General features: G+C 40.3%; 1 protein-coding gene and 1 non-coding gene across 4 annotated transcripts; both read right to left on the bottom strand.

Moving 5' to 3' along the window:
- Positions 1 to 1,881: 1,881 nt before the first annotated feature.
- On the bottom strand, positions 1,882 to 160,322 carry ZNF148 (zinc finger protein 148). 3 transcript variants are annotated; one of them, XM_060198206.1, is made up of 10 exons: positions 160,081 to 160,322; positions 111,760 to 111,840; positions 98,090 to 98,223; positions 96,789 to 96,826; positions 94,065 to 94,413; positions 52,999 to 53,124; positions 39,526 to 39,649; positions 37,851 to 37,934; positions 10,622 to 10,740; positions 1,882 to 10,113 (listed from the first exon to the last, which is right to left on the bottom strand). In XM_060198206.1, exons 5-10 carry the CDS (start codon positions 94,395 to 94,397, stop codon positions 8,515 to 8,517), a joined length of 2,385 nt encoding a protein of 794 aa, XP_060054189.1. In that variant the 5' UTR covers positions 94,398 to 94,413; positions 96,789 to 96,826; positions 98,090 to 98,223; positions 111,760 to 111,840; positions 160,081 to 160,322; the 3' UTR covers positions 1,882 to 8,514. The 3 variants fall into 3 exon arrangements, with proteins under 3 accessions (XP_060054189.1, XP_016049755.1, XP_060054190.1); XM_016194269.2 differs by lacking the exon at positions 96,789 to 96,826; XM_060198207.1 differs by lacking the exons at positions 96,789 to 96,826; positions 160,081 to 160,322 and adding an exon at positions 159,242 to 159,546.
- LOC132540642 (small nucleolar RNA SNORA48) lies at positions 157,062 to 157,196 on the bottom strand. Its single transcript, XR_009551832.1, has one exon. It is a non-coding gene; the product is annotated as a small nucleolar RNA SNORA48 (small nucleolar RNA).
- Positions 160,323 to 288,358: the final 128,036 nt, after the last annotated feature.

Consider the following 288,358-nt stretch of genomic DNA (forward strand, 5'->3'; position numbering starts at 1 on the left):
CTCTGCTTTGTGTGAGATGAGGCCTTGGAGACTTGTACAACTTTTCTTGATCTGCTAGTCCAAAATTTTGTGTGCGCGCACGCCATTTGCAAAATTTGGAGGGACCAAGTGATAGCTTACCCAGTGGAGTGCATGCCTCAATGTGCAAGAGGTTAGGCCCCCTGCACCACATAAGAGCATCATGGATTGTGCCAAGGGAGATAGTATAGTGTGTATCCATTTCTCTCAGTCAGTTTCTTTCATTTCTAGGGATATAGAATGAGGAAAAAAAAAAAAAAAAAAGGCTGGAGAGGCCCCACTTAAAAAAAAAAATCCTACCTGGAAACATTTGCTTAGTGCCTCATAATTTGCAAATTATTTCCAATAATTTAAAATTCACCAACTTCAGATGAAAAAAATGAGGCTCAGCAAGGACTTGAACAATGTTGCAGATAAGTCAAGGTAGAATTGAGTGTCTTTGCTCATTTTATTGCCCCTTATCTGCCGCTGCAGCCTGTAGAATATGCTAAACTGCACCCAGACTCATAATCTGTCTCATGCATCACTAGTTAGGCATTTTTAAAGTGTCACTTGTTAGCTTTCGTATCATGAAAGCCAGCTTGACAGATTGCATGGAACAACTGCTCTCAGTCTTCTATAAATTTCTCATTTAATCAGTGTTCTTTCTGCTGTTAGTTTTATGTGCTGACAATGTCTTCATTCCCCTTGTTGTCATTTGTAAAAGTTGGATGATACTGCTTGAGTTCCACTAAAGGAACAAAGGAACTGCCATAGTGGGGTATAAGATTTGATTTCAGAAGAAAATAGAAAAGTAATTATGGGCTATTGGAAATTGTTGGTTATAATATAAATTGACTAGTTGCATGACTCAAGTTTAAAATAAAACTATTTTGAATGGCCAGCATTGATTTAATTCCCTTGCTTCTTTGAAAACGTCTTTTAGAAAGCAATTCCAGTCACCTGGGGGGTACAGATGATCTTCTAATGTTATCAGTATTTCTACCTTCAGGTTTACAGATCCCTACAGTGTTAGTCTCTCACTCTCATTATCACTAAATTTCTTCTGAACAAACCCTATGATCTCTTTTTCCTAGTCCAAGGGTGAATCCTCAACAGAAAACTTGTTTTATGTAGATGGTAATTTTTGATAACACTCTAGATATCCACAGTATTGACCTGTACATATTTTCTATTTCTGAAACCAATTTACTGAAATTACATTTCCTAGAAAACTACAACCAGCTCACGGACTACCACTATTCACACATTTGTTGAGGAATAATATAAATTAGCACAGCACCCATTTTAACACTTGATTTTGGCTTTAATAATCTAAATTACAATAATGCATCCTGCAATTGACACCTTTATAGACACCTTTCAGATGCTCTATGAAACTAGTCTAAATGCTATTGTTTGCACCTAGCACAATCCATTAGTAAACAGGAGATCAATATCAAGTAGCATGCCCCAGCAAGGACAAAAATTGACAGAAATTACTATCACAATACATTTCTTTGGTCCCCTCCACCAGCTTCAGATTAAAAAAAAAAAAAAAAGCAGCTAGAGTAACTTAACTCCATTATTAAAAGGATTTATTCTTAATACCGTATCAAGTTCACAAAAGAGGGGAGGGAAAGAAAAAACTCTATCCCAACGTATATTCAAAATACTCCTTTTGTGACACTATATTGATTCAAATGACTTCAATTTTTTTCCTTGTAATCTTCAGAAGGTGGGAGAAGTGTCATGTAGAGGATTGGAGAGATAGTGTCACCAGCATGAAACACTTTCATGCCTGAGGCACCAGATGTCCCCAATTCAATCCCTGACATCATTATAAGCTAGTGCTCTGGCTAGAAAAAAAAATTTTTTTAAAAAAAATTATCATGAAGGGTTACTTCCCCAGCCCTCTCCCTTCCATTCACAATAACTCAAATAAAACTAGGGTTTATCAGTGATATTGTTGTATCTACTAAAGTACTATGCTAATAAATAAATATAAAAGCCAGGGAGCTAAGATTAATCTCCTTAAAGTTCAACTAGTTTATATTTGGTGCAAGGAACCAGACTGTATTCCTAAATGCAGACAGCCTTCTTATAATGTGTTCTACTGGCCACAAGGAACTAGCAAGGTAGTAGGTAGATGAAAACAAAACTACCTGGCTGGAAACATAGCTATGCAGACTTTGAAGCATCAAGGGTCTCAGGTTGAGTCTCCACCACCACTATAAGCCAGAGCTCAGCAGTGCTCTGGTAACAAAACAGAACAAGCACTATCATTGAGTAATGGGGGGAAAAAAAATCCCACAAAGGATGGGCTAATAGAATCTCATCTGTAAAGGAAAAACAAAATCAGTTATTTTAGCTCCATGTTAAACACATTTCAAGTCTAAAATACTGGACAACTTTTGACTCCTGCATTTTGGCACTTTCTAATAAATAACATGCTATAGTGAAGACTCCATTATTACCGGATGAGTGTATAACAAACTATTAATTTCAGACATCCTTTTCTAATATTAATCTACATATCATAGTTTAAAAACATTTACCACTAGTTATTTGCTTCAGAATATTGTGAAAAAACTCAGCTAGGAAATTATTCATAAAACTGTATTCTGTATTTTTTTTATTTTCATACAGCCAGTGTCCACATTTAAAAAGCAGAATTTGCCAATATAATCTAGTAATTCAATTAAAATTAAAAAAAACAAAACAACTTCCTTTAGTATAACAATACACAGTTGTATTATAAAATAAGGTTAACTATATGATGATAATATCAGGAGCTGTAAAATTCTTTAACCTCTTAATGAATAGGTCAGTTTAAAGAACATTTCTATGTTCCATAATTATGCATGAAACAGCTTTCATGTATTAATAAAGGCTCAGCAATTCATTCATGGCATAATATGGGTTCAAGCAAGGTTTTATTTTTACAACGACAATAAAAAATGCATTAAATGAAAAATTCCTCCCAACTGTTTAAAACAATTCTTTTTGGAGGGCAAGTATATATTTAAAAATATACCAACTTAACGAATTTCAATTTTCAGGCTGCTGACTACTAATGTGAAAGTTTGTATTTAAAAATATCACAAATAAATTTATTTAACAGTGAAAATTTCAATAAGTTTCATTGCAAAGCAATCTTCACCTGAGTAGATTTTGAAATTTCGTACTCAAATATTTGAAATGTAGGAAGGTAGTACCCATTTGTATCAGAATTTGCAGTTGATTTCTTTCACTGATTTCTTAGAGGGTTGAAGAAACATTTGCTGTGACCTTCCCAGGACACATAATGCACCCTCCCCACCTCCTGCAAAATTGGTTTGGCATTTTGTCAATTCTCAATATCCATAGTATTTCTGCTTAGTTGCCCATTCAAGCATAGCAACCTAATTCTTTCAGTTCTATACAATAGTATATCTATTATATACATGTTCACTTATCAATAGGAAATAGAAAATAAAATTTCACAGTAATTGAGAAGGGTCAGTAAATGGGGTAAAAGTAATTCTGGAGAAGCAGAATATCTCATTAGCCTACCAGCTTCAATGACAAGATTTTTTCCTTTATTAGTTGAAATACAAAGAAGGCATGGGGGAATCCCAGGAAAATAACACTATATATCAGAAAATTCAACGTGCTCTATCAGGATTTCCATCACACATATAATTTCTTCTGTACATTTTTATAAACTTGTTTTTCTTTTCAAAACCATCAGAAGATTTCCAGATTAAATTTAGCACTACACAGTATGCCCTTGAAGTAAAATGAGGTTACCTGCTTTATTTGGATACCAAGTTCCCTTCTAGACAGCATTAAAATAAAGACAAGTAAAGACTACACAGATAAAATCCAGTATAATTCAAATCCAACAATGAAAAAATTTCCCCATATTGTTGCAAAATTCTTTCTACTGAAATGCTTTGCTATAATAATAAAAAGCATACATTACATATAAAAGATACCAGTGTACTAAAAAGTGACAGAAGTGGACTAGCAAATCCCTCAAAGCACATTATATAAATGACTAGCATTTAAAAACATTTCTCCTATAAAATGTAGGTCATATACATTTATAAATTGGCGGTTTTATTTCTAAAGCAGTGATGTGTGTTCAAATAGCTGTTCTGTACAGTATAATATCTACTCAATTCAAACTACAATAGGTTTGTCTTTCTTTGTATTGAAGTTGAATAAATCCATCTGAACAGATGAAGAATCAAGCTTGAGGAGTAAGTATTTAAAAATCAAAGCAGAAAGTTTAGGATTATTGAATTGTAGTTATGAAATATGAAGAGAACTATCTATTCACAATGGAACGGATGTCACCTCAAAACCTATGGGTTTGAATATAAAACAGAAATAAATGTTAAAATCCAAAGGAAACCACAAAGCAGTACAGAAGCAAGGGAGAAAAGGAGACAGACAAGAGGAAGGGAGGGAGGGAGAGAGAGAGATAGAGAGGAACAGCCCCTTCCTTCAGTGTGATGGGCACTAAGTTTTGTGGTCTTCCTTCATCTTGCAGAAGAGTAGTAAGGCCATTCAATGCTTAGTGAAAATGAGTACAGACGAAGTCAGATGTAGCCTGTCTCCTCTGCAACTTCAATTATGCTGTGTAAACAGTGTAAGGTTCCAATAGAAGGAACAATGGAATTTGTTTATAAAAACTGATTAAAGATAATCACTATTAAATGAAATAAGGATAACTCTGAAATGTTTTAGAACTTTCCTGATGCTATTTGTAAAGTTAGCACTGCTATGTATTATTGCTTACATACAGTACAACATCATATGCCTTCTAACATAAAGCAGTACTGTGATTTTTTTTGTACATATTTACAGGTTCTTAAAAACAATCTGTAAAAACATTACATACTTTCAAACAATACAAATTAGCACATTGGTACTCACTTCAAAACAAATGGAATGCATAACATTAATAAACGTTATAAAGGAAGACTCACATAAAAGTCCTTGATTGTCAAGACACATTTATATATAAACTCTAACTGTGCAGAATTAAAAATTCAATCATAGGTACATCCTTATTTGATGAACCATATTTACAGCATGGTATTGCATAAAAAAATAAAATAATGTTTACAGGGTTTTACTTTTTTATCCATTGGATTAAAGAAAGCAACAAACACAACAAGAAATGTTTGTCTGCTTTAGTTTGTTTCCTACCAAAGTTTTAAGTGAAAAAAGGAAACATGGTTTTTATTTGCAGAATACAGCAAAAAACTGGAAACTTATTTCCCTGAAATAAAGCAATTTGAAACAGAAAAAGTTTAAATTAAATTGCAGGGTCAAATTTTTTCATTGATTATAATAGTGCTTCTTCAAGTAAATATACTGTGGAAAAAAGAAATCTAGTTTAAAACGTTCTACATCTAAGATATATAGTACTAAAGTAATAGCTACTTTGAAAGTTTCCCGGCTTTTTTTTTTTTTAACAGCCCTTAGAAAACCCAAATTAATAAAAAGGTAAAAATGGCAAAGAATCTAGCCAAGCTGGCACTTTGCAAGTTTCTCTCACCTGTAGAAATGAAAGCCTGTCCTGAGTACAAGGCCTCTCTGCCTTTCAAAAAGAGAAAATTACCCAACCATGGACAGTCCTTAGCCAGAGCTAAAAGGATAGATTCCTGGGGTATAGAAAAATTGCAAGTAGATCCAAAAATTTAAGAGCCACTCAAATACTATGAGCCAGATGAAATATGTGTGTCATAAAAAAAAATTTAAAAAAAAACAACATACCACCCTTTCAGATGTTCAAGAAGTGATTACCTTTATTTAATCTGAGCTGCTTCCAATCTTTAGAGTAAGTGCTAAGTGAAAGAGTAGATACCTCGCTCACACTAACCAAAGGCTTAAGGAGGTGAGAACGTATTTTATAGAACAATTTGTTCAACGAGAGAAACACAAATTGAAAAGTGACATATTATATATCCTCAATATTATGACCTAAAGTAGCACAGAAGGCTATTTGCTTTCTCTATTAATACCCAGATAGAAATTAAATAACCTTCTGAACCAGGTGCAGAAAATCAAACTGCTGAGATGCTTACTACGCGATGACAATGCAAGGTAACTCTGGTAGGCATTCAGTATTTCACAGTTAAGAGTGATGACTACATTTAAATGGTAAGTCAATAAGTTATGCCAAAGTATCTCAAAAATGCTTCTAATGTGGTAGAAAAGTCTGCCATCATAAAGAGATGTGTTGAAGACAGAAATGCATTAACTGACATTCTGCTTACATAACCAACATTTAAAAACTCATTCCTCCCTAGGCTTACCGTAACTTCCTTATTCAACTGCCTAGCAGTTGTGTCCCATTTTAAAAACTGTGCTGGTGGCATTAAAACAAATACTTTATGCTGTATCAAGAACTACCTCAAGTTCTCAATGGAATACATTTTTTTATCAAGCTAAAACAACTCAATAATAAAAAAGCTATTATCAACAGTAGAGTGAGAAAAATAGAAATGTCTCCCTAGGGTGAGCACAGTTCCATTAACATCTCAGCTGAACAAAGCCTTCTTATAATTGTGACATACAACACAACATACACATTCTTAAGAATCAATAATGGCAGAACTTAAAAAAAAAAAATCTTGAAAAATCTGGCAGCAAAGAAAGCTGTCAAATGAGAAAATTAGTATTTTAAGCAAAGCTTAACAACCAAAGTAGAGAGGAAACCAAATTAAACATAACTTGTATTCCTTATCATCCAACACCAATATATTCAAAATAAATGTAAAAGGCGTTAAGGGTGGGAATTTCTTCATTCCCTTTCTTTAGGAGAACAGTCTTAGAGCAATATTAAATAAAAGATAAAATAATTTAAATGTATGATATTCTATACTGAAATGAACAAAGATCTACAAGGTCAATACAAAAATGAAACAGAAAATTAACAATGCAGTTTTATCTTTCAAGGCTGTTAATTTTAAATTAGTTTGGTGCTGTATCAGTTATGTGCATTGTGACAAAGATAGTGGGGAACTCTTTTTTAAGCTGGTACAAATTAAAGTGAGTAGTAAGATCAATAATAACTTTTTCTCCAAAATGAAAACTGTCCAATGTGTAATTCAAACCATCATTCCTTAGAAAAGTATATACATATATATATGCACTATTTATTGTACCATGCTGTATTATTTTAAGACAAAGTATTAAAAAAAACATTCATGGTATAAGCATAAAGTCTGTAGTTTATTTAGATTTTGAAATGCAACAAAAAGACTCCAATCACTCATCTAGCTGAAAAAGAAATTGTAGTTACTAGAATTAGTAAACACTTTTGGTTCATAAAATTGTAATGAACAGTGTTCATTTAAAAGTAACTCAAAATAAAATAAGCAATTAAAATGCCCATCTCTTTAGTTTCTCTGGATATTGTTTAATGATTCAATCTATCAAGATTTTAGAAAGAAAAAGATTAAACCAAGTTTTACAGTTCCAAAGATACCCAATTTCCTTTTATTGCCAATAATTAAAAGTCAATTATGAGATGATGATTATGACACAACCATTTCAAATCTAGAAATCTAAATTTTTTTTCACTTTGCAAAATCAAAAAATACCAAATAGATTCTAAGTGCTCTATGTTAATTGAAGTGTATATGTAAAGGAAAATACAATGAAGATTTAAAACATGGAATATACATTTTGTGTAAGCATTACGTTCTTGGGAATGTAATCTACAGAATATCTTTTACTAAATCTTCAAAACCTTGATACCTGCACATGAAAAAAATCATAAAAATATCTAAGTACACCTGTACAAAGGAACTGACACCAATATGCATACTTCCACAAAGAAGTGAATGTGTCAACAGTTATTTTGATAAGATTTGAAAGTATGCATATTTTAAAAGTAATTAGGCTTTTAAATAGTGGAGTCTTAAACTGAGATTTTTATTACTTAAAAAAAAAAAACATATAGATATAATGCAAAATTAAAATCAAGGGCATATGGCATTATCATTCTTTTAAAAAGTTGGTTTCTTTTTTCCCCCTACAGGATACACTAATTTAAGCCATAATTTCTTGACATTTAAACTTTTAAGTTTACTCTGTAAAGAATACTCAGATTCCCTGCTGAAGTGCAATGACTATGCTGAAAAACTTAGAAACAGTATGAGTAAATTTCACACAGTTACTAATCTCCTAAGAATGTACAATGTTATCAGTTAGGAAACAATTGTGCGAGTCTTTTTTTTTTTTTTCGTCCTTTTAAACTTGGGTGTGGGCAGAATAGCAAGTTTTTGATCTAAAACAACTTATGCATTACTTCTGTAAAGGTGACAAGTAAGGCAGTTCAAAGAATGCTGACTAACCAAACAAAATGCAGTTATTGGATTATCTTGCTATTCATATCATCTTAACTTGTTATAACACATTGCTCATAATCTGTACAGCACTCCATTTTACACAGAGTAACCCCGCTCTTGATTAATCTGTTCTAAAGTGCCAGTATTATTTACACTTTATTTTTTAGCCAAAAGTCTGGCCAGTTGTGGCATCAGGTGAAGATGTCATCCCAGCTCTATTATCATTTACATTCACCAAGGGAAATTCTGGAAATTCAGCACTTGTCCCGGGTCCCCGAAGGTTCACCTGTCCATTGGCAGTGCTAAATTGAGTAGCTATTCCAGCTCTTGATCCATGATATGGAGCACGGAAGGGCTGTTCAAATGAGCTCATTTGGTAAGCTTGATGGACAGGCTGAGCCTCTGCTTTCTTCTGAGAAGTCACTTGATCTAAAAAGTCCTGTGTTGATGTGGCAGAAGCATGGTTTGTCTCATCACCTGAAAAGGGAAATGAGTGTTGTGAATCACCAACTATTAGTCCAAAGTGGGACTTATCTGGAGTTGTTCTTAGTGGAGAATTCATTCCTGATCGAAAGCTATTGATGGGCATGGCTGCATAGACTTGCTTGTCTATGGAAGAGAATGCTGGCTGGTTTGGAAGGGTCTGGTTATCAGTCACAAAATTAAGGCTCGGGCTATTCAAATAGGCATCATTTTGGCTAGTTCTGTCCAAAGCCTGCTGCAGAAACTTAGAGTATTCCTGCAACATGTTGGCTTTATCTGATGAGGATGCTTGAGAGCTTGATCCAACATTCTCTGACTGTGTAACTTCAGGTACTTCTGAAGAATTTATTGATATGCTAGAAGTCACTTCAGTATCTGCAACACTGAATGATATCTCATGCTGTCCATTAGCTTTATGGGAATAATGATCCAACAAAGTTTGTAGTACCTCATCTGGAATAACATTTTTATCATGATTATTCTTAATCTCCACATTTAGTGCCTGTGAATCTAATATGGATGCTGTGGTACTTTCATCAATGACACTTGCCACGGCTGCTTGTGTTACAGAAGGCTGAGAAGCTATGGTACCCACATTTAGTGCATACTCCCTACTATTGTTACTTGCTGCTTGAAGATACCGTTTCTTTTTCAAAAACTGCATGGCATCGTCATAATTTGTACTACTGTGCACAGGTTTACTGGGTCCCTCTTGCAAATTATCAACTTGATCAATGTCAGCACTGCCTTCTGAGTCAAGTAAAGCTTGTTTATCCACAAGTTCAAAAGCATACTTTGGAACTTTGCTATCTTCATATGTAGATAAAGGTGAAATTGTTTGATTTTGCTCCAGTGGCTGTTTCAGACTTCTCTTACTATTAATTTTTTTGAGAACTAACTTAGGTGGGTGTATTTCTCCTGATGCATCTTCTAAATGTGATCCTCCAACTGAAGAATGTGGCATTTCAACAGCATACTCTGCTACCATATACTCATCTTTTACTTTAGTACTTGAAGAATAAAGAGGCAAATAATCATTTTTGTCTTTCTTCAGGTCAGATTTATCCAAAGCACTCTCTTTGTCCATCCCAGATGATTTTTTCTCAGTTTTCTGCCTTTTCTTTTTTGGCAGTGAGTTATCTTTTGGTGATGTTGAAAATCCAGAATCTTCCTCAGATGTCAAAAGGCCACCTTTGATAGCACATCTGTTTAGTTTTTTGTCATGATTTTCATGGCACATACGTTTATGTTTCAATACACGATCTGTTCTGGAAAAATACTGTTGAATTCAGAGATCAGTAGTCATTTTTTGGTTTTAAGTTTACGTTTTTGGTCAAGCAAGAAAAGAAAAGAAAAAAAGCAATTAATATAAAGACATATATAAGTATCATAATACAAGCATATCCAAATTAACTGAGTCAATCATCTAAATAAAAATTTAAGGATGAATAACTGGGAAGTTCTTCAAATAATTCAAATAAGGACTGGGAAGTGGCTCAGTGGTATATATAGCATATGCCTCCCATGTGTGAAGTCCTGAGTTCAATCCCTAACACATTATGTGGGCACTACAAATAAGAAATAATTGGAACTCTATGTAAACCAAAGCAAACCAAAGCAGTGTGCTTTTGTGACCCTCACCCAATGTCTCTAAAAGTATATTTTAAAAACTAGTTACAAGTAGTAACATTTTATAGTTTTTTAGAATTTTAGAACTTAAGAAAATATAATTTCAATAGCAATTATACTTCAATTAAAATAAATTTAAAACAATTTAAGCCTCTTACCTGTAAACAGTATTCACACTGGTAAGGCTTTTCTCCACTATGAGTTCTCTTATGCCTTTCCATATGATATTTTTGTATGAATCTCATCCCACATTCATCACAGCGAAATGGTTTTTCACCTAGTACATAATATAGAAAGTTTCCAACGAAACAAAAATTATAAAATAATGAATTAGTTTATTACAAAACCTAAGAAAACTATTTTGAATGTAGTCATAATTTATTCCTTTTAAATGACAAAAGGTTTCTCACGGGGCTGGGTGGTGGTGCACTGATTGAGTACACAGGTTATATTGCACAAGGACCCAGGTTTGGGCCCCCAGTCCCCACCTGAAGGGGAAAAACTTCATGAATGGTAAAGCAGGGTTGCAGGTGTCTCTATCTCTCTTCCCTTCTATCTCCACCTCCCCTCTCAATGTCTGGTTGTCTCTATATAATAAATAAATAAATAAATTTAAAAAAAGGTTTCGTATATATATGTCAATATGTATGTATATATATATATATACATATATATATATATATATATATATCTTTCAACTTAATTTGTCAAGAGCATTTTGATTTATAAAAAACAAGAATAGCACATCCCATACCATTAGAAATAAAAAACTAATAGCAGGTATATTCAACTTCCTTATCTATTATGCATGCACATAAATAACACACTCTTTAGAAGCAGAGAATCAGTTCTCAGAATACTGTATCAATAGAGTGATATTAAGTTTGTTTAAATCATACAAAATAACACTTTAGAAAAAAAATAAGGTTTTTTTAAAGGAAATGTTATCTACACATGATTGAAAGTAATTCTTGGCTAAACATTAATTCTTCAATTTTTTTTTTTTTTACTTTTCAAAAAATCCTCCAGTTAAATTAAGTCTAAATACTAGGGAAGGGCCTAGGGGACTGGGTGCATGTATACATGTACCTATAAGTTATGGGCAATTCTATACATCAAAGTAAAAGTGCTTAATTGTTTGCTGTGGTTAGACTTAGACCTAATAATATCAGCAGTCTAGTAAAAAGGACTTAAGAAGTCACCATAATTGCATAATCAAATATTTATTTCTTAAGCCTAGACATTCTCCTCTCATACCCCTACACTCTACTTCCTTCAATTACTACTACTCAGTTAAGTACACAATAAAGAAAATATATCTCCTAATCTTTTCTGACAGCATCAGCATTATTGCCACCCTTTGATAACGCTTTAGAAGAAACACTATACAACTAGTCAAGAGATATACTTGGCAAAAACTATCAAGTAAAGGACAATTACTGTCCCTATGAAAACCTTTATTAGAATCATCAAACAAGTAAGTCTAGTAAAACTTAAGGTTAATATAGATCCTACTAAAATCCTAGGTGTCTCTCTTCTTTAACTTGAAGCCAGACCCCATAAACCTAATTCTAGTGTGAAAACAACAAATGACACTCAATGTTTAACAATACTGGGAGGAAGTCTTAAGACTGTCAGATAAAGAAAGGACAACAAAAGCTGAATAAGGGCAAGAGACTGGCTCACTTAGTGATGGTCTTTTTGTTCAATACCAGGCCACCCATCATCTGGGGCCCGAGTCAAGAAATTCTTGGATTCCCACATAGATATGATGTGCCTAGACCTCTAATAAATCCCCCTCTCCACTATCACTGGTCACTTCTATCAGAAATGTCATTATAAGCCCTCTTGTGGACCTTTCCAGGACCTTGCAACCACTATAAAGTAGCAATGTTAGGGAAATGCCCCACTCTCTGAAGAGAGGCTAGGTCATCATACTCTGCCACTCGAAAAAATGAGTCCAGAAATAAGTGTGTCCTAGGATGTTCCCAGCTGTGACCACGGACTATAAACTCAGACTAACAAGGACTTAGAGGTTACACAGGTTCCTGTGCGAAATATGAATATACATGGGTGCTTGGTCAGATTGGTGGGGATAAATAGTTAATTGTTATTTATATATTTCCTTCAAGTTTGAGAGCTACTCTCTGCCCTAATCCAACTTTCTTGCTCTGTCCTCAGCTCTGACACCATCTCCCAAGGCAATAATTTTAGTCCACCTGCATGTGAGCTTTTAAGCTCAGGCAAAAATTACTAAAGTCATGGGTCCCTAAGAACATGCCTAAAATAAGATTTCCTAGCTTCTTTCCACCCTAAGATCCCCAGTCTCATCTGTTCTATTCCTACTTTCGGGTTCCTATTTATTGAACTTTTTGTCCTGCCTTTTATCTTACTACCTTTCAGCCACCAAATTGCAGATGCTAGAAGGATTCCATCCTGGCTTCCCTGGGCAGATGATCTCACCAATTAAGTTTCAGAACTTTACTTCAAGAGAGCCCTACTAGGGAAAGATAGAAACAGGCTGGAGGTACAAATCGACCTGCCAATGTACATGTCCATGTCCACTGGAGAAGAAATTAAAGAAGCCAGAACTCCACCTTCTCTGCACCTCAAAAAATAATTTTGGTCCATATTCTCAGAAGGGAGAGAAATGTTTGAGGCAGATGACCAGCAGGCTCTAAACACCAATTCCATCAGGACCCAGAGAGAGAAGAGGCAAAAAGGAAGGACACTTGGAATTAATGATTGGTATAGGTGACTGAAAGGAACAGAAAGCAGGACCATGGGGGGGGGGGATGGGTGTATATATATCTATATATCTATCTACCTATCTATATATGGCTATATAGATAACTTTAGAAATAATAGTCATTCCATATCTGTGACTGTGGGAGATCTACTACAGTTTCCAAGGGAGGGAATGGGGACACAGGACTCTCTGGTAGTGAGAACTGTGGGCCATTATACCCACTATCTCATAATTTTGTAAATCATTAACACTCTTCCATTTATTACAATACATAAACAAAAATTAGAGACTATGTGGTGGTGTGTTCATTAGAGAGCACACCTTACCCAAGGGTTCAAACCCCTCTCAGTTCCCACCTACAGGAAGCTTCACAAGCAGTGTCTCTCCTCTCTCTTTTCTCCTATAAAAAAAAATACAGGTGGGTAAAAAAACAGCCACCAAGAATGAGAGTCATATAGGCACCAAGCCCCAATGATAACCCTGGTGGCAAAGAATAGTAATAATATCTTTTAAAAAATTAAAGACTAAATTTCCAAAAATAAGGTTAGTTTACATTGATTTTATTTATTTTCAACTTAAGCCAGCAATTTCCATGTTCTTTGGGAATGAAATGAAATTGAGTATATAAATTAGATACATGATTCCTACCCTCCTATAATTTTTATTTTATAATTTTCTTAAAGACAAACTATCAGGTGTCATTTTATGGAGATATAACATAGTTTTAATGATAAAACCACAATCTAAATAAGATATGATTCTTTTTTGCCTCCAGGGTTATTGCTGGGGCTCAGTGGCTGCACCGCAAATCCACTGCTCCTGGAGGCTATATATATTTTTTCCCTTTTGTCGCCCTTGTTGTTTTATCATTGTTGTGGTTATTATTGTTGTTGTTATTAATGTCATTGTTGTTGGATAGGACAGAGAAATAGAAAGAGGAGGGGAAGACAAAGAGGGGGAGAGAAAGATAGACACCTGCAGACCTGAGTCACCACTTGTGAAGCGACCCCCACCCCCCCCCGCAGGTGGGGAGCCGGGGGCTCGAACCAGGATCCTTGCACCAGTCCTTGCACTTAGCTCCATGTGCACTTAACCCACCGCACTACCACCGGCCCCCTTAAAAATTTATCTTATATAATTCTTGCTTAGAAAACTACTGATTCTGAAAAGGAAGCCAGCATAAAGATTATGCAAAAAGACTTTTTTTTCAGAATTTATTTTTTTTTAATTTTTTTTCTTTATTGGGGAATTAATGTTTCACATTCAACAGTAAATACAATAGTTTGTACATGCATAACATTCCCCAGTTTCCCATTTAACAATATAACCTCCACTATGTCATTTATCATCCTTCATGGACCTGTATTCTCCCCACCCACCCACCCCAGAGTCTTTTACTTTGGTGCGATATGCCAATTCCATTTCGGGTTCTACTTCTGTTTTCTTGCAAAAAGACTTTCATGCCTGTGGCTCTGAGGTCCCATAAGCCAAGATGAGCATTTATCTGGTGTGTGTCTCTCTCCCACTCCCCCCCTTTCTTTGTGTGTCTTTCTCATTAAAATAAACCAAATATTAAAAAAAGAAGAAAGAAAGAAAGAAAGAAAGAAAGAAAGAAAGAAAGAAAGAAAGAAAGAAAGAAAGAAAGAAAGGGAAAGGGAGAGGAGAGGAGAGGAGAGGAGAGGAGAGGAGAGGAGAGGAGAGGAGAGGAGAGGAGAGGAGAGGAGAGGAGAGGAGAGGAGAGGAGAGGAGAGGAGAGGAGAGGAAAGAAGAGAAATTACTGGGAGTCGGGCTGTAGCGCAGCAGGTTAAGCGCAGATGGTGGAAAGCACAAGGACCGGCATAAGGACCCCGGTTCGAACCCCGGCTCCCCACCTGCAGGGGAGTTGCTTCACAGGCGGTGAAGCAGGTCTGCAGGTGTCTATCTTTCTCTCCTCCTCTCTGTCTTCCCCTCCTTTCTCCATTTCTCTCTGTCCTATCCAACAACGACAACAACAATAACAACTACAACAATAAAACAACAAGGGCAACAAAAGGGAATAAATAAATAAAACAAATATTTAAAAAAATACATATAAAAAAAAGAAATTACTAACTCTGGAAACTTGATATACTCAACAAAATTTTATTGAATCTACCCACAGTCCTGCAGTGGGAGGCTAAGATATACTTTTCAGAAAAGTAAAAAATATACTGTCTTCAAAAAGTTAGTAACATAAGTGGGGAAATGACACACACATATAAAGAGACAACTAACAAAACTATATCCAGTTCTCATTACATTAGTCCTCATTACTATATCCAGTTTATCATTACAATGCTATATCCTCATATTTTTTTTACTTAATCTTTTCCTCTAGTCAAAATGACAGACACATTATAAGGTGGTACCTAGTAAAACTATATCAAACTTTGGTTTGTCTACTCCTTACTTCTCCTCTCAACCTTTTCTTCCAGTCAAATAAAAATACCTATCATCTTGTATATTCTACCGCTACCTTGATTTCAATATTTCTTCAGTCAAGTATACCCACCTCTGCATATTCAAATACTACATTCCCTTTAAGACCAAACTCATCTCTTCCTGAATACTTTTCCCTACTCTTTTAGGGGAAAGGTTATCTGTATCTTCTTTCAATTTACATAAAATATCTCCAATAACATTCATTACTTTGATCTCAAAAAATGTTATTATACAATCTTTTTCTCCCACTAGATTATAAAGTCAGAATCTGGACTTAAATTATTTTTATTTAGTTCAAAAAAGTCTGTGTAACTGTACCAAGGAACAGCACAAATGATTCTTATGGTGGATTACTAGTGGAAGCAAATATTACTGTGAGCTGGTAGATTTGGAAAAGCTGCTACAAAGTATTAGGAACCAAGGTGAACAACTTTAAAAAGATTATGTATATGTGTTATTAAAATCAAGGAAAGAAAGTTTAGTGGGGGATAAGCGAACAATGAAGAGTTTAATTATAAATAAAAACAGAGGTTAGGAGATAGCACACCTGGTAGAGCACTAATGTTACCAATGCACAGGGACCTGCATTCAAGCCCCCAGCTCCCACCTGCAGGGAGGGGAAGAAACTTCCTGAGTGAGGGGTGGAGCCAAGATGGAAACTGGAAAGCAGCTCCTAGCATGAGCTCTGACAACAACTGCTTGAAAGCCTTAGGATCCTGGCCTTTAGCGGGACAAAGAAGGAGGTGTTCTAAATGTGACACCAAGCAGCCACCAGGTTCTGGATGCCAGCAAGATGCCAACCAGACTTCCTGGGACTGACGACCCCACCAATGTGTCCTGGAGCTCTGCTTCCCCAGAGACCCACCTACTATGGAAAGAGAGAGGCAGACTGGGAGTATGAGTCAACAAGTCAATGCCCATGTTCAGTGGGAAGCAATTACAGAAGCCAGACCTACCACCTTCTGCAATCCACAATGACCCTGGGTCCATACTCCCAGAGAGATAGAGAAGGGGAAAGCTATCAGGGGAGGGGATGGGATATGGAGATTGGGTTGTGGGAATTGTGTGGAGCTGTACCCCTCTTATCCTACGGTTTTGTTAATGTCTCCTTTCTTAAATAAATAATTTAAAAAAAAAGAAACTTTGTGAGTAGTAAAGTAGGGCTGAGTTTCTTTCTAGCTCCCTCCTCTCTCTGTCCTATCAAATACAACAAATAAAGAAATAAAATAATAATAGCTGCTAGGTACTGTGGTTTCATTGTGCTACCCCAATGATAACCCTGGCGGCAATAAAAAAAAAAAGGGGGGGCTGCATTCAGTAGAAATGGTAGCTAAAAAGAGAATTAGGGTGATGAAATACTTAAGTTTTAAGTGCATAGGAATTAAATGCAAATAAATTATTTCAAACTTTAAAGAAAACAGCTTCTATAACTGCTAGGGAGCTACCACACTTTAGGGGATGAAGAGACTTTACAATGGCTTTCAAACCGTGCTCTTGGGAACGCAACAGAGTCACTATAGGTTGATATTGCTGTGCTGTGATAGAAATTCTTGTCTTACTACATAAAATTCAGGACAAAATAGCTACAGTCCTTATCCTGGGACTCTCTGGGTTCAGACGCTACAATGAGAGCTGGTCTAAACCAAATCATGCATTTCAGAGATAATACTGAAGTCCAGAAATGTTTAAGGCACTTGACCATGGGGTTAATGAGTGAATAATAAAGCAATACAGTTGGGTGGGAAGAACATTTATTAAGGAAGTTTGAAAGTCAAAGAAACGAGAAACAATAAATGAAAAACAATAAACAATCCATACAAGAATAAGTAAAGGAGAAGAAGATATTTATTTGAAGGCAGAGGAAGGGTGCTGTGAAAAAAATATGAATAATGAAGTACAATTAAAATGAAATACTATGGTGAGTAATAAAAATAACAAGATCATAAAGGAATTAGGATAAAGAGCAAGTTAAGTATAAGGCAATAGTTTAGAGAGTAATTAAGGTACCATTTTTGAAATGCAGAATGTAAATGCACTGCTCATTAAGCTTGTAAGTTAGAAGTCATTTTTCAAAGGAGAAAGAGAAAATTAGTTGATTAGAATTACTTAATTCTGCTTGACAATCATAGATTGGAATTTTTTTTTTTTGCTACCAGTGTTTCTTTGGAGCTCTGTGCCTATGTGATTCCACCATTCCTAGGGGCTTTTTTGTTTTGTTTTTCACTTTTTTTTTCTTTATTAGGGGATTAATGGTTTACAGACAATAGTAAAATACAGTAGGTATATATGTAACATTTCCCAGGTTTGCACATAACAGTCTAGCTTCTCACCTAGGTCCTCCTCCACCATCATGTTACAGGACGTGAACAATTCCCCCACCCACCTCCATCGCCCCAGAGTTCTTAATTTTGGTGCAATACAACAAATCCAGTCCAAGTTCTGCTCTGTTTTTTCCCTTCTGTTTACATTTCATCTTCTATGAGTGAGATCATCCCTTACTCAACCTTCTCTTTCTGGCTTATCTCACTTAACATGATTCCTTCAAGCTCTATCCAAGATGACATGAAGAAGGTGAATTCACCATTTTGAATAGCTGAGTGTATATATAAACCCCAACTTGCTCAGCCACTCAATTTGTTGTTGGACAACGGGGTTGCTTCCAGATTTTGGCTATTACAAATTATGCTACTAAGAACATAGGTATACACAAATCTTTTTGAATGGTTCTGTTTGGTTCCTTAGGATATATCCCTACGAGAGGAATTGCAGTCATAGGACAGGTCAACTTCTAGCCTACTGAAAGTTCTCCAGACTGTTCTCCACAGGGGTTGTACCAATTTACATTCCCACCAGCAGTACAGGAGGGTTCCTTTGTCCCCACAACCTCTCCAGCATTTGTTGCTGCTACTTTTTCTGATGTATGATATTCTCACAGGAGCGAAGTGGTATCTCATTGTTGTCTTAATTTGCATTTCTCTGACAATCAATAACTTGGTGCAATTTTTCATATTTGTCAGCCTTCTGGATATTTTTGGTGAATATTTTGTTCATATTGTATCTCCATTTTTGGATGGAGGTCATTTTTGCTGTTGGCAAGTTTGATGATATATGTATTTGTCTCCAGAGTTATTGTTGGGGCTCGGTGCCTACACTATGAATCCACTGCTCTTGAAGGCCATTTCCCCCATTTTTGTTGCACTTGTTATTGCTGTTGTTGTTGGATAGGACAAAGAAAAACAGAGAGGAGGGGGAGGTAGTGGGGTGGGGGGAGACAGACATCTGCAGACCTGTTTCACCGCTTGTGAAATGACCCTGCAGGTGGGAAGCCAGTGGCTTGAATCCAGATCCTTATATCAGTCCTTGCGCTTTGCGCCATGTGTGCTTAACCAGCTGCACTACAACCTGGCCCCCAGTTCTTTATATATTTTTAGTAATTAGCTTCTCATCTGGTGCATGGCATGTAAAGCTCTCCTCCCATTTTGTAAGGAGTCTGCATGTTTGGGTGGTGGTTTCTTTTGCTGTGTAGAAGCTTTTTTATTTGATGTAGTCTCATTGGTTTAGTTTTATTTACTCTTCTATGCAATCGGATTTGTATAACTGAAGATGCCTATAAAATTTAGATGGGAAAGATGCTGCCAATATTTTCCTATAAGTATCTGATAGTTTCTAGTCTAACATCATCCAAGTCCTTGATCCATTTGGAATTTTCTTTTGTGTCTGGTGAAAAGTAGTGGCTCAGTTTGATTCTTCTGCCAGTTTCAACCCAATTTTCCCAAGACCATTTGTTGAAGAGACTCTCCTTACCCCATTTAATAGTCTGGGCACCTTTGTTGAAGAGATGTCCATAGGTGTGGGAGTTCATTTCTGGGCTCTCAATTCTATTCCACTGGTCAGTGTGTTTATTTATGTTCCAGTACCAGGCAGTTTTGATTACAATGACCCTGTAATACAATCAGATCTGGGAGTGTGATGCCTCCAGTTCTGTTCTGTTCTGTTCTCACAAGATTGTTTTGGCAATTCTAGGTATTTTCTGATTCCAAATAAGCATTTGCAGCTTTTGCTCTATTCTAAAAAAAAAAAAAAAAAAAAAAAAAAAAAAAAAAAAAAGACAAGACCCTGATGGAGAATGCATTAAATTGTATATGGCTCTGGTAGATTATTCACATGATGATTTTAATTCTTCCAATCCATGAACATGGAATATCTTTCTACTTTTTTAAAATCTTTTATTTATTTATTTATCTACATCTTTGTGTCTTCTATTTCCTTGAATAGTGACTCATAATTTTCAGTACAAATCTTTCACTTCTTTTGTTAGGTTTATTCCTAGACATTTTATTAATTTGTTGTTGTTGTTGCTACAGTAAAAAAGACTGATCTCTGGATTTCTTCTTCTGACTTAATGTTTGTATAAAGGAATGCCACTAACTTTTGTACATTAATTTTGTAGCCTGACACCTTACTATATTGCCTCATAATTTCCAGGAGCTTCCAGCTGGATTCTTTAGGCTTTTCTATGTATACTACTATATCATCCTTATGCTGTTCCATGTGCTTCACACCATGTGCACTTAACCCACTGCACCACCGCCCAACTCCCTATATCATCTGCAAATAGTGATAATTTGACTTCTTCTCTTCCAATCTGTAGCCCTTTAGTTCCCTTCTTTTGCCTGATTGGCAAGAACTTCCAAAATTATGTTGAATATTAGTGGTGATAATGGGTAGCCCTGCTAAGTACTTGATCTGAGGGGGGATGCTTTCAGTTTTTCACAATTGAGTATGGTGTTTACTGTAGGTTGACAATAGGTTAAGGAATTTTCCATCTAGTCCTATTTTTCCATGGTATTTTTATCATAAAGGAATGTTGCATTTTGTCAAAGGCTTTCTCTACATCTATTGAGATACTTATGTGGCTTTTTATTGATGTGGTGATCACACTGATTGATATACATATATTGAACTAGCCATGCATCCTTGGGACTATTTGTTTCAATAGAGAGTAGAAGATAGTAATAGAGAGGGAAAAGTGAGAAAACTAGAGAAGGAAAGGCATCTTTATCATTACTCCACTGATTGCAAAGCCTTCTTCCTACAGGTTTGGATTGGGGGCATGGACACAGGTCCTCATACATGGTAACATAAGTGCTCTACCAGGTGAGCCATCACCTGGCCCCCACAGATAGAAGATTTAATATACAGCTAAGATGATAGTATTCTACCAAACTAATCTACAGATTCAAAACAGAACTGATAAGCTTGTACTAAAATTCGTACGGTTATCAAGGGCTCCAGAATAATCAAAACAATATTGAAAGAAAAAAGCCCTACTGAGTTGCCAGAAAAGTCGTGATAATTCTCTCTCTCTCTCTCTCTCTTCATACACAAATGCATCATGACTTTTCCAACAACCCTACAGGAAGGCCTACCAAGGTCTAATTTTAAAACTACTACAAAGCTATGCTAATAAGTAACATAGTACTATAATGACATAAGAATGGGTATGGATATATATATTCTTTCACTTGTGATCAATTGATTTTTCCTTTGCAATTCTATCACCTCTGGGTCAGTTTCTTATTCAGAAAGACAGAGAAAGAAACACAAAGACCTTCTATGTGTTGTCAGGGCTTGAAGCTGAGTGCCCTCATAGCAAGGAATGCACTCTACCCAACGAGCTCTATCTGGTCCTAGTGAACTGATATTTTTCAACAAAGGTACCAAGACAAATTAACTAAAAAAAAAAAAAAAAAAAAAGGTTTTGCAGTAACAATGCTGGAAAAATGAATACTCATTTGCAAAAAAATAAAAATAAAATAAAACATTGGGAGTAGAATACCTACCACATACCAAATACAAAAATTTTTCTTTTTTTTTATTTTATTCTTTTTATTTATTTTATTTATTCCCCTTTGTTGCCCTTGTTGTTTTTTTATTGTTGTTGTCGTTGTCGGATAGGACAGAGAGAAATGGAGAGAGGAGGGGAAGACAGAGAGGAGGAGAGAAAGATAGACACCTGCAGACCTGCTTCACTGCCTGTGAAGCGACAACCCTGCAGGTGGGAAGCCGGGGTTCGAACCGGGATCCTTATGCCGGTCCTTGTGCTTTCCACCACCTGCGCTTAACCCGCTGCGCTACAGCCCGACTCCCCAAATACAAAAATTTACTTGAAACTGATCATATACCTAAATATGAGAACTAAAACCAAAAGCTCTTAGAAGAAAACATAGGGGTAACATTTGATCTTGAGTTAGGCAATGCTCCCTTAGATTACACCAAAAGCACAGTAACAAAACAAACTTTATAAAATAATATTTGGGCCAAGGAGAGAACTCAGCTTGTTGAAGCACAAGCTGTACATGCCTTCTCCATCAGAAACAACATAATGGGCCCTCTTGTTGGCCTCTATAGGGCCTTACCCTTAGTGTGGGTCAACATTGGTAAGGACTGCCCCATTCTCTGGAGGGAGGTTGGGTCAACATACTCTGCCATTTGAGGCAGACGGGTCCTGCAATGAGTTCAGCTTAAAATGTTCCTAGCTATGACTACAGAATGTGAGCTCAGACCTACAGGGATGCAGAGGTTACACATGGGCCCCTGATAAAATCAATGGGGTTTACAGTTAATAATATTTAATACTTTTACCCTATTGGGAGCTACTTTCTGCCCTTATCCAGCTTTATAGTCCTATTTCCAACTCTGACACCATCTCCCCAGACAACACCATTAGCCTACCTGCATGTTAGGTGTCAGGCTCAGGGAAAAATTAGTAAAGTCGGGGGTTCCCGGAAGATGGCGGACTGAAAAGCTGCTAGTGGCTTGAGCTCTGACCACATCTTCTGGAAACGGTAGGATTTTCTGCCTTTAGTAGGCCAGTCAATAAGGGGTCCTAGCGGTGACACCAAGGAGGTGACTATAACTTAATTTGGGTTAAAAAATAGAGTAGAAAAAAAGGGAAAAAAATTTTTTTCTTTTAAAATTATTAAGCACACCTCCCCCCCCAATAACCAATCCCTGGGGACCAGCTCCTAGCAGGCTCCCCTGTTGAGATCCCTTCTTTAGCAAGATTCCTGTCCCAGGAGGGAGTATCATTCATTCTAAGTCTATACCCTTCTGAAACCTCTGGCCTTTTTTCTTTCTAAGTAGCCAACCCCTCCACACCTCACCCCACATAGCTAATTAAATAATTAAAAATAAATAAATAAATAAACTCTTTCCTTTCACCGCTCTTTTTCTTTTTTCTCTTTTTTTCTTCTTTTTCTCATTCCTGTCATCCTTTCTTCCTTAATCCTACAGCTTCCAAAGCCACAGGCCCCACCCCCCACATCACCAAATAGTGTGCTTTTTTGAATTCACTGATACACATTTGGGAATTATTTTGGAGAAGAATTCTGACTCAGAGTAGACTCTCACTGCAAGTATCTCTACTCAACTTCCCTTCCTCCTTTAGCTACCCCTAGAATATACAGTGGATAGTAGATTTGCATAACTGTCTATTCTTGCTATCCCTTCTTTCTTTTCTCTTTCTTCTTCACTGGGATTTGGTTGCTATTTTTTCACGGACTGGAGAAATTGTTTGGCTAACTGGTAGTGATTAAACTGCTTCAATCCTTGCTTCAGATGTTACTGTAATTCCAGAGGTTGGTGAGTGCAATTGTCATAAAGGTATTTAGTACAGTGTTGCCTGTACTCAAGACACAACAACTGAGGAACAACAGACCATAAAAAAACACATAAATCAAAAAAATCGGTAGATCAAAAACAAATAAAACTGCTACTCCAATGAATGAAGAAAAGAGCCCAGAAGAAACTATATATCAGCCAGAAGTAACCATAGATAAGAAAAGTATGCAAGCAATAATAAACTTATTAATCACAGAAATGAAAACAACTTTGGAGGAAAGGAATGGCAGTATTAGGGAAACAACAGTGGAGAGCCCCAAGGAAAATACTGATTATCTTGAGGCAATTAGAGAACTGAAAGCTGAAATAGATGTAATGAAGAAAGAAGCTGAGGCAAGGGAAAGCAGACTAACAGAAGCAGAAAACAGAATTAGACAGAGGATCAGTTACAGAAAACTAAGAAAGAGGTGAAAGAGCTTAAAAAGAGATTGAGAGACACTGAAAACAACAACAGAGACATATGGGATGATCTCAAAAGAAGTAACATTCGTATAATTGGCCTGGCAGAGGAAGAAAGAGAGGAAGGGGGAAGCAAACATTCTAGAGGAAATAATAGAAGAAAACTTCCCAGACCTGAATAACAGAAAGGACATCAAGATTCAAGAGGCCCAGAGAGTACCAAACAGAATGAACCCAGACCTGAAGACACCAAGACACATCATAGTCACAATGAGAAGAAGTAAGGATAAAGAAAGGATCTTAAAGGCTGCAAGAGAGAAACAAAAAGTCACATACAAGGGAAAATCCATAAGATTACTGCAGACTTCTCCACTCAAACTCTAAAAGCCAGAAGAGAATGGCAAGATATCTATTGAGCCCTGAATGAAAAAGGGGTTCAACCAAGGATAATATATCCTGCTAGACTTTCGTTCAAACTAGATGGAGGGATCAAAACCTTCTTAGACAAACAACAGTTAAAGGAGGCAACCATCACCATTTCGGCACTGAAAGAGGTTCTAAAAGACCTCTTATAAATAAGAACATCACTATAATACTTGCAATATATCAGAGCAAACAAAAAAATTTTTTTTGAACAATGGTACTACAATACATTAAATCCATAATATCAATAAACGTCAATGACTTAAACTCACCCAGCAAAAGGCACAGAGTTGGGGGGTGGATCAGAAAACATAACCCAACCATATGCTGCTTGCAAGAATCCCATTTGTCACAACAAAATAAACACAGACTTAAAGTGAAAGGATGGAAAACTATCATACAGGCTAAAGGACCACAAAAAAGTGCAAGAACAGCCATTCTCATCTCACACACAATAGATTTTAAATTAAATAAAGTAATAAAAGATAGGCAAGGGCATTACATAATGATTAGAGGATCAATCAGCCAAGAAGACTTAACAATTATTAACATCTATGCATCCAATGAGGGACCATCTAAATATGTCAAGCACTTACTGAAAGAATTTCAAAAATACATCAATAGTAATACAATAATAGTGGGAGACTTCAATACCCCACTCTCACACTTAGACAGATCAACAAAGCAGAGAACCAACAAAGATACACGAGAATTGAATGAAGAGATTGATAGACTAGACCTCTTGGACATTTTCAGAGTCCTTCACCCCAAAAAACTGGAATACACCTTCTTTTCAAATCCACATAACACATAAACAAGGATAGACCACATGTTAGGACACAAAGACAGCATCAATAAATTCAAGAACATAGAAATCATCCGAAGTATCTTCTCAAACCACAGTGGAGTAAAACTAACATTTAACAACAAACAGAAAATTATTAAAAGCCACAGTATGTTGTTTAGAAAACTAAACAACATACTCCTTAAGAACCAATGGGTCAGAGATTCACTCAAGCATGAAATTCAAATGTTCCTGGAAACAAATGAAAATGAAGACACAACCTATCAGACTATTTGGGACACAGCTAAAGCAGTATTGAGAGGGTAGCTTATAGCCATACAATCACATATTAAACAACAAGAAAAAGCTCAAATGAATGACCTTACTGCACACCTCAAGGACTTAGAGGAAGAGGAACAAAGGAACCCTAAAGCAACCAGAAGGACAGAAATCACTAAAATTAGAGCAGAAATACACAACATCGAAAATAAGAGAACCATACAGAAGAACAATGAAGCCAAATGTTGGTTTTTTGAAAGATTAAACAAAATTGACAAACCCCTAGTCAGACTCACCAAACAAAAAAGAGAGAAGACTCAAATTAATAGAATTGTAAACGATGGAGGAGATATAACAACTGACACCACAGAAATCCAGAGAATCCTGCGAAACTTCTATAAAGAACTATATGCCACCAAGCTAGAGAATCTGGAAGAAATGGAACAATTCCTAGAAGCATATGCCCTTCCAAAACTGAACCAAGAAGAACTACAAAATCTAAATGCACCAATCACAGACAAAGAAATTGAATCAATTATTAAGAATCTCCCCAACAACAAAAGTCCTGGACCAGATGGCTTCACAAACGAATGCTACAAAACTTTCAGGAAACACTTAGTACCCATACTTCTTAAGCTTTTCCATGAGATTGAAGAAACAGGCTTCTATGAAGCCAACATCACCCTGATACCAAAAGCTGATAGGGACACAACAAAAAAGGAAAACTACAGACCAATATCTCTAATGAACATAGATGCCAAAATATTAAACAAGATCTTGGCCAACCGGATACAGTAACATATCAAAAAGATTGTTCATGATGACCAAATGGGATTCATCCCAGGAATGCAAGGCTGGTTCAACATCCTTAAGTCAATCAATGTCATTCACCACATCAATAAAAGCAAAGCCAAAAACCACATGATTATCTCAATAGATGCAGAGAAAGCATTTGACAAAATCCAACACCCATTCATGCTCAAAACTCTACAAAAAATGGGAATAGATGGGAAATTCCTCAAGATAGTGGATTACATATATAGGAAACCTACAGCCAACATCATATTCAATGGACAGAAGCTGAAAGCATTCCCTCTCAGATCGGGGACTAGACAGGGCTGTCCACTGTCACCGTTACTCTTCAACATAGTATTGGAAGTTCTTGCCATAGCAATCAGGCAAGAGAAAGAAATCAAAGGAATACAGGTTGGAAGGGAAGAAGTCAAGCTCTCACTATTTGCAGATGATATGATAGTATACATAGAAACACCTAAAGAATCCAGCAGAAAACTACTGTAAGTTATTAGGCAATATAGCAAGGTATCAGGCTACAAAAATCAATGTACAAAAATCAGTGGCATTTCTTTATGCAAACACTAAATCTGAAGAAGACATCCAGAAATCACTCCTCTTTACTGTTTCAGCAAAATCAATCAAATACCTAGGAATAAAGCTGACCAAAGAAGTGAAAGACTTGTATAATGAAAACTATGAGTCGCTACTCAAGGAAATAGAAACTGATACCAAGAAACAGAAAGATATCCCATGCTCATGGATTAAAAGAATAAATATCATCAAAATGAATATTCTCCCCAGAGCCATATACAAATTTAATGCAATACCTATCAAAGTTCCACCAAGCTTCTTTAAGAGAATAGAACAAACACTACAATCATTTATCTGGAATCTGAAAACACCTAGAATTGCCAAAACCATCATGAGGAAAAGAAACAGAAATGGAGGCATCACACTCCCAGACCTTAAACTATATTATAAAGCCATCATCATCAAAACAGCATGGTACTGGAACAAAAATAGGCACACAGACCAGTGGAACAGAACTGAAAGCCCAGAAATAAATCCCCACACCTATGGACATCTAATCTTTGATAAGGGGCCCAAAGCATTGAATGGAAGAAGGAGGCTCTCTTCAATAAATGGTGCTGGGAAAACTGGGCTGTAACATGCAGAAGAATGAAATTGAACCACTTTATCTCACCAGAAACAAAAAATCAACTCCAAATGGATCAAAGACCTAGATGTCAGACCAGAAACAATCAAATACTTAGAGGAAAACATTGGTAAAACACTTTCCCACCTACACCTCAAGGACATCTTTGATGAATCAAACCCAACTGCAAGGAAGACTAAAGCAGAAACAAACCAATGGGACTACATCAAATTGAAAAGCTTCTGCACATCCAAAGAAACTATCACACAAACAAAGAGACCCCTCACAGAATGGGAGAAGATCTTCACATGCCATACATCAGACAATAATCACCAAAATATATAAAGAGCTCAGCAAACTTAGCACCAAAAAAGCAAATGACCCCATCCAAAAATGGGCAGAGGATATGAACAAAACATTCACCTCAGAGGAGATCCAAAAGGCTAACAAACATATGAAAAACTGCTCTAGGTCACTGATTGTCAGAGAAATGCAAATTAAGACAACACTAAGATACCACCTCACTCCTGTAAGAATGGCATACATCAAAAAGGACAGCAGCAACAAATGCTGGAGAGGTTGTGGGGACAGAGGAACCCTTTTACATTGCTGGTGGGAATGTAAATTGGTACAGCCTCTGTGGAGAGCAGTCTGGAAAACTCTCAGAAGGCTAGACATGGACCTTCCATATGATCCAGTAATTCCTCTCCTGGGGTTATACCCCAAGGACTCCATAACACCCAACCAAAAAGAGGTGTGTACTCCTATGTTCATACCAGCACAATTTATAATAGCTAAAACCTGGAAGCAACCCAGGTGCCCAACAACAGATGAGTGGCTGAGAAAGCTGTGGTATATATACACAATGGAATACTATGCAGCTATCAAGAACAATGAACCCACCTTCTCTGACCCATCTTGGACAGAGCTAGAAGGAATTATGTTAAGTGAACTAAGTCAGAAAGATAAAGATGAGTATGGGATGATCCCACTCATCAACAGAAGTTGAGAAAGAAGATCTGAAAGGGAAACTAAAAGCAGGACCTGACCAAATTGTAAGTAGGGCACCAAAGTAAAAACCCTGTTGTGAGGGGTAGACATGCAGCTTCCTGGGACAGTGGGGGGTGGGAGTGGGTGGGAGGGATGGGTCACAGTCTTTTGGTGGTGGGAATGGTGTTTATGTACACTCCTAGTAAAATGTAGTCACATAAATCACTAGTTAATTAATATGAGAGGGGGGAAAATTAATTGCATGTCTCGAAGTTTTTCAAAACACAAACTGAATCTTTTTAATATATAGGCTGTGTAATTGATTTGCAGACTCTCTCAAAAGCCTAGACCAAATAGATCAGAAGCAACCAATAGCACAGATATATACAAGATACTGGGTACTGTACAGCAAACCCTAACAAAAGGACTTTTCAAAGTTAACCCAATTACCAAATAATGTGATGGTAACATTAACTATCGATTGTCTTTTTGAACCCTAAGACAGCAGGAACCTCACATCTCCACTATAGAGCCTCTACTTCCCCCAGTCCTGGAACCCTTGGATAGGGCCCACTTTCCCGTATGCCTCTCCCAATCCAAATCAAATAATATTGCATCTGCCGATCACAACTTAACCAACGCAACGATTGCCACCTCAACATGCTTCACTTCAGACTGTGTCCAGAGACTTCACGTGTGGAATGACAACCCTTCAGCTTCATTACTCGGGTGAGATCTTTCCTTTTATAGTACACTCTAATTTCATCTCAGGTGGTTCACTTTCTAACAAAGTCCCAGAACCTAGATATACACCAGTTTCTGTGAGAGAGAGCTTCTATGTGCACATGTATCCATAAACTACTGCAAAATATATACCTGAAAGCAGAAGTACACTAGAGTTTGCAGTGAGTACCTCCCTAACACTTCCTCTCCACTATTCCAAGCTTGGGATCCATGATTGCTCAACAAATTGTTTGGCTTCATATGTTAACTCTCTTTTCAATCACCAGGTTCCAGATGCCACCAGGATGTTGGCCAGTCAACGCCCATGTTCAGCGGGGAAGCAATTACTGAAGCCAGACCTTCTGCAACCCTCAACGACCCTGGGTCCATGCTCCCAGAGGGCTAGAGAATGGGAAAGCTATCATGGGAGGGGGTGGGTTATGGGGATTGGGTGGTCGGAATTGTGTGGAGTTGTACCCCTCCTACCTTATGTTTTTGTTCATTAATCCTTTCTTAAATAAAAAATATATAATAATAATAATAATATTGCATCTGCCGATCACAACCTAACCAACGCAACGATTGCCACCTCAACATGCTTCACTTCAGACTGTGTCCAGAGACTTCACGTGTGGAATGACAACCCTTCAGCTTCATTACTCGGGTGAGACCTTTCCTTTTATAGTACACTCTAATTTCATCTCAGGTGGTTCACTTTCTAACAAAGTCCCAGAACCTAGATATACACCAGTTTCTGTGAGAGAGAGCTTCTATGTGCACATGTATCCATAAACTACTGCAAAATATATACCTGAAAGCAGAAGTACACTAGCGTTTGCAGTGAGTACCTCCCTAACACTTCCTCTCCACTATTCCAAGCTTTGGGTCCATGATTGCTCAACAATTTGTTTGGCTTTGTATATTAACTCTCTTTTCAGTCATCAGGTTTCAGATGTCATCAGGATGCCGGCCAGGCTTACCTGGATTGAAGACCCCACCAATGTGTCCTGGAGCTCCGCTTCCCCAGAGACCCACCCTACTAGGGAAAGAGAGAGGCAGACTGGGAGTATGGACTGACCAGTCAACGCCCATGTTCAGCTGGGAAGCAATTACAGAAGCCAGACCTTCTACCTTCTGCAACCCACAATGACTCTGAGTCTATGCTCCCAGAGGAATAGAGAATGGGAAAGCTATCAGGGGAAGGGGTGGGATATGGAGATTGAGTGGTGGGAATTGTGTGGAGTTGTACCCCTTCCCACCCTATTGTTTTGTTAATTAATCCTTTCTTAAATAAAAAAAGAAAGAGGGTGTCTGGCGGTAGCGCAGCGGGTTAAGCGCACGTGGCGCAAAAGCGCAAGGACCGGCTAAGGATCCAGGTTCAAGCCCCTGGCTCTCCACCTGCAGGGGAGTCCCTTCACAGGCGGTGATGTAGGTCTGCAGGTGTCTCTCCTTTATCTCCTTCTCTCTGTCTTCCCCTCCTGTCTCCATTTCTCTCTGTCCTATCCAACAACAGTGACATCAACAATAACTACAACAATAAAACAACAAGGGCAATAAAAGGGAATAAATAAATAAATATATATAAAAAAAATAAAAATTAGTAAAGTCATGAGCCCCTTAGAATATTCCTAAAATAGACCTACTAGCTTTTTCCAAAATGGAGACCCTAAATCTCATTTGCTATCTTCTTGCCTTTAGGTTCCTGATTATTAAACAATTTGTTCTGCTTTATATCTACATGATTTTTCAGTCACCAAGTTACAGATACTACCAGGATGCCACCTGACTTCCCTGGACAGACAACTCACCAATGTACCCTGGAACTCCACCTCTCCAGAGCCCTGCCCCACTAGGGAAAAATACAAACAGGCTGGGAGTATGGATTGACCTGCCAGTGCCCATGTCCAGTGGAAAAGCAATTACAGAAGCCAGACCTTCCACCTTCTGTACCCCATAATGATCTTGGGTACATACTCCCAAAGGGATAAAGAATAGGAAAGCTTCCAATGGAGGGGATGGGATATGGAACTGGTGGTGGGAATTGTGTAGAATTAATTGTATGGTCTTGTCGATCATTGTTAAATTAATAAGTAAAAATTAAAAACAAAAAAATATGTGCATGCCTGAGGTTCCAGATTCGATCTCCACTTGCACCAAAAAAAAAAAAAAAAAAAAAAAAAAAATTAATGACCTGAAATTCTCCATTCTGTGTAGTGGAAATAGAGTATGCCTAAAAACCAAGTATTAAGTGATATAATCTGTATAATTTAAGAACAAAAATCTAGCACATCAGTAGCTTAAAATGAAGAAGTTGATGATATATGATTATCATTATATCTACATACTTATTATAGTTATAATTCAGTGACCCTAACTGAATATATGCTTAAAATAAGTTAGAGAAGAAGAAAAACAAAGAAAATTATTAAAAGAAACAAATGCACCAGTATTCACAAACCCTATAATTTGCTTTAGAGAAAATTTAAAAATGTATCATCATATAAGAGTTATAGGAAGTTAGAAAGATAATTTATCAGTCTAAAAAGAACACAACATTATGCAGGAAACTAAAATCTGTATGAAATCACTTGAGACCAAAACAGAACAAAGTAACATAAACTAAGCTATTAAATAAAAACTGAAACAATCATAGTACCATGAAGACATATTAGCTAAACCAAACTGTCAAGAATACCCAAACTCCTTTGGTCAATTTTCTGGGTAGCAAATTTTAAAAAATATATTCATATAGTAGTAGTAATGAATTATTGATGAATCAAGAATATGGGTGAGGGGTCAGGTACAGCTGGTAAAGCACATATCAGGTGTTATCATGCACAAGGACCTGGGTTCAGGCCTCGGACCCCATATACAGGAGGGAAGCTTCATAAGTAATGAAGCAGTGCTCCAGGTGTCTCACTTTTGTTGCCCTTCCCCCCTCCTCCAGAAAGAAGAGGGCTCAGAAATACAGTATAGTTAACAGAACAACCAGAATCAAAATGATACATACTATAAACTAAAACTGGTAAAGTTTATGATCAGATATCCCGTAACTTTCTAGTCAGTGAAGCTAAGTCATATAAATGATGGTCCCAAAGTGTTACACTGTCCTCTAGATTTATAGCAGGTTATAATCTATTTAGGCTTATATAAACTACACTCTATGAGGTCTTACTCATCTAACAATGAATCTCATAATGAAGCCCCATCACTGACACATGGCTATATCGTATGTAAAATAAACCTAAATTTAAATTAATGAAAGTCAGTCAACATATTACCTTTGAGATGAAAAAGATAAATGTTTATTAATTATAAAACACTGGAAAAATCCTGTTACAGGCATACCTCATTCTATTGCACTTTGAAGATAGTGGGAAAATGGTTAGAAAGTCTTTTCCCTAATATATTAATAGTATATACTTTAGGCTTCAGGGTCACATAATCAACTAAATCTGCTATTTTACAGAGAAAACCTCCATATACATTACATAAAGGAATGGGCATGGTTATATTCTAATAAAATTTTATTTACAGTGGCCCATAAGGTAGCCCAGTGACTATAGCACTGGAATTGCAAGCTTGTGTGCACTCAAGTAGGTAGGCTACCACGAAACTCCTTTGAACATTTTCTTAAGCAAATAAAACAACACTGTTAAGCTTAGTTCCTGATTCCTCCCTTCTCCCCCTGCCCCCCATGACGACTTCCTTTTTCAGTAAGCCTAGTGAGGCTCTTTTTTTTTTATTTATTTATCCTTTCAAAGTACTAGCTCTTGACTTTGTTGATCTTTCATCCATTTTTATGTTTAAAATTTTTTATTTGTGATTAATATTGCACACCACACCCACCACCAAACTGTCCCCACTCTCCCACCTCCCAAAGATAACCACCATAGTTTTCACAAATCTTAGAAACAGTTTGCTTGCTTCTGCTTTTATCTTTGAAAGTTCAGTGTTTATCTTCTGGTCTCTTTTTCACCTATTTCTGCTCTGATTTTTATATTTTTGTATTTTATGTTTTTATATTTCACTTCTGTTGGTCTCTTGCTCCTTTTTTTTTTAAAAAGTTCCTGTAGGGGAGTTGGGTGGCAACACAGCAGGTTAAGTGCAGGTGGCACAAAGCACAAGGACCCGGTTTGAGCCCCCAGTTTCCCAAATACAGGGGAGTCGCTTCACAGGCAGTGAAGCATGTCTTCAGGTGTCTATCTTTCTATCCCCCTCTGTCTTCCGCTCCTCCCTCCATTTCTCTCTGTCCTATATAACAATGACAACATCAATAACAACAACAATAAAAAAAAAAAAGGGCAACAAAAGGGAAAATAAATAAATAAGAAAAAATGTTCCTATAGATGTTTGTTATGTGGACCAATATTGCTACGAACTTTCCTCTTTTTCTTTTTTTTTTTTCTTGCCTCCAGGGTACTGAGGCTTGGTACCTGCACTACAAATCCACTGCTCCTGGAGGGTTTTTTTTTTTTTTTTTGGGGGGGGGTCGATAGGGCAGAAAGAAATTGAGAGAGGAAGGAAAGACAGAAAGATAAACACCTGTAGACCTGCTTCACCACTTGTGAAGCGATCTCCCTACAGGTGGGGGAACTGGGAGCCCAGGATCCTTGCATGGGTCCTTGCACTTCATACTATATGTGGTTAACCTGGTACACACTATATGTGCACACTATATGTGCATACTATATGTGCTTAACCTGGCCCCCAAACTTCCATTTTAATACTGCTTTTGGTGCATCCCGTAATTCATTAACTTTTGACTTTGACTAGGATTGCCTAAAGGGTGACTGCTGAACAAATCTTTTCAGTGTGCATCTTGAATTATTCCAGAAATGTATGTTCAATCACCTCTTAATTACCTTGGAGGAATTGAGTAGGTTATAGGTTATTTAAAATTTAAAATGAAAACTGCAGTAATAAAAAAAATAAAATGAGCAGAGACTGAGGAGGTGGCTTTTTGTCCCTCCCTTGTTAGCATGAGCATCCCATGTTCTATCATCATCCCCCCCACCCCCCACTGGCTCAAAGCAAAGACAAAGCAAGTCAGAACCCCTTTATAATAGAACAGTGTTTTGTGCTGTCTGCTTGTCTTTACTGCATTCACTCTTAAGAAACATTTTCTTCTTATTTATGACCAGAGCACTGCTCAGCTCTGGCTACTGGTGGTACTGCAGAATCAAACATGGAACCTCTCTTGCATGCAAATCCTGTATTCCCATCCCCTTCATAAGGAAATATTTAAAAAAAAAAAAAAGTGTTCAATGGTGGAGTGGTTTGAGAACCAGGGTTTGATCTCCAACACTACAAACTAATTAAATAATATAAACCATGCATACCAGCACAGAAAGAGCAACATATTATCTAGTGCTACCACTTGATGCCACATACATAGTAGTACTTAACAGATTATGCCTGATGTGCTTATATGATGGAAGAATTCTCTTCGTCCTTAAAACCAAATTGGATTTGCTTACCTTCTATATCAATTTTTATTTCATTTTTAAGAGAATTTATTTATGTGTTAACAAAATGGGGGGGGGTTGGAACAGGAACATCATTCTGGCATATATACCATACACTGCCAGGGATAATCAAATTCAGGAACTCATGTTTGAGAATCTAACATTAAATCCACTGCAACACCTCCTGGACTGCTTTATCATTGTTTAGGTGGAAGGGTCATGGAATCTGAGCTATAACTCCAAACTCTAGAGAAGGTCTAATTGTATTCCTATAAAACAACAAAACCTTCTTGTTTTTAAAACATTTTTTTCAGGTAGTCAGGTGGCAGCACAACAGGTTAAGTGCATGTGGCGCGAAGTGCAAGGACCGGTGTAAAGATCCCAGTTCAAGCCCCCAGCTCCCCACCTGCAGGGGAGTCGCTTCACAAGTGGTAAAGCAGGTCTGCAGGTGTCTATCTTTCTCTCCCCGTCTCTGTCTTCCTCTCTTCTTTCCATTCCTCTCTGTCCTATCTAACAACGACAACATCAATAACAACAACAATAATAACTACAACAATAAAAAAAAAAGACAACAAGGGCAACAAAAGGGAAAATAAATAAATAAATATTTTTTTCCTTTCCTTTGGGGCAAAAAAATTATGGGAAAATGGGTAATGGATTCATGGGAACTTGGAACTAAAAGAAGTGATTTTAAAATGTTAAGATTTAATGCTGGGGGCAGGGTGGTGGTACACCCAGTTGAGTGAACTTTACTATGTGCAAGGGCCTGGGTTCAAGCCACTGGTCCCCATCTGCAGGGGGAAAGTTTCATGATCAGTGAAACAGAGCTGGAGGTTTCTCTATATCTCATCCCCTCCGTATCTCCCCCTTCCTCTCAATTTCTCTCTGTTCTATCAAATAATGATAAAATAAAAAGAATGCCAAGTGCAAGGATTTCTCTTATACAGAAGCCATAGATACAGATATTGGGTACTGAAAGGAGATGTTAAAGTAATAATAGAGAAGAAAACATTATTCTAAAAATAAAAATTATCTGCCAAAGTATGGTTTGTATGCTCTTCATCTCTCCCCCACCCCCTTAGTTAAGCTGATATATCTTTTAAAATAATTTTAGTTAGCAGTCTGAGAGGTGACACAGTGGATGATATGTTGGACTATCAAACATGAGGCCCTGAGCTTGACCCCTGGCACCCCATGTTCCAAAGTGATGCTCTGATTCTTGTGCCCCCACCCCACCTCCCATTACTAAATTGATATTTAAAATATGTATTTTTTGTAATAGTAATAGGCAGCAGGTGGAACTAAGCCACTGATTGAACTATGAACCCACCAGGTGATCGGAAAACTCAATGAACTTAGGAAATGACTGGACAGGAGCTCATAAGACTACCTCAAGAGATTCCCAGTTTGCTTGTCAAAAGAAACCTTTTCCAGCTTTTCTTACTATATTTGTATCTTCAGCATTGTATTTATTCAATAATTTAACCTTTTATAGCCAGAAAGATAATTCACCTGGGAGAGTGCCTGCTTTGTCATGTGTACAACCCAGGTTTAAGCCTTACTCACAACTTGCAGAGGTGAATCTTCATAAGGAGTGAACAATACTAGGTGTCTATCTCTCCCTATCTCCCCTTTCCCTCTCAATCTGTCTGTCTTTATAAAAGGAAAGAAGGGAAGGAAAGAAAGAAGAGAGGAATGAAGGGAGGGAGGAGTAAAGGAAGGAAAGAGCTGCCAAGAGCAGTGGAGCCCAGCAATAACCCTGGTAGCAATAATGATGATGATGATAATAAATCACTAAAACTGCCACAACTATATTTAAAAGCACATATCATGTAACAGAATACCATGATACTATTGTGTGATTACTTGGAGGAATTTAGAAAATCAATATATTTAAAACTATTATTAATGTTTTTACTCTATAAAGTCATCTATGCCTATGGTAATAAGACTGGCATTTCCTTAGAGTTAAGTATCCAGAAAGTGATGAGAAAAAACACAGCAAGATGCATGTCATCTTGTTTATTTAATAATAATAGTCTGGTTTAAGGTATCCTTGGTTTATAAGCTTATAATTGCTTAACAAGTACAATTTCATCTCCTCAGTATGTGTCACCCCACTACTACTCCTACCAATGTTCCTGCAAAACCCTCAGGGCTACTTCTACCCCTATAACAACCCTGAGCCAACCCTTTATTAACTTCATTTCTCTGAGTCCATAGTCTCCCTTGGGTTTTTCTTATTTTCTTAGCTTTATTTGTTTTCTCAATCTGGGTGAGATCATTCAATATTTTCATTTCATAAAAAGTCTCTTTAGTATTTCTTATAGGTCTACTTAGTAGTAATGAATTCCTTTAGCTGTGCTATCTGACAAGCTCTTTGTGCTTCCTTCAAGACTGACTGACAACTTGGCAAGATAAAGTATTCTTGGATGGAGGTCTTTTCCATTCAAAACTCTGAATATATCCAGATCTTTCTATTTCTAGACTGTAGAGTTTCTGTTGAAAAATTGGCTGATTGATGATTTTCTATTTTAAGAGACTCCTTTTCTCTAGAAGCCTTCTCTTAGTCTTTGATATTTAAAATTTGTTGTGCCTTGGCAAACTTAAGTTTGAATTCATTTTTCTTGCCTGCCATCCATCCATCCATCCATCCATCCATCCATCCATCCATCCATCCATCCATCCCATTAGGGTTATCACTGGTGCTCGATTCCTATACAACCAATCCACTGCTCCTGGTGGCCATTTTTTTTCTTTCGTCCTCCTTTTATTGATAGGACAGAAAGAAATTTAGAGGGGGAGGTAGAGACAGAGAAAAGAGGGACACCTACAGTGTCTATCCAAAAAAATTTAAAAATGGCTGTAGGAGCAGTGGATTGGTAGTGCAGGTATGGATCCCCTGCAATAACCCTGGAGGGAAAATTTTAAAAAGAGAGAGGGAGGGGCTGGGCAGTAGCTCAGCAGGTTCCCAGTTAGAGCCCCTGGCTCCCCACCTGCAGGGGAGTCGCTTCACAGGTGGTGAAGCAGGTCTGCAGGTGTCTTTCTCTCCCCCTCTGTCTTCCCCTCCCCTCTCAGTTTCTCTCTGTCCTATCCAACAACAACAATAATAGTAACAACAACACCGATAAACAATAAGGGCAACAAAAGGTAAAAAAATGGCCTCCAGGAGCAGTGGATTCGTGGTGCAGGCACTGAGCCCCAGAGATAACCCTGGAGGCAAAAAAAAAAAAAAAAATGAATGAAAGAAAGAAAGAGAGGGAGAGGGAGAGGGAGAGGGAGTTATGTGGAAAACTGAGAAATGTTACACATGTACCAACTACTGTATTACTGTCAACTGTAAACCATTAATCCCCCAATAAAGGAGGAAAAAAAAGGAAAAAAAGTGACAACAAACTACTTACTACTTACAAAGCTTTTCTGCTATATTTGAAATGGAAATTATAATAATGTCCCAGCTGAGGGTGGAAACACTCACCAGTGTGGATCTTCTCATGTCTCTGAAGAAGGTACTTCTGTATGAAACGCATGTCACATTGACTACATTGAAATGGTTTTTCGCCTTAAAATAATTTCACATCCATAAATTAGTTACTGAATAAAACACAGCTTATAGTACTATTTCTGAAGAAAGATAAGTCTCAGAAACCCAAATTCCAGAAAATTCCAAAGTATTCATACACATTTAATACTGTTCATTTACTTAAGAGAATTTCATTTTCTTTCAATTTTCTCCAAGATTTTAAAATTCATACCCATACAATCTGATCAAAATAAAATTAAGTCTAATCTATACTCTTCAGTGGGAAAAACAATTAAAACAGAGTTAAATATATTCTTCCTTTCTATCCAAAGAAGAGATATCCACTTGTTCTCCACAACTAACCATTACTTTATACCCTTTCAGTTATTTTTTTCCAGAATCAAACATCCCCTACCCACTTGAAAAAAAAAATTCCAGTTGTGAAATAGTCTCTGTTGGAAGCATCTCTCTTTTGTTATGGACAGTAATCTTCTAGTCCATAACAATAGTTATGTCTAGTCCAAGAAAAAAGAAAAAGTAATAGTCTAGTCCAAGAAAAAAGAAAAAGGAAGGAAGGAAGGAAGGAAGGAAGGAAGGAAGGGAGGGAGGGAAGGAGGGAGGAAGGAATGGAGGGAGGGAAGGAAGGAGGGAGGAAGGAAGGGAGGGAGGGAAGGAAGGAGGGAGGAAGGAAGGGAAGAAAGAAGGAAAGAAGGGAGGGAAGACGGGGGGGGGGGGGGGGGGAGGAGCAAGGAATCCAGAAACACTAATACTCTCTCCTACCAATGTGTCAAATTCTTCAACACCTATTTGTGCTTTAACCCATATTATCTGCTTTCTTAAGAGCTACTCATGGGGCTAGCAAAATAGCTCACTTGGGTAGTGTGCTTCTTTGCCATTGCATGCATGACCCAAGTTTGAGCCTGGCTCCTACTGTATTGAAAGAAGCTTTGACGCTATGGTCTCTTCCTCTCTTACCTAAACTAAATAAAAAAGCAAACATACTAGGCTTTTTTAAAAAAGATACTCATTATCTCCTTGCTATATATTTTAATGTTTTATCCCAGTACCCTATCCTCTTATCTTCTCTGAAGGTTGTGATACTGTCATTCACACTCAAAGAGATTTCTTTTGACTCTCAGAACACTATTTTCGTAGTCCACCAATTCTTCCTGATTATGCTGCCTCCTTTCTCACTGCTTTAGTTCAATCTACAACATCTACTTTGTCTGTTTCCATAAAGATCGATGTGTGACTTTTAAGTACTGCTCTTTGTAACTTCATTATTTTTTAAAATATTTGATTCCTACAATCCATATTTTAAAACTCTACCTGGACATCTTGTATTGAAAAATAAATGCTGATTGGCTTTTACTAGTACATTCTTTAACCATTTTATCCATTAAACCAAATGAGTGTCCAATCAATACCAATTAATTTTGCATACTGATGCTGTTTTCTCATTTAAAGCTTTTTGTTCATTTTTTTTCTGACATTCTGATCTGCATAATCTCTTAAATTAAAATGACAGTTCAGTATGGTCTTAGGAATGAATACCACTTATCACACAACGATGGAAATAACCAATCCAATAATTTTATTGGCTATAAGCCCAGTTTAATTCAAGAAATACCTGTATGAATGAAGACATGTCTCTGTAAGTGATAGTTCGTTCTAAAGGCAGCATTGCAGTGCTCACAGACATGAGATTTAGGGGTTTTCAAACCAAGTGATCCATCCTCATTAATTGTAAGGATCTAGTTTTTTAAAAAAGGCAAACACAAAAGAAAAAAGTTTTAAAAGCATAGTAATAATGTAGAGGAAATATAATGCCTTTTAAAGCCAACAACAGTCACTAGAAATTATGAACTATTTTTTCCTAAGTAATCTTGAAAAGGATGCTAGTATGTCACTGTTAATTGTAGGAAAGCATAATGTGACTTGATGCATTATTTTGCTTTTTTATTTTGTTAATCACTAATAAAGTCTTAGAAAGTCTGGTTAAGTGAGTTCTTAGTATACTGCTCCCTGCTATTTAATGTTAAAGTCTATCTAACAGAGTCTCTAAGTGTTCTATGCTACAGTAGAGAAAGCTTTATTTTCTATTTAAAATTCTCATATATGCAGGACAAACTTGTGTTTCAGACAAGGCATAAACATCAATCAGTATAAGACTAGCTAGACTGTAGAATATGAATAGAACTTATTGTAAAAAGAAATAGCAATGCTTATTTATATTGGAAAAGGATCAGGATTTACTGTTACATGTAAAAGAAAAAGTTTAGGCTACTCAGGAGGTGGCTCAGTGGATGATGTGCTTAATTCTTAAACATGAAATCTTTCAATCCTTTGTACTGCATGTGCCAGAGTGATGCTATGGTGCTTTTTTCTCTTTTTCCTCCCCTCTTCAATAAATAAGCCTTTTAAAAGTTTATAATTCAGTATATAATTTTATTATTATTATTATTACCAGAGCATTGCTCAGCTCTGGTTTATGGTGGTGTAGGGGATTGAACCTGGAACTTTGGAGTCTCAGGCTTGACAGTCACTTTGCATAAATAACTATTATGCTATCTACCTCTGCCCTCTATGTTTTTCTATACAAAAATGCATCATGACTTTTCAGACAACCCAGTTGAAAAATAAAATACTGGCTTCAGTGTGCTGGCTGAGAAGTCTGTCAGACAGGAAATATAGCAGGAGACTTTATAGTACAAATATTTAAAAACACTTTTTGGTACCATATAAGTTTTGATATTTATTTATTTATTTTGGATAGAGACAGAAATTGAGACGAAGGGGAAGATAAAGAGGGAGAAAGAGAGATACCTACAACACTACTTTACCACTAAGATTATTATCTCAGGACTAACAAAATATTATTATTAGCAGTAGTATATTTATTTATTTATTTTTACCAGAGCACTGATCAACTCTGACTTGTAGTGGTGCAGGGGAATGAACCTGGGACTTTGGAGCTCAGGCATGACAGTCTCTTTGCATAACCATGTTATCTCCCCTGCCTACAAATATTATTATAAATATTCCTAAAATATGGTTGATAAATTAAGAGGATATAAGGGAGAAAAAAATCAGTGACAGAGAAGTAAATCTTATTTTCTTGAGATTCTGTTTTTTTTTTTTTCTTTATCACTCCCATCATCAATGGTCTGTGTTCCCATCCCCACTGTATAGATTCTTGAATTCGAGAATATTATGGAAGGTGAGGCTGAGGAAACAGCACAGTGGTTATGCAAAAGTACTATTGCCTGAGGATGCAAATAACATGTTTAATCCTCAGCACCACCACAGGCTTAAGCTCAGTAGTACTCAGGTGGAAGGAAGGAAGGAAGGAAGGAAGGAAGGAAGGGAGGGAGGGAAGAAGGGAGGGAAGAAGGAAGAATTATAGGCCTAATATGAGCAGTGCAAGAGAAAAGCTCACCTTTGAAGCTCATAATACCAATTTACCTACCATTTATTCAACATATAACATTAAATTGTCACTTTCATCAGATATGAAGCAGAGTGAAAATAATAAAGGACTCCTTATCTAATTATTGAGGAAATAAGAAAAATGACATATGATTTAAAGCTATGGCAAGTGATATGGAAGCAATATGGGATTTGGAACCTATGATACAGAAGTCAAGAAACTGCATCCTAACATGCAGTAGAAAGTCTGAAGGGCATCTTAAATAACAAAGTCCTCTGGGGAAACAATGAAGCCCTATAAAAATATGCCATTGCATTCCTTTCTCAAACCAAGGAAAGGAGAGCAGGTATGGAAAAGGGCTTTAATTTTTTTCTTTTTTAATGTTTTAACTATAAATTCAGAAAGACGGTTCATCCTATACTGGTAATTATTATGCAAATTATAAAGGGCATTTGTGATCTGGGCAATCTGCCAATGTGGTCTACAATGCCTTAAAGTCTATGCACCAAAGTCATAGAAGGAAACATTTGGCAGGAGAATGGAATTGGGTGTCACAGCTTCCTGAGGAGAGTCAGTCAGAATGGCAAGTTTCATCTCTGGCCAGTCAGTTCAAAATGTTTTCAACCCCTTCAAGTCAAAAAATAATATGCAAGTTAATACTGCAAAACAAAGAGACACAAAATCTTTTAAAATTTGATTCAAATTATTTCTAACATAAATAGCAAAATGATGTCAAAAAGTTTACATAAAACAAAAAGAGAGCACCAGATATATTTTCACATATGTCAATAATAAATAAGAAGATACAAGTGCCCCCCAAACACAGTAGCTAAATAGTTTTCTGTGGCATAGCAACTGCAAGGAAAGGCTTTGCAAGGGAAGGCTCTGGTCCAAGTTAATTCATGTGAAACAGATGTGATTCTTAACTATAAAAAGGCCTTTTAAGAAGTATTCATTATTTTATGAAAATGGAGGAAAATGCTCACTTTTACTGTGGACTCAAGTCTTCATGAAAGGTAAGTTTTATGGATAAAATAGGTAATACTATCTTTGATTAATCAGAGTGAAAAATCTAGCATACTTATAAATTCAAAGACAAAAAAATCAAATTATTTTCTATCAGAGTAGCAAATATTGTTATATTAAAAACAAAGAGTAAAATTCATCTCAGAGGCATTACCAGTGGGTTTTCAATACAATTTTAAATGTTTTAAAATATAACTACATGACTGAGCATGTTTTACTCACTACTATAATCCTGGTGTTTAAAATGGAGCCAGCTACATAGTGTGATCAAAAACATCTATTTGGAACAGTTACCAGCTCCCATTCTCACAGCTTAACAACTTCTTTAAGTAACATAATATTTTGGGCAGGGTAAATAGCATAATAGTAATGCATAGAGACTCTCATGCCTGAGTCTCCAAAGTCCCAGGTTCAATCCTCTGCACCACCATAAGCCAGAGCTGAGCAGTGCTCTGGTTTAAAAAAATAATAAATTTTTTCACAATTTTTATTGAGGTACACCTGAAATCTGTATAAAATCATAATGCAGGGGCTGGGTGATGGCACACCTGGTTGAGCGCACATGTTACAATGCACAAGGACCCAGGTTTGAGCCCCTTGTCCCCACCTGCAGGGGGAAAGCTTTGCGAGTAGTGAAGCAGTGCTGCAGGTGTCTCTCTGTCTCTCTCCCTCCCGGTCTCCCCCTTCCCTCTCAATTTCTGGCTGTCTTTATCCAATAAATAGATTTTTACAAAAAATTTAAATCATAATGCAATGTTATTTCAATTAAAAAACAACATAGCATTAAATGACATTAATCATGGTACGGTATAGTAAAGTAAGTCCTAACCATGGAATTTTCAAAGTAAACCAAATTCCCAAATAACTTGGTTATAATAACAACTATCTACTGCCTTCTTAAACTCTAAGACAGGAAGGAACCTTCCTCATTCTCTATAAAACCTGTATTTCTCCCAGTCCTGGAACCTCTGGGGCTTGACTCGTTTTCTTTTATGCTTCTCTTGACCCATACCATTTGATACTGCATTTGCTGATCTCAACCAAATCAATGCAACCAGTGCCACTTCGACATGTTTCACTCTGGATTGTGTCCAAAGATGCCACAACCCTTCAGCTCCAATACTCTGGTGAGACCTTTCCTAGCTCATAGTTCTACTTAATTCCACTTCAAGTGGGACAATTCCTAACAAAATAGAACCTAGATATAAACCAGGGCCCATAAGATAGGGCTCATGTACACATGTACCCATAAATTAGGGAAAAATATATACCTTAAAATAAAAGTGCACAATAGTCTACAGTGACTTAATAAATGCAGCAAGCACGTAAGAAAGACCTAAAAAGAACACCATACTAAGTTTCTACTTAGGTCTAGATATCCTCCTCACCTACTTCCTATTTCACTTCCCTCAATCACTCTAAGTCCAACCCTGTTAGGTAAGGAAGGACTACAAAAGCCGGATAAGGGCAAGAAACTGGCACACTTTAACGATGGCCCTTTTGGTCACTACCAGGCCACCCCATCATCTGGGGTCCTACCCAGGGAATCTTGGGATTTCTACATACATATGATGGGCTTATAACTCTAAGAGATCCCTCTCTTTACCATCACTGGTCATCCCCATCAGGAACAACATCATAAACCCTCTTGTGGGCCTCTATAGGACCTTGCCCTCAATTTAGAGTAACAGTGGTAGGGACTGCCCCAGTCTCTAAAAGGAGGCTGGGTCAACATACTCTGCCATTCAAGGAAGTTGCGTCCTGAAATGAGTGCAGCCTAGAATGTTCCTGGCTATGGCCATGGAATGTGAGCTCAGACCTACAGGGATGCAGAGGTTACATAAGTTCCTGTGCTATGGGTCAGATCTATGGGTATTTATATACTTTTCTCATATTTGAAAGCTACTCTCTTCCCTGACCCAGCTTTCTGGTCCTATTTCCAACTCTGACACAACCCTCCCAGACAATACTTTTACTCCACCTGCATGTTAGCTGCCTGGCCTAGGCAAAAACTAGTGAAGTCACAGGACCATTGAAAAATAGCTAAAATAGACTTCCTAGCTTCGTCCAACATGAAGACCCCAAATCTCATCTGCTATACTCTTACATTTAGCTTCCTGACTACTAAATAATTTGTTCTATTTTATATTTTAATGCTTTTCATCCACCAAGTTGCAGATGCTACCATGACGCCAACCTGACTTCCCTGGGCAGATGACCAATGAGTCCTGGAACACCACTAGGGACAGAGAAACATGCTGGGGGTGTGGACTGACATGTCAACACCTATGTCCAATTACAATTACAGAAGCCAGACGTCCCACCTCCTGCACCCCATAAAGATCTTGGGTTCTTACTCCCAGAAGGACAGAGAACAGGGAGTCTTCCAGTGAGGGGACGGGATACAGAACTCTGATGGTGGGAATTGTATAGAATTGTACCCCTTATCCCACAGTTATGTTGATCATTATTAACCACTATAGAAGAAAGAGGAGGGGAAGAAAAAGAATAGAAAAGGAAAGAAACAGGCTGGGGGTATGGATCAACCTGCCAACACCCATGTCTAGCGGAGAAGCAATTAGAGAAACCAGACCTCTCTTCTGTATAAAGATCTTGGGCCCATACTCCCAGAGGGATAAAGAATAGGGAAACTTCCAATGGAGGCGATGGGATACGGAACTCTGGTGGTGGGAATTATATGGAGTTGTACCCCTCTTTACTCACAAACTTATCAAATATTAAATCACTAATGAAAATAAAATAACAAGGGCTTTTTTTTTTTTTTTTTGCAAAGAGTAGCATTTTTCAGTAACTAAGCAGTGCCATAGAAGGTAGGTATACAAAGAACAGAAACTGTACATTAATACGGCAAACTTTTCCCTTGAGATATGTACATTTTAATTTTATTTTATAATTTTTTAATGTTTTTAACCAAAGCACTGCTCAGCTCTGGCTTATAGAGGTGCTGAGGACTGAATTTGGAACTGTTGATGACTATGTCATGAAAGTCTTTTGCACTGTGCTATCTCCCCAGCCCCATTGTCTTCATACTCACATAAACATTCTCAAGATGCTCAACAGAATAAAATCTACCAGTTTACCTAATTAGTCTTAAGAATTAACAGTCTAGGGAGTCGGGCTGTAGCGCAGCGGGTTAAGCGCAGGTGGCGCAAAGCACAAGGACCGGCATAAGGATCCCGGTTCGAACCCCGGCTCCCCACCTGCAGGGGAGTCGCTTCACAGGCGGTGAAGCAGGTCTGCAGGTGTCTATCTTTCTCTCCTCCTCTCTGTCTTCCCCTCCTCTCTCCATTTCTCTCTGTCCTATCTAACAACGACAACAACAATAATAACTACAACAATAAAACAACAAGGGCAACAAAAGGGAATAAATAAATAAAATAAATTAAAAAAAAAAAGAATTAACAGTCTTACCTGTTTCTAGTGCAATAATTTTTTAATTTTTTTTTTTTAACCAGAGCACTGCTCAGCTCTGGCTTATGGTGGCACAGGGGATTGAACCTGAGACTTAGAGCCTCAGGCATGAGAGTCTCTATGCATAACCACTATGTCATCCACCCCGGCTTAATATTTATCTATTTTCTGTCCACTTTCAATATATGAATCCTACCATACTTAAGCAATTTGGAAGTTAAAAGATTAAGTCCCAAGGTCCCTTCTGTAATATCTCCAGATTCTTTATCCAGCTTCCATGTCACTGCTATTTCTGGAAACATTTGGAATGTGGGTGGGGAAATGGCATGCTTGGAGCACCTGGTTTGATCCCTAGTGCCACATGTGCTAGAATGGTATGTGGGTTTCTCTCTCTCTCTGAAACTCCTTCTCTATCTCATACAGAATAATCTTTATTCTATCATTATTTTTTAATAAATATAATTTATTTTGGAAAGAAACAAGTTGAGAGAGAAGGGGGGAAGAGGGGTAGAAACACCTACAACCACTTATGAAGTGTTCCTCATGCATGTGGGGACTGAGGGCATGAACCTGTGTCCTTACACACTGAAATGTACATACTCAACTAAGTCTGTCACCACCCAGCCCCTAATCTTTTTTTTTTTTTAATGGCATAAAGTTCAAGCAATCAGGGTTTATCTAGAGTAATTAAGAAGTCTAAAAAATATTCAATATACTTTATATTTTTTCCTCAAGTTTTATATCTGAAGCAGAATTTCTCAGGGGGAAAAAACACCAACTGAAATCTCCTAATCTGCATTCTTTATTTTTTTTAATCTTTATTTTATTTACTGGATAAAAAAAGCCAGAAATCGTGAGAGAAAGGGGTGATAAAAAGGGAGACAGACAGAGATGCCTACAACACTGCTTCATTACTTGCAAAGCTTTCTCCCTTCAGGTGGGGACCAGGGGTGTGAACCAAGGTCCTTAGGCACTATAACCTGTGCGCTCAACCAGGTGCACCACCATTAGGCCCTCGCTCCAATCTGCTTCTTAATCCCTTGGTACTTTTGTTCTGAACCAAATCTATTCCTACTTAGATATAAATATATTTATAAATGTGTGTATGGTTATTTTACATAAAATACCACTTTTCATCAAGCAACTAATAAAAATAAGCTTTCTGTTCATTTCAGATACATTTTTTAACCCCTCAAAGGTTACTGAGACTAGTAAGTAAAACCCAAGAGCCTGAAATGAGAGTTTTGCTCTCTTTAAAGGGCAAGCATGACTTTCCTCATTCTATGCTATGTATAGTCTACAGTACCAAAATTAGTAAAAATCATTTTGCTAATGAAGGCATTATTTTGCTAATGATGGCATTCAATTTAAATTGACCTAAAAAACACTGAAAGACAATGTAATGGGCTTAGTTTAATTTCTCATCTATTTCTGTGTTGTTTTATTGAAACTAAGATCCTTAGTTTTTTGGTTTTTTTTTTTTTTTTAATTTTCATCACTTTCCAGATACAAACAGAAGACTAATCCCGAAGGAGCACAACAAAGTAGCAAAGTTGTCCAGAGTAACCACAATCACTACATCTTGACCATCTGGTTCTAATATCACATTTTCACTTTTTCATTTTCCTACATTTTTCAGAATTTTCACATCTAGAAGCCAGATTTTATGTACTACCAGTTTTATTTTTAAACAGCAAGCTTTGGATACTACCAAAACATGAAATTCACTGTATTCATAAGCATGGCAAATAGCTGATGTTCAGTATGACCCTGAATTTTAGAAGATCTATTATTTTTGTTTTGGGCAGGTATGTGCTTTTTTGCTTTTATTTTTAAAGAATTATTTCCATTAAAAAGTTATTCTACCAACGTGAGACCTTACAAATGTATAATAATTTCACTGGTCCCAGGCTAACTTTCTCATTCAAGTAGAGAGATAGGGAGAGACACTACAGCACCAGAGCACCTCTGCCCCAAAGGCCCCTGGTGTGGGGAGGTCCCATGTAGGCCAAGGCTCAAACAACTCTCCACATTTATCCAGCCCCAAAAGTATGTTCTTTCTCAAAACATTGGATAGAGACAGCCAGAAATTGGGGGGAAGGGGGTTGTAAAGAGAGAGAGAGAGACACCTGCAACACTGTTTCACCACTCAAGAAGCTTTCCCACTATAGGAAGAGACCAGGTACTTGAACCCAGGTCCTTGTGCATTGTACCAAGTGTGTTCAAATCAAGTGTGCCACCACCAGCTCCCTTAAAAGATATTTTTTTAAAGTCTGTGTTTAGTTCTGTGGGAAACATATACCCTGGGAAATGCAACTCATTAGTACATTACTAATTTTCTTCTGTTTTTCTCTCTTAAGTACTATGTCCTATTTCGGTCTCTAATTTGATGGTCAGTTCTTCATCTTCAAAGCAACTTCATCCACAGTAAAGTTAGCTTGTAGGAGGAATTCTGATTTGGTATATCTGTTTCTCTGCTTCTTTTAATTAAATTGTCTTCATCTTAAAATATTTTTACATCAACATTACAAAATGTTTCTGGGAACCAGTAGTTTAAGATAAAGTGCAGGGAGCAGAATCTCTATATAAATCATAATATCTGATGCACAGACTGTGTCCTTTCTCTGTGAATTCAGTGTAACTTTGGATATTCAGTTTCTACACAGACAACCTAAAAAGTTTACAACTGTTCCTTTCATCAGCACCTGAGCAAAGGTTCCTGGAACACAGTAGGCACTTAAACTACTTGTTAAGAGAATGAAAAATACATTTCAGAATAAGGAGAAGTAATTAATTAAAAGTATCCAACTCTCTCTCATTTAATCATTTAAGGAGTTTGAAAAGATAACATGCCAAGTGGTGGTGCACCCAGATAAAGTGCACATGCTACCAAAAGATAAAGGAGTGACTTTCCATACATTTCTAATAAGTGGTAATATGTAGTCCTAATCCACAAAACAAAATGGGATTAAAGGATATAGCTCAGTAGTACGACAAATGCATTGCAAGTCTCAGACTCTGTTCAATCCTTTGTACCCAAAAAGGGGCTTGGGGGTGGGGGGTGCTATTAAGTGGACACAAAGATTTAACTATGTAAATTATATATATATATATATTTGTATAAATATATATATCACTAAGGAATCAAACTGTAAAACAGTTATAAGCAGGAAAAAACCTTTTAAGTTTAGTAGTTAAAGTTTTCAATGAGGATGGAGAGAAAAACCTAATAACTCAGTCCTCCTATACAACTTCAATACAATACTTTCAAATAACGTTCACATTAGCCCCAAAACATTAAAAGTTGAATAAAATTTAAATGGATAATATTTTAAAAGAAACAATCATTAAGGGTGCCAAAGTTATGAAAATAAAACAAAAATTGACATTAGAGTAAAATCTTTTTAAAAGATTTGTTGATCAAAACCAGAGTATCATTCTGGCACATACAATGCCAGGGATTGAACTTGGGACCTCAAATTTGAGAGTTCAATCCCTTGCCCACCCTGTCTACTATACCACCTCCCAGGCTGCTTGGACAGGTTCTTATAATGTTGAAAATTCACTTTAATAAAATAGCTTATTTCATGACAGAATCAAATAACTTGACCCTGATAACATTCTGTAGCTTGACTGTCCTCTTCTTCAAACATGTTGCAAAGGTTATTTTAGCAACTGCCAAGTATCAAATTTACCTCAAAATGATTATGCTTTGTGACAAATGCTCAAATAGCCATTACTGGTTAAGATCCATGGCAGTTAGAGATAATAAAAATACAGAAGTCTTGGGAGTCGGGTGGTGGCGCACCAGGTTAAACACACATGGTACCAAATACAGCAGTCAGTCTTCATTACAAAGTTCCTAATTCAGGGAGTCACATTTACGTAAAATTGATGTATAAGGTCTAATATTTTTACTAAAAGTTTATCATTGTATTATATTTTTTGTACATATCACCAATCACACAGATGTGGCACTTAAAATAGTCTTAGTAACAACTCAAGATTTGAGAAAGATATTGGGGGAGAATGTAACTTATAATTCTTCAGAAACAAAGTGCTTAAGCATTTTTAAATAAGTAGTAATGACTTATAAACATGAGATAAGCTTCTTTTTCTTCTAGTGTAAAAGGAATAAAGTATTTTGATAAAAAATCTTAAATGAGATCTTTTTTTTAAGCATACCTGAGAAAATATAAAATAAGTCACTGCTTACACCCAAATTTCTAAGACACCAGACACACACACAAAAAAAAACATTCATCTGAAGATTGCAAACCCATGTTTAAAACAATCCACAACCATTCTCTATCCTGTTATACGTAACCTATAAAGACAATATAAAATAACTGTTTTTGTGCTCAGAGAGAGATAGCTCAAAAGGTAGAAAGCAAGACTAGCAAGCATGAGGTCCCAAATTTGATCACTGTATATGCTCTATCACAGCTAATTGTGACCTTTGCCATCCCCTCCACTTATGTAATCAATGAATATATTGCAAAGAATAAGAGCACTAAATTTTTATTTATTTGTTTATTTATTTGTTTTTAACCAGAGCACTGCTCAGCTCTGGCTTATGGTGGGGCAGGGGACTGAACCTGGGACTTTGGAGCCTCAGGCATGAGATATTTGCATAACCATTATGCTATCTACCCCAAGCACTAAATTTTAAAAGTTTAAAATATTTGTTTTTATTATTCTCATTCATTTGTTATATTGTTTCTAGTTATTTCATCATTCCCCAAAACTACCAAGCTAGTTCCTTATATATAAAACATTTAAAATAGGTAAAATTTTACATCAAACAACTACACAGAAATGTGACTCATTAAATAACAGCCTTAGAAATAGCATAAAACATACTATAAGTGAATTTATTTTATTTTATTTATTTATTTTTAACTAGAGCACTGCTCAGTTCTGGCTTATGGTGGTGCTGGGAATTGAACCTGGGAGCTTAGAGCGTCAGGCATGAAAAGTCATTTGCATAACCATTATGCTATCTCCCCAGCCCACATGTGAGTTGCAACTATCTCAAACTGCATAAACAAAATAGTTCAAACCATGTAAAATTCTTAACTCTAGAAATAAATAGAACATGTCACTAGAATGAAGATTCCACATAATGCTCTGAGAAAATAAATTTACACTCAAGAATAGTACTAGAAAAATACATAATAAAATAGCAAGGAAACTGTAGAAATTATATAGTATGACATTTTTAAAGTCTTGATATAGATTTTTCAGTAATCAACAACGAACTCCAAGTAATATAAGATTTTTCAGTAATCAACAACGAACTCAAATATAGTCAATCATTCAATTTTAGAAATTAACCTTTCTTTTCCTTAAAACTTTGTGCTGTTCCATATATGACATGTTCAACTTATTCAGTAACAGAAGTAACAAAAAAGTATCATAAATCACAGACATTAACATCCAAAATTGAAAGATTTAACAAAGCATGAAACATAAAATGCTAATAACTAAGTTTAATATGACCAACAATTAACATAAATTACAATATAAACTATAGCAAGACGCCCCTTCCACCCCCCCCCCAAAAAAAAGCAACTGTGCATACTGGAATCTGGTGAGAGTGAAGAGAGATATACCTTAAATTCACTCAGGTAGCAATATAACTCATACATTTCTGGAAGGATATCATCGTCAAAAAACCTTTTAACAGTTTATGTCCTTGGATTCAGTAGCATATAAATCCATACATAAACATTTTGAGTGCTGCATTATTTAAAGTGGTGGCAAAGTGAATAAAAGTTTCCAAAAATTCAACAAGCATTTGAATGTGATATCAAATAAATAAATGAAACAAAATCTCTATAAAATTATTAGTTTAAATGTCAAGGAAGCTCATATGCACACTTCAATGTTCAAAATGAGGAAATTAGTAAGTCAGAAAATTATTAAAGTTAATTATTTCTAGGGAATGTATAAGACATACTTATATAGCCCCAAAGCAATAGTATGTTGGAAAATGTTAAATAACCAGTTAAGGAGGCAGGGAGGCTGACAAATGTTTGCTGATTTCTATGGCATAATCTCACCATGGCTAATTTTAAGCTGCCAGTGGTTTTAGTAACTGGCTTGGAAAATTCCTTAAGATTTCATAAATACCTCTGGCAAGTCACAACAACCTGAGTCTATTGAGTCCAAAAGGTATACAAAATATATAAGTAACTGTGACAGTTATCTTTTAAATCACAAGTGCAAAGAAAGCAATTATCAAAATAAAAAGAACATGATATAGTATGATCATTTTCTTTAAAAGACCTCACTAAAAAAGGGAAGAAAACAAAAGATGAAAGGTAACTATAATGATATAAATATACTGTACAGAGTCAGAATTCAAAGAATTCCTGGAGTGCTGCATACAGTAAACTCTCACTGCACCATTGCACTTAAGGCAAAGCCTAATGGTATTCACTAGGTTTCTTGCTTAAGTACTAATTCAAGTATTTACTGTGGGTTGATTAGATCTAATATTCCAAGCTCTTGAGATACAGTTGTGGATAAAATGCCCTATGAGACTCACACATTCTACAAAAGATAGCCTATAAACTTTTCTTGATGAATAACTGATATTGAATGGTTTTGTTTGTTTGTTTTTCCTCCAAGGGTTATTGCTGGGGCTTAGTACCACACTACAAATCCATCACTCCTGGTGGCCATTTTTTTCTATTTTATTCAACAGGACAGAGAGAAATTGAGAGGGGAGGAGAGAGGGAGAGAGAGAGACAGAGAGAGAGAGAGAGAAGAGGAAATGTGCAGATCTGCTTCACTGCTCGGGAAGCTTGAATCCTGGTCCTTCCTCAGAGTGCTATCTATGCTTAACTGGGTACGCTACCTCCCACCTCCTTGAATGTTCTTGACACCTTAATATTTAAACTAAGTAAAACTAATAAGAAACAAGGGGACTGAATGTCACCTGCTTTCAGAGAGAAACATAGGAAAAGTTTGATATGGAAAAAAGACACAGTGAAAGAGAACTGGAAAAACTGAAAGCAATGGTCCAACTCCATGGAGGTATGTATCCCTTTCTTTCCTCCTAGTGAGACTGATACAACATTCCAATTATACTATACCGTGTGAAACTTTTTTTTTGTCTGTCTTCTAATCTAGCCAGCTTCCTATCCATAAGATTAACCAAGTTTAGGATTGAAAGGTTAGGGAGCACCACCTTAATAATTCTCTTACTTTTGCAGGAGAACGTTGTTTCCGTTTCTTCTTTTTCTGTAAGTCTACTGGCTCTCTGATTTGTTTTTTGTCTCTCATCAGTTGCTCAGACACATCAGTAAAAGTAATTTCCTGCTTTACACTTATCTGTTAAAAAGAAAACCAATTTTAGAAATAAACAAAAAGTCCATTGTGATAAAAAGCAATTGCATGTTTAATCCTTTGCTAATATAGGTGCTCCCGGAATGATTTTGTATGTGTGTGTGTGTGTGTGTGTGTGCGTGTGACTTTATTAATGAATTCATTAGTAGGCAATTGGAAAGATTCAAAAGAAAATAAACTAAGAAATAAACTAATTTTTTGCTAAAATCTATTGAGAAAAATAGATTAAGAATGCCATAGGAAAAAATTATTTTAAGGCCAAGCAGAATTAAGTATAAGTTAGGACACAGTAACATCAATTTCACTCCATTTAAGGAAACTAACGTTGGAATTAAAAGGACACAAAAAAGTGAAATTTCAAAAAAATCAATACAACACTGAGGATTAAAAAATATGCAAAATCACAATGGGCTTTCAAGTTATAAAATATCACCAAAAAAACCCTAAAAGGCAGTTTCCATCAAAAAGGATTATAAGACAAATTCAACAATGAAAACTTAAGTTTCTTTGGTCTCTACAACACACCACTGAGAAATATGTGTTTACAGTATTGTATATGGTTTAAGATCACTAATATATAAAAGATATGATGCTAAGTATATAGTAGTAGAAAATACTATAATAAACATTAATGTGTCATCCCATCTTTAGATCTCAATTCTCACAGATATTTAAAAAATACACCAAGGTACTAAGTTTATTAACAGTATTGTAAATTCACATCAGAATTGATGATGCTCATTCATTCACTGCTAATTATCAATACTTTCAACTCAGCAGGCCATGAAACGCATTAAGAATTCCCGAACATTGCACCATGTGGAAACACAACATGTCTGTAAACTGAAAGGTGCTCTCTACTTCTATGCTGACACGCCAACCTGAGACTTACAGTGTAAATAATAAATTTCTGTTATCTTAAAAAAATAATCTTGATAATAATCTGATAAATACAGAAATGCATTACAGTAGCTAAATTTCTTTAAAACAGGCACAAAAATGATGTAAAAGACTGTGGACATCTTGCAGATTAATAATGTAAAGCTGGTGTGCAAAAGGGTATATAAAGCTTATGTTACACAAAGAGGTTTCAGACTGACAAAATAAGGAAGTTGAAACCTTCATAAATTTCTGATATGCAGGCACTGTGAAAAACCACAATTCAAGGAGAATGCTCACACAAAAACATGTTATTCAGCTGATAATTCTATTGGGTTATAGATTAGTACAAGCAATCATATCTCTTTTTATCCCAAGATTTATCTTGTAACACAAGAAAGAGAGAATTTCACATGAGGCAGAAAGGAGAGAGGGAAAAGGGAAAAGGGAAAAATGAGAGACAGAGGAAGGCCAGAGCATCACTCTGGCCCATGAAGTACTAAGGATCGAACCAGGTATCTCAGACATGAAAGCCTAAAGCTGTTTCCCCAGCCACTAGGGACTATAATTATCTGGAACATAAAATAGAGTGGCAAAATCACCATCAATAAGGCTCTGAAATACAGATATGATGCACCTCTGAAGTAATCTTAACTGAAATACAACTCTTTGGGTCAGATATAAGACAAAAGAAATGATAACGTGCTGTCTCTCCAGTCAACTAGGAATATCAAAGATCACATGGGACTGCAACAAGACAGGATTAGATCTATTTTGGGAACACACCAAATCACCAGTGAGTGCAAACACATGTGGCTCATGGACAGAAAGGAGCCTAAAGAGAGATTCCTGGGGCTAAAGTCCTTATCTACTCCCAAACGGCTCCCAGCTGATAACAATTTGCAGTTGAGGCACAACACCCAATCTGTCTTACAAAAAAAAGACTGCTGAGAGGAAGAGAGGACTCTACTAAGGCTCACCAAATGCAAGTGTGAGTCTCCACTGCTACTGCCACTCAGAGGCTACAGCAGCAGCCAGGAGGCCCTGTGCTGACATAAGGCACAGAGAACTGGCTAGGAAACTCAGAAGATCTACACCTGGGTGGAATAGAGGTGGGGCTGTATAGTGGGAGCCTTTCCCCATTGTCCTCTTGATGAATTGGGAGATACGGTGAAAACTGCCTCAGAACCCAGAGTATAAACAGGATTTATTTGGAAACTGACAGGGCCAAGCAATGCTGCCAGCTTGGTTCTGGCTACTGGTAGAGCAGCTGAACTGAGACCGAGGCTTTGGATCCTCGGGACTTGGGAGTCTCCCAGCAACCACTGTGCTATCTCTCCCCACCCTGACTGATCTTTGTCAGGACTAAGTGATTAAGCTAAAAAGCCTATTGATAGTTTAAAAGTCCTCAAGCTCCCATAGCCTACAGGGAAGAAAAAGAAAAATAGAGGCTTTAACAGCCACTGGGCTTCAACTCAGGGACTGAGATAACATTGAAACAACTGTTAATTTCCACAACTGTGAACTCTTGAAGTACCTTACTTAGACACAAGTCAATCCAGGCAAGGGTGATCAATAGATTGAAAAGTACTGAGAGAGGGACATCAAAACACACTATATACAATGGTTAAATCAAGAAGAAACATTGGAGATATGAACCAGGACAAAAGCCCAGCTAAAAGTCCCCCACAGGTAGAAAGACAGAAGAATGAGGTCAACATCCAAATGCTAGTTGAGGAATTACTCACAGGAATGAGGAAAAAGTCTGAAAGTTAAGTCACGAGAAATGGGGAAATAAGAAATGAGAATCTGTTTTTTTTTTCTTTTTTTGGTTTTGTTTGTTTTTTCCTCCAGGTTTATTGCTGGGGCTCAGTGCCTGCACTATGAATCCACTGCTCCTGGAGGCTGTTTTTCGCCTTTTTTTGCCCTTGTTGTTTATTGTTGTTAATATTGTTGTGTCAATGCTGTGGTTGTCTGTGCATAGGCCAGAGAGAAATCAAGAGGAGAAGACAGAGAAAAAGATAGAAAGACAGACACCTACTTCACCGTCTGTGAAGAGACCCCCCCCCACCCATGCAGGTGGGTAGATGGGGGCTCAAACTGGGATCCTTGCACTGGACCTTGTGCTTCACGCCATGTGCACTTAACTCAATGTGCCACCACCTAACCCACCAGACTCTGAAAGAAAACACTATCTTGGGAGTCAGGCAGTAGCAAAGCAGGTTAAGCGCAGGTGGTGCAAAGCTCAAGGACTGGTTTAAAGATCGCAGTTCGAGGCCCCGGCTCCCCACCTGCAGGGGAGTTGCTTCAAAAGCAGTGAAGCAGATCTGCAGGTGTCTACCTTTCTTTCCCCTATGAATTCCCCTCCTCTCTCCATTTCTCTCTGTTCTATACAACAATGACAACATCAATAACAACTACAACAATAAAACAACAAGGGCAACAAAAGGAAAAAAAAACACTATCTTGAGGTAATTAGAGAGTGGAAAGCTGAAATAGCTGAGTTAAGAGCACAACTAGCAGAATAAGCTAACACAGTATCAGAAGAACAGGTAACAAAATAGATGAGCTAAGGAAAACAACAGAGGGGAGAAAGAACTTGGTAAGTGAGGCAGAAAACAGAAATAGCAAGATCAAAGATGAATTAGAGAAAAGAAGAGATTTCAAAAAGAAATTAAGAGATACTGATCCCGGAAGATGGTGGAATGAGAAGCTGCTAGTGGCTTGAGCTCTGACCACATCTACTGGAAACGGTAGGATTTTTGCCTTTAGTAGGCCAGTCAATAAGGGGTCCTAGCAGTGACACCAAGGAGGTGACTATAACTCAGTTTGGGGTAGAAAATAGAGTAAAAAGAAAGGGAAAAAATTTTTTTCTTTTAAATTATTATGCCCGGGGAGTCGGGCTGTAGCGCAGTGGGTTAAGCGCAGGTGGCGCAAAGCACAAGGACCGGCATAAGGATCCCGGTTCAAACCCCGGCTCCCCACCTGCAGGAGAGTCGCTTCACAGGCAGTGATGCAGGTCTGCAGGTGTCTATCTTTCTCTCCTCCTCTCTGTCTTCCCCTCCTCTCTCCATTTCTCTCTGTCCTATCCAATAACGACAACAACAATAATAACTACAACAATAAAACAACAAGGGCAACAAAAGGGAATATTTTTTTTAAAAAAAATTAATTATTATGCCCAAAGCATACCCCCCCACATAAGCAGAGATCTGCTCCTAATAGGCTCCCCTGCTGAGCTTCTTTCTTTACCGAGATTCCTGTCCCACCAGGGGGTGCCATTAATTCCAATTCTATTCCCTTCTGAAACCTTTGGCCTTTTTTCTTTCTAAGTAGCCAATCAGCTGCCTCTGCTCAGGGGGCCTGAGGCAATCTGAAGCCATCCAAGCCAAAGTCAGAACAGGGTTTTTTATTCTGTTCTATTTTATTATCAATACAAGATAAACGTTTACCCCTTTCCCCCTCTCCTTCAGGTTGAACAGAATTAACTCTTTGTGTATTTTCCATTGCTAGGGGACTGGGTTTCTTATTCACTGCTAAAATAACTTACTTCACTTTTCCTACCACCCCTAGACATTCTCTCCCTCCCTCCCCCTGCATAGCTAATTAAATAATTGATAAATAAATAAATAAATAAATAAACTCTTTCCTTTCACTGCTCTTTTATTACTGTTCTTTTTCTTATCTTTTTCTTTTCTCTTTTTCTTCTTCTTCTAAAGGATTACGGAAGAAAGGATGACAAGAATCTTTTTCTTTATTCTCTCTCTTTTTTTCTTCTTTTTCACATTCTTGTCATCCTTCCTTCTTCAGCTTTCTGAATTCACTGATACACGTTTGGGAATTATTTGGGGGAAGAAATCTGACTCAGAGTGGACTCTCTCTGCGTGTATCTCTGCTCTACTTCCCTTTCTCCTTTAGCTACCCCTAGAATATACAGTGGATAGTAGATTTGCATAACTGTCTATTCCTGCTATTCTTGTCTAGTCCTGAGGGTTTTTTATTGTTGTTGTTGTTTTTCTTTCTTAACAATCAGCTGCCTCTGCTCAGAAGGCTTGAGGCAATCTGGGACAGGTTTTTGACCCTGCTCTATTTTATTATTAATATAATATAAAGGTGTATATCTTCCTCCCCTCATTTAGGTTGACCAGAACTAACTCTTAGGGTATCTTTCATTGCTAGGGGACAGGCATCTTATTCATTCTGAGAGGAACTTGACTCATTACTCCTACCTCCTGTACAGACTCTCCCCTTCTTCCTCCTCCTACCTAATTAAAAAAATAAAATAAAAAATAATCAATTAAAAAAAACTCTACTTTCAATACTCTTTTATTACAACTCTTTTTCTTATCTTTTTTCTTTTCTCTGTCTTGTTTCTTTTTTTTTTTATCTTGTCTTCCATTACTTCCTTCCTTCTACTTTGTCTTTCTGAATTCACTGATATGCACTTGTAAATTATTATGAGGAAGAAACCTGACTCAGAGTGGACTCTCTATGTGTGTAACTCTGCTCTACTTCCCTTTCTCCTCTTGCTACCCCTAGAATATACAGTAGATACTAGATTTGCATAATTCTTGCTATTCTTGCTATTCTATTCTTGCTATCCCTTCTTTCCTTTCTCTTTCTTCTTCACTTGGACTTGGTTGCTATTTTTTCAAGGACTGGAGACATTGTTTGGCTAACTGGTGGGGATTAAACTGCTTCAATCCTTGCTTCAGTTGCTACTGTAATTCCTGAGGTTGGTGAGTGCATTTGTCATAAAGGTATTTAGTACACTGTTGCTTGTATTCAAAACACAACAACTGAGGAACAACAGAACATAAAAATAAGAAACACATAAATAAAAAAAATGGGTAGATCAAAAACAAATAAAACTGCTACTCCAATGAATGAAGAAAACAGCCCAGAAGAAACTACATATCAGCCAGAAGTAACCATAGATAAGAAAAGGATGCAAGCAATAATAAGCTTACTAATCACAGAAATGAAAACAACTTTAGAGGAAAGGAATGGCAGTATTAGGGAAACAACAGTTGAGACCCCCAAGGAAAATACTGATTATCTCAAGGCAATTAGAGAACTGAAAGCTGAAATAGCTGAACTGAGGAAAGAAGCTGAGGGAAGAGAAATCAGACTAACAGAAGCAGAAAACAGAATTAGTCAGACAGAGGATCAGTTAGAGAAAAATAAGAAAGAAGTGAAAGAGCTCAAAAAGAGATTGAGAGACACTGAAAACAACAACAGAGACATATGGGATGATCTCAAAAGAAGTAACATTTGTATAATTGGCCTGGCAGAGGAAGAAAGAGAGGAAGGGGAAGCAAACATTCTAGAGGAAATAATAGAAGAAAACTTCCCAGACCTGAATAACAGAAAGAACATCAAGATTCAAGAGGACAAGAGAATTCCAAACAGAATGAACCCAGACCTGAAGACACCAAGACACATCATAGTCACAATGAGAAGAAGTAAGGATAAAGAAAGGATCCTAAAGGCTGCAAGAGAAAAACAAAAACTCACATAAAGGGGAAAACCCATCAGACAATCAGCAGACTTCTCCACTCAAACTCTAAAAGCCAGAAGAGAATGGCAAGATATCTATCGAGCCCTGAATGAAAAAGGGTTTCAACCAAGGATAATATATCCTGCTAGCCTTTCATTCAAACTAGATGGAAAGATCAAAACCTTCTTAGACAAACAACAGTTAAAGGAGGCAACCATCACCAAACCGGCCCTGAAAGAGGTTCTAAAAGGCCTCTTGTAAACAAGATCATCACTAAATACTTGCAGTATATCAGAGCAAACAAAAATTCGTTGAACAATGGCACTACAATACAGTAAATCCATAAACGTCAATGGCTTAAACTCACCCATCAAAAGGCAGAGTGGGGGGATAGATCAGAAAACATAACCCAACCATATGCTGCTTGCAAGAATCCCACCTGACACAACAAGATAAACACAGACTTAAAGTGAAAGGATGGAAAACTATCATACAGGCTAATAGACCATAAAAAAGGCAGGAACAGCCATTCTCATCTCAGACACAATAGATTTTAAAGTAAATAAAGTAATATAACATAGGCAAGGTCATTACATAATTATTGTAGGCTCAATCAGCCAAGAAGACCTAACAATTATTAACATCTATGCACCCAATGAGGGACCATCTAAATACATCAAGCACCTACTAAAAGAGTTTCAAAAATACATCAATAGTATTACAATAATAATGGGAGACTTTAATACCCCACTCTCACACTTAGATCAACAAAGCAGAGAATCAACAAAGATACAAGAGAATTAAATGAAGAGACTGACAGACTAGACCTCTTGGATATTTTCAGAGTCCTTCACCCCAAAATACTGGAATACACCTTCTTTTCAAATCCACATAACACATACTCAAGGATAGACCACATGTTAGGACACAAAGACAGCATCAATAAGATCAAGAGCACTGAAATTATCCCAAGTATCTTCTCAGACCACAGTGGAGGAAAAACTAACATTTAACAACACACAGAAAATTATTAAAAGACACAGAATTTGGAAACTAATCAACATACTCCTTAAAAACCACTGGGTCAGAGAGTCACTCAAGAATGAAATTCAAATGTTCCTGGAAACAAATGAAAATGAAGACACAACCTATCAAACTATTTGGGACACAGCTAAAGCAGTATTGAGAGGGAAACTTATAGCCATACAGTCACATATTAAACAACAAGAAAAAGCTCAAATGAACAACCTTACTGCACACCTCAAGGACTTAGAGGAAAAGGAACAAAGGAACCCTAAAGCAACCAGAAGGACAGAAATCACTAAAATTAGAGCAGAAATACACAACATCGAAAATAAGAGAACCATACAGAAGAACAATGAAGCCAAATGTTGGTTCTTTGAAAGATTACACAAAATTGACACCTAGCCAGACTCACCAAACAAAAAAGAGAGAAGACTCAAGTTAATAGAACTGTAAACAATGGAGGAGATATAACAACTGACACCACAGAAATCCAGAGAATCCTGCGAAACTTCTATAAAGAACTATATGCCACCAAGCTAGAGAATTTGGAAGAAATGGAACAATTCCTAGAAACATATGTCCTTCCAAAACTGAACCAAGAAGAACTACAAAACCTAAATGCACCAATTACAGACAAAGAAAGTGAAACCGTTATTAAGAATCTCCCCAACAGAGGAAGAAAGAGAGGGAGAGGAAGAAAGCATTCTTCAGGCCATAATAGCTGAAAACTTCTCTAGTCCAGACAACATCAAAGACATAAAGATTCAAAAAGCCCAGAGGGTCCCAAACAGAATTAACCCAGACGTAAAGACACCAAGACACATCATATTTAGAATGGAAAGGAATAAGGAGAAAGAAAGGATCCTGAAGGCTGCAAGAGAAAAACATAGTCAATTACAGAGGAAAACCCGTAAGATTGGCAGCAGACTTCTCCACACAAACACTACAGGCCAGTAGAGAATGGCAAAATATCTATCAAGTGCTCAATGAGAAAGGCTTTCAACCAAGAATACTATATCCTGCTAGACTGTCATTCAGACTAAATGGAGGCATCAAAACCTTCTCAGACAACCAACAGTTGAAGGAATCATCAAGACGGTCTGAAAGGTCTCCTATAAACAGTCAGACCACCATAAATAGGCCATCTATCAGAACACTCTAAAAAGCTACAAGAATGGCGTTAAAATATCTTCATTCTTTGATATCAATAAATGTCAATGGCCTGGATTCACCTAGTAAAAGGCACAGAGTAGGAAGATGGATCAGAAAACACAACCCAACAATATGCTCTCTACAGGAAACCCACCTAACTCAACAAGACAAACACAAACTCAAAGTGAAAGGATGGAAAATTATCATACAAGCCAATTGCCCACAAAAAGGGAAGTATCAGCTATTCTCATATCTGACATGATAGACTTTAAAATAGATAAGATTAAAAAAGATAGGAATGGACACTACTTATTGCTCAGAGGATCAGGCAATCAAGAGGACTTACAATTATTAACATGTATGCACCCAATGAGAAGCCATCTAAATACATACATCTACTGAAATATATTAACATCTACAACAATATATTAACAGCAACACAGTAATACTAGGGGACATCAACACCTCTCTCACAACTTCACAGATCATCCAGGCAGAAAATCAATAAAGAAATGAGGGAGCAAAGTGAGCAGATATATAAACTAGCGCTATTGTGCATTTTCAAAGTCATTCACCCCATGAAACTGGAATACACATTCTACTCAAGTCCACATGGGTCATTCTCAAGGATAGATCATATGTTAGGCCACAAAGACAGCATCAGCAAACTCAAAAGCATTGAAATCATCCCAAGCATCTTCTCAGACCACAGTGGAATTAAACTAACACTTAGCAATCAACAAAAGATTAGTAGTAGTCCCAAAATGTGGAAGCTCAACAGTACACTTCTTAATAACCTCTGGGTCAAAAGGAAATCAAGGAAGAAATCAAAATGTTTCGAGAGTTCAATGAAAATGAAGACACAAGCTATGAAAATATTTGGGACACAGCTAAGGCAGTACTGAGAGGGAAGTTCATAGCTATACAAGCATACATTAGGAAACAAGAGAAAGCACAAATAAACAGCCTGATTGCACATTTTGAAGACATAGAAGAAGAAGCACAAAGGAACCCTAAAGCAACCAGAAGGACAGAAATCATTAAAGTTAGGGCAGAAATAAATAACATTGAGAATAAGAAAAACATACAAAAGATCAACGAAAGTAAATGTTGGTTCTTCGAAAGAGTGAACAAAATCGACAAACCTTTAGCCAGACTCACAAAACAAAAAAGGGAGAAGACCCAAATAAATCGGATAGTAAATGAAAGAGAAAATATCACAACAGACACCGCAGAAATTCAACATATCATGGGAGGCTTCAATAAACAACTATATGCCACCAAGCTAGAGAAGCTGGAAGAAATGGATGATTTCCTAGATCCCTACCAACTTCCAAAACTAAGTAAAGAGGAAGTGGATAACATGAACAGGCCCATCACAGCTAAAGAAATTCAAACAGTTATCAAAAATCTCCCCAAAAATAAAAGTCCTGGACCAGATGGTTTTACAAATGAATTCCACAAAACCTTCAAAGAAGAATTAATACCTCTAATTTTAAAAGACTTCCAGAAAATTGAAGACATTGGAATACTCCCTGCCAGCTTCTATGAAGTCTGATACCAAAAGCAGACAGGGACACAACAAAAAAAAAACTACAGATCAATATCTCTGATGAACATAAATGCTACAATATTGAACAAAATCTAGCCAACCGGATACAGCAGTATATTAAAACGATTGTTCATCATGACCAAGTGGGGTTTATCCCAGGCATGCAAGGTTGGTTTAATATATGTAAATCAATGAATGTGATCCACCACATCAACAAAAGCAAGACCAAAAACCACACCGTCGTATCACTAGATGCAGAGAAAGCCTTTGACAAAATCCAACATCCCTTTATGATCAAAACACTACAAAAAATGGGAATAGATGGTAAATTCCTCAAGATAGTCTATATATAGCAAACCTACAGCCAACATCATACTCAATGGTGAAAGAATTTCCACTCAGATCAAGTACTAGACAGGGATGCCCACCATCACCATTACTATTTAACATAGTGTTGGAAGTTCTTGCCATAGCAATCAGGCAAGAGCAAGGAATTAAAAGCATACAATTGGAAGAGAAGAAGTCAAACTCTCCCTGTTTGCAGATGACATGATAGTATACACAGAAAAACCTAAGGAATCCATCAAGAAGCTTTTGGAAATCATTAGGCAATAAAGTAAGGTGTCAGGCTACAAAATTAACATTCAAAAGTCACTGGCATTCCTCTATTCAAACACTAAGCTAGAAGAAATTGACATCCAGAAATCAGTTCCTTTTACTATAGCAACTAAAACAAAATATCTAGGAGTAAACCTAACTAAAGAAGTGAAAGACTTGTATATTGAAAATTATGAGTCACTACTCAAGGAAATTGAAAAAGACACAAAGAAGTGGAAAGATATTCCATGTTCATGGGATGCAAGAGTTAACATCATCAAAGTGAATATACTACCCAGAGCCATATACAAATTTAATGCTATCCCCATCAAGATCCCAAGCACATTTTTAAGAATAGAACAAATGCTACAAATGTTTATCTGGAATCAGAAAAGACCTAGGATTGCCAAAACAATATTGAGAAAAAAGAATAGAACTGGAGGCATCACACTCCCAGATCTCAAATTGTATTATAGGGCTATTGTCATCAAAACTGCTTGGTACTGGAACATGAATAGACACACTGACTAGTGGAATAGAATTCAGAGCCCAGAAGTGAGACCCCATACCTATGGACATCTAATCTTTGACAAAGGGGCCCAGACTATTAAATGAGGAAAGCAGGATCTCTTCAACAAATGGTGTTGGAAACAGTGGGTTGAAACATGCAGAAGAATGAAACTGAACCACTGTGTTTCACCTAACACAAAAGTAAATTCCAAGTGGATCAAGGACTTGGATGTTAGACCATAAATTTCAAAGACATCTTCAATGAAATGAATCCAGTTACAAAGAAGACTAAGGCAAGTATAATCCTATGGGACTACATCAAATTCAAAAGCTTCTTCAAAGCAAAAGAAACCACTACCCAAACCAAGAGACCCCTCACAGAATGGGAGATCTTTACATGCCATACATCAGACAAGAGTTTAATAACCAAAATATATAAAGAGCTTGCCAAAATCAACAAGACAATAAATAACCCCATCCAAAAATGTGGAGAGGACATGGACAGAATAGTCAACACAGAAGAGATCCAAAAGGCTGAGAAACACATGAAAAAATGTTCCAAGTCTTTGATTGTCAGAGAAATGCAAATAAAGACAACAATGAGATACCACTTCACTCCTGTGAGAATGTCATACATCAGAAAAGGCAACAGCAGCAAATGCTGGAAGAGGGTGTGGGGTCAAAGGAACCCTCCTACACTGCTGGTGGGAAAGTCAATTGGTCCAACCTCTGTGGAGAACAGTCTGGAGAACTCTCAGAAGGCTAGAAATGGATCTACCCTATGATCCTCCAATTCCTCTCCTGGGGATATATCCTAAGGATCCCAACACATCCATCCAAAAAGATTTGTGTATACCTATGTTCCTGGCAGCACAATTTGTAATAGCCAAAACCTGGAAGCAACCCAAGTGTCCAACAACAAATGAGTGTTTGAGCAAGTTGTGGTATATATACACAATGGAATAATATTCAGCGGTAAAAAATGGTGACTTCACCATTTTCAGACGATCTTGGATGGACCTAGAAAAATTCATGTTAAGTGAAATTAGTCAGAAACAGAAGGATGAATATGGGATGATCTCACTCTCGGGCAGAAGTTGAAAAACAAGATCAGAAAAGAAAACACAAGTAGAACCTGAAATGGAATTGGCATATCGCACCAAAGTAAAAGACTCTGGGGTGGGTGGGTGGGGACAATACAGGTCCAAGAAGGATTCAGAGGACCTAGTGGGGGTTATATTGTTATATGGGAAACTGGGGAATGTGATGCATGTACAAACTATTGTACTTACTGTTGAATGTAAAACATTAATTCCCCAATAAAAAAAAAATAATCAGAAAAAAAAAAAGGAAAATATGGCCACCAGGAGCAGTAGATTCTTAGTGCAGGCACTGAGCCTCAATGATAACCCTGGAGGCCAAAAAAAAAAGTTATGTAGATGGATATGCAAATGTAGACTAATAACACACAAATATTTCCATGAAGGACTCAACACAAGTAGCACTTAGAGCTTACTTTCGAAGTATTATTAACCAAGTAAAAGGAACCAAGACTGTGGAGAAATGACTGTAGCACTGAAATACAGAAAAAGATAAGGACCCTGGAACATTTTGTAGTGCCAGAAAAAGATCAGTGCATATCAAAAGAATATAAAAACTGGTCTGAAAGACTTCTTTATGGGCAAATAGAATGATGTCAACAATAAAATAATGACAACACTGAGAAAAAATGCAAAGAATAAAATATCCATTAAGAGATATGAATTGAAATAACTGAGAAAAATGAAGATAAGGCTCAGCTATTATAAAAATGTGGAAGAAATGAGGTGACCTTAAGAATATCAAATGTTTAGATGTAAAAAAGAAAGTACTCACCAGGCCCGACCGTGCTTAGCTTCTGAGATCAGATAATATTGGGCGTGTTCAGGGTCCACCTTCTGCATTCTACAATGACCTTGGGTCTATACTCCCAGAGGGATAAAGAATAGGAAAGCTATCAAGGGAGCGACGGGATACAGAGTTCTGGTGGTGAGAACTGTGTGGAGTTGTACCCCTCTTATCCTATGGTTTTGTCAGTGTTTCCTTTTTATACATAAAAAAATAAAAAATAAAAAAACTTTTTAAAAAGATCTAATTAACTGCATTAAAAGTGAAAATGCTGGTGGCAATAAATAATATAAAAATATAAATAAAATAGAGTGGACAGACAGGAATGCAAGGTATAGTTAAGATGTATCTAAGGGCACAGCAAGATAGCTGGTCACTTGCATAGTTCATCTGCTTTGTTATACATACAGCCCAGGTTCAACACATGTCCCCATTGCACTGTGGAAAGCTGAACCTTTGGTGTTTTGGTGATACTGTATCTTTTTTTTTCTCCTCTTTTTGTGTGTGGGGTAAAATAAAAGTGTCCCAAAATGTGGTGAAGACTTTGTGACAACAAAAAATGGTGTTTGGGACTGAGTGGTAGAGCACTCAGTTGAGCATACATGTTATCATATAGAGGGACCCTGGTTCATCCTGCAGTAAATAATTTTTTAAAATTTTATTATATAATATATACACATTAGTGTTTAATCCAGCAGTTCTCAAAATTTCTGATCTTATGACTTCTAAAAAAATGTTGAGGACTTGGGGGCCAGGTGGTAACAAAGCATGTTAAGTGGACATACTGCTAAGCACAAGGACCAGTGCAAGGATCCCAGTTTGAGTCCTTAATTTATACAGTGTCATATTAATGCAAAACTTACGATGTATTAGGTATTGCCCTAGGTGCTATAAATATGATGATAGGGGCAGAAGGCATCTGATAACTGGTCAGTAGTCTACTGCATTCTATAGTAACACTAGAAAGTTAGCATTTAAAAAAAATATTTATTCTCTTTTGTTTCCTTGTTTTATTGTTGTAGTTATTACTGTTGTCATTGTTGGACAGGACAGAGAGAAATGGAGAGAGGAGAAGACAGAGAGGAGGAGAGAGGCTTGTGAAGTGACTCCCCTGCAGGTGGAGAGCTGGGGACTCGAACTGGGAATTTTAGGACAGTCCTTGCGCTTTACACCACCTGCACTTAACCCCCTGCACTACCGCCTGACTCCCCAAAGTTAGCATTTTAACCACATTTTTACAAATAAGAACGCCAAGACACATCAAGTTACTTGTATAAAACCCTATTAATTTTTTAAAAACCCATAAATTTAGACCCAAGTCTTCCAAGTCCAGTGACAGAGATCCTAATTACTATGATCTTTGAATTTTGTCCATTCATGCATTTATTAATTAGGTACTGTATGCAAAGCAGTTTATTAGTTTCAGGGAAACTAAATAAAATTTGAGCCTCTGATCTAAATGATGTCATAATTCACTAGAAGCACAGATAAGAGAGATAGATAAATTATATATTTTACTCATGTTATCAATAAGAAAATTAAAACTTCAGGGAAATATCTTGTCTAAGCTTCTACGTCTTAACACTTGAACTTAAATGTCTCACATTTTATAGTCTTGCTATTTTCATCACTACAACAGTGTCTTAACTTACCTAAATTATTCAAACATTTTAGAAAATATATTTTGCAAATGTTAATGGCAGTCTCGTTGCTGCCAAAATGTGAATAATTTTTTCCTAGTGGTTGTAGAATGTGGAGGAAAGAAAATAATTTAAAAATAGCAAAACTGGGGACTGACTGGTAGGGCACCAGGTTTAGTGCATGTATCACAATACTCAAGGACTCAAGGTTCAAGTCCCCACTTCCTACCTGCAAAGGGTAAAGCTCCTTGAATAAAGAAATATAGCAGGTCTCTCTTCCCTCTCAATTTCTGTCTCTATCCAATAAATAATAAATAAAAATAACAAAGTTGATGTCAACAACATTTATTTAGGTGAAGCATAAGACTTTATTTTCAATCCTATCTTTTCTAATTACTATGTGGGTGAAGTTGACTTCCAGGAGGAGGGGCGTGGAGGGCCCAAAAGCAGAGTCTGGGAGTTAAAAGAAATAATCTATTTCAAAAAATAGTTACAAATGTCACAGTTTAGGAACTAATTTTTTAAAATTATTTGGAATTTTGTTCATCTATAAAATGGATGAATTTTCATAGTTAAGATCATTACATAAAGTGTAAATATAGCATATTATATACAGAATTTTATACATAAAGTATAAATACAGCATATTTTATATAGAATTTTATACCACTCATTATTATAAACATCTCTGTATCTACTAATACTAACATGAAATTTATAAATATTTAAAAAATGAAACATTAAAAATGAACACCTGTATACCCTTGTATGCATGCCTCAACTTTTTTATTTATTTATTTTTTGCCTCCCAGATTATTGCTGGGGCTCGGTGCCTGTACTAAGAATCCACTGCTCCTGGAGGCTATTTTTTCCCTTTTTCTTGCCCTTGTTGTTTATCATTGTTATTATTGTTGTTGTTGCTGTCATTGTTATTGGACAGGACAGAGAGGGGGAAAGATAGACACCTGCAGACCTGCTTTACCGCCTGTGAAGCAACCCCCCATTATTTAAAGAACATTTTCACCTTCTAAACAAACATTTATGGTTATTAATGATCATACAATTAAGCATGTATAACTGCTTGGGTATATAAGAGTTACTGATTTCTAAAGAATTAAACATCCACTCTAACTCAATGATGCTAAAACTAAATTATTCTTTCCATTCTCACTAAAATCTCCTCCTAAGTTTCTTACCTTGCAATATGCTATATTATCTTAATTTCTTATAATGAAAGAAATATACCAGGCAATTCTTTTGATGAATCTGGACAAAGTAAACTGAAAACCTCTGGACCAAATTCACCATTATTAAGAACATCATGATTCATGAGAGGTGGAAAGACCACCCACTCAGAACTAACAGGAGTTTGAAATGTGACTCCAACATGGACGATTTTGGGAGACTATAGATTTGTGAGAAAGTAATTGAATATATGGTAGAAATGACAGGAGAACTACCAGTAGAGGTGAAGCTTAAACATATGGCTTAAGAGGGTGAAGGAGATAGCATAACAGTTATGGAAGAGACTTTTGTGTCTGAAGCTGATACACCATACTATCATAAACCAGAGTTGAGCAATGTCTGTCTTAAAAAAGAAAATAATAATAATAATAAATATAGCATTAGAATTAAAAAATACAAACATATATGAAAAAAGACTTAATTGCTATAATCTCATGATAAAGCTTGAAAGAGTGGGTAGTCCCTTCCAAGGGATGAGAACAAAGAACCTGGTTTCTTGAGATGTTATCTATTTTTGGTGAAAATGCTATGAATATTAGTGAAAGGATATTAAAACATTAATAATACTATATAATTTACCTGATAAAGAAACAGTAGGGTTTAAGAAGATTCAAAGTCCTATGGTGGTTAGATTTTACCAAATATCAGTACATTCTACAGAGAAATATTTTGTGAAAAAAAGGTGATCAATGTAGTACATTCATTACTTTTAAATTGCTACAACCACCCCAAACATCAGTAACCACCACACTGATTCATCATCAGCTTAAATATTAATGATCATTTAAAAAAAAAAAAAGATTACAACTCACTGAAGATTCAGATAATGGCTAGCACTGTCTAAATTCAGGTGTTGTTTTATTATTAAGATATGTATTCTGAACATAATGCTAATGTACACATAACAGACAAGAACAGAGTGAAAATATAAATTCTGTATGTTCTAGGGAAGCAAAAAAAAACTTGTGTTAGTCATTTTGTTAACCCACATTACTGTGCTATTCTGGCCTAAATCTATGATGAAACCAAGGTACAGTCATAGCACTAGGGGGAAACCACAATATAAGAGCAACAGCAGAGGAAACTACTTCAATGAAGAAATAGCCTCAGATGGCAGCAATGTGAAATAACATTAAAACAATATTTAGTATAGGGAGGAAAAGTACAATCTACTATTCAATAGTAGTAGTAAAATTGATAACACAACTACATGACATTAAGAGCTATTAAAATCTGATTTTTTAATTAATATTATTGATACTAAAGGTAAAATGCTAAGTATATAAATGTAGTTTTACAATTTGATATATATAGTAAACTATAAAAACACATGAACATACAAAAATTTAATGCTAATGAGATAGTAGCATTAGTAGTAATTATTCCTAGTACTTAACAATTTATAAGCTGTATTATCTTTATAGTTTTAAATATTTTACATTTTCTCTGTAAAATCTATTTATCACTCATTATTTTAATATAAATTATTTTAAGAACTGAAATATTAAGCCAGCAAATTGAAACTGAAAAAGTTCTAAGGATGAACTGTAAAACAAAAAAACATGAAACCAGGGCCAGGAGATAGCCAAGTAGAACACATGCCTTTGAGCAGCTGTGTTTTGCTCTCATGGCTAAACTAGGAATAACAAAGAGGATCACCTGAGAACAAAACAAGATAAAACAAAAATCACTCTAGGAACCCACCAAGCCACAAGTGAGTGCAAACACGTGTGGCTCATGGTCAGAGGAGCTTAAGGATGAGATTGCTAAAGCAAAAAGTCAAGGGCAAGAACAGCTATTCTTATATCTGACACAACAGATGTTAAAAAAATAAATAAATAAAACAGAAAAAGATAGGGATAGATATTACTTAATGGTCAGAGGATCAGTCAATCAAGAAGACTTAACAATTATTAACATCTATGCACCCAATGAGAAGCCATCTAAATACATCAAACATCTACTGAAAGAACTACAACAATATATTAACAGCAATACAGTAATACTAGGGGACTTCAACACCTCTCTCACAACTTGACAGATCATCCAGGCAGAAAATCAATAAAGAAATGAGGGAGCAAAGTGAGCAGATATATAAACTAGCCCTATTGGGCATTTCAAAGTCATTCACCCCAAGAAACTGGAATACACATTCTACTCAAGTCCACATGGGTCATTCTCAAGGATAAACCGTATGTTAGGCCACAAAGACAGCATCAGCAAATTCAAGAGCATTGAAATCATCCCAAGCATCTTCTCAGACCGCAGTGGAATTAAACTAACACTTAGCAATCAACAAAAGATTAGTAGTAGTCCCAAAATGTGGAAGCTCAACATTATACTACTTAACAACTACTGGGTCAAAGAGGAAATAAAGGAACAAATCGAAATGTTTCAAGAGTTCAATGAAAATAAAGACACAAGCTATCAAAATATTTATGACACAGCTAAGGCAGTACTGAGTGGGAAGTTCATAGCTATACAAGCACACATTAGGATACAAGAAAAAGCACAAATAAACAGCCTGATTGCACACCTTAAAGTCCTAGACAAAGAAGAACAAAGGAACCCTAAAGCAACCAGAAGGACAGAAATCACTAAAGTTAGGGCAGAAATAAATAACACTGAAAATAAGAAAACCATACAAAAGATCAACGAAAGTAAATGTTGGTTCTTTGAAAGAGTGAACAAAATCAACAACGCTTTAGAAAGACACACAAAACAAAAAAGGGAGAAGACCCAAATAAACCAGATTGCAAATGACAGAGGAGATACCACAAAGAAACACCACAGAAATCCAAAGCATCAAGCTTTTATGAACAACTATATACCAACGAGCTAGAGAACCTGGAAGAAATGGACAATTTTCTAGGTACCTACAAACTTCCAAAATTAAATAAAGAGGAACTAGATGATATGAACAGGCCCATCACAGCCAATGAAATTGACAGTTATCAAAAACCTTCCCAAGGAGAGTCAGGCGGTAGTGCAAAGGGTTAAGCGCAGGTGGCACAAAGCTCAAGGACTGGCTGAAGGATCCTGGTTTGAGCCCCCGGCTCCCCACCAACAGGGGAGTCACTTCAAAGGCGGTGAAGCAGGTTGCAGGTGTCTGTCTTTCTCTCCCTCTCTCTGTCTTCCCCTCCTCTCTCCATTTCTCTCTGTCCTATCCAGCAATGATGACATCAATAACAATAACTGTAACAACAATGAAAAACAAGGGCAACAAAAGGGAAAATAAATAAGCAAACATAAAAAAAAAAAACCTTCCGAAGAATAAAAATCCTGGAACAGATGGTTTTATAAACAAATTCTACAAAACTTTCAAGGAAGACTAAATACCACTACTTTTAAAAGTCTTCCAAAAGATTGAAGACACAGGAATACTTCCTTCCAGCTTCTATGAAGCCAACATCACTATGATACCAAAAGCAGACAGGGACACAACCAAAAAAGAAAACTACAGACCAATATCTCTGATGAACATTGATGCCAGAATATTGAACAAAATTCTAGCCAACTGGATACAGCAGTATATTAAAAAGATTGTTCATCATGACCAAGTGGGGTTTATCCAGGCATGTAAGATTGGTTTAATATATGTAAATCAATCAACGTGATCCACCACATCAATAAAAGCAAGACCAAAAAACACATGGTCATATCAATAGATGCAGAGAAAGCCTTTGACAAAATACAATATCCCTTCATGATCAAAACACTACAAAAAATAAGAATAAATGGAAAATTCCTCAAAATAGTGGAGTCTACAGATAGCAAACCTACACAAACATCATACTCAATGGTGAAAAACTGGAAGCATTTCCCCTCAGATTAGGTACTAGACAGGGATGCCCACCATCACCATTACTATTCAATATAGTGTTGGAAGTTCTTGCCAAAGCAAATCAGGCAGAAGCAAGGAATTAAAGGGATACAGATTGGAAGAGAAGAAGTCAAACTGTCCCTATTTACAGATGACACGATAGTATACATAGAAAAACCTAAGGAATCCAGCAAGAAGCTTTTGGAAATCATCAGGCAATACAGTAAAGTGTCAGGCTACAAAATTAACATACAAAAGTCAGTGGCATTCCTTTATGTAAACACTAAGTTAGAAGAAGCTGAAATCCAGAAATCAGTTCATTTTACTATAGCAACAAAAACAACGAAATATTTAGGAGTAAACCTAACCAAAGAAATAAAAGACTTGTGTACTGAAAATTATGAGGCACTACTCAAGGAAATTGAAAAAGACACAAATAAGATATTCCATGTTCCTGGGCTGGAAGAATTAACATCATTAAAATGAATATACTACCCAGAGCCATATACAAATTTAATGCTATCCCCATCAAGATCCCAAGCACATTTTTTAGGAGAATAGAACAATTGCTACAAACGTTTATTTGGAACCAGAAAAGATCTAGAACTGCCAAAACAATATTGAAAAGAAAGAACAGAACTGAAGGCATCACACTCCCAGATCGCAAATTACATTATAGGACCATAGTAATCAAAACTGCTTGGTACTGGAACATCAATAGGCACAATAACCAGTGGAATAGAATTGAGAGCCCCCACATGTATAGACATCTAATCTTTGGCAAAGGTGCCCAGAATATTAAATGGGGGAAGGTGAGTCTCTTCAACAAATGGTGTTGAAAAAAAATGGGTTGAAACATGCAGAAGAATGAAACTAAACCATTACATTTCACCAAATACGAAAGTAAATTCCAAGTGGATCAAGGACCTGGATAATAGACCAGAACTATCAGATACTTAGAGAAAAATAATGGCAGAACTCTTTTCTGCTTAAATTTTAAAGACATCTTCAATGAAATGAATCTAAAGACGACTAAGGCAAGTATAAACCAATGGGACTATATCAAATTTAAAAATTCCTGCACAGCAAAAGAAACCAATACCCAAACAAAGAGACCCCTCACAGAATGGGAGAAGATCTTTACATGCCATACATCAGACAAGAATTTAATAACCAAAATATATAAAGAGCTTGCCAAACTCAACAACAAGGAAACAAATGACCCCATCCAAAAATGGGGAGAGGACATGGACAGAATATTCAACACAGAAGAGATCCAAAAGGCTGAGAAACACATAAAAAAATGCTCCAAGTCTTTGACTGTCAGAGAAATGCAAATAAAAACGAGATACCACTTCACTCCTGTGAGAATGTCATTCATTAGAAAAGGTCGATTCCAAATTATATTCCTCCATGAGGATAATTTCTGGAACTATCCATTCCACCCCGGTTCCATGGCTACCAGTTCTTAGCAACATCGCCCGCCAGATATTCGTCGGGATGCAGCATCATCTAAGTTCATTTCCCACGTCTACGCTCAACCGGACCTGCCAATATATGCGGCTATCTTTGCCCACCCTGTTCAACGCTTGACGTCTCGTCATCCAATCTGGTCTCCTACGCCTACACTGAACTTCTCTGTTCCAGACTCTTGGAAACAGAGTTGGCAGTCAGCTGAGGTAAAGAACAAACACCTCATCACAGACCCCTGCAAGCGTCAACCCAGCTTTGACCTAGCACGTTATGATTGGGCCCTCCTCAATCGCTATCGAACAGGCCATGGCTGGTGCGCTGCTATGTTCCATCGCTGGGGAGCCAGAGACGACCCGAACTGCCCCTGTAGCTACAGACAGACTATGACCCACATAGTCAACGACTGCCACCTCTCCAGATTCAAAGGAGGTCTTGAAACTTTACATCAGGCTCAACCTAATGCTGTTGACTGGCTACGGAAGAAGGGCAAACACTAGAAGAAGAAGAATTAGAAAAGGTTAGCAGCAACACATGCTGGAGAGGGTGTGAGGGAGGACAAAGGAACCCTCCTGCACTGCTGGTGGGAATGTAAATTGGTCCAACCTCTGTGGAGAACAGTCTGGAGAACTCTCAGAAGGCTAGAAATGGATCTACCCTATGATCCTGCAATTCCTCTCCTGGGGACATATCCTAAGGAACCCAACACACCCATCCAAAAAGATTTGTGTATACCTATGTTCTTGGCAGCACAATTTGTAATAGCCAAAACCTGGAAGCAACCCAGGTGTCCAACAACAGATGAGTGGCTGAGCAAGTTGTGGTATATATACACAATGAAATACTACTCAGTTATTTAAAATGGTGATTTCACAGTTTTCAGCCCATCTTGGATGGAAATTAAAGAAATCGTGTTAAGTGAACTAAGTCAGAAACAGAAGGATGAATATGGGATGATCTCACTCAGAGGCAGAAGTTGCAAAACAAGATCAGAAAGAAGAGAAAACACAAGCAGAATCTGAACTGGAGTTGGTATACTGCACCAAAGTAAAAGTCTTTGGGGTGGGTAGAGGGGAGAGTACAAGTCCTGGAAAAGGATGACAGAAGGCCTAGTGGGGGTTGTATTGTTATGTGGAAAACTGAGAAATGTTATGCATGTATAAACTATTGTATTTACTGTATTTAAAGGAAAAAAATTTTCTTAAAAAAACATACTTAATCATAGTATACATTTAAAGCCACGTAATATTTATAATGCAATGTCTAAGACATATGATATGTCATATATTCATTCCACAGTTCAATAAATTCTGGATAAAAAAATTCAAAAAAATATGAAGCACTTACTGTAAATTGGCAAAGTCATTCAGAAAAAACTTTTGGCAGTATCTACTAGAACTGAACATATACATATTCAACAACATGCCTAAGTATATACCCAACAGGAAAGATATATACATGCACCCAGGCATACATCCAAGAATACTCATAGTACTTTAAAAAATGCTAGCATTCTACTTATGACCACAAAATGTGAGCTCAGATCTACAAGGATGCAGAGGTCACATAGGCTCCTAAGCTGAATATGGGCCCAGATCACATCAAATCAATGGGGTTTACAGTCAACAACATTTATACACCTTTCCCATATTTGGGAGCTACTCTCTTCCCTGATTCAGCTTTCTAGTCCTTCTGCCAGCCATGACATCACCTCCCCAGACAAAAATAGGATCCACCTGCATATCATAGTTCAGGCTCAGGCAAAAAAACTCCAAAAAACAAACAAACAAACAAAAAACTAGTATAGCTACAGGCCCTTTGGATATAACTAAAATATGCCTGTGAGCTATCTACAAAATGGTGGGGCCTAACTCTTCATCTACACTATTCCTGCCTTTAGGTCCATGATGGGTCAACAATTGTTTGGCTTTGTATGTTAACTCTCTTTACAGCCACTAGGTTCCAGATGCTAGCAGGATGCCGAACAGACAACCCCACCAATGTGTCCTGGTGCTCCGCTTCCCCAGAGCCCTACCCTACTAGGGAAAGAGAAAGACACTCTGGGAGTATGGATTGACCTGTCAATGCCCATGTTCAGCCGGAAAGCAATTACAGAAGCCAGACCTTCAACCTTCTGCATCCCACAATGACCTTGGGTCCATACTCCCAGAGGGTTAAAGAATAGTAAAGCTGGGAATTGGGCAGTAGCACAGCGGGTTAAACACACATGGCACAAAGCGCAAGGACGGGTATGGATCCTGGTTCAATTCCCCAGCTCACCACCTGTAGGGGAAGCGCTTCACAAAAGGTGAAGCAGGTCTGCAGCTGTCTATCTTTCTCTCCCCCTCTCTGTCTTCCCCTCCTCTCTCCACTTCTCTCTGTCCTATCCAACAATGACAACACCATTAACAACAACAATAAGACAACAAGGCCAACAAAGGGAATAAACAAGTAAATAAATAAATATTTTTTAAAAAAGAATAGGAAAGCTATCAGGGGAGGAGATGGGATACGGAGTTCTGGTGGTAGGAATAGTGTGAAGTTGTACCCCTCTTAACCTCTGGTTTAGTCAATGTTTCCTTTTAAAAATTAAATAATAGGGAGTCGGGCTGTAGCGCAGCAGGTTAAGCGCAGGTGGCGCAAAGCACAAGCACCAGTGTAAGGATACCAGTTCAAGCCCTGGCTCCCCACCTGCAGGGGAGTCGCTTCATAAGCGGTGAAGCAGGTCTGCAGGTGTCTATCTTTCTCTCCCCCTCCTCTCTCCATTTCTCTCTATCCTATCCAACAACAACGACAAAAATAATAACTACAACAATAAAACAAGGGCAACAAAAGGGAATAAATAATTTTTTTAATTAATAATTTTTTTAAACGCCAGCATTTACAGCAATCTAAATATCTATCATACTACAGTGAATACAACTTTAAAATGTTCATACAATGGACAATTCTACAGAAGTGAAAATAAACTCTTGTTATATGCAATCATATGGCCCTATCTCATAAACACATTAAAACAAAGTCAGACACTACAGTAAATAGTATGTGACTCTATTTACAATTAACTCAAATAGGAAAAGAATAGTATCTGTGATAAGTGTTAAGATAGTGGTTATCTCTTGGAACTTAGGGGTATTTTGACTAAGGGATCAAAGAGTGGGTGAATCTCTGGGAGGCAAATAAATGTTCTACTATATACTCTGGGCAGTGGTTACACAAGTATGCTCGCTTCTGAGAAATTCATCCCTTATAAGTTACTTATTTTACTAGAATGAATGCTATATTTCAGTACAAAAGATACAGTATTAGAGATACTGCTATAATGTGCAGATATAGATTTAGATACAAGAAAAATGGCTATTCTTAAAATGTACAGAACCAGGCAAGGCCAAGATGACTACAGAATTTCTCCCTTTCAACCACAATAGCAGCACACACAATAGTACATGAACAACCCCACACAGAAACAGGCTTGGAACAAGTTATTACAGCAAGGTACAAAATTTCAACATCCAGGAAGAGAAGACACAGAACAATGAACTCAAAGGCAAAGATTTATTCAGTGTAACAATCAGCTACAATTGGGAAGAGTCTCATAAAATAGAGAAGACTAATCTAGTAAGCAAGGAAGAAGCTGAACTGAAATCCCAGAATTCAACCCCCATTACAATCTCATGCCTACACATTTACAAAAATAGGAATTTGAAAGCAATCAAGTGCATGGGAGCTACAAGAGCAGCCTTCCTGGTGACCACAGTAGTGTTCCCAGAGCATTTCTCGTGGACAAAGTCATGATGGAATTCTTAGCAGCATACTGGAGGAGCAGAGTTAAGGAGAAGGACTCCCTATTCCAAACAAAGCCTGTTAAATTCTGCTCTACTGCCAGTCTATGGAGCACCTGCAAAACAAGTTTCTTGTTTATCCTCACTGCTATAGCCTTAGCCAGCTTGTGACTGCAAACTCCTGCTCACACGCAGACCCTGTTATGGTCTCTAAGGGGCACCAAACATAGTAACACAGATAAAATCACTGATAGACCAAGACAACAGATTGAAGAAAAGTCCAAATTCAAAAGAATTATATCAACTCCCTAAAGAAAACAAAATCTATGATCCTAAGAATGTTCACCAAAATCAGAAGTTCAATGGAAGAAAACATCAACAAAGTCAGGGAAGCTATGAGAAAAAATATGAAAGAAGTTATAACAAAAATCAGAGATGAAGAGTACAATAACTAAACTAAACACATAAAGTACAGAGGGGAACACCAGCAGAAAAACAGAAGTCAAAGGTCAAAGTGGTGAGCTGAAGAATAGGATAGAGGAAAGCACCTAGAAAAACAGCACCAAGAAAAAAATAATTCAGAAAAATGAAGACAGCAAAACAAAATTATTGTACAATATCTAGAAGAACAAAATCCATACTATAGGGGTGCCTGAAGAAGAACAAAGAGTGTAAGAGACAGAATTCTATTTAAAGAAATAATAGCCAATTTTTTCCACCAAAATTGCCTATCAAATGTGACGGACAATCACATCCAAAAAGCTCTCAAAGGTCCACTAAACAAAATAAGCCCAAATCCAAACAGACCAAAACACATGATAATTAAAATGATCAACAGATAATAAGAGAAAAATAATCATCCATAAGGGAACCCCGATAAAATAACAAGTTGATTTCTCAACAGAAACTCTAAAGGCTCAAAAGGACTGAAAAATATATTTAGAATTCTGACACAAAAGGTCTCCACCTAAGACTATATCGTTATTAAGCAGATTTTATTATGATAAAGAAACTTTTAGACAAAGAATAGCTAAAGGAATTCACTAACATTAAACCAGTCAGTCCTACAAGAAATGATATGGGTGGTTTTGGAGATATAAAATTGTATCCTTGTTACAGTAAGTCTTACAAACCAACGTTTCCAAATAATTTAGTTGAAAAAAATAATAAACACCAAATGAACTAACAAAAAAGAAAAATACTGAATGTTCCCACTCATATGGAGTAAATAAAGAAAAAGCAGGTTGATAAGACAGCTCATTGGCTTTGCTATGTATGCAACCCATATTCGTCCTAGACCCCAAAGCACTGGGAGAAAATTCAGTGCTGTGTCATCTTCTCCAGCTCTCTCTTTCTTTATGAAAGTCAACCCTAAGAGGTACAACCAAAAGGTGGAGAGGGTGATCATGATGGTGGTGGTGCACTAGGTTAAGTGCACATAGTGCAAAGTGTAGGGACCAGGGCAAGGATCCTACCCGCAGGGGGAATCTTCTAAAGTGGTGAAGCAACTCTGCAGGTGTCTTTCTCTCCCTGTCTTCCCCTCCTCTCTCAATTTCTCTTCTTCCTATCCAACAACAGCAACCACAACAAAAATGGAAAACATGGCCACCAGGAGCAGTAGATTCATAGTGCAGGCACTGAGCCCTGGTGATAACCCTGGAGGCAAAAAAAAAAAAAAAAAAAGGAGGGGGGATAAGGCAGGTCCTTGTGTTTGGACTACAGAACTGAGGTTACCAAAGGACACTGGGTGAAGGGGGAGCATGTTGCTAGGTTGGAGGAGGTCCTATTGACTTAAGTGGAGGACAAGGTGTGGCTACACTTATTGAAAAAGTGAAAAATTGTTCTTCCAAACACATTTATTTTTAATAGTGACAGAGCACTGAAGCTTCCTTTGGTGAAGTGGTGGCTGGACTCAAACCTCGATAGCACACATAGCAAAACAGCACACTATCCAAGTGAGTTATTTTGCCGGGCTAATTTGTAATCTTATAAACCAAGGTTACCTCAAAAACAATTAGGGTTGGTGAGACAGTTCACTTGGTAGTGTGCCTGCCTTGCCATGTGCAAGGCCCAGATTCAATATGGGGGTACTATAGCACACAGGGGAAACTTCAGTGTTGTATCGGTCTTTCTCTCTCTCTCCACTCTATACTTGAAAAGTCAGCCCAGGGCAGGAAAATGGAAAGTCCTAGCAGACCTCCTCAAAAGATTATAAAACACAAAATAGGACAAAAACCATATAGTACCATTGAAAGCCAATGCAATAATCTCAAAAGAACCTAACAGCCAATGAATTTATAGCTACTTCTGAATTCTTCCCTGGGGTTTTAAAAGAAATGTAATAATAATGAGAATTTGTTACAAGAAATAAATAACTATTTAGTTATCTGGGTAGCAATTTGGCAGTTAGCCACACAACCCCAACACTACCACCCCCCAAAAAAAGAAGAAACCTGCCAATGACCATCTTTAAAAGGCAGAGGTGTCACCTCCCAGAATCACTGTGAAAGAGCATTTATTACCAATAAGTACAATCCAATTTTGCAGTTAAACCAAAAAACAAAAAACATCTGGCCATAATAATAAAAATAAATAAAAAGATCTTACAATATTTGAAATAGATGGCAGAGGAGATGACTCAGGAGATTAAGTACAGGATTTGCATGTATGAGGCCTTGAGTTGGATCAGCTTCATATCCCCTAACATGGTACATGTAGGACACAACTGGGAGAAATGCCTATATAATTTTTCTTAATCTAATGACAGAATTAAGAACCTTTAAAAATAAGTAACCAACAACAACAAAAAAAAAAAACAAGCCTTAAATCAATGGCCAAATACACTTTTGAGTTTTCTAGATTGTTAAAAATAACTATAAGTAGAAGTTCCATAAAACAAGGTCTTTGGTTTTATTCATGCTATTTCATAGCTCAGAAAATTCATGACTAAAATAAAATGCTACACGGATGCTGAAGAATATTTTTTATCAGAAATTATAAATAACTAGCACACTTTACATATTATCACTATAGGACTAGAACATGATTTTTTATAGAGCCTACTTTATAAATGACTTTTTGTTTAAGTGATACAATCCAATAGTTTATAGAAGACAAATATGGCATTTTGAGTTACAAATTGCTCCATTCTGTTAATACAGACATGTCTTTACTCTTAACATGCCCGCCATCAAATCAGAAAAATAAAAACTATAAAAAGAATTCCCAATTCTTCTGAATGTGATAATCAAAAAACAAGCCTAATGCTATTTAGCAGTAATTTCTCAAGTAATTTAGTTTTGAGGTTGAGAACTTTCTTTTTTTCTTTTTTGCCTCTCTGGTGCCGGGTTCCTGCACTATGAATCCACTGCTCCTGGTGGCCACTTTTTCCATTTTTGTTGTTGCTGTTGTTTTGTTGGATAGGGCAGAGAGAAACTGAGAGAGGAAGGGAAGACAGAAAAGGGGGAAAAAACATAGACACCTGTGGACCTACTCCACCACTTGTGAAGTGACCCCCCCATAGGTGGAGAGCCCAGGATTCAAATTAGGATCCTTGCACTGGTCCCTGCACTTTGCACTATGTGCGCTTATCTAAGTGCGCCACTACCCAGTCTCGGTTGAGAACTTTTTAACAGTGCTATCTAATAAAAACTTTCTGTAATAAAATCTAATAAAAACTTTCTGATGAAAATGTCCTTTCTTTATGCTGTCCTGTAAGAAGCCACTAACCATATGTGACTACTGAACATATGAAATAAAGCTAATGAGGTTTACGGTTTTATCAAATACAAAAATAAATAAATAAATACATAAATATTAAATTGTGGGTTATCCAAGCCAGGGAACTTTTTTAAAAAAGATTTTATTTATTTATTCATGAAGACAGAAGGAGAGAGAGAGACAGAAAGAACCAGACATCACTCTGGTACATGTGCTACCAGGGATTGAACTCAGGACCTCATGATTGAGAATCCAACACTTTATCCATTGCGCCACCTCCTGGATGGACCACAGACATAGCATGTCTTATTCATACTAGACATATAAATAAAACAGTCTTGTCTCTCCTGGGATGAAAACAGGGAGCCAGGGAACTTTATAATAAAAAGAAAAATATACTTGCTTGAATGCCTCTCAATAGCAATATGTTAAATAAAAATAAGTCAAATTCAAAAGAAATAAAAATAAAAAATAAGTCAAATTCAAAAGGTCCCACATTAAGATTTCTCAACAGTCTCAAAAATAACAAAATGAGAGATGAAAAATGGATTAAAAGTGGGACAGTCAAGAGTCTCGAGTGACAGAGAAAGAAGCTGAAAGATGTGACTACAATGGGATTGCACCAGGGAAATTTTTGTTATGACAAATGAGTTTATTTTTTACTTTGATTGTGGTAGTGGTTAGTTACATATGTCTATCTGTGTGGTAAAGCACACATACTATAACATAACAATGTCATTTTCAGGATTCTGAGATTGTAGTATAGGTAAATAAAATGTAACCATTGGGGGAAATTAGATAGAGTACCAACAACCTCTATGTACTACATTTACAACTTTCTATAAATCTAAATAATTTCAAAATGTAAAGTTTTAAAAATTATAAGGGGAAGGTCTGAGAGATAACAATAGTTATGCAAACAACTTTCATACCTTAGGCTTTCAGGTTGCAAATTCAGTCCCTGGCACCAAGGTAAGCCAGAGCTGAGCAGTACTCTGGTTTAAAAAAAAAAAAAAAAAGGCAATACAGAGCAGAGCAAGCACATGTTAACATGTGTGAAAATTCGGGTTCAAGCCCCTAATCACCATCTATATAGTGAAAGTTTCATGAGCAGTATAACAGTGCTTCAAGTATTACTCCTCTCTATCTTTCATTCTCTATCAAAACGAACGGAAAGTGGGAGAAAGGATAGGACAGCTGTCAGGAATAGTAAAATCATGCAGGTTCCAAAAATCAGTGATAACCCTGATGGCCAAAAATAATAATAAATAAAATAAAAATTAAATTTTACTATGTGCAGGAAGCTGCCCAGTTTGAGACCACAGCAGCAGATGGGACAACCATGCACAGCACCAAAAGAAGACTAAGGTTGACACTGTAGTGGCAAACTGGTAAATATCATCTTAACTGATCAAAGTGAGTCAGTCATGTAATGTAGTAAATTAAAATCTTGTACAAACCATTAGAATGTAGAAAGCACACAGTAACTCTTTCCTGATATTTCTGTCAAAGATAAAAATACAAACTGCAGCATTCTAAAAGAGAAATGGCTTATAGTTTTCAAGTATTCTGGAGATAAAAATTTAAAGATGAGAAATTAAACACTAAAGAAGCCCAAAAAGAGTGCATTAAATGCAACATTTAAAGTGGAATGTGTTTTAACAAAATTTAACTGCTAGAGAACTAGAACAACTGACCTTTGAACAAAACAAGTTTGACTATGCTAGTTCACTTATACAGACTTTTTTGTAAACAAAGTAGACTTGTGTTACTGATAAATATCATACAATATTGTAATTGTATTTTCTCTCCCTAATGACTTTAACAATTCTTTCTCTAGCTTATTTTACTGCAAGAGTGCAATATACAAAACCAGTAACATACAAAATATGTGATCAAGGGGAGTCCAATAGCAGTTAAATTTGGGAGGACTCAAAAGTTACATATGCCTTTTCCAGCCATGACATCATCTCCCCAGACAATAACTTGAATCCACCTGCATATCAGATTTCAGGCTGGGGGGGGGGGGGGGGGAACAACTAGTATAGCCACCGGCCCCTTGTAATATAACTAAAATATTCCTACTAGCTATCGATAAAATGGAGGATCCCCCAACTCTTCATCTGCACTATTCCAGCCTTGAGGTTCATGATTAGTCAACAATTTGTTTGGCTTTGTATGTTAACTCTCTTTTTAGCCACCAGGTTCCGGATGCTACCATGATGCCGACCAGACTTCCCTGGACAGATAACCCCACCAATGTGTCCTGGAGCTCTGCTTCCCCAGAACCCCACCCTACTAGGGAAAAAGAGAGACAGATTGGGAGTATGGATCGACCTGTCAATGCCCACGTTCATCAGGTTCAGCAGAGAAGTAATTACAGAAGCCAGACCTTCCACCTTCTGCATCCCACAATGACCTTGGGTCCATAGTCCCAGAGGGTTATAGAGTAGGAAAGCTATCAGGGGAGGGGATGGGATACTGAGTTCTGGTGGTGGGAATAGTGTGAAGTTGTACCCCTCTTATCCTATGGTATTGTCAGTGTTTCCTTTTTATAAATATAAATAAATAAATAAATAAATAAATAAATAAATATTTTTTTAAGTTACGGGCAGAGGGTAGATAGCATAATGGTTATGCAAATAGGCTCCAAAGTCCCAGGTTTAATCACCCGCACCACCATAAGCCAGAGTTGAACAGTGCTCTGGTTACAAAAAAAAAAAAAAAAAAAAAGGTACATATGCTTTTTGTTTTTCTTGTTAACTAGTCTGGCACCTATAGCCCTCATGTTGTTGTAAAGCCAGATGAAAATAACAAGAATATGAAACAGCTGAAAAAGACAATTATCCAATCTGACCTCATTGACAAAAATAAAATACATTCTTTTCAAGTGAATATAGAACATTAATCAACTAATCATATGCTGGACCCTAAAACAAGTCTCATTAAAAAAAAAAAACTGAGCTCATACTTGTACATTATCTGACCACAATGACAAAAACATCAATAACAAAAAGATGTCTGAGGGAGTAGCCTGTTAAGCACATACAGCACAAAGCGCAAGGACCCATTCAAGGATCCCAGTTTGAGCCCCCGGCTACCCACCTGCAGAGGAGTCACTTCACAGGCCATGAAGGAGGTCTGAGGTGTCTATCTTTCTCTCTCCCTTTCTGTCTTCCCCTCCTCTCTCCATTTCTGTCTGTCTTATCCAACAAGGATGACATCAATAATAACAACAATAATAACTACAACAATAAAACAAGGGCAAAAAATGGAATAAATAAATATTTAAAAAGATGTCTAAAAATGTTCAGCATATTCAGAAGTTAAGTAAGAAAAGCCCTTTCTAATTAAGCCACAGGTCAAAAATTGCACAAAGAAAATCAAGTGAAGCAGTGCTGTAGGTGCTGTAGGTGTCTTTCTACCCTCCTCAATAAATAAATAAATAATAAGAAAAATTTTTTTTAATGATGACAAATCATGATCAGGTGTGGCCTATCCAAGGAATACAAAGTTAATTTAACATTTAAAAAAATTAATTTATATTTTATATTAAGATAATATAAGAACTCATAATCACCTAATTATCAAATAGATCCTGAAAAAAAAAGTGAAGCTCTTCACCTATGGTTCAACATAAACTTTTTACAAGTTTCTGCAACTATAAAGAATTTTTTAATGATAAAAGGATATCTATTTTCATATTTTCACCTGACCATCAAGATAGTTACATGAAAAAAAACTTAACTCAGTCCTCTAAAGACTGGAGACAAGAAAAAGATGTCTACTCCCACCACTAATATTCAACACTATACCTGAGGTTCTTCTAGTCAGTGCAAGAAGGAAATAAAAAGTAAAAAATAAAAAAAGAGGTTCAAAAGAAAAATATACACTAATGATCCTGTAAATCAACATTTCCACAATAGATGATGTTGTAGTTAAAAATTAAAAATAAAGGGGGCTAGGCAGTAGTGGACCCAGTTAAGCAGACATAGTACTAAGCACAAGGACCTGCCTAAGGATCGGAGTTCCAGCCCCCCCCCCCCCCCTGCGGGTAGTGGGTGGGAGTGCTTCACAAGTGGTAAAGTAGGTCTACCTTTCTGTCTCCCTCTCTATCCACCACCCATTTCTCAATTTTTCTCTGTACTTGCCAATAAAATGAGAGGGGGAAGGAAGGAAGGAAAGAAAAAAAAGGCCACCAGGAGCAGTGGATCACTGAGCTGGCATCTAGCCCCAGCAATAACCCTAGAGGTAAAAAAATAAAATAAAATAAGGGGATTGGGCGGTAGCACAGCAGGTTAAGTGTATGTGACATGAAGTGCAAGGACCAGCAAAAGGATCCCGGTTCCAGCCGTCAGCTCCCCACCTGCAGGAGGGTCGTTTCACAGGCGGTGAAGCAGGTCTGTAGGTGTCTGTTATTCTCTCCCCCTCTCTGTCTTCCCCTCCTCTCTCTGTCCTATCCAACAATGATGACATCAATAACAACAATAATAATAGCCACCACAACAATAAAACAACAAGGGTAACAAAAGAGGAAAAAATAGCTTCCAGGAGCAGTGGATTCATAGCGCAGGCACCAAGCCTCAGCAATAAACCTGGAGGCAATTAATTAATTAATTAAAGGAAAATGTAATATGTAGGAAAACCTAACCATACAATATAATTGTGAATACATCTAAAAAAAATCTAGTGGTCTGGGAGGTGGCAGTGTTGGGCTCTCAAGCGTGAAGTGAGGTCTTGAGTTCAATCCCCAGCAGCACATGTACCAGAGTGATGTCTGGTTCTTTCTCTCTCCTCCTACCTTTCTCAATAATAAATAAATAAAATATTTTTAATAAATAATAAATAAAATCTACAAACTAATAAGTATATGTAACAAGATCACAAAAAATATACACTATAATGTAGGGATATACTCATACAGGGATGTAATGTATAATATAGGAATGTATAATATTATATAGGTGGTGGTACACCTGGTTAAGTACACACATGACCATGTCCAAAGACCCAGGTTCAAACACCTGTTCCCCACCTGCAGGGGGAAAGCTTCAGGAGTGGTGATGGTGTCTCTGTTCCTCTTTCCCTCTTATCTCTCTCCCTTCTCAATTTATCTGTTTTATCAAATAAGAGAAAATCTAAAATAAGATGAATAAAAACACTTAACATAAAAAGAACACATTTCTGTTAGTCATGAACAACTAGAAAGTGAAAAAATGAAAATATCATTTACAACAGCATATGAAACATATACCATATTCATTCATTAAAATGCATTGTTTAGCTGCTGGTTATAATTAAATCACAAGATAAGAGTCAATATAGACTCTATCAAAACTTAATTTATCTTAACAAAAACTGGGGAGAAAATCATTAAAATGGCCTAGTCACTAATCTTGAAAAAAATAACAAAATCAGAGAACACATTACTTTATTTCAAGATTTAGTATAAAATACAACAATCAAGGAATTATAATGCTAGAGCAAAGACAGACATTACCTAGACAAATCAAAGTAGAAACATAAAAGGAATCATTAACTTTTATAAAAATGTACTCTAAAAATGGACAAAGACATACACAAGAATATTCATTGCACTTTTATTAAAAGTTTGAAAGCTATAACCAGTCAGTAGAAAAATAAAAAGAAAATTAACCAGCAGTGAAAAGAATGAAATGCTAGGAGGCTGGGCAGTAGCGCAGCGGGTTAAGCGCAGGTGGCGCAAAGCTGAAGCACCAGCTTATGGATCCGGGTTTGAGCCCCTGGCTCCCCACCTGCAGGGGGGTTGCTTCACAAGTGGTGCAGCAGTCTGCAGGTGTCTATCTTTCTTTTCCCTCTCTTTCTTCGCATCCTCTCTCCATTTCTCTCTGTCCTATCCAACAACAATAACAACAATAAACAACAAGGGCAACAAAAGGGGGAAAAATAGCCTCCAGGAGCAGTGGATTCATAGTGCAGGCACCGAGATCCAACAATAACCCTGGAGAAAAAAAAAAAAAAAGAAATGAAATGTTTATAGATACACTTAACCAATATGGATAAATTATAAAAATTACACTGACCAAAAACTACACCAAGAATCTCATATGGCAGGCTATGAGGGTAGAGCAGTAGATAAAGTATTAGACTTTCAAGCATGGGTCCTGGGTTCAATCTTAAGGCACTGGATATATCAGAGTAATGTTCTGGTATCTTAAAATATATTTTTAGAAACTATTAATAACAAATAAAGTATATTAAAAAATAAAAATAACGATGCACAAGGACCTGGGTTCAACCCCCTGGTCCCCACCTAGAGGGAGGAAGCTTCACTAGTGGTGAAACAAAGCTGCCAGTGTGTGTTTGTGCGTGCCTATGCGTGTGTGTGTCTCCCCTCCCCAAACCTGTGTGTGTATGTGTGTGTGTGTGTGTCTCCCCTCCCCAAACCCCTCCCTTCCCCTTCCACCCCTCTCTCCTCCCCCCACCTCAATTTCTCTCAATCCTATCAAATAAATAAATAAATAATTTGGAAAAGAGGTATGTCTCTAGCCAGGCTAAGACAAAAGGAAAAGACAAATTACTAATATCAGAAACAAAAACTGGGATCAACACTATCAACTCCATGGCCATTCAGAATAATGGCACGTTTTCAACAATTCTATCCACAAATCTAATAACCTAGATTAAATGAACCAAATCCAAGGAAGACACAGTCAGCGAAAGCTCACATAAAAAGAAAGATAATGCGGAGGGTAGATAGCATAATGGTTACGCAAAAAGACTCTCAGGCCTGAGGCGCCAAAGTCCCAGGTTCAATCCCCCGCACACCATAAACCAGTGCTCTGGTTAAAATAATAATAATAATAAAATAAAAAGGAAAAGAAAGATAATCCAAAAAGGTCTATTTCTATTAAAGACTTTGAATCACTAAGTAAGGACCTACCAAAAAAAGAAAATAGACCACACAGGTTCATGGGTGAATTCAACTAAGCATTAAACAATAAATTGTAGCAATTGTCTACAATTTCTTCCAGGAGACAGAACAAAATGAGATGCCCTTAAATCATTCCAGGAAGCTACAGTTACTCTAACATTTAAACCAAAGATATAAGAAGAAAGCTAACCCCATCTCTCTCTCTCTTTTTGGTTTTACTTTTACCTTATTATTATTATCTTTATTTATTTGATAAAACAAAGAGAAAGTGAGAGAAGGGTGATAAAAAGGAACAGAGACAGAAAGACACCTGCAGCACTGCTTCACCATTGAAAAAGCTTTCCCCCTACAGGTGGAGACTGGAGGCTCAAACACAGGTCCTAACATGTATTCTCAACCAGGTTTGCCACCACGCAGCCCCAGCCAATCTCTTTAATAAACATAAAGAAATTATCAAAAAAAAATTTTTAATTAAATCCAACAATGTATAAAAAGAATAACACAACACAACCAAGTAAAACTTTTCCATGCGCCAATGTAATGGTTATGCAGAGTGTGTCACACCAAAATCCCAGGATCAATCCACCACACCATCATAAGCTAGAGCTGAGCACTGCTCTGCTGAAGTAAAGGGGGTGGGGACTTTCAGATACGAAAAGAAAGTTAAAAACTGAAAAATGAAGGGGGGAGGGTGGTAACACAGAGGTTAAGCACGTGTGGCGCAGAGCGCAGGGACCAGCATAGGGATCCCAGTTCAAGCCCCTGGCTCCCCACCTGCAGGAGAGTCGCTTCACAGGCGGTGGAGCAGGTCTGCAGGTGTCTGTCTTTCTCTCCTCCTCTCTGTGTTCCCCTCCTCTCTCCATTTCTCTCTGTCCTATCCAACAATGAGAACAACAATAATAACTATAACAATAAAACAACAAGGGCAACAAAAGGGAATAAATAAATAAAATAAATATTTAAAAAATAAAATAAATAAAATAAAATAAATTTTGAAAAACTAAAAGTGAGGGAGTCGGGCGGTGGCACAGCGGGTTAAAAGCACGTGGCACAAAAGTGCAAGGACCGGCATAAGGATTCTGGTTCAAGCCCCTGGCTCCCCACCTGCAGGGGAGTCGCTTCACAAGCGGTGAAGCAGGTCTGCAGGTGTCTGTCTTTCTCTCCCCCTCTCTGTCTTCTCCTCCTATCTCCATTTCTCTCTGTCCTATCCAACAACAATGACATCAATAACCACAACAATGTTAAACAACAAGGGCAACAAAAGGGAAAATAAATAAATATTAAAAAATTTAAAAAAAAACTAAAAGTGAATTAATGTGATTAATCATGCCAATATACTATAATGGGCAAAGTATATGGTAAGGACATTTCTTAGAACACAATCATTAGTAGACATCCATTCATTCATATCATGTGCCAATACCTAGAATAGGACAGAAAATTAGACAAAGTTAATACTCTCATCCCTCCTGGGGATTTATTTACTCAAAGGAAATAAAAACACCAATTAGAAGAGATCTATGTATATCTATGTTCACAGCAGCACAATTTGTTAATAGCCAAAATCTGGAAGCAACGCAGGTGTCCAGCAACAAATGAGTAGCTAAAAAAACTGGTATATTACTCAGCTGTTAAAAATGATAAACTCATTTCCTCTGCATTATCACAGATGAAACTTTCAGACAGCATATTAAGACAAGCCAGAAAGAAAACAACAAATATCTAATTATCCCACTTATAAGCAAGAGTTAATATATAGAGGCAGGGAGGGAAGAAGGACAAACTGAAACACACTGGGCGTGGTGTATTGCATCAATGCAAAGAACTCTGAAAAGTAGAGAGAGGGAAGGGTAGAAAACTTTAGGGTCCTGGTGCATCATGAAACTGCACCCATGTGTCAATGCCTACACTGTAAACCACTAACCCTTTCAAAAAAAAATTCATACTATCACAGAGACTACAATCTATGGGAGAGACATTCAATAAGTACACACAACACCCCATTTCTAATTCCCCTTCATTATAAACTAGGCAAAATTGGAAAGCTGATTATGAAAAGTTCTATCCAGATTAAAAATCAAGCAGACAGGCTAAAAAAAACCACCAATGTGTCCTAGAGCCCCGCTTCCCCCAGAGCCCTGGCCCACCAGGGAAAGAGAGATACAGGCTGGGAGTATGGATCGACCTGTCAACGCCCATGTTCAGCAGGGAAGCAATTACAGAAGCCAGACCTTCCACCTTTTGCAACCCATAATGACTCTGGGTCCATACTCCCAAAGGGATAAAGAATAGGAAAACTATCAGGGGAAGGGATGGGATATGAAGTTCTGGTAGTGGGAACTGTGTGGAATTGTACCCCTCTTATCCTATGGTTTTTGTCTGTGTTTCCTTTTTATACATAAAAACTAAAAAAAATAAAATAAAATAACTGAGAAATTCTATACATGTATCAACCATTGTATTTACTGTAAACCACTAATCCCCCCAGTAAAAAACACATATTTCTCTGAAGAAAAAGAAAAAAAGAAAAAAAAAAAACCCAGCTTACTTGGATAGTATAACTGTTTTGCTATGCATGCAACCCAGGTTCAAGTCTGGTCTTCACTTTACTAAAAGAAGTTTTATTGCTGTGGCATCCTTCCCTTTTGTGTCTCTGTCTCTCTTTTTTATCTGAAAAAGTCAGCCTAGAGTAGTGAAGCCCCAGTAACAACAAATAAGAAGAGGTGGCTAAGATGGCTATTTATCACAAAATTCAGAAACAAAAGGCAGTGCTTCTGAGAGCCAGAATTGCTACAACCAGTAAAAGAACACGATCGAACACACACACACACACACACACACACACACATACACACACACCTTTCAGATATTCAGACAGACAGACAGACAGACAGATAGGCAGGCAAGGCAAGGCAAGGCAAGGCAAGGCAAGAAAGGGAGGGAGGGAGGGAGGCAAAGAAAGGAAATAAGGAAGGGAAAGAGAAGAAAGAGAAAGGAAGGAAGGACGCGAGGGAGAGAGGGAAAGGGAAAGGGAGAGAAAGAAAGGGAGAGAGAAAAGGGAGGGAGAAAGAGAGAAAGATGATGGGGATAAATAGCATAATGGTTATGCAAAGAGACTCTAATGCCTGAGGCTCTAAAGTCTCAGGTTCAATACCCAGCACCATCATAAACTAGAGCTGAGCATTGCTTCCTAGCTTCTTTTCATTGAACAATTTGCTTTATATCTTACCACCTTTCATCCACCAAGTTGCAGATGCTACTATGATGCCATCCTGGCCTCCCCGGGCAGACATCATCATCAATGTGTCCTGGAATCTGACCTCTCCAGATCCCTACCCCACTAGGGAAGATAAGAGACAGGCTGAGGATATGGATCAACCTGCCAATATCCATGTCCAGCAGAGAAGCAATTACAGAAGCCAAAATTCTCACCTTCTGCATCCCACTAAGAATCTTGATTTACCATAGGGAAAAAAAGAAAAAAAAAAAAAAGATACATATATATTAGTCAACCCATATCTATGACCTTGGGAGCATTACTGCAATTTCCAATGGAGAGAATGGGGATGCAGAACTCTGGTGGTAGGAAAGGCATGGAATTATATATCTGTTATTTTATAATTTTGTAAATCAATATGAAATCACAAATTAAAAAAAAAAAAAAAAAGAAGAAGAAGAAGAATTTTGGTCCATACTCCCAGAGAGGTATAAATAGAGTAGTTTCCAACGGAGGGAATGGAACATGGAACTCTGGTGGTGGGAACTGTGTGGAATTGAAGCCCTGTTATCTTACAATCTTGTTCATCATTATTAAATCATGAAATAAATAGATAAAATCTAAAAAAGAGAGAGAGAGAAAGAAAGAAGGAAGGGAAAGAAAGGGGGAAGGGTATGACTGAGGGAAACATTACAAGGATACTTAGAGATTCTAAAGAAAAAAGTATAGAATATTTCATGTACTAAAAGGAATACAGATTTAATACCACAAAAGAGGATTATACTTTGGTTGTGATTTTGTTGCCACCAAGAAAACACAAAAAGACAAAAATGTCACAGATACTTATCTACAAAAGAATATCTGAAATGTCATCTTGAGTAACTGGAAATGCTAACAACTAATATAATTTTGAAAGATAATTAAAAAATTAAAGTAGGCAGGAATTACTGACAATTATAGAATTGGAAGAAAAACCGCAAGTGTATGATCTTTTGCTAGTTATGCTTAAGATTTAGTCTTTTTTCTCTTTATGGAGAAGCCCAGAAGTTAAAACAAAATATAATTATTTTAAAATTAGGCACTGAAATTTTAATGAACAAGTAATCCTAACAAATGTTATCCTGGAAGAGTCAAAGTACAAAATTCTTATAAAATTTTAATTTTGCCAGGGGTCGGGCGATAGTACAACAAGCTAAGCGCAGTGACTTAAGTGCACATGGCCATGAAGCGCAAAGACTGGTGTAAAGATCACAGTTCGAGCATTTTACTCCCACCTGCATAGGGGTCGCTTCACAGGTGGTGAAGCAGGTCTGCAGGTGTCTTTCTCTCCTCCTCTCTGTCTTCCCTTTCTCTCTCCATTTCTCTCTGTCCTATTTAACAACAATAATATCAATAACAACAATAACAATAATAACAACATGAGCAACAAGGGCAACAAAAATGGGGGGAAATGGCTTCCAGGGGAACCGGGTGGTAGCATAGTGGGTTAGGCGCAGGTGGAGCAAAGCCCAAGGACCAGCGTAAGGAATCCTCAGCTCCCCACCTGCACAGGAGTTGTGTCCCAGGCAGTGAAGCAGGTCTGCAGGTGTCTTTCTCTCCCCACCCTGTCTTCCCCTCCTCTCTCCATTTCTCTGTCCTATCCAACAACAACAACAATAATAACTATAACAATAAAACAAGGGCTACAAAAGGGAATAAATAAATTAAATTTTAAAAAGTTAAAAAAAAAAAAAGGCTTCCAGGAGCAGAGGATTCGCAGTGTCGGCACCGAGCACCAGCAATAATCCTGGAGGCAAAAAAATTTTAAATAAATAAAAAAAATAAGCTATCCTTTACAAAAAATTTATTTTGCTTTTTAAAATATAATTTCTGTCAACATTTAATATATCTAACACCTACCTAAACTATCTATATTTCACCTTTGAGCATATTCTGAAATTTCTTCTGTTTCCAGTATTGCTTAATACAAGATTATATTTCTATGTTTAGTATCTCATAAAGGAATTACTTACAGGAACATTAAGTGCATACTGTAGTCCTTGAGGAAGTCTTTCATGTGTTTCCATCTGTTCTTCATCATTTTTCACTGTCTCTTCATGAACCATGAGTTCATCATGTGGTATCATATCCTGTTGTCTCATTTCACTTTCTTGTAACACTTCATCTGCAGCTAGGATCTCCTGGTGAGGCATACTCCGATCTTGAAGTACTGACTCCTGCAGATCCCCAGCCACAGTAGACTGGCCAGATACTCCACCCATTACAACCATTGCCCTGGAAGACTGCATTTCGTCTATGCCGCCACATTTAAGAAATAATCCTTCCAGTTTGTCGTCAATGTTCATGCTTAAGTACAACTGCCTAGGAAGACCAAGTTTGGTACAAAGTATAATAAATTAGTTTTACAGGACTACTTGACTTTTTTTTATTTCAAAGTATAAAAGGTAGTTAATAGAAGAATTTAAATAATGTAATTCCAGTTTTAAAAATTACCAAGCTAAGTTTTCAAAAGACAGTTCACTTTTGATATTATGTCGTAAAATCTTACTGAATTCTATTATCAAATACTCTGATATAAAGCAAATTGGGGGAAAGTATTTGTAACAACAAATAATCTACACCCTTTAAAACAGTGAAAACACTTTAAAAAGACGCAAAAAAATAAATAAAATAAAAAGATGCATGCAAACACTATCAGGCAAATGATAAATAAATTAGTAATAGTCACTATATAAAATAATAGCCACAGTAGTAATCAGAGAAATGAACATTAAAATAGAGGTGCCACATTGCATCTATCAAACTAGCAATGATGTTTATTTAAAAAATAGCATATAAAAAACACTTATCTATTGATAGTGAGAATATAAATAAGCCCAACAATTTTCAAAGGAAGGCACTTAGTGTTGAAAATCATTAAAATGCAGACATTCTTTGAACCAGTAATGCCTACTCTTAGAAATGTATCCTGATGGAATCAGATGTGCATACATGGAAAATCCCTAGTATACATATACATTCACTATATACAGTAGTGAAAAACTGGTGACACACTACATATTCAACAAAAGGAGACTATTTAAAACTAAAATCAGAAGGGTTATCTTTAAGAGTCTGGTAAGAGGAAGGAAGCAAGGAAATGGGAGGGTCTGGGAGCTGGCAATGATTTTCCCCAAAGTGAATATTGGTTCTAGTATATACACTTAATAAAGAGGTGGCTCAGTGGTTGTATACAAGACTTACATGCTTAAGATGCCAAGTTCAATCCCAACACTACATATAGACCAGAGTGATGCTACAGTTCATTCTCTTCCTCATTAAATAAACACATTTTGCTAAAATTATTAGTCTGTAGTTCCAAGAAGTGGCACAGTAGACAAAGCATTGGACTCTCAAACATGGTAAGTTCAGTCCCCAGAAGCACATGTATCAGAATGATGCTCTGCTTCCCTCCTCCTCCTCTCTTATTAATAAATAAAATCTACCAATAAATAAGATACTACAGCAGCCTGGGAGGTAGCAGAATGGATAAGTGTTAGACACTCAAGTATGAGGTCCCAAATTCTATTCCCAGTAATGCATGTGCCAGAGTGATGAACTGGTTCTCCCCCTTTCCCATCTCGTAAGTAAATAAATCTTTAAAATAAGTAAGAAAGTCTGTTGAAACAAAAAAAGTTCATGTAACCACGAAAAAATATTTGAAAAATTGAGATAGCAATATGTATAGGTATGTGTAAAGTATAAACAATTACTGAAATTATTTAATATTCAACCTTAATTTGAAAACTATCACAAGCTTTTATTTATTTTTTATGTGACAAGACAGAGAGAAACTGAAAGGGGGAGGTGGAGATAAGAGAGAAAGAGACACCATATCTTGCCCCTTGCAAGTGGGGAATACATGAAAACAAGAGAAGACCTGGGGGCCAGGTGGTGGTGCACTGGGTTAAGCGCACATAGGACAAAGCTCAAGGACTGGACAAGGATCCAGGTTCAAGCCCCAGACTTCCACCTGCAGGAAGGTCACCTCATAATCAAGTGATGATGCATGTCTGCAGGTGTCTATCTTTCTCTTTTCCTCTCTATCGTCTTCCCTCCCTCAATTTCTCTACCCTATCAAATTAAAAAAAAAAAAAAAATGGAAAAAATAGCCGCCAGGAGCAGTGCTGGCACTTAGCCCCAGAGATAATCCTAAAGCCAAAGTAAATAAATAAATAAAATATTTGGTACGTCTGTGTAACAGTAATCTAAACTGAAACTGATTAAGTGACTACCCAGTCATTTCAGACTAATACCAATCCTGTACTTTAAAAGTAACATAACTCATGGTGGTTAGGGGGTTGTGCACCCAGTGAAGTACATATAGTACCATGTGCAAGAATACAGGTTCAAGGCCCCGTTCCCACCTGCAGGGGGGAAACTTCACAAGAAGTGAAGTAGGTGTCGTTCCTTTTCCCTCTTTATCCTCCCCTCCCCTCTCAATTTCTCTGTCCTGTCAAAAAGAAAAAAAAAAAAACTATCAGCCAACCCTTTCTCTTATCTTCCAGAAAAGTTAATTGACTCATGTTGTCATCTTCTAATTTAATACTTCTATCAATTGTGTGTAAGCAATCAGGAAAGAAATTTTCTGGATCTCTAAGTTAAAATAGACTAAAAAAGCTTTCTAGTCAAGAGTTTTTAATAAGAGATGGAAAAGTAGTATGACTGGTGGCTAACTTAGTAGTTACACACATTACCATGTACAAGGACTCAGGTTCAAGCATCTGGTCCCCACCTGCAGTAGAGAAGGTAAGCTTCATAAATAGTGGGTCAATACTGCATATGTTTCTTCTGTCTCTAACCCTCTATAAAGTTAGGGAGGGGGAGGCTGCCAGGAATGGTGGAAGCATGTAGATGCTAATCCCTGGTGACAAGAGCAGTGGGAAAAAAAAATTTTTTTAATAAGGAATTAAATAAATTGCTTTTAATACAGCACTGTCAACAACTGTTTCCTAAACTGAGGAGAAATGTCTTCAGAGGACAAAGAGAAGACTAACAGGTAGGTAAGTTAAGTATTTTCTTGCTTGCTTGCTTTCATTTTTTTTTTTTTTTTTGCTGATCCTGCCACTCATTTTAATCAACTTTAAGAAGCATTTAAATGACCCAAGAGATGGCAAGTGGCTAGAGCATGACCAGTTTGCAAGCATGAGGTCCCGAATTCAATCCCTGGCACTGCATGTGCCAGAAATGATGTTCTGGTTCTCTCTCCCGCTGTTACTAGTTATATTTATATTTTTTGTTATCCAATAATAAAATATTAAGGATTTATGTGGCTCTTTAAGCAAGCCTCATTTGTTAGCTTCCACTGTAGCTGACTGTGGAAAGTGACAATCTTATCACCTCTAGGATGAGAAGAATACCAACAAAATAATTTGGAAGGAAAAAAAGATTTATCTTGGAAATTCTAAAAAAAAAAAAAAAAATTACTTAAAATATATGCCTAGGATGATGGAAGTTAGATAAAAATGCAATACTTGGAATTAAAATGTAAAAAAAGGGCTAGGGGTCAGGCACTGAGTTAAGCACACATATGAAGTGCAGGGACCTGCTCAAGGATCCCAGTTCAAGCCTCTGGTCCCCCACCTGTGTCCGAAGGGGGGGGGGAGGTGTCAGTTCACAAGTAGTGAAGCAGGGTTCTATAGGTGTCTATCTTTCTCCCTCTCTATCTTCCCTTCCTCTCTCAATTTCTCTCAGTCCTATCCAATGAAAAAACTGGCCTCCAGGAGCAATGAATTCACAGTGCCAGCACCAAGGTCCAATAACAACCCTGGAGACAAAAAAAAGGGGGTGGGGTTAATGTCAAAAAGGCCTCTCCACTTAAATTTCATTAAGGGATCACTAATAATTTAAATGTATTTTCTGTGCTAAACACAAAGTCAAAAATAATTGTTGCTATTTATTGATTTTCTCGTAACAAATACTTTAAAAAGTAGTCAGACAATGGTTTCATATTTGAAAACATTTACTTGTGATTATGAAAAACAAGTATTACGCTTACCTTCAATTATGGTAAAAATGAAGACTTCAAGAAAGGAAATGCTGTAGATTTGAAAAAGAAATCATGTTGAGTTTCTACCTTCATAGGTTTCAGAGACCTTCAATATCCCCTTAATCATTTATGCCGTCCAATTCCTATAAGAAAGAAAAACATACAATAAGTAAAACACAATACTAAAGAAGTAAAAAAAAAAAAAAAAAAAAATACTTAGCAGGGAAGACAGCAAAATGGTTATGCAAGGTTCCAAAATCTCTGGTTCCAATCCCTTGCACCACCATAAACCAGAATGAGCAGTGTTCTGGTATGACAGAGAGAAGGAGCCAGGTGGTGGCACACCTGGTTAAGCGAACACATTACAGTGTTCGAGGACCAGGGACCTGGATTCAAGCCCCTTAGTCGTCACCTGAGGTGGAAAGCTTCATGAGTGGTGAAGCAGGGCTACAGGTCTCTCTCCCTTTTCTATCTCCCCTCCACTCTAAAATTTCTCTTCAACTTCTATCCAATAATAAATAATTTTTAAAGATTAAAAAATGAAAAGATGCTACACAAATAAAATATGCAGAAACTTGTATGAATAATGACAAGATCACTCCTTGTGAAAAAAATGATATAAAGCTTGTGTTTTTGACTGACTTGTTTTTTAAGTTTGAAACCAGAAAAATTTAATTGTGATTAAGTGGTAACTATGAAATACCTTGGCAATATCAAATGAATAATTTAAATAAATCTAGACATCTATAGCTTCCAAAATAAGAAAATGAAAAAAAAAAATTCAGAGGAATGTTGATTTAAAAGATCTTTAAAAGGGGGGAAGAGGTGGTGGTGTCTAGTAGCTAGCACCCCCAGCAGAGCATGCCTTCCCAACAGACTTAGCCCTGCGTTTGATCTCAACACAAGGAAACACTACAGATAACAACAGGGAAGCTCCATGAATGATGATTTGGTTCTGTACTGTTTCTTCTCTCTAGTCCTCTACCATCCCCTCTATCTCTTTCCAAGATAGAAAGGATGAAAAAGTTGGGCCTGAAAAGTCACTCAGTGGCATCACATGCAAGAGTGAGTTTATTATGTATCACCACAAAAAATAAAAGATTATGAAAGAGAAAGCAAAGATTTAAAAAGCAAGTAAGTTATTTTGTTTCATGAAGTATATGAAGTAAAAAGGCTAATATAATACCAAGTCTTAAAATTAATTAGTCATGTACAAAATGCACAATAAGAGTTATAGCAGTAAAATTTTAATTAGTATTTACATAGAGATACATAATTAGCAAGGTCATCTTTGAGAGGACAAAATGATAAAAAGGAAGCCCAGGGGAGTCGGGCAGTGGCGCAGCGGGTTAAGTGCACGTGGCGCAAAGCGCAAGGGCCAGCTTAAGAATACAGGTTCAAACCCCTGGCTCCCTGCCTGCAGGGGAGTCGCTTCACAAGCGGTGAAGTAGGTCTGTAGGTGTCTGTCTCTCCCCCTCTCTGTTTGCCCCTCCTCTCTCCATTTCTCTCTGTCCTATCCAACAACAACGACATCAATAACTACAACAAGGAGTCCGGCGGTAGTGCAGTGGATTAAGTGCACGTGGCACAAAGCGCAAGGACTGGCTCAAGGATCCCCACCTGCAGGAGAGTAGCTTTACAGGTGGTGAAGCAGGTCTGCAGGTGTCTTTCTCCCCCCCCTCTGTCTTCCCCTCCTCTCTCCATTTCTCTCTGTCCTATCTAACAATGACATAAATAACAACAATAAGAATACAACAACGATAAAAAACAAGGGCCACTAAAGGGAAAATAAATAAATATTTTAAAAAAACATTAAAAAAAAAAAAAAGGAAGCCCAGGAGGTAGCACAATGGCTAGAATGACAGAATTACAGGAAGTCCTCGTAGGATCCCTTGCACAGCATATGCTACAGAGTGTTGTTCTGGACTCTGTCTCTTCTGTCCCTATCTCATAAAATCAAAATAAATAAATCTCAAGAAGGGAAAAAAGAAACAAAGGCCAGAGAGTAGCTCAGTGGTGGAACATGTATAAAATCTTCAGTTCAACCCCAGTATCATATATGCCAGAATTCATTCTCTCTCATTAAAAATAAAGTATTTTAAATGTATATACAGAGTGTAGTAGAGATAACATAATGGTTATGCAAAGAAACTCTCATGCCTAAGGTTCTAAAGCCCCAGGTTCAATGCCCCATAAACCAGAGCTGGGCAATGCTCTGGTAAAAAACAATAATAATGATAATAAAATAAGTGGTCTGGGAAGTGGCACAGTAGATAAAGCACTGGACTCTCAAGTATGAGGTCCTGAGCTCAAGCCCCAGCAGAACATGTACCAGAGTGATGCCTTGTTCTTTTTTCACTCTCCTCCTATCTTTCTCATCAATCAATAAATAAAATCTGAAAAAATAATAAATAAAAAATAATAAAATAAAATTATATATATATAAATATATATATATATATAAATAAAACAAAAAAGTGGGCCAGGGAAGCCAATCAATAGTAAAGCACATACACAGGGCCCCAGGTTTCATTCCTCAGAACAGAATTAAATTTTTTTTTCCCATTAAGATTGTATCATAGGGGGTTGGTTGGATGGTGGAGCACCTGGTTAACCCACATGAGTTACAATATGCATGGACCCAGGTTTGAGACACCACTCCCCACCTGTGGGGGTGGGGTGATGCTTCACAAGCAGTAAAGCAGGTTTGCAGGTGTCTATATCTCTCCCTTTCTATTGCCCCCTCCCCTCAATTTCTCTCTGTCCTTTCAAATAAAACAGAAGCAGGGGCAGGCTGTCTAGCTGTCTGGCTGTCAGGAGCAGTGGATTTGGAGTGCAGGCACTAAGCCACATCAATAACCCCAGTGGTAATAAAGAAAGAAAAAAAAAGATAGCACATACAGCAGAGATAGCACAGTGGTGTAGTACTGCACAAAACATTCATGCAAGACTGTATCATATATATTTACTTATCATTTTTATTAATCTTAAATAACACTGATGGGGATATAGGGAATATAGGGGGTAGTGGGGAGGGAAGGAGAGGGGAGGAGAGAATGAAGGAGGGGAAGGGAGGGAAGAGGAAGGGAGGAAAACCAGAGCACAAGAACCTCCATTTTAAAGCTGCTTGTTGCAGGGTCTGGCAGAGACACACCCAGTTGAAAGAACAGCAGTTTCTACCTGCTGAATTACCTCCTGACCCTAGAAACTTTTTAGTTTAAAAAATACCAGTAACAGAAATTTCTCTATTAATAAAGTTAACAAAATCACGTGAAACTCATAGAAATTCTTAAGTTAAAGAGTACAACAACTAAAAGAAATATGTTAGAAGAGCTCAGTAGCTAAGTTGAGACAACAAAAGAAAAGTAATGAACTTTTAGACATATCAGTAGAAATAATCCAAGATAAAGAACAGTGAGGAAAAAGACTGAAGATGATGAAGCAATGGAGTGTGTGCACACTCATTTAAGCACACACATTACTATGTTCAAGGACCTGGGTTTGGGACCCCACTCCTCACCTGCAGGGGGGATGCTTCACAAACAGTAAAGCAGTTATGCAGGTCTCTCTCTCTCCCCTCTCAATTTCTCTCTGTCCAAGCTAATAAAAATAGAACAAAAGAAAGAAAGAAAGAAAGAAAGAAAGAAAGAAAGAAAGAAAGAAAGAAAGGGGGAAAGGAAAGGAAAAAGGAAAAAGAAAGAGAAATGGGCACTAGAAGCAGTGGACTGATTCACAATGCTATCACTGTGCCCTAGCATGACAATAAAATAATAAAAATATTTAATAATTAAATAATGGTTATGCAAAAACACTTGCTTGCCTGAGACTCTGAGGTCCCAGGTTTGATACCTATAAGTCAAGCTGAGCAGTGCTCAAGGAGAGGGAGAGAGAAAAGAGGGAAATGAGGGAGGGATAGGGGGAAGAAAGAGAGAGAGAAAGAGAACGTGTGTGTATGTCCATAGATCTCTCATTAAATAAAAATGTGTAAAATATTTTAAAATAATGGTAGGGGGCATGGCGTAATGATTTTGCAAAGACTCTCACACCTCAGGCTCCAAGGTCTCAGGTTAATCATCTATACCATAAGTCAGAGCTGAGCAGTGCTTTGATAAAATAATAATAATTACACTAAGATACTGGTCTGTTTTAAAATAAATATAAATTAATTTAAAAGGTCTATTAAAAAATAAGATACATGGATAGCTTGGGAGGCGGGGCTATAGTAGCAGCTGGGGTTCCCTGCGCCTCTCCTCTCCTCTTCTCTCCTGGGTCAACTAGGAATACCAAAGGAAATCACCTGGGACCTCAACAAGGCAGGACTAGAACAACTTCAGGAACCCACCCAATCACTGGTAAGTGCAAACACATGTGGTTCATGGATGGTGAGGAGCCTAAGGAGAAACTGACCTGCTGGTAACAGTCCAGAGGCTTACCAGAGGAAGAGAGGGAGAAGAAGAAAGCATTCTTCGAGACATAACAGCTGAGAACTTCTCTAGTCTAAACAACATCAGACATAAGGTTCAAGAAGCCGAGAGGGTCCCAAACAGAATTAACCCAGACTTAAAGACACCAAGACACATCATATTTAGAATGGAAAGAAATAAGGATAAAGAAAGGATCCTGAAGGCTGCAAGAAAAAAAAAAAGTCACCTACAGAAGAAGTCTACTAGTTGAGACACCACCTCCAGTCTGTTATACCAACTACTGAAGGGAGGAGAGGACTCCCCTAAGACTCAACAAATACAACTGTGAGTCTTCATTGCTACTACCCTGACAGGCTGGAGCAGCAGGAGGGAGTCCCTGTGCTAACATCTGGGAACAGAGAACTGACCAAGAAACTCAGGAGAAGAGCTACACCTCGGTGGCCTAGCAGTGGGGCTGTACAGTGGGAGCCTTTCCACATTGTTCTCCTGATGAGAACATGGTGAATAATTGCCCCATAACCTACAGACTATAAACCTGACTTGTTTGGAAACTCACAGGGCCCAGCACTACTGCTCCTCTTTACAGAGAAGCTGAATTAAGCCCAGAGCTTTGGATCCTTGGGGTGTGAGAGACTCTTTGCATAACCACTGTGCTATCTCTCCCCCACCCTGTTTTATCTCTTGGTCAGGAGTGAGTGCTTAAGCTAAGAAGCCTACTTATAATTTAAAAGCCCTCAAACTCCCATTCCCTACAGGGAAAAAGAACAAAAGAGGCTTTAAAGCCACTGTGCTCCAACTCAGGGATTGAAATAATATTGAAACAACTGTTAATTTCCACAACTGTGAACTCATTGAGTACCTTACATAGAAACAAGTCAATCCAGGCAAAAATGATCAGTAATTTGAAAAGTACTGAGAGAGGGACCTCATAACATACTATATAGAATGGTTAAACCAACAAGAAGAAATATTGGAGAAATGACCCAGGACAAGAGTCCAGCTAAAAGCCCCCCAAAGGTTGAGACATAAAATAGTGAGTTCAACATCCAAACACTACTTAAGGAAATAGAGTGAGTAAAGAGTTTGAAAGAATTGTCATCAGAAATGCAGAAAGAACAGATGAGACTCTGGAAGAAAACATTAATTATCTCAAGATCATTAGAGAGCTGAAAGCTGAAATAGCTGAGGTAAAAACATAACTAGCTGAACAAACTGAAACAGTATCATGATGAACTCCAGAAAACAGTAGAGGGACAGAATAGAATAAATGAGGCTGAATTAGCAAGGTTGAGGACAAATTAGAGACAACTAAGAAGAATTAGATCTCAGAAAGAGATTAAGAGATACTTAAAACAACAGAGACCTATGGGATGACTTCAAAAGAAATAATGTACACAATATTGGCTTACCAGAGGAAGAGAGGGAGAAGAAGAAAGCATTCTTCGAGACGTAACAGCTGAGAACTTCTCTAGTCTAAACAACATCAGACATAAGGTTCAAGAAGCCGAGAGGGTCCCAAACAGAATTAACCCAGACTTAAAGACACCAAGACACATATTTAGAATGGAAAGGAATAAGGATAAAGAAAGGATCCTGAAGGCTGCAAAAAAAAAAAAAAAAAAAGTCACCTACAGAAGAAAACCCATAAGATTAGCAGCAGACTTCTCCACACAAACACTACAGGCCAGAAGAGAAGGGCAAGATATCTGTTGAGTGCTCAATGAGAAAGGCTTTCAACCAAGACTCTTGCACCCTGCTAGACTGTCATTCAGACTAGATGGAGGCATAACACCTTCTCAGACGAGCAACAACTGAAAGAATCAACTATAACCAAGCCTGCCCTGAAAGAAGTTCTGAAAGGTCTCCTATAAACAGACAACCATAAATAGGTGACATATCAGAACACTCTAAAAATCTACAAGAATGGCGTTAAAATATCTTCACTCTATGATATCAATAAATGTCAATGGCCTGAATTCACCTATTAAGAGGCACAGAGTAGGAAGATGGATCAGAAAAAACAACCCAACAATAGGCTGTCTACAGGAAACCCACCTAACTCAACAAGACAAACACCCTTAAAGTGAAAGGATGGGAAACTATCATACAAGCCAATGGCCCACAAAATAGGGCAGGAACAGATATTCTCATATCTGGCACAATAGACTTTAAATTAAAAAAAAATTTAAAAGATAAGGATGGACATTACTTAATGCTCAAAGCTTCAGTCAATCAAGAAGACTTAGCAATTATTAACATCTATGCACCCAATGAGAAGCCATCTAAATACATCAAACATCTACTGAAAGAACTACAACGATAGATTAACAGCAACACAGTAATAGTAGGGGACTTAAACACCTCACTTTCTCAACTTGACAGGTCACCCAGGCAAAAAAAATCAATAAAGAAATGAGGGAGATAAGTGAAGAGATAGATAAACAAGAACTATAGGACATTTTCAGAGTCATCCATCCCAAGAAACTGGAATATACATTCTACTCAAGTTCACATGGATCATTCTCAAGGATAGACCTTATATTAGGCCACAGAGATAGCATCAGCAAATTCAAGAGCATTGAAATCATCCCAAGCATCTTCTCAGACCACAGTGGAATGAAACTAACACTTAACAATCAACAAAAGATTAGTAGTAGTCCCAAAATGTGGAAGCTCATTATACTACTTAACAACTACTGGGTCAAAGAGGAAACAAAGTACGAAACCAAAATGTTTCAAGAGTTCAATGTAAATGAAGACAAGCTATCAAAATATTTGGGACACAGCTAAGGCAGTACTGAGAGGGAAGTTCATAGCCATACAAGCAACACATTAGAAAACAAGAAAAAGCACAAATAAACAACCTGATTGCACACCTTAAAGTACTAGACAAAGAAGAACAAAGGAACCCTAAAGCAACCAGAAGGACAGAAATCACTAAAGTTAGGGCAGAAATAAATAACATTGAAAATAAGAAAACCATACAAAAGATCAACAAAAGTAAATGTTGATTCTTTGAAAGAATGAACAAAATCGACAAACCTTTACCCAGACTAAGAAAACAAAAAAGGGAGAAGACCCAAATAAATAAGATTGTAAATGAAAGAGGAGCTATCACAACATACACCTCAGAAATTCAACATATGCGAGGCTTCTATGAACAACTATATGCCACCAAGCTAGAGAACCTGGAAGAACTGTATGATTTCCTAGATACCTACGAACTTCCAAAATTAAATAAAGAGGAGCTAGATAATATGAACAAGCTAATCACAGCTAATGAAACTGAAACAGTTATCAAAAACCTTCCCAAGAATAAAAGTGCTAGACCAGACGGTTTCACAAATGAATTCTATGCAACCTTCAAGAAAGACGTCAATACTTTTTTTTTATTATCTTTATTTATTGGATAGAGATAGCCAGAAATCAAGAGGGAAGGGGTTGATAGAGAGGGAGAGAGACAGAGAGACACCTGCAGCCCTGCTTCACCAGTCATGAAGCTTTCCCACTGCAGGTGGGGACCGGGGGCTCAAACCCGGGTCCTTGCACATTGTAATATGTGCACTCAACCAGGTGTGCAACCACCCGGCCCCAATACTTCTACTTTTAAAAGTCTTCCAGAAGACTGAAGACACGGGAATACTCCCTTCCAGCGTCTATGAAGCCAACATCACTATGATACCAAAAGCAGACAGGGACACAACCAAAAAAGAAAACTATAGACCAATATAGCTGATGAACATAGATGCTAGAATACTGAACAAAATTCTAGCCAACCAGATACAGCAGTATATTAAAAAGATTGTTCATCATGACCAAGTGGGGTTTATCCCAGGCATGCAAGGTTGGTTTAATATACAGAAATCAATCAACGTGATCCACCACATCAACAAAAGCAAGACTAAAAACCACATGGTCATATCAATAGAAGCAGAGAAAGCCTATGACAAAATTCAATATCCCTTTATGATCAAACGTTACAAAGAATGGAAATAGATGGAAAATTCCTCAAGATAATGAATTTTATATAGGAAACCTACAGCCAACATCATACTCAATGGTGAAAAAACTGGAAGCATTTCCACTCAGATTAGGTACTAGACAGGGCTGCCCACTATCACCATTACTATTCAACATAGTGTTGGAAGTTATTGCCATAGCAAATCAGGCAGGAGCAAGGAATTAAAGGGATACAGATGGGAAGAGAAGAAGTCAAACTGTCCCTATTTGCAGATGACATGATAGTATACAAAGAAAAACCTAAGGAATCTAGCAAGAAGCTTTTGGAAATCATCAGACAATACAATAAGGTGTCAGGCTACAAAATTAACATTCAAAAGTCAGTGGCATTCCTCTATGCAAACACTAATTTAGAAGAAGATAAAATCCAGAAATCAATTCCTTTTACAACAAAATATCTAGGAATAAACCTAACCAAAGAAGTGAATGACTTGTATACTGAAAATTATGAGTCACTACTCAAGGAAATTGAAAAAGACACAAAGAAGTGAAGATATTCAATGTTCATGGGCTAGAAGAATTAACATCATTAAAATGAACATACGGGAGTCAGGCAGTAGTGTATTGGGTTAAGTGCACGTGGCACAAATGCAAGGACTGGCATAAGGATCCCAGTTCGAGCCCCCGGGTGCCCACCTTAAGGGGAGTCACTTCACAGGTGGTGAAGCAGGTCTGCAGGTGTGTCTCTTTCTCCCCCACTCTATCTTCCCCTCCTCTTTCCATTTCTGTCTTATCTAACAACAATGACATCAATAACAACAACAAAAATAACTACAACAACAATAAAAAACAACAAGGGCAATGATAGGGAAAATAAGTAAATATAAAAAAAAATTTTTTAATGAATATACTAGCCAGAGCCATATACAAATTTAATGCTATCCCCATCAAGATCTCAACCACATTTTTTAGGTGAATAGAACAAATGCTACAAATGTTAATCTGGAAATCAGAAAAAATCTAAAGTTGCCAAAACAATCTTGAGAAGAGAAAACAGAACTGGAGGCATCACACTCTCAGATCGCAAATTATATTATAGGACCATAGTAATCAAAACTGCTTGGTACAGGAACATCAATAGGCACAATAACCAGTGGAATAGAATTGAGAGCCCAGAAGTAAGCCCCCACACTTATGGATATCTAATCTTTGACAAAGGTGCCCAGACTATTAAATGGGGAGCGGGGAGTGTCTTCAACCAATGGTTTTGGAAAAAATAGGTTGAAACATGCAGAAGAATGAAACTGAACCACTATATTTCACCAAATACAAAACTAAATTCCAAGTGGATCTAGGACCTGGATAATAGACCAGAAACTATCACATAATATTGTCAGAACTCTTTTCCACATAAATTTTAAAGATATCTTCAATGAAATGAATCCAATTACAAAGAAGACTAAGGCAAGTATAAACCAATGGGACTACATCTAATTTAAAAATTCCTGCACAGCAAAAGAAATCAATACCCAAACAAAGAGACCCCTCACAGAATGGGAGAAGATCTTTACATGCCATACATCAGACAAGAATTTAATAACCAAAATATATAAAGAGCTTGCCAAACTCAAAAACAAGGAAACAAATGACCCCATCCAAAAATGGGGAGAGGACATGGACAGAATATTCAACACAGAAGAGATCCAAAAGGCTGAGAAACACATGAAAAAATGCTCCAACTCTTTGATTGTCAAAGAAATGCAAATAAAAACAACGAGATACCACTTCGCTCCTGTGAGAATGTCATACATCAGAAAAGGTAGTAGTAGCAAACACTAGAGTGGTTATAGGGACAAAGGAACCCTCCTGCACTGCTGGTAGGAATGTAAATTGGTCCAACCTCTGTGGAGAACTGTCTGGAGAACTCTCAGAAGGCTAGAAATGGATCTACCCTCCCAACACCTATGGGCATCTAATCTTTGATAAGGGGGCCCAAAGGATTAAATGGAAAAAGGAGGCTCTCTTCAATAAATGGTGCTGGGAAAACTGGGTTGAAACATGCAGAAGAATGAAATTGAACCACTTTATCTCACCAGAAATAAAAATCAACTCCAAATGGATCAAAGACCTAGATGTCAGACCAGAAACAAATACTTAGAGGAAAACATTGATAAAACACTTTCCCACCTACACCTCAAGGATCTCTTTGATGAATCAAACCCAACTGCAAGGAAGACTAAAGCAGAAACAAACCAATGGAACTACATCAAATTGAAAAGCTTCTGCACATCCAAAAAAACTATCACACAAACAAAGAGACCCCTCACAGAATGGGAGAAGATCTTCACATGCCATACATCAGACAAGAAAATAATCACCAAAATATATAAAGAGCTCAGCAAACTTAGCACCAAAAAAGCAAATGACCCCATCCAAAAATGGGCAGAGAATATGAACAAAACATTCACCTCAGAGGAGATCCAAAAGGCTAACAAACATATGAAAAACTGCTCTAGGTCACTGATTGTCAGAGAAATGCAAATTAAGACAACACTAAGATACCACCTCACTCCTGTAAGAATGACATACATCAAAAAGGACAGCAGCAACAAATGCCGGAGAGGTTGTGGGGACAGAGGAACCCTTTTACATTAGTGGTGGGAATGTAAATTGGTACAGCCTCTGTGGAGAGCAGTCTGGAAAACTCTCAGAAGGCTAGACATGGACCTTCCATATGATCCAGTAATTCCTCTCCTGGGGTTATACCCCAAGGACTCCATAACACCCAACCAAAAAGAGGTGTGTACTCCTATGTTCATAGCAGCACAATTCATAATAGCTAAAACCTGGAAGCAACCCAGGTGCCCAACAACAGATGAGTGGCTGAGAAAGCTGTGGTATATATGCACAATGGAATACTATGCAGCTATCAAGAACAATGAACCCACCTTCTCTGACCCATCTTGGACAGAGCTAGAAGGAATTATGTTAAGTGAACTAAGTCAGAAAGATAAAGATGAGTATGGGATGATCCCACTCATCAACAGAAGTTGAGTAAGAAGATCTGAAAGGGAAACTAAAAGCAGGACCTGATCAAATTATAAGTAGGGCACCAAAGTAAAAACCCTGTGGTGAGGGGTAGACATGCAGCTTCCTGGGACAGTGGGGGGTGGGAGTGGGTAGGAGGGATGGGTCACAGTCTTCTGGTGGTGGGAATGGTGTTTATGTACACTCCTAGCAAAATGTAGACATATAAATCAGTAGTTAATTAATATGAGAGGAGGAAAATCAATTGTATGTCTCAAAGTTTTTCAAAACACAAACTGAATCTTTTTAACATACAGGCTGTGTATTTGATATGCGGACTCTCTCAAAAGCCTAGACCAAGTAGATTAGAAGCATCCAATAGCACAGCTATATACAAGATACTGGATACTGTACAGCAAATCCTAACAAAAGGACTTTTCAAAGTTAACCCAATTAACAAATAATGTGATGATAACATTAACTATCCATTTTCTTTTTGAACCCTAAGACAGCAGGAACCTCACATCTCCACTAAAGAGCCCCTACTTCCCCCAGTCCTGGAACCCTTGGATAGGGCCCACTTTCCCGTATGCCTCTCCCAATCCAAATCAAATAATATTGCATCCACCGATCACAACCTAACCAACACAACGATTGCCACTTCAACATGCTTCACCTCAGACTGTGTCCAGAGACTTCACGTGTGGAATGACAACCCTTCAGCTTCATTACTCGGGTGAGACCTTTCCTTTTATAGTACACTCTAATTTCATCTCAGGTGGTTCACCTTCTAACAAAGTCCCATAACCTAGATATACACCAGTTTCTGTGAGAGAGAGCTTATGTGCACACGTATCCATAAACTACTGCAAAATATATACCTGAAAGCAGAAGTACACTAGAGTTTGCAGTGAGTACCTCCCTAACACTTCCTCTCCACTATTCCAAGCTTGGGATCCATGATTGCTCAACAATTTGTTTGGCTTCGTATGTTAACTCTCTTTTCAATCACCAGTTTCCAGATGCCACCAGGATGCTGGCCAGGCTTCCCTGGATTGAAGACCCCACCAATATGTCCTGGAGCTCAGCTTCCCCAGAAACACACCTTACTAGGGAAAGAGAGAGGCAGACTGGGAGTATGGACCGACCAGTCAACGCCCATGTTCAGCGGGGAAGCAATTACAGAAGCCAGACCTTCTACCTTCTGCAACCCTCAATGACCCTGGGTCCATGCTCCCAGAGGGCTAGAGAATGGGAAAGCTATCATGGGAGGGGGTGGGTTAAGGAGACTGGGTGGTGGGAATTGTGTGGAGTTGTACCCCTCCTACCTTATGCTTTTGTTCACTAATCCTTTCTTAAATAAAAAATTAAAAAAAAAAAAAAAAGAAATGGATCTACCCTATGATCCTGCAATTCCTCTCCTGGGGATCTATCCTAAGGAACCCAACACACCCATCCAAAAAGATCTGTGTATACCTATGTTCATAGCAGCACAATTTGTAATAGCAAAACCTGGAAGCAACCCAAGTGTCCAACAGATGAGTTGCTGAGCAAATTGTGGTATATATACACAATGAAATACTACTCAGCTGTTAAAAATGGTGATTTCACTGTTTTCAGCCCTTCTTGGATAGAGCTTTGAAGAAATCATGTTAAGTGAAATAAATCAGAAATAGAAGGATGAATATGGGATGATCTCCCTCACAGGCAAAAGTTGAAAAACAAGATCAGAAGAGAAAACACAAGTAGAACCTGAACTGGAATTGGTGTACTGTACCAAAGTAAAAATGACTCTGGGGTGGAGTGGGAGGTGGGGGAACACAGGTCCAAAAGGATGACAGAGGACCTAGAGTAGGGGTGTATTATTATGTGGAAAACTGGAAAATGCTATCCATGTACCAATTATTGTATTTACTGTCAAGTGTAGTACATTAATCCCCTAATAACGAAATAATAATAAATAAAATACATGAAGCAGGTCTTAAAAATACACATGAATAACCTTATTAAGACAAGGTTATTGTCTTTCATCCTTTAAAACTATGAACAATTAGTTTCAATATATAGATTTTCATATCTATATTAAACCAATGTTTTATTATATATGCATAATGTATATGTATTATGTACATAATATATAAATGGACATGAAAGGAAGTTATCCAATAAAGGCAGAGGACTACCCCAGTTGTAGAATGTGTACTCATACGCAAACATTTGAGCAAGTATCAAAGGTAAAAACTAAAGACCGAGTGAAGCAATGTTTACCTCTGTAAGATATGTCAAGCAAATGCCCATCCCGTCAGACCACTTGATTAAATTTCCAAGCTCTTGATTTCTTCTTCTAGCCTATAAGAAAACACAAATATAAATTATATCTCTGCAGAAGCATCAAGGCTAGATATATTCTGTAAAACATATCTAAGCATGCTAACTCAAACACAATTGCTTTCCATAGTAGATGTTTGTCTGAACTGAATTAGTAGCACTTATTCCCACTGTAATGACACAGCAGTGCTAGGTGATAACAAAAAGAAGTTTGACAAAGTCAACTTATAGTTTAAGACCAATTTTACACTCAAGGCAAAAATCTAGATTTCTCTTAGAGTAAAAAGGAGAGTATAAAATATTAAAAATTACATGTTGATAACTCCACATTACACCAATAACCATTATTATTACTATTTTGCCTCCAGGGTTATCACTGGAGCTCAGTGCCAGCACTAGAAATCCACTGCTCCTGTGGCCATTTTTTCAATTTTTATTTTATTTTTTTGATAGAACAGAGAAATTGAGAGGGGAGGGGAAGATAGAGAGGAAGAGATCTGCTTCACTGCTTGTGAGGCGACCCTCCTGTAGGTGGGGAGCCAGAAGGAGGCTCAAACTGGTGTCCTGGCACAGATCCTTGTGCTTCCTATTATGTATACTTCACCTGGTGTACCACTGCCCAATCCCCACCATTATTTCTTAAGTTACCCCAACATTTCCCTCAGTTTTAAAGACTAATAAGCCTATCAATATCATTTCTGAAGAGACAAAAATAGAGCTGGGCAGATAAAATAATGGTTTTGCAAGATGGTCATGCATGAGGCTCTTTGGTCCCAGGTTCAATCCCAAGAACCATTCATTATAAGCCAGATCTAAGGACTGCTCTGGTTTTTCTCTCTCTGCATCTATTTCTCTCATTCAAAAAAAAAAAAAAAGCCAAGCTAACACCAAAAAAAAGAGCAAAAGCATTCAGTATTTACTATTTGAAAGCAAAGGTATTTAGTAAATGCTAAAAATTGTCCTTACTTTTGAAATTTCTATTGCAGTAAAGTTGTTAAGAATAGTTAACAAACTATAGTTATAGTTAAAAAAAATAGTTAAAGTTGTTAGACGAATACAGAAGATGAACCTCCAGTGTTGGTAGTGCAATGATAATGAACACATAATTTTCATCTGGTAACTGGGCTATTTTTCCAGGTGTACAAAACGGAGGTAATGAAGCCTGATTCTACCAGAAAGAATGAAAAGCGTTAATTCCCCAATAAAGAAACTAAAAAAAAAAAAGATATATGTGTGTGTATTATATTATCAAGGGATTGCAAACAGAGATAATTTTAGTCCTTATGCAAATCAGTAGCTTTGCTGATTTACAAAACTAGTTTTTAACTGAAAAAAAAATTCCGTTCGTTGAAGCTGAGAAGGTAGCTCAGCAAACTGAGAGCATACTTTACAAATCTGATGCCTCAGACTATCCTTAGTACAATACATAACATGTTGTGCTCCTACTCTTTATATATTGTAAAATGAAATTTTAAAATATTTTAATCTACCTTAAGGGGCCAGGTGGTGGCACATCCAGTTGAGCACACGTTACCATGCCTAAGAATTTGGGTTCAAGACCTCAGTCCTCAACTACAAGGAGGAAGCTTCATGAGCAGTGAAGCAGTGCTGCAAGTGTCTCTTTCCTTCCTTTTGTTTTTAATATTTATTTATTCCCCTTTGTTGTCCTTGTTGTTTATTGTTGTAGTTATTATTGTTGTATTGATGTCACTGTTGTTGGATAGGACAGAGAGAAATGGAGAAAGGAGGGCAAGACAGAGAGAAGGAGAGAAAGATAGACACCTGCAGACCTGCTTCACCGCTTAGGAAGCGACACCCCTGCAGGTGGGGAGCTGGGGCTTGAACCGGAATCCTTGCAGGTCCTTGCGCTTTGCACCACCTGCACTACTGCCCGACTCCCCCTTTCCTTCCTTTTTTATCTACCTCACCCTTTTTATTTTCTCTCTAGCCTTAGCCTATCAAATAAGGAAAAATTAAAAAATAAATATTTAATTTAAAGGGGAAAAATGATTACTAGGAAAGGTGGATTCATCATGCAGGCATTGAGCCCCAATAATAACACTGCAAGGAATAAAAAAGTAAAAATGAAGTTTGTCACAAAGCGTATCTTGGACTGGAGTTTGGTGTGTTGCACCAAAGTAAAAGACCCTGGGCTGAATGGGGGTTGGGGGGGAGGGTTCAGGTGCTGGAATATGATGGCAGAGGACCCAGTGGGGGTTGTATTGCTATGTGGAAAACTGGGAATTGTTATGCATATACAAATTATTGTATTTATTGTCAAGTGTAAAACATTAATCCTCCAATAAAAAATAAATAAAAGAAAGAAAAAGATTCTGGAGTGGGGGAGAGGGTTCAGTTCCTGGAACATGATGTCAGGAGGACCTAAAGGGGAATAGATTGCTACTGTGGAAAACTGAGAAATGTTACACATGTACAAACTACTGTATTTTACTGTCAACTATAAACCACTAATCCACTCAATAAAGAAAAAATAAATTTTGTGCCCAAGCATTCCAAACATGTATGCCATTTATCATAATTATGCAAAAACTATCTTTATGTACAAATTTCTCTAGGAATTGTACCAAAGAGATAATAAAAGTCATAAAACTTCTTATGGTAGAAATTAAAAAGCAGGTAAAGTAGGCTGAGGGAACAGCATGATGGTATGCAAAAAGACTGTTGTGCCTGAGACAAAGGTTCTGTTTCAGATCCCAGCAACACCAAAAGCCAGAGCTGATCAGTTCATTGGTAAAAATAAACAAATAGAAAATAAAACAGACCAAAACTGTATCTGCACTACAATCTTTACAATATTCAACTGTCAGAATTTCTAACACAGTTGCAGAAACAAAGCTGAACAGAACAGACATGGTAAAGTCTACATATAAGAAATAAAAATGTATTCAAATTATATATTTTAGTGTTACATCGAATCTTTTTTCATGTTGACTGTATATCCTTTATTCATACATCATTATATTATGTAGTAATAACCACAGACTGAACATTTTTAAAATATTAATATTGTTGAAAGTATTTTATTTTTAGTAGGGCCAGGATTTGCATATGTGTGATGTCACTGCTGAGTGTTCTCTCAGGCATTTTTTTTTTCCACTGTTGAGGGAGAAGGAAAACACACACAACAATACCACTTCTTCGACAGAGGTCCTCCCTGCCCCTATGCTATCCATGGTACTCCCATGTGGTACTGGATCTTGAACTTAAGTCATCACACATGGTAACTTAAGTCATCACACATAAGCATGATGGGGAGGGAGGGGTGATAGGAAATGGCACAGTGAGTGGTGCAATGCACTTGAAAGCATGAGGTCCTGTGTTCAATCTTCAGCACTCCTTGTGACAAAGTGACCTTGTTCCCTCTCCCTGTCTTGTGTTAATAAGTAAGTAAAATTTTTAGTAAAAAGAAAATGAAGAAAATGCAAACAAATAAGCACAATATAGTAAGTGGGCTATAGCTTAGTCCTGTGCTGAAAACATTTCTACAAAAGCCTAGTCACCTCCTTGTATCACTTTTTATTTGAAATTCCTAAGTTTATCGTACATTAAATACTATAAACTAAAAGTGTTATGAAAAGGACATGTAAAAAAGATAGAGAAGCAAATTAGGAAAAAAGAAATATGCCTCTCTCATATAATACACACAAATATTAAAAATATTAAAAAATATTAAAACCTCAAAATCTCAATCTATAAACAGAAATTATGTCCCCATCATGACCTTTTATGTATCATATAAACCCAAACTCAACTATATCAATGTCCCTTCCTTTGGAACATAGACTGCCTAGTAGTGTTTCTAGGACTATTAAGGTATTAGCTTACTTAAACAAGCCAATGAGATGAATGCTATTATATTTCATATTTTGTGTAAGAGAAAACCTGATGGGGTGGGGGTTGGGTAGTGGAGCACCAGGTTAAGAGCAAGGACCAGCGCAAGGATCCTGGTTCCAGCCCTTAGCTCCCCACCTTCAGAGGGGGCTCACTTCACAAGCTGAGAAGCAGGTCTGCAGGTGTCTTGTCCTTCTCTACCCCTCTATCTTCCCTTCCTCTCAATTTCTCTCTGTCTTATCCAATAAAACAAAAAAAAAAGATGGCTGCCAGGAGCAGTAGATTCATAATGAAGGCACCGAGCCCGTGAAAAGTCTGAACGCGCAGAAAGAAAGAAAGAAAGAAAGAAAGAAAGAAAGAAAGAAAGAAAGAAAGAAAGAAGAAGGAAGGAAGGAAGGAAGGAAGGAAGGAAGTCTGGTAGGTGGCAAGGATAGAAAGCTAATGGTTATGCAAAGAGACTCTCATGCCTGAGAAGTCCCAGGTTCAATCCCCCTGCACAGCCATAAACCAGAGCTGAGCAACACTCTGGTAGAAAGGTGGGGGGAGGGGGGTAGAGAACGTAATGGGTAAGTAACCTAAAGGTCACCAAAATGTTATAAAGCTACTAAGTCTTTTTTGTTGTTGTTGGATAGGACAGAGAAAAGCCTATTGTGCTCTCCCCACCTAATCTGTCAGGCTCCAAGGACACTGTACGCCCTTGCTGACTCTACTCAGTTCTCTTTAATTATATCTTCCTATACATTTATTGTTTGTTCCTGGACCTGGAATATTCTCCCAAGAAATCCTCATCTACTTCAAGTTTTTGCTTGTTCATTGCCTTGGTGAGAGAGAACTTTGCTGCCGTACCATTTTAAAAATGCAGCCTGAGCCTACCCCCAACACTCAATCTTTTAATCTGCATAGTACTGGGGCCTGAGCAGTAGCACACCAGGTTAAGCGCACATAGTATGAAGCACAACTTTAATGAGTCATACAAACTCACATAATGCAGGGGTCTGGCGGTGGCGCATGGGGTTAAGCGCACATAGCAGAAGCACACAGACCAGCATAAGGATACTAGGTTCAAACCTCAGGCTCAGCACCCGCAGAGCGGTCGCTTCACACATGGTAAAGAAGGTCTGCAGGTGTCTGTCTGTCTCTCTCCCTCTCTCAATCTTCCCCTTCTTTCTCAATTTCTCTCTGTCCTGTCAAAAAAAAATTGAAAAAATGGCCACAGGAACAGTGGATGCACAGTGCAGGCACCAAGCCCCAACTATAACTTTGGAGAAAGAGTTAGAGGGGGGGGGGGGGAAATCGCATACTACTTACAATTCAACATATTATATAACTCACCTATTTATGATATTTATAGGTTTTCTGTCCCCAGTAATACACAGCTGTCCATGGCAGGACTTTTTGCCTATTTTATTCACTGACATATATCAACTGCCTAAAACAGTGCCTTGGCACATAGTAAATACAAGCATTCCTTAAATGATATAGCTATATTCAGGAAAAAAAAACTCTATTAAGTTCAGCCACAACAAAACACTGAAGACTCTCTCAATATTAAAACTATTGCTAATGAAACTTAAGTTATCTAGAGAAATCACACCAGCCTAACAAAAGGCAGAACCTTATTAAAATCAGCTGGGGAATTTGGAAAGAGAGCTCAAAGTGGGGAACTGGAATGGCAAGCACCTTGCAATGTGTGCAACTGGTTATCATGAAGAACCAGGCTCATGACCCCTAGCACCCCACCTGCAGGGAAAAGCATCATAAGCAGTACTGCAAGTGTCTTTCTCTCTCCCTGTCTATCTCCCTCTTTACTCTTGATTTCTGTCTCTAGCCAATAGATACTTTTTATTAGTGATTTAATATTAATTTATAAAATTAAAAGATAATGGGTACAACTCTGCACAGTTCCCACTACCAGAGTCCTGGATCCCTAGTCCCTCCACTGTAAGCTATAAATTCTCCCAAGGTTCCAGATATGGGTCTACTATTCTATTTATTTTTTTATTTTTTGGAGGGAGATCCCCATCCTCTCTTCCTTTCCAAGTCACACATACCCATTACTAGATCCAAATGTCCCTCCCTTTTTCTTCCTCTCCAGTTTCTGGTGGAGTTCAGAGCCCTCTGGTCAGCTTCCCTCTATCACATCTCCCCCACTGAAGGATGGGTCAAAATTGTTTTTGGGGTGCAGAAGATGGGAGTTCTTGCTTCTGTGATTGCTCCTCTGCTGGACATGGGTGTTGGCAGATAAATATGTTTTTAAAATCAAAAGTAAGAAAAAAGAGAGAGAGAAAGAAAGAAAGAAAAGAAAGAAAGAAAGAAAGAAAGAAAGAAAGAAAGAAAGAAAGGGAGGAAGGAAGGGAGATGAAAGAGAAAAGAAAAGGACAGGAGTCGGGTGGTAGTGCAGTTTGTTAAGCGCAGGTGGCGCAAAACACAAGGACCAGCATTAAGGATCCCGGTTCAAGCCCCCGGGCTCCACACCTGCAAAGGAGTCGCTTCACAAGCAGTGAAGCAGGTCTGCAAGTGTCTTTCTCCCCCCCCCAACTTCCCCTCCTCTCTCCATTTCTCTCTGTCCTATCCAACAACAACATCAATAATAACTACAACAATAAAACAATAAGGGCAACAAAAGGGAATAAGTAAATATTTAAAAAATAATAAGGAAAGGACTGAACAGTGATATACCTGGTTGAGGGCACATGTTACAGTGTATAAGGACCCCAGTTCAAGTACCAGGTCCTCACCTGCAAAAGGGAGGAGAATGCTTCATGAGTGGTGAAGCAGTACAGCAGGTGTCTTTCTCTTTTCCTTTCTATTCCTCTCCTCTCCTCTTGATTTCTCTGTCTTTAATACATAAATTAAAATATTTTAAAGAACTATTTCAAAAGAAAAGCTAAATATTCACAACAAGAGATTTTTCTGATTATGGTCATATGTGCTCTGTTAATTTATACTGCATTGAAAATCAACATGATAGGGCACTGGGCAGTGGCATACTCAATTGAGTAAGCACATTTATGCTAAAGGACCCAGGTTCAAGTTCCCAGGCTTCACCTGCAGGGAAGAAGCTTCACAAGCTATGAGGCAAGAATGCAAGTGTTTCTCTTTCTCTCTCCTATCTTCTCCTTCCATCTCAGTTTACCTGTCTACCCTGGCACCACATGAGAGGTGCTATGACAACAGAAGTTTAAGTGTTTCTTTATTCGTGTGTGTGTGTGTGTGTGTGTGTGTGTGTGTGTGTGTGTGTGTGTGTGTGTGTGTGTGTGTGTGTTATTAACAGAAATTTACTTTTTTATGTGAGAGAGACCAGAACACTGCTCAGCTCTGGCATCTGGTAGTACTAAGGATTAAACTTTTGAGACTCTGGGGACTCAGGTATGTAAATCCTAGACCCAACAAATTCATTTTTAGATTATATGTGACTAAAGAAAATCTGCCTTGGGTGGGGATAGATAGCATAATGGTTATGCAAAGAGACTCTCTTGCCTGAGGCTCCACAGTCTCAGATTCAATCCCCCACATCACCATAAGCCAGAGCTGAGCAGTCCTCTGGTTAAAAAATTAATTAATTAGTTAATTAAAAATAAAGAAAGAAAATTTGCCTTACGGGGAGGAGGCAGGCAGTGGCTTTATCCAGTAAAGTACACAGGTCCCCAATCCCAGCCTGCAAGGAAGCTTCACAACTAATTATGCATGGCTGCAGCCATCACTTTCTTTCTCCCTCTATCTTCACCCACTGTTTCTATAACAAAAAGAAATTATATATATATGTGTGTGTGTGTGTGTGTGTGTGTGTATACATATATATATATATAATTTCTTTTTGTTATACACATATATATATCCACCAGGAATGGTAGACTCATCCTGCAGGCAGCAAGTCCCAACAACCTTAGCAGAGGAAAGAAAAACAAAAAACACCTACTTGTTTTTACTGAATATACATTTCATAAATAATCACATTATATACTATGATAATCAAGATGTCTCAGGCAAGTTTTCAAATGATCTCAACAAAAATATAATAATAAAAGCACACTTACACTTTGCAAAGTGCTTCCATATGTCACATTTCATTTGAAACACACACCCTCGCCCTACAAATGCACCTGAACAGTTATAACTGTTTGTCTCCATTCTACAGATTATGAAATAGGTTCAGAAGGTTAAGTACCCAAGGTTACACAACATTTAAGTGTCAAAGCAAGGACTTCAATCAGATCCTCTTTCTCCTTTAATTGCCTATTTCAACACAGCACCACTGAAGAGGTTATCACTAAACTAAAATATATTTCACTCTTTGTAAAGTGTGAGAGGACTAGAAAGTGTCAATCTTTTGTGAGTAAAAACACTTTATAGGGAGTCGGACAGTAGCATACAGGGTTAAGTGCAGTTGGCACAAAGCCCAAGAACCCGCTTAAGAATCCTGGTTCGAGGTTCCAGTTGCTAGCAGGATGCGACCAGACTTCCCTGGACAGACAACCCCACCAATGTGTCCTGGAGCTCTGCTTCCCCTGAGCCCTTCCCCACTAGGGAAAGAGAGAGACAGGCTGGGAGTATGGATCGACCTGTCAGTGCCTATGTTCAGCGGGGAAGCAATTACAGAAGCCAAGACCTTCAACCTTCTGCATACCACAGTGATATTGGGTCCATACTCCCAGAGGGTTAAAGAGTAGGAAAGCTATCAGTGGAGGGGTTGGTATACGGAGGTCTGGTGGTGGGAATTGTGCGAAGCTGTACCCCTCTTATCCTATGGTTTCGTCAATGTTTCCTTTTTATAAATAAAATTTTTTTTTAAAAAATTAGAAAAGCCTAAAAGATGGAGCTCCTGAGCAATGTAACAGGTATGCTTTACAAGGCATGCTACCAACTGACCCTTACGGATGCCAGTGCTTTAAATAGAGTTTTGTGCTTCATTTTGAGCCTATCATGAAACTCTGTTTATGAGGGTTTATTTTTATGGTTTCAGAACCATAAAACTAAATGAAGCGAACCCCCTGCAGGTGGGGGCCTGGAGCTTGAACCGGGATCCTGATACAGGTCTGTGCGCTTTCCGCCACGTGCGCTTAACCTGCTGCGCAACCCCCCGACTCAGCTTTGTTTCTTAACGTTTTGTTTGTTTGTTTTTTAACTTGTGTTATTTTTTTAATATTTATTTTATTTTGGTTGCCCTTCTTGCTTTTATTGTTGTAGTACTTATTATTGTTGTTAATGTCGTCGTTGTTGGATAGGACAGAGAGAAATGGAGAGAGGAGGGGAAGACAGAGAGGGGAAGAGAGAGATAGACACCTGCAGACCTGCTTCACCACCTGTGAACCGACTCCCCTGCAGGGGGGAGGACAGGGATCCTCACACCGGTCCTTGAACTTTGTGCTATTTCTTAACTCTTTCAGCCACCAGATTCCTAATGCTACCATGATGCTAACCTGACTTCCCTGGGAAGACGACCTCATCAATGTGTCCTGGAGCCCTGCTTTCCCAGAGCCCTACCCTACTAGGGAAAGAGAGAAACCAGCTGGGAGTATGGATCGACCTGCCAATGCCCATGTGCAGCGGGGAAGCAATTACAGAAGCCAGACCTTCCACCTTCTGCACTCCACAATGATCCTGGGTCCATACTTCCAGAGGGATAAAGAATAGTTGAGCTTTCAAGGGGAGAGCACAGGTGAGATAGGGAGTTCTTGGGGGGGGGGGGGGGTTGTATGGAATTAGACCCCTCTTTTCTATACTCTTGTCAATATCACCATTTTATAAATAAAAAAATTTTAAAAACTAAAAAAAAAAAAAAAAAAAAAAAAGAATCCTGGTTCGAGCCCCCAGCTCCCCACCTGCAGGGGAGTCCCTTCACAGGAGGTGAAGCTGGTTTGCAGGTGTCTATCTTTCTCTCCCCCTCTGTCTTCCCCTCCTCTCTCCATTTCTCTCTGTCCTATCCAACAACAACAACATCAATAACAACAACAACTATAACAATAAAACAAGGGCAACAAAAGGGAATAAATAAATATTAAAAAATACACTATAATATTATTAAAGATCAAAGATTGTTAAGATGGAGATGAAATACTTTGAATATGAAATAAAATTAGTTTCACTTAAAAACTTACAGATAAACCAGTAAAAAAAAAAAAAAAACTTAGCCCACTAAAGGCCAGTTCAACTTTTGAAAAAAAAATGCCACATTATTCAACAGAGTAATTCTCATCTCCTCTGTCTAGAGCACATGTCCATAATCACAGCAAGCCAGAAAAATGTAGGTGAGACTCCACAAAAAATAAATTATTTTAAACCAATTAGGGAGATGATATTTGCTATCAGAATCAAGGAATACTTCAAAAAGTGGCTGCAATTATTATTTCTCCATAATTGCAGTGACTATGCTAAAGTTGAATATTTCAAAAAGATTAATGAGGTTTGTTTTTTTAATATTTATTTTTTCTCTTTTGTTGCTCTTGTTGTTTTATTATTGTAGTTATTGTTGTAATCGTTGTCGGATAGGACAGAGAGAAATGGAGAGAGGAGGGGAAGACAAAGAGGGGGAGAAAAGATAGACACCTGAAGACCTGCTTTACTGCCTGCCTGTGAAGCAACTCCCCTTAACGTGGGGAGCCGGGAGCTGGAACCGGGATCCTTGCACTGGTCCTTGCGCTTGGCACCACTTGAGCTTAACCTGCTGTACTACCATCCAACTCCCTGAGATTTGTTTTTTAAATAGTAAGCATTGATTCAGAAAGTTAACTCACTTTTTTTTTAAAGGTTTTTTTTAAATTTTTTTTATATTTATTTATTTATTCCCTTTTTGTTGCCCTTGTTGTTTTATTGTTGTAGTTATTACTGTTGTTGTTGGATAGGACAGAGAGAAATGGAGAGAGGAGGGGAAGACAGAGAGGAGGAGAGAAAGATAGACACCTGCAGACCTGCTTCACCACCTGTGAAGCGACTGCCCTGCAGGTGGGGAGCCGGGGTTCGAACAGGGATCCTTATGCCGGTCCTTGTGCTTTGCGCCACCTGTGCTTAACCTGCTGCGCTACAGCCCGACTCCCAGTTAACTCACTTTTAAACAAACTGCTTTTACAAAAGTAGAATGGACATTTTTTATTTGGGGTTTTATTCTCAATTAGAAAACTAGGAAATGTAAAAACAGGATATCTTATTTCACCTTTTTAATCTATAAATAGAAAGAGATTAAGTTGGCAGCCTATTATAAAACTGTTCAGTGCTGTTAAAAAAAGAATAAACTTTAATGTGTACCCGGAGGTACGAGTGGATCAAGCATTAGACTCTCAAGCACAAGGTCCTGAAGTCGATCCCCAGCAGCACATGTGCCAGAGTGATGTCTGATTCTCTCATTCATAAATAAAATTTGAGGCCAGGTCATGAAACACTTAGTTAAGTGCATGTGTTATAATGTACAAGGACCCAGGTTCAAGCCCCCGGTCTCCACCTACAGAGGGAAAGCTTCTCAAGTGGTTACGCAGTGCTGCAGCTGTCTCTGTCTCTCTTCCATCGCTATCCATAGAAATAATTTTTTTAAACATTTTTTTCCCCCACCAGAGCACTACTTAGCTCTGCCTTATGGTGGTGCAGGAGACTGAACCTGGGGCCTTAGAGCCTCAGGCATGAGAGTCTGTTTGCATAACCATTATACTATCTACCACCCTTAAAACAAAATTTTTTAAAGAACAGTAAAACTAAAACTTTTTGTAAATTTTTTTATATTTATTTTCCCTTTTGTTGTCCTTTTCACTGTTGTTGTCGTCTTGTTGGATAGGACAGAGAAATGGAGAGAGGAGGGGAAGACAGAGAGGAGGAGAGAAAGACACCTGCAGACCTGCTTCACCACCTGGGAAGCGACTTCCCTACAAGTGGGGAGCCAGGGGCTTGAACCAGGATCCTTATGCAGGTCCTTGAGCTTTGTGCCATGTGCACTTAACCTTGTGCGTTACCGCCCAATTCCCAAAAATAAAACTTTTTAAGTATTGCTATGTATTACTGGCTTTATTACACCTCAAAAGTACAAATAATCTATCAAAGAGATCACTGAAGTGCCTAGAATTCATATTCTCACTTTAATTAACTACATAACAAGTTTGTGTAAGTTAACAGAGGTTTAGTAAAACAGCATGCACCTATTCCCTGGCACCTTTATGAACTGCTATGACTGACCTCCCCAAAACTCTCTAGGTGTCTAGTATTAACACTTTATAACTGAAGGAGACACTTGCATAAGCACTTTGAAGTTTTAAAAGTATATAACCATATACCATTATTTTGAAATATTAAATAACCCAATGGATGCGATGCAGGTTCACAAAAATTGAGGAACTTGAACTTTCAGTCTAGATAAGATGGTACAAATCTGTTTTCTTCCCCTGCCCTTCCTCACTAAACATAAGCCACAGAAATAGCATGAGACAACCAAAAGAAAACTCTGAAAAGTTCCAAGGAAGGTAGGGAACCTATCTGAAACTCCAGACTAAAGAAGCTAAAAGTAGTCAGAATATGACTAAGTAGACTCTTAGTCATATTCCTTCCCCAAATTAAACAAGTATCCATCAGCAATAAACTGCCACTGGAACCACAACCCAAAAAATGTGAGTCAAGACCTGCACATTAAAATAAATAGAACCGAGGGTCTCCTAACATAAATAAATAGCAATTCAAGAAAATCACAACATGAATGAGAAAACATTTTTTTTTAAAAGGACAATGTGGAGATCAGATATAAGAGCTATTTGACAAGGTTTTCAAAATAGTGGTAATAGAAATGTTTCAAAAATCAATTATAAATTCTCCTGAAACAAGTGAATATATGAAAAAAGCAAACACAAGGATGTCATAAAAAGAAAATTCCAAAACTGAAAAAATTACAACATAAAATATTAAAATTCACTAAATAGGTGAAAGCAAAATAGCTCACCTAGATAGTACACATAATTTGTCATGCAAAGGAACCCATTTTGGGGCCTGACTCCCACTGCACTGGAGGAAGTTTCTGTGTTGTTTCAGCTTCCACCCACGCACCCACCCCACCCCAGCCCCTCTCTATCTGAAGAAGTCAGCCTAGAGTCATTATGTCCTGGTGACAACAATAAACACTAAATAGGCTTTAGGAAAATATAAAGAAGATAGGGAAAAGAATCATGAAATTTGGAGCAAAAAAAAAAAAGAAAAAAGAAATCACTATAATATTTTTCTAAAAATTACATAAAACACATAATTAAGCATTAAAAAACTAAGGGGGGAGATAGTATAATGGTTACGCAAACAGAGTCTCATGCCTGAGGTTCTAAGATCCCAGGTTTAATCCCCCACATCACAAACCAGAGCTGAGCAGCGCTCTGGTGGGGAAAAAAACAAAAACAAGGGAGCTGGGCTGTAGCGCAGTGAGTTAAACTCAGGTGGCGCTAATCCCGGACTAACCCCCCAGGCAGTGAAGCAGGTCTGCAGGTCTTTCTCTTCCCTATCTCTCCATTTCTCTCTGTCCTATCCAAAAACAACATCATCAATAACAATAACTACAACAATAATAAAAAAAAAAGGGGGCAACAAAAAAGAAAATAAATAAATATAAAAAAATTTAAAAAGACAACGACTAAGGGCAAAGGAAAAAGAATTTATGGAGATAAAAATAATATATAGCAGGGTCAGCAAGATAGCTCACTTGGATGGTGTGCTGCTTTGTCATGTACCTGTCTCAAGTTCCAGCCCAACCCCCATCACATTGAAGGAATCTGTGGTTTGCTTTAAGTGTTTCTATGGGAGGAGGGGGGAGAGGGGAAGGAGAAGGGGAGGAGGGGGGAGGGGAAGGGGAGGAGGTGAGGCAAGACAAGGCAAGGGAAGGGAAAACAGAGTCTGTTAGGTGATGGTGGTGGTAGTATGTTGTGCCACAGTACACAACAATGCTAATTTTGAACAAATTAGCATATGGCTAAGGCTAATGAACGTAATTAGCATACAGCTGACTTCAGCCTATGCACACAGTACTAACTTATTACCCAAACCCACAAGGAATTGTGGATGTGTCAGGAGTTGCTTCACTGGCAGACTGCCGGAAGTCAGGCTCTTTTCTTGTACTCCTCTTTTGCAGCCACTTTCTTTCTCCACACTCTCAGAGCCTGCTCCACTCCCCAGGACCTGCCATGCTGTCTTACAGGAGAGACTGAACGAACATGTGTAGTAAAGCTATGGTAAACTTAAGACTCTCCTCTAGGGCCATAATAACTAGCCAATCTCTGTCTCATTGCCTAATTTGCTGTACCTAATGACTAAAATGTAATAAATCGTGATTGTCTTAAACCCATGCCAAGACACCCCATAGTCTTTTTATTCTTTAATTACTATAGTAGCAGTATGTTGTTACCTACAATGAAATAACAGTTCAATAACACAGAATTTATCTTTATTTTTTTATATTTATTTTCCCTTTTGTTGACCTTGCTTTTTTTATTGTTGTTGTAGTTATTATTGTTGTTATTGATGTCATTGTTGTTAGATAGGACAGAGAGAAATGGAGATAGGAGGGGAAGACAGAGGAGAGAAAGATAAGACACCTGCAGACCTGCTTCACTGCTTATGAAGCAGCGATTCCCCTGCAGGTGGGGAGCTAGGGGCTTGAACCAGGATCCTTATGCCAGTCCTTGCACTTCACACCACGTGTGATTAACCTGCTGCGCTACCACCAGACTCCCATAACACAGAATTTATTTACTTATTTCACCAAAGCACTGCTCCGCTCTGGCTAACGGTAGTGCTGGCAGATTGAATTTATGACACCTTGGAGTCTCAGGCATGAAAGTACTCTTGTATAACCATTATGCTATCACTTAGGCCAGGACATATGACTTTTTTTTTTAAGTTTCTTTTCATATTTATTTATTCCCTTTTGTTGCCCTTGTTTTATTGTTGTAATTATTACTGATGTCGTTGTTGTTGGACAGGACAGAGAGAAATGGAGGGGGGGAAGACAGAAAGGAGGAGAGAAAGATAGACACCTGCAGACCTGCTTCACTGCTTGTGAAGTGACTCCCCTGCAGGTGGGGAACCGGGGGCTCAAACCAGGATCCTTAAGCCGATCCTTGCACTTTGCCTGCGCTTAACCCGCTGCACTACCACCCGACTCCCCCGACATATGACTTATCTAAAACCATAGACATTAAAATAAAAACAAAAGTGGGACAGAATTTTTTTTTCTTTTGAGACAATGTTGGTTAACAAGGCTGTAAGTTTTAGGGATACAATTTCACACTTGAGTATGATGTGTGCTGCCATTCCATGCTATCAAAGTCTACTGGACCTCCTCCCTCCATAGTGACCTCCTGTATACTTGAGTGACCTTGTCTCTGTAGTCCGAGTCTAATGGTTCATTTTCATTTGACTTTGTTCTCTTGCTTTGTTTCTTTATATCCCACATATAAGTAAAATAATTCAATGTTTGTCCTTTATCAAAACTACTTTGTATTGCAGGCCCCTCTCCACCCATGTTGTAGCAAAGGGCAAAGATATCATCTTTTCTTACAGTTGAGTAATATTCCTATGCGTGTATAAATTCCACAACTCCTTAACCCACTCATCTATCAACCAGCATTTGGACTGTTTCCATATCTTGGCTACTCTCAATAGCAATACAATGAACACTAGGTGCACATGTATCCTTCCTAGGTGAGTCGGTGGTGGGCGTGTATCTGTTCTCTTTGGATACCTGGGAATGGGAGAGCTGGACCATATGGTAGCTCTATTAAGAATTTTTTGAGAAATCTCATACTGTTTCCCATAGGGACACAACCAATTTACATTTTTACCAAGAGTGTAGAAGAGTTTGTCTGTTTTTGTTTTTGCCATAAAGTTGTGCTATAGCACAGTGCAGAAGTTCCTCTTCCTCTCTGTGTCTATCTGAATGAAACAGGTAGTAAAGCCATGTATGCATTAGCCTATAGCTCCACAATAAAGAAAATAAACACAGGGCTAATTAAATCTTTGTGGCTCTGGATACAGCAAAGTCTTTAAAGATATACCTAAAGTATAAACAAAAAAAATTTTTTTTAAGATTTTTTAAATATTTATTTATTCCCTTTTGTTGCCCTTGTTGTTGTTGTTGGATAGGGCAGAGAGAAATGGAAAGGGGAGGGGAAGACAGAGAGGGGGAGAGAAAGATGGACACCTGCAGACCTGCTTCACCACCTATGAAGTGACTCCCCTGCAGGTGGGGAGCCAGGGGCTCCAACCCGTATCCTTGTGCAGGTCCTTGCACAGATCCTTGCACTTTGCGCCACCTGTGCTTAACTGCTTCGCTACCGCCGACTCCTGTTCTTTCTTTTTCTATAATAAACATTTATTTAGTGGTCCAGGAGATGGCACAGTAGATAAAAACACTGGACTCTCAAGCATGAAGTCCTGAGTACAACCCCTGGCAGCATATGTACCAGAGCGACGTCTGGTTCTCCCTCCTATCTTTCTCATTAATAAAAAAACAAAATCTCAAAAATAATTAATTAAAAGAAGAAAAATACACGTAGGGATAAACTTTGTATAGAGAGGCTTATACAAAGACACATAAAAGAATTCTCAGGACCATGGCCTGGCAGGCAGTATAGTGGTTATTTAGAGCACACATGCCAAAATAATGCACTGATTTCATTTTGTTCTGCTTTGTGTCTCATGTTAATAAAAGCATGAGTCCTTCTAAAAAGAAAAGAAACTTCAGGGGCACGTAGATCAGGCAGTATAACAGTTAACACCATACTCTCATCACTGAGGTTCCGGGGTATGAGGTTCAATTCCCAGAACTACCAGAGCTGAGCAGTACTCTTGTGTCTATTCCTGTATCTCTCAAATATATATATTTAAACCAGAGAACTGATCACCTCTGACTTATGGTGGTAGTGTGTGTGTTTGCGGGGTGGGGCATGTTTGAACCTGAGACTTTGAAGCTTCAGGCTGGAGAGTCTCTTTGTATAACCATTATTCCCAGTAATCTTTTTTTAAAAAGACATCTTGGGTTGGGGAGATAGCACAATGATTATGCTATGCAAAAAGCCTTTCATGCAGGAGTCAGGCGGTAGGTAGCACAGCGGGTTAAGCACTTGGTGGCGCAAAGCACAAGGACCGGCATAAGGATCCCGGTTCGAGCCCTGGCTCCCCACCTGTAGGGGAATCGCTTCACAGGTGGTGAACCAGGTCTGCAGGTGGCTATCTTTCTCTCCCTGTCTTCCCCTCCTCTCTCCATTTCTCTCTGTCCTATCTAACAATGATGACATCAATAACAACAACAATAACTATAACAACAACAAAAAAAGGGCAACAAAAGGGAAAATAAATAAATATTAATAATAAAAAAATAGATCAAACCCTAAAGAAAAGAGTTCTTGGACTTGGCATTAAACACACTCCTTAAAGAAAATAAGTCATTTTTAACAAAAGAAAACATCTATCCTGTGTAGAACCTGTGAAAAGCAGAGAAAAACACTAGATTAGAGAAAATATTTGTAAACCATGTAACCGACATAAGTTTTATGCCATATATATGTATATCCTCTAAAAACACAGTAATAAAAAGTATAACTGTTCTAATTTGAAAAATGAGCAACAGGCAGAGAAAACAAATATAAGTATATGTAAGTACATCTATTATAAGTAATGTTCAATATCGTTAGCCATTAGGAAAAATGCAAATTAAAACTACACTAAGAGTACCACAGGGCCAGATGGTGCAGGACCTGGTTGAGTGCACACATTACAGTGCACAAGGACCCAAGTTCAAGCCCCTGTCCCCCCACCTGCAGGGGGAAAGCTTCACCAGTGATGAACAGGGCTGCAGGTGTCTCTCTGTCTCTCTTCCTATCTCCCCACCCCCTCTTGATTTCTGACTATCTCTATCCAATAAATAAAGATATTTTTTTAAAAAGTAAAGAGTATCACTGACATTGTTATTTGTTTTGTGGAGTCAGGACCTCACAAATACACATGTGAATGAAAATGGGAGGGAGGAAGAGAGGGGTGCTGAAACCATAGCAAAAGTCTTCCTAGTGCCGTGATATCGCCCAAGTGGTCCTGGGCTCAAATATGTGTCAAAGCATGTACCTATCTGTTGGCATGCTTCTAATTCTGCTTCTAAAACCCCTTCTGTTTCATTAGTTTAATCCCCCCTGCTTAACACTGTATTCTATATACATAACCACTGTTAACTAAGCACCACCCTGCCTCCAGGGCATTGGTTTAATCCTCACTGTTTTGCATGCTTTTTCCTTCTCCCCACCCCCTATCCTACGTACATCCTCTTCGGACCTGACACTTCCGCCTCAGGATATATAAGGACAGGATTGTGATTAGAGATAGCTTAGATTGCGCTGAGTTCCACATGAATAAAGACTGAACTGAGTACCAGTCAGCCATGAGTCTCTGGTCATCTCTCTCTCCCGTCCGCGAAGCTAGCCCGGCACTATCTATCCAGAGAGCAATCTCTCCAGTCCCATAAAAAAAAAGTATTTACACAATTAAAACAAATGAGAACTCTAACATCAAATGCTGGCAAAGTTGGGGGGAAGGTAGGTCTTTCATATGTTGCTAAGAAAGTATTATAGCCACTCTAGAAAACAGTTTGAAAGTTTCTTACACAACTAAACATATCCCTGCATACAACCCAGGAAGCTCACTATTAGGCATTTATCACAAAGAAGTGAAAAATTTTTGTTTACACAAAATCCTATACATGATTTGTTTAAACTAAATCCTAATCATAACCACTTTATTCTGGTTTATGGTGGTGCAGGGGACTGAACCTGGGACCTGGGAGCCTCAGGTATGAGAGATTCTTTGTATAACCATTATGCTGTCTCCCCTGACCATAACCACTTTACTCTTTTTCTTTTTTAAATTTTTTTTATATTTATACCCGTTTGTTGCCCTTGTCATTTTATTGTCATCGAACAGAGAGAAATGGAGAGAGATGGGGAAGACAGAGGGGGAAGAGAAAGCTAGACACCTACAGACCTGCTTTACCGCCTGTGAAGCGACTCCCTGGCAGGTGGGGAGCCAGGGGCTCGAACCTGGACCCTTACACTGGTCCTTGCGCTTTGCACCACCTGTGCTTAACCTGTTGCATCACCGCACGACTCCTTTTCTTTCTGTTTTTAATTTTTTTATTTATTTTCCCTTTTGTTGCCCTTGTTTGTATGTGTGTGTATGTGTGTTTTGTTATTGATGTCATCATTGTTGAATAGGGCAGAGAGAAATGGAGAGAGATGGGGAAAACAGATATGGTAGAAAACACCTGTAGACCTTCTTCACAACTTGTGAAGCAACTCCCTGTAGGTGGGGAGCTGGGGGCTCAAGCCGGGATCCTTACACCGGTCCTTGTACTTGCACCATGTGTGCTTAACTGCTGCTCTACCACGACTCCCAACCACTTTAATAGCAAACTATTGAATATGACAATTAAGTCCTCCACGTAGTGAGTTATCAAAGTATAAATTGAAAATTATGAGATAGCATTATTGAAATAGACAAAATATAGAGACTGAAAATAGTTTGCCAGGGGACAAGGAAAGATATTAGTGTGAGATTAAAAGACAAGGATATCAAGAGCGGTTTTCTTTGTGGTATTACAATAGTTCAATCTGTATCTTTGGGAGAAAACAGCATATAATTATATATAGATATACAGGAATTCAGGTTGGGAAAATGGTGAAATCTGAATGAATTTGACAATCTAGTAAATGCCGATTACTTTCTGTTTTGTTGTCTTACTAGATCTTTGTCAGAAGTCAACTATGGGGGTGGAGGGGGGAGCCTGGGTGACAGTATAGCTATTTAAGTGCATACATTGCCATATATGAGGGCCCAGGTTCAAGCTCCCATCCCTAGTCTCACAAGCAGTGAACCAGTGTTGGATGTACCTCAACTTCACTTTCCTTCTCTATCTCACCCCTCCCCTCTCAATTTCTGTCTTATCAATTTTTTAAAATTTTTTATATATTTATTTACTTATACCCTTTTGTTGCCCTTGTTGTTTACTGTAGTTATTGTTGTTGTTATTGATGTCACTGTTGGATAGGACAGAGAGAAGTGGGGGAGTGGGACAGAGGGGGAAAGAAAGATAGACACCTACAGACCTGCTTCACCACTTGTGAAGCGACTCCCCAGCAGGTGGGGAGCAGGGGGCTTGAACCAGCATCCTTAAACCATTCCTTGCACTTAACTCGTTGCGCTACTGCCTGACTCCCTCAAATATTTTTTTAACAAAAAGTTGTTGACACTTGAAGGAAGCTAAGTGAACAATAAATAGGACTCCCACTAATTGTGAATTTCCTGAGTCTAAATGATTATTTCAAAATAAATTTTAAAAGAAAATAATGAGAAGAAAAAAACAGACTACAGATATAGATGAAACAAGACTATTCCCTGTTAACTGGTGATGAGTTAGGTCATGAGTATATGGAAGTTCATAATGCTATTCTATGTTCTAATCAACATGAAATTATACACTAAAAGGACTGATGGAGGGGCCCAGTGGTAGTGCACCTGGTTGAGCACACATGTTACAATGCACAAGGACTCAGGTTCAAGGTCTCCCCCCTCCCTACCTGCAGGGGGGAAAGCTTCACAAGTGGTGAAGCAGTGTTGCAGGTGTCTCTCTATCTCCCCCTTCATTCTCAACTTCTGGCTGCCTATATCCAATAAATAAATAAAGACAATAAAAAAAACTTAAAAAAAAAGGACCCGTGGTGGTAGAACACATGCTTTGCAGCATGAGTGAGACACTGGGTTAAATCCTTGATACCACACAAAAAACTAAAAAGACAAAACAAATAGAACATCATTTTTAAAAAAAAGTCAGTGTTCTGGGAGATGGCACAATGGATAAAGCACTGGATTGCAAGCATGAGGTCCTAAATTCAATCCCTGGCAGCACATGCACCAGTGATGTCTGGTTCTTTCTCTCTCTCTCTCTCTCTCTCTCTCTCTCTTTCTCTCTCCTTTTTCTCATTAATAAATAAAATATTTTTTAAAAAATTTCAAACCATGCATTGGTGTCTGTCTCTCACTAAAAATAATAGTGAAATCTAAAGAGAAAAACCTACTTGTTCTTTTAAAATATATATTTTTAAATAAAACCGAGCAATTTGACGGTGAACATAAGACTTGCACATGCAGGTCCCCGGTTCCAGTACTGCATATGCTAGAGCTAAGCAATAGCATTCTGGCACTACGGTCTTATACCCTTGTATCCTTGTAGCCTTGTAGCCTTATAGCTTTATAGCCTTATAGTCTCATATTCTCTTCTCCCTCTCCCCCCTACCCCTTACACACACACACACACACACAAATAAATCTTTTTTTCTATTTCTTTTACCAGAGCTCTACTCAGCTCTGGCTTATGGTGGTGCTGAGGATTTAACATGAGACTTTTGGTGCCTCCGGAATGAAAGTCTTTTTTTTTTTTTTTGCCTCCAGGGTTATTGCTGGGGCTCAGTGCCTGCATCATGAATCCACTGCTCCTGGAGGCCATTTTTTCCTTTTGTTGCCCTTGTTGCTACAGCCTTGTTGTGGTTATTACTGTTATTGTTGATATCGGTCATTGCTGGATAGGACAGAGAGAAATGGAGAGAAGAGGGGAAGACAGAGAGGGGGAGAAAGACAGGCACCTGCAGTCCTGCTTCACTGCCTGTGAAGCGACACCCCTGCAGGTGGGGAGCCGGTGGCTCGAACCGGGAGCCTTAGATCCTTGCGCTTTGCACCACCTGCGCTTAAACCGCTGCGCTACCGCCTGAACCCCCGGCATGAAGGCATGAAAATCTTTTGTAGAACCAAACATTCAGTGATGGCTTTTTTTGTTAATCAGAGATTAATGAAATTTAATGTAATTCCTACTCTCCCTAGCATTATAAGGTTAAATATTCTTAAATTACCAGCTATCCTATAACCAGTGAGAATACCCACATGACACATCCACCAACAGTTAAATACAATAAACACCTATCTACTGAATATTTTAATCAAATATAAATGTGCTACAAATGCAATGATAGCCTCAAAACCTTAATTACTTAAAGAAAGGGCAATGACATCCAATGTGAAGTCACATTTAAATGTTACAAAGAAAACCAAATATTCACACATTCACTTTACAGTTTTTTAAATACTTGCTATAAAACCAACTCAGCCATATTTTCCACCAAACAAATACCCAGTTTCTTCAGTCTATTCTTGGATAGGTCACCAGACTGGGAATAAGAGACCCAGAGTATATTCCCAGCTGCAAAGCAGACTGGTAATCTCAAATTATTTACTCAGGTTAAGGTTCTATCATGCTGACGATACTGAAAATTTGCTCAGAAACAAACACAGTGAAATTCAGGACTTCCTCATGTACCCAAAGGGCAACTGCAAACATATTTTTAGATTAAATCGAAAAATGTGAATAGGATCTTATTTATAGCAGCATTTAACATACTTGATATTTCCAAACTGTGTGTTTTCTGTACTACATTGCCCTCTATATGAAATTAATAAGAAATACTTTTCAAAATCACACCATACCCAGTTTTGCAAGACAACATGCAAACTAAATAAATCATAATTATTATGTCTAAAAAAAGTATTTTTAACTCAAGGTCTTGGCAAGACTTTAACTTGCATTTACTAACTCTATTCAGCGTCTAGTCAACTGTAAAAGTCGTTCCTGCCTGGCACTTGTTTAGGAAAAAAAAAGTGATTCACAAAGTCTGAAGAGCAAAATTTTGCCCCATATGCTAACTCTGGAAAGGCCTTAGTACTGCTCCTTACCACTCACTAAACATGCAGGTTTTGCTGGCGTTGCCAATGTACAGATATAGGAGCACGGTTTTTGGTTTTGATAGCAAGTCAAATGCTGTCTAGTAGATCAAGTTGCCTGTCTGACCTTTTCGCACACCACACAACTGAAAACGCTTTAAGTCCAAAAAATTTGCGATAAGGGGAAGAAGAAAAAGAAAAGAAAAAAAAAAAGCCAGAAAGGAGAAATAGAAGAGGGTGGGTGTCGGAGACCGCTAGGCAGCCACCCCACCCCCTGCAGTCAAGCACCTGTTGGCCGCACAGAAGCCGCTCGCAAAGTGCTCGCAAAGTTGGCCATCGTGCTGGGGACAGGGGCGCGGGCCGGAAGAAGCCGGCTGTTGGCGAGGCCCCTCCACCCACCACTGTGCAAGCGCACTGGCTGGCGTTAGAAAAAGCCCCGGCCTTCCGGCCTCCCGCGCGCGTCCTCTGCGCCTCCCAGAGCATGCACACTCACGCACGCGCACACCCACGGCGACGCACAACAGAAGGACAGGGCGCGGGGCAGAGAGGGGGGTGGGAGGGGCGGGGAGAGGTGGAGGGCGGGGGGAAGGGGGAGAGGAGGAGGGCGCGGGGGGGGGGGGGGGACATAAGAGAAAGCAAGGCAAGGGCTCTGGCTCCCGGGCCTGCTCCCTTGCTGCAGCGCTGCTCCCCGCTGTGACCCCCGAGGCCCCACAGAGCAAGATCTGTGGGTGTCACATCATAAGAGTCTGGGCTCCAAAAACTCAAACTTCCTGGATTTCTTCCCAGCCCCTACAAACAAGGAGATGTTAAGCCCCTTTCCTCACGGAATCACTGATCAAAAGTCACATCCCTGCCTGCTCTGCCACGTATGTGCCCCTGGTTCGAACCTGGCCTCCACCGCACTGAAGGAATATTGGCTGCTATGGTCTCTATCTAAAATATAAAATAAATAACATCCCCAAGACATGCCTAACAACCCCTTGGTCTCTTTTTTAATCTTTCCTCTTACTTCTCCACATCTTGTTTTACTCATTAATTTTTCCTTGCCTTCCAGTGTTACCCAATCAACTGTATCCTTCCAAAAGGATTATCTTTCAGATTTTACTTTTTAGATTTTTTAACTAATTATTTATTTATTTATTTATTGTATAGAGACAGCCAAATATCTAGAGGGTAGGTAGGAAGGAAGAGAGGCAAAGACACCTGCTGCAGTGCTTCACCACTTGTAAAGCTTTCCCCCTGCAGGTAAACAGGAGGCTCCAACCTGGGTCCTTGTGTACTATAGCATGTGCGCTCAACCAGGTGTGCCACCATCCAGCCAAACCCCCCCCCCCTTTTTTAAAGATAGAGGTAGAGAGGGAAACAAGGAAAAACTCCTCTATCAACCAGGATTTTCAATATATCTAATCCCTACCTTGTGAAACCATGTATCTATGTGAAGTTAATATGATTATCACTTAAAACATACTCTTTTCTTTCTGTTATCATTCCATGCTACCCTGGAAATGATGCAGTAGATGGAGTATTGGACTACCAAGCATTAAGTCCTGAATTGCATTATATGTGTCAGACTGATGCTCTGGCTGTATCTCTCTTTATAAATAAATACTTAAAATATATCCATCTTGGGTAGGGGAGATAGTATAATGGTTATGCAAAAAGATTCCCATGCCTGAGAATCCAAGGTCCCGGGTTCAATCCTCCACACTACCAGAAATTTAATTTTCAGAGTCACCACAGCTAAGCAGTACTCTGGTAAAAAAAAAAAAAATTAAAAACAAAATCTTAAAGCATACTCTTTGCTATAAATATTTCTTATGGGTATTAGTCTAGTCCACAAATAATCCACTAAAATGTTTGGAATATGCAATATGCCTCCCATAATTATGCCTCAGGTAAGTCTTCAAAACAACTCTAGGCCAAAATCAGGCAGGTTACAGCAACGCTGTCAGTTGAACAAAGTAACATCCTTGGATCCTCTTGGGACTTCAGAGTTTTGTGCTACTATAGACCCTTCATTATTAAATTTGGTTCTGGCAGATGTTTGAGGGTGGGGTGGTGATAACCTGAATTAAAGTTGCACTAGAATGGAACACATATAGTGCACTGTCATATCTTTAGCACTGCCACTTCACATTGATGCCATAAATAGGTTCTCTCTGAAACACGAACAACTAACATCAAAAACCCCTAATCTAAACAGTATAGGTCAGAAGCTGTTCTTTGTTAAAAAGCTAAAAAGCTTTAGTCACGTGAGAAAATATAATGCAAATACAAAAGGCATGGTGCACATAGGTCCTATAATAGTTTATAATGTCAGCTGCCAGAAAATATCAGTTACCAGGACCATATCAAGGCACTGAGAAATTTCAAAGTCAGTTAGGAAAGCACTTGAGAGTCAAGCACAAGGAGAAAGTTGACAGAAGACAAAGTCTGAAAATGCAAATCTACAAATCTATTTGAGCAAAAGCTGAGAGAAGAGAAACAAACCAAAGAATAAGAGGGATAGTTCACCCTGTATGTGTGCCTTGCCACACATGTGACCTGGATTTAACTCCTAGCACCATATGGGAGTGTCACAGCACTGAGGGAAGCCCTGATGTTATGGTATCTCTCCCTTTCTTTGTCTCTAATCTCTGTCTTTCTCTATCTTAAATAAACAGAAGGGGGGGGAAATCAATTCAGAAGGGTTGAAATCATGTATCAGGACCCAACACACATACACACACACAGAATCTAGGTCTTCAGTAACAACAAGGTAGGTCTATGAAGATTATTAGTATATGAAGATGGTGACTTCAAATCCTGAGGTTATAATTATTCCAGATTTTGAAATGCAATGAGGCTAAAAAGGAGCTGTATTTCTATTTCTGCTATATTTTCATTTTGGTGTTAGCAAGACAAGTTCTTTTATTAACATTTTATTTTATTATTTGTTTGTTTAACCAAAACACTGTTCAGCTCTGGATTATGGTGGGGGGGGATTAAACCTGGGACCTCAGAGCCCCAGGCCTTGAGAGTCTGTTTTCATAGCCATTATGCTATCTCCCAGCCCCTCTTTTAAATTTTTTTTTGTTTTTTATTGGATAGAGACAGAAAGAATGAGAGGGGAGATGGTAATAGAGGGGGAAAAGAGACACCTGCAACACTGCTTCACCACTCACGAAGCTCCCCCCAACCCCCCCCCGGGGGGGGGGGAGACCAAGAGCTCAAACCCAGATCCTTCGCAAGGTAGCATGAGTGCTCAACCGGATGCACTACCGTCAGGCCCCAATTACCTACTTCTTTAGAGATGCTCAATAAAAACTAAATAAAAAGGGAGTCAGGCAGTAGCGCAGCGGGTTAAATGCATGTGACACAAAGCTCAAAGACGGGGGGTGGGGGTGGGGGGGTGGGGTAAGGATCCCGGTTCAAGCCCTGGCTCCCCACCTGCAGGGGTGTCGCGTCACAGGCGATGGGTGAAGCAGGTCTGCAGGTGTCTCTCTTTCTCTCCCCCATCTTCCCCTCTTCTCTTCATTTCTCTCTGTCCTATCCAACAACAACAGTAATAACTACAACAACAATAAAACCAGGGCAACAAAAGGGAAAATAAATAATAAAAAAACTAAATAAAAGAAATAACATTTAAGATAAGTTAATACATATATAATTTAAAACAACAACAACAAAGGCTATAGGTAATGTTAGATCCCTTAGGATATCCCTTTCTTTCTTTTTTCTTTTCTTTTTTTTTTTTTTTGTTCCAGAGTTATTGCTGAGGCTCGGTGCCTGCACTTCGAATTCACTACGCCTAGAGGCCATTTTTCCCATTTTTTTTGGCCTTATTAGATAGGACAGAGAAATTTGAGGGAGAAAGGGAGACAGAGAAGGGAAGCGAAAGATAGACACCTGCAGACCTGCTTCACTGCTTGTGAAGCAAGCCCCCTGCAGGTGGGGTCAAACACCAGTCCTTGTGATCCTTACACTTTGTGCCATGTGTGCTTAACCGGCTGCGCCCGACATCCCTTTCTTACAGTCAATTCACTCTTCCCCCCATTTACCTGAAACTATTTACATATACAAACTGTCACACACCTTTTATAGATATTAATTTATAAGCTGAGGGAATAATCACAATGGTTTGTGCAACAGACTTACATGCCTGAGATTTGATGGCCCCAGGCAATCCTCCACAACACCATAAGCCAGAGCTGAGATGCCCTCTGATTAATGTATATAAACAGAGAGAGAGAGAGAGAGAGCCAGAGAATCACTCTGCCATATGTGAAAGATGCAGACTGAACTCAAGATACAAACAGCTTACCATATAGACCTCAATATCTATTACTCAATAGATAGACCTCAATATCTATTACTTATGCAATCTTTCTTAGAAACTAAAGACCTCAGTATCTATTACTTAATGCAAGCTTTCTTAGAAACTATGACTGATTTATTAACACCTATATAACATCATGGGTGACGTTCACTGAAGATAGTCTCCTGACATTTATTTCCTAGATAATGTGTTTTCTTCTAATTTTCTTTGCTTTAAGTTGCTCACTCTTCATCTCCATCATCCTTACTCATTGCCAGCTATCACCTTTAACCAAATAACCTTGTCCACATTTAACCAACAAACTATCAAGTCCTTAGTTTTTTATATAAATATATATCTATCTTCTTCGTTATAATCCACAAATTTATCACAGATAAATTTATACCAATACATATGAATAGTTATGACTTTGCGACTATATTTTCCCCTCCAGGAAGATATGACTTCATGGCTCCCAGATCCCAGGGGACTTTTTTTTTAAAGAAAGAGAGTGAGAGATTGTAAAAAGAAAAACACCACAGTACTGCTCCACTGCTTATAAAGCATCTGTTTTGCATACTACTTCTAGATGGTGGCTGATAGCTCAAACCCATATCCTTGTGCATGGCAAAATGTGCACTCTACTAGGTGAGCTATCTCCTGTCCCCATTATTTATTTTATAACTAGATAAACTAAGAATACGGGTGACTATAACAAATGCCTACCTTTTTAATTTCTTTATTGGTGGATTAATGTTTTACAGTCAACAGTAAAATCCAATAGTGTGGGAGCTGGGAGGTAGCGCAGCAGGTTGAGCGCATGTGGCGCAGGGCGCAACAACCACTGTAAGGAACCCGGTTCCAGCTCCAGGCTCCCCACCTGCAGGGAAGTCCCTTCACAGGTGGTGAAGCAGGTCTGCAGGTGTGTCTATCTTTCTCTCCCCCTCTCTGCCTTCCCCTACTCTCTCCATTTCTCTCTGTCCTATCCAACAACAACAACATCAGTAACAACAACAATAATAACTACAACAATAAAAAACAAGGGCAACAAAAGGAAATAAATTTTTAAAAATACAATAGTGTGTACATGCATAACATTTCCACATAACAATACAGCCGCAACTAACTCCTCCTCTCCATCATGTTCCAAGACCTGAACTCTGCCCCCCACACACACGCCAGAGTCTTTTACTTTGGTATAATACATCAAATGCATATCTCTTAATCTCCATGCCACAGCATTGGAATTATCACTGTCTCTTGCCTAAATTGTAGCTTAGCTATTCTTTTTCTTAATTCTTTACCTTGGCAAAAAAAAAAAAAAAAAGGAACAGTTGCTTCTTACTATTCTGGGGCACTCCCACTAAAAAGCCTTTGCTGGGGCCAAGAGATAGCTCAGCTGGTATGGAGCACACCTGGTCCTACATAAAGTCAAGGGTTCAAGCCCATGCATCTGAATGGCATTATTGGAGCAATATTCTGGTACCACTCTTGTCTTCTCCTTCTGTTCCTATCCCCTCTCTCCCCTACCTTTCTGAATTACATGTATGTTGTTGTTTTATATGTTTATATGTACGTGTGTTTATAGTGCAGTTCACATCACTCATTTAAACATTCCTTCTGCAACATCTAGTAAGTTTCTGATGAGCATCCCATTTTTCTTCTCCCAAACTTCAAGTCTATTTTACACCATACTCTACATTTTCAGTAACTTCAACTGTTGAGCTTTTTACATTCTGACCTTCCTCAATTCTAATAATGTTCCAAAGCACTGCAGTCTCCCTCACATGTATATTGAAAGTAGGTCATAAATGAAAATGTTATGCTACTTGTGAGGCTTCTCTCCCACAGCTGAGAACCAGGGACTTGAATCTAGGTAGCATGTGCACTTCACCTGGTGCACCACCACCAGGTGGCACCACCCACCCTCTCCTTAATAGCAGTTTTCCATTAGATTCACCTCAGTAATAAATCATCTTCACTTCACCATTGGTTTCCTCCACACTCACACATTAAATACCAAGGATTTTTTCCCCCAGACAGAAACTGGGAAGGAAGGGAGAGAAAGACAAAGAGACACCTGCAGCACTGCTTCACCACTCATTAAGTTTTCCTACTGCAGGTGGGGAGTAGGGAGCTTGAACTTGGAGCCTTTTATTATGTGTACATTTTCTACTAGATGTGCCACCACTTGGCCTCCTTCCCACAAGTGATTTTTATCATTACAACTCTCCATCTCATTGACTAATCCCAATCAGTCTCATATGTTAATTCATGATCCCACGAAGTAGTCAATCTGTCATAAAATTCCCTTGTAATTAATTAAACCTTTGCAACACTTATAATGCTTTACTGTCATCCATCTCCACTCCTGCCACCAGCTTTATAAAAATAAGTGTTCCACACCTTACTAGGGAAAGATAGAGGCAGACTGGGAGTATGGACCGACCAGTCAACGCCCATGTTCAGCGGGGAAGCAATTACAGAAGCCAGACCTTCTACCTTCTGCAACCCTCAACGACCCTGGGTCCATGCTCCCAGAGGGCTAGAGAATGGGAAAGCTATCATGGGAGGAGGTGGGTTATGGAGACTGGGTGGTGGGAATTGTGTGGAGTTGTACCCCTCCTACCTTATGCTTTTGTTCATTAATCCTTTCTTAAATAAAAAATTAAAAAATAATAAATAAATAAGTGTTCCAGAAGCTGGGTGGACCGGGGTTCAAGCCCCATTGCCACCTGCAATGTGAAGCTTCACAAGCAATGAAGCAGCACTGTAGGTATCTCTCTCTCTCTCTCTTCCTCTCTGTATCCCTTTCCCTCTCAATGTGTCTCTATCAAAATAAAATAAATAAGTATACAATTTTTTTAAATATTTATTTTATTTATTTATTCCCTTTTGTTGCCCTTGTTGTTTTATTGTTGTAGTTATTATTGTTGTTGTCGTTGTTGGATAGGACAGAGAGAAATGGAGAGAGGAGGGGGAGACAGAGAGGAGGAGGAAAGATAGACAGACACCTGCAGACCTGCTTCACCGCCTGTGAAGCGACTCCCCTGCAGGTGGGGAGCCGGGGTTCGAACAGGGATCCTTATGCCGGTCCTTGTGCTTTGCGCCACCTGCGCTTAACCCGCTGCAAATATATATATTTGGGAGTCAGCCCGACTCCCAAATATACAAATTTTAAGTGTTCCATTTTAAAAGCATTATCTTAACACAATCCCTACATTCATCACTTCCATATTCTTCTAATCCACCCAGTTCTTTAGCTTCATGTACTCTGGCTTCTAAACTGCTCTTTTATTTCTCTTATTGCCACCAAGGTTATTACTGAGGCTTGGTAACTGTACAAGCCACCACCACTCCCTGCAATCACTTTTTTTTTTTTCTTTGATAGGACAGAGAGAAATAGGACAACTGCAGCGCAGACTCACCACTTGTTAAGCTTTCCCCCACCTCATGAAGGGCCAGGGGATTAAACTTAGGTCCTCTTCACAGTAACAAGTGAGCTTTTACCCAATTCACCACCATCTGGCCCCTGAACTTCTCTCTTAAGTCCTCCCCCCATCCCAAAGAAAAAATAAAGAAAACAAAATATTTTAAGATTTTTTATATACACCAATATTTTAAATTTAATATATTATTTTATGTTCATGAGAGATACACAAAAAAAGATTCAGAACACAGTTTAGCTCAAGTTTATGGTGTTGGGTGGGTAGGGGGGGTGGTTGAATATGGGACTGAGCCTCAGGCATGCAAAGTTTTTTGCGTAACCACTACACTATCTCCTCCACCCTCTATGTACCAAACCTTAAAACTATCTCCTTCAGTTCATGTCACTGTACCACATGCTTCTACTCAGGTCACCGAGTTGCTCCTTTTATCCCCAATGACTACTGGTTCTCTTTATTACCCAAAGAGGGCTATTTTCCCCAAGTTCTTAGAACTTTGTCAAATTCTATCCCCCCAAAGTCTCATCCTAACCACTGCTTCTACATTTCATTCCTCATAAAGATGCCTTACTCTTGCTCCCTGAATTATTTAAACACCCTCAGATTCAATCCAATTTGTTCATAAGGAATAAGAATGCTTTATGATTTATTTTTAACTACAAATTTCAACTACTGCTTCAATTAAAACCTCAATTACAGTCCAAATAATTTCATAGCTATTAGCACTCTACCAAACTCAGAATCAGTAGCTTTAATTATCAACTTTATGTATATATTCCCAAATCTATGCTGGATCTCTTTACTCAATTCAATCAGTATTTTTAACTAGCTGGAGAATTCACCTCTGCTGGTGCTTCACACATTGGTCAATGTGTCTTAAAACTATAATAGCCATTGACCTGGAAGACAGCATAATGGTTATGCAAAATGATTTTCATGCCAGGGGAGCTAAGGTCCCAGGTTCAGGCCTAAGCACTACTATAAAGTGAGCAGTGCCCAAGAAAAAAATGTAACTATTAGGGTCAGTAACACTTCATATTTCAGTAACACTTCACATTTTCATCTTATCCTTCTAACTTGTTTCCTACTCACATCTTTGAGGAGGGAGGAATGTCACAAGTCAGGGAGGTAACATAATGGGCAAAAAGACACATGCCAGAGGCTCCAAAGCCACAGGTTCAATCCCCAGCACCACCATAAACCAGAGCTGAGTGGTGTTCTGGTAAATAAACTACCAAAGATTATTTTATCATTTTATCTTTTTATTTATTTTATGTGCAAGAGATATAGAGAATGACACAGAGAGAAATACCATAGCACTGCTCCGCTCCAGCTTATGGTGGTGCTGAGGATTGAACCTGAGACCCTGGGGCTTCAGGTATGAAAGTCTTTTGCATAACCATTACATTATCTCCCCCAGCTTCTCCCCTCCCCCCCCCCCAGAAAGGAGCAGAGAGACAGAGACATCCTCTACGGAGCACAAGGCCAGCAAAATAACTAAGTAACTTATATGGATAGTGTGCTGCTGCGTTGCCGTGTGCAAAACTCAGGTTCAAGTCCAGCCCCCACTACACTGAATGAAACTCTGGTGCTATGGTCTCTTTCATTCTCTTTGCTTTGCTGCCTCTGTCTAAAGCAAAAAAAAAAAAAGGGGGGGTGAAAAAAGGAAGAAACAACTCATTCAAAATTGAGATTTATCTCTGTCCTATCCAACAGCAGTAACAACAAGGATAACAAAATGGGGAAAATAGCCTCCAGGAACAGTGGACTCATAAGTGCAGGTACCAAGCCCCAGCAATAACCCTGGAGGTGAAGGAGTGAAGGAGTGAAGGAAGGGGGAGTCAGGGCAGTAGCGCAACAGGTTAAGCGCACATGGAGCAAAGTCCAAGGACCAGCACAAGGATCCCAGTTCCAGCTCCCAGCTCCCCACCTGCAGGGGAGTCGCTCCACCTCTCTGTCTTCCCCTCCTTTCTCCATTTCTCTGTCCTATCCAACAATGATGACATCAATAACAACAACAATAATAATTACAACAACAAGGGCAACAAAAGGTAAGATAGATACAATAAAAAAAATTTTTTAAAAGGAAGAGAAGTGAAAAGAAAAAAGAAAAGAAACGAAAAAATTTCAGGACTGGGGAAATAGCATAACGGTTATGCAAAAAGACTTTCTAGCCAGATGCATCAAAGGGTACAGGTTCAATTCCCTAGCACCAAAGTAAGTCAAAAGTGAATAGTGATCTGGTTAAAATTAAGTAATAAATTAGCTGTTAGAACACAAAACTTGCAAGTCTGAGGATCCCAGTAAGTTCCTGAAGTAGCATGTATCAGAGTCACACAGTCTTTATTTCATGTGAAATTAAAGCAATTTTTTTAAAATTCAAAAGTTATACATCAAGTATATAAACTGTATGCTTTAGTCCTATGTTAACATATTTTAGTTCTCAATATCTCACAGTAACAACCTTGCCAGGAGGTATTACTATCAATTCCCTAATGAGAAAACTTAGTCCCAGAAAGGAAGTAATTCTCTATAATCACTGAGTGAGTAAATAGAAGAACCAAGACTAAAAATCCAGCTTGTTTGCTTACTAAATACAATCCTACTTCATATCAAATATAAACTACTTAGCTTAGCTTTCAAGGTCATCCATTTTCCACCCCAACTTCAAACAACTCTTCCTACTTTATACCATATTACACTTTATTTATAAATAGTTTTTACTTTTTGTAATCTATGTTCAAAACTAGTTTGTGATCAACTACTTTAGACATGAAGTTAGACTAAGTTAATAACCAGCTTTTCAATTCTCACCCATCTTTTTCTTTTTTGGATGTCCCAGACACTATAGGCACTTCATACTGTTTTAGCCCTTCTGGTTTGTCATTGTAGGGCTATCACATCAGAAAAAGTTCTTCTCTTACAAGGTATCTGCTGTATACTACTTAAATTATGGGCATCTCCTAACATAACATAACTAATATGCCCCAACAGTCTTTTTTTTTCTTATATAGTGAAATTCCCAAAAATTATAGGATTTTTTTCCCCCAGTAAAGAACAACATGTATTGTTGACTAGACTGAAGATTTCAGTAAATTAAACTTTAACTGGGGCCAGGTGGTGGCTCACTTGGTTGAGTGCATGTTACAATACTCAAGGGCCCAGGTTTGAGCCCTGGTCCCTACCTGCAGGGCGAAAGCTTCACAAGTGGTGAAGTAGTCTCTCTCTCTCTCTCTCTCTCTCTCTCTCACCCTCTATCTCCCCCACCCCTCTCAATTTATGACTATCTCTATCCAATAAATAAATAAAGGTTAAAAGAAAAACCAACTTCTTAACTGAACATTTGAATAATTTGGGATAATATTCTAGCTGCCTTTTCTCTCTCTGCCTCTCTTCTGCTTTGCCTTCTTTTAGGGTGATCTGATAGAGTAAGTTTACAGTAATATCCTTTTGTCAGGAAGTTATAGTACCCAACACTTTTTTTTTTTTTGCCTCCAGGGTTATTGCTGAGGCTTGGTGCCTACACTACGAATCCACTGCACCCATCTTTTTCTTATGTTAATCAAATAACAGAAAATATCCAAGTGTACACAACACAAACTAGTAGCACTGAAACTTTCGTTTTACACATATATACAAACACTCATACATGCATGTATCACATAAAAATAATAATGTATTGCTTACTGTGCATCACTGTGATTTAAAAAAAAATTTTAAACTGATTCACTATCCCTACACTCTATACCCTTGGTTTCACAGCTCCAAGTATTTACTTCTTACTAATCCCTCAGGATGGAATGTTCTACTTCCAATAATCTGTCAGTCAAAATCCTATTCACCCCTTTAAAGACGAGCTAGGTGGTAATGCACCTGGTTGAGCACACATGTTACAGTGCCCAAGGACCTGGATTTGAGCCCCCGGTTCCCACTTGCAGGGGGGGAAGCTTCACGAGTGGTAAAGCAGGGCTGCAGGTGTCTCTCTATCACCCCCCCCTCAATTTCTGGCTTTCTCTATCCAATTAAATAAATAAAGATTTAAAAAAAAAAACTTAAAAAAAAAAAGACAAGCTAGAACGCCAGTCCCATACCACTAAAGGTAGCCCCAGCTTTTCACCTAGTAAAATATTTTTCCTCCCTTCCTTTAAAGATCTGTTTATTTTACTAACATGAGAGAGAACTAAAGCATCACTTTCATATATGCAATACTGGGGGATGAACCCAGGACCTCATCCATGTAAGACCAGTGCACTTGGGTGTCAGGCAGTAGCACAGCAGGTTAAGCACACGTGGCGCAAAGCACAAGGATCCAGTTCCAGCCTCCCCCCCACACCTGCAGGGGGGTCACTTCACAGGCGGAAAAGCAGGTCTGTAAGTGTCTATCTTTCTCTCCCCCTCTGAGTCTTCCCCTTCTCTCTCTATTTCTCTCTGTCCTAGCTAACAACGACGACATTAATAACAACAATAATAACTACAACAACTATGAAAAACAGAAAGGGCAACAAAAGGAAAAATAAATACATATTAAAAAAAAAAAAAGACCAGTGCACTTCATTGTGCCACTTTCTAGGCTTTTTTCCTATTTATTTATTTCAGTAACATTCAGTATTTTTAAGATGTGTAAGTGATCAGTGTAGTTATTTTGTGCACAAATCTAGTTATATTAAAATATATATCCCAAAGAATCTGTTCCTGATTGAATCAAATAATGCTTTGCATGCACAAATACACATTATCTGTAAATAAATAAATAAATGAATGAAAGAAAGAAAGAAAACTTATTTCATTGTTTTCTTATGTCTCAATTATAAATCAATAACACAAATAGTTTCAACCAGGGACAGGAAGGAGGGTTAGCACTAAAATCCATGCTTGCATCATTGAGGTCTGTGTTGAACTCCCCTATACTTGACACAAACAATAAACAAAAACAAACATTATAAAAGTGGTAGAGGATTACTCTGGTCTCACTAAAAAAATAACTTCTACTACACTCCAAGTTTCTGTTAATGCTTACCATCTTCCTTTCCAAATAGCAATTTCAGATAATCCTCTTTACTTTCAATCTTTTACTTTCCTCCAAAGATAACCTGCCAGATATTAACAACCTTTCTCTTTCAGTCATACTTTGAGCTAAATAACTTTCCTTCTCCATCTACTTATCTCCCACTTCATTCCTAGTTCTCTAATATCCATTAGATGCTTCATTCTTTTTTTAATATTTATTTATCCCCTTTTGTTGCCCTTGTTGTTTTATTTTTGTAGTTATTATTGTTGTTATTGATGTCATTGTTGGACAGGACAGAGGAATGGAGAGAGAGGGGAAAGACAGAAAGAGGGAGAGAAAGATAGAAACCTGCAAACCTGCTTCACCAGTTGTGAAGCGACTCCCCCCGGGCTCAAACCAGGATCCTTACGCCGGTCCTTGCACTTTGCGCGACCTGCGCTTGACCCGCTGCGCTACCGCTCGACTCCCGATGCTTCATTCTTTAAACACATTTTCTTTTTTTCAGTCTCTCCAACAGGACTTCCTCAATAAATCATTACCAGTTGCTTATATTTCACATATTTTTTTTATCAGCTCCTTTGTAGGCAAGGAGTTTGCTCAGCAGGAAGAATGCAAAACTTGCATGTACTAGGCCTAGAGTTTGATGCCAGGTACTACATATGTAAGAGTAATTCTCCGGTTTGTTCTAGTTCTCTCTTGCTCACTTTCTTTAATAAATAAATCCTTAAAGAAAGAAAGGAAGGGAAAGACAGATTATGAATGTTTAAAAATCAATTTTTAGGGAGTTGGGCGGTAACACAGCGGGTCAAGCGAAGGTGGCATGAAGCGCAAGGACCAGCATAAGGATCCCAGTTCGAGCCCCGGCTCCCCACCTTCAGGGGAGGCGGCCTCACAGGTGGTGAAGTAGGTCTGCAGGTGTCTATCTTTCTCTCCCCCTCTCTGTCTTCCCCTCCTCTCTCCATTTCTCTCTGTCCTATCCAACAATGACGACATCATCAACAACAACAATAAAACAACATGGGCAACAAAAGGGAATAAATAAATATTTTTAAATGATGGCTGCTTGGACAGTCTCTATTAAAAATGATTTTTTAAAATCATATAGAAAACATAACTGCTAAATTATCTCAGATATTTTCTCATTCATTCATTTATTCAGTGTGTCTACTGGACATACACTCTCGGTTCTGTCTATTCTATTCTATAATTCAGAAAACAGCTTTGAAAGAAGCATGCAGGAAAATGCCAGGATAAGTAAACTATGTTGACTCATGCTCTTCTCTCAGAGACCAAGTAATTTGTGGAGTGCATATTCAAAAAGGGGGGGGGGGAGTTAAAAGTTGCACTAGACTTAGAAACAGACCCCTGCTTTTGTTTTTTTTTTTTTTGGGAGGGGGGGAAATCTTCCTAGCAAAGTTGAGTTTGAAAAGGAGCAAACAAGTAGGAATAGCTGAAATGAAATAGGCAGAAAGCATTTAGACAAAAATAGATCCAGACTCTAGGTTCATTCTAGGGCTGCAAGAGAAATTAGGAGCAAATAAGTTCCTCTCCTAAGATCCCTAAGGAACCCTTTCAAATATCTAGCTCAAGTACTGCTACACTTAAATCCTTTCCCCAAACCTTAGTCAATATTAATTTCTCTATTCTCTGAACTCCTATAGTACTTACCTATCTGTAATACTCATTTAGAAATTTAATCCTAACTCTTGTTCACTGTAATGAGACAGTTGATAAATATACCCAGAATGTATTTATCAGTTTGGGGTCAGAGTTCAGGCCCTAGTTCCAGTTCCACACAGAAGGTGCCCTACCACAGAGGAAGCTTTGGTGCTGTGGTGGTATCTGTCTCTCTTTGTTGATCTATCCAAATGAAAAAGAATCCCAGAGTGCTGGAATTATGCATGGTCCTAGCTCCATTAGTAAGTAAATAAAACAAGCAAACAAAACAGCTGGCTGTTTTTTTGTTTTTTAATATAGCATCATTCAGCTCTGGCTTATGGGGCAAGGGGCAGGATGGATTGAAGAGCCTCAGGCATGAAAGTCTTTTGCATAAGCACTACACTATCTCCCTCACCTTCATCTTTTTTAAGCTAAATTTATTTTTTAATTACTTATTTTGTTTTAACTAGAGCACTGCTTCACTCTGATTTATGGTGGTACCTGGTATTGAACCTGGGACCTTTGGTGCCTCGAGCATGAAGTCTTCTGTATAATCATTATGTTATAACTAGGGCCTGTAAGTATACTTAAAAACCATTCATCTATTTTTTTTAAAAATTTTATTTATTTATTAATGAGAAACACATGAGGAGAGAGAAAGAGCCAGACATCACTCTGGTACATGTGCTGCTGGGGATTGAACTCCGGACCTCATGCTTTTGAGTCTGATGCTTCATCCACGGTGCCACCTCCCAGACCACACCATTCATCTATTACTGACAGATCCTCAGCATTTCTAAAAACTCAATCTTCCCAGTTAGAAAGATTTTCTACCAATGAAACTATATACAATAGTATGGAGGCCAAGGAGCTGGCTCAACAGGTAAAAATACAGGACTTGCAAAACAGAGATGAGGGTCCCACTCCTCTCCAACAATCCACAACTCATCTATGCTAGAGCAGAGCTATGCTCTACTGCCTCTATCCCACTCTCAGAAGATATATTTTAAGGCCCAATCCAAACCAAATAATATTGCATCCGCCGATCACAACCTAACCAAAGCAACGATTGCCATCTCAACATGCTTCACCTCAGACTGTATCCAGAGACTTCACGTGTGGAATGACAACCCTTCAGCTTCATTACTCGGGTGAGACCTTTCCTTTAATAGTACACTCTAATTTCATCTCAGGTAGTTCACTTTCTAACAAAGTCCCATAACCTAGATATACACCAGTTTCTGTGAGAGAGAGCTTATGTGCACACGTATCCATAAACTACTGCAAAATATATACCTGAAAGCAGGATTACACTAGAGTTTGCAGTGAGTACCTCCCTAACACTTCCTCTCCACTATTCCAAGCTTGGGATCCATGATTGCTCAACAAATTGTTTGGCTTCATATGTTAACTCTCTTTTCAATCACCAGGTTCCAGATGCCACCAGGATGCTGGCTAGGCTTCCCTGGATTGAAGACCCCACCAATGTGTCCTGGAGCTCAGCTTCCCCAGAGACACACCCTACTAGGGAAAGAGAGAGGCAGACTGGGGGTATGGACCGACCAGTCAACGCCCATGTTCAAGCGGGGAAGCAATTACAGAAGCCAGACCTTCTACCTTCTGCAACCCTCAATGACCCTGGGTCCATGCTCCCAGAGGGATAGAGAATGGGAAAGCTACCATGGGAGGGGGTGGGTTATGGGGATTGGGTGGTGGGAATTGTGTGGAGTTGTACCCCTCCTACCTTATGCTTTTGTTCACTAATCCTTTCTTAAATAAAAAATTAAAAAAAAAAAAAGAGTCAATGGGTAAATATAATACTTGCAATGGGTATATATATCCTAATGCTTTACATTTGGTAAATGTTAAATTAAAAAAATCATTGTCGGGAGAGAGAATACCAGTTCTAACCCACATCACTCTCAGTCAGCTGTAGTTGACAAGTCATTCAACAATGTCTATATTGTTGGGTATAGATATTTAATCATATAAAATATATTTATATTTTCATTATATTTATATATACATATGATTAAATACATTTAATCATGACTAAAATCTATTTTAGTGAACTTTATATTCTCTGGCACATGTAGTGCTGGGGATCAAACTAGGAACTTTAGGCATGAGAGTCTGATACTTTACCCATTGAGCCACCTCCCTGGCTACTATTTTAGTGGATTTTAATAGTATGTTTCCAACTCCAAGAATAAAGGGAAGTCCAAAGACACCATTACTAGTAACAGTTACAGCTACCATCAGTATGGAGAATTTAATGTCTTATGAGGGAATTAATGTACTGAAATATGAATACTATTTTAGTGCCATTAAAAATACTTTATGGATTGCTCCAGCTTTCCAGAGTTATTATCTGAGATATCTGAGTTATTATCTGAGTGTTTTTGTCCAAACTCCAATTATATCTGTTTGTATAGTGATTGACAATATTGCTACCCCTCTAAAGAATTTTTGCCATTTAAAGTTGTGTTACTCCGTATCCATAAACTACTGCAAAATATATACCTGAAAGCAGGATTACACTAGAGTTTGCAGTGAGTACCTCCCCAACACTTCCTCTCCACTATTCCAATCTTGGGATCCATGTTTGCTCAACAAATTGTTTGGCTTTGTATGTTAACTCTCTTTTCAATCACCAGGTTCCAGATGCCACCAGGATGCTGGCTAGGCTTCCCTGGATTGAAGACCCCACCAATGTGTCCTGGAGCTCAGCTTCCCCAGAGACACACCTTACTAGGGAAAGAGAGAGGCAGACTGGGAGTATGGACCGACCAGTCAACGCCCATGTTCAGCGGGGAAGCAATTACAGAAGCCAGACCCTCTACCTTCTGCAACCCTCAACGACCCTGGGTCCATGCTCCCAGAGGGCTAGAGAATGGGAAGGCTATCATGGGAGAGGGTGGGTTATGGGGATTGGGTGGTGGGAATTGTGTGGAGTTGTACCCCTCCTACCTTATGCTTTTGTTCACTAATCCTTTCTTAAATTAAAAATTTAAATAAAATAAATAAATAAATAAATAAATAAATAAAGTTGTGTTACTCAGTCCTATTTATATTTCTGCATCACTTGGGCAACTGCTCTAGTTTTGTTTTTTTATTGTTATATTATTAAATTATATTGAACATAAAAAAAAAAAAGATATATTTTAAGGGGCTCCGGCGGTAGCACAGCGGGTTAAGTGTAGGTGGCACAAAGCACAAGAACCTGCGTAAGGATCCCGGTTCAAGTCCCCGGCTCCCCACCTGCAGGGGAGTTGCTTCACAAGCAGTGAAGCAGGTCTGCAGGTGTCTATCTTTCTCTCCCCCTCTCTGTCTTCCCCTCCTCTCTCCATTTCTCTCTGTCCTATCCAACAACAACATCAATAACAACAACAATAACTACAACAATAAAAAAACCAACAAGGGGGAGTCGGGCGGTATCGCAGCGGGTTAAGCGCAGGTGGCGCAAAGCACAAGGACCGGAGGAAGGATCCCGGTTTGAGCCCCTGGTTCCCCACCTGCAGGGGAGTCGCTTCACAGGCGGCGAAGCAGGTCTGCAGGTGTCTGTCTTTCACTCCCCCTCTCTATCTTCCCCTCCTCTCTCCATTTCTCTCTGTCCTATTCAACAACGATGACATCAATAATAACTACAACAATAAAAAAAAAAGGACAACAAAAGGGAATAAATAAATAAATAAAAACCAACAAGGGCAACAAAAAGGGAAAATGAGTAAATAAATATTAAAAAAAAATTTTTAAGTAGCCTATTCATTAAAATATATATATGTATATATATATATTTTAAAAAACAGAATAGCATTATGGTTTGTGTTGTATATAATACACCAAGGTCTATAAACTCCTAGAGGGCACTGCCGTATCATGTTTTGCCTGTCTATAAGTTTCCCCACTTCTAGTACAACAGGTAAATTATACAGGATGGGGAGTCGGGTGGTAACAGCGAGTTAAGCGCACGTGGCACAAAGCGCAAGGACTGGCATAAGGATCCCGGTTCAAACCCCCGGCTCCCCACCTGCAGGGGGGTTGCTTCACAGGTGGAAAAGCAGGTCTGCAGGTGTCTATCTTTCTCTCCACCTCTCTGTTTTCCCCTCCTCTTTCCATTACTCTCTGTCCTATCTAACAACGACATCAATAACAATAATAACTATAACAACAATGAAAAACAACAAGGGAAAATAAATAAAATATTTTTTTAAAAATTGTACAGGATGTGCTGAAGGCCCAGAAATAATTCTGAATGGTGCTCCAAAAAAGTTCTGAGCACAACTACTGAAAAGTAACTAAAAAAACACAAAACTTTTTTTTTTTTATGAGAGACAGAATTTCACATGAGAGGAAAAAGTCAGGGCACTACTTTGGTATATGCAGTACCTGGGATGAAACCAGGAACCTTAGACATTCAAGTATTATGCTCTATCAGCTGAGCTATTTCCCCAGCTGCCACAAAAAAGATAATAATAACTTTGTATTATTATTATTGCCAGAGCACTGCCAAAGGGGGTCTACTGACTCGAACCTCTGGTACCTCAGGTATGAAAGTCTTCTGTATAAACATTGTGCTATCTCACCCACCCAGGAACAAAAATTCTTATCTGAAGATATACTTTGGATGTCAGGGAGTTCTTTTGATCAGTTTTCAGAAAATTTAGTTACTGAATTTCTTTTTTTAATTATCTTTTTTTAAAGATTTTTATTTGTTTATTTATTAGTGAGAAAGATTGTTTATTTATTAGGAGAAAGAGAAAGAACCAGACATCACTCTGGTACATGTGTTGCCAGGGATGGAACTCAAGACCTCATGCTTGTGAGTCCAATTCTTTGTCCACTACGTCACCTCCTGGACCACTTATCTTTATTTATCGGATAGACATCAGAAATTGAGAGGGTAGGAAGATAAGAGAGGGAGAGAGACCAAGAGACACCTGCAACACTGCTTTACCACTTGTGAAGCTTTCCCCCTGCAGGTGGGGACTGGGGGCTTGAACTTGGGTCCTTGCACATAATAACATGTGCGCTCAACCAGGTGCACCACCACCTGACTCTGTTACTGAATTTCTTCACAATTTTTTCTACACTCTCCCACAATAAAATTTTAAAGAAATACTATAGACTCTTCAGGGGGGAAGCTTCATTTAACACCTTTTTAATTTTCCTAAAAAATGAATCTAATCAAGCCAGACAAATTCTTAAAACAACTAAAATTCTCTAAGTAGTCATTTAAGCCTAAAATAAGAAACTTCAAATTAAGCTTGCCACCAGCTCCAGACCAGAAGTCAGATTAATGTAGCCCCAATTAGATTAGTCCAGCCCCATAGACGTTTAGAAGACTACCTCATTCTGTTTTTTCCTCCTTATATCTTAAGGCATTTAAAAAAAAAAACTCAAGGCACATATATGATTTTTTTTCTACAATAACATCATAAAGCTCAAACTCACACAATTACTGTTAACACTACTTTTTATCAATCACTCCACATAAATTTATTAAGCACTAAAGAATTAAGCTGTAGGTGGGTTTTCCAAAAAAAAAAAAAAAGAAAGAAAGAATGAAAGAAATAGAAAAATCTCAGCTCTAGAGCATGTCACAAACTAACCATCACTTGCAAAAAAAAGAAAATTATTCCCATTATGCAAATACAAGATTTAGGAGCACATCTACAGTGAATACAGTTCTTATTCAATGTAAGGATGATTCAACTTTCCTTTTTATTACTTTTTTTAGTTTTAACTAAGCAATGCTCAGCTCTGGCTATAGTGGTGCTCAGGATCTCAAGAGTTTTACATAAAGTGTTTTTTGTTTGTTTGCTTGCTTGTTTTTTGTTTCACCACCATGCTGTTTGTTCACCTTCTCAAAAGGAGAGCAAGATCATTCTATTCCAGCATAGAAGCAGCTGTAGAGGCACAAAATGGAAGGACCGGCGTAAGGACCCCGGTTCGAGCCCCGGCTCCCCACCTGCAGGGGAGTCACTTCACAGGCAGTGAAGCAGGTCTGCAGGTGTCTATCTTTCTCTCCCCCTCTCTGTCTTCGCCTTCTCTCTCCATTTCTCTCTGTCCTATCTAACAACAACGACATCAATAATAACTACAACAATAAAACAACAAGGGCAACAAAAGGGAATAAATAAATATTTAAAAATTTTAAAAAAGAAGCAGCTGTAGAGCACTCGACTTGCATGTCTGCAGATCCAGAAGTCCCAGGTTTAATTCTTAACAACGCCATATGCTAGAGTTGAACAACACTCTGGTGCCTATCTCTTCATGAAAATAAATATATCTTTCTTTAAACCTTTCTACTCTCCCAATATTACTTACATTGAGATGTCCCATCTTACCTACAATTTTTAAAACACTAATATTTTATGAATCTATCCTAATACATGAGGAGCATACTTTTCCCCACCATATTCTCAGTGACTTCAACGAACTAACTTCCTTGGAACTGCTGCAAATCTCACCATTACTTAAATCTTCACATCACTATACCCTCTACCTTTTCTTCAACTTTTCACAAAATTACCATATCCATCATAACTTGTCTTCATCTCCTCCTTTTAATTACATTTCTCCATCCTATCTCCACACACACCACCAAAAAAGAGAATTACAATCCACACCAATTCATTTCTAAAAACCTAAAAAACTTGGGAGCCGGGTGGTGGCGCACCTGGTTGAGCATACGCATTACAATGCACAAGGACCTAGGTTCAAACCTCCAGCCTCCACCTGCAGGGAGGAAAGCTTCATGAGTGGTGAAGCAGGGCTGCAGGTGCCTCTCTATCTCTCTCCTTCTCTATCACCCTTCCCTCTTGATTTCTGGCTGTCTCTATCTAATAAATAAATAAATACAATAAGAAAAAAATAAAAAGCTCACATATCAATAAAAGCCTAGAAAGAACGATCAGAATTGTTCGAAGGGGCCAGGTGGTGGAGCACCTGGTTGAGCACACGTTACAATGCTCTAGGACACAAGTTCGAGTCCCTGGTCCCCACCTGCAGGGGGGTGAAGTGGTGAAGCACGGTTGTAGGTGTCCCTCTGTCTCTCTCTTTATCTGTCTCCCCTTCCTCTCGACTTCTGGATATCTCTATCCAATAAATAAAGATGATTAAAAAAATTTTTAAAGAATTGTTTTAAATACATTTCTGGGTCCCCCACACTAAAACTTTCCAGAACACTGTCAACGAATACTGCAGTTCATCTGGTAGCTAAATCCAAGATGAACTATACCTGTCAAGCAAACCTTTATCTCTAACCAGAAATCACTGTATCACAGTAGATATGCTGTTTCCTGCAACATGTCCTTTCATAGAGTCATCCGTCAAACTTCTCTTTATTTCCAGTAATACAGTCTAAATACTTTATTTCAAAAATATTCTTCCTACTCTAAAATCTTATTTATAATATGGGGCAAGACTGGGACATCCTTACAATATGGGGCAGTCAAGGGACACAGACTTATCTCTAAAACTAAGGTTTATACACAGTATTTAAAGATACAAAGATATCAAATAAAAATCTAAAGTAACTATCAAAAGTTGGAAAAGGGTAAGGAAAGTAAAAAAAAAAAAAATTCTTTCCATCAGGAGTCGGGCAGTAGCGCAGCGGGTTAAGCGAAGGTGGCACAAAGTGCAAGGACCGGCATAAAGATCCTGGTTCCAGCCCCGGCTCCCCACCTGCAGGGTAGTCGCTTCACAAGCAGTGAAGCAGGTCTGCAGGTGTCTATTTTTCTGTCTCCCTCTCTGTCTTTCCTTCCTCTCTCCATTTCTTTCTGTCCTATCCAACAATAACTGTAACAATAAAATAAGGACAACAAAAGGGAATAAATAAATATAAAAAAATTTTTTTTAATTCTTTCCATTACAGGAAAATGTCTTTTGACTCTTGTCACTTGATCAATCTAGAAATAAGCACATCCACATATGTGGATACCTAAAAAATAAAAAGAACCAAAAAAGAAGAAGAGGAAGGAGGAGAAGAAAAAAGGAGATGGAAGTAGAGAAGAAAGAAAACTACAAGTTAGTATTCATAAGTAGTAAAAGTATAGTAGCCTCTGGATGAACAGGTAAGATGGGTCTGCTATTTTTCATTATAAACTCCCTCAGGACAAGTCTATTTTTTAATAAGGTATATGTGCCAATAGTATTTCACGACTTGAAAGAAAAGAAAAGCAATAATGACACACTTTTATTTTTTTTTTATAATCAATATATCCAAGGCAGGAACTAAGCATGGGCACAGACCAAAGGCCAAGCTGGGATGAACAAGGAATTGTTTTTTCCCTGGCTAATATGAGATGGACACCACAAGCTAGATGCCACTCTACCCAGGACAACAATTTTTATTGTCACTAGGGTTATCACTGAAACTCAGTGCCTACAGCACACATCCACTTTTTCCAGTGAGGTTTTGTTAATATTTTATTTATTTATTTCCCTTTTTTGTTGACCTTTTTTTAATATTTATTCATTACCATTTTTTTTGTACTTATTGTTATTACTGATGTAGTCGTTGTTTGATAGGACAGAGAGAAACGGAGAGGAGAGGAAGACGGGGGGGGGGGGGGGGGGGGGCACGACGGACACCTGCAAACCTGCAAACCTGCTTCACCGCTTGTGAAGCAACTCCTCTGCAGGCGGGGAGCTGGTAGCTGGAACCAGAATTCTTACGCAGGTCCTTGCGCTTTGCGCCACATGCGTTTAACCTGCTGCGCTACGCCCGACTCCTGCCCTCGTTGTTTTTATTATTATTGTGGTTTAAATTATTGTTGTGGTTATTGATGTTGCTGTTGCCAGATAAGACAGAAAGAAATGGAGAGAGGAGGGGAAGACAGAGATGAGAAAAGACACCTGCAGACCTGCTTCACCGCTTGTAAAGCCATCCCCCTGCAGGTGGGGAGCCCAGGTCTCAAACCAGGATCCTAACACCGGTCCTCAAGTTTCGCGCAACCTGGATCCTAAACGCCAGTGGATCCTAAACGCCAGTCGTGCCATGTGCGCTTAACCCGGTGTGCTACAGCCTGACCCCTGAGGTTTTTTTTTTTTTTTTTCCTTTAATAAGTGATGAGGAAAACAGAGAGGGAAAGGAAACTGCAGCACTACCCCACCATTCATGATGTTTCCTCCCTATAGGTGGGGACCCAGGACTTAAACCCAGGTTGTCTCTGGCATGGTAACAAGTGAGCTCAAACAGATGCACCACTGTTTAGCCACACTGAAAATGCAAACGTTAAAAGAACTGATACTACACAATGCTAGTGAGAGGAAGGAAAACAGAACATCTCATTATGACAAATAAAAATGCATACTTCATATTGCTACATAATACTGTAAGAGTGAGTAAATCTTTATGCACTAACAGTATATCTTCCAGATTTTGTTAAAACAATTTTGGATTTCTGTGAGAAAAAAATAATAAAGGTTCTTCTCTAATGCTAAATTATCATCCTCCATTACAGATACTTGCTAAAGCAATGAATAAATTATTTGATTTTCCTATTTCTCTCCCAACTCTCTTCCCATCTTCCCCATTAATCTGTCAACCCCCTACTTCCATAAAAAGATCATACTACCCTCTCTTAGCTAAACTACATTAAAATGTAATGTGTATATAGTCTTTCTTAATAATATAAGATGAATAATTTTCAGGTAAATTTTAAGAGCATCTTATAAGTTTGGTCTTGTGTAAACTCAACAGATCCATAGGCCTGGGTTCATTTCCTGACACAGAAATGTGAATGCTCCCTACCTGCAACTTGGCTCTAAATTCATCCAGTCTGTTCAGGTTTTTCCAGACTGACCTCAAGATAACTGTCCTGACCCCCTCATAACCTAAGACCAAAACAGATATGCCAGAGGCCCACACTTAGCAGGTGGATGCAGGTTCAGGAGGATACCTCCAAGAAGAGGAAGAAAGGAGTAGGGAGGGGGAGGGAGGGGAGAGGAGAGATGGGGAGAGGCGAGGAGAGGAGAGAAGAGATCAGCAACTGTGAATGGCAACTGGTCTCCAATGGCCTCTGGGTTAGGGAATCAATCCAATTAAGCATAGCTGAGCTACAACTGGAGCTTCCGACGAAGGGACACTATCCAGGGACTAGCCCCCCACCAAAAAAAAAAAACTAGCCCAGGCTGAACTGTGAAGAAAGCGGCCCAGTCAAGTGATTTCCACCCAGCCAGGGTCATATTAACCCAGGCTCTAATAAGTGGTAATACTTCAATTTTCCTAAATCTAAACTCATGACCTAGAGAACGTCTGCAGTCTAAGGTCTATTTCTGAGGTTCTCATATTCACTGGTGCAGATCTAAAATGTCTCAGATCAAACTACAGGATTAAAGTCTAATTCATGGTGACCCCCAACCCCAAGCACAGCCACAACTCACACTTACCAGATGTCATCTACAGAGGAGCCCAAACGGGTTCGGAAGTAGGCCATCCTGGCCCATCTGGAATAACTCTTTAGTCTTTGGGCCAACATTTATTAATTCTACTACATCTGTCTATTCTATATTCATTCTCTTCATATTCTCTAGAATGTAGCACCCTCTCCCTCTCGCTTCAAACGCTGTCCTTCCTATTCACAGCAACTCCTTATGGCCCTTCTTTCCTTTCCTTTCCTCAGAAAAGCTTAAGCTCTTTTCATAACGAAATACCTAATATATCTGCACAATGAACACCCCCCACCCCGAATTCTCAAGACTCCCCCACGGTCACCCCCTGCATTCCTCCACCTCTCCGGCCTCTCTTGCCCAGCACACACGCACCTCGTCCCCTGCAAGGATTCCCTTTTTTCCAACCCCTGCTCTTCCCTTCTCCCAACGAACACACTCTGGCAGCAGCAGCGACTGAGGCCTGCGGTGCATAAAGCACTGCACCAGACACAGTGGCCGGGGACCTGCTGTCTCCTCGGTCTTCGCACACCCAACCCGGCACCCTCCGGCCTCCTGGCGCAAACATCCCACCGCCTTCCCTACCCCTGACACCCCCCACGGGCCCCGGAGGCCGCAGGCTCGCCTTCGCCGCCCCCGTCATTATCCTTTCTCAGCCCCCCCCACCATCCGCGCCCGGCTGCCCCGACCCTCGCTCGTGCGCGCCCCCCGGCCTCCCCGGGCAGCACCGCGGCTCGCTCTCCCCGGGGTCAGGCCGCCACCGCCGCGCGCTCCCCCCGCGCGCCGCCCCCTCCCCCCGCCCTCCCCCGGGCCCAGGCCTGCCAGGCCGTGCGATTTACCGCGGGCTGGAGGCCGCCGAGTCGCGCGGCCACAGACTGCAGGCGGCGGCAGCTCCGACCTTTCTAGAGTCCAGGCGAGGAGGGGAAGGGGGGAGGGGGGCGAACTTTTGCGGTGGCAGCTTCGGCAACAGCTCCCACCCCTGCGCCTTTCTCCTCTTCCTCCCCCTCCTCCTCCTCCTCTTCCTCCTTCTCTTCCTCCTCCCAGAGCAGTCGAGACGCAGACATGCCCCGGCTAGAGCGCCGCCGCGGTCACCGCCGCGGCTAGCGCGGTGCATTGTGGGAAGCCCCGTACACGGGAAGCGCTCCCCGGGCGCCCGCCCTCCCTGGCGCAGGATCCCGGTTGGGAAGACCTAGCGTGGCTTTGATTCCGGCGCCTGCGTGTCACCACCCAGGGTGGCCGAGAAGCTGATCTCGGTTGGAGGGAACCGGGACTGGCCTGGGAGGAAAGCAACTAGAGAGAGATCGGCACTTGAGATATCTTTGGCTGAGGGCGGGGGAGGGGAGAATAATCCTCTGGCTTTAATCAGTGCCTAGCTGCCTCCGAAGTGAAGGTGTCTGGCGCCCTGGAGGGGAGCAAGGGAAGAGGAGCTGCCAACCTTGCGTGGCGTCTCCCTTATCTCTTACGGAGCCCTCACCCCAGTCACGGGTCGCTGACCTCTACCCCTCTAATGCCACTTTTTCTGGAAGCTGCATCCTGGCGACCTTGAAAACTCGCAAAACCCCTTTAGTAGCTGCAAACAGATACAGGATATGTGCATAGACTAAGATCTGAAGATCTGGCCCTGGACCCCGTTGCGCAAGGTCTTAACATGGTGTTTCCGGCTCAGTTTACCTGGGGCCCAACCCTTCTTGGTGTATATGGCAGATTTGGTAATGATCCGTGTGCAGCTGGTTTGAGACTGCAATGTCTTTTCCCCTTGCAGGCCCTTGAAGTGACCTTAGACTAACAGTGACCTCCTTGAAGGTACTTTTTTCCACCAAGGTGCCCTGAGGTGCTTGTGTGTACTGCTGTAGTTTGTAGTTAACTCATCTGTGTGCCTCCCCCTCAAGGTCAACCATGTGACAAAAGATGCTCATCAAATACTAAACGAGCATCAGAAACTTTACCATGCTAAAGAGCATCAGAAACTACCATGAGATAAAACCACGCTTATGATTTCTTCATTCGTCGCTTCTCTGCAATACTTAAACGTTAACTTCAGAAAGTCGAGAAAATATCTACATAAACCATTTTTTGAAGTTCTTCCCTTCTCCACACCCGCCTTCCCTCCCCTTGCCAACTGAATGTTCATTTGAATAGTGCGTTTTGGCAAAACTCCAGACTCCAGCATTGTGCACTTGTGATGGCACTGAATTAGATTAGTGTCTGCAAGGTTAATGTACCCCCAGGCATTAACTTTAGTAAATCATGATGCCTGTTTAGAAATAGCTGAGACTCAGGTTCTGCTTAATTTAGACACAGGTAACTAAAATCAAGGATGAGCCACAGTTCCATAATTCACTATCCATGTTCTTTCTACATTAAAAAACAAATTTTAATAAGATGACAGTGCATATTCTGAATGCTAATTTCAAGAGAAAAAAAAAGCTAGACCAAGAGACAGTTATCTGGAGGACAGCCTCCTGGCAACTTCTAGCATCTGCAATGCCATCAAATTCAGATGTTAAAATAAAAAACACCTCTGGCAACAAAGAAGCAGACTCTGAATATTAATCGTGAGAAGACTAATAACAAGAAAGGGCTGATGTCCTATAGAGTATACCTAATAGGTAAGAGTGATTGGTTTGCATTTAGGAATAGAAACTAGTTCTCTACTTAAAACCAGAACTAACAACTGTCTAACGTAGACAGAATAAAGATTATTACAAACTGGCAATGGGTAGCAAGTTTAGTACTCTTCATTTTATGTCTGAGGGACTTTGTACCTGTGCAACTACACTGCCCTCCTCCTGCCCACCCCCCACCCCCTTCATTGTTGTATGCTTTACATTGGGTAGTTCTCCCCCGCCAAGAGAATTGGATCAGTCCAGTTAGTTTCGCGGGCCCACTTGGCCCCGCCCCAAGGAACCCCACCAGAGTTGCAGAGGGACAGAGTTGAAGAGTGACAGAGCTAGAGGGTTCCTGAGTTCCAGAGTAAGAGAGAGTGCTTGTGCCGCCACAAAGAGACAGCAGAGTTCTGTTTGGTGATTAGTTTGGTTTAGTTTATGAATCGTTGTTCCTGAATAAAGAAATACAGCTTCCCTGCCCAGCCGTTGTCTCCGTGTCTCTGTTACCCGCCTGTGAAGCTAGCCCGCCCAGCTAGAGCCGCCGAATTTAACAACACTTCATCTTTTGCAAAAAAGATGAGAGACAGAAGAAGAGACTGTACAGTACCACCCCACTGTTTTATGTAGTTCTTCCCTGTGTTGTGCACAATGCACCCATATCATACTGATGCACCCATGCTGGTTCTGGCAGTTAAAATCCAGTCGGCTTTCATAGGAGTGAGTGTGTACTCTACCAGGAGAGCCATCTCCCAAACTCCAAGTCTAAGCTTTTCCTAACTTAACCCTGAAACATTTCTCAGCCCAAATTTCCCTCTCAGTACTCCTGCTTACCTCTCTGAAGACCATCCCAAGCATTCAGCCTATCTCTTCCTTTCTTTCCTTTTTTAACTACAAACAAATTGCAAAAATAGTACAAAGAAACTAAGCAGATTGCTCATTGGGTAGAACACAGGACTTGCATGTGTGAGGTTTGTGGCTCAATCTCCTGCATCACATGCTGAAGCAGCTGCTCTGGTGTGTATATGTATATATGTATATATTCCCCTCTTCCAGAGCACTACTCAATTTTGGCTTATGGTGATACTAGGAATTGTCCTTTGCTTGGACAATGGAGATAGCATAATACTTATACAAAAGTGCTCTACTGTGTGAGATCTCAGCCCATTTGGCTCATACTGTTCAGCTAGAGTTCATAGTGGTGCTGGGATTGGACCTGGTACCTCAGAGTCTCAGGCTTAAAAGTCTTTTTGAGGGGAGTCAGGTGGTAGCGCAGGGGGTTAAGCACATGTGGTGCAAAGCGCGAGGACATAAAGATCCTGGTTCAAGCCCCCAGCTCCCCATCTGCAGGGGAGTCCCTTCACAAGCGGTGAAGCAGGTCTGCAGGTGTCTATTTTTCTCTCCCCCTCTCTGTCTTCGCTTCCTCTCTCCATTTCTCTGTCCTATCCAACAACAATGACATCAATAACAACAACAATGACTACAACAATAAAACAACAGGGGCAACAAAAGGGAATAAATATTTTTTAAAAATTTTAAAAGTCTTTTTGAATAGCCATTATGCTGTGTCCCAACCCTAATTCTTATTTTCTTAGTGTATTTCTTTATGCTTATTAGTGAATTACTTTAAAGATTATTTACAGAGATAAAACCAGAACATCACTGGGGCACCTTTGATGAATGCTGGGGATCATGCATGAAGGCTCACTGCACCACCTCCAGGACCATCTTAGTGTACTTTTATTTCATTTTGCCTCCAGAGTTATCACAGGGGCTTGGTGTATGCACCACTAATCCACTGCTTCTGTAGCCATTTTTTCATTTTTTTTTATAAGACAGAGAAATTGAGAGGAGGGGAAGATAAAGAAAGAGAAAGATAGACACCTGCAGCTCTGCTTCAGGGCTCGAACCAGGATCCTTGCACAGGTCCTTGGTGCTATGTGCACTTAAGCTGGTGCACCACCATCCAGCCCCCACTTGGTGTACTTTTAAACAAGCTCCTTTTTTGTTTTTTAATTCTCTGTTGGGGAATTAATGTTTTACATTCAACAGTAAATACAATAGTTTGTACATGCATAACATTTCTCAGTTTTCCACACAACAATACAACCCCCATTAGGTCCTCTGCCATCATTCTTGGACCTGTATTCTCCTCCCCCACCCAACCCAGAGTCTTTTATTTTGGTGCACTATACCAATTCCAGTTCAGGTTCTACTTGTGTTTTCTCTTCTGATCTTGTTTTTCAACTTCTGCCTGAGAGTGAGATCATCCCACATTCATCCTTCTGTTTCTAACTTATTTCACTTAACATGAATTTTTCAAGGTTCATCCAAGATTGGCTGAAAACGGTGAAGTCACCATTGTTTATAGCTGAGTAGTATTCCTTTGTGTATATAGACCACAACTTGCTTAGCCACTCATCTGTTGTTGGAGACCTGGGTTGCTTCCAGGTTTTGGCTGTTTCAAATTGTGCTGCTAAGAACATATGTGTACAAAGGTCTTTTTGGATGGGTGTGTTGGGATCCTTAGGATATATCCCCAGGAGAGGAATTGCAGGATCATAGGGTAGGTCCATTTGTAGCCTTCTGAGAGTTCTCCATATTGCTCTCCACAGAAGTTGGACCAATTTACATTCCCACCAGCAGTGCAGGAGGGTTCCTTTAACACCACAACCTCTCCAGCATTTGCTGCTGTTACCTTTTCTGATGTATATAACATTCTTACAGGAGTGAAGTGGTATCTCATTGTTCTCTTTATTTGCATTTCTCTGACAATCAAAGACTTGAAGCATTTTTTTATGTGTTTATTAGCCTTTTGGAACTCTTCAGTGGTGAATATTCTGTCCATGTACTCCCCCCATTTTTGGATGGGGTAATTTGTTTTCTTATTGTTGAGTTTGGCAAGCTCTTTATATATTCTGGTTATTACCCTCTTGTCTGATGTATGGTATGTAAAGATCTTCTCCCATTCTGTGAGAGGTCTCTTGGTTTGGGTATTGGTTTCTTTTGCTGTGCAGAAGCTTTTGAATTTGATGTAGACCCACAGGTTTATACTTGCTTTAGTCTTCTTTGTAATTGGATTTGGTTATTGAAAATGTCTTTAAAATTTATGTGGAGATGGGATATGGAGATTGGGTGGTGGGAATTGTGTGGAGTTGTACCCCTCCTACCCTATGGTTTTGTTAATTTATCCTTTCTTAAAAAATAAATTTAAAAAAAATTACGTGGAAAAGTGTTCTGCCAATATTTTCCCCTAACTATCTGATAGTTTCTGGTCTAACATCCAAGTCCTTGATCCACTTGGAATTTACTTTTGTATTTGGTGAAATACAATGGTTCAGTTTCATTCTTCTGCATGTTTCAAACCATTTTTTCCAACACCATTTGTTGAAGAGACTCTGCTTTCCTCATTTAATAGTCTGGGCACCTTTGTCAAAGATTAGATGCCCATAGTTGTTGGGGCTTACTTCTGGGCTCTCAATTCTATTCCACTGGTCAGTATGTCTATTCATGTTCCAGTACTAAGCAGTTTCGATGACAATGGCCCTATCATACAATTTGAGATCTGGGAGTGTGGTGCCTCCAGTTCTGTTCTTTCTCCTCAAGAATGTTTTGGCAATTCTAGGTCTTTTCTGGTTCCAGATAAACATTTGTAGCATTTGTTCTATTCTCCTAAAAAATGTGTTTGGTATCTTGATGGGAATAGCATTAAATTTGTATATGGCTCTGGGTAGTATATTCACTTTGATGATGTTAATTCTGGCAACCCATGAACATGGAATATCTGACGCTGAGGAATTATTCTGATGCAGTCTCCGCCCCCAGGTTTTACCACACCCCTCGAAATCCTAGCAGTGCCCCCTTCAACCAATCCTGGCCCCACACGTCACCCCTGGTTGTCACCCAATAAAAGCCCCCTCACCCCCCCTCACTCTCTCTGGGCTCTTGGCTCCCCCCTCTCTCGGCTCCTTCGGCTCTCTCTCAGATCTCTCTCGCCTCTCTCGTCCCGTGGTCAGGTAGTGGGGACGCCATTGTTGGCTGACTCCACGTGGCCTGAGCCACCCCCCCATCCTATAATAAAGATTTGTGTACCCCACTTGCTCTGGACTTCCTCTCTCTTCTCTGTGGTGCAGCCTGACACCTGACCACCACAAAAACAACATCTGGCGCCCTTCGTGTTCCGCACCCACGCCCCAATGGGTAGCCTGGCCTGAGGTCCCTGAAAGCCACCCAGACACAGGTAAGTGGCATCCGTCCACCTCTGTGGCCCCGCGTTTCCCTCCACCATGGGAAATTTTTCATTTTATGAGGAGGTGTCCCAGTCATTATCTCCTTCTCTTCTGGGACAGATTCGCACTCTCAGACGGTTTAATTTTCGCTACACCGTGGGTTCTCATAGCTATAATTGCGACTTACAAGATATGTACAACGTGGTCTGCCTTGAGGATACGCGACCTTGAGGCAGAGATACATGAGTTAAAGCACATGTGCTTAAGACTTAGATGCCCTAAAACGATCAGCGGCTAGACCCAAAAATTCTGTTTCCACAGACACGTACACAGACACATACGTGTTCGGAAGCTCCTCCTCTGGCCCCGCCCCCTGCTGCCCCAGGTTCAGCTTCTCCTGAGGCTTCCTCTTCTCTGGCCCCACCCCCTGCCACCCTGGGTTCAGCTTCTCCTGAGGCTTCTGGTTCTCTGAACCCGCCCCCTGCTGATACGTCATCATTAAGAGACCTAGTGGCTGAGATACGAGAGTTAAAGGATATTTTTTCAGCATTTAAGGACCTTAAACTATGTGCAGTCTGCCCCGAGATCTCCGTCCCTGTAGATATGTGTTCAGTTTCCCCTGAGGCCACTACAGCAGTTTCCACGGCACCTTCCACTTCTGTAGCTCCCTCTCCCACGCCATAGAACCAAATCCACACCTTCCCAGTAAACATGGCCCCCTCTAAACAAAACCCTCAGCCGTGGCAGCCATACAACTCAGACAAGCGGTCAGGGAGGACAGGTTTCACGTTTCAGGTTTCATGGACTAAGTCCATTTTAAGGAGTTTTTACCAGCACCTTAACACCCCCCAGGACTGGAAAGACCTGGCTTGTGCTGCACTCCCAGACGCCCTCTACCTACAGTGGACAGCATGCTTCCGTGATGAGTGCTCTAGACAATCACAGGAAAATAGTAACAAACAGGTAGAATGGAATTTTGATGCTTTGTTTGGAGCAGGAGCTTATGAATCTGGAGCTTAGCAGGCAGAAGCCAGGTTTCCAACCGGTTATTTTGAACAGGTACACATCTGCGCAACACAAGCATGGGAAAGGGTGACCCCACCCAATGTAGATTCGTCAGTTCCCATTAACTCTCTTCACCAAGGCACTGATGAATCATTAGCGAGCTTCATCTCAAGGGTGAAGACAAGCTTAGAGAGAAAGGTTTATAATCCTGACGTCCGCTCACTACTCCTGCGCTCTATTGTCTGGGAAGGCATGATACCACAATTCCATCAGGCATGCCTTAATCTTAAACACCTACACCCAGATAATTGGATTTTAGCGACACAGGAACTTACATCAGGCAATTATGGGGCATCCGCTATGACACAGGTTTATGCAGTTACCCCACATAATCAAAACGGGGCCTGCTTTCAGTGCAGTCGCCAAGGACATTGGCGTAACCAATGTCCTGATAAGCTGTGACCATGCCTCCAGTCAGGGAAGCCCCGCCTCCAGTTAGAGGGACTACGCTTCCAATCAGGACAACCCCGCCTTCAGTCAGGGAGCCAGAAGCCACATACGGTCTGTCCAAGATGTCGTAAAGGGTTTCACTGGAAGAGAGATTGTTGGTCAAATTTTCACAAAGACGGCACGCCCCTGAATGGTACAAATTCAGAGCCTGAGATTTTGTGGACCACTCCTGTTTTAGAAATCGGTCACCCTTCTATGACAGTAAAGATTGGCAATATTCCTTTTAAATTTTTTATTGACACGGGGGCAGCAAAGACGATTTTAAGGCAAGAAGAGGTTCCCCAAGATTGGGAACTTATCCCTGGACCCAGTATACATGGAGTAGGAGGGGTGACCCCATCATTTCGCACATGAGATTCGCTCGTGTGGGAAGACCCGGAAGGCTCTACTGGACACTTCCACCCTTTGGTAGCTGATATCAGCACCAACCTACTGGGCAGGGATCTTCTGGAATGTCTTGATGTTAGGATATCCACAGATGCCTCTGCAGAGCGTAACACTCGCTCTGCGAGACCAGATCTAATCAGCACCCCCAATACTAAACGCCACTGTTCATAGCCAAACACCCTGCTTAGATTGGCTTTCTAATGAGCCTGTCTGGGTGGAACAGTGGCCTTTGCCTAGGGAGAAGCTAGAAATTTTAAAAGAGCTCGTCCGAGAGCAGTTGTCCTTGGGACACATTTGTCATTCTCGAAGCCCATGGAATACTCCTGTCTTTGTGATTAAAAAGTGCACGGGACAATGGCACCTCCTTCAAGATCTCCATGTCGTAAATAAAACCATGCAGGTCTGGGTAACCAGGCCCTCCAGGTCATGCACCTTGTTCGATTCTCCCCCTCCTCTCCGGTAGACCTTCTAATCTTCAACTCCACCCCCACAGTAGTAGGGGCATTGTGGCAAGACCATAGGGTTCTCGAGTGGCTTCACACGCCAGTAGGAGGAGCTCCAAGACTCCTCACTGAGATAGACGCGTTAGCATTCATGGTTCGCCAAGGGAGAAATAGGTCTGTGCAGGTCTTAGGGAAAGAACCGGATTTAATTATTCTGCCCTTTTCTCTCACAGATACAGAGTGCTTATACGCCATCATTCCTGCTTTGCCATAAGCTTCGTAGGGTTTCCAGGACAAATAGATAACCATTTTCCTTCTAATAAATTGATAGCTTCTTTACCTCTTCTGCCTCTACTAGCACCTAAACTTTTCTCTCGGGATCCCATTCCCTCTGCTCCTACTATCTTTACTGATGGCGGAAAAAGGGGAGCTGCTGCCCTTATATATTACCCAGACAAACAATCTCCTAAACCTCTCTTTACTGAGCTTCCTGAGAATTCCCCTCAGTACAAAGAACTTTATGCTGTTTTCCTTGCATTAAAAGCTGTACCAGAATCCTTCAACCTTTTTTCTGACAGCATGTATACTGTTAACTTACTCCCATGGCTTGCTCGTTCTTATGTGAAAATTGATGACAACCCACTTTCCCCTCTCTTGATTCAAATCACCTCTATGCTCTGTTCTCGAACCCAACCACTGTATATTCAACACCTTCGTTCCCACAGCCCTCTTCCTGGTTCCCTGTCCGAAGGGAATGCCACAGTTGACCGCCATGCCTCCACAGGAACTTTCCCAGTCTCTGTCTCTGATCCTGCTAATTTTCATTCTCTAACCCATGTTAATCTTAAAGGCCTTCGAGCTCGATTTCCTGATGTTCCTGTACCACAGTTAAAACATATCCTCGCTACATGCTCTTTGTGTGCAAGTCTCATAAAGACATCTGCTATACAGACCCTTGGGGTTAACCCCCGAGGTTTAAAAGCTAATGCTATTTGGCAAATTGATGTCACCCACATACCAAACTTTGGCAAACAAAAATATGTGTTTGTCTCAATTGATACCTTTTCTAAATTTATGTGGGCTACAGCTCAGACAGGAGAAAGCTATAAAAAGCTTAAAAGCCATATGCTCTCCTGTTTTGCTGTGATGGGCTTACCTCTTCAACTGAAAACTGACCGTGGACTGGTGTTTACCAGCAAACAATTTAAAGATTTTTGTTCCCTCTGGAACATTACTCATACCATAGACATTCCCTATCCACAGGAACAAGGCATTGTCGAGAGGGCCTATCAAACCCTTAAGGCTCAATTAAATAAAGATAAATGAGGAATGTACCCCCCGAATATCCAGCTAGCAAAAGCCTTACCTACGTTAAATCTCTTTAATATTTACAATAACTCAGACCTACCTCCTATCATTCTTCACTGGCAAACACCATCTACCCTCCCATCCATTAAGGTCAAATGGAGAGACCCACTCGATAAAATTTGGAAAGGGCCTGACCCACTATTGACCATGGGAAGGGGCTTCACATGCGTTTTCCCTCAAAATTTCTCTAAACCTGTCTGGGTTCCTGCCCTCCATGTCTGACAATACCCGCAGGATGGCGCTGTTATTTCTGAAGAACAAGAAATACTACAAGAGGACCAGATGCAGGATACATCCCAGGACCCATAATACGACATGGCAGTACCTACAAAATCTGGCTCACAGAGACCTCTCTCCTACCCTTTCCCTGAATGTCTTATGTTATAACTGGCCAGTTGTGTTTTGTGAGTGAGTGTGTTGAATGACAAAAAAAAATTTTTGCATGACCCATCTGCTCGGAGTACTCTAAAAGGTAATTGGCTTTATATAAAAATGCTGGACGCAGCCAAAGTTTCTGGAGACGTCCAGAAACATTCCAAAATTTTTGTTTTTCTCCCTCTTTTGATTTTTATATATAGTTTTGGTATATATGTAAGTGTTTAGTCTTAAACTGTGTGACTAATGACAGATATAAATTTGTTTTTTAAATGATATGTTTTTATAACAAAAGTTCTTTTTCCTCCAGTGTGTTATAACTAAATGTTTATGGGTATGTCTCAAGTTTGGTAACACTCAAAAGTGTAACCCTACAGCTACATTATTACTAGACAAGGTAAAAATTAATTTGCTAAGGTAACTGACTATTTAAGGTAAAAGTCTACATGTTTAACGTGACTATACATTCCCAAAACTAAAATATATAAATTTTATATACAGGACACCCTTGGAGGGCCCCCAAAGGTGCCCTGTAAACTATCTTGTGGAAATTAATCCACAACAGATCTGGCATCAATCTGGCACTGTAAACGTTAAAATCATTGTCATGAAAATGCGTTAACTCTCTAAGCAATTTGAGTCTGTTTAAAATACATATTTTAGCTAAAATTGGTCTCAAGATCCTGTGGTAGAGACTGCTACAGGAGGTCACATTAGAAGACCTTTAAATAAAATCATAAAGAGATTTAAACCAATTATAATCATCGAGGTATCAACTATAACAAACCTATAACTTGTTACAAGTTCAAATTAACCACGAGAAGCAGATTGTTTGTGTTTTTTTACAGGAATCCCGGAAAAACCATCTGAACCCCTGCACACCAAGACGTCACCCACTAGATGGCATGACTACAGTGGCACACCTCCTGAAACCCTAGATGTCACTTAACGCGATCTGAAGAACCTGATACACAGACTCCAAGGACAGAACTTTCTTAATGCCTGCTTGCCGTTCCTGCTTCTGATTTGCCTGTCACGTGTTGGCGGTTCCAGCTGGCTATCTACAGAAAAGCAGAATTCCAGCAGCTGACCTCCCTCATGCAGCATCTCATCCCCTGCCAATTCTTCCCCTAGCCATCTACTTTGGACTGAGACTTGTATTGGACTTTCTGGCATACCCTATAGACATTTTACACAATTATAAAGCAGCTTATTCCCTTTCACGCTGCTGATTTTTCATAGACTGATCCTGAGTAGTTCATAGACTTTACAGACTGTTGCCTTGAGGACTATACAATGCCAAATAGCCCCTCTGTTTGGTGGGACATGCCCTCCCGCCTCCCCCTCATTATGTACCCTTGCCCTTTCCTCCCCCCAAGCAGGGAACATTCCTTTACACACCAATCCTTCCCTTCACTTCACACTGGCTTTTACTACTTGTTGGATAGTATGCCAGCTCCCCCTGGCTTCTGCTTAACCATATGCCTATATAGGGATAGATTTAATCCCATTCAAAGCTTTGATCTATTTACATAAATCACTTTTACATTTACATAAAGCACCACACTCCCTCCAGGGCATTGGTTCAATCCCCACTGTTTCATGATATGTTTTTGCTCCACCCCCTCTCCCTGTAACACCCTGATCCTCTCCTTGTCACACTCTGATTGTCACCAGTCATTTTTCTCTCCACCCTCTCTATATCACATCTTGTTTTCACCCTACTTGGAGAGTATAAAAACAGCTGCTCTTCTGATTAAAGACACTTGGAAATTGCTTTCTGGCTCTGAGAGTTCCAGAGTGTATCTCCTGCGAAGTTAGTGCAGCACGAGTTCCTGATCCCTCTCCCATGCAGCAGCCTAGATCGGCTCCAGTTGAGTTCTCTCCAACCCAGAGAGCACTAGCTCGGGAAGAAGTACCCTCAGGCTATCCCGGCAACTACTCCCCTACTTGTCCCTTCCTGTTTTGTTATATCATTTAGGTTTATGCCCAAACGGTTTCTGCTCCATGATAGTCTTTTACAGACTTTGAACCATCTTATGCTATTACTAGATAGAAAGATAGAAAAGATGTAGAGATATTGTGAAGAGATGGTTGAGCAGGCTGCACTTAAACCTATGAGATGAGTCCCTCCAGGTAAGTCTCTCTCTCTCTAAAGAGGGGTTGATAGCACAGGAGGATGCATAAATCTCACAAGGTTGGCAGCCATTTAAGCCTTCCCTCCTCCACAGAAAGTCCTACATCTTCCCACCTGAGCACGGCACTCTTTAATAACATTTAAGCCTACTCCATTCCATTTTTCTTTATTGTGTCCATTTAGATATAAAGGGAAAGGAGAAGATGACGCTGAGGAATTATTCTGATGTAGTCTCTGCCCCCAGGTTTTACCACAACCCGCGAAATCCTTGCAGTGCCCCCTTCAACCAATCCTGGCCCCACACATCACCCCTGGTTGTCACCCAATAAAAGCCCCCTCACCCCCCCTCGTTCTCTCTGGGCTCTCGGCTCCCCCCTCTCTCGGCTCCTTCGGCTCTCTCTCAGATCTCTCTCCCTTCTCTCGTCCCATGGTCAGGTAGTGGGGACAGCCATTGTCGGCTGACTCCACGTGGCCTGAGCCACCCCCCCATCCTATAATAAAGATTTGTGTACCCCACTTGCTCTGGACTTCCTCTCTCTTCTCCGCGGTGCAGCCCGACACCTGACCACCACCACAACAACAAATATCTTTCCACTTTTTTGTGTCTTTTTCAATTTCTTTGTGTAGTGAATCATAATTTTCAGTATACAAGTCTTTCACTTCTTTGGTTAGCTCCTAGATATTTTATTGTTTTTGTTGCTGTAGTAAAAAGAATTGATTTCTGGATTTCAACTTCTTCTAACTTAGTGTTTGCATAGAGGAATGCCACTGACTTTTGAATGTTAATTTTGTAGCCTGACAGCTTACTGTATTGCCTGATGATTTCCAAAAGCTTCTGGCTGGGTTCCTGAGGTTTTCCTATGTATATTAATTATCATGTCATCTGCAAATAGGGAGAGTTTGACTTCTTCTCTTCCCATATGTATCCCTTTAGTTCCTTGCTCCTGCCTGATTGCTATGGCAAGAACTTCCAACACTATGTTGAATAGCAATGGTGATGGTGGGCATCCCTGTCTAGCACCTGAGCTGAGGGGAAATGCATCCAGTTTTTCACCATTGAGTATGATGTTGGCTGTAGGTTTGCTATATATAGAGTCCACTATCTTCAGGAATTTTCCATCTATTCCCATTTTTTGTAGTGTTTTGATCATAAAGGGATGTTGTATTTTGTCAAAGGCTTTCTCTGCATCTATTGATATGACCATGTGATTTTTTTTGGTCTTGCTTTTGTTGGTGGAACACGTGGTAGATCACCTTGATTGATTTATATATATTAAACCAACCTTGCGTGCCTGGGATAAAACCTCACTTGGTCAACAATCTTTTTAATATACTGCTGTATCCCATTGGCTATAATTTTGTTCAATATTTTAGCATATGTTCATCAGAAATATTGGTCTGTAGTTTTCTTTTTTGGCTGTGTCCCTGTCTGCTTTTGGTATCAAAGTGATGTTGGCTTCATAGAAGTTGGAAGGGAGTATTCCTGTGTCTTCAATCTTCTGGAAGACTTTTAAAAGTAGAGGTATTAGTTCTTCTTTGAAGATTTTGTAGAATTCATTTGTAAAACCATCTGGTCCAGGACTTTTATTTTTTGAGAATATTTTTGATAACTGTTTCAATTTCATTAGCTGTGATGGGCCTGTTCATGTTGTCTAGTTCCTCTTTACTTAGTATTGGAAATTCATGGGTATCTAGGAAATCATCCATTTTTTTAATATTTATTTTATTTATTTATTCCCTTTTGTTGCCGTTGTTGTTTTATTGTTGTAGTTATTATTGTTGTTGTCGTTGTTGTATAGGACAGAGAGAAATGGAGAGAGGAGGGGAAGACAGAGAGGAGGAGAGAAAGATAGACATCTGCAGACCTGCTTCACTGCCTGTGAAGTGACTCCCCTGCAGGTGGGGAGCCGGGGTTCGAACCGGGATCCTTATGCTGGTCCTTGTGCTTTGCGCCACCTGCGCTTAACCCGCTGCGCTACAGCCCAACTCCCTAAATCATCCATTTCTTCCACGTTCTCTAGCTTGGTGGCATTTAGTTGTTCATAGAAGCCTTGCATGGTATGTTGAATTTCTGCGGTGTCTGTTGTGATATCTCCTCTTTCATTTATGATCCAATTTATTTGGGTCTTCTCCCTTTTTTGTTTTTAAGCAAGCTTCTTTTACTAAGAGATTTTATTCCTTATCACTGTACAAAAGACCTAGCTTTTATGAATTTGTTATAGTTTCTTGAAATATTGTTTATAGTGTTTGTCTTTTATTTACTTTCTCTCTGAATGACTCCAGGGAACATCTGTGCACCTAAACATTTTTTAAAATATTTTTATTTGGGTGTTGGGCAGTAGTACAGTGGGTTAAGCATAGGTGGCCCAAAGCGTAAGGACTGGCATAAGGATCCCGGTTCAAGCCCCCGGCTCCCCACCTGCTCAGGAGTCACTTTACAAGCGGTGAAGCAGGTCTGCAGGTGTCTATCTTTCTCTCCCCCTCTCTGTCTTCTCCTTCTCTCTCCATTTATCTCTCTCCTATCCAACAACAATGACGACAACAATAATAACTACAACAATAAAACAACAAGGGCAACAAAAGGGAATAGATAAATAAATATTAAAATATATATTATTTATTTATTATTGAATAGAGACAGAGATAAATTTAGAGATTAGAGGAAGATAGAGGCCTTCACCACTGAGCCTAGACATTTATTTTTTATTTTTTAGTTATATTTATTTATTTATTTTTTTTTGATAAGACAGAAAAATTGAGAGGGAAGGGGAGGATAGAGAGGGAAGCAACCCCACTGCAGGTGGGGAGCCGAGGGCTTAAACCAGGATCCTTGCTCAAAACAAATCCATGTGCTTGGTATTATGTGTGCTTAAGCTGGTGTGCTACCGCCTGGCCCCATATTTTTATTTTTTATTATATTTATTTACTTGATAGAGTCAGCCAGAAATTGAGAGGAAGTGGAGGAGAGAGAAACACCTGCAGCACTGCTTCACTTGTGAAGCTTTCCCCCTGCAGGTGGGGGTGGGGTCTTGAACTCTGGCCTTTTCCCATTGTAACACGTACACTCAACCATGTGCACCAGCACCTGGCCCCCAACATTTCTCTTAAAAGAGGTGATACATATTAAACTAAGCTGTTCAGAATACAGTTCACTGATGACAAAAGTTTCAGTTTTGCAAGTTTTAGGCACTAGAATAATAGCCTTGCACTCAGTCTGTTGTTGTTGTTTGTTTGTTTTTGTTTTTAAGATGAAGACAGAACAGAAGAGATCACAACACCAAACATTCCTTCAGTGTAATGGGGGCTGAGCTCAAACTTGGGTCACACACATGGCAAAGCAACACACTATCTAAAGTGAGCTATTTCCCTGGCCCTCGTTATGTTTTCATTATAATGTGACTAAGGCCTAGAAGATAATATTGTTGCTATGCAAAATATCTCATGCCTGGATAGTGTGCCCCTTTGTCCTGTGCTCAACCCAGGTTTGAGCCAGGCCCCACTGCACTGAAGGAAGTTTATGTGCTCTCTATCATAAAAAATTAAATTACATTAAAAAGGAGAGGAGTTCTCAGGGGTTGGTGCATTCAGGTGAGTGCACATGTTGCCATGTGCAAGAACCTAGTTTCAAGCCCTTAGTCCCCACCTACAGTGAGGAAACTTCATGAGTGGTGAAGCAGGTCTACAGGTGTCTCTTTTTTTTCTCTCCTGGTAGAACCTATGCATGAGCCTCAGAATTGGAGCCCTCTTCCATCTTTTTTTTGCCTGAAGATAAAGGGGGGATGGGGGGGGTCAGGAGGAGGGTAGCAGAGTTACACAGGTACAAAGCCCCCCAGACATAGTTTTCTTGTGGGAAGAATCTGATTTACCTTTATATTCACTGACAAGACATTTCATAAATATAATCATTTTGACATTTTCCTGAAAATTACACGACTGCATATGCATCATTCTTATGATTAAAAAGGGGTAAAAGGATAACTTAGAAATCAGCTGATGTAGTTATGTGTAACCCTCATTGTCACTGCTAAAGTCATTACCAACTAGCCTTAGATGCCTCATTACCTAACTGCTTGTTGCTCCCCAGAGCTTCAGCAGACAGGAATCCAAACAGCTGATGTCCCTAAGGAAAAGTAAGACAGCATGGAGCTATTAATATTTGGGGCACTTTGACTAAAGCTTACTTGGGGCAGGGCAGTGGAGTACCCAGCAGAGTGCACACATTACCAACCATAAGGGTACAGGTTAAAGCTCCCATCTTTACCTAGAGGGGGAAAACTTCATGATTGGTCAAACATTGCTGCAGGTGTCTTTCTCCCTCTTTAGCTAACCTTTGCTCTCAACTTTTTTTTTATTTATTCCCTTTTGTTACCCTTGTTTTATTGCTGTAGTTATTATTGTTGCTGTTATTGATGTCATTGTTGGATAGGACAGAGAGAAATGGAGAGAGGAGGGGAAGACAGAGGGGGGAGAGAAAGACACCTGCCGACCTGTTTCACCGCCTGTGAAGTGACTCCCCCGGGCTTGAACCGGGATCCTTATACCAGTCCTTGAGCTTTGTGCCACCTGTGCTTAACCCGCTGCTCTACCACCCGACTCCCTGCTCTCAACTTCTATCAAAAACAAACAAACAAAAAAGGCCACCAGGAGCAGTGGATTCACTATAGAAAAACCCTAGTGACTATCTTAATTAATTAAATGATTTACTTACTTATGAGAGAGCTACCAATTCACAGCTTCACATGGGCATCTGCAGTAACAGGGGCTTTGCCATTTTTTTTTTCATTTTCTTTTAGATAGAATAAGAGGGCCAGATACAGTGAAAAAGACCACAGCACCAAAAAGCTTCCTTCACTGAAGTGGGAGTCTGGCACAAACCTGGGTCTTGCATATGGCTAAGCAGTACATCATCCAAGTGAGTTATTTCACCAGCTCAAAATAAATATATATGTTCTTAAGTGTGCAATATATTACAAAAGTTACCTTTTATTCTTTTGCCTCCAGTGTTATCACTGTGGCTTGGTGCCAGCACTACGAATCTACTGCTCCTGGATTCTATTTTCCGTTGTTGTTGCTGTTGTTGGATAGGACAGAGAGAAATTGAGAGAGGAGAGGAAGACAGAAAAGGGGAGAGAAAGATACCTGCAGACCTGCTTTACCACTTGTGAAGCACCAACACCCCCGTTCCCCCCACACACCACCCCCCACCCCCGCAGGTGGGCGGTCCTCGAGCTTCGCACTGTATGACCATAACCCAGTGCGCTGCCACCCCGCCCCCACCATCTTTTTTTTTTTTTTTAATGTTTTGATGTGTACAAGATTAAATATTGGGCAGGGGAAGATAGCATCGTGGCTATGTAAAAATACTCTCATGCGGGGATCGGGCTGCAGCGCATCGGGTTTAGTATACATGGCACGAAGTTCAAGGATTCCGGTTCAAGTACACTGGCTCGAGCCCCCAGATCCGCCCCCACCTGCGGGGGAGGGGGTGTTCCTAAGTGGTGAAAAGTGTCTATCTTTCCCCCTCTGCCTTCCCCTACTCTGTCAATTTCTTTCTGTCCTACCCAACAATAACAAAATAACAATAAGGGCAACAAAAATGGGAAAAAATGGCCTCCAGGAGTAGTGGATTCGTAGGGCAGATACCGAGCCCCAGCGATAACCCTGGAGGCAAATAAGAAAAGGAAAAAAAAAAAACCTCTCATGCCTGAATCCCCCACGCCACCATAAACCAGAGCTGAGCAGTTCTCTGGGAAATAAAGCAAACAAGATTAAACATCATGTACATAAAACTCCATTAATACTTAAGTCTATGGCATAGTGTAAGAAATGTTCTTTTTAAAATTGATTTATTATTGGATAGACACAGAAAGAAATTGAGACACAGATACCTCACCACTCGAGAAGCTTTCCCCCTGCAGGTGGGGATCGGAGGCTTGAGCCCCCGTCTTAGCTCACTGTACAAACTGTTTACGCACTTAGCCAAGTGTGCTACCCCCCTGTAAGAAATAATCTTACCTTCAGTCTTAAAAATCATATGGGGAGTCTGGCTGTAGCCCAGCGGTTTAAGCGCATGTGGCGCTGAGCGCAAGGACCCGCGTGAGGATCCCCACCTGCAGGGGAGTCGCTTCACAGGCGGTGAAGCAGGTCTGAAGGTGTCTTTCTCTCCCTCTCTTTGTCTTCTCCTCCTCTCTCCATTTCTCTCTTTAAAAAAAATCATATGGGGGGCCAGGGTGGCACACCTGGATAGGCGCACATCCCAATGCGCAAGGTCCCCGGGTCAAGCCCCTGGTCCCCACCTGCAGGGGAGGAAGCTTCACAAATAGTGAATCAGATCTGCAGGTGTTTCTCTGTGTCTATCTCCCAAATAGTGAATCAGATCTGTAGGTGTTTCTCTGTGTCTATCTCCCCTAAACTCTTGATTTCTGACTATCTCTATCCAATAAATAAAGGTAATAAAAATAAATAAACTTTAAAAATAAATAATAAATAAATATCATATAGGATGGTGGCTAGGGGGGATTAGCTTCACTGGTATAATATCGGACTTTTATGCCTGAGGTTCCCAGTTCAATAATGGGCACTGCATGTACTAGAGTGATGCTCTGGCTTCTCTCTGGCCTCCTCTCTGCCTCATACTCTCCCTCATATGTAATAAATAAAAATAAATTTCTTGAAAAATCATGTAAATTCTATTTTAGAACCTCAAAAAAAGGAGGGAAATGGTATCAAAACTGATAGACCTAGTAAAATAACATTAAGGTGCACTGAAAACATACATGAATGTATTTTAATAATAATCCAATCATTTAATATTTGTGTTACAACTACTTTACATTGAGTAAAAGAAAAGCATACAACCGCTTCCCCAGAGACCCACCCTACTAGGGAAAGAGAGAGGCAGACTGGGAGTATGGACCGACCAGTCAACGCCCATGTTCAGCGGGGAAGCAATTACAGAAGCCAGACCTTCTACCTTCTGCAACCCACAATGACCCTGGGTCCATGCTCCTAGAGGGATAGAGAATGGGAAAGCTATCAGGGGAGGGTGTGGGAAATGGAGATTGGGTGGTGGGAATTGTATGGAATTGTACCCCTCCTACCCTATGGTTTTTTTAATTAATCCTTTCTTAAATAAAAAATAAAAATAAAGAAAGAAAGAAAAGCATACAAAAAAGTATCCCCACTGTACTGAGGCATTCTTTAGACACAGTTACCTGTCACATGAGGCTTGTTTGTGGAAGGGACCAAAAGTCTCTTAGGCCACAAATAGCCATTTTAACCTCATTTATGAACTCTTCCTGGTAAAGCAGAGAGAATAAAGTTGCATAGAACAAAGGCAATAGAATTTGAGATCACCTCTCAGTAATATGAAGGTGATATTGCTAGGGTGAAGATCAGCCCTCACTTCTTTCAATAACTCAAAAACATTTTGACAATGTGTGAGGCAGAGTGATGAGTGTTTGTGATATTCATTTACTTGAAAATCGGCAAACGCTAGAAGAAGAAGACTTGAAAATCCATATATTTGTTCTTTTATACACATCATATAATCATTACTGAATGTATAGTATGAGACTAACTCCTGAACTTAATGTGGTAAATAAAATACTCTTTCGGAAGCACACAAAGGAGCATACAGACTTCAATTGGAGTAAAATACACGAAGAAGCTGCTTCCTGTCAATGTGGTGCTGCTCTAAGGCTGGAGACTCAAGCTCAGCATCACACACCCACTTCCCCAGCCCCCAGGACTACTTCCCCCCAAGGCATGTCTGAGCTGAGACCTGAAAGGATGTGGGGTAAGGGTTCTGGTGGAGTTCTAGGCAGAGGAAGGAGAAGGCAGTACAGAGTGCTCTAGCCCAGAGCTCTCAGGGACTTAACACAATGAATGAACACAGGAAGTGGTAAAAACAAGAGGCTACAGTAAGAAGCACCAGCAAACACCAAAATGCTTCCTGGGCTAAGATGAAACACCTGAGTTTTTTCACTCTGAGAACAGGTTTCCCCAGAGTGTGGCTCAAGGTAAGTGAGATGATAAACATTTTTTTTTTTTTTTACTTTTGTGGTAGTGGTAGGATAGTTAATGGAATTATTGTACATTTAAATGCATATTCAGCAGGGCAGACAACATAATAGTTATGGAAAAGACTTACATGTCTGAGGTACCAAAGATCCCACACCTCCATAAGCCAGACCTGAGCAGGGGAAGAAACAAGCGCAAGGGGGTTGAGGGGTAGCGCAGCAGGTTAAGCACACTTGGCGCGTAGCTGAAGGACCAGCATAAGGATTCCAGTTCGATCCCCCAGATCCTCACCTGTAGAGGGATTGCCTCACAAATGGTGAAGCAGGTCTTCAGGTGTCTCTATAAATTTACTTATTTTCCTTTTTGTTGCCCTTGTTTTTTTTTTATTGTTTTTGTAGTTATTACAGTTGTTATTGATGTCATTGTTAGGACAGAGAGAAATGGAAAGAGGAGGGGAAGACAGAGGGGGAGAGAAAGACACCTGCAGACCTGCTTCGCCTGTGAAGAGACTCCCTTTCAGGTAGGGAGCCCCGGGCTCAAACTGGGATCCTTATGCCAGTCCTTGCACTTTGCACCATGTGCGCTTAACCCACTGCACTACCACCTGACTCCCAGATGTCCATCTTTCTCTCCTCCTCTCTGTCTTCCCCATCTCTCTCGATTTCTCTCTGTTCTATCCAATAACAACGATTATAATAATAACAATGTTGAGGTCCAGGAGGTGATGCAGAGGTAAAGCTTTGGACTCTGAAGCGTGAGGTCCCGAGTTCAATCCCTGGCAGCACATATGCCAGAATGATGTCTGGTTCTTTCTCTCTCCTCCTATCTTTCTCATAAATAAATAAAATCTTTAAAAATAATAATAATAACAACAACAACACTAAAACAACAAGGGCAACAAAAGGGAAAAAAAAGTAGCCTCAGGAGCAGTGGATTCATTTAGTGCAAGCACCGAGCCCCAGTGATAATCCTGGAAGCCCTCCCCCCCAAAAAAAAATCCACAAAAAAATAATTAAAAATATAAGTCAACTATTCATCTAACATTATTTTTATTTTTTAAATATCTATTTATTACTAGATAGAGTTGAAAAGAAATTGAGAAAAGAGCGGGAAATAGAGAGTGAGAGAGACAGAGACACCTGCAGCCCTGTTTTACCACTCTTTAAGCTTTCTACCTGCTGGTGGGGATTAGGGGTTTGAACTTGGGTCCTCGCTCACTGTAATGGGAGCGCATAACCAGATGTGCCACTGCTTGCCTCTTCTTCTTCTTCTTCTTTTTTTTTTTTTTTCCTCCAGAGTTATTGCTGGGGCTCGGTGACTGCTCTACGAATCCACTGTTCTTAGAAGCCATTTTTTTCCCATTTTGTTGCCCTTGTTGTAGTTGTTATAGCTGTTGTTATTGTTGGGTAGGAAAGAGAGAAATCGAGAGAGGCAGGGGAAGACAGAGAGGAGGAGAAAAAGACACCTACAGACCTGCTTCACCACTTGTGAAGCAACCCCCCTGCAGGTGGGGAGTTGAGGGCTCAAACCAGGAGGTCTTGAAACTTTACGTCAGGCTCAACCTGACGCTGTTGACTGGCTACGGAAGAAGGGCAAACGCTAGAAGAAGAAGAACCAGGATCTTTATGCTGGTCCTTGCGCTTTGCGCCATGTGTGCTTAACCTGCTGCGTTACCGCCCAGCCCCTCTCTTTTTTTTTATTAATTTTTTTAATTTATTTTTTTAGGGTCTGGGAGGTGGTGCAGTGATAAAGCTTTGGACTCTCAAGCATGAGGTCCTGAGTTTGATCCCCAGCAGCACATGTGCCAGAGTGATGTCTGGTTCTTTCTCTCCCCTCCTATCTTTCTTATAAATAAATAAAATATTTAAAAAATTGTTTTTTAAATTAGTGACTCAATAATGGTTGACAAGACAGTGGGATAAAAGGGGTACAATTCTGTGGTCTGGAAGGTGGCACAGTTGGATAAAGCATTGGCCTCTCAAGCATAAGGTCCAGAGTTCAATTCCCAGCAGCACATGTATCAATGATGTCTGTTTTTTTTCTCATAAATAAAGAAAGAAAATTTTTTAAAAGAGGGGTACAATTCTACCCATTTCCCACCATCAGAGTTCCATATCCCATACCCTTCATTGGATCCTTTATCCCTCTGGGAGTATGGACCCAGGATCATTATGGGGTACAGAAGGTGGGAGGTCTGGCTTCTGTAATTGCTTCTTCACTAGACATAGACATTGGCAATCCATACCCGCAGCCTATTTCTACCTTTCTCTAGTAGGGTGGGATTCTGGGGAGGAGAGGTCGTCAAATTGTTGAGGTCGTCTGCCCAGGGAAGTCAGGTTGGCATCCTGGTAACAGCTGCAACTTGATGGGTGAAAAGCATTTAATATATAAAGCAGAATGAATTAATAATTAGGAACCTAAAGGTAAGAGTATAGCAGATGGGATTTGGGGTCTTCATGTTGAAAGAAGCTATTTTAGGTATATCCCAAGGGCCCATGACTTTACTAGTTTTTGCCTGAAACTCACAGGTAACATGCAGGTGGGCTAAAAGTATTGTCTGGGAAGATGATGTCAGACTTGGGAATAGGACTAGAAAGCTGGATCAAGGCAGAGAGAAGCTCCCAAATATGGGAAAAGTATATAAATATCATTAACTGCAAGCTACATCAATTTGACCTAGGGCCCATATATAGCATAGGAGCCTATCTAGCCTCTGTATCTCTGTCAGTCTGAGCTTGAATTCCATTGCTATAGTTAGGAATGTTCTAAGATGTACTCATTTCAGGACCAGTCTTCCTTGAATGACAGAGTATGTTGACCCAGCCTCCCTCTGGAGAGTGGAACAGTCCCTACTGTTGTTCTACATTGAGGGCAAAGTCCTTAGAGGCCCACAAGAAGGCAGATAATGTTGTTCCTGTTGGAGATAGCTAGTGATGGTGGAGAGAAGAATCTGTTAGAGGTCTAGTCTCCTCATATCTATGTGGGAATTCCAAGATTCCTGGATGATGGGGTGACCTGGTAGTGACCAAAAGGGCCATCATTAAAGTGTGCTAGTCTCTTGCCCTTATCCAGCTTTTGTAGTCCTTACCTTATCTGACAGAGATAGACTTAGAGTGATTGAGAAAGTGAAATAGGAAGTAGATGAGGAGGGTATTAAGATCTAAGTAGAAAATATCACTGAAGGTGGGAATGTAAATTGGTCCAACCTCTTTGGAGACCAGTCTGAAGAACCCTCACAAGGCTATATAAATGAACCTTCCTTATGATCCATTTGTTTTTTGGTTTTTTTAGAGACTTGTTTATTCACTAATGAGACAAGAAGAGAAAGAGAAAGATCCCAGGTTCAATCCTCAGCACCACCACAACCCAAAGTTGAGTAGTACTCTATTCTTTTTGAGTATTTTTCTCATTAAAGTAAATAAAGTAAAAAAATAAATACTTAGGGTATACACTTACATTAATAACTTGGCTTTTAGTTTTCGGGACATAGAGAAAAAGATGTAGAGGAGTTTCCCTGAGACATGAATGGTGTCAGCAGAGTGGATGTTGGGTATATGGATGTTGGGTATATGTATATGTATATGTATATGTATATGTATATGTATATATTTACCAGAGTTCTATCCTCAGTGGCCCAAGCACCCTCTCTGGATTATCTCTACTTTCCTCTCATGTTACCCTTAGCCAATGAATATACTCACCACCCAGTACCTTGTTAGACTTAGACAAGAGGGACCTGTCCTAGAATATGGGTCACACTCTACCTGTGCTGAGTGCTATACCCTGAAAGACAGAGGTGCCTGGGTAGTCTTCAATTAATTATGCTGCATGTGTTTGTATATGCAGGAACCTCTAAAGTGGATCGTCTAGGACAGCCGGAGCTACTCTCCAGTAAATCCTGAAGGCCTGACTCGCGACATTCCAGTAGCGGCGGCCAGACAGGCAATTGACCCTTCTTGACTGAATGAATGCCTCTTTATGAATGCCCATGTGCGTGTTGTATGCCTCATAGTCATTAGACTACGGGGTGTGATTGGGCTCTCAACCTGTGTGTCTGTGGAGTTGTCTCAGCTCAGTGGAAATTCTTGACACTGTCAAGACCGAGGTCGGGGTTTATAGGGCCAATCGTAAGCTAAGACTCCTTAAGGTCCCGCTAGGGGCCCGGCCAGGTGAGCACAGTTGATTGTCACCCCCCCAGGTGCCAGTTCTTTTTCACTCCCTATGCCCGATTCCTATAACCCTCTAGGGAGATTGTGGACCCACTTTGGTCTCCTACCCAACAATAGGTTAGAACAGATACCTTCCCCCCTCAGGTCTCCCCTTTTCTTCCTTTTTGTTTTACTTGGTTGCCTTGTCTTAATATCCTTTCTCATATATTTCCTCTTCTTTTTCTTCTGATTCCACCATGGGCACAATTTCATCTAAAGGACAGGATCCCTCAAGGCTCTCAGGTACATGCTCAAGAGCTGTGGAATTAAGCTTTCTGATCACCATGCCCTTCTATCATGGGAGACCATTTTAAGGGCCGCGCCATGGATCAAGGGGGCCAATCTCTTTTCTTGGGACACTTGGGACCGTGTTGAAGCTCTTGTTAAAAAGAGAGAAGTCTAATATGGAGAAGAGCCTCCCTTGGGAGTCCCTGCCACTTTGTCTGCCCTTAAGGCTTGCTTTCCACCCTTGGAGAAAGTAGCGGCAATGGGACCCCCTCCCCCGACCCTGAATCTCATAGTCTGGACTCATGCGCAGATCCTCCCCCTAGGGACCCATCCCCCGGCCTGCTCTGGGACAATCTCTGGCTGATATCAAGGATCAGATAGCCCAAGATATTTTTGGAGAAAAAACCCTCCTCATCCAGATCTGCCGGCCCCGATCCAATCGACCCCACCTCTACTTTCCCCTTCCCCCCCCCGTCATATCAGGTTTATCCTGTCAACCTTAACCCAAATCCAGCTCGACCTGCAGCTTGGTATCCATGGGAGCTGAAAAATCTTAAGGATTTGAAAGAGGCTGTCTTGGAAAACGGCCCTAACTTGCCTTGGGCCGAAACGATCCTTCAGGGTTTGGCCCATCAGCCCTGTACTGCTCAGGACTGGCATACCATCTGCAAGGCGGTCTTGTCGGGGCCACAAAACATTAAATGGTGCACCCTCTTTAAAGAGGAGTGCCGCATGCAGGCTGAGAGAAACCTAGCAGCCCAACCAGCAATTCCCTTAACATTTGGCCAGCTCTCGGGAACGGCAGACCCCAGCAGGCCACCCTCCCTGACCCTTACTGTGATCAGATTCATCACCTAGCCTTATCTGCCTGGAAACAGACCCACGGACCTTCCCATCTCAGGAATCAATCAGAAAAGCGGAGAAGATTTAGCTACTTTTATTGACAGGGTAGAAAAAAGTATGCAGAGGAAATTCCCCCCCACCGGGGCTCTCCGAGACCAGTTTGTCAAAATGTTGGTGTGGGAAGGAATGAATGCCGATCATAAAATGGCCTGTTCAGGGCTTAAAAATAAATCCATGGCCCACAATGACCCTGGGTCCATGCTCCCAGAGGGATAGAGAATGGGAAAGCTATCGGGGAAGGGGTGGGATATGGAGATTGGGCGGTGGGAATTGTGTGGAGTTGTACCCCTCCTACCCTATGGTTTTGTTAATTAATCCTTTCTTAAAAAAAAAAGAAGTACACTAGAGTTTGCAGTGAGTACCTACCTAACACTTCCTCTCCACTATTCCAAGCTTGGGATCCATGATTGCTCAACAAATTGTTTGGCTTCGTATGTTAACTCTCTTTTCAATCACCAGGTTCCAGATGCCACCAGGATGCTGGCCAGGCTTCTGGATTGAAGACCCCACCAATGTGTCCTGGAGCTCAGTTTCCCCAGAGACACACCTTACTAGGGAAAGAGAGAGGCAGACTGGAAGTATGGACCGACCAGTCAACGCCCCTGTTCAGCGGGGAAGCAATTACAGAAGCCAGACCTCCTACCTTCTGAAACCCTCAACGACCCTGGGTCCATGCTCCCAGAGGGCTAGAGAATGGGAAAGCTATCATGGGAGGAGGTGGGTTATGGAGATTGGTTGGTGGGAATTGTGTGGAGTTGTACCCCTCCTACCTTATGTTTTTGTTCATTAATCCTTTCTTAAATAAAAAATTAAAAAAATAAAAATTAAAAAAAAATTTAAAAAAATCCATGGAAAAATGGATAGTGGCCATCAGGGATATAGGGAGTCACAGGCAACAGTCAGAATTTCTTGCTGCTGCCCTGAGAGGACAGACAGAGGCCCTCACAGCTGCTCTCACCCGAGCTTTTTCAGCTACCTCTCAAGCCCCGCCCCATATGAATAGGGGAAGGTCCTTCCAATGTGGAGAAGAGGGCCACTTTAAGAGGGAGTGCCCTAAAGGCAAGGCTCATCTGCCAAGCTCCAGGCCCCCCTCCACACCATGCCCAAGGCACAGGAAAGGGTTTCACTGGAAGACAGAGTGCCGATCCAAATACAATAAAGATGGAAAGGCTTTAAACTTCATGGGGGGATGCCTTCAGCCCCGTTAAACCAAGAGGGACCCTGACAGCCCCAGGCTCACTGGACCATCCCCATAGTTCCCGGGATCAGGCCCAAAATGGCTATTAAGATAGGAGGAAAATGGTTTAATTGCCTGGTAGATACAGGAGCAGACAGGACGCTCTTAAAGGCCAAAGAGATTCCCTCCTCCTGGCCTATTAGACAGGGGACTGTCATTCATGGAGTAGGGGGGGGACATACCATCATGGGAGTACGAGACCGACCCCAATTGGGAAGATGAGGAGAATGACCGAGGCTGGGTCCACCCCCTCATCACTAAAGGTCTCTCGGCCAACCTGTTAGGACAAGACATTCTGGGGGAGGCCCTCGCCTGCATCACCATGGGAGCCAGTGTTAATGACTTCAGGAGACAGTGTAGCCTTAACCGACCCGATGGTAGACACCCCCAACTCTGAAGGCCACTGTTCCCCAGGTGCCACCCATACAGTGGGAAGAAGGACCTGTTGTATGGGTCGAACAGTGGCCCCTCCCCCAGGAGAAGCTAGAGGCACTCTCTGAGTTAGTGCAGGAACAACTACAACTCAAGCATATTAGACCCTCTAACAGCTCTTGGAACACCCCAGTTTTTGTCATTAAAAAAAATTCTGGAAAATGGAGAATGCTACAAGACCTCCGACAGATAAATAAAAGAATGATCATTCAGGGGACCCCCTAAGGGGAATGCCCTGGATACCAGCCATCCCATCGGACCTACATTTAGTGATCATTGATATTAAAGATTGCTTTTTTTCTATTCCCCTTCACCCGAATGAAAGTGAGAAATTTGCATTCTCGGTACCTTCTACAAACTTTTCCACCCCTGACACCAGATTTGAATGGACTGTGTTACCCCAGGTTATGGCTAATAGCCCATCTTTCTGTCAGACCTATGTTTGTGCTCTTCTCTAACCCCTTATCCAACAGGCCCATGTAAAAATTTTGTTTACATGGATGACATTATTCTTGGAACACAGTCTACCAGAGATTTAGACAAGGTCTTCACAGAGTTGATACTCCTTTTAGAACAAGGACATCTACACCCATCCCCTGACAAGATTCAAACAATCCCCCCATTCAAGATACTGGGCACTGAGCTAACCCTGTCAGGAGTCTCCCCTCTGAAACCACAACTCTCACTCAAGCATACTTACACACTGCCCGAGTGGCAGCAGATTATGGGAGAGTTAAATTGGCTCTGGTCTTGGGTGCCTATACCTTTAGGACTCTTAACTCCCCTCTTTGAACTTTTGAGGGTCTCATCGGTCCATGATAACATTACAATTTCAGATCGTCATAGAGACCTGTTTCAGGAGATTCAGGACTGCCTAAACCAGGCCCATCTGGCCTGATTTGACCCATCTGCCTGTCTCTCTTTGTGGATTTTTCCCACTGAACAAACACTCATGGCTGTTCTAGTACAAAAGGAAGAACCCATTCAGTGGGTTCACCTGGCAGTGGGCAGCAGCCCTAGGGTTTACTCTAAAACAGACCAAACTGCTGACTTGATTATTAAGGGAAGAGAGATATCCCAGAGAAACTTCTACATTGACCCTGAGACAATAATTTTGCCCTACCGATCGGGTGACCTTGTCTGGTTCATACGGCACAATGTCAGACTCACCCTAGCTCTAGAAGGCTTCAAGTGGGACCTCGATTGCCACTATGGTCCCAGCAAATGGCTTCCAGCTTTCTGTAAATTAAGTTGGTGCTCCCCGACATGGTTTAAGTGAAAACCGATCAGGGGAGCCAAAGATGTCTTCACAGACGGGGGCAAAAGAGGATCAGCCGTAATTGTTGTGGCTGACCCTAAACCTCAATGTTACTTCTAACCTTGCCAGGGGTTGGCCCAATACAAAGAGCTCTTCGCAGTTGTTATGGCACTCTCTCTCTTCCCCCATCCCATCAACATCTTCTCAGATTCCTTATATGTTACCCAGTTGCTTCCAGGATTGCTCTCGGCACACATCCAGCTAGATTCTAATCCCATTACTCCCCTCATGATTCAAGCTAGTTCCCTGCTACAGCAGTGCTCACAACCTTTGTTTATCTTTCATCTATGGGGTCATCAAGGACTCCCTGGGCTTATATCCGAAGGAAACAGTTTGGCAGACTGAACTGCCTCCAGAAACCCTATTGCATTCCATGTCGGTGAAGCCCAAAAATTACACGACCTAACCCACATTAACTGGAGAGGGGTACAACATAGATTTCCCTCTGTTCCGGTAACTGATCTCAAGTGGATCATCCAGACCTGCAAGTCTTGTCAACCCTACCTCCACAACCCCCTCCGTACAAGGACCAGGAGTTAACCCCCAAGGGCTTAAAGCAAATGCAATCTGGCAAACAGATGTTACACGCTTTTCCCCTTTTGGAAATCTCAAATACATTTTCACCACTGTAGACACATACTTGCGGGCTTGCTGGGCCACAGCCCACACAGGAGAAAAGGCTAGGCATGCTCAACAACACTTCTTACAATGCTTTGTTGTCCTCGGTCTTCTGTTCCAAATCAAAACGGATAATGGCCCTTGCTTTTTCAGTAAAACCCTTACTGATTTCTTTAGTACTTGGAATATCCATCATGTCACGGGGATCCCCTATAACCCCCAAGGACAAGCAATTGTTGAGAGATTCCACCAAAACCTAAAAACACAGCTTTTAAAACAAAAAGGGGGGATATCTAGCCCACATCAACAGCTAAGTCTTGCCCTCTTCACCTTAAATATTATCAATTTTCAAAAAAATGAACCCCTCACACCCATTCAAAAACATTGGGCTAACATCACCCCCAAACCAGAGATTCTTATTCATTGGAGAGACCAGCTGACTGGAGAATGGAGAGGCCCAGACCCCCTCCTAATGATGGGGCGAGGGTTTGGGTGTATTCTTCCTACTAATGAACCCAGACCTATCTGGATCCCAGCCAGGAATATCAAACATTTGCCCCTGCAGTCCACAAACACAACACCATAGTCCCCAGAAACCTCCCCTCTGAATAATTTAACCTAGCCCAAGAACACTGGTTCCTGAGGCTCATTTCTTTGTTTTCACAGGTATCAACCAAAAGGTGAGCCCTCACCACCATGCTGAAGAACACATTGAGCACTGGAGTCTGGTTATGCTGGCTAACCTGGACCACCACCACACTTGGGAATACAATAACCTCCCACAGGCCTCCACCAGGAAAATGGACACTGAGCCTTCCCAATGGGAAACAGATTGGGGAACACACAGGGACAGATCAACCATGCTTTCATGTATACCTATGCGATCTAACCCTAGAGATAGACATCCACATGAAACAGTCTGGCTCCAAAATTAGAACTTTTGTAGACAGAACAACCTGAAACTGGGTTCCCAGTGCAAGTGCATACGGCTGTGGACAAACAGGAATAGAGGGAACAGTAAGATCCATGGGGTGGTACGCCTGCCCTGCTGAGGCTTCCCCAGATTGCAAGGGACAGGCTGACTATCACTGTAAAGCATGGGGGTGTGAGACCATGGCACCATGGGCTCAGAGAGATACACAAATAGAGATGAAGCAAAACAGCACAGATGGACAAGCAGTAGGCAAACGAAATCCCTTCACCATCAAAGTTAAAACATGGCAAGGAGTGCAGTCAGAAGCCAGTGGAGGACTGGAAAGACCTGGGGGCTTAGGTTATACGTGTCAGGAAAAGACCCAGGGACTTTCTCTACCATCAGGTGGCAGCCACAGACACCACCATCCCACCCGGTTGGACCCAATCCTGTAATAAAAGGATCCCAAATGGGCGGAAATAAACCAAAGCCCCCCCCCCTCTCTACTACCCTTACTCCTGCTGACTCCTCCTCCCTCACCACACTAATGACCTCTAATAAGTCAAGGCCAGTTATCCCTCCACAGACCACTCCTCCCGCAGATCCCATGTGGCCCCTTATCCAGGGAACCTTTTCTGTCCTCAACAACAACACCCCAAATCTAACCACTGCCTGTTGATTATGTTTCCACACTGCACCCCCGTACTACGAGGCGATAGCAATTATCAACAATACCATACAGGGAGAGTCTTCCCATCAATGCAGGTGGACAAGAGCTATTGAGACAGGAATGACCCCTTCAGGAAGTACAGGGAAACGGGACTTGTATTGGTACCTCAATAGAACCCGGGTTATGCAATCACACCATTCAACCCAACAAGATAGCTTTTTACCCGGCCCCTGATGAAGCCTGGTAGGCTTGCAAGGCCTCAGGAGTGACCCCCTGCGTCTCGGGAGAAATCTTAGAAAAAAGCCATGAGTGGTGCATCTTAGTCCTTTTATACCCTCGTGTGATCTATTACCCTTATCTCTTAGACACCATAGAGGGAATCCACCAAGCCCATAGACAAAAGCGGGTGATAGGTGCCACCCTAATTACTGTGGCCTCCCTGCCGGAGTGGGAGTGGGCACAACCTCCCTCATTACCACACATCAGAAGGTACACTCACTCAGAGCAGTCATTGACAAAGATCTAGAGCGGGCAGAGACCCCCATAAGTCATTTAGAAAAATCCTTTACCTCACTGTCTGAGGTAGTATTACAGAACAGGAGAGGACTTGACCTGATTTTCCTTCAACAGGGAGCAGTCTGTGCTGCATTGGGAGAAGATTGCTGCTTCTATGCTGACCACTCGGGGGTGGTCTGCGAGTCCATGACCAAATTGCAGGAGGGGCTCGCTAAAAGAAGATGGGAAAGAGAAATACAAACCGGATGGTTTGAAAGCTGGTTTAACCAATCTCCTTGGCTAACCACCCTGATATCCTTTCTTGCTGGGCCCTTAGTGATCTTGCTTTTGCTCCTTACCCTTGGCCCCTGTATTTTAAACCAAGTGACTGGCCTTATCCATCAAAGGTTTAAGTCGGTAGTTATGCTGTCTCATGTGGTCGAAGACCTCACAAATTGCAGTGGGCAAAAGACCCCCTGGGTCCAAACAGCCTTGAGCGAAATACAGAGTGAAAGTGTCTGATGAGTTCTGCGAGCTGATGCTGTAGTCAATGACGGGTAAGGCCCTTCCCGGGAGGGGCAACCTAAGACAGGGATGGACCCCGAGAATGACCTCACTCAAGCTGGTCTGATGACCAAAGACAGGTATGTTCTCTTCCTGGATGAGGCAACCTAACAGGCACAGACCCCAAGGCTTCCAGGCTATGCCACCAACAGGCCCCCAAACTACGACAGCTCTGACAAAGAAAACAAAAAAGAGGGAAGTGTGGGAACACACCCTAGGCCCATAAGTCACTTCCTTATCACTCTGGTATGAGAACGCTTCGCGCCACTAATCTGAGAATAACCTCAATGGTTGTACTTCTCAGAAACCACTTCAGCAAAACCACACCTGCTTCCCCTTTGCAAAATAAGATAATAAGATAATCCTGCCTGCCAAAATTCCGCCCATAATAAACAAAGAACCCACACATAATAAGCAAAGAACTACTTGACAGACTTCCCCACTGCATCTGAGTGTCCTTTCGGGCTGGGGGGCCGGCGGCAGCAACCTTCTTCCCCTGGGGGTCGGGGACCGAGAGCCGAGGGTCCCGACAATGTTGGGAAATTGTGAGGATGCCGTTGAGCTTGACAGGGCTTGAACCTGAGGGGTGTGTCAATCCTGTTAGTCTCTCTGTCTACCGAGAGGTTGAGCAAGGAGGGACAGTACCCCAAAGGTGTGCCTCCTCCTATCAGTCTCCCTGCCTCACAAAGTGCCCCGCATTCCTGATATGATGGCCATTAGATAAAAAGAAAGGGGGAGATGTTGGTTATTACACCAGGCCCCCTGCATTGCTTAACGTTGTGGTCTATTTACATAATCACTGTTTTGTCTGAGACCTTCCCTACCTGCAGGGCATTGGTTTAATCCCCACTGGTTAGATGAAAGCATTGCTACCTTCACACTCTTTTTCCACTCTGCCCCTTCTCCTAGTCATTTCCTTTTTTACGACCTGCCACTTCTGTCTCAGAAGGTATAAAGGCAGATCAATAAAAGCATTCCATTGCATTCCTGCTCATCCATTAGAATTCCTGGTTCCTCTCCCACACTGCTGACTAAGCAACAGCCTAGGTTGGCTCCTGTGAGTTCTCTCCAACCCAGAGAGCACATGCTCAGGAAGAAACACCCTCAGGCTAGCCCAGCACAGGGACTGGAGGCTAGGAGTGACACAACTGGCAGAGTGGACATTTTGCAGTGTGCAAGGACCTTGGTTCAAGCCCTTGGTCCCCACCTGCAAGGGGAAAGTTTCTAGAGCCATGAAACAGGACTGCAAGCATCTCTCTCATCCAATCTCCCCTTTCTCTCTCAATTTCTCTCTGTCTCTATCTTTAAAAAATGTCCTGAGGAGATGAAACCCCTAAAATTCAAGGCCCAGGAAATAGATCACCCAGCTTTTCCAAATGCAAAGCATCACATTCAGGCACAGTGAATGGTGTGGAAGAACTCTGTGAGTGGTGAAGCAGTGCTGTGGTGTCTTTCCTTTTGCTTTCTCACACAAAAGCCTTTTGTACCAATATACTATATCTACTGTCTTCTTCTTTTCTTTTCTTTTTTTTTTTTTTGATAGGACAGAGAGAAATTGAGAGAGGAGGGGGAGACAGAGAGGGAGAGAGAAAGAGAAACAATTGCAGTATTTCTTCACCACTTGTGAAGCTTCACCCAGTTCTGGTGGGAAATAGGAGACTTGAACTGTGGTCCTTGCAAATAGCATGTCAACTGGGTGTGCCACCACCCAGTCCCTTCACTCTCCATCTTTCTAAATGAAGAATGAAAAGTTTGGTCCAGGAAATTGCTCAGCAGTATCATACATGAGCAAGAACCTGCATTCATTCCCTTGCGCTATATAAAAATATATGCCAAAAATCAATGAAAGTTATCTTACGGGGTAGGGTGCCTTGCCATGTGCATGACCCAGACTCAAGCTGCTAGCATCATATAGGAGGTGCCATGGTAGTAAGGAAAGCTTTGATGCTTAAGCGTATCTTCCTTCCACTCTGTCTCTATTTCTGAATGAAAAACTGATTCAGAAATGGTAAAATGGTGCATGTATAAGGCCCCAGCTTTGCAAAAATAAATAAACAAAGAAATGAAGTTATCTGTTTTTTATTGTTGTGTTATAAGAGTTCTTAGAAAAAAAAGAGTTCTTAGATATTCTAAATATCAATCTCTTATCAGATATGTGATATGCAAACACTTTCTTCCACTCTGTGAATCATTTTGCCATTTTCTTCTTCTTCTTCTCCTTCTCCTTCTCCTTCTCCTTCTCCTCCTCCTCCTCCTCCTCCTCCTCCTCCTCCTCCTCCTCCTCCTCCTCCTTCTTCTTCTTCTTCTTCTTCTTCTTCTTCTTTTGCCCCCAGGGTTATCATGGGCTTGGTGCTGTCACTATGAATCCTCTGTTCCTAGTGGCCATTTTTTCCATTTTTTATTGGATAAGACAGAGAACAATTGAGAGAGAAGGGGAAGATAGAGTGGGAGAGAGAAAGAGAGAGAGACCTGCAGACCTGCAGTGAAGCAGGAAACTGAGGACTTCATACTATGTGTGCTTAACCCCATGAGTTACCATCTGGCCCCAATCATTTTGTCATTTCCTTGATTGTGACCTTTTTTTAATTTTAATGTGATGCCATTAAAAAAGATGAAAACTTGCTACAGCTAGGTAATTCAAAGTAGAGGACTTCCTGAGGGTCCAGTACAGTCCCAAGCAATCATCTGACAGAAGTATGAAGCTGCCCAGAGCAACTGTGTAGGAGAAGATAACAAGGATTTTGATATAAGGAATTGTCATAAGTTTCTTATGTTTCTATGTACATGTGTATATATATATTTCCTCACATAAGTTTTATGCATACAAAATTAACTTCTGAAGATTCACCCCCCTACCCAAATGCTCTAATTAAGTCTGTTCTCCAGCTCCCTGAATATGCCAGATTTCTTTGCTACATTGTTAGTATTCCTGGGTGACTCTTTCAGGCTGTTTCTTTGGGACCGTTTTGCTGAAACCTCAAGTGTTTTATTATTACTTACTTATGTATGTATGTATTTTGATTGATATATTGAATTGGGTTGAACCCAGGGCCATACATGCAAAATATGTACTCTGCCACTGATGGAACTATATCCTGGCCCTAAACCTCAGTGTCTATTTATTTATTTATTTATTTATTTATTTATTTATTTATTATTTTTGCCTCCAGGGTTATTGCTGGGATTCGGCGTCTGTACCACGAATCCACTGCTCCTGGAGACTACTTTTTTCCCTTTTGTTGCCCTTGTTGTTTTATCATTGTTGTAGTTACTATTACTATTGTTATTGTTGTTATTGTTGTTGGATAGGACAGAGAGAAATGGAGAGAGGAGGGGAAGACAGAGAGGAGGAGAGAAATATAGACACCTGCAGATCTGCTTCACCACTGAGCTGGGGGCTCAGTGTCTATTTTTTTACAAAAAGATTTATCTAAGAGTCAGGCGGTAGCACAGCAGGTTAAGTGCACGTGGCACAAAGCGCAAGGATCGGCATATGATCCCGGTTTGAGCCCCAGGCTCTCCACCTGCAGGGGAGTGGCTTCACAAGTGATGAAGCAGCTCTGAAGGTGTCTATCTTTCTCAAGCCCTCTTTGTCTTCCTCTCCTCTCCATTTCTCTCTGTCCTATCCAACAATGATGACAATAATAATAACTACAGCAATAAAAAAAAGCAAGGACAACAAAAGGGAATAAATAAATATTTAAAATATTTTTAAAAGATTTATCTATATTTTATTTTAATGAGAGAGATAGAGACAAAGATAGAGAGAGAGAGGCACAGAGAGCAAGGCCAGTGCCCTTCTCAGGTCTAGTTTATAGTGGTGCTGGGGATTGAACCTGAGACCCAGGAGCCCAAAGGATGAACATCTTTTGTGTACCCATCATGCTGTCTCCTTAGCCCCCTGTTTATCTATTTTTTAATATTTATTTATTTTCCCTCTTGTTGCCCTTGTTATTTTTTTTATTGTTGTTGTAGTTATTATTGTTGTTGTTACTTATGTCATCATTGTTCGATAGGACACCTACAGACCTGCTTCACCGCTTGTGAAGTGACCCCCGCTGTAGGTGGGGAGCCCGGGCTTGGAACTGGGATCCCTATGCCGGATCTTGCACTTTTCGCCACATGCGCTTAACCTGCTGAAATACCACCTGACAACCTGTTTATCTATTTTTTAATTATTATTTTTTTTTCCAAACCAGTAATGGCTTTTATTGCATCTTTTAAGAGATCACAAGCAGGTCTGATGTCATCCCATTATTTTGCTGCTTGTGTGGTTGGACACTTTACAGATTATTCATCAGCCTCCTGAACTGTTCCTCTTCAGAAACATAGATACCATCCAAAAATTTCCAGATATCTTTGTATTTAACAGTTGTAGATTGCTGAATCAATGCAGCTGAATTTGTTATTATTTTAATTTTAATTAGATACATAGAGAGAAAGAACAGAGCACTGCTCAGCTTTGTCTTATGGTACTGGGGACTGAACTTGGGAGTTTGGAGCCTCAAACATGAAAGTCCTTTGCATAACCATTATGCTATTCCTCAGCCCTATTTACTTATCTATTAATAAGAAAGAAATAAAAGCATCATTCTGGCACATGTGATGTTGGAGATATAACTTGGGGCCTTACACTTGAGAATCCTGTGTCTTTTCAATTGCTCCATTGCCTAGGCCACAAATTTCAGTGTTTTTAAATGGGGGGGGGGGTGTTGTGGGGGGGGGGATATTGTCTCCAGGATACATTTGATGGTATCTGGAGATATTTTTGGTTGTCACAACTTGAGGAAGCATTATTGGAATCTAGTTGGTAGAAGCCAGGGATGACACTAAACATCCTCAAAGCACAGGTCAGCCTCCCCACACACACACACATAAGTTGTCTAAATATCATTTGTGCTGAAGTTGAGAAAACTTGATTAGACACATATGAGTTGGCAATGCTTATACTTAGAATAGGGCAACAAGGGCGTCGGGCGGTAGCAAAGCAGGTTAAGTGCAGGTGGCACAAAGCACAAGGACCGTCATAAGGATCCCGGTTCTAGCCCCTGGCTCCCCACCTGCAGGGGAGTCACTTCACAGGCCGTGAAGCAGGTCTGCAGGTGTCTGCCTTTCTCTCCCCCTCTCTGTCTTCACCTCCTTCCTCCATATCTCTCTGTCCTATCCAACATCAATGACTTCAATAACAACAACAATAATAAGTACAACAACAATGAAAAACAACAAGGGCAACAAAAGGGGAAAATAAATATAAAAAAAATAAAAAGAAAGAATAGGGCAACAAAGTATAACTTTGGAATCAGACACCCTGGTTCAAATTCTACTGCTTACCATGTCACTGGCTTTCATCAAGTTACTTAGTCTCTGAGCCTTACTTTCTTATATAATAATCACTTTATAATATGTATACATATGTGTGGTCATAACTATCACCTGATATGTATACTTAAAATAATCTAATGTACAACATAATATGGATACATTAAAATGCAATGTAGTATAGTGATTAGAACATACTAAGTAATAATTATTGGCTGGTAGGCTGGAAAAATAACTCATTTGTAAAGTACATATGCTCTATCATAAACACAAACCCAGTATGGAGTCTGGAACTCACCACATTAGGGGAATTTTCAGTGCTGTTTTTTTTTTAATTTTTTATTTAAGAAAGGATTAGTGAACAAAAACATAAGGTAGGAGGTTTTTTTTTTAATATTATTTATTTTCTCTTTTGTTGTCCTTGTTGTTTTTATTGTTGTTGTGGTTAATATTGTTGTTATTGGTGTCATCGTTGTTAGACAGAACAGAGAGAAATGGAGAGAGGAGGAGAAAACAGAGGGAGAGAGAAAGACAAGACACCTGCTGACCTGCTTCACCGTCTGTGAAGCAATTCCCCCATTCCCCCGCAGATGGGGAGCCAGGAGTTCCACCCCCATCCTTACACAGGTCCTTGCACTTTGCGCCACTTGTCCTTAACCCGCTGCGTTACCACCTGACTCCCTTTTTAAAATATTTATTTACTTTCCCTTTTGTTGCCCTTGGTTTTTTATTGTTGTTGTAGTTAATATTGTTGTTATTGATGTCGTCGTTGTTAGATAAGACAAGCAGAAATGGAGAGAGGAGGGGAAGACAGAGAAAGGGAAAGATAGACACCTGCAGACCTGTTTCACCGCCTGTTAAGCAATTTCAGGGCAGTGGGGTATGCTATGGTTTCTTTCCCTATCGGTGTCTATCTGAAAAAGTCAACCTAGAGTGACAAAGTCTACAGATGATAAATAAATAAATATTGCCTCACATTAAGATATGTAAGAGTGGGAGTCGGGCAGCAGTGCAATGGGTTAAGCGCATGTGGCGCAAAGCGCAAAGACGGGTTAAGATCCGGGTTGGAGCCGGCTCCCCACCTGCAGGGGAGTCACTTCACAGGTGGTGCAGCAGGTCTGCAGGCGTCTCTCTGTCTCTCCTCTTCTCTACCTCCCCCTTCTCTCTCAATTTCTCTCTGTCTCTATCCAATAACAAAAAAAAAATTTTAAAAGATATGTAAAAGTGATATCCTAATGAAGATAACTGAGGAATTTTTCAGTCAACTTTATTGAGTTAATAATAGAATAAATGTCATCTTTTTTTTTGCTTTTTTAATTTAATTAATTAATTTTTTTATTTCCACCAGGGTTTCTGCTGGGGCTTGGTTCCAGCACTATGAATCCTTTGCTCCCGGAGACCATTTTCTCTTCTCCTTCTTCTTCTCCTCCTTCTCCTCCTCCTCCTCCTCCTCCTCCTTCTTCTTCTTTTTATAATTTTACTTTATTTTTTCCCTTTTGTTGCCCTTGTTTATCGTCGTTGTTGTTGTTATTGTTGTTGGTATTGCTGTCGTTGTTGGATAGGACAGAAAGAAATCAAGAGAGAAGGGGAAGACAGGGGAGAGAAAGACACCTACAGATATGCTTCACTGCCTGTGAAGCGAACCCTCAGCAGGTGGGGAGCCAGGGGCTGGAACCGGGACCCTGATGCCGGTGCATGCACTTAACCCACTGTGCCACCACCCGACTCCCCATTTTCTCTTCTTTCTTCCCTTCCTTCCTTCCTTCCTCCTTCTTTCCTTCCTTCCTCCTTCCTTCTTTCCTTCCTCCTTCCTTCTTTCCTTCCTTCCTTCCTTCCTCCTTCCTTCTTTCCTTCCTTCCTCCTTCCTCCTTCCTTCTTTCCTTCCTTCCTCCTTCCTTCTTTCCTTCCTTCCTTCCTCCTTCCTTCTTTCCTTCCTTCCTTCCTCCTTGCTTTCCTCCTTCCTTCCTTTCTTCCTTCCTTTCCTCCTTTCTTTCCTTTCCTCCTTTCTTTCTTTCTCTTTCTATTTTTATTTGACAGAACAGACAGAAATTGAGAGGGGGAAGGAAGGTAGAAAGGGAGAGAGAAAAACACCTGAACACCTGCTTCATTGCTCTTGAAGCCTCCCCCCCCACCTTCGCAGGTGGGGGGCAGGGTCTGAATCTGTGTCCTTGCTCATGGTAAAGTGTGTGCTCAACCAGGTGCACCACAGCCCTACTCCCTGAATAAAAGTCATCCTTTAAAATTATACAGGCCAGGGGCCAGGTGGTGGTGCATCTGGTTAAACACAGGTTACAATGTGCAAGGACCCCCATTCAAGCACCCAGTCTCCACCTGCAGGGGTTAGGCTTCAGAAGCGGTGAAGCAGATCTTCAGGTGTCTGCCTCTCTCCCTCTTTATCTCCCACTCTGTCTATCTTCCTTTCTATCTCCCACTCTGAATTTCTTTCTGTCTATATCTAAAATTAATTTATTAATTAACTAAAATTTTACAGGTCAAAACTTTTTTATATTGATTTAATATAGAAAATCAATATAAAAAATCGGTAGTGCAGCAGGTTAGGCACAAGTGGCCCGAAGCGCAAGGACCAGCCTAAGGATCCCAGTTTGAGCCCCCGGCTCCCCACCTGCAGGGGAGTCCCTTCACAGGTGGTGAAGCAGATCTGCAGGTATCTTTCTCTTCCCTCTCTGTCTTCCCCTCCTCTCTCCATTTCTCTCTGTCCTATCCAATGACAGAAACAACAACAACAATAATAACCACAACACTGATAAAACAACAAGGGCAACAAAAGGGGAAAAAATGGTCTCCAGGAGCAGTGGATTTGTGGTGCAGGCACCAAGCCCCGGCAATAACCCTGGAGGCAAAAAAAGAGAGAGAGAAAGAAATGTATTAACAATTTAAGCCCACTGTTAAAATTCAATCAGGTCACAAATTTGAAACCTTAAGTGCCTAGATTGAAGGCATATATATTCAGAACTAGGGTCTATGTTTCAAAAAGTTCGAGACATTCAATCTATTCTTCCTCTCATATTGACACATGCATGCGATGTATAACTATCAACACAATCAGAATGTCAAAGTTTTATCACTCCCAAAATTCCTGATTTACTTTTTGTTTATATAGTTTTTTTCTCTTCAATATGTCATGTGAATGTATTGTAGAACATTTTATGTTTACATAATATTTGCAATTTGTCTTTGGCTTTGTATGTTATCAGTAGCCTTCTCCCTTTTCATTGCTGAGCAATATTCCATTGTTTAATTATTCTGCTGCTTATTTATCCATTTATAAGTTGATAGTCTTTTGGTAGTTTCCAGGGGTTTTTTTTGCTTGTTATTTATTTATTTATTTTAAAATGTTTTTTAAATATTTATTTATTCCCTTTTGTTGCCCTTGTTGTTTTATTGTTGTAGTTTTATTGCTGTCGTCGTTGTTGGCTAGGACAGAGAGAAATGGAGAGAGGACGGGAAGACAAAGAGGGGGAGAGAAAGACAGACACTTGCAGACCTACATCACCGCTTGTGAAGCGACTCCCCTGTACGTGGAGAGCCAGGGGCTCGAACGGGGATCCTTAAGCCGGTCCTTGAGCTTTTGCGCCAAGTGCGCTTAACCCGCTGCACTACTGCCCGACTCCCTTTTTGCTTGTTATTAATAAAGCAGTTGTAAATAGTAGCAAGTAGGTATTTTGTGGACATGTGTATTTACTTCCTTTGAAATACACAAAATTAATGCCGAGGGTGATATTTATAGTGATTATGATAGGTATATGTTTAGCCTTGCAAGAAACTCCCAGACTGTTCTTCCTGCCTGTCAAGCGACCTCCCTGAAGCTGGGGAACCGGGATCCTTATGCCTTGTAACCGGGATCCTTGAGCTTTCCTTCATGTGTGCTTAACACCGCCCAGCTCCCTCTTACTGTGTTCCTTATCTGCATTTCCCTAATAACTAGCCATGTTGAGCTCCTTTGTTGTGACTCATATAGACCATTTTGGATGCTTTAACTCTCACCCAAAACTATATTACCTTGGAATAAATAAACAACATGTTTATACTAACAAAAATTAAATGCATGCCTTTCTTCCAGCTCACCATCTCCAAAATGACAGCTTCCCCATTTCCCATAAGGAAAGAAACATCAGGTTCTGCACATTCTCTAGCAACCTGGAGTTGCAGCCAATCTGCGTCATCCTCACTGTAATTAGAGGCTGGAGGTGCCCACGTGTCTCAATTTTAGGATTCTGTGGGCTACATTTGGTCTGGCTTAAGTTATACTTTAGGCAATTCATTGTATACCTCTTCTTTTTCACCTCACTGTTCCACTTCTCGGAAAGAGCTTCAAAGAACAGAGATCTGGGTTGGAGTGAAGAGTCCCATTCTCTAAGGACAGGGAGCTTCTAGGGACCTCCACCAAGTACCCTCTCTAAAGCAGGGAAGGAAAGAAAAACAAACTCCACTAGCTTTTGATGGCAAAGAATCCTAATGTACTGCTTCACTTAGTAAAAATCATCTGTCCATAGCATCCTGTTTGTTTCTCAGAGTGGGCACTGGTCTGCCCACATGGTCCTTATGTTCCTCTCCCTTCATCTCACATAGAACTCACCACCCCCACCATTTGTCTTTGTCCTCCTTATGATTTGCCAGAGAAAAATATAGTACCCCTAGTTAAATTTGATTTCAAAATAAACAATAAATAATTTTTAGCATAACTATACCCCATGTAATATTTGAAACATTCCTCCACTGCCAATGCTGGAGAAACCAGCTTATTTTTATTAAGGGAGTAAAGTTATTACTTAAGGAGAGAGACAAAACTTTTTTGGTTTCTCTTAGATCCAAGATTCATTTTTTTTCTTTTTATTATTGAGGCAGGGCATATAGACAACTGCTAATTTTAGCCACCACTGCATCAGCCATAAGACTTCAGAAACATAAATGGGCCAGTGTGTTAAATGACAGTGACCTTTCTGTCAATAACAATCCCTGTTAAAAAAAAAAAAAAAAGCCAAGTGTCTGAACTGGTTCTATGTTCAGTCAGGTGGAAAACTGTCTATTTAGTGTTGCCTGGCTAAGAAAGAAAATAAGCTGATCTTTATTAAGTAGGATCACTTAAATTCATTTCCAGAATCAGCCTTATATAAATTAATTTTAAAAAATATATTTTTTATTTATTTGATAAAACAAAGATTGAAGGAGATAAAGAGGGAGCACTGTTTCATGAAGCTTCCTCCCTGCAGCTGGGGACTGGGGACTGGAACCTGGGTCTATATGCATAGTAACATGATACCACCTGGACCCTCATTGATTTAATATTAAACTTTTTGAGTTACTGCACTGCTGGTAAGCACAGTAGTAGTGTATTTTCATCTTATGGGGTGAGGCAGTGGCACATCTGGTTGAGCACACCCATTACAGTGCAAAAGGACCCAGGTTTGAGCGTAGGTTCACAAGTGCTGAAGCAGGGCTGCAGGTGTCTCTCTTCCTCTCTATCTCCCCTTTTCCTCTTGATTTCTGACTATCTATCTAATAAATAAAGATAAAAACAAAAACAAAAGGCAAAAGTAAGGGCCGAGTGGTGACACACCCAGTTAAATGCACATTAGTACAAAGTGCAAGGACCAGAGTTCGAGCCCCTGCTCCCCACCTGCAGGGGGATGCTTCAAAAGCTGCAAAGCAGGTTTGCAGCTCTCTCTCCCTCTCTCTCTCTCTCCCTCACTTCCTCTCTCCCTCCCTCTCTCCCTCCCCCTCCTCTCTCAATTTCTCTCTGTCTTATCCAATAAAATGGAAAAAAAAATGGCTACCAGGAGAAGTAGCACTGAGCCCCAGAGATAACCCTGTAGGAAAAAAAGAAGAAAAGAAAAGAAAAGAAAAGAAAGAAAGAGGACAGGGGTAAAAGCAAATTCAAACTCTCCAGCCTCTCACATGAGCAATAGGAAAATAAATGCAAAATATAAATAAATGTTATTAAGTTAATATTACTTTTAAAAATAAGAGGAAAATGTTTGTCGGCCTCCTATCTCCATGTTCTCTATATATACTGAATCCAGTTTTAACTGTCATACTGTGAGCTGTGTGTTACAAGGGTAAATAGTTGAATAATTTGCCCAATGCTTGTGGAGTAGCATGGATCTGCGTTAGGACCAGTCTGATTCTGGAATTGGGATTCCCTATTAATTCACATCTGCTACCATAAACATTTAGAAGCAGGAAAGAGAAAGTTGTAGAAATTATCATAATGGATAGCCCATAGCCTCCTCCAACTGAGCAGAAGCCATACAAGTAGGTTTGACAATGATCCAAAAGATGGGTTTGATGGATAATTTAAAGAAGAGCATTGGTAGTCAATAATTTGTTTGGATTTATATGTTAACTTTCTTTTCAGCCACCAGGTTCCAGATGCTAACATGTTGCCAAACAGACTTACCTAGACAGACAGTCCCACCAATGTGTCCTGGAGCCCCAATTCCCCAGAACCCCACTCCACTAGGGAAAGAGACAGGCTGGGAATATGGATTGTCCTGTCAACACCCATGTTCAGTGGGGAAGCAATTACAGAAGCTAGACCTTCCACCTTCTGCATCCCATAATGACCTTGAATCCATATTCCCAGAGGGATAAAGAATAGGGAAGCTATCGGGAGGGGATAGGATATGGAGTTCTGGTGGTGGGAATTGTGTGGCATTGTACCCCTTTTATCCTGTGGTTTTGTCAGTGTTTCCTTTTTATAAGAAAAAAAAAAGGAACATTGGGACTCTAGTAGAGTCAGGTTTGGAGATTAGTATCCAAAAATCATGGGCAGAAAGAGAACAAAACTATCATGTTATTGTCAGAGCAGGGAGCATATCAGGAATTCAGGCAGAGAAATCAGATTACGTTTCTAAGCCACCAAAGCACTATGAAATGACTGTGACTCTGAGGTAATGTCTGGATCATCCATGGCTGGAACTGGGACCAACAAGAGAATACCAACAGAGATAACACCTTTTGAATACCAACAAGAGATAACACCTATAAGGTTTGAATACCAACAAAAGATAACACCTATAAGGCACTTTCCAGGTCCCAGAATCTGTGCTCTGAGTGCTGTACATTTTTTTACCTCATTTAATTATTGCAGCAACCTTTTGAAATAAATTATCTTATTATCTCCTTCCTTCCTTTCTCTTTCCCTTTCTCTTTCTTTTTTCTTCCTTTCTCTCTTTTTTCTTTCTTTTTCCCTTTCTTCCTTTTTCTCTTTTCTTTCCTTTTCTTCACTACAGCACTGCTCAGTTTTGGCTTATATGAACCTGGGGCCTGGGAGACTGAAGCATAACCTTTGTATTATCATCCCTGTCCTTATTATTTCCTTTTAATAAACAAAAAATCTAGGGCTACTAAGATAGCATAATGGTGAGGCAAAAAAATTTCACGCCTGAGGCTCCAAAGTCCCAGGTTCAATTCCTCACTCTCATCCCCCACCTTCACCCCAGTACCATAAACCAGAATTGAGCAGTACTCTTGTTAATAATAAGAATAGGCTGGGCAGGGGGTAGATAGCATAATGGTTATGCAAAGAGACTCTCAAGCCTGAGGCTCCAAAGTCCCAAATTCAATTCCCTGTACCACCATAAGCCAGAGTTCTTCTTCTAGCGTTTGCCCTTCTTCCGTAGCCAGTCAACAACATCAGGTTGAGCCTGATGTAAAGTTTCGAGACCTCCTTTGAATCTGGAGAGGTGGCAGTCATTGACTATGTGGGTCATAGTCTGTCTGTAGCCGCAGGGGCAATTCGGGTCGTCTCTGGCTCCCCAGCGATGGAACATAGCAGAGCACCGGCCATGGCCTGTTCGATAGCAATTGAGGAGGGCCCAATCATAACATGCCAGGTCAAAGCCGGGTTGACGTTTGCAGTGGTCTGTGATGAGGTGTTTGTTCTTTACCTCAGCTGACTGCCAACTCTGTTTCCAAGAGACTGGAACAGAGAAGTTCAGTGTAGGCATAGGGGACCAGATTGGGTGACGAGACGTCAAGCGTTGGACAGGGTGGGTGAAGATATCCTTGTATATTGGCAGGTCCGGTCGAGCGTAGACGTGGGAAATGAACTTAGATGATGCCGCATCCCAACGAATATCTGGCGGGGTGATGTTGCTAAGAACTGGCAGCCATGGAACCGGGGTGGAATGGATGGTTCCAGAAATTATCCTCATGGAGGAATATAATTTGGAATCGACCAAGTGGACATGGGGGCTACGGAACCATACTGGGGCACAGTATTCTGCAGTGGAATAGCATAATGCCAGAGATGATGATGGTAGTGTGGAAGCGCTCGCGCCCCATGAGGAGCTGGCCAGTCTTGCAATGATGTTATTCCTCACGCCCACCTTTGCTGCAGTTTTTATGAGATGTTTGTGAAATGACAGAGTGCTATCAAGAGTAACGCCAAGATAGACTGGCTGGGTTTCATGCTGGATTCTCGTATCGCCAAGCTGCACATTAAGCTCACGCGAGGCCGAGGTATGGTGTAGATGGAAAACAGATGACACCGTTTTTGCAGTGCTAGGGATTAGTCGCCATTTTTTACAGTAATCAGATATCAGAGACATGTCTTTCGTGAGTGTTTCCTCGAGGATGTTGAACTTGGATGCCTGAGTTGCACAGCAGATGTCATCGGCGTAGATGAACTTCCTTGAAGAAGTTTCTGGGAAGTCATTGATGTAAATATTAAATAGCGTAGGAGCCAGAACAGAGCCCTGGGGGAGGCCACTTGAGACAGGTCTCCATCTGCTAGACTTGTCACCCAGATGCACCCGGAATCTTCTGTTTTGGAGAAGAAATGATATAGTGTTGGCCACCCATGGAGGCAGGCATCTTGAGATCTTGACTAGGAGACCACGGTGCCAGACCGTGTCATAGGCTGCTGTGAAATCAACAAAGACAGCACCCGTCTTTAACTCGTCTTTAACTGATTAACCCGCCAGAGTTAATCAGTGCTCTAGAAAGGGAAGGGGAAGGGGAGGAAGGGGAAGGGGAAGAAGGGGAAGGGGAAGGGGAAGGGTGGAGTCGAGTGGTAGCATAACGCGTTAAACACAGGTGGGGCAAAGCGCAAGGACCGGCATAAGGACCCCGGTTCGAGCCCATCTCTGTTGGAGCCCGGGCTCCCCACCTGCAGGGGAGTCGCTTCACAGGTGGTGAAGCAGGTATTCAGGTATCTATCTTTCTTTTCTGCTCTCTGTCTTCCCTTCCTCTCTCCATTTCTCTCTGTCCTATCCAACAATGACAACATCAATAACAACTACAACAATTAAAAAAAAAGGGCAACAAAAGGAATAAATAAATATTTAAAAAAAGAGAGAGACCTAACCATGGCTCATCCTGTTGAGCGCACATGTTACCATGGATAAGGACTGACCCCTGATCACTACCTGCAAGGAGGAAACTCCAGAAGAGGTGACGCAGGTCTGTAGGTACCTCTTTTTCTCTCTCCCTCTCTCTCTCTCCCCTCCTTTCTCTCTTTCTGTCCTATCAAAAATAAGGGGAAGGCAAAGGGGTAAGGGAATTAAAAAGAAAAAGGCTAGGGCAGGGGAGATAGCATAATGGTTATGCAAAAAGACTTTCAAAAGTAAATAAAAGAGAAGAAATATAATATATACATCCAGATTAAAGCCCCCAGTCTCCACCTACAGAGGGAAAGCTTCATAAGTGGTAAAGCAAAGCTGTGTGTGTGTCTCTTTCTCTCCCTCTCTATCTCCCCCTTTCCTCTCAATTTCTCTCTGTCTGTATGCAATAAATAACAAATAAAATATATTTTTTAAAAGGCAAAATGTCCACCAGGAGCAGTGGATTCATCATGTATGTACTGAACCCCAGCAATAGCCCTGGTGGCAATAAAGAATAAATAAATAAATTAATTAATTAATTAAATTAAATTGGGGGAGCAAGTGGTGGTGAACCTGGTTGAGCACATATACTATCATGCTTAAGGACTGAGGTTCAAAGCCCTGGTCACCACTTGCAGGAAGGAAGCTTCATGAAGGTGAAGCAGGTGTCATTCCTCTCTCTCCCTCTCCTTCTCTACATCCCCTTTGCCTCTAGATTTCTCTGTCCTATCAAATTAAAAATAAATCCTATAAATAGGGCAGGGGTAGATAGCATAATGGTTATGCAAAAGGACTCTCATGCCTGAGGCTCCAAAGTCCCAGGTTCAATCCCTGCACCATCACAAGCCAGAGCTGAACAGTGCTCTGGTTAAAAAAATTAATAGTAAGGGATTCTATCGCACCCAAAATTTAAAAAATAATAACAAACTATAACAATAAAGCAACAAGGGCAACAAAAGGGAATAAATAATAAATAAATATTTAAAAATAACAATAAATAAATCTTATAAATAAATAAATTAGTGTGGAGGGAGATAGGATAATGGGTACACAAGCACACTCTAATTCCTGAGGCTTGAGAGTCTCAGGTTCAATACTCCAAACTACCATAAGCCAAAGCTGAGCAAGTACTCTGGAAAAATAAATAATTAATAAATAATTAGACAGGGATCTGGTGGTTGAACACACACATCACAGTGCACAAAGACACAGATTCAAGTCCCCAGTACCCATCTGCAGGGGGAAGCATCATGAGCGGTACTACAGGTGCCTCTCTCTCCCACTATCTCCCCATTTCCTTTCAGTTTCTCTACCTCTATCCAAAACAAACAAATAAATATTATGAAAAGAGAATCACCTGAGAATGCAACAAAATAAGACTGGGATTACTTTGGGATCCCACCAAGTCTAAGGTGAGTGCAAACTCATGTGGCTTGGGGACCGAGAGGGACTAAAGGAGATTGCTTGGGCTAAAAGGCCATATGTACTCGGGAGCGGCAGGTACTGGTGCAGTAGTTTGACGGCTCTCATACCACCTCTACCAGTCTGAGTTTGTTTGGTTATTTATTTATTTATTTATTTCCCTTTTTGTTGTCCTTGTTGTTTAACATTGTTTTGGTTATTGATGTCGTTGTTGTTAGATAGGACAGAGAGAAATGGAGACAGATGGCGAGAAAGAGAGAAAGAGAGGGGGAGAGAAAGGCAGACACCTGCAGACCTGCTTCACCGCTTGTGAAGCGACTCCCCTGCAAGTGGGGAGCTGGGGGCTGGAACCCGGATCCTTACGCCTATCCTTGCACTTTGCACCACGTGCGCTTAACCTGTTGCACCACCTCCGACTCCTTACCAGTCTGAGTTTTACCAACAAAAACTGTTGAAGGGAGTAGAGAATCATCTAAAATTCACCAACTTAAAACTGTTAGTCTCCATTGCTGGAACAATAACAGAGAAACCCTATATGGATATGGGAGGGAGGAGAACAGGCCAAGTGACTCAAGAGAAGATCTACACTCCTGGTGTGGCTATATAAAGGGAACCTTTCCACACTGTTTTCCTGATAAATTAGGAAAAACGGTGAACAATTTCCTTAGAATGCACTAAATAAAAGTAAAATTTATTCAGAAAGTCACAGGGCCAAGAGTGCTGCTAGGCTTCGCTCTGGTTGGTGATGGCACTCAGGATTAGTCTGGGGACCTTTGGACCCCCAGGGCATGGGAGTCTCTTTGTATCACCATTGTGCTATCTGTCCTCTACCATGTTTTATCTCTTGGTCATGAGTGAGTGATTAAGCTAAAAAATCTTAAACTTAAAAAGCCCTGAGGCTCTCAGCCTACAGGGAAGATAACATAAGAAGATTCAGCCACTGCTTCACTGCAGAGATTGAGATAACATTGAAACAACTGTTAAACTATGAAACTGTGACCTCTTAAGTACCTTATTTAGACACAAGTAAATCAAGGAAAGTAGGATCAGTGGTTTGAAAAGTAGTGAGGGAGGGACCTCTGAGAACATTGGAGAAATTGGCCAAGACAAAAGCTTAGATATAAGTCCCCAAAAGGTAGAAGTATATAAGAACGAGAACAACATCCAAACACTAATTGCTGAGATAATCACAGGAATGAGGAAAGCTTTTGAAAGTACTATCATCAGAAATAGAGAAACAACAAATAAGACTGAAAGAAAACATTAATTATCTTGAGGTAGTTAGCTGAAAACTGAAGTAGCTAGGTTAAGAGCACAACTAGCTGAACAAGCTAATATAGTATCTGGACTGGGTAACAAAATAGTTGAGCTACAGAAAACAACAGAGGGGAAAGGGAACGTAATTAAGTGAGGCAGAAAACAGAATTAGCAAGATCAAGGGTGAAATAGAGAAAACTAAGAAAAAAGGAAGAGAGCTAAAAAAGAGATTAAGAGACACCGAAAACACCAACAGAAACATGGGATGACGTCAAAAGAAGTAATATATGCATTGTTGGCTTACCAGAGGGAGAAAGAAAGGAGGGGGAAGAAATTATTCTATAGGACATAGTAGCTGAGAACTTCCCTACTCTAAGCAACATAATGGATCTAAAGGTTCAAAAATCCCAGAGAGTTCCAAACAGAATTAACAAGACATAAAGACACCAGGACACATAATATTTAGAATTAAAATGAATAAGGATAAAGAAAGGATCCTGAAGGCAGCAAGAGAAAAACAAAGCGACACTTGTGGGAACACGCTCCACTGGTCCTTGACACTGAAATCTCCACTCAGGCTAACTCTGTTGAGTTGCACCGTGGAGAAGAGAGAGAGGAGATCCAGAGTGAAGAGGGAACACAAATCTTTATTTGCGCTGGCACCTCAGAGTTGGGTGAGAGAGAAGCAGGTTGGGCCACGTGGAGGTAGCAAAAATGGCCGCCTCACGCAGCAACCTTTCTTGCATCTAAATACTGAAGTGAAGGGTCGGCAAGAGAGAGAGGTGTGGAAGAAGGGCTTTTATGGGAGTAGCTCTTGTGAGAATGGGAAGGGGGAGGAGTAACCATAGCACTCCAGGGTAGGATAATAACTCTTGTGAGAATGGGAAGGGGGAGGAGTAACCATAGCACTGCAACTATTGCGGGGAATAGACAATACCCTGAGGGCACAACATGGTGGAGCAGGCACTCCGAGAATGTCCCAACTCTTGCGGGAACTAGCAATAGCCTGAGGGGACAACATGGCAGATGTGACTGCATCTGCACAATTTTCTAGCATCTCCCCTTTTCCTTTTATCTAATGGCCACAGTATAGGAAATTTAGAGTGGAGCAGGCTTAAATGTTTTTATTTTTCCCTTTTGTTACCCTTGTTTTTTATTGTTGTAGTTATTATTGATGTCATTGTTGGGTAGGACAGAGAGAAATGGAGAGAGATGGGGAAGACAGAGAAGGGGAGAGAAAGACAGACACCTGCATACCTCCTGCTTCACCGCCTGTGAAGCGACTCCCCGGCAGGTGGGGAAGGCTTAAATGTTTTTAAGGAATGCCGTGCTCAGGTGGGAAGATGTAGGACGTTTTTGTGGGGGTGGGAAGACTTACATGGCTGCCAACCTTGTGAGATTATGTGTCCCCCCTGTGCTCAACCCCTCTGTAGAGAGAGAGACTTACCTGGAGGGACTCATCTCATAAGTTAAGCTCTGCCAGGCTCCACCATCTCCTCACAATTTTTCTACATCTTTCCCTATCTTTCTATCTAGACATCGCATTAAGATGGGTCAAGTCTATAAGACTCCATCTGTGACCGAGGAATAGTGGTGTAGGGGTGAGCAGAAACCTTTTGGGCATAAACCTGAATGATATAACAAAACAGGAAGGGAGAAGTAAGGGAGTATTAAAAGCCAGTGTGATGTCAAGGGAAGGATTGGTGTGAAAAGGAACGTTCCCTGTCTCTGGGGGGGGCAAGGGTTCGTAATGAGGGGGCATTTCCTGCCTCAAAGTTCAGGACCTGTAGGTGGGAGGGCATGGCCTGCCAAACCTAGGGGCTATTTGGCATTGTATAGTCCTCAAGGCAACAGTCTGTAAAGTCTATGAACTACTCAGGGTCAGTCTATGAAAAACCAGCAGCATGAAGGGAAGGAAGCTGCTGTAAAATTGTCTAAAGTGTCCAAAGGGTATACCAGCAAGTCCGATAGAAGTCTCAGTCCAAAGTAGGCAACTAGGGGGAGAAATGGCAGGGGATGAAACACTGCATGAGGAAGGTCAGCCGCTGGAATTACGTTTTTCTGTAGAGAGTGAGCTGGAACCGCCAAAATGTGACAGGCAAAGCAGAAGCAAGAAAGGCAGACAGGCAGTAAAAAAGTTCTGTCCTTGGAGTCTGTGAATCAGGTTCTTCAGATCGTGTCAGGTGACATCTAGGGTTTCGGGGGGAGTGTGCCATTGTAGTCGTGCCATCTACTGGTTGATGTCAGGGTGTGCAGGGGTCCAGATGGTTTTTTCCAGGATTCCTGTCAAAGAAACACAAACAATCTGCTTCCCGTGGTTAGCAGGGCATCTGATTTGAATTTTTTATAGAAAAAGAGGTTTGGTGCCTTAGCCAACTGAGTATTGGGGAATGTATCTTTCCTATTTATTTATTATTATTATTTTTTATTTGTCATGGTAATCAGCCATTATCTGGAAGGTCCTGAGTGATTCATGGGGAAAAAGAACTTATCTTTTAACAAAGACTCTAAGGTGTAGGGAAGCAGGAACTTATCTTTTAACAGACTCTATGGTCATGCCAATAGCAACCTTGAGGGCACATGTGGCTCCCCACATGTCCCCCTTCCATATATATATATATATATATATATATATATATATATATATATATGTGCATGTTTTGATGTTTGGCAGAATTTATTTTGTGGCAGGGTGGACTGTGCCTGTCTTAGGTTGGGGATCAGCCTTCTGTCTTACCCGTCATTGGAACACCTGGTCATTTTTTCCCAGTAGTACCAGGTGCCCTGTCTTAGGTTGACTGGATAGTGCTAGTTTCCCCTTTACCTGTCATTGTCTAGCCAGCCCTCTACATGGTGGATGTTCTGATGGAGGGGGGCAAATCCTCTGCAGCAACTCAGTATTATGCCATGTCCAACCTATGATAGTGAGTTTGTATAGGTTGCATCTTTATGGCATCAATCTGTTGCTGCAAAAAAGGCCATGATCTTGTTAAGAATTATAGGACCTACTGTGAGCAGAAGAAGTAAAACAAGCAAGGGTCCCACAACTGAGAGTAGCCAGCTAAGGAAGGGGGAATTTATCCATTTGTATGAAGAGGTGGGATCATATCTCAAGTCTAAGGGAAGCAGTCAGTGGATGTGATGTCCAGGGGAACAGCCATTTGTCTTTTGGGGTAGTAAGGGATGTCTGTGGCATAGGTGATGTTATAAAGGGAAATATCTTTAAATTGTTGGTTGACAAAGGCAGACATATGGTGGCAAGACAAGATACACCAGTTAAGTGTACAAGAATATGTGAATGTTGTTAATTCACATAGGTTTTGTATGGAGGAACTTCTTATAGTTTTATATCTTACCATATGAGCAGATGCTTCTTCATGTGAAGGCTCTGACATAGTTGTAGTCAATTACTTGTGGGAAAAAAAACTTTTGACAAGTTAGGAGTTTACTATAATTGATTATTCAATTATAATTGGTTTTAGTATGTTTATAATTTTGTTAAAAGGTCATCTAATGTGACCTCCTGTAGCAGTCTCTACAGCAGGATCTTTAGACCAATTATAGTTAAAATATATATTGATTTTAAACCATTTTTACTTTGGACTATAAACAGACTCAGGTTACTTAGAGAGTTAACGCATGTTAGTGACAGTGATTTTAACATTTACAGTGCCAGATTGATGCCAGATCTGTTGTGGTTTAATTTCCACATGATAGGGCCAAAAGGGCCCTGTGTAAAGAATTTGCATTTTAGTTTTGGGGATATAATGTCACGTTAAATATTTAGACTTTATCTTAAATAGTTAGTTACTTTTAGCAAGTTAATTTTACCTTGCCTGGTAGTAATGTAGCTTCAAGGTTACACTTTTAACTGTTAAATTAATGTTTACCAAACTGAAACATACCTATAAACATTTAGTTATAACACACAGGAGGAGAAAAACTTTTGTTATAAAGACATATCATTTTAAAAACAAATTTATATCCGTCTTTACTCACACAGTTTAAGACTAAGCACTTTACATATATACCAAGACTTATATATAAAAATCAAAAGAGAGAGAAAAATTTTTTGGAATGTTTCTGGACATCTCCAGAAATTTTGGCTGCATCCAGCATTTTTATATAAAGTAAATTACCTTTTAGAGTACTCTGAGCAGATGGGTCATACAAAAATTTTTGGTCATTCAACACACTCACTCACAAATCACAACTGGCCAGTCATAACATAAGACATCCAGAGAAGGGGTAGGAGAGAGGGCTCTGTGAGCCAGATTTTCCAGATCCTGCCATGTCATATTATGGATCCTGGGATGTATCCTGCATCTAGTCCTCTTGTATTTCTTATTCTTCAGGGATAGCAGTGCCATCATGCGGGTATTGTCGGACATGGCGGGCAGGAACCCAGACAGGTTTAGAGTAATTCTGTGGGAAAACACATGCGAAACCCCTCCCCATGGTCAATAGAGGGTCAGGCCCTTTCCAAATTTTATTGAGTGGGTCTTTCCACTTGACCTTAATAGCTGGAAGAGTAGATGGTGTTTGCCAGTGAAGAATAATAGGAGGTAAGTCCGAGTTATTGTAAATATTAAAGAGATTTAATGTAGTTAAGGCTTTTGCTAGCTGGATATTGGGGGGGGTACATTCCTCCTTTATCTTTATTTAATTGAGCCTTAAGGGTTTGATGGGCCCTCTTGACAATGCCTTGTCCCTGAGGATTATAGGGAATGTCTGTGGTATGAGTAATGTTCCAGAGGGAACAAAAATCTTTAAATTGTTTGCTGGTAAACGTAGTTCCATGGTCAGTTTTCAGTTGAAGAGGTAAGCCTATCACAGCAAAACAGGAGAGCATACGGCTTATAAGCTTTTTCGAGCTTTCTCTCGTCTGAGCTGTTGCCCACATAAATTTAGAAAAGGTATCAATTGAGACAAACACATATTTTTGTTTGCCAAAGTTTGATATGTGGGTGACATCGATTTGCCAAAGAGCATTGCTTTTAAGCCTAGGGGCTAAACCCCAAGAGTTTGAATAGCAGCTGTTTTTATGAGACTTGCACAGGAAGAACATGTAGCAAGGATATGTTTCAACTGTGGTAAAGGAACATCAGGAAATCAAGCTTGAAGGCCTTTAAGATTAACATGGGTTAGGGAATGAAAGTCATCAGGATCAGAGACAGAGACTAGGAGAATTCCTGTGGAGGCAAGGCGGTCAGCTGCAGCATTCCCTTCAGACAGGGAATAAGGTAGAAGGCTGTGGGAATGAAGGTGTTGAATATACAGTGGTTGGGTTTGAGAACCGAGCATAGAGGCAATTTGAATCAAGAGAGGGGAAAGTGGGTTGTCATCAATTCTCACATAAGAATGAGCCAGCCATGGAAGTAACTTAACAGTATACACACTGTCAGAAAAAAGGTTGAAGGATTCTGGTACAGCTTTTAATGCAAGGAAAACAGCATAAAGTTCGTTGTACTGAGGGGAATTCTCAAGAAGCTCAGTAAAGAGAGGTTTAGGGGGTTGTCTGGGTAATATATAAGAGCAGAGCATTCCACCATCAGTGAAGACTGTAGGAGCAGAGGGGATGGGATCCCGAGAGAAAAGTTTAGGTACTAGTAGAGGCAAAAGAGGTAAAGAAGCTATCAGTTTATTAGAAGGAAAATGGTTATTTGTCCTTGAAACCCCATGAAGCTTATGGCAAAATGGCATATGAGCCACTCTGTATCTGTGAGAGAAAAGGGCAGAATAATTAAATCCAGTTCTTTCCCTAAGACCTGCACAGACCTATTTCTTCCTTGGTGAACCACGAATGCTAATGCATCTATCTCAGTGAGGAGTCTTGGAGCTCCACCTACTGGCATGTGAAGCCACTCGAGAACCCCATGGTTCTGCCACAATGCCCCCACTTTTGTGGGGGTGGAGTTAAAGATTAGAAGGTTTACTGAAGGGAATCAGGCGGTGGTGCAGTGGATTAAGTGCACGTGGCGCAAAGCGCAGGGACCGGCGTAAGGATCCCGGTTCGAGCCCCCGGCTCCCCACCTGCAGGGGAGTCGCTTCACGGGCAGTGAAGCAGGTCTGCAGGTGTCTATCTTTCTCTCCCCTCTCTCTCTGTCTTCCCCTCCTCTCTCCATTTGTCTCTGTCCTATCCAACAACAAAGCAACGTCAACAATGGCAATAATAACCACAACGAGTCTGCAACAACTAGGGCAACAAAAAGGGGGAAAAATGGCCTCCAGGAGTGGTGGATTCATGGTGCAGGCACTGAGCCCAGCAATAACCCTGGAGGAAAAAAAAAAGGTTTACTGAAGAGGAGGGGGGAGAATCGAACAAGGTGCATGTCCTGGAGGGCCTGGTTACCCCTTTCCAGTGCCAAGGAGGCCCCGGGAGTTAACCTATGTTTTGAGGAGGGCTGTTTGTTTCCTTTTAACAGGTCAAACAGTGGTTGGAGGCAGCTAGCAGGCAGATAAAGATACTGCCTAAGCCAATTTAAATTTCCAAGAAAACTTTTTAAAGAAGCAAGAGTGAGGTTAGAAGGAAAAGTAACACTAGGTTTTAAGGGACGAAACTGCGTTAGAGAAATCTCTGAACCTAAGAAAGATATTGCAGGAATTAGCTGTATCTTCTCAGGAGCTACATTAAGGCCACTTTTCTTTAAGGCAGGAATGAGAAAAGCACGTAGGACACAGAGATCTGTATCTAATTCTCCCCATATTAAGACATCATCCATGTAGTGAAAAACATTAAGGCCCTTATGAATGTATGGGAAAAGGGCATATTTAACAGCCTCTTGACAAACTGAAGGACTATTGGTCATGCACTGGGGCAGCACCACCCATTCAAATCTATCAGCAGTGCTAGCATTATTAATAGAAGGAACAGAGAAGGCAAGACGTTTAAAATCTTGTGGATGCAAGGGAATAGAGAAAAAACAATCTTGTATATCAATAGCTGTGATTGGAATTCCTGTGGGAATTGTAGAAGCAAGAAGCAAACCCCTTTGGGGGGAGCCCCAGACCTGCATGGTTTTAATTAACCGCATGGAGATCTTGGAGGAGGCGCCATTTTCCTGAGCACTTTGTAATCACAAAGACAGGAATATTCCATGGGCTTCGAGAATGACGAATGTGTCCCAAGGACAACTGCTCTCGGACGAGCTCTTTTAAAATTTCTAGCTTCTCCCTATGCAAAGGCCACTATTCCACCCAGACAGGCTCATTAGAAAGCCAATCTAAGCAGGGAGTTTGGTTACGAACAGTGGCAGTTAGTATTGGGGGTGCTGATTAGATCTAGTCTCGCAGGAGCGGGTGTTATGCTCTACAGAGGCATCTGTGGCTATCCTAACATCAAGACATTCCAGAAGATCCTTGCCCAGTAGGTTGGTGCTAATATCAGCTACCAAAGGGCGTAAATGTCCAGTAGTCCCTTCAGGGTCTTCCCACATGAGCGAATCTCTTGTGAGAAAGGCTTGGATCAACCCTCCAACTCTGTGTAAATGGGGTCCTGGGAGGAAGTCCCAATTTTGGGGAACCTCTGCTTGCCTTAAAATCATCTTTTCTGCCCCCATGTCAAACATTTAAAAGGAATATTGCCAATCCTTACTGTCATAGTAGGGTGACCTCATTCTAAAACAGGAGTGGTCCACAAAATCTCAGGCCCCGAATTCGTACCATTCAGGGGCATGCCATCTTTATGAAAGTTGGACCAACAATCTCTCTTCCAATGAAAACCTTTCTGACATCTAGGACAAGGTGTTCGTGGCCTCTGGCTCCCTGACTGAAGGCGGGGTTGCCCTGACTGGAGGCGTGGTTGCCCTAACTGGAGGCGTGGTTGCCCTGACTGGAGGTGTGGTCACAGCTTATCTGGACATTGGTTACGCCAATGCCCTTGGCGACCGTACTGAAAGCAGGCCCCGTTTTGCTTATGTGGGGTAACTGCATAAGCCTGTGTCATAATGGGTGCCCCATAAGAGCCTGATCACTAAAATCCAATTATCTGGGTGTTAGTGTTTAAGACTAAGGCATGCCTGACGGAATTCTGGAATCATGCCATCCCAGACAATAGAAAGCAGGAGGAGAGAATGGACTTCAGGATTATAAATCTTTCTCTCTAAGGTTGACCGCACCCTGGAAATGAAGTCAGCTAAGGATTCATCGGTTTTTTGGTGAAGGGAGTTAATGGGGACTGAGGCCTCTCCTGTGCATGGGGTTAACCTTTCCCATGCTTGTGTTTCACAGATGTGTACCTGTTCAAAATAACTGGTTGGAAACTTGGCTTCTGCCTGCTGAATTCCAGTTTCAAACTCTCCCGCTCCAAACAATGCATCAAAATTCCATTCTAGCTTTTTTTGACTATTTTTCTGGGATTATTTAGAGCATTCATCATGAAAGCATGCCTCCCATTGCAGGTAGAGGGGGTCTGGGAGCACAGCATGAGCTAAGTCTCTCCAATCTTGGGGGGTATTAAGGTGCTGCAAAACGCTTCGTAAAATGGACTTGGTCCATGGGGCATGAACACCGTCCTCCTTCACTGCCTGTCTGAGTTCTTTGGAGGAGTATGGATGCCACACCTGAGGGTTTTGTCTATTGGGGGCCACATTTACTGGGAAGGTGTGGACTTGGTTTGATGACGCAGGGGAAGGAGTCACAGAAGTGGGAGCTGCTAGGGTAGCGGCTCTCAGAGCTGCCAGAAGAGAACTCTTGCAGCAAACTGTAGAGGAATTAGGGTGGTTAAGTGCCAAGAACACCTCTTTTAACTTTTGTATCTCAGCCTCAAGGTCTCTTAATGATGAGGTATCAGCAGGGGGAGGAGTCATGGATGTGAGAGCTGCAGAAGGCTTAGAGGAGTAAACGCCAAGAACATATCCTTTAACTCTTGTATCTCAGCCTAAAGGTCTATTAACCTTTTTGCAGGATGCCTTATACATATCCTGAAAATTGCAAACATATCCAAGAGAACCCATGGTGTAGCTCCAATTAAAGCGTCTCTGAGATCAAGCGTCTGTCCCATGAGAAAAGAATAGAATGTCTGGGACGCCTCCTCGTAAAGTGGAAAAAATCCCATGGTGGGGGGAAACGCGGGGCCGCAGAGACAGGCTGCCACTTACCTGTGTCTGGTCGATTTTTCTGGACCTCAGGCTGGGCCACCCAATGGGGCGTGAGTGTGGGACACGTTGGGCACCAGGGTTGAGCTGCACCATGGAGAAGAGAGAGAGGAGATCCAGAGTGAAGAGGGAACACAAATCTTTATTTGCGCTGGCACCTCAGAGTTGGGTGAGAGAGAAGCAGGTTGGGCCACATGGAGGTAGCAAAAATGGCTGCCTCACACAGCAACCTTTCCTGCGTCTAAACACCGAAGTGAAGGGTTGGCAAGAGAGAGAGGTGCGGAAGAAGAAGGGCTGTTATGGGGGTAGCTCTTGTGAGAATGGGAAGGGGGAGGAGTAACCATAGCACTCCAGGGTAGGATAATAACTCTCGTGAGAATGGGAAGGGGGAGAAGTAACCATAGCACTGCAACTATTGCGGGGAATAGACAATGCCCTGAGGGCACAACATGGCAGAACAGGCGCTCCGAGAATGTCCCAACTCTTGCAGGAACTAGCAATAGCCTGAGGGGACAACATGGCAGATGTGACTGCATCTGCATAATTTTCCAGCATAACTCAAACAAAGTTACTCAAACAAGGAAAAATATTCTTTTTAAAAATTTTTAATATTTATTTATTTTCCCTTTTGTTGCCCTTATTTATTGTTGTAGTTATTATTGTTATCATTATTGGATAGGGCAGAGAGAAATGGAGAGAGGAGGGAAGACAGAGGGGAGAGAAAGACAGACACCTGCAGACCTGCTTCACCTCTTGTGAAGCAACTCTCCTGCAGGTGGAGAGCTGTGGGCTTGAACCAGGATCCTTAAGCTGGTCCTTGCACTTTGCACCACCTGCGCTTAACCCACTGAACAATCACTGGACCTGGCAAACACCCTTCTGTCTGAGGAGATAGAAGAAGTGTGCATCCTAACAAAGAACAGTCCATCTTACATTTAAATTTTTTTTATTGTCTTTATTTATTGGCTAGAGACAGCCAGAAATCAAGAGGGAGAGGGATGATAGAGAGGTAAAGAGACAGAGAGACACCTGCAGCCCTGCTTCTCCACTTATAAAGCTTTCCCCCTGCAGGTAGGAACTGGGGGATCAAAGCCAGGGCCTTGCACATTGTAATACATATGCTTAACCAGGTGCACCACCACCTGGCCCCATCAGTCCATGTGTTTATAGGTTTGTAACAAAGAAATTCCACAGAAAGCTTACATCAGCAAGGTGGGTACATCTGGAAAGGAATAAGGGTCATAGCAAAGATTACATAGAGTAAATATCAAATGGTAGGTACATCAGTTAGTTATCTCAGGACAAGTACAATATTTTTACTATTTTACTAACTAATTTCATATGGTATTAAGGTAGGTAATAACTTGAAGGTTAACAGGTCACATAGTTTTCCATTCAGCTTTTGGGTGATAACTGTGGTGGACAGGAAGGCTTTGGCCTCTCAAAACACCCACTGACCCCTGGGAAACCATGGAGTTGTCAAGCCTTACAGAGTGATTGATTAAATCATAGTTTATGCTAGTCTAAAACATGCACAAGTCCAGGATGTCAAGATACAGTATATATTGCATAAGATTTCCCCAATAGTCACTTACAGAGGAAAACCTGTAAGATTAGCAACAGATTTGTCCACACAAACTCTAAGGGCCAGAAGAGAAAGGCAAAGATACATATTGAGCTCTCAGTGAGAAAGGCTTTCAACCAAGATTATTGTATTCTGCTAGACTGTCATTCAAACTAGATAGAGGCATAAAAACTTTCTCAGACAAACAACAGTTGAAGGAATCAACTATCACCAAGCCTGTCCTACAAGAAGTTCTGAAATGTCTCCCATAAACAATCAAAACGTCAACATAAATATGCCATATATCAGAACACTCTGAAGGTCTAGAATAATGGCATTAAATGTCTTCAATCTATAATATCAATAAATGTCAGTGGCCTGAATTTACCTATTTAAAGGCACAGAATATGAAAGTGTATCAGAAAACACAACCCATCCATATGTCATCTGCAGGAATCCCATATAACTCAACAAGACAAAAACAGACCTAAAGTGAAAGGATGGAAAACTATCATACAAGCTAATGGACCACAAAAAAGGGCAGGAACAGTTATTATTATGGCTTCAAACTAAAGTAATAAAAGATAAGGATGGACATTACTCAATGCTCAGAGGATCAATCAATCAAGAGGACTTAACAATTATTAACATCTGGGGATTCAGACATCTGTACAGCGAGTTAAGCACAGGTGGCACAAAGCCAAGGACCGGCTTAAGGATCCCGGTTCAAGCCCTGTCTCCCCACCTGCAGGGGAGTTGCTTCACAAGTGGTGAAGTAGGTCTGCAGGTGTCTATCTTTCTCCCTCTCTCTGTCTTCCCCTCCTTTCTCCATTTCTCTCTATCCTATCCAACAACAATGACAACAACAACAACAATAATAACTACAACAATAAAACAACAAGGGCAGCAAAGTAAAATAAATAAATAAAAACAATTATTAACATCTATGCACCCAATGAGGGGCCATCTAAATACATCAAATATATCTACTGGAAGAGCTATAGCAATACATCAATAGCAACATGGTAATAGTAGAAGATTTCAACACCGCACTTTCTCAACTGGACAGATCATTCAAGAAGATAATTAATAAAGAAACGGAATTAGATAAAAAGATAAGCTATTGGACATTTTCTGAGTAATTCACCCAAAGAAATTGGAATACACATTCTATTAATGTCCACATGGAACATTTTCAAGGATAGACCATGTTAGGCTACAAAGACAATATTAACAAATTAAAGAGCATTGAAATCATCCTGAGCATCTTCTCAGACCACAGTGGAATAAATTAACACTTAACAACAAAAAAAAAATGAGTAAAAGTCCCAAAATATGGAAACTCAACAGTACACTACTTAACAGCTATTGGGTCAAAGAGGAAATTAAGGAAGAAATCAAAATGTTTTGAGAAATCAATGAAAACGAAGACACAAACTATCAAAATATTTGAGACACAGCTAAGGCAGTAATGAGAGGGATGTTCATAACCATCCAAGCACACATTAGGAAACAAGAAAAAGCTCAAATAAACAACCTGATTGCACACCTTAAAAACTTACAAGAAGAGGGGGCCAAGCAGTAGTGCAGCAGGTTAAGCACACATGACATGAAGTACAAGGACCAGCACAAGGGTTTGAAGTTAAATGTTGGTTCTTCAAAAAAGTAAACAAAATTGACAAACCCTGACTAGACTCAAATAAATAGTGCTATAAATGAAAGAGAAGAGAAGATATCACAACAGAAAAAATAGAAATCCAAAGTATCATGTGAGGTTTCTAAAGCAGGACTTGGACTGGAGTTGGTTTATTGCATCAAAGTAAAATAAAAGACTCTGGGGAGGGGTGGAGGGAGGTTTCAGGTCCTGGAACATAATAGCAGAGGAGGAACTAGTGGGGGTTTAATGTAAATATAGAAAACAGAGAAATATTTTACATGTACAAACTATTGTATTTTATTGTTGACTGTAAATCATTAATCCCCCAATAAAGAAATTAAAAACTGAGAAATGTGAACAGGGGTAGATGGCATAATGGTTATGCAAATGTTGGGCATTACGCCAGCTCCCCCCTGCTCCATTGCTTGGTGCTGTGTTCTATTTACATAATCATTGTTTTGTCTGAGACCTGCCCTGCCTGCAGGGCATTGGTTTAATCCCCACTGGTTAGATGGAAGCTTGCTACTTTTGAGCTCTTTTTTTTTCTCCCCACCCCCTATCCTACCCATTTCCATTTCCGGCCTGGCACTTCCACTTCAGAAGGTATAAAGGCAGTTCTTTTCTGATCAATAGAGGAAGCATTCCATTGCATTCCCACTCAGCCACGAGAGTTCCTGGTTCCTCTCCTGTGTTGCTGAGTAAGCAGCAACCTAGGTTGGCTCCGGCAGAGTTCTCTCCAACCCAGAGAGCACATGCTTGGGAAGAAACACCCTCAGGCTAACCCGGCATGCAAAGAGACTTTTATTCCTGAGGCTCCAAAATCTCATGTTCAGGTGAATTCACCTTATTAACCCCATCTTGAATGAAACTTGAAGATATCATGTTAAGTGAGATAAGTCAGAAACAAAAGGATGAATATGGGATGATCTCACTCATAGACAGAAGTAGAAAAACAAGATCAGAAGGGAAATCTTTAAGCAGAACTTGGACTGGAGTTGGTGTATTGCACCAAAGTAAAAGACTTTGGGGTGGAGGGAATGGTTCAGGTCCTGAAACATGATGACAGAGGAAGACCTAGTGGGGATTGTATTGTTATGTGGAAATGTTATACATGTACAGTCTATTGTATTTTACTGTTGACTAAATCATTAATCCCCCAATAAAGGAATTTTAAAAATTAAAAAAATATATTAGACAAGCAAACTGAGGTAGAGAATTTATGTACCTTATCCAGGATTCCTTTAAATTTATTTATTTATTTATTTATTTATTGCATAGAGACATACAGAAATTGAGAGGGAAGAGGGGAGAGAGGAAGAGAGACACATCTGAAGCACTGCTTCACCACTAGCAAAGCTTTCCTCCTGCAGGAAGGGACTTGGGGTCTTGAACCCAGTTCCTTGTGCATTTTATCTTGTGGGCTCAACCAGGTGCCTGCCCTTGTCCAGGATTCCTTACTGAGAACACAACAGAGCTGAGAGTCAAATAGGACAGTATGACGTTGAAGTCTGTGCTCTTAATCATCAGGCCATATTTCCATGTGGCCAGTATCTATACCTGTCTACAGGGCCAAGCAAGGTAGTGCTAGCAAAATCTGAAGTATTAAAGAATGAATGAGGGGGGCAGGCAGTTTAAGCTCAGCAGGTTAAGTGCACATGGCATAAAGCACAAGGACCAGTGCAGGTATCCCTCTTTGAGCCCCCAGCTCCCCACCTGTAGGGTGGCTTCACAAGCGGTGAGGCAGGTCTATAGGTGTCTGTCTTTCTCTCCCCCTCTTTGTCTTCCCCTCCTCTCTCAATTTCTCTCTGTCCTATCCAACAATGACAGCAACAATAACAACAACAATATGTTGTTTTATTGTTGTAGTTATTATTGATGTCATTGTTGTTGGTTAGGACAGAGAGAAATGGAGAAAGGAGAGGAAGACAGAGAAGAGGAAAGAAAGACACCTGCAGACCTACTTCACCGCTTGTGAAGTGACTCCCTTGCAGGTGGAGAGGCAGGGGCTTGAACTGGGATCCTTATGCTGGTCCTTGCACTTTATGCCACCTGCGCTTAGCCTGCCTAACTCCCAATAAAAAATTTTAAAAGCTTGTATTACTCTAAAGGACTCTGTTGTGAGGGGAAGGTGCTTTCAGGTCCTGGTGCATGATGGTGGAGGAGGGCTTAGGCTGGAGGTAAGAGTGTTTTGCAGAAAACTGAGGACTTTTATACATGTATCAACAACTATATCTACTGTGAACCATTAATCCCCCTAATTAAAAAAATATATAAAGTTTCTTCTGTTTTTATTTTAAAAAAAGAAAAAGAAAGATTGAAGTCTGGGCAGTAGCCACTGGGTTGAGCATACACATTACCATGAACAAGGACCCAGGTTTGAGTCCCTGCTTCCCACTGCAGGTGGGATGCTTCATGGATAGTGAAGCAGGTCTATAGGTGTCTATCTTATCCTCTATCTCCTTCTCCCTTCTCAATTTCTCTCTGTGCTATCAAATAAAATAAAAATTAAAAAAATTTCAATGGAGAAGGGCTAGGTAGTGGTGCACCTGGTTATATGCACACACTACAGTGTGTGAGGACTGGAGTTCAAGCCCCTGGTCCCCCCCTGCAGGGGGAAGTTTCACGAGTGATGAAGCAGAGCTGCAGGTGTCTCTTTCTTTTCTTTCTTTCTTTCTTTCTTTCTTTCTTCTTCTTCTTTTTTTTTTTTTTTACCAGAACACTGTTCAGCTCTGTCTTATGGTGGTACAGGGGATTGAATCTGGGACCTGGAAGCCTCAGGCATGAGAGTTGGTTTGCATAACCATTATGCTATCTTCCCCACCTATCTCTCTGTCACTTTCCCTACTTATCTCCTCCTCTCCTCTCAATTTCTGTCTCTATCCAATAATAAATAAAAATAAAAATTTTGAAAAGATTCAAAAAAATAAATCAATGGAGAACAGCCATGCTTAAAGACACTAGAGAGAAGGGAAATGTACTGAAGTAGGCAAATAAGAAACTATCAGAGAAGTGGGAAGGAAGTCAAGAATGGGCTGACAGGGCTGGAACAAGAACTCACTGGATAGGGCTCATCTAGGAGGTTCTCTTACAAAGGAGGAGGCTCTGGTGCTATAGTTTCTCTCCCTCTCTGAATCCGTTATCATTCTCTGAATGAAAAAGCAGCCTGGAGAGGTGAAATATCATCTTTGAGGCCCCAGCTTCAGAAAACAAAACCAAATAAATACAAATATTGTTCAGACATAGGATAAGAAGGAGGTGAAAACTTCTACGAGAAAGGTTATGCACAGTGCCTAGAGCTGCAGGGAAAATACAGAGGTAGAGCCTGAGAAATGGTCACTGGAATTGATGATTTGTAGAATTTTTATGTGAGATTAAATTATATGTATGTGTATGAGAGAGACCATTGCTATACTCCTTTCTTCGTGGTATTTGTTTATCATACTAACCATATTTGTTTGTCCTACTATCACCAGTGTTATTGCTGGGATTTAGTGCCTATAGGATGAATCTGCCATTCCCAGAGACCCACCCTTCCTTTCTGCCTTGATTCCTTCCTTCCTTCCTTCCCTTTTCTTTTTTCTTCTGTTTTACTAGATAGGACAGAGAGAAATTGAGAGATAAGGGGAGACAGGGAGAGAGACAGAGAGACACCTGCAGACCTGCTTCACAATGCACAAAGCTTCCTTCCTGCAGCTGGGGACAGGGGGCTTAGACCTGGGTCCTTGTGTGTACACCACCACCCAGCCTCCCATATTCATTTTTTAAAGGCTGATTTGTTAAAGAGAGAGACAGAGAAAGGACTAAAACATCACTCTGGCATGTGTATTGAACTGAGACCTCATAAGCATTGGATGAAGAATTCAAAACTTTATCTACTGGGTTACCAAGGTCAATTTGTTTATTTATCTCTTTCTTTCCTTTTTTTTTCTTTCTTGTTATTATGCAGCATCAGGGGGTCAAACTCGTGACCTCAAACATGCAGAGCATGTGTTTTACCACTGAGATACCTCCTCAGTCCCTGGATTTTGCAATTTGAAGCTTGTGTTGGTGAAGATATGGAATATTCTATATGGGTATTGTTTTGTCTCCTGTAATAAAGGATAAGTAACAATGAGAAGTATATTTCTCCTCACATAACAGTTCAGAACTAATATGGCTAAGTCATCTTGCTGGTGATCCCAGGCTCCTTCTATCTTATTGCTCTACCATTTTCAGTATGAAGTTTCATTCTCCAGTATAAAACAACTGTTCTTGTCAGTCCTACACATTCTAGTCAGAGTAAGGGAAAAGTAACATACCCTTTTTTTTTTAAATCATTTTTTGTATTATCTTTATTTATTAGATAGAGACAGGTAGAAATTGAGAGGGCTGATAGACAGAGAGGGAGACAGACAGAGAGATACCTGCAGCCTTGCTTCACCACTTGTGAAGCTTTCCCCCTACAGGTGGGAACCTGGAGCTTGAACCTGGGTCCTTGTGCACTCTAATGTGAGCGCTTAACCTGGTGCACCACCACCCTGCCCCATACCGTTTACTTTTAAGGGAAGCATGCAGAAGTTATATACACAGGAACACTTAGCTAAACGACACATGGGAAATAGTTTAGTTAGGCAGTCTAAAACACAGACAACACTAATGGCTTATATATATATTTTTTTCTCTTTCTCTTTTCCACTTTCTCCTCCTCCTTCTCTCTTGCCTCTTCTGTTGAGCCGCGCCATGGAGAAGAGAGAGAGGAGATCCAGAGTGAAGAGGGAACACAAATCTTTATTTGCACTGGCACCTCAGAGTTGGGTGAGAGAGAAGCAGGTTGAGCCACATGGAGGTAGCAAAAATGGCTGCCTCACACAGCAACCTTTCCTGCGTCTAAACACCGAAGTGAAAGGCCGGCAAGAGAGAGAGGTGCGGAAGAAGAAGGGCTTTTATGGGAGTAGCTCTCGCTAGGATGGGAAGGGGGAGGAGTAACCATAGCACTCCAGGGTAGGATAATAACTCTCGTGAGAATGGGAAGGGGGAGGAGTAACCAAAGCACTCCAAATATCGCGGGGAATAGACAGTGCCCTGAGGGCACAACATGGTGGAACAAGTGCTCCAAGAATGTCCCAACTCTCGAGGGAACTAGCAATAGCCTGAGGTGACAACATGGCAGATGTGACTGCATCTGCACAATTTCCCAGCACTCTTCCTTCTTTTTTTATCAAAACACTGCTCATCTCTGCCTAATGGTGGTGCTAGGGATTGAACCTGGCACCTTATAGTCTCAGGCATAACCACTATGTTGCCTTCCCAGCCCTGATGGCTTCTATTTCTTTCTTTTTCTTTAATTTTTATTAATTATTGAATAATAATTAACAAGACTGTAATATTATGTGGGTATAATTTTACACAGTCCTCACCACCAGAGTTCCATGTCCCATCTTCTCCATTGGAAACTTCTTTATTATTTAGCCCTCTGAAAGTATGGGCCAAAATTCTTCATGAGGGTGCAGAAGGTGGGAGATCTGGCTTCTGTAATTGCTCCTCCACTGGACATGGGCATTGGCAGGTTGATCCATAACCCCAAAATATTTCTGTTTCTTTCTTTCTTTCTTTCTTTCTTTCTTTCTTTCTTTCTTTCTTTCTTTCTTACTTTTTTTTTTGTCTTCTTGCAAAAACAATTTTTGTTAAAATTTTTATTTATAAAAAGGAAACACTGACAAAAACCATAGTATAAGAGGGGTACAACTCCACACAATACCCAACACCAGAACTCTGTATTCCATCCCCACCCCTGATAGCTTTCCTATTTTTAACCCTCTGGGAGTATGGACCCAGGGTCATTGTGGGGTGCAGAAAGTGGAGGGTCTGACTTCTGTAATTGGTTCCCCACTGAACATGGGCACTGGCAGGTCGATCCATACTCCCAGCCTGTTTCTATGTTTCCCTAGTGGGGCGCAGCTCAACCCCAGCATGTCTCTATCTTTCCCTATTTAGGTAGGACTCTGGAGAGACTTTAGGACACATTGGTAAGGTCACCTGCTTAGGGAGGAATCATATAGTGTCTGCAAATTGGTGGCTGGAAGGCAGTAAAATATAAATCAGGACAATTTTTTTTCAGGACAATTTTTTAAATATTTATTTTCCCTTTTGTTACCCTTTTTATTATTGTTGTAGTTATTATTGTTGTTGTCATTGATGTCGTCATTGTTAAATAGGACAGAGAGATATGGAGAGAGGAGAGGAAGACAGACAGGGGGAGAGAAAGATAGACACCTGCAGACTTGCTTCACCGCCTATGAAGCGACTCCCCTGCAGGTGGGGAGCCAGGGGCTCGAACAGGGATCCTTATCCTTGTGCTTTGAGCCATGTGTGTTTAACCCGCTATGCTACCACCTGGCTCCCGACCATTTTTTTTAATAAACAAGAGGAAATTAGGGGTCTTTGGGTGGGAAGAAGCTAGGAAGTCTATTTCAGTCCATTCCTAATGGAAGGAGATGACAGATATCAAGATACAACTATTTATAATAGAGATCCTTGACCACCTTTACAGTTAATTTCATCTTATGGGGCTGAAAGAGGTTTTAGGGAGAGGATGGAGTGAAAAGGATTGGTGGCTATTGGAAAGAGAGAAAATGAAGGAAGTTTGAGGAGCAGCAGAATAGAGAAAGGGTTCATACAAGAAAGAGGCAGAGTACTAGGCATGTTTGTGAAAATCAAAAGGGAAGAGAAAAATAAGGTGCTGGAGATGAGACTGCTGGAGACCTTCTCATCTTGAACTTGGCTACATCTTCCTGTGAAACAAGAGATGAGGAGAATGAATGCAATAGAGCACACACATCATCATATAGAGAGTAGGAAAGTTGAGCAAACCTAGGTTCAGGTGGCTCCAACAGCTTTGGAGGTGAGACCACCTGCCTCTGTGACTGTTTCGAAGTGTGAAGGTTCTGAAGGTTGCTGAGAGCTTACAACATGAAAGGGTGATATTCCAGGTGCCCAGCTAGCATCCAAACCACCAAAGGCTGGCCACCCTGCCTTTCTGGGATGAGATTAATGAATATTTGAGATTTCCTTTCAATAGAGTTAGAACCTTTGATAAAATAGCTGTTGCTACTGCTTCTCTTTCTTCCCCCTTTTCTCCTTCTAGATTTAATTTATCTATATTAGATAGAGACAAGAAAAATCAGAAGGGGGAGGGAAGGAGAGAGAGAAAGAGACTCCTGCAGCACTGCTCCACTACTTGTGAAGCTTCCCCCTACAGGTAAGGGCCAAGGGCTTGAACCCAGGTCCTTGTGCATTATAATGTATGCCCTCAACCAAGTGCGCCATCATCCAGCCCCCAGAACAGGTTCCAACTCAGAAAGTCAAATAGAAGCTTTGGACTGAGAGTTGGCTTCCAGTAAATATTTGTGAAATTAATGAATAGGTGGCTAGATGAAAGAACACATTTCACACTCCATGATTTTGGATAGTTGCCTGTGGTCAAGATAGTTAAGTTCCCTTTCAGGTAGCACAATCCCTTGCAGGCTAATGTTTATTTCAACAGATACGGTTTCCAGGCCTGCCTCCTTCTTTTCTGAAACATGAGAATACTTTATCTGAAGTTTGTAAGACATTTGGATTTATTATTATTTTATTTTTACCAGAGCACTGCTCAGTTCTGGCTTATGGTGGTGTGGAGAATTGAACCTGGGACTTTGGAGCCTCAGGCATGAGAGTCTCTTTGCATAACCATTATGCTATCTACCCCCACCACTAATTTGGATTTTTACTAGAGCATTATCAGGTTTTTGTTTGAGCTGTTAAATTTGATTTATAAGGATCCTCTAGCCTAAATACTGATTCTTGAAAGAAGTAATACAATAAGGGTGGGGGTAGATAGCATAATGGTTATGCAAACAGGCTCAAAGGCCCCCTCCAGTGGGATAGTCTGACTCTAGCATTCCTTGAGACCTGCTCCTCTGAGCCTTTCTGAAGCCAGGGAGCCCCTTTGGTTGGTGAGAGGCACTTTCACTGTAGTAGGAGAATCGCATGGTTCAACTACAACTGCAGAAATTATCAGCAAGCAGCATAATTATATCATTCCTAATTACAGTTCCTCTTTCTGGCTACAACATGAGGAAACTGTGTGCTTGCTTTTATCCTCACACCAGACTGCTAACTCTCTTGCTTTTATCCTCACTCCAGACTGCTAACTCTCTGCCTTCACCTTCTGAAGGACAAAGGTTCCTCTGGTCTTCTGCCCTTAGAAATCTCCCTTTCAGATGTCTCCATTCAAGACAAAAATGTTCTGTAAAGCAATCTTCCAAGCCCTGCCTCTGGAACAAGACAAAAACACTTATTTCCCTTTCCTATGAGGCATGACTTTTGATGAACATATGTGCAGTATTGTCTCTATCTTCTCCATGTTTTCCAAGAGTGCTGAGCTTCCCAATGTTCATGGCAGGAGAACAGGATACTAAAACCAGTCCTTTCCTGCCTTCCAGATAATTCTACTAGCTTTTGACTGGGAGTCATCCATCACCACCACCATCACCACCACCACCACCACCACCACCACCACCACTACCACCACCACCACCACCACCATCACCACCACCCATATCATTTTTGTTTGCAAATAACCTGTAACGTTTCAACCAGCATCCCAGAATGAACAATAGGGTTCTTCTGGCCCAGTGTATGGGAAGAACTTTCTCACCTTGATTTTCACACTTTCATGTCTGATCCTTCTACCTTTCATGTTGCTTTACGGCGGTGGGATGCAGAGGAGAAAGAATCCAGGCGGGGAGGGAACACAATCCTTTATTCGCGGCCCCTCAGGGTTGGGTCTGAGCACAGTGGTTCGGGCCACGTGGAGCTAGCCAACAATGGCTGTCCCCCACTATGCGCACCACCCTTCCGTCACCGAGCCAGGCAAGAGAGAGGGCGGAAGTAGGAGGGCTTTTTACAGGGCAGCAGCCACGAGTGATGTGTCGGGACAGGATTGGTTGGGAGAGGCACTTTGAGAACGTCCCAACTTTCGCAGGAACTGTCACTAGCCTGAGGGGGGCAAGGCTTCATAATGAGGGGGCATTTCCTGCCTCAAAGGGCAGGACCCGTAGGCAGGAGGGCATGGCCCGCAAAGCGGAGGGGCTATTTGGCATTGTATAGTCCTCAAGGCAACAGTCTGCAAAGTCCATGAACTACTCAGGGTCAGTCTTTGAAAAAACAGCAGCATCAAGGGAAGGAAGCTGCTGTAAAGTTGTGTAAAGTATCCAAAGGGTAAACTAGCAAGTCCAATAGAAGTCAGTCCAAAGTAGACGACTAGGGGGAGAAATGGCAGGGGATGAAACACTGCAGTCTATCTCCATGGGGAAGGTCAGCCACTGGAATTCCACTTCTCTGTAGACAGTGAGCTAGAACCACCAAAACATGACAGGCAAAGCAGAAGCAGGAAGGGCAGACAGGCAGTAAGAAAGTTCTGTTCTTGGAGTCTGTGAATCAGGTTCTTCAGACTGTGTCAGGTGACATCTTGGGTTTTGGGGGGTGTGCCACTGTAGTCATGCCGTCTATTGGGGGATGTCAGAGTGTGCAGGGGTCCAGATGGTTTTTTCCAGGATTCCTGTGAAAGAAACACAAACAATCTGCTTCCTATAGTTAGCAGGGCATCTGATTTAAATTTTTTATAGAAAAATGAGGTTTGGTGCTTAGCCAACTGAATATTGGGGGGATGTATCTACCCTTATTTATTTTTTTACTTATTTATTATTATTATTATTATTTTCACTTAATTGAGCCTAGGCATTTGGCAGGCCTATAGTGGCAAGACAAGATACACCAGTTAAGTGTAGAAGAATATGTGAATGTTGTTAATTCACATAAGTTGTATATGGAGGAACTTTTTATAGTTTTTTTAAATATTTATTTAATTTATTTATTCCCTTTTGTTGCCCTTGTTGTTTTATTGTTGTAGTTATTATCGTTGTTGTCATTGTTGGATAGGACAGAGAGAAAATGGAGAGAGGAGGGGAAGACAGAGAGGAGGAGAGAAAGATAGACACCTGCAGACCTGCTTCACCGCCTGTGAAGTGACTCCCCGGCAGGTGGGGAGCCGGGGTTCGAACCAGGATCCTTATGTCAGTCCTTGTGCTTTGCGCCACCTGAGCTTAACCGACTGCACTACAGTCCGACTCCCATCTTTTTATAGTTTAATAACTTACCATAGGAGCAGGTGATTCTTCATGTGAAGGCTTGACAGCTGTAATCACTTACTTGTGAAAAAAACTAAAACTTGTAACAGGTTAGAAGTTTACTATAATTGATAACTTGATGATTATAATTGGTTTAAGTATCTTTATAATTTTGTTTAAAGGTCATCTAGTGTGACCTCTTGTAGCAGTCTCTACAGCAGGACCTTCTGACCAATTTTAGTTAAAATATATATATTGATTTTTTAACCATTTTTACTTTGGACTATAAACAGACTCAGGTTACTTAGAGAGTTAACACATGTTAATGACAATGGTTTTAACATTTACAGTGTCAGATTGATGCCAGATCTGTTGTGAATTAATTTCCACAAGATAGCTTACAGGGCATTTTTGGGGGCCCTCCAAAAGCATCCTGTTATAGAGAATTTGTATATTAGTTTTGGGGATGTATTGTCACGTTAAATATTTAGACTTTTACCTTAAATAGTTACTTTTAGCAAATTAATTTCACCTTGCCTGGTAATAATGTAGCTTCAAGGTTACACTTTTAACTGTTCAAGTGTAAAACTTGAAACATACCCATAAACATTTAGTTATAACACACAGGAGGATAAAAACTTTTGTTATGAAAACATATCATTTTAAAAACAAATTTATATCCGTCTTTACTCACACAGTTTAAGACTAAACACTTTACATATATACCAAGACTTATATATAAGAAATCAAAAGAGAGAAAGAAAAAAATTTTTTTGGAATGTTTCTGGATGTCTCCAGAAACCTTGGCTGCATCCAGCATTTTTATATAAAGTCAATTAAGTTTTAGAGTACTCTGAGAAAAATGGGTCATACAAAAAATTTTGGTGATTTAACACACTCACAAAACACAACTGGCCAGTCATAACATAAGATATTCAGAGAAGGGGTAGGAGAGAGGGTGCTGTGAGCCAGATTTTTCAGATTCTGCCATGTCATGTTATGGGTCCTGGGGTGCATCCTGCATCTAGTCCTCTTGCAGTATTTCTTGTTCTTCAGGGATAGCAGTGCCGTTATGTGGGTATTGTTGGACACGGTGGGCAGGAACCCAGACAAGTTTGGAGTAATTCTGTGGAAAAACGCATGCGAAACCCCTCCCCATGGTCAATAGGGGGTCAGGCCCTTTCCAGATTTTATCAAATGGGTCTTTCCATTTGACCTTAATAGCTGGGAGGGTGGATGGTGTTTGCCAATGAAGAATAATAGAAGGTAGGTCCGAGTTTTTGAAAATATTAAAGAGATTTAATGTAAAGGCTTTTTCTAGCTATATATTGGGGGATACATTCTTCCTTTATCTTTATTTAATTGAGCCTTAAGGGTTTGATGTGTCCTCTCGACAATGCCTTGTCCCTGTGGATTATAGGGAATGCCTGTGGTATGAATAATGTTCCAGAGGGAACAAAAATCTTTAAATTGTTTGCTGGTAAATGTAGTCCCACTGTCAGTTTTCAGTTGAAGAGGTAAGCCCATCACAGCAAAACAGGAGAGGATATGGCTTATAAGCTTTTTCGAGCTTTCTCCCATCTGAGCTGTTGCCCACATAAATTTAGAAAAGGTATCAATTGAGACAAACACATATTTTTGTTTGCCAAAGTTTGGTATGTGGGTGAAATCGATTTGCCAAAGAGCATTGGCTTTTAAGCCTCGAGGGTTAACCCCAAGAGTTTGAATAGTAGCTGTTTTTATGAGACTTGCACAGGAAGAACATGTAGCAAGGATATGTTTCAACTGTGGTAAAGGAACATCAGGAAATCAAGCTTGAAGGCCTTTAAGATTAACATGGGTTAGAGAATCAAAGTCAGCAGGATCAGAGACAGAGACTAGGAGAATTCCTGTGGAGGCAAGGCAGTCAGCTGCAGCATTCCCTTCAGACAGGGAACCAGGAAGAGGGCTGTGGGAATGAAGATGTTGAACATACAGTGGTTGGGTTTGAGAACCGAGCATAGAGGCAATTTGAATCAAGAGAGGGGAATGTGGGTTGTCATCAATTCTCACAAGAATGATCCAGCCATGGAAGTAAGTTAACAGTATACACACTGTCAGAAAAAAGGTTGAAGGATTCTGGTACAGCTTTTAATGCAAGGAAAACAGCATAAAGTTCATTGTACTGAGGGGAATTCTCAAGAAGCTCAGTAAAGAGAGGTTTAGGGGGTTGTTTGTCTGGGTAATATATAAGGGCAGCAGCTCCCCTTATTCCACCATCAGTGAAGACTGTAGGAGCAGAGGGGATGGGATCACGAGAGAAAAGTTTAGGTACTAGTAGAGGCAAAAGAGGTAAAGAAGCTATCAATTTATTAGAAGGAAAATGGTTATCTATCTGTCCTGGAAACCCCACTAAGCTTATGGAAAAATGGGAATGGTGGTGTATGAGCCACTCTGTATCTGTGAGAGAAAAGGGAAGAATAATTAAATCTGGTTCTTTTCCTAAAACCTGCACAGATCAGTTTCTTCCTTGGTGAACCATGAATGCTAACGCGTCTATCTCAGTAAGGAGTCTTGGAGCTCCGTCTACTGGCATGTGAAGCCACTTGAGAACCCCATGGTTCTGCCACAGTGCCCCCACTTTTTTGGGGGTGGAGTTAAAGATTAGAAGGTTCACCGGAGAGAAGGGGGAGAATTGAACAAGGTGCATGTCTTGGAGGGCCTGGTTAACCCTTTCTAGTGCCAAGGAGGCTTCAGGAGTTAACATACGTTTTGAGGAGGGTTGTTTGTTTCCTTTTAACCAGTCAAACAGTGGTTGGAGGCAGCTAGCAGGCAGATAAAGATACTGCCTAACCCAATTTAAATTTCCAAGAAAACATTTTAAAGAAGGAGGTTAGAAGGAAAAGTAACACAAGGTTTTAAGGGACGAAATTGCGTTAGAGAAATCTCTGAACCTAAGAAAGATGTTGGAGGAATAAACTGTACCTTCTCAGGAGCTACATTAAGGCCACTGTTCTTTAAGGTAGGAATAAGAAAATCATGTAGGGCACAGAGATCTAATTCTCCCCATATTAAGACGTCACCCACGTAGTGAAAAACCTTAAGGCCCTTATGAATACATGGGAAAAGGGCATATTTAACAGCCTATTGACAAATTGTAGGACTATTGGCCATGCCATGGGGCAGTACCACCCATTCAAATCTATCAGCAGGGCTGGCGTTATTAATAGAAGTAACAGAGAAGGCAAAGATGTGTACAATCTTGTGGGTGCAAGGGAATAGAGAAAAAACAATCTTGTATATCAGTAGCTATGATTGGAATTCCCATGGGAATTTCAGAAGCAAGAGGCAAACCCCTTTGGGAGGAGCCCCATACTTGCATGGTTTTAATTAACCGCATGGAGATCTTGGAGGAGGCACCATTTCCCCAAGCACTTTGTAATCACAAAGACAGGAATATTCCATGGGCTTTGGGAATGACGAATATGTCCCAAGGACAACTACTCTCGGACAGGCTCTTTTAAAATTTCTAGCTTCTCCCTAGGCAAAGGCCACTATTCCACCCAGACAGGCTCATTAGAAAGCCAATCTAAGCAGGGAGTTTAGTTACGAACAGTGGCAGTTAATATTGGGGGTGATGGTTAGATCTAGTCTCACAGGAGCGGGTGTTGTGCTCTGCAGAGGCATCTGTGGATATCATAACATTAAGAGACTCCAGAAGATCCCTGCCTAGTAGGTTGGTGCTAATATCAGCTACCAAAGGGCAGAAGCGTCAGGTAGTCCCTTCCGGGTCTTCCCACATAAGCAAATCTCGTGTGAGAAAGGCTTGGGTCAACCCTCCAACTCCATGTAAATGGGGCCCTGGGAGGAGTTCCCAATTCCGGGGAACCTCTGCTTGTCTTAAAATCATCTTTTCTGCCCCCGTGTCAATCAAACATTTAAAAGGAATATTGCCAATCCTTACTGTCATAGTAGGGTGATCTTGTTCTAAAACAGGAGTGGTCCACAAAATCTCAGGCCCTGAATTTGCACAATTCAGGGGCGTGCCATCTTTATGAAACTTGGACCAACAATCTCTCCTCCAATGAAAACCTTTCTGGCATCTAGGACAAGGTGTTCGTGGCCTCTGGCTCCCTGACTGAAGGTGGGGTTGCCCTGACTGGAGGCGGGGTCGCAGCTTATCTGGACACTGGTTATGCCAATGCCCTTGGTGACCCCACTGAAAGCAGGCCCCGTTTTGCTTATGTGGGGTAGCTGCATAAGCCTGTGTCATAATAGGAGCCCCATAAGAGCTTGGTCTAAGTTCCTGTGTCACTTAAATCCAATTATCTGGGTGTTGGTGTTTAAGACTGAGGCATGCCTGATGGAATTCCAGAATCATGCTATCCAAGACAATAGAATGCAGGAGGAGAGAACGGACTTTAGGATTATAAATCTTTCTAAGGTTGACCCCCACCCTGGCAATGAAGTTAGCTAGGGATTCATCGGTTTCTTGGCGAAGGGAGATAATGGGGACTGAGGCTCTCCTGTGGGTAGGGTTAACCTCTCCCATGCTTGTGATGCGCAGATGCGTACCTGTTCAAAATAACCAACTGGAAACTTGGCTTCTGCCTGCTGAATTCCAGTTTCAAACTCTCCCTCTCCAAACAGTGCATCAAACTTCCAGTCCAGCTGCTTCTGAATATTTCTCTGGGATTGTTTTGAGCATTCATCATGAAAACATGCCTCCCATTGCAGGTAGAGGGGGTCTGGGAGTGCAGCACGAGCTACGTCCCTCCAATCTTGGGGGGTATTAAGCTGCTGGAGAAAGCCTCGTAAAATGGACTTGGTCCATGGGACATGAACTCCATCCTCCTTCACTGCCTGCCTGAGTTTCCTAATTTCTTTGGAGGAGTATGGATGCCACACCTGAGGGTTTTGTTTATTGGGGGCCACATTTACCGGGAAGGTGTGGACTTGCTTTGATAACGAGGTGGGGGGGGGCGGGTCACGGAAGTGGAAGCCACTAGAGAAGCGGCAGCCAGAGAACCGAATGAGTGTCTGCCAAAACAGAACTCTTGGGGCAAAATGCAGAGGGCTTAGGGCGGGTAAGCACTGTGACCATCTCCTTTAACTCTTGTATCTCAGCCTCAAGGTCTCTTAACTTTTTGGCAGGGCGCCTTATATATATCCCGAAAGCTGCAAACATCGCCAAGAGAATCCACGGTGCAGCCCCAAGTAATACGTCTCTGAGATAGAAAGCCTGTCCCATGAGAAAAGAATATAGAGTTTGGGAAGCCTCTTCTTAAAATGGGATAAATCCCATTTCAGAGAGGAACGCGGGGCCAGAGAGTCAAGTGGCTGTATGGGGGGTGGAGAGTGGTGGCAGCAGGGGCAGGAAGGACAGGGACTCGCATCTCCTCAGGTTGCGGCTGGGACCCGAGTCTCCTTGGGCCACAGGCAGTCCCCTCAGGAGGCTTCCGGGACCCACGTCTCCTTAGGAGGCAGCGGCGGGGCAGTGGGGGGGGGGCGTGTGTGCAGGCCGCAGGTGCGTGATCAGGTGCAGAGGGCGACTGGACCCAGAGACACAGAGCACAGCTGAGAGGCAAAGGTCCAGGGAGATGCGCAGATTGTCTCAGGAGCTGTGCTCGAGAAACGGGCTTCGGCGGCACCAGGTTGAGGGCAGCGAGAAGGCGGGGGCAGCAGGGTCCGCGGGTCTGTCTGTCTGTCCATCCTCCGAGCAGCGCTGCCTCAGGCGCTCGGTTATGACCTGGAACCCGCTGCGCCCCAGTCCCGCACTGGGACTCCTCGTCCCTGTTCAGGTGCCAGCTGTCGCTTTGTGGTGGGACGTGGAGGAGAGAGAATCCAAGCAGGGGTGGAACACAATCCTTTATTCCTGCGGGTCCCTCAGGATTGGGTCCCAGTGCAGTGGTTCGGGCCACATGGAGCTAGCCAAAAATGGCCATCCCCCATGCACCACCCTTCCGTCACCAAGGTAAAAAACCAGGCGAGAGAGGGATGAAGCAGGAGGGCTTTTTACAGGGCAGCAGCAAGGAGTGACGTGTCGGGACAGGACTGATTGGGAGAGGTACTTCGAGAACGTCCCACCTCTCGTGGGAACTGGCACTAGCCTGAGGGGCCAGCTTGGCAGATGTGACTGCATCTGCATAATTCCCCAGCACTTTCAGACCACAGAGACAACATAGTGAATAGATAGATTAAAACATTAGAGTAAAGACTTTCTCAAGATGTTTTTAAGTTAAATAACTGATTTTGCAACACACACAGAGAAAGACCAGATGTACAGTGCTGGGGATCAAGCTCAGCAGCAAGTCCTGCTCTCTTCCTGATAAGCAGCTTTCCCAATTCCTACAAGATGTTTACAAGAACTAAAGGACTAATTAAAGGTAGAAAGTCGCATGTGTGTTTAAGTCTTGGTTACAAACTGACACAAAATCCTCTCAATCCCTCTCATTATGTGATTATGGTCATTCAAGAGTTGCAGACCTGGAGAGACAGTGCAGTGGTTATTCACCAAACTTTCATACTTGAGGCTCAGAAGTTCCTGGTTCAATTCCTGGCATTACCATAAGCCAGGGCTGAACAGTGATATCTCTCTCTCTCTCCTTTTCCCTCTCTCCCTCCCACTCCCTCTTCCTCTCCCTACCCCTCTCCTTATTTTGATCAGTAAAATTAATAAATATGCTTTTAATATTATATTTATATGACAGAAACACATATTGAAAGGGAAGGAGGAGATAGACACAGACATTTGCAACACTGCTCACAAAGCTTTCCCCCTGTAGGGGGGGCAGTGGGGGCTTAAACCCAGGTCTTGCTACATGGTAACATTTACACTCAACTGGGTGCCCCACTTCCCAGTCCCCTAAACAAATATACTGTTTAATTTTTAAAAAAATATTTTTATTGATTATTGGATAGAAACAGAGAAATTGAGAGGGGTGGGGGAGATAGAGAGGGAGAGAGACAGAGAGACACCTTTAGCCCCACTTCATCACTTGTGAAGCTTTCCCCCTGCAGGTGGGGACTAGGGGCTTGAACCTTGGTCCTTGTGCACTGTAATGTGAGTGCTTAACCAGGTGCATCCCTGCCTGGTACCCAACAAATATTTTTTCAAACACATTTTCATGCCTGAGGTACCAAAGGGCCCAGGTTCAATCCCCCAGTTCCACCATAAACTAGAGCTGAGCATTGCTCTGATAAAAAGTAAATAAAAATTATTTTTAAAAAGATGTGTGCCTCTCTGAGGCCTATCTCAGACTCAGACCTTGCCAGCATCCTCCTGTTGGCCCTGCCTGGGCCTAGTTTCCTTCTTCCGTTTACAGAGACTGGATGGTAATGGTCTTATGTCTGACTTACCACAGCACTTCTGATATTTCAGAACCAGTATTCAGTTCTGGGTATAAAATTTTAAGAAATCTTCTGAAAAACTTGAGAAAACAGTCAAGTGGTAAGGGATCTGGAAACCATTTCATGTACAGAATGGTCAGAGGGACAGAGGACTCATGCTAGAAAAGAGAGGACTTGGGGAGTGGAAATGGCTGAACTGAGACTGACGAGACACATTTGCTGCTTCAACATGAAGAATATCTTTCTTATACTAACCTAGTTATACTGAAGTGGTACAGACTGTTCTAGAAAAAGGCACTTGCCTCTTTATCTAAATTGTTCTAGCAGGGATTAGCTGGCCTTCCAGCAGAGATATTCTGGACAGAATTCTTTTGTTAAGTGAGGGCTAGCCTTCCAACCCTACAATTATCTGTATCTATGAAGACAGAAAAATGGCCCAAGGTTTCTGGTGACTGTGATCCTCTTAAAACCTTGTTGCCTGCTTAGTTCTATGAGACATCAGTCAGCTTTCTCCTATTCTGATTGCCCTTTGAAATTCTGACATGCTCTTCAGGAATGTAAAATATTCCCTTCTGCAGGATGACATAGGTTGCCAGCTTTAAACTTCAAAGCCTCTTTGGAAATAAAAGTTTGCTTTTACAATTTTAAAGGTTTCTAACTACAGGAAAAGTGTCTTGAACTTTGGAAATTTGCTTTTGAAACTTAGACCTATTGACCAACTTACTGGTGTGCTTAAAAGTCCCTCTGACATGTGCAAGCAGTCTGTTTGACTTACCTTTGCTCTCTACCACATGAGGCCTCTCTCCATTCTGGAGCAGTCTAGTGCAGTGGTTCTCAGTTCTGGCTACACAGCAGAGTCACCAGGAGATTTTTTTTTTTTTAAGGACATACCTGGGTCCCACACTCACTGATTTAATTGGCCTTGGATTGGGCTCAGACTAGGACTTTTCTTTATTTTTTTATTCTCTGGGTCCTTCTAATTTGAGGAGTAAGAATAAGCAACTGTGTTCTTCAATAATTGAGAGATGCCATCTGATCCATGACCTCTCTTTACCTCTGTCTTGTATGGGACCTTGGGTTCAAAGTGATGCCACACTGGACATCACAGATAGCACTGGTAAGACCTCCATGGATGATAGAGAGGAGCATTGGTGTCTCTCCTCTCTCTTTTCTTCCTCCTCTCCCCCTTTATCTCTAAGGATATAGATTTTTTTTAATTGGGATAGAGAGACTACTTAGCAATATTACTCATGTGTGAAGTCCTTGACTCATTACCATCTGCATAAAAATCAATAATAAATAAGCTTTATTTATTTTTATGAATGAAAGAGATCATATCATTGCTCTGATATCTGAAGTGCTCAGGACTGAACAGGGGGCCATATGCTTGCAAGTCCTGCACTCTGCTTGCTGAGCCATCTCCTCTGCTGCTCAAATATATATATATTTCCTCCAGGGTTAGTGCCTGTGCTACGAATCCACTGCTCTTGGCAGCCCTTTTTTCCACTGTTGTTGCTGTTATTGTTGTTATTATTGTTGCTGGATAGGATAGAGAGAAATTGAAAAAGGAGGGGAAGACAGAGATGAGGAGAGAAAGATAGACACTTGCAGACCTGCTTCACTACTTGCAAACTGACTCCCCCTACAGGTAGAGGTCTGGGGGGTTGGGAAGCTTGAACCAGGATCCTTGAGCAGGTCCTTGCACTTCACATTAATTGCTTAACCCAGTGCACTACCACCTGGCCCCCCAGTTCAGATATTTTTTTTCTAATCAAGCCAGCTTGTCCGGGTTATAGATGGTTAGCAGTACTAATAGTACTATTGTATTTCTTCTTTCCTTTTTTTTATTTACTTATTTACATTTTAATGTTTTATTTACTTTATTTTAATGAGAGAAATACAGAGAGAAAAAGACCAGAGCACTGCTCAGCTCTGGCTTATGGTGGTGCTGGGAACTGAACTTAGAACCTTAGAGCCTCAGTCATGAAAGCCTTTTTGCTTAACCATTATGTTGCTTCCCCAGTACATAATATTGTATTCAGGTGCAAATGAATGAACTTGCTAGATCTGTTATTTTTATTGTCAGAGGGTGTCATACCTCTGGTCCAACAGACCCAAGTGCAATAGCAGAGGGAGAGTGGGATGAAAGTTGAAGGAGGTATTGACAACTTTTTTTTTTATTTATTTTTTTCCACAGAGCACTGTTTAGTGGTGCTAGAGCTTGAACTTGGGTGACTGTGAGCCTCAGGCATACGGTCCTTTGCATAACCACGATGCTATCTCCTCAGCTTAGTTTTCACATCTTTAATAACAAAACTGGAGGTTATAGCCAAGTTATAGACTCTTATAGATGTTTTTGAGAGTTTGTGTTGGGTGCTTCCCTACACCTGGATGAAAATATTTCTTTGAAGCACCCAAAGTCTCAGACAAGAGAGAATTCCTTTAACAGCTTAGCAACATTCTGATTCACAGCTATTTCTATTTAAGAATAGCCATTGACTGGGAAAACTGCATTTATGCTGACTATTGGAATATAACTGCCCACAATATTTGATGAGTCAGCTGATTCACATCTTTGGATGGTGCTAGAACCTCATTCTCACACAAAGGAAAACGCTAAGAGGACAGAGACCTCACAGACCTTAGGATCTTCCCCTTCCTTGTAACCTCACTTAAAGGGATGGTCAAAAAGTGCATTCAGGTTGGAGGGTAGATAGCATAATGGTTATGCAAACAGACTCTCATGCCTGAGGCTCCAAAGTCCCAGGTTCAATCCCCTGCACCACCATAAATTTTAAGTGCATTCAGTGGACAAATGTGTGAATAAGTGAATTAAAGACAACCAGAGCCCAGCTAGGAAGCCCAAAACTACAAAAATTGCCTGAAAATTTATTCTTTTTTTAAAACAATATTTTTTATTTATTGACTAGAGACAGAGAAATCAAGAGTGAAGGGGAAGATAGTGAGGGAGAGAGACAGAGAGATACCTGTATCACTACTCCGCCACTTGTATAGCTTTCCCCTTACAGGTGGGGACTGGGGGCTTAAACTTTGGTCCTTGCACCTTGTAGTATGTGTGCTCTACCAGGTACACCACCACCCAGCCTCCTGAAACTTTTAAATTTCTGGCAGAGATTCATAGATATGCTTAGCTAGCAGCAGTGGAAGATTTTTTTGAACAACTTTGTACACTAACCTAGGGGGAAATAGGCTGACTAGGACAAAAAAAAAGACAATCTGTGTCACAAGTGGTAAATCTTTTTTTCTGCCAAGGGCCATCTGGATATATCTTTTATATTTATTTGTTTATTCCCTTTTGTTGTCCTTGTTTTACTGTTGTAGTTATTATCGATGTCGTTGTTGGATAGGACAGAGAGAAATGGAGAAAGGAGGGGAAGACAGAGAGGGGAAGAAAGATAGACACCTGCAGACCTGCTTCACTGCTTGTGAAGTGACTCCTCAGCAGGTGGGGAGCCGGGGGCTCGAACCGGGATCCTTAAGCCGGTCCTTGCGCTTTGCACCACCTGTGCTTAACCCACTGTACTACCGCCCAATTCCCGCCATCTGGATATTTATAACATCATTCTGGGCCATTTAAACTCATCAACTTAAAAATTAGTACTTAGGAGCCAGGCAGCAGCCCACCAGGCTAAGTGTACATAGTGTGAAGCTCAAAGACCGATGCAAGGATTCTAGTTCAAGCCCCCAGTTCCCCATCTACAGGGGGGTCACTTTGCAAGCCGTGAAGGTTTCTTTCTATCTCTCCCCCTCTCTGTCTTCCCTTCCTATCTCAATTTATCTCTGTCCTATTCACAACATCAGAAACAGCAGCAGCAGCAACAACAACAACAATGGAAAAAAAGATGGCCTCCAGGAGCAGTGGATTCTTAGTGCAAGCATTGAACCCCAGTGGTAACCCTGGAGGCAAAAAGGAAAAAAAATTATGTTAACTGAAATAAGTCAGAAACAGAAGGATGAATATGGGATGATCTCACTCTCAGGCCAAAGTTGAAAAACAAGATTAGAAAAGAAAACACAAGTAGAACCTGAAATGGAATTGGCGTATTGCACCAAAGTAAAAGACTCTGGGGTGGGTGCGTGGATGGGGAGAATACAGGTCCATGAAAGATGATGAATGACATAGTGGGGGTTGTATTGTTAAATGGGAATCTGGGGAATGTTATGCATGTACAAACTATTGTATTTACTGTTGAATGTAAAACATTAATTCTCCAATAAAGAAATAAATTTTTAAAAAATAAATAAAATAAAATAAAAATTAGCACTCAGTGTTGCTATGTTGAGCCTGCAGTTGCTATGATAGGACCAGATGAAATGATTTCCCTACTCCTGATCTCTATGAAGTCTTGGATCATTTCTAAATGCCCAGTCTAAATCCTCTCATTGTCAGAGATATGTACCTCCCTCTACCAAGCCAGGGGTTCTCTGCTATTTATTTATTTGTATATTTTTATATTTATTATTGGATAGAGAGAGAGACTGAGAGGGGAGGAAGAGAGACAGAGAGACATCTGCAGCCCTACTTGAACACTTGTGAAGCTTTCCTTCTGAGGTGAGAACCAGAGGCTTGAACAGTCCTTGTGCACTGTAATTATGTACTTAACCAGGTGTGCCACTGACTGGCCCCTATTTATTTGTGTATTTTATGAATCACCAAGTAATGAACCTGGGACCACAAACATGCATGACCACTGAGTAGCCTCTGCCAGTCAATTTATTCATTTTTTTAATGCTACCAGACTTCTTGCTGGGGCTCGGCACTATAAATCCATCATTCCCTACAGCCATTTTTTCCCTTTATTTCTATTTTATTTGATAGGGTAGAGAAATTGATGGTTATCTATGGTGGTGGGGATGGGGACACAGACCTTTGGAGACATGAGTGGTAAATAAATAAATTAAATAAATAAATAAATGAGAGAGAAATTGAGAGAGGAAGGGGAGATAGACCTGCTTCACTGCTCATGAAGCTTCCTCCCTGCAGGTGGGGATTGGGAGCTTAAACCTTGGTCCTTGTGTACGGTAATATGTGCACTCAACTGGGTACACCACCAACTGGCCCCCTCAATTAGAAAAAAAATTATATATGTATTTTAACTAGAGCACTGCTCAGCTCTGGCTTATGGTGGTGCAGGGCATTGAATCTGGGAATATGGAGCCTCAGGCATGAGAGTCTCTTTGCATAATCGTTATGCTATCTCCCTTGTGTCCCCTCAATTTTTTAATTACCTATTTTAGAGAGGGTTGAGAGAGAAGAGAGACATCACAGCACTACTCTACCATTGATGGAATTCCTCTGGTGCTATCTATGGTGCTTCCATGTGGTGCTAAGGCTAAAATCCAGGGTCTCTTATACAACAAGGTATGTGCTCTACTGGGTGAGCTATCTCTCAGTTCTGTGTACTAGCTAGTCTACTCTGGAGGGTACTTTTCAAATTTATTTCTTGTATGCCAGGCCTCAACCCTAAAAGTAGGCCCAAAGGCCTCCCTGCTTTCATAATTCCTGTTTTAGGTCACTGACCATCCTGTCCTACCCAACAAGGTGCTAAAGCATCAAGCTTTTCCCCTCAAGAAATAGCAGCTTGGGAGTGTGTGTGTCTGAAAAAATTTAACACTAAACTTGCTCATCCATGGCAGTGTTAGCAATTATCTGCTGGAGAAGAATATAAATTTGCCAAAAAAAAAAACAAAAACAAAAAAAAACAAGCAGATGCATTCTCCCAATACCCTGGCCCTAGAATACACCCACAAAAAATAGACATGCTTTCTTAGATTATGGAACTTAAGGGGTTCAATGAAAAAATTCTGACCTAACCATCTTTCTTCTGGGCTCTCATATCACCTGCTGAGAAAGAGACCTGGGCATAAAGGGATGTTTTCACATCCCAGGCTTTTTTAGTTTCCCTTATAGCTTGGCAGCCAACCACATGACTTGGCAGAGTAGAGCAGTTGTCCCTAAACCCCTGATTGGTACAATAAGGAATTTTTACTTTGAAGGTCAGTCAGTTTTCTGGTGAAAGGAATTCATAATGTCTCTGTAGGCACTGACTCTGTCAGTGTGTGTGTGGAAAAAACAGCCACTTGGGCTGAGTGTAGCACACACTTGTAGTACACACTTGTAGCTAAGTGTGTCTGATTGTAGTCATCACATTCTCTGGCTGACATGCAAAGGAAGGGATTAAATACTGGTGACTTGTGTGTAAGGTTGGTGAGTGGCTCTAGAAAAGTCTCTTCTATGAGACATCACTTACACTGGGACGACGGTTCACTATGGACCACCCCTCCAGGGATGTGCATCCTCAGTGAAAAAGCGAAGCAGACTAGCAGCATGATCTGTAACAATAACCTGTAATTGTCAACTACAGGTTAATGTTCTAAGAAGAGCAGCATTGAAACTTTAGTCAAAGGGCCATTGTTGCTGACAATAATTGTTCCCTCTCTGCTTATCTCTTTGTGAAAGCCTACACAGGGCCATCTTGTTTAGGAAACTTTACTTTTGTCCTTGTTCTCACAATCTCCGCTAATGTACATAAGAAACATACTATAATATCTGTACATGATATCCTATTTACATATTTTGTGGCAAATCTAAAGGATTTCCCATATAATTTTGACTTGACTTGACTTGACTTGACCTTAGGTGTGGGCACTACTGAAGAAGATCATTCTGGTAGAAGGGAGCCAGCCTGCTATAGTTTGCAGTGTGCTAGAGTGATTCCAAAGTACTCTAAGGAGAAAAGGCACAATTTACTGGAGGGTGAAGTGTTTGGGTTTTATTTCACTGAACTGAAAGAAGTTTCATTATAGAGGATACTTGGGGGTGGGGGAGGTAAAATAATGGTTACGCAAAGAGACTCCTCATGTCTGAGGCTCCAAAGTCTCAGTTCAATCTCTGCACCATCTGAAGCCAGAGCTGAACAGTGCTCTGGTAAAAACAACAACAAAATATTGAGACTATTTGATATGCAAAATTAGCAGAATAGTCTAATGATAGCCTTTATGTTCAATAATCCCATTAGACAGCAACTCATGGTGAATTTTGTTTCTTTTGTAATCTATTTACTTCCCTTTCTAGACTTGAAACAGATTCCAAATATCATAATCATTTCTTTTTTCCTTTTTATTTTGTACCAGGGCATGGAATCTACATTCTTTGCTACCTCTTTAATTCAGATAGAGACAGAGAGAATGAGATAGAGATAAGAGTTGGGGAGAGGGGGCCAGGCGGTAGTACAGCGGGTTAAGTGCACATGGCGCGAAGCACAAGGACCAGCATAAGGATCCCTGTTCCATCTCCCAGCTCCACACCTGCGGGGGGGGGGACTTCACAAGCAGTGAAGCAGATGTGCAGGTGTCTATCTTTCTCCCCCCTCTGTCTTCTCCTCCTTTCTCCATTTATCTCTCTCCTATCCAACAACAATGACATCAATAATAACAATAATAATAACTACAACAATAAAACAAAGGGAATAAATAAATATAAAAAAATTCCTTTGAAAAAAATAAAGACTTATGGCCAATAATGTGACTCATGTCTTCTATGTGTGTCCCCAGTACTGAAAACACAAACTTTTGGGACCAAGATAGCTCACCTGGCAGAGTGCACACATTACTGTGTGAAAAGACCCAGGTTTGTGCTTCAGGCCACCAAGTGGTGGTACCTGTGTGTGGTGGGGGAAGCTTCACAAGCAGTGGGGCAGTGCTGCCATGTCTCTCCTTTTTGTATTTATCTATCTCTCATGCTATATCTAGTGGGAAGAGAAAAATAGCCACCAGTAGTGATGAAATGCTTGACAAGTTCCTCTAGCCTCTGAATTTCCTATAAGAAGGAAGTTAAATCTAGAAGCTTGATCAGGTTTGTTTTAGATACTTTTGACAAGACTATGGGGATATGGCAGGTTGAGCAGGGCTGACACCCCATCATCTCTCTGAGATTGGCAGGAGTTCACCCCAAAAAGCCTCTCTGCCCCTTCTCCCTGTCCTCAGCCAGTCTTGTTGCCAGCATTCTGCACCTGGCCTGACAGCAGGAGCTATTTACCGAAACTGCTACAGAGATTATACTTGAATTTCCATTTCTTGTAGGCAAAAGGGTGTTGCCACAAATAGCATAACCATTGAGACTGCATCAGCCTTTGCCCCAAGCCCATTCCTGATAAGACCACAACTTCCCTGTCCCCAGCTTGTTCCCACTTCATGATATTGACCTTTACAATGATCAGTCCAATCATACTTCCTTTTTTCTGCCTGCTTATTCGAGTATAAGAATACCTTCATGTAACCCAATAAACGCACTATCCTCTGCCATAGTGTCTAGAGAAATCTCTCTGTGTGCTTACCCCCACTGCGGCCTCTTCTCCTCCTCCCCTACAACACCTCTCTGGTCGCCAGTAGAATGATGGGCATGGGTTGTCAATACAGGCTGTCCAGAGCTTGTCCCACGTAACACATTGTAGGTGTTTTAATTTTTTTTCTGAAAGCCATTTAACTAAATTTAACTAAAGATTAAATTTAGTTAAGTCAGTTTCTTCATTCATAAAGCAGTCATGTGACAGAGTATTTTCATAAAAAATTGACCTCTACTAACTATTCAAAAGTTTGTCTATGTACAGAGAACTCCTTCCAGAAAATGTAATTGCCTACATATTTTTTCTTTTTTCTTTTTTTTTTTTCTTCTACCAGAGCACTGCTCAGCTCTTGCTTATAGTGTTACAAGGGATTGAACCTGGGACTTTGGAACCACAGGCATGAAATTCTCTTTGCATAATCATTATGCTATTTCCCCTGTCCCCTACATATTTTTTCTGTGATGTTGTTAGCTGTTTGTGACCAGAGCTTATTACAGTGTAGCAAGGGGAAGAATGGACCAAAAGTGCTTTCCCCCCCCCCCTTTTGTCACCCTTGTTGTTTTAGTTATTATTGTTGTTGTTATTGATGTCATCCTTGTTGGACAGGACAGAGAGAAATGGAGAGAAGAGGGGAAGACAGAGAGGGAGAGAAAGATAGACACCTGTAGACCTGCTTCACCGCTTGTGAAGCGACTCCCCTGCAGGTGGGGGGGGGGGGAGCCAGGGGCTTGAACCAGGATCCTTACACTGGTCCTTGTGCTTTGCGCCACGTGCGCTTAACCCACTGTGCTACCACCTGACTCCCTCTCACTATCTTTTTTTAAAAAAATATTTATGTCCTTTTGTTGCCTGTCGTATGCTTTACATTGGTTTGTTCTAGCCCTCCCCCACCAAGAGAATTGGATCAGTCCTATTAATTTCACGGGCCTGCTTGGCCCCGCCCCAAGGAACCCCGGGAGAGGGTTCCTGAGTTCGAGAGTGCCAGAGTTCCTGAGTTCGAGAGTCAAAGAGAGAGAGTGCTTGTGCCGCTGCAAAGAGACAGCCGAGTTCTGTTTGGTGATTAGTTTGTCTTAGTTTGTGAATCGTTGTTCCTGAATAAAGAAATACAGCTTCCCTGCCCAGCCGTTGTCTCCGCGTCTCTGTTCACCACTGCGAAGCTAACTCGGCCGGCAAGAGCCTTCCGAAATTTTAACAACAGTTGCCCTTGTTGTTTTATTGTTGTAGTTCTTATTGTTGTTATTGATGTCGTCGTTGTTGGATAGGACAGAGAGAAATGGAGAGAGGAGGGGAAGACAGAGGGGGAAGAAAAAGACAGACACCTGCAGACCTGCTTCACCGCCTGTGAAGCGACTCCCCTGCAGGCGGGGAGCCGGAGGCTGGAACTGGGATGCACCACCTGTGCTTAACCCGCTGCCCGACTCCCTAATCCTCACTATCTTGTGTGACAAGATGTCCAGGTTTTGTTTTTTTATTTTTTTTTTTCTGAGCTTCAGGAATGAAAATATTTTTTCCCCTGAGCAGTGCTCAGGTGTGGCTTATGGTGATGTTGGTTAAAACTGTTTTGTTTATTATAAGAGAGAAAGAGTGTGTGCATGTGTGTTCTACATGAGGCAGAGAGAAGGTGGGCAGGAGAGACGGAGACAAGCCAGAGCACCACTCTGTTACATGCAGTACTGCGCATAGTACCATAAACATTAGGCATGCGTGTTCAAGCCCTATCAGTTAAACTATTTCCCCAGTCACTGTTCAGGTTCATTTTGTATATTTCTTATCAATGCCCAAAGTCTGACATGTCCCCTAGAAGCCCTAGAAACCCAAGTCCTTTTAACAGAAAAGGACTTGAAGCTGTTATATACCAGATCGGGTCACAGAATTGAAAAGCTTGGCAGTAGTTGTCAAAGGAGGTGTCACTTCACTGAACAAAGCTGTACTAGGGTCCTTAAGAACTTAGAATCTGAACCATTCACACCAGCCCCCTCTCAAACTGTTGATCTAAGAAAAGGATACTATTATCTCCCAGGCAGACAGTGTGGGGCCATGATGACTTTATTTAATTCAGTCCAAGTAAAAGGGAGGAAAAGGGGTGTTCATGACAGTATGATCTTGATAAGAGAGAGGACAAATCCTGTAAAGAATGGAAACAGTCCTAAAAATGCAGACTACTGCAGGTACAGAAAGAAAACATTGGGAGTTTGGGATTCCCAATAGGATGAAGAAAAGAAGTCTTTCAAGAAATATGAAAATAAGTTGAGAACAAAAAATAAATGGAAAAATCATTGGACTCAAGAACATGAGTTCTAGAATTCTACCCTTAGCATTGCATGTGCCAGAGTGATGCCCTAATTCTCTCTCATCCTTTCTCACAAATAAGTCAATAATTAAAATAATAGATCTTAAAAAAAATAAAAGTTTTAAAAAGGGATGTGAGGCCAGCAGGTGAGGTGGCAAAGTGGTATTACACAGGACTATAGGCATGAAGTGCTCAGTGCCATCCCTGAAATGGACTATATACCAGAGTTCTGTTGTGGTCCATTTCTGTTCCTCTCTCTCTCTGTGTCAGTCTCTCTCAGGAATGAATAAATGAAATGAAAATTAAAAATAATAAACAGAAATGTTGAAATGAAAAATTTCTTTTTTTCTTATAGGTTTTATTTATTCATGAGAAATATAGGAGGGAAGAAAGAACCAGACATCACTCTGGTACATGTACTGTCAGGAACTGAACTCAAGATCTCATGCTTAAGAGTTCAGTGCTTTATCCACTGCGCCACCTCCTGGACCACCTTAAATTTTTAAAAATTTATTCATAAAATAAAAAATATTGGCAAGGCCATAGGAAAAGAGGGGTACAATTCCACACAGTTTCCACTACCAGAGTTCCATATCCCATCCCCTCCCTTGAAAGCTTTCCTACTTTCTATCCCTCAGGGAGCATGAATCCAGGATCATTATGGGGTACAGAATGTGGAAGGTCTGGCTTCTGTAATAGCTTCTCTGCTGAACATGGGCATTGGCAGGTTGATCCATACTCCCAGCCTGTCTTTATCTTTCCCTAGTGAGGCAGGGCTCTGAAGAGACAGGGTCCCAGGGTACATTGGTGAGGTTATCTGCCCAGTGAAGTCAGGTTGGTGTCATAGTAGCACTTGCAACTTTGTAGCTGAAAAAGCATTAAGATATATAGCAGAACAAATTGTTTATTAATCAGGAACTAAAGGCAGAAGTATAGCAGATGGGACTTGGGGGTCTCCATTTTGGAAAAAGCTAGTATGTCTATTTTAGGTATATTCCAAGGGGCCCATGACTTTACTAATTTTTGCCTGAGCCTGAGGAGCTAACATGCAGATAGACCAAAGGTATTGTCTGGGGAGATGATCTCAGAGTTGGAAATAGAACTAGAAAGCTGGACTAAGGAAGAGAGTAACTCCCAAATATGGGGAAAGTATATAAATATTGTTAACTCTAAACCCCATCAATTTGATCTGGGGCCCATATTCAGTGCAGGAGCCTATGTAACTTCTGCATCCCTATAGATCTGAGCTAGTATTCTGTGGTCATAGTTAGGAACATGCTAGGCTGCACTCATTGCTGGATTTTTTTTTTTTTCTTTTCTTACCAGAGCACTACTCAGCTCTGGCTTATGGTGGTATAGAAGACTGAACTGGGAACTCAGAGCCTCAAGCATGTGAGTCTATTTGCATAACCATTATGTGTCTCCCCTGCCCTGAGATGAAAAAGTCTAAGGAAAGATTTTAAAACACAAGAGTAGGGGCCAGGTGGTGGCATACTCAGTTAAGTGCACGTGTCACAGTGCAGAAGAACCCAAGTTCAAGCCCCCAGTCCCCACCTGTATGGGGATGGGGTGTGGGGGAGAAGCTTCAGAAGTGATGAAGCAGTACTTCAAGCATCTCTCTTTCTCTATCTCCTTCATCTTTCTCAATTTCTGTCTCTATCCAATAAATAAATAAAGTTTAAAAATAAACAAAACAGGAGTTGGGCAGTAGCACAATGGGTTAAGTGCACATGGCGCAAAGCGTTAATGGACTCGCGTAAGGATCCTGGTTCAAGACCCTGGCTCCCCACCTGCAGAGGAGTCGCTTCACAGGCAGTGCAGCAGGTCTGCAGGTGTCTATCTTCCTCTCCCCCTCTCTGTCTTCCCCTCTTCTCTCCCTTTCTCTCTGTCCTATCCAACAACGACATCAAGAACAACAATAACTACAACAATAAAACAACAAGGGCAACAAAAGGGAATGAGTAAATAAAATAAATATTTAAAAAATAATAAACAAAACATAAGAGTACTGCTTGTTATAGTACTGTTTTCACTGAGCAACAGATTTGAAACTTCTTTCCAGGTGTTATATTTTCCTTGATGTTCTTAACCACCAGTCTCCATTAGTATTTAGCACATGGAACTCTTGTAAAAAATGAAGTGTCAATCTAGTTTTTTTTCCTGCCATTGTGAACAATATAAGGAGACTATATCTTTGTCCACTGCCTCTGTGTCCAGTCACTAGTAGGTGTGATAGTACAATGCAAGATGCTGAGCACACAGAGGTGAACAAAATGGGCCTGGGCCCTTTCTAATTGGGCCTTGCAGTCCTACAGGGAGACAAGATAATTAAGAAATTTCAACACTTCTGGGGGTTGGGTGGTGGTGCATCTGGATGAATGCACATGCTACAGTGTATAAGGAGTCTCCTCTTTTATTTATGTTCTCACTGCAAATTTTTTTTAAAAGTTTAATTAAAATAGTGATAGGGAGGGAATGGGGCCACAGAACTCTGGTGGTGGAAATGGTGAGGAATTGTATCCCTGTTATTTTGTAATTTTGTAAATCACTAATAAAAAAAAAGAAAAAGAGTGATAGGGACCAAGATAACTCACCAGATAAAGTTTGCTTTACCAAGGTTGTGGGTTCAATCCTGGTACTACATAGGACCATTATGGACAATACCACAGAAACTACATTGTTATATTTACTATTTCTCCCCCACCTCACCCTTAAATTTAAAAAAAGTGGGGGTGGGGGGGTGGCGGCGGTAGCGCAGCAGGCTAAGCGCACATGGCGCAAAGCGCAAGGATCCGTAAGGATCCTGGTTATGGGCCTGTTGGAATTGTGTGGAGTTGTACCACTCTTATCCTATGTTATTTGTCTGCGTTTCCTTTTTTTTTTTTGCCTCCAGGGTTATTGATGGGGCTCGGTGCCTGCACCAGGAATCCACTGCTCCAGGAGGTCTTTTTTTCCCCCTTTTGTTGCCCTTGTTGTTGTAGCCTTGTTATGGTTATTATTGTTGTGTTGATGTCGTTTGTTGTTGGATAGGACAGAGAGAAATGGAGAAAGGAGGGGAAGACAGAGAGGGGGAGAGAAAGATAGACACCTGCAGACCTACTTCACCGCCTGTGAAGCGACTCTCCTGCAGATGGAGAGCCTGGGACTCCAACCGAAATCCTTACGCTCCTTACGCAGTCCTTAAGCTTTGAGCTTTGAGCCACGTGCACTTAACCCACTGCGCTACCTTATAAAAATTTTAAAAATATATATATGAAAGAAACAGTTTAGGGGTATGAATCAACCTGCCAATGCCCATGTCTAGTGGAGAAGCAATTACAAAAGCCAGAACTCCCACCTTCTGCCCAAAAAAGAATTTTAGTCCATACTCTCAGAGGGGAAAAATGATAGGGGGAAGATGACCAAAGGGCTCTGAGCAACAACTACATCAGGACCCAGAGAGACTGAGAGGGAAAAAGGAAGGACATCTGAAAGTAGTAATAGAATAAAAAAGGAAGGACATTTGAAAGTAGTAATAATAGAAAGGAAGAGAAGCCAGGATCATAGGAAAAAATGGGCAAATATATATAAATATAGATAGTTATAGAAATAATAGTCAACCAATGTCTGCAACCTTGGGAGTGCTGATGTTGCTTCCAATGGATGGAATAGGGATACAGAAGTCTGATGGTAGGAATAGCACAGAATCATATCCCTGTTATTTTAAAATTTAAAAAATATCTTTATTTGTTTATTGGCTGGAGACAGCCAAAAATCAAGAGGAAAGAGGGTGATAGAGAAGGAGAGAGACAGAGAAACACCTGCAACACTGCTTCACTACTTGCAAAGCTTTCTCCCTATAGGTGAGGACCAGGGGCTCGAACCCGGGTCCCTATGAATTGTAACTTGTGAGCTCAACCAGGTGTGCCACCACCCAACCCCTTATAATTTTGTAAATCAATATTAAGTTACTAATAAAAGAAAAGAGAGAGGTGATAGGACAGAAAAGGGTTTTGGCAGTAATTATGCAAAAGAAGCAAATGAACTTGGAGAAAAACTAGGAAAGGCTGATTTATTAGAAACTGGCCAAAAATTGTGCACACAGGTGTATAAATTGCAGCATTGGGAGTCAGGCAGTAGCACTGCGGGTTAAGCACAGGACCGGCTTAAGGGTCGCGGTTCCAGCCCCAGGCTCCCCACCTGCAGGGGAGTTACTTCACAGGTGGTGAAGCAGGTCTGCAGGTGTCTATCTTTCTCTCCCCCTCTCTATCTTCCCCTCCTCTCTCCATTTCTCTCTGCCCTATCCAATAACAATAACATCAATAATAACCACAACAATGAAACAACAAGGGCAACAAAAAGGAATAAATAAATAAATATAAATTTTTTTTTAATTGCAGCATTATTTATAATATAAAAGCAATCTGAAATTGTGCAGGTTTTCCTTGGCCTTGTCAGTGTTTCCATTTTATAAATAAAATTTATTTAAAAAAATTTTTTTAAACACCCACCAGTTGTCGCTCTCTAATGTTTGTCTTTTCATTTGTATTGTTTTTGGTCTTGTATGTGAATTTTGGTTGTGAACTGATCAGATTCTTAAATAAATGAACAAATCTGCTTGTAAAACATTCATTTAAAAAGTTGTGTCCTACGGAGTCAGGCAGCAGCGCAGCGGGTTAAATGCACGTGGCACAAAGCACAAGGACCGGCATAAGGATCCTGGTTCAAACCCCCAGCTCCCCACCTGCAGGGGCGTTCCTTCACAGGTGGTGAAGCAGATCTGTAGGTGTCTATCTTCCTCTCCCCCTCTCTGTCTTCCCCTCCTCTCTCCATTTCTCTCTGTCCTATCCAACAACAATGACATCAATAACAACAACAATAAAACAACAAGGGCAACAAAAAGGGAATAAATAAAAAGTTGTGTCCTTGGTGTATTGCACCTCTGGGGAGGGGGGTTCAGGTCCTGGTAAAAGATGCTAGAGGAAGACTTAGGCTGGCATTGACAGTGTTTCACAGAAAACTGAGAAATTTTACACTAGTACCAATAGCTATATTTACTGCCAACCATTAATCCCCTCGATAAAAAGAAAAAAGAAAAGATGTGCCCTACTTACTTTCTGAGTCAGCTGACTGTTTATAATGCAGGAGGTGGCTTGACATATAGAAAATGAACAGCTCAGAGGTAAAAGAAGCAGGCATTTTCTGCCTCCAGCGTTGCACTTATATAAACTAAAAAAATTGGTTCTAAGATATATGGCAATGAAGCAAAAGAATCATAACAAATTACATGACTTTCATTGATTAAGACAAAGCCTTTTAATTCTACTAGGAAGGCAGTTTTTTTCTGGGATCTAAACTAGAAATGCATTATGTGAATCCTCATTTAAAGGCTAGGTAGGGATGTTAAAGGCAATCTTTAAACACCTTATAAAGCAAACCTGTTAAACCCATTTGCCTGGATGGCTCTCTGTGAACTTGCCATGAAAGTACCCAGCAAGATGCCAACTCCTAACCCGAGAAAGTATTCTGCCTTGCGGTCATATTTTTGTCTCCCTCTCATCTGTGGTGTTCCACCACCTACAAGGCACTTTTCCATTCCATACTGCCTTGGCCTTCCCACAAAAGCCTCATCACGTGAGTCTAAGCTGGGGGTGGCTGAGAAGAGATTGTAGCCCAAAAAGGCCAGCTGTAAGCTAAAATTTCTTTGAAGATTTGCAATTTATACTTAACATCCATGTGAATTTTACAGTCTGTTTCATAATGTGTTATAGATAAAAATATTTTCTCCACCTGAAAACTAACAAATTTGGCACTCCAGGAAGAGGAACTATATTTATCCTATTTGAGTGTCCTTTGGCAAGCTGCCTTGGATCATCCCACCCCCATGGACACACCATTACTTTAATTTGATATTGGGTCAGTATTTCCAGAGTCTAGATTTCCAATATTAGATGCCTTGGAATAAAACATTATACAGAAGCCTTAGGGGTCAGGAAATAGTTCACTGGTAGAGTACATGCCTTCCCATGAACCAAGCCCTCATATTTCAAGTCCCTAGCTTTACATGGAAGCACCAAGGCACCAAGGGAAGTGTTATAGGTGGTGCAGAAGTGTTGTGGTCTCTTCTCTCTCCTTCTCTCTCCTCCCTCTCTCTCTTTTTCACCCTCTCTTTGTTTGTAAAATAGGAAAAAAAATTATCTAGGAGTGGTAGAATCACATGTGTGAATCCTGAGCACTGCCACACCCTGCCCCCCCAAATGTGAAAGATAGGGTAAGTAAAATAGCTCACTTGAATAGTGCACTGCTTTGCCATGTGCACAAACCATGTTTAAGTTTGGCCCCCATTTTATTAGAAGAAGTTTGTTGCTGTGGTTTCTTTCCCTTTCTCTCTGCTTTTTTGTTTTTGTCTATAACTGAAAATGTCAGCCTGGATAGTAAAGCCCTGGCTATGACGCAAAAGGAGACAAAGAGACAGAGAGAGAAATATCTACATAAACTCTGGTTGATAGGTATTCAAAAATACTGTCATTAAGGGTCAGCAAAGTAGCTCACTTGGCTAGTGCTGCTTTGTCATGTGGCTAACCCAGATTTTTAAAAAATTTCTTTATTGAGGGATTTATGGTTTACAGTCAAAAATAAAATACAATAGTTTGTATATACATAACATTTCCTGGTTTTCCACATAACAGTGCAACCCACTGGGTCCTCTGCAGCTAACTCAGATTTAAGTCCAGCCCCCACTGAACTGAAGGAAACTGTGGTGTCTCTCTCTCTCTCCTCTAGTTTCCTATCTTGGGGGTGGGGGAGTCAGCTTGGAGTAGTGAAGCCCCAGAAGTAACAATAACAATTAATCAATCAACTAAATAAAATACTGACATTATTTCCAGAACATTTATGGCTTGAATTTCTTACACAGTCAGCAAAGAAAGATGCAAACATCGAGAGTGTCTTCATGGTCAGGGGTAGATAGCATAATAGTTATGCAAAGAGACACTCATGCCTGAGGGTCCAAAGTCCCTGCACCACCATAAGCCAGACCTGAGCAGTGCTCTGCTCTGCTCTAAAAAAACAAAAACAAACAACAACAAAAAAATCTATTCATTAGGCAAGAGTCACTATTTTATTTTTCAAGAAGGCTATTTTAAGCTCTAACTGGTTTTTATAATTGATCCTGACATAACTGAGTGGAGAGCATGTCTGGGTGGTGACACTTGGCAGAACTCATCTCACCAAAATAACAAGACTCTAATATATATTAGAGTCTTTGAAATATATATATATATATATATAAAAGCTTTGAAATATCCAACTTGGCATAGGCTTTCTTTTTTATTTTTTTATATTTATTGACTTATTATTTATTTTCCCTTTTGTTGCCCTTGTTTTTTATTGTTGTAGTTATTATTGCTGTGGTTGTTGTCATCGTTGTTGGATAGAACAGAGAGAAATGGAGAGAGGAGGGGAAGACAGAGAGAGTGAGAGAAAGATAGACACCTACAGACCGCTTGTGAAGCAACTCCCCTGCAGGTGGGGGCGGTGGGCTTGAATCCAGATACTTATACCGGTCCTTGTGCTTCACGCCATGTGCGCTTAACCCAATGCGCTACTGCCTGACTCCTGGCATAGGCTTTCTGTGAGAGCAAATATGCTCCAACAATTTTGTACATTAACACACTTACCTGTAAGCTCAGTCCTATTCCCCTCTATTTTTTTTTTGTCTCCAGGGTTATTGCTGGGGTTCAGTGCTAGAACTATGAACCCACTGCTCCTGGCGGCCAATATATCCCCATTTTATTGGATAGGATAGAGAGAAATTGAGAGAGGAGGAGGAGATAGAGATCGAGAGAGAAACAGACTTGCTTCACAGCCTGTGAAACGCCACCCTGAAGGTGGGGAACTGAAGACTCGAACTCAGATCCCTGCGTGGACACTTGCTCTTAGTTTTTTTTCTTTTTTAAAAATATTTATTTATTTATTTATTCCCTTTTGTTGCCCTTGTTTTATTTTATTTTATTTTATTACCAGAATGATGTCTGGGTCTCTCTCTCTCAATCTCTCTCTCTCCAAAAAGTTATTTTAAAAAAGAAGTTGTAGTAGAGGGGCAGGTTGTGAAGTATATGGTTGAACACACATGTTACAAGTGCAAGGACCTGGGTTCAAACCCATGGTCCCCCATCAGCAGGGTGAAAGCTTTGCAAGTGGTGTAGTAGTGTTTCAAGTGTCTTTCTGTCTCTCCTCTCTATCACTCCCTTCCCTCTTGATTCCTGGCTGTGTCCATTCAATAAATCAATAAAAATAATTTTAAAAAGAAGTTTGGGTAGAAACAACAAAGTATGAGATCTAGGTGAAAGAAACCCAAAATTAAATTTTTTCTGGCTTTTAATGTGTCTTAGATTATATCACTGAACACTGGTTTCTGTCCTTGCCCCAGATTGAACTCCTTCACTTTTTGTTGTCTTATCAGGGAAATAATTTTTTACAAGACAATCGTCACACTTGTATGATTTTTTAATCTTTCTGTGATAGGTGTCTGCACACTACTCCCACCACCAAATCAAATCCTCCTACACCATTACTGGGTCTCAATGTCCACTCAACCCTTCTCTGTAGCTTCCAACCCACCCCCACCCCTGATCCCTGGTCCTTTGCTTGAAGCAACAGACCATGCTTAGTCCCTGTGTTTTGCCTTTCCTTGAGTTTCTTTTTTTAATTTATTTCTTTATTGGGCAATTAATGTTTTACATTCAACAGTAAATACAATAGTTTGTACATGCATAACATTCCCCAGTTTCCCATTTAACAATACAACCCCCACTATGTCATTTATCATCCTTCATGGACCTGTATTCTCCCCACCCACCCACCCCAGAGTCTTTTACCTTGGTGCGATATGCCAACTCCATTTCAGGTTCTACTTGTGTTTTCTTTTCTGATCTTGTTTTTCAACTTCTGCCTGAGAGTGAGATCATCCCATATTCATCCTTCTGTTTCTGACTTAGTTCACATAACGTGATTTTTTCAAGGTCCATCCAAGATCAGTTGAAAACGGTGAAGTCACCATTTTTTTACAGCTAAGTAGTATTCCATTGTGTATATATAGCACAACTTGCTCAGCCACTCATCTGTTGTTGGACACCTGGGTTGCTTCCAGGTTTTGGCTATTACACAAATTGTGCTGCCAAGAACATATGTGTACACAGATCTTTTTGGATGGATGTGTTGGGTTCCTTAGGATATATCCCCAGGAGAAGAATTGCAGGGTCATAGGGTAGGTCCATGTCTAGCCTTCGGAGAGTTCTCCAGACTGTTCTCCACAGAGGTTGGACCAACTGACATTCCCACCAGAGTGTAGGATGGTTCCTTTGACCCCACACCCTCTCCAGCATTTGCTGCTGTTACCTTTTCTGATGTATGACATTCTCACAGGAGTGAGGTGATATCTCATTGTTGTCTTTATTTGCATTTCTCTGACAGTCAGAGACTTGGAGCATTTTTTCATGTGTTTCTCGGCCTTTTGGATGTCGTCTGTGGTGAATATTCTGTACATGTCCTCCCCTCATTTTTGGATGGGGTTATTTGTTGTCTTGTTGTTGAGTCTGGCAAGCTCTTTATATATGTTGGTTATTAAACTCTTATCTGATGTATGGCATGTAAAGATCTTCTCCCATTCTGTGAGGGGTCTCTTGGTTTGGGTAGCAGTTTCTTTTGCTGTGAAAAAGCTTTTTAATTTGATGTAGTCCCATAGGTTTATACTTGCCTTAGTCTTCTTTGTAATTGGATTTGTTTCATTGAAAATGTCTTTAAAATTTATGCGGAAAAGAGTTCTGCCAATATTTTCCTCTAAGTATCTGATAGTTTGTGGTCTAACATAAAAGTCCTTGATCCACTTGTAATTTACTTTTGTATTTGGTGAAATACAGTGATTCAGTTTCATTCTTCTGCATGTTTCAACCCATTGTTTCCAACACCATTTGTTGAAGAGACTCTGCTTTCCCCATGTAATAGTCTGGGCCCCTTTGTCAAAGATTAGATGTCCATAGGTGTGGGGCCTCATTTCTGGGCTCTCAATTCTATTCCACTGGTCAATGTGTCTATTCATGTTCCAGTACCAAGCAGTTTTGATGACAATAGCCCTATAATACAGTTTTAAATCTGGGAGTGTGATGCCTCCAGTTCTGTTCTTTTTTCTCAAGATTGTTTTGACAATTCTAGGTCTTTTCTGGTTCCAGATAAACATTTGTAGCATTTGTTCTATTCTCCTAAAAAATGTGCTTGGGATCTTGATGGGGATAGCATTAAATTTGTAGATGGCTCTGGGTAATATATTCATTTTGATGATGTTAATTCTTCCAACCCATGAACATGGAATATCTTTCCACTTCTTTGTGTCTTTTTCAATTTCTTTGAGTAGTGACTCATAATTTTCAGTATACAAGACTTTCACTTCTTTGGTTAGGTTTACTCCTAGATATTTTATTGTTTTTGTTGCTATAGTAAAAGGAATTGATTTCTGGACTTCAATTTCTTCTAACTTAGTGTTTGCATAGAGGAATGCCACTGACTTTTGAATGTTAATTTTATAGCCTGACACCTTACTGTATTGCCTGATGATTTCCAAAAGCTTCTTGCTGGATTCCTTAGGTTTTTCCATGTATACTATCATGTCATCTGCAAATAAGGAGAGTTTGACTTCTTCTCTTCCAATTTGTATCCCTTGAATTCCTTGCTCCTGCCTGATTGCTATGGCAAGAACTTCCAACACTATGTTGAATAGTAATGGTGATAGTGGGCAGCCCTGTCTAGTACCTGATCTGAGGGGAAATGCTTCCAGTTTTTCACCATTGAGTATGATGTTGGCTGTAGGTTTGCTATATATAGACTCCACTATCTTGAGGAATTTTCCATCTGTTCCCATTTTTTGTAGTGTTTTGACCATAAAGGGATGTTGTATTTTGTCAAAGGCTTTCTCTGCATCTATTGATATGACCATGTGGTTTTTGGTCTTGCTTTTGTTGATGTGGTGGATCACATTGATGGATTTACGTATATTAAACCAACGTTGCATGCCTGGGATAAACCCCACTTGGTCATGATGAACAATCTTTTTGATATACTGCTGTATCCGGTTGGCTAGAATTTTGTTCAATATTTTCGCATCTATGTTCATCAGAGATATTGGTCTGTATTTTTCTTTTTTGGTTGTGTCCCGGTCTGCTTTTGGTATCAGAGTGATGTTGGCTTCATAGAAGCTGGCAGGGAGTATTCCAGTGTCTTCAATCTTCTGGAAGACTTTTAAAAGTAGAGGTATTAGTTCTTCTTTGAAGGTTTTGTAGAATTCATTTGTAAAACCATCTGGTCGAAGACTTTTATTTTTGGGGAGAGTTTTGATAACTGTTTGCATTTCATTAGCTGATGGGCCTGTTCATGTTATCCACTTCCTCTTTACTTAGTTTTGGAAGTTGGTAGGTATCTAGGAAATCGTCCATTTCTTCCAGGTTCTCTAGCTTGGTGGCATATAGTTGTTCATAGAAGCCTCTCATGATATGTTGAATTTCTGCGTGAAATTTCTGTTGAATTTATGTCTGTTGTGATATCTCCTCTTTCATTTACTATCCAATTTATTTGGGTCTTCTCCCCTTTTTGTTTTGTGAGTCTGGCTAAAGGTTTGTCGATTTTGCTCACTCTTTTGAAGAACCAACATTTACTTTCGTTGATCTTTTGTATGGTTTTCCTATTCTCAATATTATTTATTTCTGCCCTAACTTTAGTGATTTCTGACCTTCTGGTTGCTTTAGGGTTCCTTTGTGCTTCTTCTTCTAGGTCTTTAAGATGTGCAATCAGGCTGTTTATTTGTGCTTTTTCTTGTTTCCTAATGTGTGCTTGTATAGCTATGAACTTCCCTCTTAGGACTGCTTTAGCTGGGTCCCAAATATTTTGATAGCTTGTGTCTTCATTTTCATTGAAGTTTTGAAACATTTTGATTTCTTCCTTGATTTCCTCTTTGACCCAGAAGTTGTTAAGAAGTGTACTGTTGAGCTTCCACATTTTGGCACTGTTACTAATCTTTTGTTGGTTGTTAAGTGTTAGTTTAATTCAACTGTGGTCTGAAAAGATGCTTGGGATGATTTCAATGCTCTTGAATAGGCTGATGCTGTCTTTGTGGCCTAACATATGGTCTATCCTTGAGAATGACCCATGTGGATTTGAGTAAAATGTATATTCCAGTTTCTTGGGATGAATCACTGAAAATGTCCAATAGTTCTAGTTTATCTATCTCTTCATATCTTATGTCTTTATTGATTTTCTGCCTGGATAATCTGTCAAGTTGAGAGAGTGGGGTGTTGAAGTCCCCTACTATGATTGTGTTGCTATTAATATATTGCTGTAGCTCTTTCAGTAGAAGTTTGATGTATTTAGATGGCTTCTCATTGGGTGCATAGATGTTAATAATAGTTAAGTCCTCTTGATTGACTGATCCTCTGAGCATTAAGTAGTGTCCATTCCTATCTTTTTTAATCTTATCTATTTTAAAGCCTATCATATCAGATATGAGAATAGCTGTTCCTGCCCTTTTTTGTGGGCCATTGGCTTGTGTGGTAGTTTTCCATCCTTTCACTTTAAGTCTGTGTTTGTCTTGTTGAGTTAGGTGGGTTTCTTGTAGACAGCATATTGTTGGGTTGTGTTTTCTGATCCATCTTCCTACTCTGTGCCTTTTACTAAGTGAATACAGGCCACTGACATTTATTGATATCAAAGATTGAAGATATTTTAACATCATTCTTCTAGAGTTTTAGAGTGTTTTGATATATGTCCTATTTGTGGTGATCTGGTTGTTTATAGGAGACCTTTCAGAACTTCTTTCAGGGCAGGCTTGATGATAGTTGATTCCTTCAACTGTTGCTTGTCTGAGAAGGTTTTTATGCCTCCATCTAGTCTGAATGACAGTCTAGCAGGATATAGTATTCTTGGCTGAAAGCCTTTCTCATTGAGCACTCAATAGGTATCTTGCCATTCTCTTCTGGCCTGTAGTGTTTGTATGGAGAAGTCTGCTGCTAATCTTATGGGTTTTCCTTTGTAGGTGACTCTTTGTTTTTCTCTTGCAGCCTTCAGGATCCTTTCTTTTTCCTTATTCCTTTCCATTCTAAGTATGATATGTCTTGGTGTCTTAAGGTCTGGGTTAATTCTGTTTGGGACCCTCTGGGCTTCTTGAATCTTTATGTCTTTGATGTTGTCTAGACTAGAGAAGTTTTCAGCTATTATGGCCTGGAGAACGCTTTTTTCCTCTCCCTCTCTTTCTTCCTCTGGTTTGCCAATAATGCATATATTGTTTCTTTTAAAGTCATCCCATAGGACTCTGTTGTTGTTTTCAGCATCTCTTAATCTCTTTTTGAGATCTCTTACTTCTTTTTTAGTTGTCTCTAATTCATCCTCGATCTTGCTAATTCTGTCTTCAGCCTCATAGATTCTATTCTCTCTGTCCTCTACTGTTTTCTGGAGTTCATCTATTTTGTTGCCCTGCTCTAATACTGTTTTAGCTTTTTCAGCTAGTTGCATTCTTAGCTCAGTGATTTCAGCTTTCAGCTCTCTAATAACCATGAGATAATTAGTATTTTCTTCCATAGTCTCATTTGTTGTTCCTGCATTTCTGATTACAATTTTTTCAAATTCTTTACTCACTCCTGTTATTATTTACTTAGCTAATGTTTGGATGTTGAATTCGTTATTTTGTGCTTCACCCTCTAGAGGACTTTTAGCTGGACTCTTGTCCTGGTTTGATTCTCCAATATTTCTTCTTGTTGTTTTAACCATTTTATATATTATGTTATGAGTTCCCTTTATCAGTACTTTTCAAATTACTGATCACTATTGCCTGGATTGACTTGTGTCTAAGTAAGTTAATTAAAGGGTTCACAGTGGTGGAAGTTAACAGTTGTTTCAATCCCTGAGTTGGAGCTCAGTGGTTTTAAAGTCTCTTTTTTTTTTCTTCCCTGTAGGCTATGGGAGCCTGAGGGCTTTTAAACCATCAATAGGCTTTTTAGCTTAATCACTGACTCCTGAGCAAGAGATAAAGCATGGTATGGCAGAAATAATCCAGTGGTTATGCAAAGAGACTTTCACAGCCCCTCAGCTATGCCACCCAGGTATAGGTCTTCTCCTGAGTTTCCTGGTTAGATCTCTGTCCCCTGGTGTCCCTCTCTGTCGCTGCTCCAGATTCTGAGGGCAGTAGCAATGGAGACTCAGAGTTGCACTTGGTGAGTCTCTGGGGAGTCCTCTCCTCCCCTCAGCTGTCCCCTTGTTGGTGGAGCAGACTGGAGGTGGTGTCTCAACTGATAAACTGCTGGACTGTTAGCAGTCACTTAATCTCTCCTTATGTTCCTCTCTCCTCTCTGTCACCAGCCACATATGTCTGTACTCACCGGTGATTTAGTGGGTTCCTGTGGTCATTCTAGTCCTGTCTTGTTTCGGTTCCGAGTGATCTCCTTTGATATTCCTCGTTGATCCTGGAGAGGAGAGGAGAGAAAGCGATCTGCTGCTGCTCGTAGCTCCGCCTCCGGAAGTCTCCTCACCCTTGTTTTATTGTTGTAGTTATTGTTGCCGGCAGACTTGCTTCACTGCTTCTGAAGCGACTCCCATGCAGGTGGGGAGCTGGGGGGCTGGAACCGGGATCCTTACGCAGGTCCTTGCACTTTGCGCCACTCGTGCTTAACCCTCTGTGCTACCGTCCGACTCCCGGCCCTTAGTTCTTAAACAGATGCATCATCCCTGGCCTGGTCTCCACTTCCTTATTCTTTATCCCTCTCTGGGAATATGGATCAAAGTTTCTTATGGGTTGCAGAAGGTCAAAGGTCTGACTTCTGTAATTGCTTCTCAGATGAACATGGACATTAGCAGGTCGATTCATACCACCAGCCTTTTTCTATTTTTCCCTAGTGGGGTAGGGCTCTGGAGAGGTGGGGTTCCAGGACACACTGGTGAGGTAGTCTGTCCAGGGAGGTCAGGATTGAGTCATGGTAGCTGCTGCAACTTGGTGGCTGAAAGATGGCATGATATAAAGCAAACTGTTCAATAAACAGGCACCCAAAGGTGAGAATAGGAGTTTTCGTGTGGGACGAAGCTAGGAAGGCTTTAGGTATGTTCCTTGTGGCCCACTTTTGCCAGTGTCGGTAACTACTTTCTGCCCCCTTTTTAAGCTTCAGAGGCTTCACCCTCCCTTACTCTCCCCTCCTAATCCTAACACATCTTTGAGGATTGTTACTTCATTAAACTTTCCACAACTGTAGCTCAGTTGTGGGTTACATGCATGAGGCCCTGGGTTCCACCTCCCAATACCCCTTTCTCAAATACATTAATAAATAAATAATTTAATTAATTCTCCACGACTCCCCTTTGCCTATGCCAACTTTCCCCTTCAGGGACCCTGACCCACACATGATCCTTATTGCAGGGCATGCCTGATGAAGCTGCCACAATCTGGAACCTGGCTTAAAAAAGCACAATGAATCCTACCCTGTTCCATTCTGTTCTATTCTGACCAGAGCACTGCTTAATTCTGGCTTACAGTGGTGCTGGGGATTGAATTTCTGGCCTTTGGGGCCTCAGGCATGAAAATTTTTTGCATACCCATTACGCTGTCTACTTATTCCCATATCTGTTCTTAAGGCTTATTTCCAGAAAATGACAAGTGGCATTTCTGTCTATTCTTCATAGATCAAAGTAAATCCTGAGGCATATTAGTTCTATTCAACTCCAAAGTTGAATGGCTAAAAACAATAAGCATAAGGACCAGGAATCTGGGTGCAGCTTAGCTGAGTGGGTCCAGTCAACAGCCTCTCACAAAGCTGCATCCAAGAAACCAGGACTGTGACTGGGGAGGTGTCATAGTGGATAAAGCATTGGGCTCTCAAACACAAGGTCCCAAGTTTGGCTCTTGGCATCACATTGCCAGAGTGATGCTTTGATTCTCTGTGTCTCCCTCTCTCTCATTTAGAGGTTTCACAGTGGCTGGGGGGCCTGCTTCCAAGGCAGTTAACATTCATAGCCACATAGGACTGGATATTAGCAGGAAGTCTTGGTTCTTGCCATGTAGGCCTTTCTCCAGTACTATAGTGTGTTCTCAAGCCATGGTAGATGGCTTCCCCTCAAATAAGCCAGTCAAGAGAACCCAAAAAGGGGAGTCAGGCGGTAGTGCAGCAGGTTAGGTGCTCGTGGCGCAAAGTGCAAGGACCAGCATAAGGATCCCGGTTCAAGCCCCTGGCTCCCCAACTGCAGGGGAGTCACTTTACAGGCAGTGAAGCAGGTCTGCAGGTGTCTACCTTTCTTTTCACCTCTCTGGCTTCCCTCCTCTCTCCATTTCTCTCTGTCCTATCCAACAATGACAACAACAATAATAACTACAATAAAACAATAAGGACAACAAAAGGGAATAAATATTTTTTTAAAAAAAGAGAGAGAGAGAATCCAAAAAGGAAGGTATAAAACCTGCCCTCGAAAAGTCATAAACTAGAACTTACAGTGTTTTATTTTATTTTATTTTGCCTCCAGGGTTATCACTGGAGCTCGGTGCCTGCACTATTCCTGGAGGCTATTTTTTCCCTTTTGTTGCCCTTGTTGTTTGTTGTTGTTGCTGTTGTCATTATTATTGTTGTTATTGCTGTTGTTGTATAGGACAAGAGAAATCGACAGAGAAGGGGAAGACAAAGAGGGGGAGAGAAAGATAGACACCTGCAGACCTGCTTCACTGCTTGTGAAGCAAACCCCCTGCAGGTGGGGGAGCCAGGAGCTCGAACCAGGATCTTTACACCAGTCCTTGCACTTTGTGCCATGTGTGCTTAATCCACTGTGCTACTGCCTAGACCCTGAACTTACACTGTTTTATTTATTCTGAGCCAATAACCGCGGTTTATATTTAAGTTCTGCCTCCTGAAGGGGGTCATCACCAAGAGCACATGGAGAATTTAAATTTAGCACATATGCTTATGCCTAACTTCAACGTGTACAATGTAGAAGCAGCACAAGCATTTGTGATAATAATTGGAAGAAGCAGCACAAGCATTTGTGAGCAGTGATAATGATTGGAAGAATCCTAAGAGTGTTTTTTCTGTTTTAACCTAAGAGTTAAACAAAATCTAGACCCAAGCTTTACTGCTGTGTTTGACTTCTGAGTCTTTGCTATATTAATCTTGAGGCTATGATGCTGAAATACCGTTTGAACCCAGTCCAGAAACCTTAGAGTAGGGAGAGGGGCAGTGCAACATCTGGACTTCCTTGAAATGGTAGGTCAAACCAGGGTCAATTCCCTCTGGAAAGAAGTATTTCTTCACTTAAGAAAACAAACTAGGGGTGCTGAAGAGACAGTATAATGGTTATGCAAAGTACTTTCATACCTGAGGCTCTTAGGTTTGGGTTCAATTCCCAGCACCATAGACCAGAGCTGGTCTTTTTCTCTGTGTCTTCCTCTCTGTTTCATTAAAATAAAATGAAATATTTAAAAAAATGGGCTGAGGAGACAGCATAATGTTTATGCAAAAGACTTTTTTCTTTTTCTAATATTTATTTATTTAATCCCTTCTGTTTGCCCTTGTTGTTTTATTGTTGTAGTTATTGTTGTCATTGATGTTGGCATTCTTGGATAGGACAGACAGAAATGGAGAGAGGAGGAGAAGACAGAGAGGGGAAGAGAAAGACAGACACCTACAGACCTGCTTCACTGCCTGTGAAGTGACTCCCCTGCAGGTGGGGAGCCGGGGGCTTGAACCGGGATCCTTATGCTGGTCCTCATGCTTTGCACCACCTGCGCTTAACCTGCTGCACTACCGCTGGACTCCTTATGCAAAAGACTTTTATGCTTGAGGTCCCAAGTTCAATTTCCAGAACCACCATAAGCCAGAGTAGAGCAGTGCTCTACTTTATCTCTAAAAAATAAATATATAATAATGATGATGTCGATAGTTATAATGAAAATTAACTATAGCGGTTGGAGAAATAGCTCAGCTGGTACAGCACAGGATCTGAATGCTTGGTGCTCCCAGTTTAATTTCCAGTAACTCATATAGTGGAGTGGTGCTCTGGCTTCTCTTTTTATCTCTGTCTCTCTCTCCCTCTCCTCTCTCATATAAAATTACCTCATATGATAGTAAGGAGGCTGGGTCAACCTACCTGCCACTCAAGAAAGACTGATCCTGAAAGGAGTGCAGCCTAGAATATTCCTAGCTTTGACCATGGACTTCAAGCTCAGACTGACAGGGATACAGAGGTTACACAGGATCCAGTGCTAAATATGAATAGATATGGGCCCTAGGGCAGATCGATGGGGTTAACAGTTTCCTCATATTTAGGAGTTTATTTAGTCTCTGCCCTAATCTAGCTTTTTAGTCCTATTCTCAATTTTGACACCATCTCCTCAGACAATACTTTTAGCCCACCTGTATGTTAGCTATTGGGCTCAGGTAAAAATTACTAAAGTCATGGCCCCCTTGGAAAATACCTAAAACAAACTTCCTAGCTTCTTCCCACACAAAAACCCTTAATTTCATCTGTTTTATTCCTACCTTTGGGTTCCTGTTTATTAAACAATTTGTCCTTCTCTATATCTTATTGGCTTTCAGCCACCAAGTTGTAGCTATCACTAGGATTCCATCCTGACAATCTCACCAATGTGTTCCAAAGTCTCACCTCAGAGCCCTACTGGACTAGGGAACGATAGAAACAGGCTGAGAGTATGGATCAACCTGTCAATGCCCATGTCCAATAGAGAAGCAATTACAGAAGCCAGACCTCCCACCTTCTGCACCCCAGAATGATCCTGGGTCCATACTCCCAGAGGGATAAAGAATAGGAAAGCTTCCAATGGAGGGGGTGGTATGCAGAACTCCGGTGGTGAGATTTGTGTGGCATTGTACCCCTCTTATCCTACAGTTTTGTCAATCATTATTAAATCAGTAAAGAAAGGGGGGGGGGGAAATGGGAGGCAGGATTAGCAAACCAGACTCCTAGGAATTAAATCTCTAACTTCATGCTGGAGCCCACATGGTCCAGTTGCCCCCTTGCCTAGACATAGAAACTCTGTTTTTTTTTTTTAAACATTTAATTATTTATTCCCTTTTGTTGCCCTTATTGTTTTATTGTTTTAGTTATTATTGTTGTTGTTGGATAGGACAGAGAGAAATGGAGAGAGGAGGGGAAGACAGAGAAGGGGAGAGAAAGAGAGACAGCTGCAGACCTGCTTCACCGCTTGTGAAGTGATTCCCCTGCAGGTGGGGAGCCGGGGGCTCGAACCAGGATCCTTACATCGGTCCTTGCACTTTTCACCACCTGCGCTTAACCCACTGTGTTATCACCTGACTCCCTCTGTGTTGTTGTCTTTTAAATTTTTTTTAAATTATCTTTATTTATTTATTGGGTAGAGACAGCCAGAAACAGAGAGGAAAGGGGGTGATAAAGAGGGGGGAAGGAGAGACATCTGCAGCGCTGCTTCACCACTTGCAAAGCTTTCCCCCTGCAGGTGGGGACAGGGGCTGGAACCTGGGGGAACCTGGGCATTGTAACATGTGCGCTCAACAAGGTGTGCCACCATCCAGCCCCTGGGTTTTCTTTTACTAATGTATCCAGAATTTTCATGTTACCAGTTGCTCCCAATTTCCTTCAGATCACAACCACTGTTGTCAACATAAGAACCCAGAAATCTGGCTGTATTCAAATCTTGGCATGTCAGTGCAGGTGTCAAAGGACATACCTCTGAGGAAGGTTATGTTGCCATTCCAGATCTAAGACCCAAGGCAGACAGAGGTGAAAGAACCTCCAGGTCAGGGCTGGCTAACAAGGCAGGCTGGAGATAGTGTCTATTTGATGGATTTGAGGTCCCACTGAGAAAGGAAAATTCTTCCCACCTTTGATGCCTTTCCCAGGAACAGGGTGATCTTTCCAGTGAGCCTCCCTCCCCACAACAAAGCAGTTATTGGAACAACCTGCATCACGCTAAGTGCCAGGCCTGCTACACAATGGCCTTTGGACTGTGATCATGGCTATGCTCCAGTTGTGGAGGTGATGCAGACATGGGTTCGGAATTTGCTGTGGTACCAGCCATCCAGTGTATCTGCATGATAAACGATCATTCTTTATAACTAAGTAAACTTTTTCTTGTTTTATCTCCCACTATCTTTTAAATTTTATTCATTGAGAAAAGAAGACTTTTTCTCTACTACAGGATTAAAAACTCAGTAGAACTCATAAATTGTTTTGTGCTCAGTTTTAGGTATTAGCAAGCCATGCTGACACTTAAATCAGAAGACAGACTCAGTCAGTGGTTATCTATTTCTCACTTTTCTATTTCTATTTTCTATTTTTCTATTTCTTACTTTTCAGTCTTTGTAAAGAAGAAAGTTTTCTACCTCTCATAGCCAAGACTTGCAGTTAGTCCACCTTCTCTAAAAAAGACTTTTTCTCTAAAAAATACTTTTTTCCATAGCACAGTGGGTTAAGCACACATGCTGCAAAGCACAAAGTACAAGGATCCTGGTTTGAGCCCCCAGCTCCCCACCTGCAGTATGTCGCTTAACAAGTGGTGAAGCAGGTCTGCAGGTGTCTATCTTTTTCTCCTCTTCTTTGTCTTCCCCTCCTCTCTTCCTTTCTCTCTGTCCTATCCAACTACAACAGCTATGAAAACAATAACAACTATAAAAAGCACAACAACAAGGGTAACAAAATGGGAAAAAATCCTCTAGGAGCAATAGATTCGTAGTGCAGGCACCGAGCCCCAGCAATAACCCTGGAGTCAAAAAAAAAAAAAAGGCTCTTTTCAGATACCTATTACAGACAGATAAGAAGCTATATCCTTATGCCAAAAGCTATGTTGTTGGACATTTTTTCTCCCAATAAAGTGATAAACAGACTTCTTTCTCCAACACTATTCTCTTCCATTCAAACTCCACAGCAGAGGTTTTCATCATCACCAAGTGTAAGAAGGGACAGGAGATGAAGTGAGGGGCAGTCAGATGTGCACACTCTGGGCTTGAAGAAAACCAAGGTTTTCTGTTGATGGTGTTTTATAGATTTGCCCGTAGTCTCCAGTTCCTTGATCCATGTGATATGTTTATGTTCTAGATGGTCAGTATAAGCATCTTATCTTGTATAAAAAACCGAGCTCAAGCCTTCTGTCCCCACCTGCAAGAGCAGGGAGAAGCTTCATGAGCAGTGAGTAGTGCTGAAGATATCTTTCTTTCTTTTTTTCTTTCTCTTTCTTTCTCTTTCTTTCTCTCTCTCTCCCCTCCATGATTTTTTAATCAAAGTTGAAAATAAAGCACATCACTGGAAGTTTCCTTGGGACCATAATACTCCCATGTGTTACTGGGGTTAAAACATGAACTACTAGGAAGGAAGGAAGGAAGGAAGGAAGGAAGGAAGGAAGGAAGGAAGGAAGACAAGAGATCACTTTCTCTCCTCTCCTCTCCTCTCCTCTCCCGGATCAACTAGGAATACCAAAGGAGACCACCTGGGACCGAAACAAGACAGGACTAGAATGAACACAGGAACCCACTAAATCACCGGTGAGTACAAACACGTGTGGCTGGTGACAGAGAGGAGAGAGGAGCCTAAGGAGAGATTAAGTGACTGCTAATAGTTCAGCAGTTTATCAGTTGAGACACCACCTCTAGTCTGCTCCACCAACAAGGGGACAGCTGAGGGGAGGAGAGGACTCCCCAGAGACTCACCAAGTGCAACTCTGAGTCTCCATTGCTACTGCCCTCAGAATCTGGAGCAGCGACAGAGAGGGACACCAGGGGACAGAGATCTAACCAAGAAACTCAGAAGACCTAGGTGGTATAGATGAGGGGCTGTGAAAGTCTCTTGGCATAACCACTGGATTATCTCTGCCATACCATGGTTTATCTCTTGCTCAGGAGTCAGTGATTAAGATAAGAAGCCTATTGATAATTTAAAAGCCCTCAGGCTCCCATAGCCTACAGGGAAGAAAAAAAAAGAGACTTTAAAACCACTGAGCTCCAACTCAGGGATTGAAACAACTGTTAACTTCCACCACTGTGAACCCTTTAATTAACTTACTTAGACACAAGTCAATCCAGGCAATAGTGATCAGTAATTTGAAAAGTACTGATAAAGGGAACTCATAACATAATATATAAAATGGTTAAAACAACAAGAAGAAATATTGGAGAATCAAACCAGGACAAGAGTCCAGCTAAAAGTCCTCCAGAGGGTGAAGCACAAAATAACGAGTTCAACATCCAAACATTAGCTAAGTAAATAATAACAGGAGTGAGTAAAGAATTTGAAAAAATTGTAATCAGAAATGCAGGAACAACAAATGAGACTATGGAAGAAAATACTAATTATCTCATGGTTATTAGAGAGCTGAAAGCTGAAATCACTGAGCTAAGAATGCAACTAGCTGAAAAAGCTAAAACAGTATTAGAGCAGGGCAACAAAATAGATGAACTCCAGAAAACAGTAGAGGACAGAGAGAATAGAATCTATGAGGCTGAAGACAGAATTAGCAAGATCGAGGATGAATTAGAGACAACTAAAAAAGAAGTAAGAGATCTCAAAAAGAGATTAAGAGATGCTGAAAACAACAACAGAGTCCTATGGGATGACTTTAAAAGAAACAATATATGCATTATTGGCATACCAGAGGAAGAAAGAGAGGGAGAGGAAGAAAGCATTCTCCAGGCCATAATAGCTGAAAACTTCTCTAGTCTAGACAACATCAAAGACATAAAGATTCAAGAAGCCCAGAGGGTCCCAAACAGAATTAACCCAGACCTTAAGACACCAAGACATATCATACTTAGAATGGAAAGGAATAAGGAAAAAGAAAGGATCCTGAAGGCTGCAAGAGAAAAACAAAGAGTCACCTACAAAGGAAAACCCATAAGATTAGCAGCAGACTTCTCCATACAAACACTACAGGCCAGAAGAGAATGGCAAGATACCTATCAATGAGAAAGGCTTTCAGCCAAGAATACTATATCCTGCTAGACTGTCATTCAGACTAGATGGAGGCATAAAAACCTTCTCAGACAAGCAACAGTTGAAGGAATCAACCATCACCAAGCCTGCCCTGAAAGAAGTTCTGAAAGGTCTATAAACAACCAGACCACCACAAATAGGACATATATCAAAACACTCTAAAACTCTATAAGGGGAGTCGGGCTATAGCACAGCGGGTTAAGCGCAGGTGGCACAAAGCACAAGGACCGGCATAAGGATCCCGGTTCGAACCCTGGCTCCCCACCTGCAGGGGAGTCGCTTCACAGGTGGTGAAGCAGGTCTGCAGGTGTCTATCTTTCTCTCCTCCTCTCTGTCTTCCCCTCCTCTCTCCATTTCTCTCTGTCCTATCCAACAACGACAACAACAATAATAACTACAACAATAAAAAACAACAAGGGCAACAAAAGGGAATAAATAAATAAAATAAATATTAAAAAACTCTATAAGAATGGCGTTAAAATATCTTCAATCTTTGATATCAATAAATGTCAATGGCTTGAATTCACCTATTAAAAGACACAGAGTAGGAAGATGGATCAGAAAACACAACCCAACAATATGCTGTCTACAGGAAACCCACCTAACTCAACAAGACAAACACAGACTTAAAGTGAAAGGATGGAAAACTATACAAGCCAATGGCCCATAAAAAGGGCAGGAACAGCTATTCTCATATCTGATATGATAGGCTTTAAAATAGATAAGATTAAAAAAGATAGGAATGGACACTACTTAATGCTCAGAGGATCAGTCAATCAAGAGGACTTAACTATTATTAACATCTATGCACCCAATGAGAAGCCATCTAAATACATCAAACTTCTACTGAAAGAGCTACAGCAATATATTAATAGCAACACAATCATAGTAGGGGACTTCAACACCCCACTCTCTCAACTTGACAGATTATCCAGGCAGAAAATCAATAAAGACATAAGATATGAAGAGATAGATAAACTAGAACTATTGGACATTTTCAGTGATTCATCCCAAGAAACTGGAATATACATTTTACTCAAATCCACATGGGTCATTCTCAAGGATAGACCATATGTTAGGCCACAAAGACAGCATCAGCCTATTCAAGAGCATTGAAATGATCCCAAATATCTTCTCAGACCACAGTGGAATTAAACTAACACTTAACAACCAACAAAAGATTAGTAACAGTGCCAAAATGTGGAAGCTCAACAGTACACTTCTTAACAACTTCTGGGTCAAAGAGGAAATCAAGGAAGAAATCAAAATGTTTCAAAACTTCAATGAAAATGAAGACACAAGCTATCAAAATATTTGGGACCCAGCTAAAGCAGTCCTAAGAGGGAAGTTCATAGCTATACAAGCACACATTAGGAAACAAGAAAAAGCACAAATAAACAGCCTGATTGCACATCTTAAAGACCTAGAAGAAGAACAACAAAGGAACCCTAAGGCAACAAGAAGGACAGAAATCACTAAAGTTAGGGCAGAAATAAATAACACTGAGAATAGGAAAACCATACAAAAGATCAACGAAAGTAAATGTTGGTTCTTCAAAAGAGTAAACAAAATTGACAAACCTTTAGCCAGACTCACAAAACAAAAAAGGGAGAAGACCCAAATAAATTGGATAGTAAATAAAAGAGGAGATATCACAACAGACACCACAGAAATTCAACATATCATGAGAGGCTTCTATGAACAACTATATGCCACCAAGCTAGAGAACCTGGAAGAAATGGACGATTTCCTAGATACCTACCAACTTCCAAAACTAAGTAAAGAGGAAGTGGATAACATGAACAGGCCCATCAGCTAATGAAATGCAAACAGTTATCAAAAACCTCCCCAAAAATAAAAGTCTTCGACCAGATAGTTTTACAAATGAATTCTACAAAACCTTCAAAGAAGAACTAATACCTCTACTTTTAAAAGTCTTCCAGAAGATTGAAGACACTGGAATACTCCCTGCCAGCTTCTATGAAGCCAACATCACCCTGATACCAAAAGTAGACAGGGACACAACCAAAAAAGAAAAATACAGACCAATATCTCTGATGAACATAGATGTGAAAATATTGAACAAAATTCTAACCAACCAGACACAGCAGTATATCAAAAAGATTGTTCATCATGACCAAGTGGGGTTTATCCCAGGCATGCAACGTTGGTTTAATATACGTAAATCCATCAATGTGATCCACCACATCAACAAAAGCAAGACCAAAAACCACATGGTCATATCAATAGATGCAGAGAAAGCCTTTGACAAAATACAACATCCCTTTATGGTCAAAACACTACAAAAAATGGGAACAGATGGAAAATTCCTCAAGATAGTGGAGTCTATATATAGCAAACCTACAGCCAACATCATACTCAATGGTGAAAAACTGGAAGCATTTCCCCTCAGATCAGGTACTAGACAGGGCTGCCCATTATCACCATTACTATTCAACATAGTGTTGGAAGTTCTTGCCATAGCAATCAGGCAGGAGCAAGGAATTCAAGGGATACAAATTGGAAGAGAAGAAGTCAAACTCTCCTTATTTGCAGATGACATGATAGTATACATGGAAAAACCTAAGGAATCCAGCAAGAAGCTTTTGGAAATCATCAGGCAATACAGTAAGGTGTCAGGCTATAAAATTAACATTCAAAAGTCAGTGGCATTCCTCTATGCAAACACTAAGTTAGAAGAAATTGAAGTCCAGAAATCAATTCCTTTTACTATAGCAACAAAAACAATAAAATATCTAGGAGTAAACCTAACCAAAGAAGTGAAAGTCTTGTATACTGAAAATTATGAGTCACTACTCAAAGAAATTGAAAAAGACACAAAGAAGTGGAAAGATATTCCATGTTCATGGGTTGGAAGAATTAACATCATCAAAATGAATATATTACCCAGAGCCATCTACAAATTTAATGCTATCCCCATCAAGATCCCAAGCACATTTTTTAGGAGAATAGAACAAATGCTACAAATGTTTATCTGGAACCAGAAAAGACCTAGAATTGTCAAAACAATCTTGAGAAAAAAGAACAGAACTGGAGGCATCACACTCCCAGATTTAAAACTGTATTATAGGGCTATTGTCATCAAAACTGCTTGGTACTGGAACATGAATAGACACATTGACCAGTGGAATAGAATTGAGAGCCCAGAAATGAGGCCCCACACCTATGGACATCTAATCTTTGACAAAGGGGCCCAGACTATTACATGGGGAAAGCAAAGTCTCTTCAACAAATGGTGTAGGAAACAATGGGTTGAAACATGCAGAAGAATGAAACTGAATCACTGTATTTCACCAAATACAAAAGTAAATTCCAAGTGGATCAAGGACTTGGATGTTAGGATGTTGTTGTGTGCCACAGAGAAGAGAGAAAGAAGGTCTGGAGCGAAGAGGGAACACAAATCTTTATTTGCACTGGCACCTCAGAGTTGGGTGCTAGAGAAGCAGGTTGGGCCACATGGAGGTAGCGAAAATGGCCGCCTCACGCAGTAACCTTTCCTGCGTCTGAACACTGAAGTGGAGTGCTGGCAAGAGATTGAGGTGTGGAAGAAGAAGGGATTTTATAGGAGTAGCTTTCGCGAGAATGGGAAGGGGGAGGAGTAACCATAGCACTCCAGGATAGGATAATAACTCTCGTGAGAATGGGAAAGGGGAGGAGTAACCAAAACACTCCAAATATCGCAGGGAAATAGACAATGCCCTGAGGGCACAACATGGCGAAACAGGCACTCCGAGAATGTCCCAACTCTTGCAGGAACTAGCAGTAGCCTGAGGGGGCAACATGGCAGATGTGGCTGCATATGCACAATTTCCCAGCATCTCCCCCTTTCCTTTTATCTAATGCCCAGGGCAACAGTGTGTAAAGTCTATGAACTACTCAGGGTCAGTCTATGAAAAACCAGCAACGTGAAGGGAAGTAACCTTCACAGGGAGTAAACTCCTGTAAAATTGTCTAAAGTGTCCAAAGGGTATACCAGCAAGTCCGATTGAAGTCTCAGTCCAAAGTAGACGACTAGGGGGAGAAATAGCAGGGGATGAAACGCTGCATGAGGAAGGCCCGGCTAGCTCAGTCGGTAGAGCATGAGACTCTTAATCTCAGGGTCGTGGGTTCGTGCCCCACGTTGGGTGCCAGATGTTGTTGTGTGCCGTGGAGAAGAGAGAAAGAAGGTCCGGAGGGAAGAGGGAACACAAATCTTTATTTGCGCTGGCACCTCAGAGTTGGGTGCTAGAGAAGCAGGTTGGGCCACGTGGAGGTATCGAAAATGGCCGCCTCACGCAGTAACCTTTCCTGTGTCTGAACACCGAAGTGGAGCACTGGCAAGAGAGCGAAGTGCGGAAGAAGAAGGGCTTTTATAGGAGTAGCTTTCGCGAGAATGGGAAAGGGGAGGAGTAACCATAGCACTCCAGGATAGGATAATAACTCTCGTGAGAATGGGAAGGGGGAGGAGTGACCAAAGCACTCCAAATATGGCGGGGAAATAGACAATGTCCTGAGGGCACAACATGGTGAAACAGGCACTTCGAGAATGTCCCAACTCTCGCGGGAACTAGCAGTAGCCTGAGGGGGCAACATGGCAGATGCGGCTGCATATGCACAATTTCCCAGCATTAGACCACAAACTATCAAATACTTAGAGGAAAATATTGGCAGAACTCTTTTCCGCATAAATTTTAAAGACATTTTCAATGAAACAAATCCAATTACAAAGAAGACTAAGGCAAGTATAAATCTATGGGACTACATCAAATTAAAAAGCTTCTTCTCAGCAAAAGAAACCACTACCCAAACAAAGAGACCCCTCACAGAATGGGAGAAGATCTTTACATGCCATACATCAGATAAGAGTTTAATAACCAACATATATAAAGAGCTTGTCAGACTCAACAACAAGACAACAAATAACCCCATCCAAAAATGAGGGGAGGACATGTACAGAATATTCACCACAGACGACATCCAAAAGGCCGAGAAACACATGAAAAAATGCTCCAAGTCTCTGACTGTCAGAGAAATGCAAATAAAGACAACAATGAGATATCACCTCACTCCTGTGAGAATGTCATACATCAGAAAAGGTAACAGCAGCAAATGCTGGAGAGGGTGTTGGGTCAAAGGAACCATCCTACACTCTGGTGGGAATGTCAGTTGGTCCAACCTCTGTGGAGAACAGTCTGGAGAACTCTCCGAAGGCTAGACATGGACCTACCCTAGGACCCTGCAATTCCTCTCCTGGGGATATATCCTAAGGAACCCAACACATCCATCCAAAAAGATCTGTGTACACATATGTTCTTGGCAGCACAATTTGTGTAATAGCCAAAACCTGGAAGCAACCCAGGTGTCCAACAACAGATGAGTGGCTGAGCAAGTTGTGCTATATATACACAATGGAATACTACTCAGCTGTAAAAAAATGGTGACTTCACCGTTTTCAACCGATCTTGGATGGACCTTGAAAAAATCACGTTATGTGAACTAAGTCAGAAACAGAAGGATGAATATGGGATGATCTCACTCTCAGGCAGAAGTTGAAAAACAAGATCAGAAAAGAAAACACAAGTAGAACCTGAAATGGAATTGGCGTATTGCACCAAAGTAAAAGACTCTGGGGTGGGTGGGTGGGGAGAATACAGGTCCATGAAGGATGATAAATGACATAGTGGGGGTTGTATTGTTAAATGGGAAACTGGGGAATGTTATGCATGTACAAACTATTGTATTTACTGTTGAATGTAAAACATTAATTGCCCAATAAAGAAATAAATTTAAAAAAAACATGAACTACTCCCCCACACCTATGGAAATCTAATCTTTGATAAGGGGGCTCAAAGTATTAAATGGAGAAGGGAGGCTCTCTTCAATAAATGGTGCTGGGAAAACTGGGTTGAAACATGCAGAAGAATGAAACTGAACCACTTTATCTCACCAGAAACAAAAGTCAACTCCAAATGGATCAAGGACCTGGATGTTAGAACAGAAACTTTCAAATACTTAGAAGAAATCATTGGTAGAACACTTTCTCACCTAAGCCTCAAGAATATTTTTGATGGCTCAAACCCAACTGCAAGGAAGACTAAAACAAAAACAAATCAGTGGGATTACATGAAATTGAAAAGCTTCTGCAAAGCCAAAGAAACCGTCACACAAACAAAGAGACCCCTCACAGAATGGGAGAAGATCTTCACATCAAACAAGAGACTAATAATCAAAATATCCAAAGAGCTCACCAAACTTAGCAACAAATAAGCAAATGACCCAATCCAAAAATAGGCAGAAGATATGAACAGAATATTCACTACAGAAGACATCCAAAAGGCTAAGAAACACATGAAAAATTGCTCCAGCTTACTCCCTGAGTGCCAGAGAAATGCAAATAAAGACAACATTGAGATAACACCTCACCCCTGTAAGAATGGCATACATCAAAAAGGACAGCAGCAACAAATGCTGGAGAGGCTGTGGGTACAGAGGAACACTTCTGCACTGCTGGTGTGAATGTAAATTGGTCCACCCTCTGTGGAGAGCAGGTCTGGAGAACTCTCACAAGGCTAGACATGGACCTTCCATATGACCCAGTAATTACTTTCCTAGGGATATACCCCAAGTACTCTATAACACCGAACCAAAAAGATATGTGTACACCTATGTTCATAGCAGCACAATTAGTAATAGCTAAAAACTGGAAGCAACCCAGGTGTCCAACAACAGATGAATGACTGAGAAAGTTGTGGTATATATGCACAATGGAATACTACACAGCTATTAAGAACAATGAACCCACCTTCTCTGACCCATCTTGGATGGAGCTAGAAGGAATTATGTTAAATAAGCTAAGTCATAAAAACAAAGATGAGTATGGGATGATCCCACTCATAAATAGAAGTTGAGAAGGAAGAACAGAAAGGAAAACGCAAAGCAGGATTTGACTGAGTTTGGAGTAGGGCACCAAAGTAAATATCTCTGGGTAGAGGATGAGGGTGGATTTTCAGCTTCACTGGGGGGGGGGGGGACACGATGGGATAGGACACAGTCTTTTGGTGGTAGGAATGGTGTTTATGTACACTCCTATTAACTTGTAGTCATATAAATCACTATTTAATAAATATGAGAGGAGAAAAATTGATTGAATATCTCAAACTTTTTAATGCACAAACCATAGGCTGAGTCTTTGAAATGTTGACTCTCTTAAAAGCTTAGATCAGGTAGAACAGTGGCATTACTCTATAAGACACAGCTATAGGGAGCCAGGCTGTAGCGCAGCGGGTTAAGCGCAGGTGGCGCTAAGCGCAAGGACCAGCATAAGGATCCCGGTTCGAGCCCCCGGTTCCCCACCTGCAGGGAAGTCGCTTCACAGGTGGTGAAGCAGATCTGCAGGTGTCTGTCTTTCTCTCCTCCTCTCTGTCTTCCCCTCTTCTCTCCATTTCTCTCTGTCCTATCCAACAACTACAACAACAATAAAAAGACAATAAGGGCAACAAAAGGGAAGATAAATAAATAAAATTACAAAAAAATATTTTTAAAAAAAGACACAGCTATATACAAATAATGCCAAAGGACATAAATTATGGTGATGTTGTATATGATACAGCAAATCCTAGCAAAGGGATGTTCAAAATTAACCCAACTGCCAAATAATTTGATTACAAGAATAACTATTCTTAAATAGTTATTCTTAAACCTTCTTAAATCCTAAGATAGCAGGAACCTCTTGCTTCCTCTATAGAGCTTATATTCCCCATAATCCTGGAACCTCTAGGGTGGGGCTTACTTTCCTGCATGCATCTCTCAATTAATACCAAATTATATTGCATCTGCTGATCCCAACCTAATCAATGCAACGAGTACCACCTCAGCATACTTCACTTCAGACTGTGTCCAGAGGCATCAGGCATGGAATGTCAATCCTTCAGCCTCATTACTCGGTGAGACCTTTCCTTTCATAGTATTCTCTAATTCCATTTCAGGTAACAAAGTCCCAAAACTTAGATGTAGACCAGGTCCCATGAGATGGGGCATATGTTCACATGTATCTATAAATTAGGGCAAAATATATACCTGAAGGCAAAAGTGCACATAGTCTGCAGTGAGTCAATATATGCAGCAAGCAAGTAGAAAAACCTAAAAAGACACCATAAGTTCATAATGAAATAGTGTCTACTTAGATCTAGATATCCTCCTCATCTACTTCCTATTATACTTCCCTCACTTACTCCAAAGCTAACCTTATCAAAATAAGGACTGCAAAAGCCGAATAAGGGCAAGAGACTGGTATACTTTAATGATGACTCTTTAGTCACTATCAGGCCAACACATCAGCTGGGTCCCTACTCGGGGAGTCCTAAGATTCCCAACAGACATTACGTGCCTAGACCCCGAATAGATCCCTTTCTCCATTGTCACTGGTCATCTCTATCAGGAACAACACAATAGACCCCTTTGTGGGCCCCCATAGGACCTTGCCTTCAATGTGGATCAACAATGGTAGAGAATGTTCCATCCGTGAAGGGAGGCTGGACAACATACTGAGGAGGATGGGTCCTGAAATTGGGGCAGCTTGGAATGTTCCTACTCATGACCACAGAATGTGAGCTCAGATCTATAGGGATGCAGAGGTCACATAGGCTCCTAAACTGAATATGGGCCCCAGATCAGATCAAATTGATGAGGTTTACAGTCAACAATATTTATACACCTTTCCCATATTTGGGAGCTACTCCCTTCCCTGATCCAGCTTTCTGGTTCTTTTGCCAGCCATGACATCATCTCCCCAGACAATAACTTGGATCCACCTGCATATCAGATATTAGGCTCAGGAAAAAAAGAAGAAAAAAACTAGTATAGTCATGGGCTCTTTGGAATATAACTAAAATAGAACTACTAACTATCTACTATCTACTATCTATAAAACGGAGACCCCCAACTCTTCATCTGAACTATTCCAGCCTTTAGGCTCATTGATTAGTCAACAATTTATTTGGCTCTGTATGTTAACTCTCTTTTCAGCCACCAGGTTCCAGATGCTAACATGATGCCAGCCAGACTTCCCTGGGCAGATGACCCCGCCAATGTGTCCTGGAGCCTCGCTTCCCCAGAACCCCACCCCACTAGGGAAAGAGAGAGACAGGCTGGGAGTATGGATCGACCTGCCAACACCCATGTTCAGCAGGGAAGCAATTACAGAAGCCAGACCTTTCACCTTCTGTACCCCATAATGACCCTGGGTCCATGCTCCCAGAGGGTTAAAGTATAGGAAAGCTATCAGGGGAGGGGATGGGATACAGAGTTCTGGTGGTGAAACTTGTGTGGAGTTCTACCCCTCTTATCCTATGCTTTTTGTCAGTGTTTCCTTTTTATAAATAAAAAGTAAAAATAGTGCAAGGACCGGTGTAAGAATTCCTGTTTGAGCCCCTGTCTCCCCACCTGCAGGGGAGTCGCTTCACAGGCGGTGTGGTGAAGCAGGTCTGCAGGTGTTTCTCTTTCTCTCCCCCTCTCTGTCTCCCCTCCTCTCTCGATTTCTCTCTGTCCTCTCCAACAACAACAACAAAAATAATAACCACAACAACGATAAAACAATAAGGGTAATAAAGGGGAAAAAATGGTCTCCAGGAGCAGTGGATTTGTGGTGCAGGCACTGAGCTCTGGCAATAACCCTGGAGGCAAATAACAATAATAATAATAAAATAAAAATAAAGTGTTAATGGTATACAAAAAACAAACAAAAAATCCATGAACTACTAACATGGGAAGGCACGTCCCTGTGATCTTCTTCTAGCATTTGCCCTTCTTCCGTAGCCAGTCAACAGCGTCAGGTTGAGCCTGATGTAAAGTTTTGAGACCTCCTTTGAATCTGGAGAGGTGGCAGTCATTGACTATGTGGGTCATAGTCTGTCTGTAGCCGCAGGGGCAGTTCGGGTCGTCTCTGGCTCCCCAGCAATGGAACATAGTGGTGCACCGGCCATGTAACAACTATCCTTTCCAGTTTCTGGCTGGGTCTCAGAGGTTTACCACTCTTATTGGTCCACTTCTTTCTGGGCTGTCACTAGAACTCAGAGCCTGCACTACAAATCCATCACTCCTGGTGGCCTATTTTCTTTTCTTTTATTTGATAGATCAGAGAAAAATTGAGAGAAAAAGGGGGGACAGAGAGGAAGAAAGATACCTGCAACACTGTTTCACTGCTTGTGAAACCTCCCCCCTGCAGGTGGGGAGCAGGGGCTTAAACCTGGGTCCTTAGACTAAACTGGGTGTGTTACCACCTAGCCCCTCCACTTCTGATCCATAAGAAGTACATATACTATCTTTTGTTCCAGTAAATGCTGGGATGATCCTAAGACCAGTGAGCTGACTCCAAGCCCAGAGTCAGCACATCTACATGTTATACTCCTGAGAAGGGAAATAGACCCTACTCTCTTATGTGCCCTCCCCCCAATTCTTGAGGTTTAGCATTATGTTACCATCTTCAAAAATAGCTGCCATCAGTCCCTTTCCTCCTTTTGCATGCATGTCTACAAATCTACCAAGAAGTAGAATCTACTACTCCATCTTTGTGAATCTGTGCTAGGCTATGGCTTCTTCCTAAATAGCATGCAGTGTGGAATCAACTTTGTGCAAGTCCTTTAAGAGGATTGGCTGCTTCCCCTTCCTCCTTGTTGGCACCCAGCCTCCACACTATGAGGAAGCACAGGCAGCCACGTGGAGAATGGAGCCCTTTGTCCAACAATCCAGCCATCAGCTACCCAGCCCGATGGTCATGTGAGTCAGTCCTATTGGAGTTAATACTGCTTGGACTATAATTATCTCACTGAATCTGGTCCAAATTGTAAAACTGTTCAACTCTCAGTGGTTACTGTTGTTTTAAGACACTATTTTTTTAATTAGGGGATTAATTACTTAAAATAAATAGTAAATACAGTTGTTGACAATGAGAAAATTTTCTCAGTTTTCTGCAAAAAAACCTCCTGCCTTGGTCCTCCCCCACCATCATGCACCAGGACCTAAAAGACCCCCTTCCCCCATAGTCCTTTACTTTGGTGCAATACACCAAACCCATACCAGTTCTGCTTTGTGTTTCCTCTTCTGTTCTTATTTCTCAAATTCTGTCTATGAGTGAGATCACCCATGTTCATTCTTCTCTTTCTGGTTTATCTCGTTTAACATGATTCCTTCTAGGTCCATCCAAGATGAGGTGAAGAAGACACTAGTTTTTGCAGTGCTTTGTTTAGCAGCAATAGGTAACTGCAAAACTTGGTAGGTGCTCCTGCTGGCTCCTTGGAAGCCTTCCCCACTAGGTTTGAGAAAAGGTAGAATCCCTTCTGCCCCATTTGGGTAGGATGGAGGAATCAGCATGGCAACAGGAGATCTCAGAATAAATCAATCTTTCTAGTTTAGCAGTTGAGCATGAGATTTGCATATGTGAAGCCCCCGCCACACAGGCTGTCATGGGAGCTCAATGCCTACAGCATATGCAACTCTGCATTTGTGTTCCAGTGTCCTCTTTTCATTTTGACTCAGGTACTGAGTCAGCAGCAGCAGCAGCTTGTCTCCCTTGTCTGCTGTTGCAGAATGCCACTATGTGGGACAACCCAAAGTACCTCTTCTAGAAGGTGTTCAGACCATCCCCATCCTGTTGCTATAATCTGAACCAGGGGGGAGGAGGTAATTACAAAGGGCTCTCTCCCACAACATCACATCCAGTCTGGAGGAGAGTTGAGATGAACTGGAAAGAACACAAAATGATCAAAATCCCAGCACCCCCACCCCCCACCCCACAGTCCCAATCCAGGGAATAACCACCACTGTTGAGTGCTTATGGCTGAATGGGTGCTAAAATACATGCCTTAATCCCAAACACAAGCCCAAGAAGTAGTTACTATCATGCCTTTTAAATGTCAGAAAAGTAACATGCAGAGACGTTAAGACAGTAATTCTCAAGTCTGACCATCAGAATAACTGGGGAGTTCTTAGAATACACATTACTGGGTGTCATCTCAGACTATCAGAACTAGAACTCATATTGAAGCTTCCCTCCCCCCACCCCCATGAGGGCTTCTTACTCACATAATTCCACTGCTCCAAGCAGACTCCTCCCTGCTCTGCATTTTTTTAAAAAACTTTTAAAAAATTATTTATTTTCCCTTTTGTTGCCCTTGTTGTTTTATTGTTGTTGTTGTTGATGTCATCATTGTTGGATAGGACAGAGAGAAGTGGAGAGAGGAGGGGAAGACAGAGAGGGGGAGAGAAAGGTAGACACTTGTGGTCCAGGAGGTGGCACAGTGGCTAAGGCAATAGACTCTCAAGCATGAGGTCCCGAGTTCGAGCCCTGGCAGCACATGTACCAGAGTGATGGCTGGTTCTTTCTCTCCTCCGATCTTTCTCATGAATAAATAAATAAATAAATTCTTAAAAAATAAAAGATAGACACCTGCAGACCTGCTTCACCACCTGTGAAGCAATTCCCCTGCAGGTGGGGATCTAGGGGCTCAAAACAGAATCCTTACACCGGTCTTTGTGCTTTGCGTCACCTGTACTTAACCTGCTGCACTACTGCCCGACCCCTTACTCTGCACTTTTAAAAAAATGTCAGATAGAGACAGAGAAAAAAACACCAGAGCACTGTTCCATCATTCATGGAGTTTCTCTTGATACCATGCATGGTGGCCCCTCACTTATGGTAAAGTATACATGCTTACAGATAGGTCAGCTACTCCAAATCCATAGAAATCAGTTTAACCAGGTCTTTTTCTTTCTCTCTCTCTTTCTTTATTTTTCTTCTTCCTTTACTAGAGCACTGCTCAGCTCTGGCTTATGGTGGTGTGGGAGATTGAACCTAAGACCTGGCAAGCTCAGGCATGAGAGTCTATTGGCATAATATATTATGCTATCTCCTCTGCTGCTAGAAAGCAGTTTTTTAAAATAAATATTTTATTTATTTTATTCTAATGCGGGAGGAAGAAGGTAGAAATGGATAGATAGATAGATAGATAGATAGATAGATAGATAGATACCAGAGCACTACTCAACTCTGGCTTATGCTGGTGCTAGGGGTTGAACCTGGAACCTAGGAACCTCAGGCATGAAAGTCTTTTGCTTAACCATTATGTAGTCTGCCTGTTTTTGTTTTTTTTTAAAGGTACTTTTTAGTTCTGTCTTATGGTAGTGCCAGGGATTGAACATGGTACCTACAAGGAATCATTATGCCTATTGCATAATGATTGTGGTATCTCCTCAGCCCCTAAAACTCAATTTTTTTTTTGCTTCCATTTTATTCAATAGGACAGAGAGAGGTGGGGGTGGAGAAAGAGAGGAAGAGGTAAAGATAGACATCTGCAGACCTGTTTCTCTGCTTATGAAGCATCCCCCCTACAGGTGGAGAGCTGGGGCTAGAACCTAGATCCTTGCATTGGCTCTTGTGCACAGACTATGTGTGTTTAACCAGATGCAAACTGCCTGGACCCCTAGAACTCAGTTCTTTATGCTCCAAGGTAGTATACTAGTCCAGTGGGAAGTTAGAGCTGGGACTAAGGTAAAGAAATGAAGATAGCTAGGTCAGTGATAAAATGCAAAAAGGCCTTTGTTCTCAGGTGCATTGTCTGCCTGTGAGACCCAGGGCCTTCTCACAATCTATCTGTGCCTAAGACATCCCCTGACCTTCCCAAGTAGTTCCACCCATTGCAAAACAAAAACCGGGGCACAGTTCTTCTTCTCCTCCTCCATCTAAGGTTTTATTTATTTATTTATTACTGAGAAAGATAGGAGGAGAGCGAGAAAGAAACAGACACCACTCTGGAACTCAGGACCTCATACTTGAAAGTCCACTGCTTTATCCACCGTGCCACCTTCTGGACCAAAGGTTGGAGTTTCTTCAGCTTGGACATGCATCAGAGTCACTGGATTGTGCTGGCCCCAACTACTGTCTGTCTCAACAGGTTTGGAGTGGGGTGAGAATCTGCATTTCTAAGTTCTTAAGCCAAGCTGTATATATACTCCAAGATTTGCAATTTTAAGATGGGCAGAGAAGGGGAGCCTGACGGTGGCACACATAGTACTAAGCGCAAGGACCCGGGATTAGAGGCCCTGCTCCCCAACTGCAACAAAGACACTTTGCCAGCGACGAAGCAAGTCTGCAGTTGTCCTTCCTTCCTCCCTCCCTCCCTCCCTCCCTTCCTTCCTTCCTTCCTTCCTTCCTTCCTTCCTTCCTTCCTTCCTTCCTTCCTTCCTTTTTTTTCTCCAGGGTTATTGCTGGGGCTCGGTGCCTGCACCATTAAAGCCACTGCTCCTAGAGGCCATCCCCCCCACCTTTTTCTGTTGCCCTTGTTGTTGTAACCTTGTTGTGGTTACTATTGTTATTGTTGGTGTCGTTCCTTGTTGGGTAGGACTGAGGACAGAGAGAAATGGAGAGAGGAGGGGAAAACAGAGAGGGGAGAGAAAGACAGACACCTACAGACCTGCTTCACTGCCTGTGAAGCGACACCCCTGCAGGTGGGGAGCCGGCGGCTCAAACCTGGATCCTTAACCAGTCCTTGTCCTTTGCACCACGTGCGCTTAACCCGCTGTGCTACCGCCAACCCCCTTTAGGTGTCTTTCTGTCTCCCTCATCTCTCTCGATTTCTCTCTGACCTATCCAATAAAGTGGAAAAAATGGATGCCCGGAGCAGTGAATTTGTAGTGCTTGTACAGAGCCCCAGCGATAAACCTGAAGCAAAAAAAAAAGGGGGGGGTGTGCAGAGGAGGACTGAAGAAATAACTCACTTGGATAGTGTGCTGCTTCAACCATGGGCACAACCCAGGTTGAAGTTTCGCACCCACATTATTAAAAGTAGCTTCAGTGCTGTTATTGCTTTTTCTCTCTCAAGCTTTTTTATATCTTAAAAAAATAAAAAGCCCCAGGCTCCCCACCTGCAGGGGAGTCGCTTCACAGGCAGTAAAGCAGGTCTGCAGGTGTCTATCTTTCTCTCCCCCCTCTCTGTCTTCCCCTCCTCTCTCCATTTCTCTCTGTCCTATACAACAATGAACAACATCAACAATGGTAACAATAATAACCACAAGGAGGCTACAACAACAAGGGCAACAAAAAAAAAGGAGGAAAAAATGGCCTCCAGGAGCAGTGGATTCATGGTGCAGGCACCGAGCCCAGCAATAACCCTGGAGGAAAAAAAAAAAAAGATGCAAGGAGGAACCAGCATCTAGAGCAAAAACAGCTTTCTTCTCCAGATGTGCTAGAGTAATGAGAACACTGGGGATGACCACCCTGTGACCTCATTGCCCTCCTGCACCCAAGAAATCCTCCATGCTAGATGTCCTAAGCTGTTCCTAGTTTCAAGAATGTTGTTTTCACTGGGCTGGCTTCACGGGTGGGTAACAGATGACCCGGGTCTCATGGCTGGGTTGTAGGCAGTATCTCTTTATTCATGCAGGATGCAGCGCAAACTATACCAAGCTAAGTTAAACTAACAACTAACTAAAACGAACAATGTTGTCTTTATATATACTTCCCAAGTAGGGTGTGAACAGGATGTGACGCAGAGAGGGTGGAGAGAAAAGTGACTGGTGAAAATCAGGGTGTGACAAGGAGAGGATCAGGGTGTGACAAGGAGAGGGGGTGGAGCAGGTGAGAATTCTACCACTAAACCACCAATGCCCTGGAGGGAAGGTGGTGCTTTATGTAAATGTAAA

Source organism: Erinaceus europaeus, chromosome 9 (genome assembly GCF_950295315.1).
Source record: "Erinaceus europaeus chromosome 9, mEriEur2.1, whole genome shotgun sequence".
In the NCBI taxonomy this organism is placed as follows: Eukaryota; Metazoa; Chordata; class Mammalia; order Eulipotyphla; family Erinaceidae; genus Erinaceus; species Erinaceus europaeus.

What these genes read in the sequence shown, in the direction of transcription:
- ZNF148 (XM_016194269.2), bottom strand. Translation starts at nt 94,397, where the DNA reads ATGAACATTGACGACAAACTGGAAGGATTATTTCTTAAATGTGGCGGC. An exon ending in AACAACGTTCTCCTGCAAAA is followed by an intron (nt 39,650 to 52,998) that starts GTAAGAGAATTA and finishes TTAAAAAACTAG; the next exon opens with ATCCTTACAATTAATGAGGA. An exon ending in ACATGAGAAGATCCACACTG is followed by an intron (nt 10,741 to 37,850) that starts GTGAGTGTTTCC and finishes ATTATGTACTAG; the next exon opens with GTGAAAAACCATTTCGCTGT.